Source organism: Prionailurus viverrinus, chromosome C2, assembly GCF_022837055.1.
Source record: "Prionailurus viverrinus isolate Anna chromosome C2, UM_Priviv_1.0, whole genome shotgun sequence".
In the NCBI taxonomy this organism is placed as follows: Eukaryota; Metazoa; Chordata; class Mammalia; order Carnivora; family Felidae; genus Prionailurus; species Prionailurus viverrinus.
In genome coordinates this window covers 91,939,026-92,223,703 of record NC_062569.1, presented here as the reverse complement: position 1 = coordinate 92,223,703, position 284,678 = coordinate 91,939,026, and the positions used below count along the sequence as shown (strand labels likewise).

At 36.5% G+C, this 284,678-nt stretch overlaps 4 protein-coding genes across 20 annotated transcripts; 2 read left to right on the top strand and 2 right to left on the bottom strand.

Moving 5' to 3' along the window:
* Window positions 1–625: 625 nt before the first annotated feature.
* On the bottom strand, window positions 626–91,368 carry GOLGB1 (golgin B1). 8 transcript variants are annotated; one of them, XM_047876098.1, is made up of 22 exons: window positions 91,241–91,368; window positions 68,552–68,646; window positions 67,599–67,751; window positions 67,235–67,387; window positions 64,840–64,968; window positions 62,104–62,220; window positions 59,410–59,532; window positions 58,194–58,307; window positions 55,783–56,185; window positions 53,435–53,526; window positions 46,529–46,643; window positions 44,009–44,082; window positions 35,748–40,933; window positions 33,008–34,922; window positions 18,512–18,690; window positions 11,638–11,803; window positions 11,299–11,436; window positions 5,528–5,671; window positions 4,655–4,752; window positions 4,022–4,156; window positions 2,316–2,421; window positions 626–2,033 (listed from the first exon to the last, which is right to left on the bottom strand). In XM_047876098.1, exons 2-22 carry the CDS (start codon window positions 68,642–68,644, stop codon window positions 1,899–1,901), a joined length of 9,768 nt encoding a protein of 3,255 aa, XP_047732054.1. In that variant the 5' UTR covers window positions 68,645–68,646; window positions 91,241–91,368; the 3' UTR covers window positions 626–1,898. The 8 variants fall into 8 exon arrangements, 7 of the variants coding, with proteins under 7 accessions (XP_047732054.1, XP_047732055.1, XP_047732056.1 ...); XM_047876099.1 differs by having other exon boundaries at window positions 59,410–59,517; XM_047876100.1 differs by having other exon boundaries at window positions 59,410–59,514.
* A 29,754-nt stretch (window positions 91,369–121,122) lies between these two features.
* IQCB1 (IQ motif containing B1) lies at window positions 121,123–186,680 on the bottom strand. 10 transcript variants are annotated; one of them, XM_047874436.1, is made up of 15 exons: window positions 186,607–186,680; window positions 186,038–186,095; window positions 181,499–181,608; window positions 181,104–181,266; window positions 178,979–179,108; window positions 174,298–174,391; window positions 169,169–169,268; window positions 157,935–158,113; window positions 155,042–155,151; window positions 154,321–154,430; window positions 141,932–142,074; window positions 140,275–140,423; window positions 133,089–133,220; window positions 122,762–122,918; window positions 121,123–121,687 (listed from the first exon to the last, which is right to left on the bottom strand). In XM_047874436.1, exons 3-15 carry the CDS (start codon window positions 181,596–181,598, stop codon window positions 121,458–121,460), a joined length of 1,797 nt encoding a protein of 598 aa, XP_047730392.1. In that variant the 5' UTR covers window positions 181,599–181,608; window positions 186,038–186,095; window positions 186,607–186,680; the 3' UTR covers window positions 121,123–121,457. The 10 variants fall into 10 exon arrangements, with proteins under 10 accessions (XP_047730392.1, XP_047730390.1, XP_047730386.1 ...); XM_047874434.1 differs by having other exon boundaries at window positions 186,013–186,095; window positions 186,607–186,660; XM_047874430.1 differs by having other exon boundaries at window positions 186,013–186,095; window positions 186,555–186,655.
* Window positions 186,681–186,782: 102 nt separating this feature from the next.
* On the top strand, window positions 186,783–223,708 carry EAF2 (ELL associated factor 2). Its single transcript, XM_047874441.1, has 6 exons — window positions 186,783–186,988; window positions 195,592–195,686; window positions 203,741–203,877; window positions 206,641–206,786; window positions 217,317–217,577; window positions 222,338–223,708. The coding sequence occupies exons 1-6, from the start codon at window positions 186,880–186,882 to the stop codon at window positions 222,382–222,384; spliced, it is 795 nt and encodes a 264-aa protein (XP_047730397.1). The 5' UTR covers window positions 186,783–186,879; the 3' UTR covers window positions 222,385–223,708.
* A 7,464-nt stretch (window positions 223,709–231,172) lies between these two features.
* On the top strand, window positions 231,173–266,944 carry SLC15A2 (solute carrier family 15 member 2). Its single transcript, XM_047874195.1, has 22 exons — window positions 231,173–231,310; window positions 233,338–233,425; window positions 234,020–234,161; window positions 237,698–237,790; window positions 239,359–239,458; window positions 241,285–241,375; window positions 241,644–241,721; window positions 246,414–246,496; window positions 246,939–247,025; window positions 247,197–247,286; window positions 247,379–247,423; window positions 248,459–248,491; window positions 249,180–249,268; window positions 250,458–250,539; window positions 251,125–251,259; window positions 252,414–252,578; window positions 252,728–252,774; window positions 253,502–253,612; window positions 254,213–254,309; window positions 264,579–264,725; window positions 265,562–265,666; window positions 266,002–266,944. Exons 1-22 carry the CDS (start codon window positions 231,173–231,175, stop codon window positions 266,176–266,178), a joined length of 2,223 nt encoding a protein of 740 aa, XP_047730151.1. The 3' UTR covers window positions 266,179–266,944.
* Window positions 266,945–284,678: the final 17,734 nt, after the last annotated feature.

Sequence of the window (284,678 nt, the reverse complement as noted above, 5' to 3'; positions counted from 1 at the left end):
GGGGTGCCTGGGTGGTTCTGTTGATTAAGCGTCTGACTTCAGTTCAGATCATGATCTCATGGTTTAGGAGTTTGGGCCCCACATAGGGCTTCATGCTGACAGCATACAGCCTGCTTGGGATTCTCTCTCTCCCTCTCTGCTCCTCCCCTACTCTCTTTCAAAATAAATAAACTTAAAAACCTGTAACATAGCAATGCTTATTCTGCTATACCCTCTTAGATTTCTCTTCCCCCAACTCCCATTCATAGGGATCCTTAAGGGCCTAATGTTTTCACTATACACCAGATAAGTATTCTCTCAGGCCCAGGCATGAGCTGCATGAATCTCAGGCCCTAAGGCCCAGTTTGTTTGGTTCAACACTAGAATGAATTTCCTCACTCCGCTTCATCACCCTGGAGTCTAGAGGCTAAGGCCAGAATGACACATGCAGCCATTACTGCAAGGTGAAGGAAGCCTAAACAGGTAGAGCTTACTACCCCTGAATCCACTCCTGGCTGCCCAACCCTCTGTGTCCTATCTACCCTTCCTTGCCCAGCATGCAAGCACATGTACATAAGCACCTGTGTCTACATACATAAGCACCTGTGTCTACATACATTCATACACATGTACACACCACCACCAGTTTTGATTCTGAAAATAATTTTATTATTTTACAATTGTTCAGGAAAGTTCCTGGGTTGCCATGACCAAGATTTGGTCACCAAAGAACAAAGGATCACAGCAGATCAATCAGTCCACCAGTTTTCTCTCTTCTTTGGGTGGTGAGAGCAGGCAGGGAACATATCATGTGCATAATGAGAAACTAACCAGCAGATAAGGGTGGGGGAAGGGGAGGCAAGGAACAGGCACAAATGGAATTCAATCCTGGCTGCCATTCTCAGGCTTAGACTTAGATATCTTGTCTTCTCTATATTCGCCCTCCACTTTCCTCAGCTCTGTTACCACAGAGGGCAGATGACTATGGGCTGAGAAACTGGGCTAACTATCACCAACAGCAGAGTAGCTTCATACAATCAGAGGCTAGGAGTGGTCATCAGACCAGTCAGATCTCCCTGGAGGGAGTCAATGCCTCACCTAGGATTAGCTCCTAGTATATACTGCTTTAGGGTCTACACTCAAGGCATATCCAGACAACATCGGAATGACAAGAATCTGATCTCCACTGTCTATAGCCAATTCTTCCTTTCAATGAAAGGAAAGGCACGGGCCATTTAATACCTCAGTATATATGTGATCAAGGGCACACACATAGGATTCTATCCCTATAGTCCAGGACCTCAAATCTAACTCCAGTTATGTCTGAACAACCAGGGAAGGAGTCAGTGTCCTACCCTGTGATTGGTCAACTGAAACCCTGGGGAGTTCTTCAGTTCCCACCCTATTTTGCAAGAGACCTAACCAGCTATTCTATGAGATACTGTTCCCCAAAACTTTGTTAATGGCAGGTCCACCTTCCCTCTGAAGCAGGAGAAAATATAAGGTAACTGAGGCAAAGAAAGTATCAATCAAAATGATACTAGACTTCAGATTATTAGGTTTATTACAACCATCTTCTAAGCTGAAAGACATTCTTCATCATCCTTCACAGGACCACAAAAAATCAGGGCCCTGAAAAACCTGAACAAATACCGGGTTCAACAACTGACTGTGGGGCCTCCTCAGATTATGCAGAAGTGTTCCGACCCCGGGCAGGAGAAGAAAGCAGACCCGCTGGTCCCTGCAGCTCTGCCCTGGGCTGACATCCACCTCTGTTTGTGCAGGCACTTTCTGTGGAGAGTTGGAGAGAAGACCTGTAAGTGGGAAGACTGTTCCACTAGCAAAATTGATGGTTTGGATGTTAGAGATGAGGGAATTCCAAGTTCTGAGGGGAGTAGTCACAAAGGTGAGAACTCAGTTTATAGATGGCCTGTGAAACACAGAATGAGTAGGACGTGAACCATCAGAAAGTAGATGGCTGCTAGCAGTGGCACTCGGGTCCGGGAATGACAGAGTGAACGCAGGACCCGCTTCCATCCAGCACCACTCCGGGTCTGAAAGAAAAATTGGGAAGTCAGAGAGGTTTGCCCTACAGGGATATGTCCCTTTCCCTTCTCCCAACATTGCAGGAAAGAGGTATCCCGAGAGAAAGCTCCTTCAGGGTCACTTGGCCAACTCCACTAGGTTCCTCTCACCTTCCATACCCTTCTAGTCTTAGATCCATCAGGTACTCATTGCCTGGACTTCCACCTTCCTTTTCCTTGACTCCTTGCCCTCAATGCAGCCAGCCCTGTCTGATAGCTTAGTACCCTCTCCTTAGTTTCTCCCCTTCTTACCCTTCGACAGCTGCTGCTTGTAAGATCTATTAACAGTGCCTGCTCCTGAGTGCCACAGGAGCCAATGATAGGAGACCGTGCAGAGTCCCATTCACTGTGCTCCAACCTGTGTTGAGGGAAAAAAAGAGACATGGCTTGGTTTATAGCACAAGCAGCTGATGAGGTGAAGTCTTCCCAGCCATCCTGCTGTGTAATGTAGCACGACAGACTTGCAGCAAAGGCTGCTACTATAGTTCCTGTCCCTACACAAGCAGTGTGTGTGCAGGCAGATCGGTTTCTTTCAGCAGCAGTAAACGGTGAGGATAACTACCAGGAATTAATTGCCTACTATGTATCAGATGCTGGACTGGGTGCTGTACATATATTTAATCCTCAGGTTAGAGGTTGGTGTTACTATCTTCAAAGTAATGTTGTCTTCTCCATGGTGGCACAGCCAGTAACAGGTCAAGCCAGAATTCAAAACCCAGGTTTGTCTCTAAACCTCATGTCTGTTTTTTGTTTATTTTTTTTTCCAATACACCAGAGAAACTCATTAAATTGTTTTTTCATTTACCAAAGGCTAATTAGGCAAAAGCATCCAAGAAAAATTTTTGTGAGGTTCTTAGAATTAAACTGAACTGCCAGCCTCTACTGCTTCTTCATTTTTTTGCTGATTTAATACTGGCACTGCTCTATGTAATGAAGAAGCTGTCTTTTCCCATTCAATGGTTTCTCAAAAAACATGAACTGCATCAAAGGGGCTGCGGTAACAGCACATTTGAACAAACATTTGCCTATAGGTATGCACTTTTTAATCATGGTGGGAAGGATGGAACTCTCCACTCCTCCATATGAAGGGATGTCCATTAGTCTAACACTCCTGGCCTCTCATTGCAGGTCACCGAATTTTCTCCTGGAAAGAAAGAATATTTTAATCTGATTTGTGAGTCTGGAAGGAGAAACTGAGTGAGTACAGTCTAGCTCCATCATGCCAGTTTTCCTCTGAGAGTCAGGCTGACTGCACAGTACACCTTCTGTGTCTGTTCCTCCAGATGATAAGCTTTTCAGGGACAGCCCTGACCTGGAACAGCAAAGTCTGGCACTATGCAGGTCAGTATGTCAGCTTCTGTAGGCTAGGCCGAGGAAAAATGAAATGTTCGTAAATATTGGTGAACCGAACAGCATTGGCTGCTTTTAAATAACAAGTCCACTGGAGGTGCGTGGGTGGCTCAGTTTGTTAAGCGTCCAACTCTTGATTTCAACTCAGGTCATGATCTCACGGTTTGTGGGTTCGGGGCCCTGCATTGGACTCCATGCTGGCAGTACAGAGCCTGCTTGGGATTCTCTCTCTCCCTCTCTCTGCTCCTCTCCCACTCACTCACTCTTTCTCAAAATAAATTTCTTTAAAAAGAAATAACAAGTGCACTTAGTTCCACATACACTACACAGTACATGTGAAAGAAGCTCTAACATGGCAGAGTGTGGGGCCTAGGCAGGCTGCACTTGATCAGCTGCCTACATCTGCATTCTGCACCAGGGCCGAAGAGGACACTGTGGAAGGGCTAAGCTTAGATTAATGTAGCTTATCTTGACCCCAAACTTCACTGCAGCACCCATCTCAAGATGGGATTAGATCCTAATTATTCCCAAGTCTGGCCACTGAAGTGTACCCAGTGTAATCAGAAAGGATGAGAAGTGAACAGAGGTTATCTCCCTCAGTCCTTTACCGCCGGATCTGCTCCTCAGCCACAGAAAGGGCAGTCTCAGCAGCCACTCTTTGGTCTCGTTCTTCTTCCAGCAGCTTCCGCAATTCGCTCATCTCTCGTTTAGTGTTGCACAGCTGCTGCTGGGCTTCAGAAAAGCTTCAAAATAAAAGGACATCAAACAGCATCAGTAGGTGCAGAACATAGTTGCTGACACAAGGGATTCAAAGCCTTCGTAAGATTATAAAGCAGGAAAATGTATAGACGTTTATACAAACAAAAAATAGGAAGGGGAAAAGATTTTTTTTAAAAAAAGAACATTTTAAAAGTGTAGCTGTTGAAATAAGTTGCAGAGAATGCCTTAGAGATTTTAGAGATTGACTGCATATCTTTCATTTGAATACCACAGGATTAGTGGTGTGTGTGTGTGTGTGTGTGTGTGTGCGCGCGTGCGCACGCAGGTGTGCTCCCATTGCCTGACAAACTTTCAACTTTACAAATTTGTTATTATAGTTGGTACAATTTAATCCTCACACCAATCCGGTGAGGCTGATAAGAAGTCATATTAAGCCCATACTCTGGGCTCCAGTTCCATCTAGATGACTGTCCATTTCTGTACACTAGTGTGTGCACCAGGGTTGAGGGCTGCTCCCCTACCTGAGCTGTGGCTCCCTCAGTTCCTCAGGATCACTCTTCCTGTGAGCTCCATTCTTTTCCTGGGGAGCTCCTGGAGCAACATCTATATTCAGTGGCCCCTAGAAGAAGAATAAGTTTAGTAATTCAGAGATGAAAGCACTTAAGAAACCGCTTGGGCAAAATGAGAACTCACTGAGCACCAGAGAGAATGAGACACCCTGGAGAAGAACACTCCTCTTGTCGTTCTCTTCAAGTACAGAGTCAGAAGTGAGAATCTTCTGCTCTAAGAGATTAATCTCCTACCTGAAACTCTTGATTAGATTTTCTCCCAGATAATCATTTTTTAATGTCTCTTATTAAAATTTTAAAGGCTTACCGCTGAAATCTGCTTTTTTTCTAGTGGAGGCTCATGGATTTTCCAAAAGCTACTCTGATCCTTCCATTGTTCGACTACTCCCAAACCTTCTCCTCCTTCCCTGTCCTATTCATCTCCATGCTAATTCTCACTACCTCCCAGCTTCAACAGTACACACCACTAGGCTGTGTCACCAGCCCCACCTATTTTGTTTCTCAGGGCCAAATCTTCCTACAGCTTTCTTATTTCTTGAAGCCAAATCCACAGTCTTAGTGACAGAGTTAAAGCCTCAGTCATCAGTTTCCCACTCACTTTTTGATTTCTCTCCCACCATCTCACTGATCTTTGTCCTTCTAATCCCTTCACTCTTTAATTTTTCTAGGCCTTATTCCCATCTCAGCGAATGCTCTCCTCTCTTCCATCAACCTAATTAATCTTCAGCCTGAGGCACCAGCCTCTCCCATGCTGCTCTTTATGCTTTCCCATTTGCACTCAATTTTGTAACACTTTTCCCAGCCTCTCGCCGCCTTCCAGCTCACCGCTTGCAGCTCCTGGACCTGCTTCTCCAAGACTGCGCAGTGATTAAAAAGGTCAGTGTAGTGCTGCTGGTTCTCACGAAGACTCTGACTGGTATCGCCGAGCTGTATTGAAAGGGTATTTTTCTCTTCGAGTAGTTGAGAGAACTGCAACGGTGGAGAGGGGAAGGACTATTTCACAAGAAGCAGTGCTTAGGAAGACTCTTGGAGTTTCAAGGATCTAATTTTTTTTAATCCAAGACCTTTATTTCAATAATAGTAACAAGAGCATTGTGTGTTCCTTCAAACTGAGAAAACTCAGAATTTTTCAACTGAAAAAGGAAAATAATTCTGGAGAAGTGGTAGGAAACTATTTGTGGTGCCTAGTACATTGACTGGGAAACCAGAAAGCAGAAACCCACAAGCAATCTGATAGTACAAACTATTCCAGGTATGTAAAGGAGAAAGATAGCAGGTTGGGTCCAAGATGAAATAACTCACAAATGACTATAATCCTTAAAAGTCGATAAGAGATAGAGCTGTCACCTAAAAATTCACACAACCACAGTACTGGGCAGATTCCTCAATGCTGCAGAGAGTTACAAGTTGTCAAGAAGGTAGAAAAAGAAATTATCATGGGTGGTAGGTGGGAGACACAGAAGAAATCCTAAATTTCTATGTACATGTAAGAAACTATACTGGGAGCACAGACTCTCACAGGTGAAAATATTTCAGTCACTCAAAGCAGGACCTTCCTTTACTACCTAAGAGGTAGTTATTCAGTCTTTCCTTGAACATGTCCAGTGTCAGGGGTGCTCACCACCTGACAGAGCAGCCCACGCCAGTTTTTACCAGGTCAAAAACCAGAAAATTATTTTTTCTATTGAATGAAAAATTTACCCACTGTAGCTCCTACGATGACTTGAATTCAATCCCCTGGAACTACAATTCTAATTCCTCACTTGCAGGCTTGTCAGGTTTCAAGTTTTAGTTATGATTAACACCTAGAAATATTAATAATCAGAGATACTTCTCCAAAGTCCCTGCTGTAGGACTGTATGCATTATGTGAAGGGAAACCAGTGTACCTGGACGCATGTTCAATCTTTCCCTGAGTATTCCTTTTGTAATTATTCTGAGTTAGTACTTGTGTGAAAAAGTGGACTCAATGTTCAAAGAGAAGATAAATTTTTCTAGAGATACTCTGGCTGGATGGGAAGGCCATTTGATACTCACAGAAAACTAGAATAAGAAATCCACATGGTATAACAAAAATATTTGCATAGCCAAAATAAAAATCACAACAAATAACCTTACCTCTGAAAAGCAAGTTTACAAAGTAATTTTTATTTTTTTTATTTTCTATTTTATTTTTCATCTATTTAATTTAAATTTAATTTTTTTAATGTCTATTTATTTTTTGAGAGAGCACAAAGGGGGCAGGGGCAGAGAGAGAGACAGACACAGAATCCGAAGTAGGCTCCAGGCTCCAAGCTGTCAGCACTGAGCCCAATGTAGGGCCTAAACCCAGGAACCATGAGATCATGACCTGAGCTGAAGTCGGACACTCAACTGACTGAGTCACCCAGGCGCCCCGACAAAGTACTTTTTAAAGTATCATCTGATTTGAGAGAGGTAGAGGAATGATTTCTGTCCCCGTTCATAAATGACAAACAAGAGACGATCAGTGACATGCCCAACAACATGTAGCTAATAGATGACAGACCAGGACTCAAGTATGGTTCTTGATTCCAAGTCTAAGGTCTCCCTACTACATGATGGCATCCCATCTGCGGGTTCAGCAAGGGAAGTGAACCAGGTTATGGTTTTTTGGGGGGGAGTATGACAAGTGAGCAAAGAAAAGGATATAAACGTTTGAGAAGCAATACTAATTTGAAGACAGGGGTAGACATGACTACTGGGTACAATGATAACTACTGAGTTCTGAGACAGAGTATTATAGTCTCCTAAAAAACAAAAATTAATTTTCCTGGCAACAGTGAACAGTTCAAACTGTACAAAAACAAACAAACAAACACCTCTCAATATTGAAAAATACAACACTTTATTTTTCCTTCACAAATCTGAAGCAGAAAACATCGATTTGTAAAACTCACTGGAAGCAAAACCCCTCTTCACTGAAAAAGTCTAATTGCTTATTAGCCAGCCATCCTTATATAAAGCACTTTTCCTAATGTTTGCATTATTCTTTCTAGGATTAGACACAGATCCCTATAGCTCAGGTATTGACAAACTTTGATCCAGGGTCTACTGCCTTTTTTGTAAATAAGGTTTTATTGGAACATGACCACTCTATTTATGTGCCACCTGCGGCTGCTTTTGTGACACAACTGCAGAGCTGAATAGTGGTAACAGAGACGGCATAGCCTACAGACCTAAAGTATTTACCATCTGGGCCTTGACAGAAGAATTTGCTGACCTCTGTTCTAGCTCATAAGCTATTGTACTTCATCATATCTATACTTATAAAAACAGATACAGGAGGGAATGATCTAGACTACATTATACCAATAATCATTCCTCTTGTGTTTTTAAGTTTGCATTATGTACAAACATCCAACCATGCTGGCAGAATTATATGTATAAAGTCTGAGCATCCATGGAAAGAATTAGGGCAGTGGCTTGGAGAGGAGCCATTCTACGCTGACAGCCCATCTACTGTGCTCCATCCTAGGGCCCAAGAAGCAATTCTCCTTGGTAGCTGGGACCCATCTAGAGTGAGGCTCTAAACTCATCAGATAATATGCTCCATGAGGGACTATTGTGTATCCTAACATACAGCTAGGCCCATAGAAGGCAAATAATAGTTATTTGCTTGATGAATGAATGAATGAATGAATGAATGACACTAGGGACAGAGATACTTTACAGTTGATTTCTAAAGGAAGTACTCTTCTCACCCAGAATGATAGTGACTCAAAGTAGTGCTTCTCATTCTTTAAGTGGTAAATGAAGTATATCTCAATAAAGTTGTTAAAGAAAGCATAACAGTGATTATGACCCAGAACCAGTACATAAATATACATAATTGAAGCTAAAGTTTCCCAAAACAAGATATATCCTTTATTATATATATTACATAATACATACATATTTCCAATCTTTTTTACTGTGTTTTTTTACAAAACACTATTTGCACTGCTTCTAATAGCCCTAAATGGAAAAACCCAAAAGTCCTTTCAACAGCAGAACAGAGAAACTATGGTATAAGCCTACAATCAATACTGTACAGCAAGAGAAGGAAAAATCACACTATATACAACAGGATGAATCTCACAAAATAAATGAAGCAACATAAGAGAGAAGATAATGATTCCATGCACCTGTAGTTCTAAGAAGGGGGTGGTTGTGAACAGAAAAGGACACAAGGGACTTCTAGGGTTCTGGTATGTTCTGATTGTTGATCTGGGTGCTGGCTATACAGGTGTCTTCACCTTGTGAAAATATGCCATGTTGAATTTATGGTTTGTATGCTTTTTTGTATTTTTACTCAATAAAACATTAACATTAGGGGCGCCTAGGTGGCTCAGTTGGTTGAGCGTCAGACTTCAGCTCAGGTCATGATCTTTTGGTTAGGGAGTTCAAGCCCTGCACTGGGCTAGCTGTTGTCAGCATGGAGCCTGCTTTGGATCCTCTGTCCCTCTCTCTGCCCCTCCCCCGTGTGCACTCTCTCTCTCTCTCTCTCTGTCTCTCTCTGTCTCTCTCAAAAATAAACATTAAAAAAAAGTTTATATTAAAAATTTTTTAGTTGCTACCCACTAAAATGACCTCATCATTTACTAATAGCCCTGAATCGCTGTTTAAAATACTGTCCTAGAAAGACAAATGCTCAAAGTGATTTAGAGTGATTTTCAGGACAGCAAATGTAACAAGGTTGAGATGGAATCTAGTTTATGGAAAAAAGGGGAACTGGATAGGAGCTGCTCTGGAGCCCCCTTGAAAACTCCCAGACAGGGGTGCCTGGGTGGCTCAGTCGGTTGAACATCTGACTTTTGACTTCAGCTCAGGTCATGGTTCGTGAGTTTGAGTCCTGCATCGAGCTCTGCACTGACACTGTGGAGCCTGCTTGGGTTTCTGTCTCTCCCTCGCTCCCTCTCTCTCTGCCCCTCCACCACTGCCCCCTGCAAAATAAATAAATTTAATACACTTACTTTATAAGAAAAAATAACCACTCCCAGACAACTACCCCAATAAAAGCCCTATAGTTTTACTCATTCATTTGGATCAACAAACCTATTTTTTAAAATGCAAATTTGTTTGCCAAAGTTAATAGCATTATCAGCGCCTGATACTTCAATGTCAATTAGTTGAATTTAACATTTAATAACTACCTTCTACATAAGCTAGGTACTATGCTTTTCCACATACTATTATCATCTTTATCTCAGAATGACCTCCTCCTGACACTTAAGGTAAATTACTTAATACCTCTGGGCCTTAGTTTCCTCATCTATAATACAGCTTACCAATCTTTACCATTTTTGGATCATAGATCCCTTGGTGAACTGATGAGTTCTCATGATGAGAAACTTACTTACACACACACACACACACACACACACACACACACACACACACACCATTTTGTATATACTTTTTGGACATTCACAGCTTTCCTCAAAGCCAATCTTTGTACTCTACAGTCTAAATGACCTCTTAAATCCCTTCTAGTTCTAACATAAACTACCTAGCTGGGTTCCTCTGAAGAAGTCAGAACTAGGGAGTTGCCACCAGAGAATATTTGAAGTCAGAAAGCAACAGGAATATAATGATTCATAAGAAGATGGGGAAGGAGAGGCAGGTCAAGGAGGAAGAGAAGCCAGAGAATGAATGAGGAGAGAAGACACAGATGTAAAAAGGCTTCCAAGAATAATTTTCCTCCAAGAATAATCTTGCCTTGGCGAGGGGCACCTGGGTGGCTCGGTCGATTGGGCGTCCGACTTCAGCTCAGGTCATGATCTCACAGTTCGTGGGTTCTAGCCCCACGTCAGGCTCTGTGCTGACAGCTTGGAGCCTAGAGCCTGCTTCAGATTCTGTGTCTCCCTCTCTCTCTCTGCCCCTCCCCTGTTCATGCTCTGTCTCATTCTCTTTCAAAACTGAATAAACGTTAAAAAAACTTAAAAAAAAAAAAAATCTTGCCTTGGCGAGATTGTCTCTAGGGACCAGATGGCAAAGTGGCTCTTCCCTACAGAAATACATCCTATCTACTCCAGCATGCTTCCTTAGAGTGTCTAGAAGGGCATGGCTGGGGTTTGGGGAAAATCTGGCTTCTTTAGTTCCAGAATGTTAGACACCAGTGAAGAAGCCTACAAATGGAGTGGAACAAAGAGCAGCCCTCTCACCTCTATCCCTGCTATCTAATCACATCTGAAAAGCTTCCTCCTGGAGACATTTTCCTGATGCACATTGATGGGAAACAGAGAGGAAGGTGTTGGAGGATTTGTGGGGAGTTACCTCAATATTACTAACAAGGGATACAGATGGGGAGAGAATGCTGGGGAGCAACCCTCCTAAAAGAGTTGGATTTTTTTTTTTTTTTTATTCTTATTAAATAGATTTCACCAATCATTCCCAAGGACACTCCAAGGATGAGGAAGTGGATATGGTCCCGTATCTGTGCTTTGGGAGGAGCAACCCAGGCTCCAAGAAAGGTAAATCTTCTGCGCCCTAAGATATGCTATAGCTAAAACCCAGGCTTAATCAGTTCCTACTTACGACCTTGCTTCTGGTCATGGAACTAAGAAATTGAATTTTAGTCTAGTAGGAAACACTTACCTTACTGTTTAGTTGCTGAATTCTCAATTCCTTTTGGTGAATTTCCTTTAAGCTGTCATTGAGCTGAGTCCTAAGAAGTTCTGTCTCATAAACTAGATTTTGTGATCCATCTAGGGATGCCAATGTCTCTGGGGATGCCTGCCAGGATACAAACACTGATGAAATTCCCTCCCAATGCTGTTCATGCTTAATTCCTTCCCTCAGTAAATTCTGTCCACTTCATAGGAGGTCACAAGACAGCTTGTCCAAGAGTGGTAGATGGGCACTTGGCTTGCAGGAAGCTGATTCTTCCTGGGTGGTGGTTATCTCTAAGTAGCAATCAGCACTGAAATTACTCACCTGTCTTTGGTACTGTACTTTGAGGGCCTCAGTAGGGGAGGAAGGAGATCTCAATTCCCTTATAAGATTCTGCAGATGACTGAGCTGCTGATCTTTATCTGAGATAGCCATAAGGTACTGTTCCTTCATTCTCTTCTCCTGGGTTTCCCAGGAGCTCTTCTCCACCCTACAAAACACATGAAATGATCATAGGCAAAAAATACTTGTGAGACAAGGATGAATAATTACATATTGAAAACAGTAGCATGGGCTGTAGAGATGTAGTAAATATGTAACCAAATTGAAATTTATATTATAAATTGAACTGTACAGCAAGATGATGAAGCTGAACTAATAAAAGAATTTCAACTGGCAAGACCAAGGATGATTTTATAGAAAAACATTCCAGGTTCCAGGAACATACTGAACAAAAGGCACAAAAATGAACACACACACACACACACACACACACACACACACACACACACACTGAATTTGGAAGTGGAGTAGCATGTAAAGTGGATAGGGTAGGAATGAGGATGGAGAAGTGAGGTTGGATCATGTGGGGCACTGAGTGCATGCTAAATAAAGCTTACTTTATAAGCAATGGGAAACTACTGTAATTCTTCGGAAAGGTAATGCCAGATGCAGTCTAATGTCATAGCGACAAAAATACAACTGTAGAGTCTTGCAGGAACTGGGTTCAAATGCTGGCTCTATCATAAACTAGGCATCAGACCCTGAGTAAAGTTTCTTAATCTCTCTGAGTTTCACTGGTGAAATGGGAATACATATCTATTCCTGAAGATTATTCTGAGGATTGAATGAGACACTATATGCCATGCACCAGACACAGAGCCTGCCACATCATAATCACCCAACAAATATGAGCTGCTGATATTTTTATTCCCTAAACTTAGCCAAGAGGAAGGCTTCTTTCTGATCCCAGCTAATTTTTTATAGTACTAGCAAAAACTGCGTCTCTGTCATATTCTTTAGTTCTACTTCTCTCTGTACTGTCTAGAAGAACTCATTAGAATTGTAATCAAATTTCTTCAGTGTCTCTTCACTTTAAATAATGCCCATGTCTCTATTTGTCCCAATAATACAAGATTTTGTTTGAATTGAATCTGACTTTTTTTTTGTCTTTCACTTTACAAAAAAGGTACAATGGTCCCTTCTTTTCTAAATGGCAAATACCTGTTATGAAATAATACTGCTTTGCTAAGAAGTGAGTTGGAATACAGTCAAAATTTTTTCAAAAAGGCAGAGCCAAAACTTAGAAACTAAAATGAAATTTTATTACAAGGTCACTATATGTAAAAGACACAGGAACTTTCAACACTTTCTTTGATATTTGTGAAAAAATGAGAGAGAACAATTTAAGAGCATAATGCAGAAGAAAGACCATAATCTTCCATAAAAAACTTCAAGCTGCCATTTTTCTGGAAGGTGGTGATGGCATGGAAAGAGACGCTCAAAGGAGAATAGGGCCTAAGAAACAAAGCCGATTATTCACGTAACTCAGCCATTACAGGGTTATACCTCACTTACCCCTTATGTAAGAGAGCACAGGAACCAGAGCAGAATGAGCAAACCAGTAGCTACAAGGGGAAGAGAAAGGTTATGGTATAAATCCAGGCTCTCCTAATAAGCCAACCCTGAGGCTAACAGGTTTAAACAAGATGTTCCAGCCTTTTCATATTTGAAAAGCTAATTTCCCCCAAGTATATCAAGAGCAAAAGACAGAGAGCCCTGAAGATATTCAGCTAAAAAAACCTGGTCCTAAAGTCAGGGAATCAAACCTGTGTCTTCATTTTCTTCTTCCTTCTAAATGTGAAGTAAAATATCTTCCTTTCCTCCCCCCAATTTACTCACATTCACTTGAGATATAATTTTACTTTTCTTCAAAATTGCTCAACTGTGGAAGGTCAAGAGAGAAAGGCTAAGAGAAAGGTACATGGGGACAGAATGAGGGGGGGAAAAAAATCAACAGACCAGAAATTATTTTTTTCTCTTCTCTAAGATTCAACTCTATAAGGAAAGTATCCTTTTAGAATGCCCTTTCAGGAAATTTAAAAGGGAAGAGGTGTCTACAGAAAATAAGCCTTTAGAGCTTTGCAGCTCTTAAGTTTATACTGGTAACTGGACACTTAATATATTTGTAGTTCCAGGTGACCTGGAGATAATATGGGAGCATCAACTTGATGTTTCCCATATGGTTCCAATCATCTTTGGAGATCCCTAAGTTCAAAGGTCAGTTTTACTATGCATTTGGAAAAAGATACACCGAGATCCTGATCTCTTGATAATGCACTGATTCTAAAAGACTCTAACAGAATAAACTCAGGGTAGCTATTCCCTGGGCAGGGAATGAGTGGGGGGAGATAAAGCTGAAACGGAGCAATTCATTTTTTCCCTTGAGATTCAACTCCAGAAAGAATAAACAGAAGAAATTTGTGTTCCCAGAGAGCAAAAATTCAATTTTTTTACCTTTGCAATCATCATTTGGTTAAAAATGTGTACTTTTATTATTTGGAGAGGCTATCAACTCCATGAAATAGGTTATATATATGCTCACTTACAAGAAAAGTCAATAAGATGTTAAATATGAAAACCTTTTAGATGTAATTTTACTGTGCAAAATTTAAATTACCAAGTTGTACAAAGCTCTGTAAAGCTGGCTTAAGGTTTATTTTGAAATGCCACGTTAGCAAAATGTATGTTATCTAGGATCGGTGAAGGAACAAATCTCTTGTGTCTGCACATTAAGAGCTGCCTTAGCGCCATTCCAACAATACTTTTATTATATTGCTAACTGCCACGATGGTAGCCCCTCTGTAAGTTGGATAGGAATCTAGACTCCACCTGTATTCTCTGTATTCACTTGCCGATAGCAGCAGGTGAGACAAAACAGGTGCTGCATGATTAGCAGTACTTTCCAACACGGAGATTCTTCTTTTAGTACCAAACTTTGAAAGTTTTGGATTTGAAACAGCAATAAAGTTCCAACAGTGAGGTTGCAACAACAGGATTTGTTTTTACATACTGCTAAGCATTTCTTCTTTACCTTTCCTTTTGGATCAAATTTGTTAGAAACACTGAATTTAAAAACCAGCCAGAAGTACAGCTCTTATTATATTTTTTTCTGCTCTAATAGTACCATATAACACTATTATTCATCTTTAAAAGAAAAGGGCTTGGATTTCTGGATACAGACAAGCAGGAGTGGATGCATATCTCCTTATTTCCCCCACTAAGTATAGATAAAAACCCTGGGAATTATGTATAAAAACAAACACAGGAAGACCCAGAAACATGGAGAGAAGAAATTGGACCAACTAGGGACCCCAGGACATGAGAAATGGCACAGCATTGAATTTGCTGGTTTTTCTTTTTGAATTTTATATATCCCAAACTGGGTGAAGAAGGATCCAACAATCCAGAAACACCAGTGAGTACCAAGTAAAGTTTGCTCCCACTTGCCAAAAGACCACTTGCCAAAAGCCTAGTGAGGCAAATATTAAAGACAGTAATCACTCTATTCTAGGTGAACATCATGGAAAAACCACAGCACCTTCCCTCCACCCCAAATCAACAAAATCCTAGTGGAAAGAGCAGAGTTATATCTTTGCCTAGAGATAACTAGGTGTAATTCACCCTCCTTGCTGGGTGGTGTCAGAAAAGGCCAAAGTACCCTGGACTATCACCACTACCCAGTGGAAAAGAGGTGACTCTGACTGCCCCCACCTACACCCCACTATAGTGTCAATGTAGACAACATGGGGGTCTAGACATCTACCTCTACCCATAACAAGGTAACAAAGCAGAGGTAGTATCAGAGACAGGTTCCCTGTCCCTGTGCAGGTAGTATCAGAAGAGGTCAACAGAAAGTTTGGACTTTGGACTTCTGGACCAGGGGTAACAAGAGGAGTAGATGTCTACCTATTCAACCACCTTCCTGCAATGTCAGTAGGGACTGAGTGAGGAACCTATATTTTCCCCCACTGTCCAGTGATAATGAAATGCCTCTCTCCAAAACCTGCTACCCCCAATGGTATCAATGGAGTCCATGTATGGACCTTGGACTTGTATTCTCACCTAACAATACTGATGCACTACTCCCCACCAAGTGCAGTGTCAATGAAGTACAAATGGGGAACCTGGGCAGCTGTCTCTTCCTGGCAATATCAAGGCACCTCTTATCCTGGGGTAACAATGAAGGCTGAGTAGACAGCCCACTGGGCTGCACCCTCCATCTAGCAGTGGAAGCCTACTAAAGCAGAGAATTTAAATAAGATTGAGAGTCACATCATCTCCAAGATGTTCAAGATACAACTGAAAATCACTCATCATACTAAGAACCAGGGAAGTTATGACTTGTCTGAGAAAAGAAAATTAACAGATTACAACACTGAAATGACACAGATGTTGAATTAAATGTATAGAATTATATAAGGATTTTAAAGCAGCCACCACAAAAATGCTTAGACAAGCAATTACTAACACACTGGAAACAAATGAAAATACAGAATGCTTCACATTTCTCCAAAGAAAATATTCAGATGGGCAACAGACACATGAAAAGATGTTCAGCATCATAATCTTCAGAGAAAGGCAAATCAAAACCACAATAAGGGTATCACCTCACAGCAGTCAGAATGGCTATTATCATAAAGACAAGAAATAGTTAAGTATTGGTGAGGATGTGGAGAAAAAGGAAACTTCATGTACTGTTACTGGGAATATAAGCTGGTACAGCCACTATATGAAACAGTACAAAGGTTCCTCAAAAAATTAAAAATACAATACCATACAACCCAGTAACTCCACTTCTGGGTATTTTCCAAAAGAAAACAAAAACACTAATTCAAAAAGATATATGCATCCTTATGTTTACTGCAGCATTATTTACAACTGCAAAGATATAGAAGCAACTCAAGTGTCCATTGCTGGATGAATGGGTAAAGAAGATCTGGTATACACACACACACACACACACACACACACACACACACACACAGGAATATTACTGAACTAAAAAGAGAAGGAAATTTTGTCATTCACAACAACATGGATGGACCTAGAGGGTATTATGCTAAATGAAGTAAGTCAGACAGAAAATGGACAAACACCATATGATTTCACCTATATGTGGAATCTGAAAAACAACAAACAAAGAAATGGACTCATAAATACAGAGAACAAACCAGTGATTGCCAGAGGGGAGGGGGTGGAGGAGGGATGGCAAAATAGGTGAGAGGATTAAGAGGCAGAAACTACCAGTTATAAAACAAATAAGTCACAGGAATGAAAAGTTCAGCATAGGAAATATAATCAATAATGTTGTAATAACTTTGTATGGTGACGGATGGTAACTACACTTATCACAGTGAGCACTGCATAATGTATATAATTGTTGAATCACTACGTTGTACAGCTGAAACTAATGTAACATTGTATGTCAATTATACTTCACTTAACAAAAGAGAAAACCTCAGCAAAGAAATAGAAGATACAAAGAATACTGAAATCTTAGAACTGAAAAATATAATATCCAAAACAAAAGCTAATAACTCAATGGGCTCAACAGCAGAATAGAAGTGATGAAGAAAAAAAGTCAAGAATCAGTGAATATGAAGCTAGAACAACTGAAATTACTGAATTTGCAAATAGAGAAAAATAATCATTAAATTGGATTTCATCAAAATTAAAAAGACATTGAGAAGAATGAGAAGATAAGCTGCAGACTAGGAGAAAATATTTGCAAGCCACGTATCTGATAAGGAACTGGTACCTAAAACATATAAAGAACGCTCAAAACTCAACAGTAAAAAAAAAATTAACAACCCAAATAAAAAATGGACAGAACACATGAACAAACATTTCATTAAAAAGGACATATGCATGTCAAATAAGCAACAAAAAAATTTTCAACATTATTAGCCATTATGCAAATTAAAACCACACTGGGATAGCATGGCGTATCTACTAAAAAACTACGATACAGTCACAATATCAAATGCTGACAAGAATACAGCATTCAATATTGAAACTAGATCATTCATATATTGCTGCTAGGAATATAAAATAGTACAGTCATTCTGGAATATAGTTTTATAATTTCTTAAAAAACTAAACAGACACTTACCATACAACCTAGCATTTGCACTCCTGGACAAACATCTCAGAGAAATGAAAACTTATTTTCCACATAAAAACCTATACACAAATGGTTATAGCAGCTTTATTAATAACACATAAAAATGAGAAGCAACACTCACGTGTGAATGGTTAAAGCAGTATATTCATACCATGGAATACTATTCATCAATAAAAAGAATGAACTATTGATACACAATGTTGATGGACCTCAAAGGCATTTATGATATGTGAATAAAGCTGATTTCAAAAGGTTACATACTGTAGGATTCCACTTAAAATGATGTATGTTTAACTAACTGGAATTTAAATAAAAACTTTTAAAAAATTCTCAAAATGGCAAAATGATAGAGGTGGAGAACAGATTAGTGGTTGCCAGAGTAGGATATTGGCATGGGAGGGTGAGGAAGTGACTATTTTCAGTGATGATTACATTTATTTACACATATGATAAAGTTGCACAGAACCATGCACACATACCACACACATACATATGTAAGTGAACATAAAATTGATGAAATCTGAAAAAGGTCTATGACTCACACCCATGTCATTTCCTAATTTGGGTATACTATAGTAGATATTACCATTAGAGGAAACTGGGTGAAAGGTATACAGGAGCTCTCTGTATTATTTTTGTAACTTCTTATAAAACTATATTTTATAATAAAAAGCTAAAAAAAAAAAAAAGAAAACTAAAAGAAAAACAGTCAAAAAGCAGGGATTATCATACCTGAGCTGATGCAGCTCATGTTGCCAGGAGAGATTTTCCTGCCTTAGCTCTTCTTGCATAATCTGAAAATTTTTTGTCTTATCTTGATATTCCTGAAGTTGAGCCTTCAGTGGACGTAACTCAGTGATTTCTTGGTTAATCTGTAAGTATTGCTGCTGCAGATTCTTCAATTCCTTCAGCTTTAACCAAAGGGAAAGTAACAGGGTGATTCATCACATCTCATTCACCCAGCTGTAAGTCATCAGCAGCTCCCTGCTAAGTCAGTCAGACACCAAGACAGACTATCAGCACCTAACAGGTTCACTGACATATATTTGCAACATGAATCTCTAAAATGGTGAAATATAGGCAGCCAGGCTGGTGGGAATCACCCCATAGAGCTGCCATCAAGGCTATAGGGCCTGACCATTCCTGCAACTTGTACCCCAGCCTCCTGCTCCTGAGGTCCCCAGTTGATTCTAGATCTACAACCTGGACATAGGACAGACCTAGAGGACCTACAATTTCTTTATGGGTGGTACCTCCCAAGAACAAGAAATGTAAAGATGGACTGACTTTCTATTTAGCCCTGTGCCCTGCTTAGGCTTTTAAACTTTCTTACATGGATATCAACCTTAACTCTAGCTTAGCTAATGTTGACTATGAAAAGAAGGCAGTGATGCCCAGGCCCTGGGATTAATAAGAGTACTTAGGCTTTGAGGGTCCAACATCCCACCCACATAGGTTATGTGACCCTATGCACATTCCTCACACCCTCTAAGCCTTAATTTCCCTTACCTATAAAATTTCCCTTACCTTCCTTATAGCACTTCTCATTAGATTATGAGAATTAACTGATGAAATTAATGGTGGTAGTGGTGATGGTTATGGCGGTGATGGTAATAATGATGATGGTCATATAATGATGGTGGACTTGCCTTTAATTAACAAAAATCTCTACCTACATTCCAGATATATCTTCAAATTATTTATCCCCAGTACTCTTTAAAAGCTTGGTAGTAAGAAATAATGTCAGCACACCTGGGCTAAAAGGGTGCCTGCCTTGAACACATGTCTCTTTCACCCACTCTTAGAAACATCATTAAAGTACAATAAAGGCATCATTTTATAAGCATAAAACACAAGAACAGGAAGAACAAGAGAGGAGTCAGCAACAACAAAATTAATTTTGGAAGCTGAAAAGCAGATGCGTAAGTGGTAACTGACTTAACAGATCTGGGAAAGCCAAATCTTAAGCTGGCAGTAAGGAAAGCCAAGAACCAATGGAACTTACTCTGTAGAATCTTCAAAAGGCTCAGGAATTAACAGCACCAGGTACCTCTGGAAAAGATAGTGATGGGGGTAGGTAGAAGGTGGTGGCTGAAATAAGGAGAATTAGATGAAAGCTGCTTAAAAAACAATTACATCCCTAAATACTCCTCTTAGTTCCATACCTTTTGTTAACTCTAACAGACAACTAGAGTGTTATTCTTTGGAGAAGGTAAAAGAAGTATCTCTGGGCCATCAAATACCAGGCACAACTGAAGGGAAAAGTACTGCTCTAAAACAAGGGTGATTGAGTCAATGTATGCCTTTTGAATGCTTGAAGTCTTTCCCCTACTCAGCTTGGACAATGCTGGCACCCAGGCCTTTATCATCCATGCAGGAAATGAGAAGTCTTCTCTAGAAAATCTGACCAGCCCAAGAGGAACTAAAGATACAACATGGGGACTACCCACAAAAAGTTCAGCAAGATCACCCTGCAATCACCAACCTCACAGTTGGTAAGCCCCATCCACAAGCTTTTTAGACCTTACCCTTAAACATGAAGAGTAATTCAAGGATTAACCCCCATCTGAAGAATGGATATCATTAAGTCTGGGATGAAAAGAACTAAAAGAAAAGTAATTCAGAAGAGATTAGCAGGAGGAAGAATATAATACACTTGAAGATTTAACAGAGAATATTGGAAATTAGAAACATTAGAGCAGAAATAAAAAATAAAGAAAAATTCATTATAAGAAAACATCAAAGAACAAAATTACCACCCCTATTCTTGGAGAAATAAGTTAAGAACATCTATCTATGTGACAAGAAAAAGAAAAAAAAAAAAAGAAATACTTAGAAATTAGGAACATGATCATAAAAATGAAAACCTCAATATAAGGTTCTAAGGATAAAAGTGAGAAAGTCTTCCCAAAGTATAGCAAAAAGAATAGAAAGGAAAATTATAGAGCCAATCCAGAAGGTCCTACATCTAAATAACAGGCTTTTCAGAAAAAAAGACAACAGAGAAAAAGGATGGGGAAAATGGTAAAACCGAATTCAAAAGAATCTCCCAAAATTGATGAGTATGACTTCTTGGATTCAAAGGACTAGAGAAAATGATGAATAAAAATAGATCCACATCAAAGTACATTATCATGAAATTTCAGAATACATGACTAAAAACTCTATACATTTCCAAAAAGAAATGAGAGAGACAAAAAGAAAAGGAGATAAAGAAATAGATTATAGATAAAGGATCAGCAATCAGAACAACATTAGACTCCTGAACCACAATGTAATATAAAAGGCAATAGACCAATGTCTTCACAATTTTGAAGGGGAATTATTTTCAGCCTAGAATTCTATAGCCAGCCAAACTATCAATCAAGTATGAGAGATAAAAAGACATTTTCAATAAATTTACCTCCCCTGTATCTTTTCTTTTTTTTTTAAATTTTTTTTTCAACATTTTTAATTTATTTTTGGGACAGAGAGAGACAGAGCATGAACGGGGGAGGGGCAGAGAGAGAGGGAGACACAGAATCGGAAACAGGCTCCAGGCTCTGAGCCATCAGCCCAGAGCCTGACGCGGGGCTCGAACTCACGGACCGTGAGATCGTGACCTGGCTGAAGTCGGACGCTTAACCGACTGCGCCACCCAGGCGCCCCTCCCCTGTATCTTTTCTTAGGGAGCTACCAAATATTTCTTCCAACAAAATGAAGACACAAAACCAAGACAAGGAAGACCTGGAATACAAGAAACAGGAGATCGAATACAAGAAACAGGTGAAGGGAGAGATCCTAGGATGAAAACTAGCAGTGCACAGCAACTGGTTCATGTAAGAGCGAGAAAAAAAAAACTCCAGAATTTTCTTCATAAATGCAAAATTGATAGGAATAAACACCTTAAGAGGATATGTGGATAAATGGCAGTAAACCTAGAGGTAAATTATATTGATAAATACAAAGAAAACTAGTAACAACAACAAAAATACAGCTATTAACTCTAAGGGGGAAAAAAGATGCTGAGGAAAATAAAAGTAACATGTCTCAGCTCTTACTTGTAGTCATAAAAATGTAAACACCGGGGCACCTGGGTGGCTCAGTCGGTTAAGTGGCCGACTTCAGCTCAGATCATGATCTAGCGGTCCGTGAGTTCGAGCCCCGCATCGGGCTCTGTGCTGACAGCTCAGAGCCTGGAGCCTGTTTCAGATTCTGTGTCTCCCTCTCTGTGTCCCTCCCCTGTTCATGCTCTGTCTCTCCCTGTCTCAAAAATGAATAAAACATTAAAAAAAAATTTCAAAAAAATGTAAACACTGAATACTGAATTAACCAGAATGCAAATTACATCAGTAGAATGGAAAATGGGCTGTATACTGAAAATGTGCATATGTACCATGGAAGCAGAGAGAGGAAAGAGACCTAAATAAATCCCCGTTAGCATAAAAGACAGTCAATAGCTAATACAAAGAATTAAAACTCAAGATGCATTACCAGCATGATATTTAGATATCGAGAAAACACCAAAATAATAAGAGAGTTAAAAGCAAAGTGTCTTGGGAGGAGGAGAATCAGAGTTGGAAGTGCTGTTTTTCTAATCAAACACGTAGAACTGAGTGATATGCAGAATTTAGTGACATAGACGTGCATATAACTTTATTTTTTTAAACAAAAAAGAAAAGTATTTTGTTTTGTTTTCAAACAAAAACATTTTTATGCACTAAATGTATTCTTTATTCACTCCTCTAATCCAGATACTCTAAATATTAATCTTGGAATAGACAAGATCATCAGGAAGCTGTATGTCTGGGACTGCATTTTAGTTGTTTGTATAAGTACCTTTAGGAAACTAGACAAAATTCTTTTGCTATGCAGTTACAGCAAGGAATGGCTAAATTAAACCTATAAAATAGGGAGCGTAGGTGGCTCAGTTGGTTGGGTGTCCGACTTCAGATCTGATCTCACCGTTTGTGGGTTTGAGCCCCGTGTTGGGCTCTGTGCTGACAGCTCAGAGCTTAGAGCCCGCTTCGGATTCTGTGTCTCCCTCTCTCTCTGACCCTCCCCCTACTTGCACTCTCTCTCTCTCTCTCAAAAATAAATAAACATTAAAAAAATTTTTTTAACCCCTATGAAATAACTATTATATTTACTGTAGAGAAGTAAAGGATATTTCACAATTTCATACGGTCCTCTCTATAGAAACACAAAAGAAATTTCTTGGAGGTCTCAATAAACTATTCTTATATTGAACAAAGTAGTTTTTCTTTCTTCCTTTTCCCTAAAACACGGATATTGTAATTCATGTATATGGATTTTTAATTCCCTATTTCTGATGGCTGCCAGAAAGCTGAAAAAAAATCTGATGACCCATCTTTCTAAAAAGATATTGTGACATCTCCTTGGGATACTAAATTTACTCCTGGTTTAATCTTTTTCTCTCCTATCCTCATCTTCTCTTCCTTCCCAGTTACTTGCATTATATTATCGTGAAAAACTGCTCATATCTTTATATGCTACTTCAAGTCATTTTCAGAATGAAATGAGTATAGGGGACTTCCAGAAAAGATGGCAGAGTCAGAGGATCCTAAAGTCACCTTGTTCCAAGGATACAACTAGATAACAATCACATCAGTGTAAACAACCCTGAAAATGACTCAAAGACTGGCAGAACAGACTCCACAGGTAAACATACAGAAGAGACCACATCAAAAATTGGCAGGAAAGGTAGAAACACAGTCGGGAGCCAAGCTGACTCAGGAGGCTGTCCATGGGAAGGAAGGACATCACAAGAACAGAGAAGGGAGAGGAGCAGACCCCATACCAGGCACCCCAGTCACAGGGACCTGCACTGGGAAGACAAAGCCTCATAACACTGGCTTTGAGAACCAAAGGGAGCTAATATCTGGAGTTTTTACAATCAGTGGGGCTTACCACCTAGAATTTTACAGATGAACAGCTTGGCTCTGGGAGAGCTGGAGGGCAAGAGAAAATTAAGTCCTTTCCAATAAAGAGCACAACAAATAGCCCTGCTGAGATATAGCATAAAAGCAGCAATTTGAAAAATGCCTGGGGTATACAGGAAAATTTATCTATTAATCTCAGAGTGTATGCTGGAGGGCCAGGGATCTTTGGGAGACTTCTCCAAGAACAAAAGAGCTGGCAGGTGCCATTTCCCTCCCACCCCTACCCTATATATGCAGATGTCTGCAGGAACCAGTGCAGCACAAACACTCTCCACTTGGGATTGCTGTGCCCCACCCCTGGGTTCTTCTGCAGACTCATCCCCTGCAACCTGGCCTCAGTAGGAGTATATCCAAAATGGCACCACAGGTGTGGTATTCTGCAAACAGTCCCAACAGGGGCCAATACCACTCCAAAGTGACTCCTGTCCAAAGGAGAGGGGAAGATAACCACACAGTAGTTGACTGCAGCCTTAGCAATGGGCTGGGAGGAGACACCTGGTCTGACTACAATCCCCACCCACTAACAAAAACCTACCAGGGGATAAAACAGGGAGAGCTCCCTGCAATTCAGTGTAATCACAGCTCTGGCAAACACCTGGTCTGACCCAACTAAAGCCCAAGACAGCCCCAGACTGGCCCATTAACAACACAGGGACCAAACTCTGCCCACAACAGGCAAAAGGAGCCATTGTAGATCACTACACTGAAGGCAAACACAGCTCAGCCACAACATGAGGGTGCACACAACACACACAGGAAACGCCTTGAAATGCCAGGTCCTGGTGAACAAGGAACATTGCACTACAGGGCACCACAGGATCTCTTCTTGATAAGGCCACTACTTGCCACAGCTGACTTGATGTTGCTGACGTTCCTAACACATAGATACAAACATGGAGAGTTAGGCAAACTGAGGAATCAGAGGAATATGCCCCAAATGAAAGAACAGGACAAAGAGAGAGAAATGAAATGGAGATAAGCCATATGCCTGATAGAGGATTTAAAGTAATGGTCAGAAAGATACTCATTGAACTTGAGAAAAGAGTGGAAGATCTCAGTGAGACTCTCAACAAAAAACCAGAAAACACACACAAAAAAGAACCAGTCAGAGAGGAAGAACTCAATAACTGAAATTAAAACTACACTAGAGAGAATAAATAGTAGAATAGAGAAAAGAGAAGTACAGATCAGTAAACTGGAAGACAGAGTAATGGAAAACAATCAAGCTAAACAAGAGAAAGAAAAATGAATAAAGAATGAGAATAGATTAAGGGAACTCAGTGATATCTTCAAGTATAACGTTTGCATTATATGGATCCCAGAAGAAGGAGAGAAAGGGGGCAGGAAATTTATTTGAAGAAATAATAGCTAAAAATTTCCCTAATCAGGGGGAAGACACATAAATCCAGATCCAGAGGCACAGACAGCCCCCAACAAAATCAACCCAGGGAGGTCCACACCAAGATACACAGTAATTAAAATGGCAAAAATTAATGATACAGAGAGAATTTTAAAAGCAGCAAGAGAAAAGAAAACAATACATACAACAGAAAGCCCATAAAACTATCAGCTGATTTTTCGGCAGAAACTTTGCAGGACACAGGGGAGTGGCATGATATATTCAAAGTGCTGAAAGAAAAAAACCTGCAATAAACAATACTCTATCCAGAAAGGCTTTATCTATCATTCAGAATAGAAGGAGAGATAAAGAGTTTCAGGACAAATGAAATTTAAAGGAATATATCACCACCAAACCAGCCTTACAAGAAATGTTAAAGGGGACTCTTCAAATGGAAAGGAAAGACCATAAGCAGAAGTAAGAAAAGTAGGAAGCACAAAAGCAGTAAAATCAAGTACATCTATAAAAAGCAGTCAAGGGTTTCACAAATACAAATATGTAAAGTATGACACTATATACCTAAAACATGGAGGGGAGAGGAGAAAATTTTGGTACTTTTAGAATTAGTTCAAACTTAAGTGACCATCAGCTTAATACAGACTATTAGATGCACAAGATGTTATATATAAACCTAATGGTAACCACAAATCAAGAAACCGGTAATAGATATGTAAAAAAATAAAATGAACCCAAGTATATTACTAAAGAAAGACAGCAAACCATGAGAGAAGAGAACAAGAAAGGAACAGAAAAGATCTACAAAAACAACTGTAAAACAAGCAACAAATTTGCAAGAAGTACACACCTATCAATACCTACCTCATAAGTAAATGAACTAAACTGTCCAATCAAAAAGCATGCAGTGACAGAATGCATAAAAAATCAAGACCCATCTAGATGCTGTCTAGAAGAGACTCATTTCAGACCTAAAGATACCCGCAGATTAAAATTGAGGGGGACAGAGAAACATGTATCATGCAAATAGATTTCAAGGGAAAGCTAGGGTAGCAATACTTACATCAGACAAAATAGACTTTAAAGTAAATACAATAACAAGAGACAAAGAAGGACACTCCATAATCATAAAGGGAACAATCCAACAAGATATAGCAATTGTAAATATTTATGCACCCACCATGGCACACCCTAATAAATACAGAAGCCCACAACATGAAGGAAGTAATCAGTAGTAATACAATAATAGTAGGAGACTTTAACACTCCAGTGAAATCGGACAGACCATCCAAACAGAAAATCAACAAGAAAACAGTGGCTTGAATGACATGCTGGACCAGATGGACCTAACAGACATACTCAGAACATTCCATCCTAAAACAGCAGAATATACATTCTTTTCAAGTGTACATAAAATATTCTTCAGAACAGATCATGTTAGACCACAAACAAGTCTCAACAAATTCAAAATGAGTGAAGAGGGATCATGCATCTTTTCTGACAATGCTACATATAAAACTAGAAATCAACCCCAAGGAAAAAATCTAGAAAGAACACAAATACATAGAGATTATATAACATGCTACTAATGAATGAGTCAACCAAGAAATCAAAGAGGAAACTTACAAATACATGAAGACAAATGAAAAGACAATGATCCAAAATCTTTGGGGTGCAGCAAAAGTGGTTCTAAGAGGTAAGTTTATAGCAAAACAGGCCTACCTCAAGAAGCAAGAAAAATCTCAAATAAACAATCTAACCTTACATTTAAAGGATCTTAAAAAAAGAATAACAAAAAAAATCTAAAACCAGCAGAAGAAAGGATAAAATAAAGAGCAGAAATAAACAAAATAGAAACTAAAAATACAATAGGAGAGATCAATGAAACCAGGAGCTGGTTCCTGGAAAAGATCAACAAAATTGCTAAAATATTGGTGAGATTCATAAAAGAGAGAGAGAGAGGGAGAGAACTCAAATAAACAAATTCAGAAATGAAAAAAGAAATGACTGACACCACAGAAATACAAAGGATTATAAGAGAATATTATGAAAAATTATATGCTAACAAATTGGGCAACCTAGAAAAAATGGATAAATTCCTATAAACATACAATCTACCAAAATTGAAGCAGGAAGAAACAGAAAATTTGAACAAACCAATACCAGCAAAGAAACTGAATCAGTAATCAACAAACTCCCAACAAACAAAAAAGTCCAGGACCAGACAGCTTCACAGGTGAATTCTACCAAACATTTAAAGAAGAGTTAGCCCTGTTCTTAAACTATTCCAAAAAGTAGAAAAGGAAGGAAAGCTTCCGAATTCACTGTATGAGGCTAGCATTACCCTGATTCCAAAACCAGATAAAGACACCACTAAAACAGAGAACTACAGGCCAACTACTCTGATGAGCACAGATGCAAAAATCCTCAACAAAATATTAGCAAACTGAATCCAACAATATATTTAAAAAATCATTCACCATAATCAGAATTTACTCCTGAGATGCCGGAGGGTTCAATATTTGCAAATAAATCAATGTGAGACATCACATCAATAAGAGAAAGGATAAGAACCATAAGATCTTTTCAATATCTGAAGAAAAAGCACTTGACAAGGTACAACATCCATTCATGACAAAAACCATCAGCAAAGCAGGTTTAGAAGGAACATACCTCACCATAATACAGGTCTTATATGAAAAACCCACAGCTAACATCATACTCAATGGGGAAAAACAGAGCTTTTCCCCTGAGGTCAGGAACAACATGAGGATTTCCTTTCTCACCATCACCACTTTTATTCAGCAGAGTACTAGAAATCTTAGCCACAACAATCAGATTAAGAGAAAGAAATAAAAGGCATCCAAATTGGTAAGAAAGAAGTAAAACTTTCACTATTTGCAGATTACATGATACTATATATAGAAAACCCTAAAGATTCCACCAAAAACCTACTAGAACTGATAAATTAATTCAGTAAGTTCACAGAATAAAAATCGATATACAGAAATCTGTTGCATTTCTATTTACTTAATGAAGCAACAGAAAGAGAAATAAATAAAACAATCCTACTCACAATTGCAACCAATAATAATGAAATACCTAGGAATAAAATTCACCAAAGAGGTGAAAGACCTGTACTCTGTAAACTATAAAAACACTGATGAAAGAAATTAAAGATGACACACACACAAAAAAAATGGAAAGATATTCTATGCTCATGGACTGGGAGAGCCAATATTGTCAAAATGTCTATACTATCCAAAGCAATCCTTAATCAAATGCAATCCCTATCAAAATACCAACAGCATTTTTCACAAAACTACAATAAATAATCCTAAAATTTGTGTGGAACCACTAAGACCCTGAATAGCGAAACCAACCTTGAAAAAGAACAAAATTGGAGCTATCACTCTCCCAGATTCCAAACTATACTACAAAGCTGTAATAATCAAAACACTATGGTACTGGCACAAAAACAGACACATTGATCATTAGAAAGAATAGAGCCCAGAAGTAAACCTATGATTTAATCAATTAATCTATGACAAATGAAGAAAAAGACAGTCTCTTCAACAAATGGTGCTGGGGAAACTGGACAACTACATGCAAAAGAATGAAACTGGACCACTTTCTTACACTATACACACAAAAAAATTCAAAATTGATTAAAGACCTAATTGTGAGACCTGAAACTATAGAAATCCTAGAAGAGAGCACAGGCAGTAATTTCTTTGGCCCCAGCAACATTTTTTCTAGTTATGTCTCTTAAGGCAAGGAAAACAAAAGCAAATATAAACTATTGGGACTACATCAAAATAAAAAGCTTCTAGAGAACAAAGGAAAAAATCAACAAAAAAAGACAACCTACTAAATGAGAGAAGGCATTTGTAAATGATACATCCACTAAAGGGTTAGTATACAAAATATATAAAGAACTTATAAAACAACGACAAAAAACCCCCTTTTAATCCAATTTTTAAAAGGGCAGAAGACATGAACAGATATTTTTCCAAAAAAAGACATATGGCCAACAGACACATAACAAGATGCTCAACATCACTAATTATCAGAGAAATGCAAATCAAAACCACAATGAGATGCCTGTCAGAATGGCTAGAATCAAAAACACAAGAAACAACAAGTTTTGGTGAAGATACGGAGAAAAAGGAACCCTCACTCACTACTGGTAGAAATGTAAACTGATGGCATCTACTGTGGAAAACAGTATGGAATTTCCTCAAAAAATTAAGAACAGAATTACAATATGATCCAGTAATTCTACTACTGGATATTTATCCAAAGAATACAAAAATACTAATTCAGAAAGATATATGCATACCTATGTTTACAGCAGCAATAACACAATATCTAAAATATGGAAGGAATCCAAGTGGTCCATCAATAGATGAGTGGATAAAGAAGATGTATTTATATACAATGGAATAACAGTCACAGAAAGGAATGAAATCTCACCATGTGTAACATGAATGGGTCTAGAATGTATAATGCTAAGTGAAATAAGTCAGTCAGAGAAAGACAAAAGCATATGATTTTACTCATATGTGAAATTTAGGAAACAAAACAGTCAAAGGAAAAAAGAGGCAAAAAAGCAGACTGATGTTTACCAGAGGGGAGGTGGCAGGGGGATGGGTGAAATAGATGAAAGGGACGAGGAGTCCACTTATCCTGATGAGCACTGAGCAATGTATAGAATTGCTGAATCACTATATTGTATACCTGAAACTAATGTAACACTGTACATTAATTACACTGGAATCTAAAAACAATTTAAAAAAAAAAGAATGAAATGAGTATAGATAAAGGCAGCTCTGGAGATTTGCTCTCTACCCTTTAGGTAAACATTGTCTAAGTACTTATTTGATTATGGGAAAGTCCTAAGGAAGTTCAGACAGACTGAAAACTATGGAATGTTTTCAGAGTTGTTTGTGACATTGTATTAGAATCCTCAGGGCTAATTCTCTGCCACTAGGACACTCAGACTTTCCCTTGAATAACTAAGTAAAGAAGAGAACCAAAGTAAGCTAAATCCCTTTCGGATCTAAATCATTTCTGGAGTGGTTCTGAGGGAAAAGGAGTGTGTTGTAGAAAGAGGTGATAAACTGCTAGCCTCAGCTGAATGTTGAAACTGATAGTGGTTGACTTAAGATAGCTCCCATAACTATCGTATATGCAGCCAGTGACTGAGAGACTATATGCTTCAATGCCCATGACATAGACTGAGAACAAGATATGAGGGAAAAGAGTTGATGGACAGTTAATGACACATTCAAGAAGTATGCAGAAGCACCTCAGCAGACTGCAGTGGGCCTCATTTGTAGTATCACTCAGTCAGACTGTCAGGCTTTCATGTGATTTATAACCCTGCCTAGGCTTTAGGATTCATTCATGGCAGAAATAAAGACCTCAGTCTCAAATGTTTCCGTAACTCCCCTACATGAGTTTTACAAAATGGAAAAAATAGTGTTTTCAGTAACAACCACAAAAATAGAGAATGATCCCCAACTATGTTGATTATCTACCATATAGTTAATTAATTACCCCATGCTAAAAATCATAGGAAATACATACAAGTATAAGACATGACACTTAACCAAGAGTTTAGAATCTAATCAGGGAAATATTAAGTGTATAGAAATTAAACACACACAGACACATACACATATATACATCAAGACAATATGGAACAAATCAAAGTACTAGAGAAGTACAAACAGAAGGTAATAGACAATTAAGTGATTTGGAAATAACAACCAGAGAATTTGAGCTCCAGGGTGATGTAAATAGTGGGAAATATTTGCCCAAGAAAGGAAAATTGAGAGAACATTTTGGTTCAGAGGATGGTAATGTGGAATTACTAGATATGATTACTGCATAATGAGGAGTTCAGTTTGGCTGCAATGAAGATTATGAGTAATGGAGTAGTAACAAGGAAGGCTGGAAAGAAGGACCTGAACAAGATATAGGGTGTCAAATGCCAGAGGTTTGAATCCTAAGCCTATTCTAGAGTAATACAACTTTTAAAGATTTTTGAGCAGTATAGTAATAAGAAAGAAGAGCTTAAGATTTATTCAGTGATGATAAATAAAATATACTGGAAAGGTGACAAACTCAAAGAAGCAGTATCACAACAGTTAAGTGTATAGTGTTAAGAACTTATCTTAAGATATCGATGATGGAAAAGAAAAAGATATTTGAGGCCCACTGTGAGTAAAGTGACAGACCTTGATGATTAAATGAAATAAAATCATGGATAGCTATGAGCCTTAGGGAACAGAAGAATACTACTATGAGTTATAGAAATGTAGAAATTATAAAATGCTGACTTGGCTTGTAAATATCCAGCAGAAAAAAATATGGAATGGGGATTGAGAGATAGAAAGCATTGTGAGGTAGCAAGTTTAGTCCCCAGTGTTTACAATAAGTAGAGCAATTCATTAAACAAAACCTTGTCAATTAAGAATCTAACATAATAGCTTCCAGGAAAAAGAGTTTGACTTTGAAGATAATCAAGTCCTGGGTGCTATAAACTACAGCTTTGAGGTATATACTGTCCTGATGAAAACCTTTCACATTTGCATTCTGAAAGCAATGAAAAAAGTTTAAGCTCCTAGGACAAAGTCTGCTGAACTGGAAACTATTTTTAAAATATAAACAAATATGTACACATTGTATTGCTGTCAAAACAATAGCTGGAAAGAGGGATTTGTTTGGATTACAAAAATGAAAAAATTATCTATAAATGCTAGATATTAAGTGTAATATGAATGAACACATTATCTACAAAGAAAAAGAAAAATTAGAATAAGTCTTTACAGGTAGGGGAGGGGTGCCTGGGTAGCTCAGTCGGTTGGGCATCTGACTTCAGCTCAGGTCATGATCTCACGGTTCATGGGTTTGAGCCCCACATTGGGCTCTGTGCTGACGGCTCAGAGCCTGAAGCCTGCTTTGGATTCTGTGTCTCCCTCTCTCTCTGCCCCTTCCCCCGCTCATGCTCTGTCTCTGTCTGTCTCTCTCTCTCAAAAATAAACATTAAAAAAAAATTTACAGGTAGGAGAAATGATCTTTTTACTCAGGCTAATCTTAAAAACTAGAATTTTCATATTCTGGACACTGGTCACTTTTTAAAATGGAAAATCCAACCTTTTGAAGCTCAGTTTATTTCCTATTTGGCCTAAGTACATGGCCTTGACAGAGTCAAGAACTGTCATGAAAGTGAAGGCAGTAATGTCACAAAGCAGAACCTGGCTTGGCTCATATAGTTCCAATTTTTGCCTCTAAATCTTGATAACCTGGAAGTTTTTAAGACAACAGACCTCGATTAAACTACTGGATCCTGCTAAAAGCAGCAAAATTTTAGTATTAGAGATCCTCATTAGCTTTCTCTCAGATTGAAAAAAAGTTGGGTATTAAACTTATTTAAATTAACCCTTTTTACATTTAACTTTTTTGTGACAAATTAGGGTTGAGTTATATATAAGTATGAGATGAACTGAATCCTCTCTACCCTTAATTCTACCAGATGACCTATTGCTAAACTGTCACTGTAAGAAGGCACTGAATGATCCCTATACCTTCATTCACTGAACTATGACAAATTCTGGAAATATTTGTGTGTGTTTAAAATATATAAAACAGCCTCCATCTCTTCATTCTTTTGTAACCAACGGAGAGTTTTGTGCACAGAAAATCTGTAATTGTTTTTAAATGGAATGGCAGATTTAAAGTAATTTAAGTAATGTCTGTGTTTCTCTAAGACCACACAGAATCTGTGAGATGGATAATACTGTCTCAGAGTTCCCAGATAATATGTATAAGAATGTGCTTATCTTTTTTTCTATGGAGACGAAAATTATAAAGAAAGGCTCAAAAACTCCCAAACAAAGATCAGAAAGAGAACCAGACACTCACTAGTCGGTCTCTGTCATTTTGGAGTGATGACATAGCTTTTTTTAAACTCTGGACTTCAGCTAGGCTGGTCACAGGCTGGGCCGCAGACCTCTGCTTCCCCTCCTCCAACTTGCGGAATTTCTGCAGTTCATTCAACAGGTGATCTCTCTCATTCTGTAGACTGGCCATAGCCTTGGAAAAGGACTGCACTTGACTGTAAGAATCTTCTAGTTGTGAGGACAAGTGAAGCAGTTGCTCATCTTTGGACAAAAGCTGTTGGTTAAGTTTCTCAAGGTGAGGCAAGCTGCTATCCTCAGTGGAGTTCGCTGAAAGGGCAGCTTTAGAAAGAAGAGCATCTCTCTCCCTGCTTAAGAGGCCCTGTTCTTCTCTCAGCTGTGCCAGCTCCTCAAGACTGGCCTCGTATTTCCTTTTCAGTTCATCAAGCTCCTCATTGGCATGATCTCTGCTATTCTGTAGGGAGTTCATAGACCTTCCAAAAGACTGGATTTGTGCTGTGAGATCTTTATTTTCTTTGGTGACCATGAGTAATTTCTGTTCCATCTCCACTAGATCTCTTGCTAGCTCTGCCACTCTCTCTTCTGCGGTTTCTGTTTCATTTCGCATTATCCCGGCATCATGGTGAAGATGCTTTAATTCTTTCTTCAGTTTATCTTCAATTTCACCCACTTTCTTGGCAGCTTCCTTCTGAACACAAATCAACTCCTTTTCCAGTTCTGTAATTCTCTTCTGAGAGGAGGAAAGGGTAGTACTTAACTTCTGTACTTCTTCTTCTTTTACTTTTAATTGTGCCTGAAATATCCCTAAAGTTCCTTCTTCTTGCAAGGCTGTCAACTGTTTCTTTAGTTGAGATATAGATGCATTCAAGCTCTCAATCTCTCTAGACAAACTTTGTTTCTCCTCCTCTAGAGCAAGTGAGGACCTCCGCAGATCCTCCTTTGCTTCCTCAGACTCCTTCAGCTTTCCTTCCAATTTAGCACATTCACTTTTTAGCTCCTTATTCTGCTGAAGTTGGGCTTCAAGTAGTTGTTTTTGCTGGCAGTCCTTTCTTGATATCACTTGGTTCAGGTCTTCTCTATACTGGATCAGTTCTGCATCTAATTTGGCATTCTCAGAATTGAGATCATCCATATGACTTCTCAAACATCGAATTTCTTCTTTAAGCTTGTTATTCTCAGCAGCAGCTTCTTGGATGAGTTGATCTTTTTCCAAGATGACAGAGAGATGTCGCTCTTCCAGCTGTTGGTAGTCGCCTACTATGCGGTCTCGGTCATCCTGGAGAGAAGACATGGATTTAACGAAGGAATTCAACTGAGCCTTCTGCTGCAAGTTTTCCTTCTTGATGGTTTTCAGTGTTTCCATAAGCTGGTTGGTTTTGTCAACAGCTTTTTTGTTCTCCTCTTCTAAGACAATATTCTCCTCTTCCTCCTGGGACAACAGGTTTTCCAATTCTTTAATTTCTTTATTATGTTGCTGATGTAGTTCAGCAACAGCTACTTGGATTGCCTGTTCCTTGGCAGAAAGCAGGCTTATAATCTTCTGCTCCTTCATGCTTATTTCTTCATGCAGCCTACTAGTTAGTTGTCTGGAGGCCTGAAGATCAGTCTCTAGCTGTTCATAACTGAACTTACAATTCTGGATGTCAGCCTCTTGCTGCTTTATGATCCCTTCCAAATTCTCTTTCTTTTCCTTACATTTTTCTAAAGAATTATTTAAATCAGTCGACTGGTCTCTGAGAATCTTAAGTTCTGATTCCAACTTAGCTAATTCATTCTGAGAACTGTGGTACAGATGCCGAGTCTCTTCTAGCTGGGACAAAAGTTCTTTGTTTTCCCCTTGCAGAGTATCACAGACCTTTTGTTGAAGCTGGACCTCTGTCTGGGCCTTGGACTCCCAAATTTGCTTATCATGTTCAAGCCTGGAAAAAAAGAGAGGAGGTCATTAATTACAGATTTCAAGGAAAAACTACCTGATGCCTAAGGAACACATACAACAAGTACTCAGACCTACAAATGAATCAATATTTATGATTCAAGGTGCTCATCCTTTTAATGAAGAGATATTAGTTCTATTGAGTGCTCTGTATTAAAGGTATATTGTACCTAAGGGTATTTCAGTCATAAACTCCCAAATATGTTGCTGATTTTAGTGGCATGACTTTGCACACTCTAGAAAGCAATATTTTCTATTTTGTTTTACTTTGCTCAAGACAAGCTAATGTCTAGCTTCTTAAAGGAATTATCTTGGTGTGACAGACCATGAGGAAACCTGTCTCAGAGCAGAAAAATCCTATTAAAAGTGGAGGAGTACCAAGTGTTAGTTCCTGAGCTTGAAAAGTGATACAAAATTGGTGTTAGAGGAAAAGAACTCTAACAGGTATATGCAGTATGAATTAATGTGAAATATAGGGAAGAGAAAAGAGGAGATCATTTAGGAAGCTAAAGCAGTCATTTGGGAGTACCACAGTAAAAACCCGGACAAAGATAGTGGAAATGAAAATGAAAAGGGAGAAATCAATGAGATCTCTCAATAGAAAGATGGGAAGAGAAGCAAACATGGATATTTCACCTTAATATTAGTCAAAAATCACTGGAAAAAAAAAAAGAAGTGAGGGAGAATATAGCTTCTAGAGAAGTCTAAGCCAAAATGAGTCCTGTAATATCAAAGGCAATAGAAATAGTTTAAATAGTGACTTTCTTTGCCTTCAGTTACATTTAGAAGAGCATAAAACTTATCCATTTACCTGGAAATGTTGATCTTCAATTCTTCCATGTGGATGGACATCTGCCTAAGCTGATCCTTTAGAACACTGCAATTCTCCTCTTTGAGTCTAATTTCTTCTTCTTTTGTTTGAATAGCATCACTGAATTTCCTCTCCCACTTCTTGGCTTCATCTATCACCCTGTCCCGATCATCCTGGAGGGAAGACATGCTCTTAGTGAAAGCTGCAAGCTGGGCCACAGTACTATCAAGGTTTTCCTGAAGTTGCTTAACTTCCTTGTCTTTCTTGTTCAAAGTAATCTGAACCTCTCCAAATGTCTCTTCCAAGTGGACTTTCTCTCTACGCAAAGCATCCAGTTTCTCTTGCATGTTCTTCTTCTCTTTCAGGTGTTTCTCTTCTACCTGCTCCAGTCTCCGCTCCAGATCTTCATCTTTTTGTTTCATTTGGCTTTTAACTGATTCTTTGTTGGACTGAAGTTCCTTTTTCAACTTGAGATTATCTGCTAGGACCCTTGCTGCTTCACTTTGAGTGTCATCTAGCAGTACTTTGAAGCTAGCCAATTCTGTTTCTGCCTTCTTGCGGTGTTCATTGGCTTGAGCCAGATTTTCTTTGGTTATTTCCAAATCTTTTTGGGACTCTGTTTGAACAAACTCTAGGGCCTTTACAGTTCTCTCCAGAGCACTAATTTTCTCTTGATACCTGATGCAGTCCTTCTGCAGCTGCTTTACTTCTTGTTGTTTTTCTTTTAACAGCTCTTGAAGTTCCTTTGCATGGCTTTTATTGCCAGGTTCCTTCTGAGCACCTTGTATTTTCTCCAAATATTCCTTTCGTATTTCTGATTCCACCTTAGTTTTCTCCTTGACTAACTGCTGCTTTTCTTCTTCCAATTCACTCACACACTTTTTAAGGTTCTGCATTTCGGATTCCAGTAGCTCATTTTTTATTTGGGCATCTGTAACATCCTGATAGTAATTCCCAATGCTTCCATTAAGTTCTGCTAATTGATTCATAAGCCTCTCTTCCAAATCATCTTTCTCTTCTTCTGCTGTCTCCTTTAGCTTGGTAACTCTGGCAAGTTCTTCTTGCATTTGCTGATTTGATAGGTTTATTTTAGTTATTTCTTCCTGAAGTATTTTTAGTTCACCATCCTTTGCTGATATTTGACTCTGTAAGGTACTTCTCTCATTTTCTAAAGTCTGGTTAAATTCTCTTTCTTTCTGCTTCTCTTCCTCTAATTCAGCAATTTTTTCTTTGAGCTGATCAATCTGCTGCAGGCAGTTATTAATTTCATCATGTGAACTGACATTCTCATTTTCATCAGGCTTCTTGGCACTGTTCTCAGATGGAACAGATTCTGAATATTCAGGCCTTGTGTTCATGTTCAGAGAGCTTTGTTCATTAGAATCACCTGGGACAGACTGTGTTGTCCCTTCAAAGATATCCCTTTGGTTATCAGGTTTCTCACTGGCCTCCAGGCTACCTTGTTTGGATACAGTACCTTCAACCTGATGCTTTAAATCTCGAACCTCTTCACATAGAGAGTCCTTCTCAGTCATTAAAGCCTCAAACTCCTTAGAAAGGGTTTTATATTCTGTTTTGACCCTTTCCAGTTCTTCTTTCAAGTTGGAATTGGAAGAAAGAAGTGCTTCCACTTCATCATTCGATGTACCTCCTCCAGAATGTACCTCTGCTCTAAGCCGGTCATTCTCTTCTTCCAATTCTAGGATTTTCTGTTGTTTAGATTTAGCAAACTTTCTCATCTTTTCTTTCATTTCCTCCATTTCCCGTTCAGCTTCCTGTAATTGCTTTTCTGCCTCTTTCTTGTTTGCTTCTGTGCTTCTCAACTTGCCATACAGTTCTTGCTTCTCTTGCCTCACAGTTTCCACGACATGCTGAATCCTTTCTGCCTCATTACTAACATTCTCATATGACTGCAGAAGGATTTCATACTCCTTTTGTAACTCTTTGTGTTTCTCTTGCCACTCAGCGCTTTCTGCAATCTTAGAACATTTCAAAGATTCAATTTCCTTCACTAAGTTTTTCTTGTCTTCAGTAAGATCCTCCAGAGCTAATTTCAGACTTTCACAAGAGCCATTGAGACTTTGATTTTCCATTAAAGATCTGTCCATTTCTGTAATGAGCTTGTCTCTTTCTTCCTGAAGAAGAGCTAACTTTCCTAAGAATGTATCTTTTTCTTTATTTTGAGCAGAAACTTGGCTTTCCACATCTGCCAGAGACTTAGTGAGATGTTCAATGGTTTCTCTGGCCAAAGACAATTCCTCTTGGAGACTTTTGTTTTCTTTTAGTGCTTCTTTTCGGGAAATAAGAGCAGCTTGCAGTTTCCTCTGTATTTGTTGCTTTGCTTTACTTTCTTCCCCAGTCTCCTCTGGTTTTTGCTTCATTTCACAAAGTTCCACCTGCAACTGCTTTATCTTCTCATCATGTTCTTTGGCTTGCATTTCCAGCTGTGTATGGAGAGCCTTGATTAAATCCTCTTGTTCCATTATCTCTGTCTGTACTTTCATAAGTGCCTCTTCTTTCTCACTAAGCTGTCCAGAAAGGTATCTAACTTCTTCTTCCTTTTTGCTTAGGAGTTTCTGCAATTCATCTAGTTCAGGCTGTAATTCTCTTAAATGTTCTAATCCAGCAATTTCTAGCTGACTGCTTTCCAACTTCTGCCTCAGGCTTTCTGCATGGGTTTCAGCCTCATGGGATGCTGTCTTCAGGCTCCGGATTTCCAAATCCTGTTTATTTATCTGCTCTTGTAACTGAAACACCTCTTCTGATTTTTTAGTAAGCTCACTTGTCACAGAACTAATCTTCAATTCCAACTCCTCTTTCTGGGCCTCTATCTCTTTCAGGTGGTTCTTAATCTGGACAACAGAAATACTGCTCTGCAGAGCATCTGCATCTCTAGGAGAAAGCAAGCCAGACTCTGAAACAGATTGAGCAGGTTGCTGCTCTGTGGCTTTGAATAAAGGTTCTTTTAAACTTTGATTTGGAGGTCCTGGATCCTGCTGGTCGATGCTCAGGAGTTTTCTGTCTACAGACTCCTTTACTTGAATCTGGAGTTGTCTTAGTTGGTCTCCGATGTCCTCATTTTCCTTCCTCTGCTCATCAAATTGATCTCGTAAGTGATTATAATCATCCTTCTGTTGCTTTAGTTCCTCTCTAAGATGTCTTTCTTTTTCTTGTGCCTTCTGTAGAATCGCCTTTCGAGAGGTTAACACCTCCTGTAGTTTCTTTTGAAGTTGCTCCTTTTCTTTTTCAAGGTCCAGCATCTTTTCTTCCAGCTCTGGTTTCCAGTGTTCTCCACTGCCCACACCAGGTGGACTGATGGCCACTGTTTCTTTTACAGGTGCTGCTGAGTCTCCATCACCTACATCCTTGTTACCTGTGGTTAACTTTTGGATAACTGCTTGGTTTTCAATGATTTCTGCTTGCAGCAAATCTATTTTGTTTGTCTTCTCTTGCAGGTTCTGATTCATCTGTTGGATCACAGCCTGTAACTCTTCTTCAGCTGCTACCTTCTCTTCTAAATCCTTCCTTACATGCTCTAGCTCCACCTCTTTCTCAGATATTATCTGTTTTAAAGAAATTTCTATTTCTTGGCACTTAGCAGTCACACATTTTTCTGAGTCTTCTTTGCTTTCTTTGTCTTCTTCCATTTCTCTCTTCTCACTCTCATTGAGTGGGATCTCTTTCGTAGATTCATTTTTCACTTTGGCCAATTCCTCTTCTAATCTACTCACTCTCTGTAGAAGTTCCTTTCTGTTAATAAGAGCTGCCTGGAGCTTTCTCTTTCTCTGTTCACTTTCTTTCTTTACAAGGTCTAATTCATGCTGAAGTTCTTCTTTACTTAGGAGACCTGCTGGGCTCAGCTCATCATAATTCTGTTTAAGGCCAGAAACAACTTCTTTATCTTCTTCTATCTGCTCTTTTTTTGCCTCTTCAGCCCTGGATAATAAGTTCAACTGTTCTTTAAGAGTCTTAATTTCAATCCCAAGAGAAAACTTCTCCTCATTAAGCTGAACCATTTTCTCAGTCATACTGAAGCTGATTTCCGTCACTTGCTGATCCTTCTCTATGATGGTTTGTCGGAGGGTTTCCACATCTCTTTTTTTCTCTAATAAGAGTTGATCCATTTTTGCTATTTCAAGTTCCTTCTGTGAAAGAGCCTGAGAAAGTTCTTCCATCTTATTTGATATATTCCTTACACATTCTGCACCTTCAAGAACTTCATTTTCCTTCTTCTCCAGCTGGCTTTGCAGGCTTTTTATCAGTGCACTCTGCTCAGAAAACTGAAGCTGCAAACCATCGAGTTCATTCTGCAAAACTTCAATCTTCACATCTTTAGATTTGGCTTCTATGCTGAGACTGTGGATCTGTTCAGTAAGCAAGTTGTGATGAGTTGTTTGACTTTCATAGTCAAGTCTTCTTTGCCTTTCTGCTTCTGCAAGGCTCACTTCCAGTTGTTGTACCTGAGCCCTCAGTTCCGTTACCACACTAAGTTCCTTCACTTGAGAGAGAAGTTGGTCTCTTTCTTCAGACAAAGCAGTGAATGCACTGTTGGTATTTTCGGCATTTTTCCTAAACTCATCAATCAACTGGGTTAGGTTGCTGATTTCTTTAGCTTTCTCATCTAAATTTTCCTCATAGATTTCCTCTGCTTTATGAGAGCTTATCTCGAGCTCCAAAATTTGCCTTTTTAGCCTTTCCAATTCATCCTGGTGACACTGACAAATTCCTGGTACAGTAGAAAGGGATTTATCAACATCATCCTGTTTGGTTGATTTTAATTCCATTTCAGTGTCATTTAAAGATATTTCTTCAGATGTTCTATTTTGATGTTTAGTACTCATCTGCTTTTCTTTTTCAAGTGTTGGAAGACTGCTCCCTTCATGTGGCATTGGGGGAAAATGTTGCCCTGTATCTTCAGGCAATACTTTCATGCTAACTGTAAGTATTCCTTCACTTCCTGTCTGCTTCATTTCTTTCTGGTCAGGGACCTCAGCGTCCCCCTCGGCCTTTTTCCCCTGGAGCTGCAGCTTAAGAAACGCAATCTCTTCTTGAGCTTCTTTCATTTCCAGCAATAAAACGGACAGTTCTTTATGTTTCTGAGAAAATGTGTTGTCTAAGACATCCTGTCCACTCTCCTCAGCAGAAGAGCTACTCTTGCTGAGTCCGGTAATATCAACCATGTTGACCTATTTTTTAAAAAAGAAAGGAAAAGCCTCAATCAGATGTCTTATAAGAAAGAGCCTAACTAAAAACTCATATTTCAGGCATTTTTCAAAACCTGAAAATCTCTAGTCCAAACCTCCTTCCATAAAGCTGCTAAATACTTTTAAAATCAGTTATTATTTCCCAAACTGGACCTCTGTGTGAGAGTACCCTGTCAATCCTATATTGAGGTCAAGCCATATTCATAAGACCTGTATAGTAGCCTGGAACTCCTTTTCTGGATATCCCGTATTTGGGAAACTTTTTCTTTGGATTAAAATTCCTATTTGTTTCTCTTGAGAATTGCTTAAAAATAAAAAGAAAAGCAGGAAATGCATTAAATTTTGTTTGATCCCACACCAAAAAGGAAGTTATGAGATCCTTTTTCCTAAACTATCCGTTGAAATGGGAAATATTACATAAGATAGCCATTACCACCAGATAAGTGGATTATTAAACAAGTAGGTTGAGATAAACTACCATAATCAAATAACCAAAAAGAAGTTCTACTGAGGGGTGGGTATGAAATTACAGACTTGTCTGACAAAATATTAACCATTATTATTACAAAGATAGCTGTGTTAGACTGCTTAATCCATATACATTGTTTCTATAATTGTCTTCCTCGAAAACAAAATCAGTGAATCTCCTGGTAAATTTCATTAGAACTTTACTAAATTGAGTTTGGAGACAGTGTACACAATGAAATCTCCACCTTTGCCAACAGCACCATTTTTTTCCCCCGAAAAAAATTCCAATTTGATAGGAGGGGAAAAATCCCCATAGGATTGTCAAATAATGTAGTGGCCAAGAGTACAAGCTCTGCAATCCAACTGAGTTCACATCTTAGCTCTGCCATTTACTAGCAAAAGCTGGCACACAGTAAGTATCCAATGAATATTAGCTACTATGTTGGTAACATTCTCAGCCATTGAATAAGAAAAAATATTCATCACTTTAAAATTATTTCAAGAAAGGTTATAATTTTTCATAAGCATTATTTTTAATCATTTAAAATTCTCTGCTGTCTGCATTATTCATAATCAGATTTCTGGAGACGAACACTGGACAGAGTATTTAAGCACATGGAAAAAGCTCCTTTTATAATTTCTTCAGGTCACATGCTTATTTATCCATCCCTATATACACTAAAGACCTGATATAGTCAAGACATCACTTTCTGCCAGAAGACCTCAATATAATTCCTTTTTTGTTCTCTCTCTCGCCCTAAGTATACTTGTTTCCTCTTCTCCATCATGCCACTTCACTCACTCTCTTCCTTCCCTTGGTCACACCCTCTGCTGCTCTCCATGAGATCTACCAAGTTCAATCAATTGATTGATTTTTCACAAATCAATGTTATCCCTAAGATATATACCCAATGTTATACCAGAGAACTTTGTTTTTTTCTAGCCACTCTCATTACTTTTTCTGCTAATACTAGCCTTTCCCTTTCAGCTGAGCTTACACTTTCTATGCACCTTTTCTACTCACTTTCTCTTACCCCAAAGGATTATCTTAGGCACCCTTCCTTTTGCAATTTCTTTGTGTGTGTGTGTGTGTGTGTTTTTTTTCCCTTTCTTTTCCCTTGTTCTCTGTTTTTCTGTTCTCCCTTCTGGTACTGTTTTTCTTTTTCTTTTTTTTTTTTAATGTTTTTATTTATTTTTGAGACAGAGAGAGAGAGAGCATGAGCAGGGAGGGGCAGAGAGAGAGGGAGACACAGAATCCGAAGCAGGCTCCAGGCTCTGAGGTGTCAGCACAGAGCCCAACATGGGGCACGAACTCACGGACCGTGAGATCATGACCCGAGCTGAAGTCAGACGCTTAACTGACTGTGCCACCCAGGAGCCCCTGTTTTTCTTTTTCTTAAGAAATTACCATCTTTCTTACCTGTTCCTCTTTTTTGATCTAAGTTATCTTGTTTTCACTAGATACTACTGCTAAGCATCTTAAAACATTAAGCACCTGCTTGGCCAAACACGACTCATTTTTACTCTGCCAGTATCCATGTAATGCTATAACTTTCAAATTTTAGTTTCTTTTTGCCAAGTTTGTGAACAGCACATCAGCAGTCCCATAAAAAAATACTAAATATAAGTATAATGGTTAATTTTATTGTCAACTTTGCTAAAGCATAGTACCCAGATACGTGGTCAAACATTATTCTAGAATTATTCTACATGTGTCTGTGAAGGTATTTTTTAGGTGAAATAAACATTTAAATCAGTAGGCTTTGATTACCCTCCACAATGTAAGTGGGCCTCATCTAATCAGTTGAGGCCTTAACCAAAAAAAAAAAAAAAAAGACTGACCACCTCCAAACAGAGGGAATTCTGCCACCAGACTGCCTTTAGACTCGAACTGTAACTCTTCCCTCGGTCTCTAGCCTGCTGGCCTACCCTCTAGATATTGGATTTGCTAGCTCCCACAATTGCATGAACTAATTCCCTTAAAATAAATCTCTCTCTCTACATATATACACACTCCCTATTTTGTTTCTCTGAAGAACTCTAATATAATTAAGCAGACACTTCTGTTAAGAAGTTACATTATTCTTCAAGGCCACTTATGACTCTATCACTGACTTCTTAAAACAACAGAATATTTAGGAATCACACATTCTTATAGTAATTTTCAGGTTATAAAAAGCACCATTCTTCAAAAATACTCTTTTTAATATAATCCTAAATGAAACTAGGCCAATTTAGTGGAGGGGAACTAGAGATTTTATCTAATCTCCTCACTGAGAAACTTTTCCAAGATGGGCAAAGAAGGTGAGATAAATAATAACCCAGTATGAGAAATGAATTATCAAATCCCAAACAAATGGCTACTACACTTGTATTCTGGTTCAGGACAAATAAAAAAAAAAATCCAATATTTTGATATAAATGAGACCAAATGGGAAATAATAACCATTATAACTTTCTTAGATACACCTCATTTCTAGATAATGTAATTCTCTGTCAACATTAGAAAGTTGCTGAAATGTTTAGGTTTGAAGCTAACTTCTCTTGATCTAGTTCACATTCTGGTTATTTTAAGAACATATCACTTACCTCACTGACTTCTCTATCTGCCTCTCCACTTCTATTCTGAGCCTCCAGGAGAGTAATCTGAGAAGACAGTTTTTCTGAAAGTCACAAAATAAATATCCTTAGATGATTTATGTAGAGTGTTTGAGAAAACAGAGACATGATTGTGTGTGAGGCAATTTGAGATGCATGATATAATCCAAGAGGAAAGAAATAAACAAAATAGTTTTGGGAAGATAAAAGGCTTATTTTATCAAAAAGAAATGGCAAGAGAAGACGTGATATAAGACAGAATGGTGGGGAAAAAGACAGAATGGTTCTAGGTGATGATAGTTAATCTGAATGAAGTATATAAATAGTGGAGGGCTTTAGAGGAGAAGGATACCAGAGCATGTGAAGAGTAGCAGCTATTTCTGTGGCACAATTTGGGACTTCTAGGGTAATAAATTTGCCTTGATTTATCCATAACCCTACTGTGTTCATAATATACATCTTACATTCATACAGCACTTAAAGGTCTTCAATGTTCTTTCACGTATGTTTATAAAGACATCAAATTTTAGCACTAGAACACAGCTATCTAATCTCCTCAATGACCATATAAAGAAACATTGAAATGACATGACCTACAGCGAGTTCACAGAGAGCTGGGATCATAATCCAATCTTCTAAGTTCTACCCCATGTTCTATTTTGATACATATATCTAAAAAAGGTAGTAGTACCTTGGAGGATAAAAACACTGAGTATTAACATCCCCCCAAGAAGTTTATACTCTTTCTGAGAAGCTAAGACAGATATATTAAAGGTAAAAAAAGCATTTTATACTACATCTAAATGTCTTAACATGACCTACATGGGCTCTCATGAGTTGACCCCCACCTATTCTACAACCTTTTCTTCTGCACTGGCCCTTTTTTGCTCACTCTCCTCCCAAAATACTGGCTTTATTTCTGTCTGCAAACATATCAAGTTTATTCAGATTTCATGGTATTTGCACTGCTTTTTTCTCTGCTTGGAATGCTTCTTGCTTGGCCTTTTTGCATGGCTGTCCCCTTTTCTTCATTCAGGTTTCAAGTTCTCAGAGAGGCCTACCCTAATGACTCTAATGTTGCTTTCCTCTTCCCCCAGGCAAACTTGCAGTTATCTATTTTATTTTATTTTTATCCTAATACTTATCATGTTCTGAAATTTTAAAATTTATATATCTGTTCATGGCCTATCTTCCCCTGTAATATGTTAGGCAAGTTATCACAGCAACTAGATTACTGCTTGGCACATAGAATAGGTACCACAGAAATCTGCTAAATGAATGAATGACAATTCATGAAACAAATGAATTTGAGACAGTATATAATGTGTTCAGACATCTCACAAGATTATTTGAGGAAGAGGTACAGTGGTAGAAATGGAAGTGCAAAAGGGGAGTTGAATAGAATATGACACATAAAGCAAAGGTAACCTAAAACCAAACACAAAAACTAATACAGAAAACCTTAAGGGCAGTGATCCTTGCAGGAAAAAGCAAAGAGAATGGAACTTGTGTAACACCTCTAAACTATAATGAGCTACATGACAGTGATAGGCACTGTTTGCAAAACTGCAAAATAAGCATCATGGATAAAGTCTCAAAAAAGTGCCCTGAGTGGGTTGATTAATGAGCTGAATTTGTGGTGTTCTTTATATATTAGCAATGGTGGGAACAGTCTAATACAGATATATAATCCCCAGCTAAGTAGAACTGAAAAATGGTTAAGGTGGAAATACTGTCTCTAGAGTTTAAGAAAGGTACAAACTTGGGGCACCTGGGTGGCTCAGTTGGTTAAGCATCCGACTTCAGCTCAGGTTATGATTACACAGTTCATGAGTTCAAGCCCCTTGTTGACAGCTCAGAGCCTGGAGCCTGCTTCAGATTCTGTGTCTCCCTCTCTCTCTCTGCCCCTCCCCCACTCGGGCTCTGTCTCTCTCTCTCTCTCTCTCTCTTTCTCAAAAGTAAATAAACATTAAAAAAAATAAAAAGAAATGGTACAAACTTTACTTGGTAAAGAAGTACCCTAGTTGAGGTCTGAAAGATGAGTAAGAATTAGCCTGACTACACGAAAGGGATAGGGTTGTAAGTAGTATATAGCATGAGCAAAACTCAAAATGTTTTCTACTTTTGGACCTTTATTTTACACTGATCTCTGTTACTTCATCCCCAAAATGTATTACCAGGAATACCCTTTCTCTCATCATTTTGCCTCTTTAAAAATTCATCCTCTTATTAAGGTCCTATTCAAGCCATGCTCCTGAAAAGATCCCTTGACCACTCCAAAATACTGATATCCTGCAGCATTTACATCCCATAATGTAAAATGTTATTACATAAACACGGGTATGATGCTCTAATTGGTCATTGTGTATTAATCCTTTCTTTAATAACCACCAGCTGTGCTAAGATCATTGTCATCGAATCAGAAAATCTACATGTTATACATGTATAGTGATAAAAGTAGAAGCATGTGGGTTGAGAAGACAGAGGATTATGGTTTTCATTTATACGTACCATTCTCAGCTTTCAGCTCCTCCAGCTCTATAGAACTAAGGAGCAAAGCTCTCTTTTCATTTTCTAGTTCTACCACTTTCTTCTGCAAAAAGGCAATATTCTCCTCAGTGACTACCTAAAATGTAGAAAGACAACAAATTAATGATTCTCACATAATGCCCAGATAGCCTCTGGCATTTTTGTCTTCTAAAAGTTCTCCAGCCATGAAAATACTTTAAATATGGCATCTACTTATTTGCCTAGCTCATCTTTAAAGTAATGCTTTTTATCAGAAGATAGAAAAATTTTCACACAAACTTCTAGTTCATTGGCTTTCAAATTTAAGAATAGGCACTGGATTACAAAGACAGAAATCTCAAGTCTATTGCACAAGAAAAAACATTTTCAGGTCCATAAGTAACATTACAAAGTTTGCTTAATGCCACTTGATAACCAGATCACTCTCTTGTAGGAGACTAAACATGAAGAGTGACTCCCAAAGAAGAACAGGGACAAAAGTTAATATATAATCTTTAAAAAGAAGAAGAGCCATAACTGTTTTTGTTTTTCCAAGGATAATAAAAATTATCTTGTGCTTCATTTATGCATCCATATTGGTTTTGTTTTCCTAGTGAGGCAAATATCTCATTAGGACACATTTAGTTGTCTGTCGTTTTATACAGGTTTTTCTCCGCCAAGGGGATTTTCTATACAATTCTTCACAAAAGTGTAGAATTTTTGAGCCTTGATAGTCTTTACAGCCTACTCAGCCCCAAATATTCACTTAATGTTTAAAGAAATGGCAAGAGATGAGTTTAAGGATTCTATGACTTATTCTAAGGGAAGTTCCCGGTTTGCATTACAAGGAGCAAGTAAAACACTGACAGAAAAGCCTCAGAATGAGATCTTGAAAAACAAGGAAACAGACTTTGGGGCAAACACACCTGCCAGAGTGTGAGAAGGAAAATCAATGGAAGAAGAAAAAATGAATTATCAAATTCCAAATAAGAAAAAACGGTACAGCTAAATCCAATCGTATCAATAATTACATTAAATGGACACTAAACACTCTAATAAAGTAGAGATTATGAGAAGAAATAAAAGAGCATAACCAAACTTTATGCTGCTTTTAAGACATTCACTTTTTTTTTTGAAATTTATTGTCAAATTGGTTTCCATACAACACCCAGTGCTCATCCCAAAAGGTGCCCTCCTCAATACCCATCACCCACCCTCCCCTCCCTCCCACCCCCCATCAACCCTCAGTTTGTTCTCAGTTTTTAACAGTCTCTTATGCTTTGGCTCTCTTCCACTCTAACCTCTTTTTTTTTTTTTTCCTGCCCCTCCCCCATGGGTTTCTGTTAAGTTTCTCAGGATCCACATAAGAGTGAAACCATATGGTATCTGTCTTTCTCTGTATGGCTTATTTCACTTAGCATAACACTCTCCAGTTCCATCCATGTTGCTACAAAGGGCCATATTTCATTCTTTCTCATTGCCACGTAGTACTCCATTGTGTATATAAACCACAATTTCTTTATCCATGCATCAGTTGACGGACATTTAGGCTCTTTCCATAATTTGGTTATTGTTGAGAGTGCTGCTATAAACATTGGGGTACAAGTGCCCCTATGCATCAGTACTCCTGTATCCCTTGGGTAAATTCCTAGCAGTGCTACTGCTGGGTCATAGGGTAGGTAAGACATTCACTTTAAAGAAAGAGTAACCTGAAAGTAAAAGGATAGAAAAGAACGTACTATACAAACAGTAAACATCAGAAGACTAGAGTTCTTTCATTAATATCAGATAAAAAAAAGAACTTCAAGTAAGGAAATGTTACTAGAGATAGAGTAACATTTTATAAATGAAATAAGGAACATTTCCTCAGAAGACATAAAATCATAAATGTAAAGGTAATTAAAAACAGAAATTCAAATTACGAAGAAGCAAAAAATGACAATTAAAAGGAAAAATAGATAATTCCAGAATCCAATAACTAGAGAATATACATCCTTTACAAGTGCACAAGGTATGATCACCAAGAAAGACCACAGGCTGTATCATAAAACAAGTCTCTAAAAAATGTCAAAGGATTTTAAATCATATACAGCATATTATCTGATCACAATGAAATCCAATTACAAATCAATAATAATAAAATATCTAGAAATAAAACCAAATTTCTAGATATTAAACAACACACTTCTAAATAATCCACAAAGAAGAAATCGCAAGGAAAATGAACAATAAAAAATGAACAATAAAAAATATATCAAACTATGGACTTTGAGAGAATTGTGTAACTTTAAATGAAAAATGCTTATATGAGGGAAAAAAACTTAAACCTTTGATATAAAGTTCTACCTTGAGAGGTTAGCAAAAGAACAACAAAGTAAAACCAATTAAGTAGAAAGAAATACCAGAAAGCAACAATCAATGAAAGTGAAAACAGACCAGTAACAGAGAAAATCAACAAAGCCAAAGCTAGTTCTTTGAAAAGATTAAAAAAAAATAAGAAGTGGAATAATTGCTAGTAACACTGCTCAGGAAAACAAAGCATAAATTGAGGGAATTTTAATCAAAGGATACACACTTGCAGTGAGAAGATGAACAAATTCTGTCCTGGAGAGCTAATTTACAGCACTGTGATACACAGTTAATGATACTGTATCACATACTTGAAAGTTGCTGAGGGACTAGATCTTCAATATTCTCACCACAAAACAGAAGTGATAATTATGTGACATGATGGAGGTGTTAGCTAAGGCTAAGGTAATCATACTGTAAAATATAAATGAATCAAATCAATACTTTGTACACCTCAAACTTATACAATGATGTATCAATTATATCTCAGTTTTTAAAAAACAATAGGGACTGGGGTGAGGGTGAGTGCCACTAAAAAGCTATGGGCATTAAAAGGATAAAGAGGGAATATTATAACCAACAATATGACAAAAACTAGACATCTTCAATGAAATGGGCAAAATCTCAACAACAATAACAAAAAAACCCAAACTGACATAAGATGAAAAAAAATCTTATTAGCATTATACCTGTAAAAGAAATTCAATTTCTTTCTTTCTTTTACAATTTTAGACTCAGACGGTCTCACTGTTGAATTCTTTCAGACATTTAATACCAATCTTAAACTCTCAGAAAATAAAAAGGAACACTTTCAAGCTTGTCTTATGAGGCCAGCACAATTTTAATATCAAAATCTGACAAAGATATTATAAAACAAAGAGAAAATTATAGACTGATATCCTTCATGAATATGGATACCAAATCCTTCACAAAATAGTAGCAAATCAAATTCAGTAATGTATTAAAGGGATAATACTTCATGACCAAGTGGGATTTATCCCAACAACACAAGGTTGGTTTAATATTAAAATACTGTACCACATTAACAGAATATAAAAGAAAATCCATATGTGCATTTAGAAAAATGCAGAAAAAGCATTTGACAAAATTCAATGCCAATTCTCAGAAAACTAGAAATAGAGGGGAATGTCCTCAATCCAGTAAAGGACATTTATTGAAAACCTAAAATTAATGGTAAGCATAGCTAATGGTAAAATATGGAACATTTTCCCATAAGATCAGGAACAATGCAAGAATCTCACCACTTTATGAAATAGTGTAATGAAAATGAAGGTCCTAGCTATTGCATAAAAAAAAGAAAGACATAAAGATTAGAAAAAAGTAAAAGTCATCTTTATTTGGAGATGACATGACGGTTTACTTAGAAAATCCAAGGAGTCTATAAAAAGAGACTAGAACTAATAAAATGAATATTTGTCAAGTTCAGATAATATAAAGTTACTAAGCAAAATTCAATTGTATATTTACATATTAGCAGCAAACAGCTGGAAACTGAAATTAGAATAATTCCATCTACAATAGCATCAACAGGCATGAACTACTTTGGAATAAACTTTTAAATGTGCACAGCCCCTCCAATGAAAACTATAAAACATCACTGAAGGAAATTAAAGAAGATAAAAAGAAGTGGGAAAATATACTACATTTGCTCATGGATTGATAAGTTCAGTAGTGTTAAGATGTCAATTCTCCCTAAATTGATCTATAGATTCAACACAGTGCCAACTCAAAATCCCACCCAGCTTTCTTTCATTTTTTTTTTTTAATACAATTTGAGAACACAGACTATATACTTTCTGTGGATATGTACCTGTAATAAAGCGATCTTGAATAGAAGAACAAAATCAAAAGACTTATACTACTTGACTTCAAGACTAACTACACTCTACAGTAGTAAAGACAGTGTGTTACTGGCATAAGGACTGACAAACAGATCAAGACAACAGAATACTAAGTTCAGAAATGGACCTAGTAATCATTTGATTTTCAACAAATATACCAAAGAAATCCAATGAGGAAAGTAAAGTCTTTTCAAGAAATAGTGCTGAAACAACTGGACATCTATATGGGGGAAAAAAATAAGCCTTGATCCTTACCTTACACTACACACAAAAATTCTGAGGTTCAGAGACTTAACTGGGAAGGCTAAAACTGTAAAGCTTGTGGAAGAAAACAAGACAAAAACTTCATGACTTGGCATTAAGCAAAGGTTTCCTAGTTAGGGCACAGAAAATTATAACAAAAAAAAAAAAGATAAATAACAGGTTTCATCAAAATTATAAAATGTCTACTAATTAAAAGACATGAAGAATATGAGTAGGAGGCAAGCCACTGTGTGGGAGAAAATAGTCACGAAACAGATTTGAAAATAAATTGGCATTCAGGATATATAAAGAATCCCTACTACTTGATAATAAAAAGACAAAGAACTTCAATTTTTAAATGGGGGAATAACTTGAAAAGACACTTGATCAAAATAAGATATATAAAGCCAGGAATCTCAAGAAAAAATGTTCAATATCATTTTTCATCAAGGAAATGCAAATTAAAACCATGAGATACCACCAAGCACCCATTAAAATGGCTAACATTTTTTAAATTGACAATATCAAATCTTGGAGAAGATGTGGAACAACTAGAACTCTCATATATTTTAGGTGGCAATGTAAAATAATACAACCACTTTGGGAAATGATTCGGCAGTTTCTTATAAAGCTAAATACATACGCTATGGCCCAGCAATTCCTCAACTAGTATTTACTGAAGATAAATGAAAACGTATGTCCTCACAAATACCTGTACAAGAATGTTTATAGCAGCTTAATTCATAATGGCCAAAGCCCAGGAAATCATCAACAGGAAATTACAGCACAGTCATGCAAAAGGAAAATGCAATATATTCACAAAATTAAGTACTTCTCAGCAATATAAAAAGTACAGTATGATATATGCAGCAATATGGATGAATCTCAAAACAGGCTGAGTGTAAGAAACTTTACACAAAAGAGCACATATATTTACATGACTCTGGAAAACAGGCAAAATTAATCTGTGGTGAAAAAACAGAACATTGGTCATCTCTAGAAGGTTAGGATGTGATTGGCTTCAAAAAGGTATGAGAATACTTCGTGGGGAGATAGTGATATATCTTGATAGGGATTTGGGGTGACAGTAGTGTATGCATTTGACAAAACTCAATGAATGGTACATTTAATATTTATACATTTCATGTTTCATAAATCTTACTTCAAAAGAAAAAAACTATAAATAAATATTAAAATCTAGTCAATGATATGCATGTTGGAATATTTAGAGAAAAATGTATCTACAACTTCCTGTGAAATACATAAAAAATTAAGATGAGGTAGTGGATGGATAAATGGATAGATGTTTTATAAAGTAAATACAGTAAGATGTTTTGTTTTGTTTTGCTTTGCTTGTTTTTTAGTAAAATGTTGATAGAACCCAGATAGTGGATATAGAGGTATTCACTATCATATTCTTTAAATTTTTTGAAATTATTGAAAAATGTCTTTAAACATTAGAGGGAAAAGTTGTGATTTTGAGAACAGAAGAGATTGGAAAGCTAGATGCTAGAAGCCAGGAAACAAAAATTTTTATCAGGGTACAGTACTGCCCAGGGACCATGGAACTATGATGGTCAATATGTCTGTCAGTTTGGAAGGGTATAGCTTATAACAGAGATGAATGAATCCAGTTATCCCAGCTTGACACTAGCCTATTAAGAGCATCAAACTAACTCTCCTTGTTCTGATAATCATGCTCCGTAACAGCCTTATGATGATTACAATCTAGCTTCTCACAGAGATTTTTACAGAAGGAAAAGAGAATATATGGGCCAATCAACAGCTAATTGGCAATTAAAGTTTCTACTGTTACTTAATGAGAGCATTATGATTTCTATAATAGACTTAAACATCTGGTTAGATGAAATTGTGTACACTAAAGCTGATCAAATCTCAGTCTACCAAAAACAAAATTGACTTCTCAGCTGATAAAAGGGATTATAAAATCAAAAATAATGATTTCTTTCCAAATCAGAATCCTAAGACCTTAGAATCAGAAAGGCTCCTGAGATCATGGTACTTATTATCTATTATTTCCTCATTAATCACTGTTGAGACACTAAATTAATGGCTTTCATGATTCCTTTCAAATGGAATCACCTCCAAAAAAGCATCTTATCAGGGTGTCTGGGTGGCTCAGTTGGTTAAGTGTCTGACTCTTGGTTTCAGCTCAGGTCATGATCTCATAATTTCTTGAGTTTGAGCCCCATATTGGCCTCTGCACTGACAGTGTGGAGCTTGCTTGGGATTCTCCCTTTCTCTCTGCTCTTCCCCTGCTCACACCCTCTCTGTCTCTCTCAAAATACATAAATAATTTTTTTTTAAAAAGCATCCTATCAGGCAGAAGAGACAGAAAGTTTATACTACTTTCTGGAATAAATTCTCATTAGAGCACTCAAGTATAGATATAGCAAAGATAGATCATATTCGTAAGAAGTAAACATTTAATTACCTGTGTATCCTCAGTATAAACATCTGGGACAGAAGTCTGAGATGCTGCTTCATGTTGTTGCAAGGTTGGTCTGCTTAGAAATTTGACTTGCTCTAAGGAAAGGAAAGTAAGTAAATAAAAATGATTTCTGCTGCAAGTCTGAAACTTGGTAAATTGTTATCTTCTAGAGATATACCACATGCTGCTTACTCCAGTTATCTTTTTTTAAATATTTCTTTTAATGTTTATTTACTTCTGAGACAGACGGAGCATGAGTGGGGGAGGGGCAGAGATAGAGGGAGACACAGAATCCAAAGCAGGCTCCAGGCTCAGAGCTGTCAGCACAGAGCCCAACATGGGGCTCAAAGTCACAGACCATGAGATCATGACCTGAGCCGAAGTCAGTCACTCAACTGACTGAGCCACCCAGGCACCCCTTACTCCAGTTATCTTAATTAAAATTATGCCAATGTCATGTTTTAACTGTTCACATGCTCTGAAGGACCAAAAGGCATCTCCGTAAACCACTTCCTTAAAAGGTAAAATAAAACAGGATTAGAATTTTTTACAAAGTCATTTTTCCTTAACCCCTTGAAAATGCCTTTAGTATTTTTAAATTTTATTTTCTTCACTCTACACTGAATCATTATGAGTCCCACCAAGATAATATGGCACAACTCTGCACATAAATATGGTCCAGTTAAGAGGACAGTGTGCTCATGTAATACACTGTTCCCATGTAATGCCTTTCAAGGCTTTCTGGTTAATGTTCAACTCCTCAATACAGATCTTCAACTTAAGTTTTTCTAAAATCTTTCCTTCAAATGTATGCCGATCTCTTCGAATTAAATTAGAAGCATGTATTACTTTAATAATAAAACTTTTTTAAAAAATAAGTTTTCATTAGACCTTCTTAAAGCATAAAGATTTTCCTTAAAAAGAACTTTTTACCTTTAAGAAAAGCATTCAGATCCATCTTTACAAGTAAGGATGATTCCACACCATTCAGTTTCCCTACCTATGTACCTAGATCTAGCCTGAGTTTCCCAAAAATTAATTCAAATCCTACTCAGTTATTGGGTAAAAATAACAACACAAGAAACAACAGGTGTCAATGAGGATGTGGAGAAAGGGGAATCCTCTTACACTGTTGGTGGGAATGCAAACTGGTGCAGCCACTCTGGAAAATAGTACGGAGGTTCCTCAAAGAGTTAAAAATAGAACTACCCTATGATCGAGCAGTTGCACTACTAGGTATTTACCCAAAGGATACAAAAATCGTATTCGAAGGGATTCATGCACCCCAGTGTTTATAGCAGCATTATCAACAACAGCCAAACTATGGAAAGAGCCCAAATGTCCATCGACTGATGAATGGATAAAGATGTGGCATATATATACAATGGAATATTATTCAGCCATCAAAAAGAACAAAATCTTGCCATTTGCAACAATGTGGACGGAACTAGAGTGTAGTATGCTAGTGAAATAAGTCAGAGAAAGACAAATACCATCTGATTTCACACATATGTGGAATTTAAGAAACAAAACAGATGAACATATGAGGGGTGGCATGGAGAGAGGGAAACAAACTAAAAGAGACTCTTTAAAGACAGAACAAACTGAGGGTTATCAGAGGGAGGTGGATGGGAGATGGACTAGATGGGTGATAGGTATAAGGAGGGCACTTGTGATGAGCACTGGGTGTTGTATGTAAGTGATGAATCACTGAATTCTACTCTTGAAACCAATATTGCACTGTATGTTAACTAAAATTTAAAGAAAAATTTGAAGAAAACAAAAAACAAATCCTACTCATTTCAGTTACTGAAACTTTCAGATCACAGTCATGTTTCACATAGCATTCTTTTATTTTTTATTTATTTATTTTTTTAATTTTTTTTTCCAATGTTTATTTATTTTTGGGACAGAGAGAGACAGAGCATGAACGGGGGAGGGGCAGAGAGAGAGGGAGACACAGAATCGGAAACAGGCTCCAGGCTCTGAGCCATCAGCCCAGAGCCTGACGTGGGGCTCAAACTCACGGACCGCGAGATCATGACCTGGCTGAGGTCGGACGCTTAACCGACTGCGCCACCCAGGTGCCCCTCACATAGCATTCTTTTTAATACATGACACATCATTATCAATAGTTTTTATTTCTGTAATGATAATTATAATATTAAGTCAGATTATAACTTCAGCCAGAGATAGGAAAAATGACAGAGTTCAGAAGAGATGTCTTTCGTAATTCTGCTAATGATTCAATTGCTTTGAGCAAATGATGTCATTAACATATCCCTGAAATTCTGAAGTAGGAGACACTCAGGTGCTAACCAAGTAGACTTGAAAAGCAACCAAATACTGACCTTCCAGTTGTTGAATAGCCTGGGCTGAATGAACTGTCTGTTCACTCTTATCTTGGAGAAGCTTTGAATTTTCCTCCTTTAGAGCATTACAGGCAGAATGTAGCTCTTGCTCAGTCTTCTGAAGACTCGAAATGTGAGAGATCTTCTCTTCCATTTCTGCTTTGTGCTTCTGCTCTAAAGCACTGTACCGGGACTGTAGTTCAGCCTGGGCTTGACTTGCTTGCTCAAGCTGCTCCAGAAGATGATGCATTTCTTCCTGCAGGTTATGGAAAGATAATTTTCTCTCCGTCACCTCAAGTTGCATCTTTTCCATTAGAATCTTGGACTCCTGTCTTTCTGTTTCCACAGTGTTCCTTAAAGTATTATGCTCAGCTTCCATCTGCTGTAACTGCTGAGAGAGAATCTAAGAAAAAAAGACAAAGCTTCATGAGCTATAAATTCATTCTTTCATTTCAATAAGCATAGTGAAGTACCTGTTCTAGGTGAAGCATGGGGCTAGAGACCCAGGACCAAACCTAAAATTGCATAAGACCCTGTATTTGCTCCTTGATACTTTCAACAGTTTCTATTCATACATACTTATTTGTGCGTCATCTTTTATTTTCTGTCTCTCCCATTACAAAATAAGTTCAATAAGTGAAGGGACTTTGTTTTATCGTCACTGTTCTCTAGCACCAAGTATAGTGCATGTCACAATGAGTACCTGGTGCTCAATAAATATTGAATGAACGAATGAATGAATGAATGTCGTTCCTGCCCTCATGGAACTCAGAGTTCAGTGGGAGTCACATTTAACCAGATAATTATAATTCAAAAGTGATAGAGGCCATAAGAGAGATACTTAGGTATTAACAGGAGCAGAGAAAAAGGGAAATTTGCCAAAAGTCACATAGTTGTAACTATTTGTATAGTAACTATCTAGTAAGAGGCACAACTGCGATTTGAACCTAACTGCCTGAAGACAGTGAGAGGAGCCTCGGGATCAGGATATAGGTTTTATTAGGATGGGAGATCTGGGAACATGTTTCTATGCAAGACGTCCTTCTCAAGAAGAGTTGAAAAATAAGAAGAAAGAAGATGATTGACTTTCTCCAGCAGCACGCAGCACCCAGATGAATAAGCAGAGAATCTGGACTATAGCACCGATTCTACATTAGGATTTGGCTACCTGAATGTGATAAGACAAGGACATAGGGAACCTAAGGTCTGATAAAAGAGTATTCCAAATGGTCAAACATGGGTCAACAGCAGATGGGGAAAGGAGAGAGGCCAAGAAAGAACTAACATACCAGAGGAACAAAGTGAAAGGACCGAAGGATCTCAATGAGAATAAAGGTCAAGACAGCCTGAGAAAGGGAATGACAGGATGGGTTACAGCCTGGGATGGGATACTTGAGCTTAAGATTTTAGAACATCTTTGTCTGATCACTTTAGATTCAGGGAATACTGCATGGTGGGATTATTTCAAGCCAACAGAAAATTAACAAAAACAAACAAGGGATAGTAAAAATCAGGCACAAGAACCATTCGAGATACCAAAGGAGCAAACTAACAGAAAGGAAACTCACTAGAAGACAGTATGACATTCTACAGAAACTAGGCTTCATGAGCTATAAATTCATTCTTTCATTTCAATAAGCATAGTGAATTCAATAAGCATAGGTGAAGCATGGGGCTAGAGACCCAGGACCAAACCTAAAATTGCATAAGACCTAAAAGCACAAAGGAAAAAGCAAGAATAAAAGATACAAATAAAAGCAAGAATAAAAGATACAAAAGGTAAGCTCATCGTTATATCACCACCATGTAAGCACAGGGTATTTGTTGAAAGAATGAATAAATGGCACCAATTCTCAGAAGGCTTACGATGTTATGGAATGCCTGGGTGGCTCAGTTGGTTAAGCGTCTGACTTTTGATTTTGGCTCAGATCATGCTGTCACGATTCATGAGATAGAGCCCCAAGCTGGGCTCCCCATTGACAGCACAAAGCCTGCTTGGGATTCTCTCTCTCTCCCTTTCTCTCTGCCCCTCCTCCACTCCTCCATGTGTACATGCTCTCTTGCTCTCTCTGTCTCTCAAAAATAAATGAGAGGCGCTCGGGTTGTGGCTTAGCCAGTTGAGTGTCTTACTTTGGCTCAGGTCATGATCTTGCGGTCTATGAGATCAAGTCCCGCGATGGGCTCTGTGCTGACAGTTCTGAGCCTGGAGTCTGCTTTGGATTCTGTGTCTCTATCTCTCTTTGCCCTCCCCCATTTTCTCTCTTTCTCAAAAATAAATAAACATTAAAAAAAATTATAAATAAATAAACTTTAAAAAGAAGGCTTATGATGTTATATGTGCTGCCTGGGAAACTAAAGTGGAAATGAATACTCCACTCCTAAGACAGGCAGTAAAGATCACAAGGCAGTACCTGGTTTTTCTCTTCGGCAGTAGTCAGCTCCTGTTGTAGCAAGTCCACCACCTGAGCACGGCCCAATAAGGCTTCCTCATGCTCTTCAAGCTTCCTCTGCAGCACCCTTAATTTCTGAGAAGGAAATGTTTTAGATACAATGTGCTAAACCAATGAGCACCATTATCTGCTTACCTTTCGAAATATTATGTAGATTTGTGTACTTCTGTTTTTTGGATGTTGAGATGACAGATTAAAGAGTGGGACACCAGCATGCCATGCTCCCCCTCCAGCACAAAAAAGAATCTCCGAAATTGCCTTCTCCAGTACACTGACAACAACCAAACTGAGACAAAAGCAAGCCCCTGAATTAGGGAGGCTTTTTAATAATTAGAGAAAATTAAACATCCACTTCTAAAATTATATAGTCAATGTCCTACTCCTAAGTAACATAAGTACATGTATATCTCACTCACCAAAGAGAACATTCTCTGCAGGCAAGAACCATTTCTCTTCTAGCTTCATGCACAGGACATGCACTCGATACACATTTGTTGGATAAATAAATCAATGATACATGTATATATTAATATACTACTTCAAAGAGTGCTATATTCTGAAACTTTATTTAGTGGTGTATTCTGAAGGATTACTTAGAACGTGGAAGAAGTTTTCACTCAAAAACAATTAAATGCATCAACCATGAAATACCACTGGAGCACTTTTAGTTACCAGACTGCACTACACACTAAATAAAAACAAATACCTTCAAGTTAGTAGATGATAAACTTAAAAACAATGAAGCCAATTTCCAAAATATACCCAATGAATTTTTTTAGAATAATTGATTTAATAAGAGACTTTATGACTTCAAAATCACTCCTTTACATCTTTATAATTTTTTGAAAGTTTAAAACTGGCTTCATTGATTTGAAGCTTTGGATCAGGTCTTTAATGCAGCTACAATTGGCAAACTGAAGAGAAACCAATTTCTGACTACCACATACATTTGCCAATTAAATTTAGCTTTTGAGTACCAACAACCTGGTTAGAGGCATAAAAGGCAAGGTAAGGACAAGAAAAAATAAATAATTAATATGCAACAGAAGACAAGATCACCAAAAAGAAGCCAATTAAGGAGCACACTAAGACCAAGTAGAGAGCAGTATGCAAAGGTAGAAAATTTAATTAAAAGTTAACCAAATGACAGTCATTCTACTAAGTTTTAGCAACACACCTGTTGCATCTCTGTTTCCACATCTGCCTGGGTTACTAACTGAAGAAGCTCATCTTCATGAAGACGAACTTGTGTTTCAAAGCGGGCATCTTTCTCTCGGACCACCTGCTGCATGGAACTCAACTAAAGACACACACCAGAGAAACTATACACGTTACACTCCCCGAATATAGCACAAACAAAACTCACACACTATTCTCCAAAGATAGACACTGAGAACTGATAGACAATAGAGTTTTTAAATTAAATTTTTAATGTCAAGGATGAGAATGCTGAAAGAGAGACAGGCCTGACAATAACTTCCAGTGTAAGAGAAATCCTCTTATCAAATTCAGAAATCAGCCTAAATACAAATTGTGATTAAAAATTATATTTGCATGGCTACTAAAATGTTTAAATATACAAGAAGTATAGTTTTTAAAAGTTCTGCAGAGATTAGAATATTAAACCTACAAAGTGAAATTAGGTTTCTGTTAAGTCCTAGGCACATCAATATCACACTCAGGCTCAAAAACTTTCAGTGAAAAATCTCATGCCCTATTAAGTCAAACTTCAAACTAATGGATCTTTTATTCAAAATTCTCTACAACTGGAATAAATCCCATTTGATCGTGGTGATTGATTTTTTAAATGTATTGGTTGGATTCAGTTTGGTAGTATTTTATTGAGAATTTTTGCATCCATGTTCATCAGGAATATCAACTTGTCTTATCTTCAAAGAACTGCTTTTACCAAAGACCTTGGTATATTTCTAAACTCTTACCACCTCTTCCTGACACCACTATTTTCAGGTGTCATTACTTGCAGGCTTCTAGATCACCCTTATTTGTAAATGGCTCTTAACAGAATAAAATGGAAATAAATAGACTGTGAGCTGTTTAACATCAGTGTTTTTGTTTTGTTCTGTTCTGCAGTTATGTGTGTGTGCACGTCCACATGTGTGTCTGCATATGAATGCCTACTTACTCATTTCTTTAAGATCTGTAGTGTGTGTGTGTGTGTGTGTGTGTGTGTGCACGTGCACATGTGTTGTCTGCATATGAATGCCTACTTATTCATTTCCTTAAGATCTGTAGTTGAGTATGCTGACCACATCTTAGCTTGCCCAGTTTGTACTGGTCCTTCAACCACTGCTAATTTTTTCAATTTATGACATCTTGAATTATCTCAGCTCTCCTTCTGGGTAGGAAAAAAATCTTTGTAATTTTTTTATCTTAATTCTGACATTACTATGAATCTGGAATCCTGTGTTCAAGTATATAGGCATTGGAGTCCTTCATTACCAAATGCATCTACGTATCCTTTCCTATAAATGTACCATATTCCTTTTTAATCTCTGTGACTTTGCTCAGACCATTCCTCACAAATGGAATACTTTCCCCCATCTTGTCGAGATTAATATCTATCCATCACAGTTTTGCCTAATTTTTCCATGTACCTTCCTTGGATATCACACTCATGGTAACCTCTTTCATCTCTCAAAATACTGTCCATTTGTGTTGACGCTTGCTATTCACTCATTCTGAATGGTTTGCATTATGATGGATCTGTTAATAATATATTTATATTCTTGGCTTTCCATGTTTTATGCCACTCAGTAAAATACATATTTTGTATTTCTCTATGCTACATTATATATAGTGCTTCTGCCTAAAACGGACACAATAAAAGCTAATAGTTTTGTAAAAGTGAGGATTTCGGGATATACAATATTAACTGTATACATAGCAGCAGACCATCCATGGACAGAAAACACCGTTAATACTATAATTTATCAAAAAATTAAACACCCAATGGAAAAAATTAACTATTATGCAAAGATACTTCAAGGGAAAAAACAAATTCACGAGTCAAAAGCATTCTCAAGGGAAAAATATAGGGTTGGGTGGTCAAGCTGGAAATTTAGAAAAACAGCCAGAGAGAAGGAGTTGAGGATGCCAGTCCAAACAGTCTGGTCCTGGTAGCAGAAATAAATATGAAGAATGTCAAATACTAGTGCCTTTTAACATTGAATCATGTAACCTATACCACTTCCTCATCATATACTAAGAAACCTTCTGATTATAATTTAACTTCTCATTAAGATTTTACTATAGGGAAAGAAGGGACCTAATCATTTGTATTTCTTTTTGTTTACCTTACCAGTCCCCTCCAAACAACACAAGCCAAATCATAAAAGACTGAATTTCTGTGTGCTATTAAAACCAAATTACAGGACTGTAGAACTTAGAAACAGCCATCAATTAGGTTATGGCAAATTTATCAACACTTTTATTGTAACACTTTTATAGTAACACTTTTATTTTTCTACTACCATACCCTTCTCATTTCTACTGTAACATTCTAGTTACTATACTTTTATATACTAAGGTTTTCAAAAGTGTTTGAATTGGGGCACCTGGGTGGCTCAGTTGGTCGGGTGTCTGACTTTTGATTTTGGCTCAGATCATGATCTCATGGTTCATCAGTTTGAGCCCCATGTTGGGCTCTGTGTTGACAGTGCAGAGCCTGCTTGAGATTCTTTCTCTTTCCCTCTCTCCCTGGACTGCCACACCCCTGCTTGCATTCTTTCTCTCAAAAGAAATAAACTAAAAAAAAAAAAAAAAAAAGTGTCTGAATTGGCTTGTCATGTAATAACCCATTAGACTTTCATGATTCTTTATTCTAACCATTATGAGGTACCTTCCCCCCTACCTGAGCAGCTTGTTCTGCCTGCGTCTGGCTGAGCTGGGCTTTCAGAGTGCTAATGAGTTCTTCCTTCTCTTGGAGCTGTTGCTTCATAATTAAAAATTCTTCCACCTCTGTTGAGCGCTTATCAAATGGAAGAGACAGAAGGAAAAAAATAGTTATTTAAACAAAAGAATTAGCACGCTTAATTCTTTGACCTCGCCGTCTCATTTGCCCCAATACCTACCAATATCCTTCTAATTTCCACTTAACACAAAAGTGAACTACATGTGCGTAGTGGTTTTTAAAAAGTAATTATCAGAATTATTTGTCAGAGGAAAATAGAAGCAATAGCAGCAATTTTTCAACTTCTCTGAATCTTCACATTGAAACAGACAGCACAATTAAATAGTAAAACCAAAAACCCATAGATAATATTCACAATGAAATTAGGAAGGTAGTCCCACAAACTCCAAAATACAAGCAGGCAGAGCAAACCACCAGAAGGCACAAGACCTGCATGGTATTAAGAGCCTACTCAAAGGAAGAAGGCAGCAACAGAGCAACAGTAATGGCCTTGAGAACAGGAAAATCCCCAAATAGCCAACAAGTTCTTACTGGAAAGCACAGTTGGCCAATCTAAGAACAGCAGCTTAAATTGGCAGGGCTTTTCCATTCCCCAATATAAATGTAAGGGATCCACAGGAAAAAGGACTAAAAGGCTAGATCAGCCTAGCCTCTCTGAATTCTCAAAACTGACTCATCAGGGCTGCCTTCCAAGATTCAGGGCTGCCTTCCAAGACACAGACCGGAAATAAGAAGAAACTTCTAGGAGTGAAATAAAAATTACGCAGAATAGAGATAACAGAAACAGAAGAAAAAGGTCTATACACATGTTGTATAATTCATTATCAACTAGCCACATGTGACTACAGAAGGCCTGAAATATGCCTAATGCAAATGAGGAGTTTAATTATAAATATAATTTAATTTTAATTAAAGTACAAATTATTTCCCATTAAATTCAACTATATTTCACTTCTTTGCATCATGTCATATACTCTTGAATTGTTAAACAAGAAGTATGCGTGCTATTCCTAGTATTACAATAAATACATCATCTAGTCAGTGTCAGTGGATTCACTCAGTTTGAATGATTTTTTTCCTACATACTCATGTAACACTGCAATGTGTTTATCTGAATCCTTTATGCAGACAACATGAGTCACAGTTGATACCTATGCAGATCATACGAAAAATGATGTTTCAGCCCTCAGTTCAGTTATTGGAAAGCGTTTAAGTATGTCTGGAACAACTTAAAATGAATCTACTTTTTCAATTGGAAATTTTATGAAATCTACACAGAGATGAAGTATTTCTAATGAGAATTTAGTAACCCAAATTGAGACATAATGTAAAAATACACACCAAATTTCAGACAGTGCAAAAAAAGAAAAAGTAAAATACACAAAAATAACTATATTAATTTCAAATGTATATTTTGAATATATTGGACTAAATGAAAAATATTTTTGAAATTAATTTTACCTTCCTGTTCTTTATCTTTTGTAATATAGCCACTACAAAATTTTGAAAATTATACATGTGGTTTACATTATATTACTATTGAATCCAGCTGCCAGATCTTTGGACAGACACACACACACACACACACACACACAAAAGAGAGAGAGAGAGAGAGAGAGAGAGAGAGAGAGAGAAAAGTCTCTTCAGTAAATAAAGTTCTCCTGAACGAAGCCTCTCTCCAAAAGTTTAGACAAATTAACTGCACACAAAAATAAGGAACATAAAAGGATCAAGGTTAAATTTCATAAAAGTTATTATTAAAAAAAAGACTAAGGAGCAGAATAATATTCTTAAAGGTCATAATAACAGAACTGAGACATGTTAAAAATAAAATAAAATAAAAAACCAAACCCGCCATGTATTTCAAAAGTTGTTAAAAAATAAAGAAAATTATATAAAACACAGAAGAACAACATAAATCAAAATTAGAAATTTCAGAAAAAGAAATCTAAACAAGAAATAACACAAAAGTAAACAAACACAAAACAGAATGCCTTAAGTGAAGTAAGAAAAAAAAAGAAAGTTACAGTGAAGAAAGAAAGAAAAAGGAACTAAGAGTGACAAATACTAAAGATAATCAAAGAAGGAAAATACAGATAATAGAAGTTCTTAAAGAAGAAAACATACCAAATATTACAAGCTATATAATTCAAGAAAACTCTTCTGAAATAAAAAATATGTGAAACCATATATTAAAAAAGCATAATAGGGGGCGTCTGGGTGGCTCAGTTGGTTGAGCATCAGACTTCGGCTCAGGTCATGATCTCGTGGTCTGTGAGTTCGAGCCCTGCATCAGGCTCTGTGCTACAGCTCAGAGCCTGGAGCCTGCTTCGGATTCTGTGTCTCCCTCTCTCTCTGCCCCTCCCCCACTTGTGCTCTGTCTCTCTCACTCTCTCTCTCTCTCTGTCAAGGGTGAATAAACATTAAAAATTTTTTTTTAAAAAAGCATAATAGGAATCCACAAATGTCAACCACGAATGGCAAACACCGATTACTAGACTTAGGCAGGAAGGAAGGGAAGTTGGTGAGGGAAGAAAAGGGAAGAAGAAAGAAAATTGACAGATACATAGGTAAGCATCTGTTGGGTATCTAGAAAAATGTATTTATGGTATAATAATCCATTGGGCCTTAGTGATTCATTAACCTAATGATTATGAGGTGACTAAACACCCCTACCTGTGTAGTTTGCTCTGCCTGTGCCTGGGTAAGTTGGGCTTGCAAACAGCTAATTAGTTCTTCCTTCTCCTGGAGTTTATGTTTTATCTTTTCTACTTCCATCTCTTCCTCTGTAGAACTCTTATCATGCTGAAAATACAGGAGATAAAGTTATTTATTGAAAATAATTACAACTAATACATATGTGATCTTTTGTTCTAACTTGCCCTATATAACTATTTGATTATAGTTTCATAAATGGGAGCAAGAAATAACACCTGACCTATCAACCAGGAAGGAATCTTAGAGTTTTCCCATTTTAGTATGGCCAGGTAGCTCCTTGCTAGACTCATCCTCAATCAGATAACAGCTATCAACTCTGAACAATACAGGAAAACAGCTACTTGGAAATGCTAGAGGGCAACCAAAAGCAGGAAGATACTGGAAGGGAGTCAATACTTGGAAGGAATGATACTGAGTTTCCCATTTTTATGGTTTTTTTGTCTGAGGACAAAACCAGTCAGCACCACACAGGACTAAAACTTAATAGAAAATTCATAGTCTCACTGCCTTGAAAAACCAGAGGACAGAATTTAGGAAAACACAGGTGCTGTTAAGTGAGGGGCAAAACGTCATACAAGACCCAGTAAAGGGAAATCCAAATCTTTCAAGTCTATTTTTTCCCCCCGAAAAGTTCTTCCTCAGATTGAACCAGACTCTCCCTCCCTACTGAATTCGCCACCCTCAAATGAACCAAGTCTGCTTATTAGAACTACGCAAGATAATTTTATACTTTCTTCTACGTAATACTTTGTCAAGCATCTGAGGATTGCTGTCATTTCTTCGACTATACTTTCCAGAGACTGTCTAGCTCTGTAAATGGGTATCCAATAGTATAAAGCTGCTATAACTAATTGCTGAAACTTAGAAATCATTTGAATTCAACCCTCTTATTTAACAGAAGAAGGAAATGAAGTTGTGGTCTCAGGCCTTTAAAAAAAAAAAAAAGCAGAGTATAAAATGGATAACTTAAAAATCTAACAACATAGTAGAGGGAAAGTTAGAAGAAACAAAGCAACGTGGGGAGACAGGCTGGTACCACAACTATGAGAAGAAACAATTATCAGAGGAAAAACCAAGAACTAAGAAAAGAATCTAGATGAACAAGTAATCTGAGAAGAATGAGAAAAGCTCCTAAAATAAGTTTTGAGAAGTTAAATAAAGCTATGGAAAAGTAATGTCTTCTGAGCATTAGATCCAGAGAAAAAAGACTAACCAGGGTACTAGGAAGCTAACCAGTGACCCCAAGGGTTGTGCCTAGAGAATCAATTACAACCTCATTTCCCAAAACTAAAAACATTGAACAAGGTGGAATTAAGAAAATGAAAATAATGGGGTGCCTGGGTGGCTCAGTTGGTTAAGGTTCTGACTTCAGCTCAGGTCATGAACTCACGGTCTGTGTGTTCAAGCCCCGCATCAGGCTCTGTGTTGACAGCTCAGAGCCTGGAGCCTGCTTCAGATTCTGTGTCTCCCTCTCTCTCTGCCCCTTGGCTGCTTGCACTCTGTCTCTCTCTGTCTCTTTCTGTCTCTCTCTGTCTCTCTCTCTCTCAAAAATAAAAAAGCATTTAAAAAAAAGAAAAAGAAAATGAAAATAAAAATAAATAGATCTCTTAGGCAGAGTTAAGGCTAGGCCAACTACAATGTGCACATGTGATATGCCGGCCTCCATTATATTCTAAAGCTCCTTGCTAGACTTCAAAAAACTGAAGTTTCTTGTTCACTAAATGGCTGGTTGAACGTGAATATCTGGGGTTTAACCATATAGAAAAGCAATAGTAATGTGTTGGGACAATACTCTTTCTTAAAAGGCACCACTTTCCTTATTCCTCTAACCCTGATCTTAAATTGTTTTGCTGGTGACAGGTGACAGTCATAAACCAAGAAAGCACCCCTCACACGGAGCCCAAGGCAATCTAGTTGATTCAGTTACAATGCATGAAACATTAATCCACTAATATATGGCCACATGAAGATACAGAATATTCTATGTCAAGTCACTGACTAAAAGAATTCAGAGCTGGTGGAAACCTTACAGACTATGTAGTTTAACATTCTAACCAAAGATGAAATTCCACCAAAAAGTATGTGCCTCTCCCATCTAAATTCCTCACTCCAGTATACTTTTCCTGTTAGCCTTTTTTAATACTCCGAAGGCCTAGGTCACATTTCATTTATATATTTTCTGTTGGCCTTTTATTCTATCTGTGTGTGGCCCAGAGCCCAGCTAGACTGCAAGCTCAATAAGAAAGTACAACATTTAGTGTAGTAACTTCATAAATTTTTGTGATTAGGGAAGATCTGTTATAATGGGAGGCTTTTCCACTCAGAAAATGTGTATTGTATCCAGTCACCATACCTTGGAAAGTTGCTCCTCTGACTGAGGTTCTGTAGGCAGGACAGTCCCTCCTTGTGCCTTCATTTCTTCTATGTGCTTATTCAAAGAAGTTAATTTGGCCTTAGCATGAAGTTTTAGTTTTTTTATTTTATTATCAGCAGCTTTTCTTTCTTCCTGTCAGAGAACAATGATGGTAAGTATATAAATGTTTATTCATCACATACCTAGTACATAACAAAAAGTTATTCTCAATAGGCATCATTTTACAGTATGAGGGAAATAAGAATCACATTCTCTAATCACTTAAGTGAAAAGAAAAATGTAAGTGAATGTTGTGTCTGTCTTTTATCAAATGCTTGGCAGGAAAGGAGAAAAACCATGGTACCTGTAGAACTTCATCCTTTTGTTGCAGTTGAATGTCCTTCTGTCTAACGATTTCTTTTAGCTCCACCACCAACTGCTCAGCATAAGCCAGGCGCTCCAGAACATCCTCTTGTGTTCTATTGTTAAATTCCATGTCAGATTCTTGGGGTAATGCCTAGTATTTAGACAAAAAGTTGCCAATGCACCAGGAAAAAGACATTAGCACCGAGAGAAAAGAGTTCCTTCATTGCAACATCATTTTATCTTTTCCCCAACTCACCTCCGTACTTAAGAAATCTTTCTAACTCTGAGACAATAATTATCATCATAGCCATGAAGATATATTGAGTATTTTAGAAATGTGAAGCATTTCACAAACATTATCTCATTTATGAGATTATCCTAATTTTACCAAAGAGAAAAATAAAGGGAAGCAAAGATAACAAACTAGCAAGTGGAAGACCCCAAAATTTAAATTTAAGAGAGCAGTTGAATAAAATTCTCTCAACCACTAGGCAATACTGCTTGTCTTTCAGAAAACTAAAGGGCTTCTTTTGATTCCTTATGTGACCATCAGAAAATACAATGCAAACTATAAGTGTGGATAAATTTACAATAGCAAACATATCTTCAAACCTGAAAGGTGCCCTAGTACTGCCACTTATTATTCAAACCTTTCCTAGGGAACAGGATATATACCTGAGGAGAAGTTAAAACAATCTAGCTAGCACTAAACAAGGCTCAGGGGACAATGAGAAAGATCTTTCCAATCTCATCCAGGACTTGACTCCCATCACTGTGGCTTATAGGCTACAAACTTATAGGAGAAGGATCATTTATAAAGTATCAATATTTTTCTTAATCCTCTCTTCCACCTAGCACAATGGAGGCTGCTCAAAACCTTCTATCTTCCTTTTCCTCAGAAGAACACAGAATATATGTCTCATCAGTTTAATTTAGGACGGAGCTACTCACAGGGTCTAGGGAAGCCCTCATATTCTGATCAGTGTCATCTCCTGATAATTCATGCAAAACAACATTGGCTAATCCTGACAATCGGCTCAGCATTTCTGCAGGAAAAGAAAACATAAACAGTAAAATGGACATAGGCTTCTCTTGTACTGGCAACTATATCATCTATAAGTGAAAAGCATGATGATGTATTTAAAAAGGCATTTGAGGGGCGCCTGGGTAGAGCATCCGACTTCAGCTCAGGTCATGATCTCATGGTTAGTGAGTTCGAGCCCCATGTCAGGCTCTGGGCTGACAGCTCAAAGGCTGGAGACTGCTTCAGATTCTGTGTCCTCCCTCTCTCTCTGGCCCTCCCCCATTCATGTTCTCTCTCTCTCTCTCTCTCTCTCTCAAAAAAAATAAAATAAACATTAAAAAAAATTGTTTTAAAAAGGCATTTGAGTATGTGCAGTGTAGTCACATAGTGTTCTTTTCAGTGGCAACTGCACTGCACTCAAATAACCACCACTAACATTTTCTAAATAAAATACAGATACATAATTGTTTTGTGGGAAGTAAAAATGTCTTATAAGTTACCTTTAATCCATTTTCTTTCATCATAATTTCATTTACAAACATGAACTTCTAACATTCCTTCCCCTGCCAGAAGATTATTCTCTCCTACTTTGTCAAATAAATCCTGTGATGTAACAAAATTTTTCTTTTTATGTGCCCTCATGAACCCCATTCTTTCAGGAGGGTTTCCTGATAACCTATGTGGTTTTGCTAAAATTTAAATAATCCTTGTTTAAATGTATAGCATTAAATGCATATATTAGAAAAGGAAAAGGGATTTAAATCAGCAACCTGTGCTGCTTCTGTAGGAAATTAGAAAAAGAAGAGCAAAGTAAAACAAATATAAGCAGAAAAAAATTCAGGTTAGAGCAGAGACTAATAAAATTGAAAATAGAAAAATACAGAAAATCACTAAAACCAAAAGATGATTCTTAAAGAGTAAGTTCAAACTAAAATTAGCTGAATGTAACATAGACTGCTATCTGCAGAAGAGGTTATATACAAACCTAATGGTACCCTTATATAAAAAACCACTAAAAAATATGCAAAGTATAAAGAGAAAGAAATCCAAATATATCACTAAAGAAAATCAGCAAACTATGAAAGAGATAAAGACAAGAAAGGATCAGAGAATATCTCCAGGAACAACCATAAAACAAATAATAAAACGGCAGTAAATACATACCTATCAACAATTACTTTGGATGTAAATGTACTAAACACTTCAATTAAAAGACACAGCGTGACAGAACAGATTTAAAAAAATAAGGCCATCTGTAAGCTGCCTACAGGAGAAGACTCATTTCAGATCTAAAGATACATGCAGATTGAAAATAGGGCACGGAGAAATATTTATCATGCAAATGGATGTCAAAAGAGAGCTTGAGTACCAATAGTTATATGGGACAAAGCAGACTTTAAAACAAAGACTGTAACAAGAGATTTTTTTTTTTAAGTTTATTTATTTTGAGAGAGAGAGTGTGAGTGGGGCAGAGGCAGAGAGAAAGGGAGAGAGAGAATCCCAATCTCATGAACCCTGAGATTATGACCTGAAAGGAAACCAAGAGTCGAACGATTAACTTGACTGAGCCACCTGGGTGCCCCAAATACATATTCTTCTCAAGTGCACAGGGAGCATTCTCCAGAACAGATCACAAAATAAGCCTAAACAAATTCAAGAAAACTGAAGTCATACCATACATTGTTATTGAACACAATGCTATGAAAATACAAGTCAATCACAAGAAAAAATCTGGAAAGAACACAAATACATGGAGTTTAAATAACACAAATACATGGAGTTTAAATAACATGCTACTAAACAATGAATGTGTTAATCAGGAAACAAAAGAAGAAATAAAAAAGTATATGGAAACAAATGAAAATGAAAATGGTCCAAAAGCTTTGGGATGCAGCAAAAGCAGTTCTAAGAGGGAAGTTAATTGCAATACAGGCCTACCTACCTCAAGAAGTAATAAATTTTCAACTAAACAACCTAACCTTATACCTAAAGGAGCTAAAAAAAAGAAACACAAACAAAACCTAAAACCAGCAAAAGGAAGGAAATAATAAAGATTAGAGCAAATAAATGATATGGAAACTAAAAAAATAGCATAGATCAATGAAACCAGGAGCCAGACTTATCAAAGGGTGGGGGGGGGGGGGGTGGGGGAGGAAGGAAGGACTCAAATAAAATCACAAATGAGAGGAGAAATAACAACCAACACCACAGAAATGCAAACAATTATAAGATAATATTATGAAACACTATATGTCAACAAACTGGACAACCTGGAAGAAATAGATAAATTCCTAGAAACACATAAACTATCAAAAATGAAACAAGAAATAGAAAATCTGAACAGACTGATAACCAGAAAAGAAACTGAATCAGTAGTCAAAAACTCCCAGCAAAACAAGTCAGAGGTGAATTCTACCAAACTAGAATACCATTTAGCTATTCTTCTCAAAATTTTGCAAAAACATAGCAAAGGGAGGAAAACTTTCAAATTCATTCTATGAGGCCAGTAGTAGACTGATTTCAAAAACAGATAAAGACACCACTTAAGAGAACTACAAGTCAGTATCCCTGATGAACACAGATTTAAAAATCCTCAACAAAATACTAGCAAATCAAATTAGTATTTTAAATAAATCATTCATGATCAAGAAGGATTTATTCCTAGGCTACAAGAATGGTTCAATATTTGCAAATCAATCAGTGTGATAATCACATCAATAAGAGGAAGGTTAAGAACCACAAGATCATTTCAATAGATACAGAAAAGGCAGTTGATGAAGTACAATATCAATTCATGATAAAAATCTTCAGCAAAGTAGCTGTAGAGGGAACATACCTCAAAATAATAAAAGCCATATATGAAAAACCCACAGCCAACATCAAAAACTGAGAGATTTTCCTCTAAGGTTAGGAACAAGAGAAGGATGTCCACTCTCACTGCTTTTATTCAACATAGAAGTCCTGGCCACAGCAATCAGGTAAGAGAAAGAAATAAAAGGCATCCAAATAGGTAAGGAAGAACTGAAACTTTCATTATTTGCAGATGACATGATACTATATATAAAAAACCCAAAGGGGGCGCCTGGGTGGCTCAGTCGGTTGAGCGTCCGACTTCAGCTCAGGTCACGATCTCACGGTTCGTGAGTTTGAGCCCCGCATTGGGCTGTGGGCTGATGGCTCAGAGCCTGGAGCCTGCTTCCGATTCTGTGTCTCCCTCTCTCTCTGCCCCTCCCCCGTTCATGCTCTGTCTCTCTCTGTCCCAAAAAAAATAAATAAACTTTAAAAAAAAAAGAAAAAAAAAACCCAAAGGACTCCATCAAAAACTGCTAGAACTGATAAATGAATTCAGTAAAACTGCAGGATACAAAATCAATGTACAGAAATCTGTTGCATTTCTATACACCAATAATGAAGCAGAAGAGAAATTAAGAAAACAATCCCATTTGTAACTGCACCAAAAATAATTAAATACCTAGGGATAAACCTAACTAAAGAAGAGAAATAATTATACTCTAAAAACTATAAAACACTAAAGAAAGAAACTGTAAATGACACAAAGAAATGGAAAAACATTCTATGCTCATGGATTGGAAGAACAAATATTATTAAAATGTCTATACTACCCAAAGCAATCAACAGACTTAATGCAACCCCCCCCCCCCAAATACCAACACCATTTTTCACAGAACTAGAACAAACAATTCTACAATTTGTATGGAACCACCAAAGACCCCAAATAGCAAAAGCAATCATGAAAAAGAGAAACAAAGCTGTAGGCATCACAATTCTGAAATTCAAGTTATATTACAAAACTGTGGTAATCAAAACAGTATGGTACTGGCACAAAAACAGACCCACAGATCAATGGAACAGAATAGAAAACTGAGAAATAAACCCACAACGATATGGTCAATTAATCTTTGACAAAGCAGGAAAGAATATCCAATGGGAAAAAGACTCTCTTCAATAAGGAAGAGGAAAACATTAGGAAAGCGGGACAGCAACATGCAAAAAGAAAGAAACTGGATCACTTTCCTATACCTTACACAAAAATAGATTCAAAATGGTTTAAAGACCTGAATGTGAGATCTGAAACCATAAAAATCCTAGAAGAGAACACAGGCAGTAACCTCTTTGACATTGGCTGTTGCACTTTTTTCTAGATATATCTCCTAAGACAAGGGGGAAAATGCAAAAATAAATTATTGGGACTATATCAAAATGAAAAGCTTCTGCACAGCAAAGGAAATATCAACAAAATGCAAAGTCAACTTGCAGAATGGGAGAAGATATTTGCAAATGACATATCCTATAAAGGGTTAGTATAAAACTCAACACTAAAAAAAATAATCATCATCTAATTAAATTATGGGCAGAAGACATGAACAGACATTTCTTCAAAGAAGTCATGGAGATGGCTGACACATAAGAAGGTGTTCATCATCACTTACCATAAGGGCAATGCAAATCAAACCACAATGGTTTATCACTTCACGCTTGTCAGAATAGCTAAAATCAACAACACAAGAAACAACAGGTGTTGGCAAGGATGTGGAGAAAAAGGAACACTCTTGCACTGTTGGTGAGAATGCAAATTGGTGTAGCCATTCTGGAAAACAGTATGGAGGTTCCTCAAAAAGTTAAAAATAGAACTACCATATGATCCAGCAATTGCACTACTAGGTATTTGCCCAAAGAATACAAAAAACTAATTCAAAGGGATACACATACCCCTATGTTTATTTACAACAGCCATGATATGGAAGCAGCCCAAGTGTGTCCATAGATTGATGAATAAACAAGATATGGTATGTGTATATATATAAATATATACATATATATGTATATATATACATACATATATACATATATATGTGTATACACATGTGTGTATGTGTATATATATAAATATATACATATATGTATATATACATACATATATATGTGTATGTATGTATATGTATGTGTGTATATATATATATATATATATATACACAAAAAAGAATATTATGCCACCATAAAAAAATAACAGAATCTTGCCATTTGCAATAACATGGATGGAACTAGAGAGTATAATCCTAAGTGAAATAAGTCAGTCCAACAAAGGCAAATACCATATGATACCACTCATATGAAGAATTTAAGAAAAAACAAATAAGCAAAGGGGGAAAAAAGAGACAAATAAAGAAACAGACTCTTAATTATAGAGAACAAACTGATGATTACCAGAGGGGAGGTGGGTGAGGGGATGGGTTAATTAGGTGATGGGGATTAAGGAATGCACTTATTGTAATGAGTACCGGGTAATATATGGAATTTTCTTTTTATGTTTGTTTATTTATTTTGAGGGGGGAGGGGCAGAGAAAGAGGGAGAGAGAGAATCCCAAGCAAGCTCTGTGCTGACAGCACAGACCCCAATGCAAGGCTCTATCTCATGAAACGTGAAATCATCACCTGAGTCGAAATCAAGAGTCAGATGCTTAACTGACTGAGCCACCCAGGTGCCTCTGATGTATGGAATTGCTGAATCACTATATTGTACACCTGAAATAAATATAACACTATACGTTAGCTAACTAGAATTAAAATAAAAACTTAAAAAAAAAAAGTTTGTTCTTTGAAAAGATCAACAAAATTGGTAATGCTCTAGTCAGGCTGACCAAGAAAAAAATAAATAAATAAAGACACAGTTATCAATATCAGTTATGAAAAAGGAGACATCAGTACAGATCTAACATACATTAAAATATTGTAACACAACAGTACAAATAATTCTATGCCCATAAATTCATCAACATAGAAGAAATGGGATAATTCCTTAAAAGATATAAGCTAAAAAAACTCACTAAAGAAGAAAAAGACAAATATAGATAATACACACAAAATAATATACATACACATAATACACACAAATATATAAATACACATACACCCACACATCCTTTATTTATTATTTACTCATTCATTCATTCAGATCAGTGTCAACTGCTAGTCCATAGAAGTGAGAATATTAATGTTTTGATAGGAAAAATCAAAATAGAACTGGACTGTGAATAGCACTAGTATAAGTAATTACACTAAATTTTATGTTTAATGATAAAATGTTATTTGGCCTTCAAAAGCCTCAGCAGGGAGAAATATAAAAGCTCTGGTACAAAATAAGCACTTGAATTAAAAACAATTACCCCTAAAGTTTTCTTCTACTTAGAACAGTAATAATGTTTAGGGCAACCATGGTCCTTAATTAAAAAAGAAGTGGTGAGGTCTTTGTTTCTATAACAGGTTATCTTGGATAACCAAACTAGCATATAACACTTAGAAAAGAGATGTACATGAAACTTTAGGAAAAAGAAAACCACTCCTAGAAGGGCAACATAGGACCACATATAACTATATATATAACTACTAAAAAGGCAACATAGGGCCACACATAAATATATAGGACCATACATAACCACTCATTCAAGCTGTGAGACTTATAACTATAGTCAGTTAAAAAAAAATCACAACTCACCATTACACAGACTAAACTTTGTTTTCAACTCTCAAGACTGAATTTTCTATAGCAATCATTAGTGAAAGAAATGAACACCATTAACTATGTGCCTAATAGGCACATAGATTTGCACTAATCAAAGAAAGTCATAACAGAACCTAATCTATCAAACAGAATCATTTTATCTTCAGATTTTTCAGACCACATCAGGAATAAACACACACACAAAAAATCAACCAACTGATGGGGACTCTGAAAAAATGGGGATTGCAAACAGCACAGATTATGGGAACTTCCTGATTTCCCACATAAAAATTGACAAAGCAACTAGATAACAAAACTAAAAACCCATATACAGGCTTTACCAAAAAAACAATGTGACAAAGTTTCCCACAAACTCTAAAATAAACATGGATATAGATAAACCACCAACAGCCACAAGATCTGCATGTCATTGTTGTCGATGTGGGAGGAAAAGGGAAGTGAAGAGTGACAGAATGTTCCACCCCAAAATCTGTCACTTTGGCTTAAAGATTATTTTGAGCTAAAGGCACTTGAAAAATAGCAGGTACAAGAAGGATGCTCTGACTTCTCCTTTTTCTTCCTGAAAGCAAGATACAAAACCTCATATGGAAGATGTCCTTCTTATATTAGAAGGAAAGTAACATTCTTATCTCCAGGGATGGGGAGTTGAAGCCAAGAGGAATCTGTACAAACAAACCTTGTATGTGAATCCTTATCTTCCTAGTCACTTTTCCATGATTAACTACCCCTTTGCCTTGTACTGTTATCACAATTTACTGCTCCTTGTCCAACTCAATATATAAGTGTTCCATTCTAATTGCTTCTTTTAGTCTTCATTTCCTTATGAGGGCTCCAGTGTCACTTAAAATTTATACTAAATAAATCTGTATGCTTTCCCTGTTAATCTGTCCTATGTATATTTAATTCTCCATCCAAAAACCTTAACAGGAAAGAGGTAAAATAATGCTGCCATACAGAAGCTATAAGACTGTGACAGATAAACCAAGAGAACCACAAAAGAGCCAGTGGGTATTCACTGGAAAATGTGCTGAGCCAATTAAAGAACAGCAGCTGAAAGAGGGAGGTATATCCATACTCCAACACACATAAGAGCAAGGAGCCTGCAAGATTTAAAATGACTAAAGAGTCTGGGTCCCATGAACTCTCAAAACTGAAGAGTCATGGCTCTCTTTCAGAACAGGGCCTCTAGTAAGAGCAGAACCAAAATGCATCAAAACTGAGTCAACAGACAACAAAGGAAGATCCAGATAAAGAGTGAGCTGGGGGTAGTAGAAAAGGAGTCAGGAAATCTCAGAAATCCAATGGCCACATATTTGAACCAATATTGGAAAACAATGTAAGAGGGAACTCTGTGAAGTTAGAAAGGCTATCCAAAATAAATGTCCTTCTAAAAGTTTAGCAACATTAAATTAACACAAAAATGAGCACCTGAAAAGTAACACAATCTCCATACAAAGTCATTTTAAGAAAAATAGCAGAATAATATCCATACAGAAAATGGAAGCATGTCAAAGAGTCATGCTCAAAATAACTCAAAATTACAACCTACTAAATCAACTAAAATGATGTAAGACATGAAAAGCCATACGTCAGAAATTGAAATACCCATAAAGGCAGCAAGAGAAGAAAGGAACAAATGAACCACACAACAGTCAGAAAACTATTAATAAAATGGCAATAGTAAATTCTTTCAAAAATTACTTTAAATATAATTGGATTAAATTATACAATCAAAAGACATGGAGTGGCTGAATGGATTTAAAAAACAAAATCCAACTATATGCTGCATACAAGAGACTCACTTTGGCTCTAAGGTTACACAGAGACTGAAAGTGAAGAGATGGAAAAAGATATTCCATGCAAATGGTAACCAAAAGAAAGCAAAGGTGACTAATAAAAGACAAAATAAACTTTTAATTAAAAATTGTAATGACAGGCAGAGAAAAGGTCAATGGTAAAGGGGTCAATGATAAATGGGTCAATTCATCAAGAGGATATAATACTTGTAAATATATATACACCCAGTATCAGAAAGCTAAATATATTAAGCAAATGTTCGCAGAACTGAAGGCAGAAATAGACAGCAATACAAATGGTGGTAGACTTCAATTCCCTTACAACAGATATGTCATCCAGACAGAAAAGCAATAAAAGCATAAGAAAGCAATAAGAAAACAATGTACTTGAACTACACATTAAATTAAATGGACCTTACAGACATATACATAACATAACAAAAGCAGCAAAATACACATTCATTTCAAGCGCACATAGAACACTATCTAGGATATAGATCATATATTGGGCCACAAAATAAGTCTTTACAAATTTAAGAATATTGAAATCATATTGAGTATTATTTCTGATGACAATGGTATGAAACTAAAAATCAAAGAGAGAGAGAAACAAGAAACAAACTCTTAACTACAGAGAACTGATGGTTACCAGAGGGGATATGGTGGAAGATGGGTTAAATAAGTGATGGGGATTAGGGAGTGCACTTGTGATGAGCACCAGGTGATGTATGTAATTGCTGAATCACCATATTGTACACCTGAAACTAATACAAGACTGTATGATCACCAACTGGAATTAAATTTAAAGAAAAAAAAAACATTAAAAGAAGAAATAAAATTACTTTTAATATGCAAAAAATAGCAAGAAGAAAACTGGAAAATCCACAAATACGTGGAAATTAAACAATATGCTCCTGAATCAATGGGTCAAAGAAGAAATCACAAAGGAAATAAAAAATTATATTGAGACAAATGAAAATGGAAACATGGCATATCCATGGAAACTTAATGAGACACAGCAAAAGCAGTTTTAAGAGGAAAGTTTGTGGAGATAGCCTCCTACATTAAGAAAAAAGAAAGATCACAAACAATGTAACTTGACACTTCAAGGATCTAGAGAAAGAAAAACTAAGGTGAAAGCAGAAGGAAGGAAATAAATAATTATCAAAGCAGGAATAAAGGAAATGGAGACTCAAAAAAACAATAGAAAACACCAATAAAACTAAGTTTTTCAATGTAACTGGTTTTTTGAAAAGATAAACAAAATTGACAAACGTTTAGCTAGACTAAGAAAAGAGACATTCAAATGAATAAAATCATAAGTGAAGGAGGAGACACTACAACTGAGAATACAGTAATATAAGGGATCTTAAGAGACTACCATGAATAACTATATGCAAAAAAATTGGATAACTTGGAAGACACAGATGAATTCCTAGAAACATACAACTTACCAAGAATGAATCATGAGAAACAAAATCTGAACAAACCAATAACATAAAGAGATTGACCCAAAAACCTCTCAACAAAGAAATGCCCAGAACTTGATGGCTTCACTAGTAAACTCTAAAAAAAATGCTGAAAGAAGAATTAATGCTAATCCTTCTCAAACTAGTCTAAAAAAAACTGAAGGAGAGGAAACACTTTCAAATTCATTTTATGAGGACAGTATTACCTGGATACTGAATCCAGACAAGGACACAACAAGGAAATTATAGGCCAGTATCCCTGATGAAATAGATGCAATAATCCTCAACAAAATACCAGCATACTCAATTCAACATCACATTAAAAGGATCATTCACCATGTCAGGTAGGATTTATTCCTAAGATACAAGGATGGTTCAATATCCACAAATCAATAAATGTGATATACTAAATTAACAGAAGGAATGATAAATATCACATAATCATCTCAATAGATGGAGAATAAGCATTAAAAAAATTCAACATCCTTTCATGATAAAAACTCTCAACCGAGTAAGTACAGAAGGAATGTACCTCAGTATAATAAGGCCATATACAAGCCCACAGTTATATCATACTCAATGGTAAAAAGCTACAAGCATTTCCTCTAAAATCAGAAAGAAGATAAAGATGCCCATTCTCACCACATCTATTCAATATAGTACTGGAAGTCCTAGCCAGATCAATGAGGCAAGGAAAAGAAATAATAGGCACCCAAATCAGAAAGCAGCAAAATTTTCTTTTTGCAGATAACATGGCCTTACATATAAGAAACCCTAAAGATTTCACCAAAAAATTATTACAACCAGGGTGCTGGGGTGGCTCAGTCAGTTAAGCGTCTGACTTCAGCTCACGTCATGATCTCACAGTTCATGGGTTCCAGCGAGTCCCGTGTGGGGCTCTGTGCTAAAAGCTCAGAGCCTGGAGCCTGCTTCAGATCCTGGGTCTCCCTCTCTCTCTGCCCCTCCCCCTCTAGTGCTCTGTCTCTCTCAAAAATAAATAAAAAAACATTTAAAAAACTTTTAAAAATTATTACAACTAACAAACTAATTCAATAAAGTTTCAGGATATAAAATCAGTATACAAAAATTATGTTTCTCTGTACCAACAACAAACTATCCCCTCAAAATTAAGAAAATAAAGCCATTTATAATAGCATTTTAAAAAATAAAATACTTAGGAATAAATTTAACATTGTATATATAAACCACATCTTCTTTATCCATTTATCAGTTGATGGACATTTAGGCTCTTTCCATAATTTGGCTATTGTTGAAAGAGGATCTTGAGAAACTTAAGAGGGAGGGAAAGGGGAAAAAAAGTTACAGAGAGGGAGGGAGGCAAACCATAAGAGGCTCTTAAGTACAGAGAACAAATTGAAGGTTGATGTGGGGTGGGGGAGAGGGGAAAGTGGGTGATGGACATTGAGGAGGGCACTTGCTGGGATGAGCACTGGGTGTTGTATGGAAGCCAACTGGACAATAAATTATATTTTTTTTAAAAAGGAATAAATTTAACAAAGGATGTGAAAGACTTGTATACTGAAAATTATAAGACATTGATGAAAGGAACTGAGAAGACACAAATAAATGGAAAGGTATCCCATGTTCACAGACTTGAAAAACATTATTAAAAGCCTATACCACTCAAAGCAATCTACAGATTCAATACTATGCCTATCAAAATTCCAATGCCTTTTTCCACAGAAATTAAAAAAAGAAAAATCTAAATCATATGGAACCACAAAAGATCTAGAATGGCCAAAGCAATCTTGAGCAAGAATAAAGCTGGCGGCATAACACTTTTGCTTTCAAAACAGAACATAAAGCTATAACAATTGAAACATTAAGATACTTGCAGAAAACAGTCATACAGACCTCTAGAACAGTATAAAGAGCCCAGGAATAAATCCATACATTTACATCGAACTGATGTTCAAAAAAGGTGCCAAGAATTCACAATGGGGAAAGGATAGGCCCTATTTTAATAGTGGTGCTGAGAAAACTGGTATCCACATGCAGAAGAATGAAACTGGACCCTATCTCATACTGCACACAAAAATCAACTCAAACTGTATTAAAGACTTAAACACAAGACCTAAAACTGTAGAACTAGCGAAGAAAGCAGAGGGGAAAAGCTTCTTAACATTGGTCTTGACAATAATTTCTTGAATACGACCTCAAAAGTACACACAACAAAAGCAAAAATAGACAAATGAGATTGCATCAAACTAAAATGCTGCACAGCAAAGGAAACAACAGAATAAAGAGACAACCTACAAAACAGGAAAAAATATTTGCAAACCATACATCTGATAAAGGATTAATATCCAAAATATATGTGAGAAATTCAAACAATTCAATAGCAAGAAATAATCTGATTTTAAAATGGGCAACGGAACTGGACAGATATTTCTCCAAAGAAGACATACAAATGGGCAAGTTGTATGAAAAAAAATGCTCAACACCAATAATCATCAGGGAAATACAAATTAAAACCACAATATCAGGTGGGAGGATGACCTTAACGGATTATGGGCATTAAGGAGGGCACTTGTTGGGATAAGCACCAGGTGTTATATGTAGGTGATGAATCACTAAATTCTACTCCTGAAACCAATACTACACTATACGTTAACTAACTTGAATTTAAATTTTAAACACACACACACACACACACACACACACACACACACACACACACACTATCACCTCATACCTGTTAGAATGGCTATTTTCAAAAAAACAATGGATAACAAGTGTTGGCCAGGATGTGGAGAAAAAGGAACCCTTGTACACTGTTGGTAAGAATATTAATTGATACAGCTATTACACAAAAAGGTCTGGAGGTTCCTCAAAAAATTTAAAAATAGAACTACCATATGACCCAGGAATGCCACTTTTAGGTATATATCCAAAGGAAATGAAAGCAGTATCTTAAAGAGATATCTGAAATCCCATGTTCATTGCAGCATTACTCACAAATAGCTAAAATATAGAATCAACCTAAGTGTCTACCGACACATGAACAGATAAAGAAAATGTGGTGTGTGTGTGTGTGTGTGTGTGTGTGTGTGTGTATATATATATATATATATATATAATTCTGCCCTAAAAAAATAATGAAATCCTGTCATTTACAAGAACATGGATGGACCTAGAGGACATTATACTATGTGAAATGAAACCAGGTACAGAAAGACAAATATTGCATGATTTCACTTATGCACAGAATCTAAAAAAGTCAAACTTGTAGAAGCAGACAGTAAAACAGTGGTTGCCAAGGAAAAGTGGGTAAGGGAAATAAAGAGATATTTGTTAAAGGATACAAACTTTCAGTTATGCAGAATGAATAAATTCTGGAGATCTAATGTACAGCATGGTGACTACAGTTAATAACACTGTATTGAGGGGCACTTGAGTGGCTCAGTTGATTAAGCATCCAACTCTTGATATTGGCTCAGGTCATGACCTTGCATTCGTGTGACTGAGCCCCACATTGGGCTCCATGCTGAGCATGGAGCCTGCTTGACACTCATTCTCTCTCTCTCCCTGTCTCTCTCAAAAAAAACAAACATTTTTTTTAAAACTCTGTATTGGGGCACCTGGGTGGTTCAAGTGAACCTCCACATAGAGCTCTCTGCTGTCAGCACAGGGCCTGCTTCAGATCTTCTGTCTTCCTCTTTCTTGGCCCCTCCTCAGCTTGCTCACTCTTTCCCTCTCAAAAATAAATAAATATTTTTTAAAAAACCCACTGTACTGTACACCTGAAATTTGCTAACAGAGTACATCTTAAATGTTCTCACTACACACACAAAATGGTAATTATGTGAGGTGATGGGTACTTTCCATATTTCAATTAGCTTGATTGAGGTCATCATTTAACATGTCTATGTATAGCAGAATATTACATTGTGTACTTTAGACATGTACATTTTTGTCAATTATGCCTCAATAAAGCTCAAAAATAACAATGACAATATCTATTTCCAATATTAACATTTTGTTAACAAAAATTAATAGCTAACTATAATTGATACATTTTTATACACCAACTAAGAGCACACCAGAGCACAAATAGTTAAGTATATGATAGAGATATGTATCATATTTACTTTTATAAAAGAAAGATTAAACTTGATAGGTTGTTCTATGATGCAAACTTGGCTGAACACATGTATAGGTTTTCTTCGATTTGAAATAAATTAAAACAAATGTATTTATCAATTTACCTTCCCCAGTAGAAAAACCCAAAACTGAAGAGGAAACTCAAGAAATAATTGAAAAGTTTTAAAAATCATTTTGGAAATGAGATAAAACTAAAACAAACAAAAAATACCCAGGAAAATGAACATTCATAAGTCATGCCTTAAGGAAAAAACAAAGTTAAGATAAAGGATAATTTTATAAATCAAAAAGAAATTACCTGTAAACTAAACATGCAACTACCTTATGACCCAGCAATTTTACTCTTAGGCATTTGTCTCAGACAAATGAAATCTTAAATTCACGCAATAACCTGTACATGGATGTTCATAGTAGCTTCAGTTGTAAGAGCCCCAAACTGTAATCAGCAAAGAAGTCCTTTGACAAGAAAATGGTTAAACAAACTGTGGTATATACATACCATAGAACACTACACAGCAATCAAAAGGAACAAACCAATAATTTCGATGACTCTCCTGCTGAATGAAAAAAAAGCCAATTTTCCAAAAGTTACATACTATATAATCCTACACCTATATAATATTTTTGAAGTCACAAAATTTTAGAAATGGAAGACAGATCAGTGGTTGCCCATGCTTATGGAGGGTTTGGAAGCAGAAAGGCAGGAGGTGGCTGAAGTTATAAAAAAGCAACAGAAAGTGTTCTTGTGTTGGAACTATTTGCTATCTTAACTGTAGCAGTGGATACGTGAACCTAGATAGGTGATAAAGTTGTATAGAACTTACACACACACACATATAAAGGTGGGAGTGTATTAATGTTAGTATCCTGGTTGTGATATTACACAATAGTTTTATAAAATTTTAAACTTTGAGGGAAAAAGACAAAGTGTACAAGGGATCTTTCTGTATTATTTCATTACAAGTGCATATGACTCTACACTTATCTCAATTTTTAAAAAGAAAGAAAAAGGAATGAACTAAATACAATGTGATGTCCTATAATTTGATCCCGGAACAGAAAAAAGGACATTAATGTTGAAACTAATGAAATTAAAAGAAAGTATGGAGGTTAGTTATGAATCATCACTGGTTTCTTAGTTTTGACAAATTCACTTTGTCAGGAGTATAGTTGACTCTAAACTGTCTACATATTTTCTATAGTAAACCTAAAATTATTCCTAATAATTTTTTTATTTAAGTTTGTTTATTATTTATTTAGTGGGGGGAGGCACATGTGTGAGTAGGGGAGGGGCATACAGAAAGGGAGACAGAGACGTCCAAGCAGGCTCCACACTGTCAGTGCAGAGCCCGACTTGGGGCTCGATCTAATGACCCCAAGATCATGACCTGAGCTGAAACCAAGAGCCAGACGCTTAACCAACTGAGCCACCCAGGCATCCCAATAAAAATTTTTTTATTCTTAAAAAATTTTTTGAAGGTAATCAATACAAAGGGAACCAGAAGAAAGTGATAAAGATTGATGATAAGCACTGTGGACAATCAAATTCCTTGCAGAAGAAAACCAAAGTTTCTGTAACCAAAGTTACAGAAAAGACACAAAAAGCTAAAACTGAAGAGCATTTAACTGAAATTTTAAATTTTGAACTTTGAAGCTACATATTGAAAGAGTCTACCATGTAGCAGGGATTATCAACCCATAATGACCAAGAAGACATTCTAGTAAAACTAATGGACTTAAAAATAATCTTTAAGATTTAGGTCAAAAGATCATGTGACTTGTCTAATTATAATAATAATAATAATAATAATAATAATATCAGACTTTTTATAATGTTTTTGCCAGGAAAAATATCTGAGAGTTCCACATTTGAGATATTCAGGGAAAGAAAATGTGAGCCAAGGATTTTATTTTCAGCAAAAATGACCTTCATTTTTGATATAAAAAACACAGAGGGAATGTTAAAAGCATGCAAGAAAATTCATGAAAAATTTTCCCACAAACATTTCCTAAGGCACCTACTAAAGAGAAAGCTTGAGATGACCAAAATGATTAAAGAAACATCATCATAAAGACTGGTGGTAAGCACTAAATATATAGTTATTTGTAGAACACTGATATGGAGAGAACATAATATTAAATAATTACATGCTCTAACAATATATAGGGCTACCATGAAGAAAACCTGGGAAGAATGTGAATCATATATGCAAAAAAAAAAAAAACCCTTTAGAACTATTTTCAATAACCAACATTAGTGGTGACTGTATTAGTATTATTATTCCTTGACAAGTACCACATGTACCATGTGGAATTAAAGTGTAATAACTGAGCAATTAACAGGCGTAGTAATTCTATCATATTTTCAATGTGAAAAAAGGTAATACAGGTGTAAAACAGAAGAAATTAAGAACCTCAAGATAAAAACTGATCTTGGATTTGAGCTGAAAGCATCAGTATAAACTTACAAGGCATTTTACCTCAGTACATCTATTTTCCTAGCTTTGTCCACTGAAAAGGCTTAAAAATAATGATAAACTGAGAGGCAATGAACATCTCTAGTGCTAGATTGGGGTCTTGCAATACTATTTTCCATTAAGAAATTTTTTAAGTAGGAGAGCTTCTTAGAGAAATGGCTAATTCCTGTTCTGAAATAGGAAATGTACACAATAAGCCTAAAACATCTTGTCATACAAATAGCAAGGAAGCAATCAAAGGCTAACTAGAGTCATGTCAAAAGGACCTGGGGGAAAAAAAAACCAATATGTGATCCAGTTTTATAATCCAGAAACAGGGATTTATTATGGTCTTTTAAAATTTCTGTCAGTATTTTTTTTATAATTTTAATAGTACAGGGTTTACACATACTTTGTTGAATTTATCCCTATGTATTTAAATTTTTTATTCTACTCTAATATTGTTTTACTATTATTTTCCAAATAGTTGCTCTACATACAAATATAATTTATGCTTCCATATTGACCTTGTATCATGTGACCTTGTTAAATGTACCCATTAGTTCTATGTGGTTTTTGATAGATTTTTCTTTGTAAATTTAGTATACACAATGATATCTTCATTAATAAAAGTGAATTTCATTTTTTTCCTAAAAAAACAAAACAAAACAACAACAACAAAAAAAAAAGGACCCAGGATCCAAATTGAGAAGGTTCTCACAGGCCAAAGGAACAAGTGAGTTTCTAAGAAGAATATCAATTGCAATGGATTGAAACCCACCAAAAATACTTCAATCCACAAGTTCATATTAAACTCATCAGGTAAACTAAGTATCTTGAAAACTAACAAAGTCAAGGATTTATCTTGACTTTTCTGTTTGAACTTTACCATTCAGGAACCAAATAGTAGATAAGGGGATCCATATCCATATAAAATATTTCAGCTAACAAATGAAAACAAAATGGTAGAACTGGAATATTTAGTCTACTATTTTGCAACTCCTTATGAATTCATGGATGTAGACATTGAACATCAATAGCTGATAACAACAAAAAGAACAAAACCAGATATAGGAACCTTCTGATGAAAGACTCTATCACCATCTATAGTCTTGACAAAGAGATCAAACCTCAGTCTGGTGAAGCTTCTGGATCCAGCTGCCAATTTGTAGAAAATGCAAAGGATACAGGAATATGCTGAATTGCCCCATGAAAGTGAAATTCTCAGAGTGTGGGAAACTCCACAGGCAAAAAGTCTAAGTTCTTCAACAAAAATTATAAGGAAAGGACTTAAGAGACACTGAGTTAAAAAGGGGGGAATGGAGGGAAAAGATTCCCATTTGGGTGATAAAACCATAGAGAAACCACAAGGAAGTGATTACTGTGAAAGGAAGGAGAGAGCAAATGGAGGAGTTTCTCAGATGACTGACAAAGCTAGATTTCTTGACCTCACAGTTATGATAAGAATGCTTACCTCCTAATAATTCATCAAGCTCTATGTCTTTTGGTGTGTGTGTTTTTTTCTTCTTGAGTTTTATTTTACAATAAAAAGGTCTTTTAAAAAATCAATTAACAGTTAGAGCCATCTATAACAGAGTTATTCAACTTAACCCCTGGCTTGGTCACACACCATGACCTATAAATACCTCAATCACTGGACACTTCCCATCATTTTCACTTCAGATTCTCAAACCAATCCTCAACCCACCTCTATCATAGTCCTTCTGTTCGTACTCACACTTTCTGCTCTAACTAGCTTGGATTCTACTGCTTGCTTCTGCTACTACCTTTAGGGCTAAATAGAAAGTACTGAGATTTCAGACATTGTGGCAACATTCCCATTTTAGAACCATAGGACCTTTAGAGAAATGTAAAACGTGTTATCATCTGTGGCCAAACGTATGCACACATGTATACCGAAGGTGGTATGCCCTAAATCAAATCTTTTGTATATCACCATTAGCCAAGAAGACTGTGAGGGATATGTAATTTCTATTGGGAAAGTTGTTGTTTTTTTTTTTTTTTCCCAAATATACAATTAAAATCCCAAATGTTTTCTCAAACTCTCCCCACCATTGGTATCCACCACTGCCATGCATGAGATTTTGATTCATCCTCCTGAGAAGAGTGTGTCTCCACCAGCAGCCTACTGAAAATTACTGCACATGAAGATACATACAAATGAACAAAGGATCATGATAATATTGTTGGAAATAATTATTGAGCAATATGTACTTTATACAAATTTCTCTATAATTCTCACAAAATCTGCAAGATCAGTATCATTATCATTGCCATTTTAAGATAAAGAAAACTGACACTCAAGAGAAATGAATACATTTCAAAGTATCTCTACTAAAAAAGCATTACTGAATAAGATAAAAAGCTCTTCAAAGGAAAAATAGGTTACTTTCCTCACATAACCATTCAAAAATATGTACATTTTAAGAAAGGAAAGATCAGTATAAAGGATGTACCATTTCAGGTCAAAGTAAAAGGAGTTTCTCATAGATTGATACAATAATCGGACAGGTCCATGAGAAAGGAAGTAGTGGAACAAGCACCAAATTGGGAGCCAGGAACTGAGCCTTCAGTTCTGGCTCCAACACAAAGAGGCTGTACTATGCTGGGTAAGTTACCTTACAGTTTCCTCATCTTCAAGTGAAGAAGACTGACAAATATTCTAATGCCCAGTACTATGACTCCATGATTCAAGAGTGATTTGTATGGCTGTCAACATAAAAGGAAAATGTGGAAATGTAATTGGGAAGGGTATCTCAGGCACAGTTAAGTGCTTTATGTAGTTGAAAGGTTGAGAACTTGAGGGCAAAAGAGACAAAGTAGTCATGCTTAAGCCAAATGAAGAAAAGATGGATCTACCCCTCTGTTTAGGCTCACTGTAGGACAGAAATGGACAAATGGGGGAAAATATTCATATTCACTGTAATAAATTCATGTAAGGAATATGTGTGACTGCTGGGACAAAAAATGCTCTTGCTATTGTTTTATAAAGCACCAGAATTATGAGTAGCAATTTGGGAAAAGAAAAAAAAAAATCAGGCTTCATGCCAAGGCCAGCCTTCAATAAAACAGGCAAATAAAACAATCTTTCAAGTCAATGCTAGCTACACCTTCCACAAACACTGCCACAGGATCTCAAAACTCGTCTGTTGAGGTGGCACTAGAAAGTTAATAAGTATTATTTTTGCAAAGTCTTCACTGCTTGCTATAAATAATTATTTTCAAAGTACCTACTTGGCATGGAGCATAATGCCAGGAGCCACAAAAACATAAAAAGAAATATAAGTAATGTCCCTAACCACAGAAAACTTAATAAAAAATGCATGGGAAAATTAAAAAAAAAAAAAAAAACAATTGAAGATAGTGCATGCCTGGGTACACATCTGCTTTGGAATTTAAATCACATTTTCCCACAGAAAATGGTGAGATCTCCAAGTCACTCCTCAAATTTATTTAAAGTGTACTTGGTTGAGCCTGGGTAGTTTTCCTTAATTCCTTAATTCTCAAAGTGATTTTCAATTGGTTTGAGGAACTGAGAGGAAATGGTGCTATACAGCTGGAAAAAACATATCCAATATTATGATATAACTTTACAATTACAAAATGAAAAGCTAATTTTCATGACACAAAAAAATGTTTTCATTAACAAATTTAGAAATGGTAGATATAATTTATATAAGCAGTACTATGCACTAAGTATTATTTCAATAGCTTTACATATAAAAACTTATATATCCTCATTACTTTACTTTTTTATTATTAAAACAACCCCAACAAGGAGGTACTATCAATATCCCCAGTTTTAAGGTTTGTAAACTACAACATAAGAGAGATTATATATTTTAACTAATCACAGAGCACCATAAAGCTTCTTGGCTGATGGAGATATACAAAAAAGAATCTATTTTGTGAGTAACCTCATCACCCAACATTCATCACTGGGGCTGAAATTAGGGCTGGGGCCATGAGAGCACTCATATACTTATATATTCACTACAGCAGTGTTTGTGATGCCTAATAAATACAATCCAATGTCCATCAATAGGGAACACACTAAGTACATTTTGACATTTCTACAAGGACATGCTGTATAGCCTTTTAAAAGAATGAGGTACTTTAATACTTATGGATAGAAAAAAATATCTTATAGTATCAAGAGGCAAAAGAAAGGTATAGAATAGTATGTGTATCATGACTCCACTTGTGGGAAAGAAATAGGAGGGGATACATATTAGGTAAGTGCTTGAGTCTGATCAGAAAGTTTCTTAAGAAGAAACAAATTATTTACAATGCTTACTTCTGGGAAGTAGGGAATGAGAAAAAGGCCAGTAGATAGGGGAGAAAGAGATTTTTGTTTTTATATTATACCCTTTTGTATTGAATTTCAACTTACCTAAAGTACATATTGCTGATTTTTACATGGCTGAATTAAAAATATAGTATTAGAGAGCCTAACCTCCTTTTATATAGTGGTTCCTAACAACAGACTGGTATGTGACGATCAGTGGTGAGATGTGTTCCAAAGAATTTATTCCTAACAGTATTTAACCAAGAAAAGTTTATGAATGATTATTTTTATAAATGGATAAAATCGACATCCTTTTAATTAATCCATTAATGCAAAAGGGAAAAAGATAGGGGGGCCTTTAAGACGCAAGCAGAGGGAAAAAGGATCGCCTAAAGAGGATTTCTAGGAGGTCCCATTCCAGAAGAATGGAGGACCTCAAAAAAAAAAAAAAAAAAAAAAAAAAGTTTTCTCCATCCAGTCTGTAGATCCTTAGAAATGTAAACAGCCTTCTTGCAAAATAAACAAACTTTATAATGGTCCCCAAATTGGGTTAGGAGTGTCCTGGAGAGTAGGCAAGATTTTTTTTTCATCCTTTTAAACACGTTTTTGTATATGTTTACTGTGCTATGCATATGGTATCCATAACAAATATAACATATTTGGAACATGCTTGTTCAAAAACGTTCTACTGATAGGGTGTGTAAAAATGTTTAGGAACTACTGATGTGGTCAAACGAAGTTAATGCAGTGAAGAGGAAAGCATTTAAGTAAAAGTACATGGTCAAGGGATGAAAAGTAAAAGTTGTGAAACTGTCAGTGTATAATGGTTGCAACTTTTTAGTTCTCTTCAACTTCTTCCTATATCTATTCCATGACCAAATCCTGCCATTTCCAGGTTAATGTTTACTGGGTTTGACCATTCATAGTCATTCTGACCATGCAAATTTTAATTACTTCGTGTTTCTGGAAAGGCCTCCAAGCCTGTCTGTAAGGAGTTCTCCACTGCCATCTTGCAAAAAGAACCGTAAGGTTCTTTAAGAGTTCAGAAAGCTTCCAACTATCGCCAAAAGTGAAAGTACTTATCCAGTGATTTTAAATATCTCTGTCCTACACTTAAACTGTCCTTTCCCCACAGACCAAATGGAACTCTTAAAATAAGTCGGACAAATATACTCCTCATTTGTCAAGGAACTCACTCTCCTCTTCGCACTCCCACACACCACTCCCCTTAAGCAGATAAATATCCTCCACAGCACCAAATCTTCTTTTTCCTCCAGAACTTTCTTCAGGATTCTCTTTCTCTAACAGTATGTCTACCCCTGATTCCTGGGATTTTAGTGCTGAAGGCGTCGCAAAGATTATTCCTCTCTCCAAATCTCACCAGCAACTCATTAGCAGGATCTTTTGCCAGGTCCCTTTTTGCATTTTATCTCCACCGTTTCTGTGATCTCCGCCCTCAAGAGCTTTCATTCCTTTGGGTCCCGCTTCCCTTTCCGGAAACTAAGTTTAGAACCTGAGCGCAGGGGCCAGACAGGTTTTCTCCGACGTCAGCTACTGCGAACCCAGGGCGGCCTGAACAGGCCGCTCAGGGAACAAGGCCGAGAGGACAGGGCTGACCCGAGAGCCCTCTCCGTCGCTCCGGGAGAAGAAACGTCCTGGGGAGGGAGCAGACCGCGCATATGTGCCCCGAGGCCGCACAGTGAGACCCCCAAAGCCCTTCCAAAGGGCCAGCTGGCATGTGGGCAACTAGAACTAGGCCTGGTAGGTGAAGGGAGGCGTGTGTAGGGCTGGATCCAGGACGGAATAGGAAGAGGAGGGGCAGGGAGGGGACCCGAGTGTGGCCGCTTCGGCAGCCCCTGCGGAGGGGTGACCGTTAAAAGACTCAAAGAAGGGAGGAGTTGGGGAGTATCCCTCACTCACCTGGAAGAGGCTGCGGCCGGAGGCGCCAGCTGCCCCCCTCCCAAATTTAAGCCACGTCAGCTCGGGAATCCCGTACGCGACACCTACCACCGCCGCGCCCCGTCAAGGGACTCAACCACTCGCAGTTGGGACGGAAGATGGGATTAGGACAAGAACCAATCAGAGCTGTTGGCAGAGCGTTACCAGGGAGACCAGGCACGCCTTGTTTGTAACTAACCCATCAACAATGACGGAAACCAATCAACATTAGGAAATTCTCCTCTTCCTCAAAGAAAGAGCCAATGGTCTCTAACGAATGGAGGGGGGGGCGGAGTCAGACGTGAGCAAGTGTTCCGGAAGAAGATCTGCGGAAAACCGGAAATGCCCGGAGGGCGGGCGTTCTGGGGAGGGTCAGGTGTTAACGCTGTGAAATGGGTGGGCCACTTGGCCCGAGGTCTTCTGTGGTGTTGATGGTGACTGACCCACGCTATGGCTTGGGTTTTTGCGTAGTCCGGTACTGCGGATACCAGCTGTGACAGGATTGTTGAATGAGCTGTGAGAAGGGAGTGGGGATGTGGGTTTTACTCTTAGAATCATAAAATAGTAAGAGTCGGAAAGTAGGTCGTCTAATATGATCTTTTCATTTTATTGATGAAAAATGAGACCCGGATTAAAGTGAGTCACCCAAAGACAAGTAACAATTTACTGATAGAACTTGGATAGAACCTGGCGGCTTTATGAAAGAGAATCAGAGATATCTCGACGTGAGTGAGAGAAGAGTGAATACTGTTAGGAAAGTGCCTCTTAAGTGGCACTTGAGCTGGCACTTCAGCGAGAGGTGAGATTTGAGGACTCAGGTCTGGAAGTGAGAAGCTCCAACAGTAGTCACCCAAATCATGCGTGCTCTCCTTAAGCTTCTAAGGAAAGGGGGGAAAGCCAGCTCCCTTGATTTCAGGAAGTCTCTTGACAGCAAGACTATTAGTTTGAATTTATTGCTAGCCCACTATATGAATCCTCACCTTAACTCACGTAACTCGTTCAGGTTCAAACATCAGCTCACTAAGGGCTTTGCTGGCTACTCACCTTTCATAGCAGTCTCCTGCATGTACTTTACCCCTTCTCTGCTTATTTTTTCCCTAAACCCTTTGTTGTCTTTGTTTTTTCTCTTCTCTGTAAATGTTTACTTCCAAAAGACAGGAATTTTTGTCTCTTTTGATCTCAGCTGTATCTCCAGGTCCAAGAACAGTATGCAGTAGGGCACTCAGTATCTTTTGAATCAGTGAAGTACATATGATTGTCGCCATTTTTCATTGGACACGTTAAGGCTTAAAAGGATTAAGTAATTTGCATAAATTCACATATTGAGGGGCAGAACCAGGATTTGAAGTAGCTATCAAATGCCAAAGCTGTGTTATTTCATCAGTACATTATATTCTCATTTTCCCTGACTGCCCACCCAGCAAAGCCTGGATCAGTGCAACCACCAGTCTTCACTCCTACCTTTTGGAGCACAGAATGGTGCAGAAGAAAATTTGACCTCAGGGAGGTGGTTACTTCTACACATTCAGTTTCCAATTTCACTCCATCTTCAGCACTCTCCTGAATCTTTAGTGTGTATTCAGCTTCCTTTCTCATTTCCACAACAGTTATTGGAACTTTTAACACCCTCCTCACATTCCTGGCAGATGAACTTGCTTCTGTCTCAGAGAAAATAGAAACCATCTGCTTGGAGTGCTATTGAGTTACTCCCTTGCACATTGTCTTTCTCCATACTTTCTTGCTTCCACATTCAGCCTTAGAAAAGACCTTCTAGTTTTAATGTCATGAAACTTTCTTATAGGAGAAAAAATTAGAAAATTGTATAGTAGGTCTTCTTAGGGCTCTGCCCTTCATTCTTGGGTCAGTACAGACTGGCCATTCAGTGAGAATTACAGTGAACTCTAGGGAAATGAAAGAATAATACTGGGTGGAGGTTAAAGAGCTAAACTGAGGTTTTATTTCAAAGGGCACTGAAAGACTGGATATAATTTAGAATGCAATTTAATGGAAACAGTTCAGGCCCTGAGATCAAGGTAATAAAAGATAATTAGGAGTTGACCCATCGGATAAGAGGGTAGAGAGCAGTGGAGGCAGATGGAGCAGCATGTGCATGGACTGTTTAAGGAACGACATGAGTACTACGAACAGGTAGACAAAGAGTAGGTCATGATGTGGTGTGTGCTATTTTATGATAAGGGATATTGTTCTGAACTCAGGGACTGCAGAAGTCTATAATCACTCAGTTGTCCCTTAAAGAGTGACCATTCCTCAATTAATAGTGTGGTGAGGAAAAGTTGGGAGGCAAGAAATGTCACATCCTGTCTGATTTACAATTGCCCAATTCCCTGTTGGCTTCTTTGTTCCAGTCCTTTCCCCTTATTCTCTCTCACCATCCCTTATGCGAAATGCAAACTTATCCTAAAACTTTCATACAGATTTATTTATTAATGTCTTCTTCATACCTAACATAATCTTCAACAGAGTACATGTTCAATAAATAATTGTTAAGTGAACAAGTGTTTAAATTTACAAGAGTCTGATGTATAACTATGCCAATAAATCTTAAAATCAGAGAAATAAAAATAATTTCTTGATAAATAGAAACTTTGATGTATAAATAAATACACAAAAAATATAAAATCACACAATTACATCAATGCAGAAAAAAATGACAAAATTCAACAGTGATTCATGCAAAAAAAAACAAACAAAAAACCCTGAGAAAACTAGGAATAGAAGGGAATTGCCTGAATCTGATAAAGAATATCTACAAAAAGCCCACAGCTAACATTATTCTAACTGGTGAAAATGAAATGTTTTTCCCCCTAAGATTGGGAATAAGGCAAGGGCATCCTCTCTCACCATTCCTATTCAACATTGTACTGGAATTCCTAACTAATGTAAGACAAGATACACAGATTGGGAAGAAAGAAATAAAATATTTTGTTTGCAGAACATGATTTTATATGTAGAAAATCCCTAATAAACTAAGAAACAAACAAACAAAAAAAGCAACAACAAAAAAAAACCACACCTGGAACTAATAAGCAATTATAGTAAGGTTGCAGTATAAACAGTTAATGTACAAAAATCAATTGTTTTTCTTACAATAACAATGTACAATTGGAATTTAAAATTAAAAACACAATGCTATTTATATTAGCACCAAAAGAAAGAAAGAAAGACCTAGGCATAGACCTAACAAACATGTACAGGAGCTTTATGAGACAAACCATAAAATTCTGATGAAAGAAATAAAACAGCTAGGTAAATAGAAATATTTCATGTTCATGGATAAGAAGTTATTTTGTGACTATCAAAAAAAAATGAATTCTAAAGTTTATATGGAAATGAAAACCTGGATTAACCACAGAATAGAGAATAAAGAAGAAGGAGAGGTTGGATGAGATGTTGGTGGGAAAAGAAGGAGGAAGACAAAGTTGGAGGACTGATATTAGCTGCCTTCAAGGCTTACTGTAAAGCTATAGTCATTAAGATGGTGTGGTAATGGAGAAAGATCAATAGAACAGAATAGAGAGCCCCAAAATAGACCCACACAAGTATAGCCAACTGAGATTTGATGAAGGAGCAAGGGTAATTTTGTGGAGAAATGTCTTTTCAACAGGTGGTGCTGGAACAACTAGACACCCATATGCAAAAAAAAAAAAAAAAAAAAAAAAAAGAATGTAGACACAGACTTCTACCTTTCACAAAAATTAACACAAATGGATAACAGACCTAAATGTAAAATGCAAAGCTATAAAAATTCCAGTATTAAAAGAAAATCTAGATGACTTTGGATTTGGCAATGACTTTTTTTTAAGTTTATTTATTTATTTTGAGAGAGATCACATGCATGCATGGGGGAGGGGCAGAGAGAGAGGGAGAGAGAATCCCAAGCAGTCTCCTCACTGTCAGTGCAAAGCCTGATGCGGGGCTTGATCCAATGAACTGTGAGATCATGACCTGAGCCAAAACCAAGAGTCAGATGTTTACCTGACTGAGCCACCCAGATACCCATGGCAATGACTTTTTAGATACACCACCAAAAGCATGATCCATGGGTGTGTGTGTCTGTGTGTCTGTCTGTGTGTTGGCAGGGGTGGGGGGCTGATATGATAAGTTGGACTTGATTAAAATGAAAAACTTCTGAAGGGCTCTGCTAAGAGAATGAAAAGGGAAACCACAGACTGGGAGAAATACTTGCAGAACACCTATGTGATAAAGGACTGGTATCCAAAATATACAAAGAACTCCTAAAACTCAACAATAAAAAAAATCCAACTAAAAAGTAAGCAAAAGATCTAAACAGACACCTCACAAAGGAAATATACATATGGAAAATAAGCATATAAAAAGATGCTGAACATCATATGTCAGTAGGGAATTGCAAATTAAAATAATACTGAGCACCACACACTTATTAAAAAGGCAAAAACTCAAAGCACTGGCAACATCAAATGCTGGCAAGGATGTGGAGCAGCATAAACTCTCATTCACTGATGGTGGGGATTCAAAATTGTACAGCCACTTTGGAAGACAATTAGGCCGTTTCTTACAAAGCTAAATGTTGACTTACCACACTATCCAGCAAACACACTCCTAGGTATTTACTCATATTGGTGAAAACTTACATCTACACAAAAACTTGCATATAAATGTTTATAGAAGCTTTATTTATCATTTCCAAAACCTAGAAATAACCAAGATGTCCTTCAATAGGTGAGCGGATAAACTGTGGTACATCCATACAATGGAATATCATTCAATGATAAAAAGAAACAAGCTATCAAGCCACAAAAAGACATGGAGGGAATTTAAATGTGTATTGCTAAGTGAAAGAAGCCAATCTAAAAAGGCTGTATACTGTATGATCCAACAATATGACAACCTAAAAAAGCCAAAACTATAGAAATAGTAAAAAGATCAGTTGTTGGCGGGGGTTTTGAGGGGCATGGAGGAATTAACAGGTGGAGTACGGGGGATTTTTTAAGACAGTGAAACTATTCTGTATGACACTGTAATGGTGGATACTTGACATTCACTTGTCAAAACCCATAGAACTATATAACACAAAGAATGAACTTTAAACTGTACACTTCAGTTAATGATGTATCAACATTGGTTCATCAGCTACAACAAAGGTACCACATTAATGCAAAATGTTAATAAAAGGAGAAACTGTTAGGTGATAGGAAGATGGAGGTGTGAGTAGATGAAACTGTATAGCTACTCAATTTTTTCTGTGAATCTAAAATTACTAAAAACATAAAGAAGTGTGTGTGTACGTGTACATATATTATCAAATTTGACTTTTTAAAAAAAGTAGAAAAACCTGACAGGCCATTACCATAGAGAAAAATTGAGAAGTCGTTCATTTTTCTTCAAATAAGTATACTTTTCAGCCCAGATAGTTTTACAGGCAAATGCTTTTAGGACTTTCAATGAAGAGATATTTGCTATGGTAGATAATCTACACAGAGTATAGAAATGGGATGCTTCCCAGCTGATTTTTAGAAGATCTTGCCATTTGTGGCAACATGAATGGACCTAGAGGGTATCATGCTAAGTGAAAAAAGAGAAAGATATATACCATATGATTTCACTTTTATGTGGAATCTAAAAAACAAAATAAATGAACAATGAAACAAAAAGCAGAAAAAGACCCACAAATACAGAAAACAAACTGTATTTGTAAATGATTTCCAGAGGAGAGGGGATGGGAAGAGATGGGAAAAATAGATGAAGGGACTGGGAGGCACAGGCTTCCAGTTATGGAATGAATTAGCCACAGGAATAAAAGACACAGCATAGGGAATATAGTCAATGATACTGTAATAGAGTTGTATGGTGGCTACACTTGTGGTGAGCATAGCATAACATATAGAGAAGTTGAATCACTATGTTGTATACCTGAAACTAATGTAACATTCTGTGTCAACTATACTTCAGTTTAAAAAAATCTTGGGGCACCTGGGTGGCTCAGTCGGTTAAGCGTCTGACTTCGGCTCAGGTCATGATCTCACGTCTGTGAGTTCGAGCCCCGCGTCGGGCTCTGTGCTGACTGCTCAGAGCCTGGAGCCTGTTTCTGATTCTGTGTCTCCCTCTCTCTCTGACCCTCCCCCGTTCATGCTCTGTCTCTCTCTGTCTCAAAAATAAATAAACGTTAAAAAAAAAAATTTGAAAAACCTTGCATAATCCAGTTAACTAAGGCTTTTAAAAAGTCTCTAATTATGATTATCTTTGTTATTACGACTTCTCTTTCTCCATATTTATTCTAGCTGAAGCTACTATTTACAGAAGTAGAAGTACTATATGACAGGCTATTTTCAAGGAAGTTTCATGGGGCCTTTGAAGAGAAAGAGGGTCAAAGCCAGGGCGGGCAATCAAGTGGTGGTCCCATAGCAAGACCACTGGAACTAATAGCCCAGTTAGAGCCATAGAGCCAGGGCAGCCCTTCCAGAGTCCAACATGAGCTGGTGTTTGGAACACATCCCCTGCAGTCTCTCCAAGAGCTTCTTTCTGATTGAGGTCAATCAGTAAGAGAATGTTGCTGAGTACCACTGCAGCTGTTTAGGGCTGAGGCACTCAGCAGCCTGCATCAACAGCTGAAACAGTTCCTTGATAATGTGCAGACCTCTCACATAGCCAGTCTCTGTGAGTTATATTTAAATACATTCATCAAATAAAATTCTCATTAATAAGGATGCCCTAGGGGTGAAGTAAAGTCTAAATTATGAGATTTGAATTTTGTATGAAAATATCTGTTTATACCTGCCCCACAGAGCACTTATTGATTATTTTCTCCCTACAACAGCAAAAATCCCAGAAGGATCCAGAGTGTACCACACACCCATACTCAAAACCTTAAGGAAATACAATTCCTCTGAATTTCCTGGCACTCATAGGTTATGAGTCCTGGGTGTCTCCTCTGGGAAATACACATATACCTGTCCATACTTCAGTGTCCATTTTTTGAGTAGGGTCAGCCTGCCTGCAGACTGAATGTGAAGCAGATGGAACTGGTGTCCCACCTATGGTGAGGACAGAAGGACTGTTCCTCTGTGAATTGTTTAGGCTCTGTTCTGGTATCCCAAGGAGGCAAATATGACATGGGGTAGATTTCAGATCATTTGTCTCCATAACACTGTTGGTGGTCATTCTTTACAAAACCTAATTCCTAGCAACAGATGCCATAGATGGCTCTCTATGGGAATGAGGACTTTTGTTTCCTGACTTTTCTGGGAATGTTAGCACTCCTGATTAGGCACTAGACCCTGTGGAAACTGAGCTGGCTTTAGGAAAACTGAGACCAGATCTGATGGCTTTTGTTTTGTCCTTTTATACTCCTTAAAACTCCTTAAAACTTGGAATGTACAGCAGCCCTTATTTTGTATTTTCTTGCCTAGATCCAGGCTCTGGTTCCCACAGGTCTTTGCATATCATCTATCTTTGATGATTGAAAGGATTGAGATTTGGGGATCTATTCTGTCTGTGGAGCTGCAGGTGCCCCCTTGCTTCTGCTGGATGAGCTCCGGGATGGGGAGCAAGGATGGCAGGTTGGGTCTTGGAAGGACTGTTAGTGTGGAATGAGCTGATGTTATGCTTCCAGTCTTCTCAGAGACATTAGAAATGCCTGAGGGATGCAGAAGCTTGCCAATTTCTTTTCCTACCTTGATGTTAAGGCCCCAATGCCTGTCTTTCAGTTCTACCTAAGTATCTTCAAGCAGCACCAGTTTGCCCAAAGGTGGGCAGGAATAAGCAGCAACCTTTGCTCATGGAAGAGCAGAAAAGCTAAAGAGGCTAGGCATCCTTACCCAGGAGATGGCAAAGTTGTCTCCCAGCCATACTCTGGCTACAAGCTGCTCCTTTGACAACTGAAGTGATCACTGTTAAAACTCCTATTGTGTCTGCAGGGGCTAGAGATACTAGAGCTATTTGACTCAAAGCCCTGAATAGGCCAGACTCCAGGAGAATTGATTGAGTCCTCTTTTAACTTTAAGAGTCTTCCCCACAGAATCAGTAGGCTCTGGATACTTCATGGAACATGTGCCAGGCAGAAAAACCTTGGAATTCATGGTAGGCAAGGGCGGGGAATGGCTCAGACAAGTGGGCTTGTCTCCACAGGGGAGGAAGTCATGGTATTTTGTAGAGGAGAAGCAGCATTCATGCCATAAGAACTCAGATACCATTTCTATATGAATCATTATTGGGTATTTACAAATATATGAGGAAGTCATAGAGGAGGAAATGGTGACTTTCTTATCCTGAGGCACCCAAAGCCAAGGGCATGAGGAATCTCAAATCAAAGTGGAGAAAATTCCTCCTAGGAATTCCTCCTGGGAGGAATTTTCTAGTAATTCCTAGGAGGAATTACTCAACACTGATTCAATGAATATTTACTAAGTACAGACCATGTGCCAGACACTGGTATGGCTTATTTTTTTTAAGTTTATTTATTTATTTTTAGAGGAGATAGGGGCAGGAAGAGAGAGAGAGAGAGAGAGAGAGAGAGAGAGAGAGAGAATCCCAAGCAGATTCCACGCTATCAGTGCAGAGCCTGACATGGGGCTGGAACTCACGAATTGTGAGATCATGATCTAAGCCAAAATCAAGTGTTAGCCCCTTAATGGACTGAGCCACCCAGGTACCCCGGTGTGGCATTTTTTTTTTTTTATCTAGGATATAAGGATAAATTCTAGGCCTCTAAGCAAGCTTTGTGATGTGGACTTCTCCAGGCCTCAATTTGAAGAATTTTCTTATCATGTATTTTAAGGGATATGGCAGGGCCCTCTTTTGGAGAACTCCCAAATACTATAAAATTTCCTCAGGACACAGCTATATTTATGAATTAATATGTTAGCACAAAGAAGCCACTGGAACTCAAGTTGCATATCAAAGTGACATCTCTGAGAAGTTTCCTAGGTGCTTTCAAGAATTCTTCTCACTAAAGCCTACCCTCACCAATATTCCTAACCAAAAGCATCGCTAAGATTAACAAAGTCACCCTAGCATTGCTGATATAACTAATAAATGTGAAGATTCACAAATAGAGCACTTACTGAGAATATTTATGGACTTGCTAATTATCTCTAAATTGTCCTAGTTGTGTCCTTCTCAATAAACTCCCCTTGATTTTATCAGAATATTTCTTAATAACTAGGAGATTTTTTCCATTTACTACTTTACAGAACTAAGCACACCATTTAGGAACGTGTATTCAATCTGGAGCCAAAACCAAGTTACTAAGAAGTTTTGTATAAATAGCAATTAACACGTTCTTCTCTGATCCCTAAAGGAAATGCAGCCCTAGCCTCTGTATCCTGCCTTATTTCTCAGTCCTCAGGATTACCAAACTTCTCACTCACTTTCCTCACATACATTTTAATTAGGCTGACAGGCACAAGAACTAAAGACTGATTAATATGAATGAAGGATTTGGCTGCATAATTTATAGACCCAGTAACAAGACACCTTACAGGACTCCTGTGGGGACACAGGTGTTGAGCCTCTGCTCTCTGGGAGAGTCCTCCATTAAGATATTGAGTTTCTTTTTATGCCTGTGTAGTGCTGAGAGTTGCACATTCTAGAGAGTTTTCCCCAACTCTCTTGTCTTCTCTGTGTTATATGGGGATTCTATGAAACTAACTTATTCATTCCATATTTATTACTTTAATTTTGTTTATTTTTATTAATCTTTCCATTCTGCTTATTATTTAGTCTTGAGAATGTATCACATGAAAATCCAGAGCACTTAAAATTGCTTGGCTCTCCTAAGGGCAGGGAAAGCCCATGTGTGCTAAATAATCTACAATCAAATTGTTACTGAGTGCCTCCTTCATAATAAATTGGTTGAATAGATGGTATTTTTTTCATTCCCTCTACCTAGAACAGTCCCGTTCTATTCCAACTGGTCAGTTCATTCTTTATTTCACTTCAAGGGGCTTCTTCTGGTCATCTCCCAGACTAAGTTAGGGACTCTCATATACACATCACTCCCTACAAAATTATCATCCTCACACCTTAATTCATTTACTTGCTTTAATGAGTGTAGATTATTTATCTCTATGTAAGTTCCATTACCAGGGACTGTATCTGTCTTTTGCATCTAGCACAGTCTCTTTTGGTATTTACTTATAGGTATTCATTGAAGGAATAGCTGCATCTTAGGGTTAAACATCTGACGTAATAGACACTTGGCCAAATACTGATAACTCAGTTATTTAACAATTAACTAATCGAGCACCTCAAATTGCATAATGCAGAGTGGAGAGACAAAAAAAATATATGGGGCACCATCCCAGCTCTTAAGAGGGATTAGATTTTCCATAAAGTAGATGGGCCATTTTCATGCATAGTTTCTTTTGAAAGTTCTGGTTTTTAATGTCTGGCTTCCAACGGGGGAAAAAGAAAAAATGAAGGGAGGGTAAAAAGGGGCACCATCCCTTTAAACCCCTTCATCCAGAAGGGAAGGGCTTACAAAAATGGGGACAGATGTAACAACAATGGCCACTCTGTTCTTTGTCTGCATATCTGTAATTGGAAGCTGCAATCATTGATCAAAGTACAGATCACCAGTATTTGGAGGACAGGGTCCATTTTGCCCACCCTGGCTCTGGCAAATTGTATGCTCCAGAAATGTGCAAAGCTACCTTCCAGGGTGCTGAGGGAGGGAGCAAAGGTGGAGGGAAGGGTAACTGCTATTGTGCTTAGAGCTGAAATTGACTAAAATTAACTGCAATTTACCTGCCAAACCTTTACCTAGAAGTTGCAAGCCTTCCATGTATTTCAGAGTTCCAAAATAGTTACATTACATATATTCTGCCAGGGCAATTGTCTAGGTGAGAGGACAGATTCCTGAGCCTTACTTACTACTCCACTATCTTAGAATCCTCTATATACAAGAGGAATATATATATTCTTAAGGAACAGCTAGTTCATAATATTTCTGAAAAATTTAACATCAGCTTTGGTAAAAAAACAGTAAGGGAAGACTCCAACAAACTATTTCCCTTGATGTTTACCATATTCAAATTAAAACATAAATATTAAAAATACTTATTTAATGATGCAGTAAAAAGCAATAATAATAAATTGCTACATGTTAACATTAAAAAAATATTTTTATAAAAGTAAGTATTTTTTCCCAACAAAAGTTTTGAAGAAAAGGGGGGTACATTATTAAACTTTTGCAAAGCTCTTTAATATCTGGCTTAAGAGAAGACAATCAGATTCTCATATCTGCTTCTATATTCAATCTGTTAGGATGTTGCTTTGCCCAAAGTATTTGAAGAAAATACAGCCTCACACAGACAGGTAATTAAAATACAAAAACATTTTAAGAGCCTTTTCGGAAAATTGTAGATATTCTTCTTTCTACGCCAAAACTCACCAAGTAGTAGTTTCTCAGCCCTGGTTGCAAATTAGAATCACTCAAAGGGCTTTTAAAATATACTGATGGTTGGTACCCACCCTAGGGTAATTAAATTATATGTGGGCCACAACAGCTAATCTATCTATCTATCTATCTATCATCTATCTATTATTTTGGGAGAGAGAGAGTGCACTGGAGGGGGTGAGAGAGAGTGCACTGGAGGGGGCGAGAAAGAGGGAAAGGGAATCCCAAGCAGGTTCCACACTGTGAACATGGAGCCCAATGTAGAGCTTGCACTCATGAAGCATGAGATCATGACCTGAGGAAAATCAAGAGTCGGATGCTTAACCAACTGAGACACCCAAGTACACCAACAGTTGAATTTTTAAAAGCAGCCTAGGTGAGCACTTCTTAAAATTTAATGTAAATACGAGTTACCTAAAGATTTTATTCAAATGCAGATTCTGATTTAGTAGATCTGGAGTAGCATCTGAAATTTTGCCTTCTGACATCTCCAAGGTGATGCCAGTGCTGCTGGCCCATGGACCATAGTTTTACTAGCAAGGCTCTGGTGATTCGTACAGGCAACCGGGGCTAAGAACCCAGGTCAAGAAAGGCTTACTAAGCATTAATTATTGATTGATTAAGGTTTGCTAAACAATGAAGAAAAGAAAACTAGAGACTGAAAAGGGGAGAAAGCTCTGACAACAACCTGGAACTGTTGTTATTGCTGGAGAGTGAGGAGTAGAATCTATTTTATAATTAACAATTAGTACTAAAAGCAGAGTGTTCCTTCCAAAATTTTTATGTAGAAACCTGGAATCTCTCTCTACAACACTGAGGTATATATTTAGCTATGAGGATGTTTAGCTATGACATATGTGAGCCCATATGCTATATGAGGGCAGAACCAGACTTGAGTCCACGGACCAAATTGAATATAAGGTGTTGTTTTTTTTTTTAATGTTTATTTTTGAGAGAGAAAGAGACAGAACATGAGTGGGGGAAGGGCAGAGAGAGAGATGAAGACACAGAATCTGAAGCAGGTCTCAGGCTCTGAGCTCTCAACACAGAGCCCAATGCGGGGCTCGAACTCACAAACTGCAAGATCATGACCTGAGCTGAAGTCAGACACTCAACTGACTGAGCCACCCAGGCGCCCCTGAATATAAGGCTATTTTAAAGGATATAAACAGAATATTGGATTGAGTTAACCAGAATTTAACATTCCAAATCTGAGAATACAGCTTTTTGTCAAATTTGGAACTAGTTAAACAGAAAAGTATCACGAAACTTTTCAACCACTGATTTCTTAACTCTGATTAAATTCTGATCAAAGCCTTGATAGATCCACAGGTTTTTCTCCAATCTAACTTACTGTTTCTCTACCAAACTCCTATTCACATTCTTAGGCCTAGCTCCCAGTTATCCAATCCCTTTACTCATCATGCTTCCTTTCTCCTCTCTCGGAATCTTAAACACTTCTTTTTTTATGAATTTTTTAATGTTTATTTGTTTTTAAGAGAGGGAGAAAGAGAGATAGAAAGGGGGAGAGAGAGAGAGAGAGAGAGAGAGAGAGAGCCAGTGGGGGAGAGGCAGAGAGAGAGAGGGAGACACAGAATGTGAAGCAGGCTCCAGGCTCTGAGCAGTCAGCACAAAGCCCAACTCCGGTCTCAAACTCACTGAACAGTGAGATCATGACCTGAGTTGACTGAGCCACCCAGGCGCCCCCTAAACACTTCTTTTATACTGTTGGCATACTGTGTCATCATTTTCTTATCTCTTTCTCCCTCCAGACAAAGAGCTCTTGAGAGAACTTTGTTTCTTTCTTTGAATCCCTAGCACCTGGCACAGTCACTGGGACATGATTGGCACTCCAAAATATTTGAGGAATTACACTGAAGTTAAGAAATACTGGAGAATCTTTAAGAAAAAAAGTAAAAAAGAAAAAAATATTGGAGAAACTATAGAGAATAGCTGGTAGAAATGAAAATACTATTTATGAGTGAAGAAAAATTAAGGGCTAGAACTGCTAAACCTAAGGAAGAAAAATTAGTGGGGCATTTACCAATTTTCCAATAGACTCTATAATGGAATGTAAGCAAAAAGATTCTGATCCTGAAGGAGTTTTTTGGGTTTTTTTAAACATATGTAAAAATTCACCAAATTGTACATTACTAGTGCACTTTATGAATGCTATCTCTTGATAAGACAGATAAGGAAGGAAGGAAGGAAGGAAAGAAGGAAGGAAGGAAGGACAGTGGGTAGGAAAGGAGAGAAGGAAGGAGAAAGAAAAAGAAAATCCAGTCGACTAAGAGGTGAATCAAAATACTCAGAAATTGATACATACTGATAAAAGATTGGTAGTCTAGTATTGAATCTATGTCAATATAAAATGGAGCTTGAACAATGTGGAGTCTAAGTTAATAATAGAACAGAACATGATGTTACTAGAATTAAAAAATAAGGAAAACTAGCAAAAGCCTAAAGGAAGAAAAGAAGAAACCCTAATGGTGAGCCAATTTCTGTATCTTCTTTTTAAAAACAAATTTTTTTAAATGTTTTTATTTAGTTTTGAGACAGAGAGAGACAGAGCATGAGAAGGGGAGGGGCAGAGAGAGAGGGAGACACAGAAGCAGAAGCAGACTCCAGGCTCTGAGCTGGCAGCACAGAGCCCGATGCGGGCCTTGAACTCACAAACCGCGAGATCATGACCTGAGCCGAAGTCAGATGCTCAACCGACTGAACCACCCAGGCACCCCAATTTCTGTATCTTCTATAGCAGAGTCAATAGATACTGTCAAAATTGAAGCATGTAATTAAACAAAGATTCCAGGGGAAAAAGTTGCTGTCCTGTTGTTTCCTCATTTACCCAAAGAATTAAACCAGAGAATAGATTTTGAATGCTATTGAGTTCAATTAGATATTAACAACTAGTTTCCTGAATCAAAATTAGTTGAGGACTGTCCTTTTGGTAAAATGCAGATTGAAAATAATTTTCACATAAGATGTTTTAAAGACTAGATAAGTGTTTTTCTGAAGTTTAGTAGTGAGCCCAGAGGAGATTTAAGGCCATTATAAGCTTTTGATTGTGTGTCAGAAAGGAGAAGGAGAGTAACAGAAACCTGGGCCCTCTCAGCTCTTCTGCAGACCACCTCCTATCCCATCCTTAGGCTCTAGTATTTACCCCACTATCATCAAACCATCTCTGAGAGCAAATTAAATGGGAAAGAGTAGAACTGGCCTGCCAGGATAACCCCAGTGATTAGATAAGAGAGTATAGGAGAGAGCCGAATAATAAACTGAAACCCATTTCCTGACCCTCAGGGTAAAGATCGAGAGACAGAGAGACAGAGATAGAGACTGAGACAGAGACAGAGACAAAGAAATTGGGACAGAGAGAGAGACTTTGGGAAATGATGGTAGTAGCCTTTATAGATAGTAGTTCTACTGGTTGAGGAAGGTACAGGGATCTGAATATAATTTTCTGAGCTGGTGCCACATGTGTTTCTGGCACCAGAGAGGATACTGAATACGACAAAGTAAGATGAAAAAAATGAGAACATAGTCATCTCACATGGATTCACACAATCCCTTTGTACACTTGCACCCTCATGCACAGATGCCTTAAATATCCCACACATTTGCCTACACATTCAGAGACCACCACTTACATACCTACTACCTGCCATTCATTCCCTTCCTCCCTGTTTCTGGTTCTGTCTGTTCCTCAATCATCTCTGCTCACACAAGAGCAGGACTCCTGTATCCTGCCTCTTGACATCAACAGGCAATGCCTGACTTTGCCATCACCATGGAAACTTTGGGGCACTGGGAAGTAGTAGGAGGAGAGAAAGTGGGATAGGCTTTGATTGGCTAGTGCTTGTCAAAACGTGAGGCAGAAAAACCAGCTGGGAAGAGTTAGATTGCATACAGGGCACGAGGCAGGAAAAGAGATACTTTCCACACATGTTGCTTTGACTGGAGAATGTGTCAGAAAGAGTGGAAATCTGAGTTTGTCATTGTCATTGTTCTGCCCCCACATGATTGAGTCCTAGCCCAAATGTCTGAGCATTTACTCAGTATCTTTCCATTATAACATTAACGTGACTGTAGTGACTGAAATAAAATCCCCTTGTCTCAGGACCTCAGTTTCCTCATAAGTACAAAGGGCATAATCATAGCTAAAAGGAGAATAAATGCAAATGATAGACAAACAAGCTTCTTTTTTTATGTTTATTCATTTTGAGAGAGCGCAAGTAGGGGAGGGGCACAGAGAAGGAGAGACAGAATCCCAAGCAGGCTCTGTGTGTTCAGCGCAGAGCCCTACGTGGGGCTCAGTCTCACGACCATGAGATCATAACCTGAGTCGAGATCAAGAGTTGGATGCTCAACCAACTGAGGCACCCAGGCGCCCCTAGACAAGCAAGATTTTTAAAACATTGTAAAGAGATCCATAGAACCACGGTATTATATGAGAAGTCCCTTCCTCTCTGAACAGATGAACAAAATTTTTCTGTGCTATGCCAGCCAATTCTTCTAGGAATATGAAAAAAATATGAGATGGAGGATATCTACATGTGAGTGTTGGAAATGAGATAGAAGGCAGAAGCTAGAAAGGATGTGCCATGACCTAGACACTGTCTACTGACATTAAGCTGTGGCAATCACTGAGATCACCTCTTTCCCTTGTTGCTTGATGTTCAGTGTCCTCAAACCTGTTGTTTCATATATTGCTTGTTTCTGTTTTTTAGGTGGGGGGGTCAATATGGTACTCTATCTTAGGTAGAGCTTTAAATCATTAAGTTTTTGAGTAGTTTGTGATACAATAATGAATGCTACTGAAATTGATAGCTAGATATGGGATACTGCCATGAAAAAAATATACAACATGTGGCACTAGCTTTGTGGCCAGGCAGCAGGCATAGGCTGGAAAAATTACAGGGAGATCAGAAAACTGGCAACTCATATTATGTAGTAGTGAAACTTGATTTATAAACCTATCACCTGTAAACACATGGCAGAGTAAAAACTTATCTAATGAACATTTGAATTTAGATAAATAAATTTATCTAAATAAAACTTTCAGGAAAAAAAATATCCTACAAGGTGAGTATGATAAGGGACTATAAGAAATTAATTAGCTAATGAAAGAAGGGGCCATTTTATAAGCAAAATTTAAAGAGACCATAATGGGGCCAAGACAGGTTTAGAAAACATTTTTAATCTCCCATCTACCCATTTGGTAAAAGATTCTCAAAGCCAAAACTTAGATGATTTACATTTAATATATTATTGATATAGTTGGGCTTAAATCTATTATTTAGTTGTTTTATGCTAGTTGTTTTATGATTCTATTTTGACTGCACTGTCATCTTAAGTTATACTTCCTCTTTTATTGTGTCTGTGGTTGTTTTAGGGTTTGCAATGCATAAACACAACTCATCATAGTCTACCTAAAAGTAATACTATCTCTCTTCATTTATAATTTCAAAACCTTAACAATTTTATTTTCTTCCTTCAATTTGTTTTTTTGGCTATTATTATCCTACAATTTACTTCTACATATGTTACAACACAAAATACATTCTTACTAATTTGACAGCCAATTAACTTTTACATTGATTAAAAATAAGCAAAATTTTTATATTTACTTTTATTTTTACCATTTCCCTATTAGTTTTGTAGGTCTAATTTCTATCTTATATCTTATTCCTTCTGTCTGAAGAACTTCCTTCAGCATTTCTGATCATACAGGTCTGCTGCCATTGAATATAATCAGCTTTGTTTTTCTGGAAAAAATCTTTATTTTGCCTTCAGTTCTTGAAAGATATTCTTGCTGTACATGGAATTCAGGGTTGATAATTTTTTCTTTCAGCATTCTAAAAATGTCATTCCTTTGTCTTCTGGCTTGTATAGTTTCTGTTAAGAAGTTCATTTGGAACTTAATTTTTCTTTTTTCTACATTTTTTTCTGTTTTAATCATTTTCTTTTTATTTTGGATTTGAAGCAATGTGACTATGATATATTTAGGTGTGTTTAAAAATTTTTATATTATTTTATGTTATTTATCCTGCTTGGGGTTCTCTGGGATTCTTGGATCTGTAGTTTCATCATTTTGAAAAAAATTCTTGGCCATTTTTACTTCAACTATTTCTGCCTCATTTCTCTTTCTTCTACATCTGGTATTCCAGTTATCCACATGTTATACTACTTGATATTATTTCACAGTTATTGAAGGCTATATTCTCCTCCTCCAACCCCATCTGTATTCTTTTTCTTTTCTCTTCATGTTTCTGTTTGGAAAATTTCTGTTGATCCATTGTCAACTTCATCTATTCTTTGCTCAATACTAGTCTGAACTTCTCAAAGGAATTCTTAAACTCTAATATTGTTCTTTTTCTAGCATTTCCACTGATCTATTATTTTTAATGGTTTCTATTTCTGTGAAACTCCACATCTGTTTATGCACGTTGTCAATATTTGCATTCTATCTTTTAACATATTAGCAATATCTATTGAGGTCTTTTGTGAGTCCCAATGTCTGAATCATCTCTGAATCTTAATGTTTAGTTGTTTATCTCTTGAAAAAAAAGCTATTTTCTTCCCTATATTTTTTGTGTGTCCCAATTTTTGACAAAATTTCAGACATGTATAAAATAGAAAAGACTAAGGTAGACACTACTTATGCCCAGATAAGGGTACAACTCTTTGTATATCAGACAGTAAATGTGGGGATGTTTTATAATAAAGGATTTGTGCGCTCTTTGCCCCATGTTGTGGGATGGGGCTTCTAAAGCCTTGAAATTTCCTGAGTGATAGGAGCATTTTGTTCTGTATGTTGGGCCACTGGACCACACATGAGTTTATGCTAAGAAAAGGACTCAAAATGGGGAGGAGGGGTGAATCATGTTAGAAAGACAAACCATGTGATTAAAAGGTTGAAGCTTTGAACCACATATTATCAGCCTGACCTCCCAACCTATGGGGAGGTGAGGGAGTGCTGGAGATTGAGTTCAGTCATATGATCAATGATTCAAACAATCACCCCATGTAATGAAACAACAATAAAAATTCAGAACATTAGACTTCTGGGGAAGATGTGGAGTAGGAGGACCCTAAAGTCACCTTGTCCCACAGGTACAACTAAATAACACTCATATCAGTGTAAATAGCCAAGAAAACAACACCAAAACTGGCAGAACAAACTCCACAACTAAATATAGGGAAGAGGCTATATTGAAGGGGATAGTAAGGATGGAGACATGGGAGGGAGCTAAACCCTGCATTTCTGGCCATTGGAGGAAGGGGACCATGGGTGCAGAGAATGTGAGAAACAGACTATCATACCAGGGAGCCTGCACAGGGAAGACAAACCCCCATAGCATTTGGCTTTGAAAACTAGAAGGGCTGAATTTCATGAGTTCTTACAACCATTGGGTTGAGACTTAATGCCTACAATGTTAAAAATCAGCAGGCTCAGCTGTGGGAGAGCCCAGAGTTCGGTGAAAGAAAGCTGAGTTCCCACCTTTAAAGAGACAGCAAACAGCCTGAAGAGATAAGCATAGAAGTAGCAGTTTGAAAAACAAGCTGAGCATATGGGAGGGAGAGTTATTTACTGATCTCAGAGTTCTCTGAGGGACTTACTCAGGAACAATGGAGCTGGCAGGTGCCATTTCCTCACCCAATGTTTCCACCAGCATAACCACACAGCCACCTGCAGGAACCAGCATTCACCACAGGGGTTGCTTACACAGGGCCCTGTGCCCTCCACCTAGGCATACCTCAGTCCCAGCACTGTGGGTCCCCTCTCCTAGAAGACCTGTGTAAATCTTGCCAACACTGCATCTCCCAACTGTGCACTTTGCAGGGCATTGGTCCTGGCAGCAGCAGCTGGTCACCTCCCGGGGAGGACATATACACCTTGTAAAAACTGCACCCTATGCCTGCGTGCTTTGCAGAGTGGCCCTGGCTGCCCTGTCTCCATAGCAGCTGTGTGTCCCTGTGCAAGAGGACCAGCACCACCTTGTTAAAATTGCATGCCCTGCCCACTACATTTAACAGCAAAACACAGAGCTGACTTTCCGAATGCATAGAGAAACAGACAGGCAAAATGAGGAGATGTCCTAAGAAACAAAATCACATCAAGAGACCTAAGCAAAATGGAGATAAGTAATATGCCTGATAGACTGACTTCAGCCATAACATCTTTCTAGATGTCTCCTGAGGCAAGGGAAACAAAAGCAAAACTAAACTATTGGGACTATATCAAAATAAAAAGCTTCTGTACAGGAAAGGAAACAATCAACAAAACAAAAGCCAACATATGGAATGGGAGAAGATATTTGTAAATGACATATCGGCTAAAAGGTTAGTATCCAAAATATATAAAAAAACCTATAAAACTCAACACCCAAAAATAAATAATCCGATTTAAAAATGGGCAGAATACATGAATAGACATTTCTCCAAAGACTACATACAGATGGCCAACAGACACACGAAAAAATGCTCAACATCACTCATAATCAGGGAAATGCAAATCAAAACTATAATGAGATATCATCTCACACCTGTCACAATGGCTAAAATAAACAACACAAGAAACAGAAAGTGTTGGTGAGGATGTAGAGAAATAGGAACCCTTATACACTGTTGGTGGAAATGCAAACTAGTGCAGCCACTGTGGAAGACAGTATGGAGGTTCCTCAAAACATTAAAAACAGAACTATTTTATAATCCAGTAATTGTACTATTGGGTATTTACCCAAAGAATTCAAAGGAATACATGTATCCCTATGTTTATTGCAGCATTATTTACAATAGCCAAATTATGAAAGCAACCTAAGTGTCCATCAGATGAATGGATAAGAAACACGCACACACACAATGGAATATTATTCAGTCATAAAAATGGAATTTTCCCATTTGCAACAACATGGATAGAGCTAGAGAGTATGATACTAAGTGAAATAATTCAGTCAGAGAAAGACACATACTCACATATGGATTTTACTCAAATATAGAATTTAAGAAACAAAATAAATGAACAAAGTAAAAAAGAGACAAAGCAAAAAGCAGACTCTTAACTAGAGAAAACAAACTGATGGTTACGAGGCGGGGGGTGGGGTGGGAAGATGGGTGAAATAGATAAAGCAGATTGAGAGTACAATTATTTTGGTAAGCATTGAGTAATATATAGAATTGTTGAATCACTGTGCACCTGAAACTAATATTACACTGTATGTTAACTATACTGGAATTTAAAAATATATGTTAACTTATCGATGCTTGCTTAAAGAATTTCTAAGATATGTTTTTCAGATAAAAGAAAACACAATCTTAAATGGAAGCTCCTGAAATGTAAGGAAATGTAAGCCAAAAATATGGTATGTGTGTTTATCTAAATAAACACTTGTTACAAAAACAAACAAAAATCTCTGAAAAATAAGCTTGGTTGACCTTCCTTGTTGGTGAGCATATCAGTGTGTTGGGAGGGCAATGCATCCTGATTCCTTGGGGACAGTGCATGGAAGGTCCATGTTTGGAAGCCTATAAGACCTTTTCATAAGTATTCTTAGATAAAGAAAATGTGATATATCTATATCTATATAGATATTATATAATGGAATATTACTCACCCATGAAAAACAATGAAATCTTGCCATTTGCAATGATGTGGATAGAGCTAAAGTGTATTATGCTAAGTGAAATGAGTCAGTCAGAGAAAGACAAATACCATATAATTTCACTCATATATGGAATTTAAGAAACAAAATAAATGAACATAGAGAAAGAGAAAAAAGAGAGAGAGAGAGAGGAAAGCAAACCATAAGAGACTCTCAACTATAGAGAACAAACAGGGTTGATGGTGGGAGGTGGGTGGGGAATGGGCTAAATTGATGATGGGTATTAAGGAGGGCACTTGTGATGAGCCCTGGGTTATATGTAAGTGATGAATCACTAAATTCTACACCTGAAACCAATTTTACCATATATGTTAACTAATCAGAATTTAAATAAAAACTTGAAATAAAAGAAAATTAAATTTAAAAAAAGCATAAGCATTCTTTATTTGGCTAGACATGATTTGTAATTTTTATAATAAAACTAAACAAAAGTATACTGCTTTTATGAGTTCTGTGAATTGTTCTAGTGAATTATCAAACATGAAAGTGTTGTGGGAACTCCCAAATTTGTAGGCAGTTGGTCAGAAGTGTGGGTGGCCTGTAGACATCTAAATTTATGGCTGCCACCTGAGGTGAAAGCTGTTTTGTTGGGGATTGTGTCCTTTGTGGAGTTTGCATTAACTCCAGTGGATAACATCATAACTGTATTGAACAGTGGCCAACAAGTGCATGACAAGGTGTTCAACATCACTAATCATCAGGGAAATGCAAATCAAAACCACAATAACACCTCACACCTGTTAGGATGGCTTTTCTTAAAAAGACAAGAGATAATAAATGATGGTAAGAATGTGGAAAAAAAGGAACCCTTATATATACTATGTGGGAATGTAAGTTGGTTATAGACATTTTGGAAAACAGTGTAGGGGTTCCTCAAAAAATTAAAAATAGAGCTACCACATGATCTAGTAATCCCACCTCTGGCCATACATCTAAAGTAAATGAAATCAGTATCTCAAAGGGACATTTGCACTCCCATGTTCATTGCAGCAATATTAACAATAGTCAACATATGGAAACAACCTAAACATCAGTCAGTGAAGGAATGGATAAAGATGCACCCAGAGGGGAGGAGTTAAGATGGCAGAGAAGTAGGAGGGCTCTGGGCTTTCCTCCTCCCTCAAACACAGCTATATTCAGGTCATATCACTTGGAACACCCAGGAAATCAATCTGCAGAATGGCAGAAGGATCTCCAAGGTTGGAGGGAGATAGTGTGGCAGGTGAGAGGTGCATGAAAGTGAATTGGGGGAAGGAAAAACTGCAATGCTCTGGGGGTGGGGGGCATTCTGAGGAGAGATAAATGGGAGACAAAGAAAGAGGGACTGAGAGAGTGTGGCATCAAATTCACACAAGAGGAAAACCTTTCTGGACCACAGACTGGGGAGATAGAAGTTTTCAGTGTCACAGGTTTTTTAGCAAACAGCATGTAGAGCTCAAACTCAGAGGTTTTGGAAGTGCACAACTTTCTCCAGAGCAGAGCTGTGGTGCATGCTCCTGGAGAGAAGGAGGGAGCTGGCTCAGGAGTGCATAGCATGGTGTAGAGGTCTCTGGGGCGCATTGGGAGAGAATACCTGCAGATTGAAGCGAGGGGATAGAGAACCACCTATCATGCTAATGGAGGTCAAAAGAAAGCCCAAGTAGCCATACTTATATCAGAAAAACCAGAGTTTTTAAAATTGTATTTATTATTAAGAGAGAGCAAGAGAGGAAATGGAAGAGGGTCAGACGGAGAGAGAGAGAATCCCAAGCTGCCCCCACTCTGTCAGTGTGAAGCCTGATGCAGGGCTCAAACTCACAAACTGTGAGATCATGACCTGAGCCAAATCAAGAGTCAGACACTTAACCAACTGAGCCGGCCAGGCACCCCAGACAAACTAGATTTTAAAGCAAAGGCTATAACAAGAGATGAAGAAGGCCATTATATCATAATTAAGGAGTCTATCCATCAAGAAGATCTAATAATTGTAAATATTTATGCCCCCAACTTGTAAGAACCCATAAATAAATTAATAACAAAGAAACTCATTGATAATAATACCATAATTGTAGGGGACTTTAACACACCACTTATAGCAATGGACAGATCATCTAAGCACAAAATCAACAAGGAGACAATGGTTTTGAATGACACACTGGACCAGATGGACTTAACAGATATATTCAGAACATTTCATCCTAAAGTAGCAGGATACACATTCTTCTTGAATTCTCATGGACCATCTCCAGAATAGATCACATACTGGGACACAAATCAGCCTTCAACAAGTACAAAAAGATTGATATCATACCATGCTTATTTTTCAATCACAATGCTATGAAACTTGAAATCAATCACAAGAAAAAATTTGGAAAGACCACAAATACATGGAGATAAAAGAACATCCTACTAAAGAATGAATGGGTTAACCAAGATATTAAAGAGGAAATTAAAAAGTACATGGGAGCCAATGAAAATGAAAACACGACAGTCCAAAACCTCTGGGACAGAGCAAAGGCAGTCATAAGAGGGAAGTATACAGCAATCCAGGCCTTTCTAAAGGAAGAAATGTCTCAAATACACAACCTAACCTTACACCTAAAGGAGCTAGAAAAGGCACAGCAAATAAAGCCTAAAGGCAGCAGAAGAGGGGAAACAATAAGGAATAGAGCAGAAATAAATAATATAGAAACAAACAAACAAACAAAAACCAGTAGAATAGATCAATGAAACTAAGAGCTGGTTTTTGAAAGAATTAACAAAATTGATAACCACCTAGCCAGACTTATCAAAAAGAAAACAGAAAGGACCCAAACAGATAATATCACGAATGAAAGAGGAGAGGTCACAACTAACACCACAGAAATTCAAACACTCATAAGAGAATACCATAAAAAATTATATGCCTACAAACTGAGCCATCTGGAATAAATGGGCAAATTCCTAGAAACATACAAACCACCAAAACTGAAACAGGAAGAAAATCTGAACAGACCCATAACCAGCAAAAAATTGAATCAGTAATTAAAAATCTCCCAATAAGAGTCCTAGGCCAGATGGATTACCAAGGGAATTCTATCAGACATTTAAAGAAGAGCTAATACCTATTCTTCCCAAACTGTTCCAAAAAATAGAAATAGAAGGAGAGCTTCCAAACTCACTGTATGAAGCCAGCATTACCTTGATTCCAAAACCAAAGATCCCACTAAAAAAGAGAGTTACACAAGATACCAGCAAATCGAAATCAACAATACATTAAAGGAATTATTCATCATGATCAAGTGGGACAGGAGGACTGGTTCAATATTCGTAAACCAATCAACATGATACACCACATTAATAAAAGAAAGGATAAGAACCATATGATCTTGTCAATAGATGCAGAAAAAGCATTTGACACAATACAGCATCTTTTCTTGATAAAAACCCTCAAGAAAGTAGGGATAGATGGAATATATCTCAACATCATAAAGGCCATATATGAAAGACCTACAGCTAATATCATCCTCAATGGGGAAAAACTGAGAGCTTTCTCCCTAAGGCTAGGAACATAACAGGGGTGCCCACTCTCACCAGTGTTGTTCAACACAATACTGGAAGTCCTAACCACAGCAATAAGAAAGAAAGAAAGAAAGAAAGAAAGAAAGAAAGAAAGAAAGAAAGGAAGGAAGGAAGAAAGAAAGAAAGAAAGAAAGAAAGAAGAAAACACATCCAGATTGGTATGGAAGAACTGAAACGTTTACTATTTGCAGATGACATGATACTATATATAGAAAACCCTAAAGACTTCACCAAAAAACTACTAGAACTGATAAACAAATTCAGCAAAATCACAGGATATAAATCAATGTACAGAAATTGGTTACATTTCTATACACCAATAATGGAGCAGCAAAAAGAGAAATCAAGGAATTGATCCCATTTACAACTGCACCAAAAACCATAAGATACCTTAGAATAAACCTAACCAAAGAGGTAAAAGATCTGTATGCTGAAAACTATAGAAAGCTTATGAAAAAAATTGAAGGCACACAAAGAAATTGAAAAACATTCCATGCTTGTGGATTGGAAGAACAAATATCGTTAAGTCTATACTGCCAAAAACAGTATACACAGCCATTGCAATCCCTATCAAAATAACAACAGCATTCTTCACAAAGCTAGAACAAACAATTCTAAAATTTGTATGGAACCAGAAAAGACCTCCAATAGCCAAAATAATGTTGAAAAGGAAAACCAAAGCTGAAGGCATCACTATCCTGGACATCAAGCTGTATTAAAAAGCTGTAATAATCAAGACAGTATGGTACTGGCACAAAAACAGACAAATAGATCAATGGAACAGAATGCAGAACCCAGAAATGGGCCTACAAACGTATAGCCAACAAATCTTCAACAAAGCAGGAAAGAATATCCAATGAAAAAAGACAGTCTGTTCAGGAAAAGGTGTTGGGAAAACTGGACAGTGTGACATGCAGAAGAAAAACTAGACCACTTTGTTATATCATACACAAAAATAAATTCAAAATGGATGGAAGACCTAAATGATAGATAGGAAACCAACAAAATCCTAGAGTAGAAAACAGGCAACCTCTTTGACCTTGGCCACAGCAACTTCTTACTAGACATTTCTCCGGAGGCAGGGAAATAAAAGCAAAAATGAACTATTGGGACCTTATCAAGATAAAAAGCTTCTGCACAGCAAAGGAAACAATCAACAAAACTAAAAGGAAACCGATAGAATGGGAGAAGATATTTGCAAATTACATATCTGATAAATGATTAGTATCCAAAATCTCTAAAGAACCTACAAACTCAACACCAAAAAAACAAATAATCCAGTAAAGATATGGGCAGAAGACATGAATAGACACTTTTCCAAAGAAGACATCCAGATGGCTAACAAACACATGAAATATCACTAACAGACACATGACTAACATCACCCATCATCAGAAAATACAAATCAAAACTACAATGAGATACCACCTCACCCATCAGAATGGCTAAAATTAACAACTCAGGGAACAACAGATGTTGGTGAGGATGTAGAAAAAGGGGAGCACCAGAGCCCTTTTGCACTGTTGGTGAGAATGCAAACTGCTGTAGCCACTCGAACAGTATGGAGGTTCCTCAAAAAATTAAAAACAGAGATACCCTATGACCCAGCAATTGGACTATTAGGTATTTATCCAAAGGATACAAAAAATGTTGTTGGGAAGTATATGTGTATACATATACAATTGGAATATTACGGTTTCAAAGAATTAAATATTGCCATTTGCAACAATGTGTAAGCAAAATAAGTCAGTCAGAGAAAGACACATATCATATGATTTTACTCATATGTGGAATTTAAGAAACAAAATAGATGAACATAGGGGAAAGGAAGGAGGAAAATCAAGATAAAAACTAGAGGCAGTAAAACCATGAGAGACTCTTAAATACAGAGAACAGAGTGTTGCTGGAGTAGAGGTGGGGGGATGGGCTAAATGGGTATTGGGCATTAAGAAGGGCACTTGTTGGGATGAGGACTGGGTGTTATATGTAAGAGATGGACCACTAAATTCTACTCCTGAAACCAGTCTTATACTGTATGTTAACTAACTTGAATTTAAATAAATAAATAAATGAGGGGCGCATGGGTGGCTTGGTTGGTTAAATGTCCATCTCTTGATTTTGGCTCAGGGCACAATCTCATGGTTCATGAGTTCAAGCCCTGCATTGGGCTCTGTGTGGACTGTGTAGAGCCTGCTTGGGATTCTCTCTCTCCCTCTCTTCTTCCTTCTCTCTTTGAAAATAAATAAACATTTTTAATAAACATTTTTTTAAAAAAAGATGTATGCAACAGAATATTATTCAGCCACGAGGAAGAAGGAAATCCTACCATTTACCATAGCATGGATGAAACCGGAGGACATTATTCTATGTGAAATAAGCCAGATAGAGAGAAACAAGTACTATATGATTTCATACAAATGTGGAATCTGAAAAAAAAAAAAAAAAAAAAAGTCAAACTCATAGAAACAGAGAGTAAAATGGTGGACACCAGAGGCTGGGAGGTGAGAGAAATGGAGATGCTGCTCAAATGGCACTAACTTTCAGTTATAAGATGAATAAGTTCCTGGGATCTAATCCACAGCTTGGTGACTATAGTTAATAATACTGTAATTTATACTTGAAATTTGCTGAAAGCAAATCTTAAGTATTGACACCACATAGAAATAAAGGTAAATATGTGGGGTGATGGATGTGTTACTTAACCTGATTGTGATTATCATTTCACATCATTATACATTTTAAATATATACAATTTTGTCAATCATACCTAATAAAGCTGGGGGGGGGGGAATCTTCAAAATGTAATCATTAAAGTTAAGTCTAGCAATTGTGTGTTTGGATTCTCTTTGACATAATTTGAAACTGACCTAAATGGACATGGATATTCCTAAAAAGAAAAACGTAATAGGGAATGGCTTTTCTACAGACTTTGTTAACTACAGAATTTTCCGTTTCTATGCATTCTCTACATGCATAAGGATCTAATATTAACAACTGTGTTTCTCATATTTGTATTAAACCCTCTTCAGTACTTTATATTCTATAGAAGACGAACTCTCACAGGGTAAGCAAGTCATCCAACAAAATTAAATTGTGACATCTAAATTGATGATTGGTAAAATCACTTTCTCACATGTATTACTTTTTTTTTTCACTGAGTAATGCAGAATTGTTTTGTTACATCAATATACTAAACACAACAGCATTATAAATCAGAATAAGAATTTAAAATATAAGAATTAGATTGCAGTGGGGTTGACTCAGTAGTCAGGACTTTAGCTGGGTTTGGTTTTCCTTTTTATCTTCAATGCACCATGGACTTCAAATTATTTTTTTGCTGCTGTTACCTGCTTACAGTGCGGTCTGGGAAGCTTGAAGGTTTTTCAGTGCTCCAGTTCCACCCTCCACTTTCAGCTGTCCCTTTTGCCTTTACCACAGAGGAGGTTTCTCTCCATGCCACTAATAAAGTGCCATTGCTTATTACTTGGTGCTAGGCTAGTTGCTGGGGCATGGGTATTGTGTTGTCCTGATCTGGCCTAAGTCTTAGGCCAGGTCTCTTCTCCTGTGATTGGAGGTAGGGCTTTCTCAGGGTTCCTATCCTTCTATTCCTTGGCAGTCATTAGCTTTGGCAGGCAGTTTTCTAACACCCCCCCCCCCCCCCCCCAGCATTAGGAGACATCTGCCTTGTATTGTGTAGGATTTCTGGGGCTAAGATGATTTCCTCTCTCAAGAGAGGGATTTTGTTTCTGTCCCTCCCTCGGCAATACTGTATCTGTACCAGTATCTGGAGCTAGTGTTTCCTATCCTGCCTCCAGAGACAGTTTTTATTTCTATTTCTTTCTTACATGTAGTAGGATTTTCTCTGAGCCTTGCTACCCCTGCTCTAGCAGCCTAAAGCTTTTAAGAAAAGGGTTTGGGAAAGCAGGCAGGGATTTGGGCATGGCACTCAGCAGCAGCCTATCACATGTTTGCCTGCATCACAAAAGGCATCTCTTCAGGCCTGCTGTCCTGCTCCCAACCTTGCCTGTTTTTAGATGGAAGTTCTAAATTCTCCCGTCTGAAGCTCCTAGATATTCTAAACTGACATGCTACCTGATACTTGGTCTTTAAGAATTTGTAAAAATTTTAGTTGATTTCTTCTTATCCAGCTACCTTTGTCTCCTGTGCTCTGCTAAAGATGAAATAGCTCATTTCACAGATATTGAGTCACATCTCTATTTACTTGGTTGTCTTGAGGCCTCAACTATCAGATAGGCTCAAGAAAAATTATTTTTGTAGATTATCTGGCATTTTTAACAGGGAAGCAACATTTTCACCCAGCTTTCTACATTCTAAGTGAAATCAGAACTTTCAACTGATTATTACAGATGAATTATGTACATTTCTTTCCCAATTATGAATAAAAATTACATTAGGATAGTGACTAGAATTTTACTAAACTTAATGTTGGAGGAATTGACATTATACTATTTGGTCTTCCTATCCAGAAATAATGGTATTTTCACTCATTTATACAAAAAGTATCATACAGGTTCCTCATGATACTGCATCCATGATTTGTTAAATGTTTTTAATTTAAATTCTATATTGTTACAAACACAAACAGAAGTAGCTTCTGGTACTAAAACACAATCAAAGATAAATAGGAAAATTAGAAAGTATTAGGTTGCAACCAAATAACTCTATAGGTACCTAGGATCATAACACAAAGTAAGTATTATATTTAGCTGAGATTTATAGGAGATAAGACAAAGGGAAACAGTAAGTTATAGAATTCTCACTTTAACAGGACAAATGCATTTATCTGAAGGAATTTTTTTTGTGCTGAATCCTAGGATTAAAAAATTTTTTTTAATGTTTACGTCTTTTTGAGACTGACAGAGCGTGAGTGGCAGAGGGGCAGAGAGAGAGGGAGACACAGAATCTGAGGCAGGCTCCAGGCTCTGAGTTGTCAGCACAGAGCCTGACATGGGGCTCAAACTCACAAGCCATGAGATCATGACCTGAGCCGAAGTCAGATGCTCAACCGACTGAGCTACCCAGGCACCCTTCTTAGGATTTTTTTTTTAAATGTAGTTCTTTTAGAAATAACAAGATAGAAAATGAGTTCAAGCACTGTTTGGTAGAAAATAGTGCGGTGCCCTTCAAATGACCATTTCTTTTCCTGATCTTAATAAATTAGGCCAAGAACACTTTTTATATTTGTAGAAACACATGCATTCTAAACAATAAATGTGAAAAGTTGAAGTAATCCTGACAAGTTTTTGAGAATTGTTGAAAATATTTATTTAGAAAACATCTTTAGTAGGAAAACAGCAAAAACAAAAGAACTACCACATTTCATCTAAGCAATAGAATGCCATGCTGAGGTTAGTTCCACAATAAAAGCCATCCTAATTTGTGTGTGGCGTGGGTAATGTGGGAAAAAAAAAGAGAACTGAGATAGAGGTAGAAGGTAACTCCTTGCTTACTGCCTGAAAATCTTATCTGGAGAGGAATTTCGGGAAATGAGTTAGGATAGCTCTAGTCTACTAGTATGCCAGAGGCAGAACCAATACAATCTCCTAAAATAAGTGTCATTTCTTTGGGTAGCTCCCTAAGGGGGTTTGGTTCCACCAATGAATAAAGTTCCTAATTCTACACTGAGCTCATCCTTTGGGACATCAATCTCATCTCCTTCTTCTTCCCCAAGATTCTTCCACCAGGGTGCCTGTAAATGCTTCAGAGCGGTAAGATGGGCCTGCTTGGCCTTGGCTGCCACAGGCCTGGATCTACTTAGGAAGAGCTCAGGTTCCTTCCCTTCTGCTTCCTTCAGACTTGGTGCCTCTGTAGTAAACAGAAAATAAACAAGTGAGTAGAAGAGTTATGTATCAAACAAGTAGGAATTTGGAAAGTATAGAGTTGGAACTCTGCTATAGTAGGCAAGGGATAGGGTTCCAATTCTGAATCTATTATCATTGCTAGCTATAGATGGCATACGACTATTCATAAGTTGAAGCTGTGGCTGGCATTAACTACCCACCCCCCATACTGTGTAAAAGAAAAGAATTTAAAAAGATGTAGGTTTTTTTAGATGGTTTAAAGAACATGAATTTTTAAAATATAGCAGAACCCCATCCTATATATGAGAGGCTCAGTTCCAGCCACCCATCTATTGAAAAATAAAAAATTCACAAGTAATGGCACTAAACAGAAGACCCTGGTCCTTTCTGCTCCGTACACACTAAAAGTGTTTCATAGGTGGACTGAAATGTAGGATGAGATCTCTCCCTAAATGTATCTATGGTTGTAAGAAGCAGATGAATTAACTTTTGTGAAAACACTTCATTAAAAATTGTAAAATGGGGGCTCCTGGGTGTCTCAGTCGGTTAAGTGTCCGACTTTGGTTCAGGTCAGGATCTAGCAGTTCATGAGTTCGAGCCCCGCGTCAGGCTCTGTGATGACAGCTCAGATCCTGGAGCCTGCTTTGGATTCTGTGTCTCCCTCTCTCTCTGCCCCTCCCCTGCTCACACTCTGTCTCTCTCTCAAAAATAAATGTTAAAAAAAATTATAAAATGGCACTGTAACTACTGTCATCTACTTCTAAAATATTATCAAAAGCTTTTGAGACTACATAATGAAATTTGGCTAGTAGGGCTTAGCATCTTTATAATTAATAACTTTTGTCTAAGTTGATATCTATGAATGATAGCAAGGCTTAGAGAAATAGCCAAAAAGGAGGTTATGAGATCTGCATTATTTGAAAAGATCATGTGCTGGCATGTTCTGGATCTAGAAATTTCTGAGGACAAGAAATAGGCTAATAAACATTAAATGGTATTTTCCTTCTGAAGATTTTCAATGTCACAAAATCTTGCATAGGTTGTTCATTTTAGGATACCAAAATAAACAAGCACATACTCATTAATTGTTCAATGTTGGTGTTGATCTGAGCCATCAGAGCCTCCCTGTGCTGCTGGGCTCTCTCTTCTAGGACCCTGCCCATAAGGTAGTGTTGCAGTTGTTCTTGAGCTTGGGAATGGAGCTCTCTGCTAGTCACATCTGACATCTGAGAGCTCTGGGAAAAAAGAAGAGAAAAAATTATCACAGGAGACATATGTTTCACCCAACCACTTAGCAGAGGTTCCAGAATGCTTAGCTATCTCAGCCTATCAAATGAATCTCATGATTGATTTCGACCTTGTACTCTTGTTCAAGCATTAAGTAGGTTTTTAAAAGCAGCTTTGTGAAAATTCAGAGGATAGTTTCTTTCTGGTATATTCCCATACCTCACTTCCTCACATACTGTAGAATTTTGGGAGAAGAGGAAAGATTAAGAGCCCTTAGTGAAAACTACAAATGGTTCGGTAAAGATACGGGCCTGGAAGAGGAATAACAAGCCCAACCCCTGTTCCAGATCCCACCTGACAGGCTTTTTATCTCACTCCCACTCCCAAACTTATCTAAACCATAATGTTATAACTGCTTCTGGTTTCACAAAACAAGGGAAAAAAAATCAGCTAAAGGACCATATTCCTTTGGCTACACAGCTACTTTAAAGAGAACTTAATTAGTTTGGACAAGAATAAGAAAATCTTAGCTTCTGACACCACAGCTTGCTCAAATATTCCAGTTCCTGGATCTGGGATACAGTCCCACTCCAGCTAACACTTTACTTTTCAGCCACAGAATCTTAAACAGGAGCACTAGAGTATGGCTAAAGTAATACTTGTTTTTTAAATGAGAGCATGCATCAACATCATACAAAATGCATTAAAAGAGAGAGAGAGAGAGAGATCAAAGACCTAAATATAAGAGAGAAAATTATAAAACTCTCAGAATAAAAGGGGAAAAATCATGACATTAGGTTTGGCCATTTCTTGAATATGACACTGAAGACACAGACACAACAAAAGACAGACAAGTTGAACCTCCATCAAAATTAAAAATTTCTGCCCTATGACCCAGCAGTAGCACTGCTAGGAATTTATCCAAGGGATACACTGATGCATAGGGCCACTTGTACCCCAATGTTCATAGCAGCACTCTCAACAATAGCCAAATTATGGAAAGAGCCTAAATGTCCATCAACTGATGAATGGATAAAGAAATTGTGGTTTATATACACAATGGAATATTACGTGGCAATGAGAAAAAAATGAAATATGGCCTTTCGTAGCAACGTGGATGGAACTGGAGAGTGTGATGCTAAGTGAAATAAGCCATACAGAGAAAGACAGATACCATATGGTTTCACTCTTATGTGGATCCTGAGAAACTTAACAGGAACCCATGGGGGAGGGGAAGGAAAAAAAAAAAAAGAGGTTAGAATGGGAGAGAGTCAAAGCATAAGAGACTGTTAAAAACTGAGAACTGAGGGTTGATGGGGGGTGGGAGGGAGGAGAGGGTGGGTGATGGGTATTGAGGAGGGCACCTTTTGGGATGAGCACTGGGTGTTGTATGGAAACCAATTTGTCAATAAATTTCATAAAAAAAAAAATTAAAAATTTCTGTGCATCAAAGGATGCTATGAACAGAGCTGAGAGACAGAATACGAAATTTATGTTTAATGGGTATAATTTCAGTTTTGCAAAATGAAAAACATTTTGAAGGTGAATGGTGGTGATAGTTGCACAACAATGTAAATGTATTTAATTCCACTGAGCTGTACACTTAAAAATGATTAAAATCGTAATTTTAGGTTTGGTATTTTTATGTTTTATATGTTTTACAATTAAAAGAAATAAAAAATAGAACCATGAAGACACACCAAACCTACTGATTCAGAATTACTTGCTGTGTATGTGTTGCTTGGGTATGTTATTTTTATAAAGGGATTACTCTCCCTTTTAAAAGAAAAGGTTTGCTTTTCTTTTCTTTTGCATTTAGATTAATTTTTTTTTAAACATACAGCTTTATTGAGGTAAAAGTGACATACAATTAACTACAATTATCAAAAGTGTACAATTTGGTAAGGTTTTTAAAAAATTTTTTAAGTTTATTTATTTATTTTGAGAGACAGAGACAGCACAAGTGGGAGAGGGGAAGAGAGAAGGAGAGACAGAATCCCAAGCAGGCTCTGTGCTACGAGCGCAGAGCCAATGCGGGGCTCAAACCCACAACACCATGAGACTATGACCTGAGCTGAAACCAAGAGTTGGATGCTCAACAGGCTGAGCCACCCAAGTGCCCAAATTTGGTAAGCTTTGATCTATGTATACATCTGTGAAAACCATTACCACAGTCAGGATAATGAACATCCATCACCACCAGAAGTGTCATTGCCTTTTTGTAATCCTTCATTCCCTACTCTCCCATCCCCAAGTAACCACTGACTTAATTTTGTTACTCTAGAGATTACATTTTTAAAGTTTATATAAATGGGGTAATTCAATGTATATTGTCTGGCTTCTTTCACATAGCATAATTATTTTGAGATTCATCTATGTTGCTGTGTGTATCTATAATTCATTCCTTTATACTGTGGACTGGTATTCCATTGTATGGATATAGAGCAACTTGTTTATCTATCTGTTGATGGATGCTTGGGTTATTTCTAGTTTTGGGCTATGAGCATTCATTTACAAATGCTTGTATGGATATATATTTCCTTTCCACTTGGATAAATACTTAAGAGTGGGATCACTGAATCATATGATGGATATACGTTTAACTTTTTAAGAAACTGCCAAACTGTTTCCAAAGGGGTTGCACTATTTTGCATTCCCATCAGCAGTGTATGAGAGAGCTACAGTTCCTCCACATGCTTGCCAACCTTTGACATAGTCAACTTTTAAAGTTCTAGACATTTTAACAGTTGTGTAAAGATCTTATTATGGTTTAAATTTGTATTTCCTTTATTGACTTATGTCAATATTTCATGTATTTGCCACAATTTCTTTGGGTGAAGTGTCTGTTAAAATCTTTTGCCTATTTAAAAAAATTGCTTTGCTTTGCTTTGTTTTCTTATTGTTGAGTTTACACTCTGGATACAAGTCCTTTACCAGATACATACTTGGCAAAGATATTTTCCCAATATTTGCTTTTTTAAAAAAAATTCTATTATGGTGTCTTTGGAAGAACAGAAGTTCAAAATTTTGATGAAAACCAATTTATCAATTTTTCTTTTGTAGATTATGCTACTGTTGTTGTATTTAAGAAATTACTGCCCAACCAAAAGTATGGCTTTTCTCTAATGTTTTCTTCTAGAAGTTTTATATAATTTTAGATTTTGCATTTAAGTCTATGATCCATTTTAAGTTTTATATATGATACAGTATATGGATCCAAGTTCATGTTTTTTACATATGGATATCCAATTGTTCCAGTTTCTCCACACATTAACTGTGCACCTCTGTCAGTAATCAGGCGGCCATATATGTGGGTTTATTTTTGGATTTGATTTTGGTTCCACTGATTTATTTTTTTTAAATCTTTATATCAGTACCACAGTTTTGGCTACTACAGCTCTATAGTTCATGAAATCAGGTAGTGTTAAACCTCCAACTTTTTTCTTTTTTGTAGTTATTTTAGCCTTTCTAGGTCCTTTGCATTTCCACATGAATTTTAGAATCAGCTTGTCAATTTCTACAAAAAAAGCCTGCTGGGATTTTGATTGTACTGAATGACATTCTGTCTTGTTCCTGATTTCAGGAAAGAAGCATCCAGTCTTTCATCATTGTCAGCTGTAGATATTCTTCATCAGATAGAGGAAGTTTCTATTTTGCTGAAATTTTTTTTGCATGTATTTATATGATGACAATTGTTTTTCCTGGTCTGTTAATATGGTGAATTACTTTAATTGATTTTCAAAGGTTAAATTAACCCCGAATCCCTGAGATAATCCCAGGATGTATTAACCTTTCAATAGATTGTTGAATTCAACTTCTTATAATTTTGTTTAGAATTTTTTCATGTATGCATGAAAAATATTGTTCTGAAGTTCTTTGCTTGTAATGTCTCTGGTTATGGTGTCAGAGTAATGCTGGTCTTATAAAATGAGCTGAGAAGTATTGCCTCCCCTTCAGTTTGGTAGAAGACTTTATATAGAATTTGCACTATTTCCTCCTTAAATTCACCAGTAAAACCAATCTTTCCCTCAAGTTTTTCCTGAGGAAAGTTTTTAACTACAATTTGTTACCTATATATATAGATACAGGGGCTATTCATTTTATCTCTTTCTTCTTGAGTAAGCTTCGTAATTCTTATCTTTAAAGGAATTTATTTCATGAGATTAATCAAATTTATTGACATATGAAGTTGTTCATAATATTCCATTATCCTTTAATATCTGTAGTATCTACAATGAGGTCACCTTTCTTATCCCTGACAGTGGTAATCTGTATCTCCTCTTTTTCCTGGTTAGTCTGCCTACAAGTTTATCAATTTTATTGATCCTCTCAAATAACTGGCTTTTTGTTTTATTAATTTTTTTCTATTGTCTTTGTTTTCTATTTTATTGATTTCTCTCAAATGTTTATTATTTCCTTTCTTCTATTTACTTTGGGTTTAACTTGTCCTTTTATTAGTTACTTAATATGTAAGCTGAGGTCTTTGATTTGAACCTTCTTTTAATATAGATGGTCAGCAATATAAATTTCCCTCCAAATACTGGTTTAGAATCCACAAGTTCAATTTTTATTTATTTATTTATTTATTTATTTAGTTAGTTAGTTATTTAGTTAGTTAGTTAGTTAGTTAGTTTCAATTTAAATTCAAGCTAGTTAACATACAGAGTAGTCCTAGTCAGAAGTAGAACCCAGTGATTCATCTCTTACATATAACACCCAGTGCTCATCCCAAAAAGTGCCCTCCTTAATGCTCATCACCCATTTAACTCATCCCTCCACCCACCTGCCCTCCAGCAGCCCTGTTTGTTCTCTGTATTTAAGAGTCTCTTATGGTTTGCTTCCCTGTTTTTTATCTTATTTTTCCTTCCCTTCTCCTATGATCATCTGTTGAGTTTCTCAAATTCCATGTATAAGTGAAATCATATTATCTCTGTCTTTCTCTGACTTATTTCACATAGCATAATGCCCTCTAGTTTTATCCACATTGTTGCAAATGGCAAGATTTCATTCTTTTTCATCGAGTAGTATTCCATTGTGTGTATATCTATCTATCTATCTATCTATCTATCTATCTATCTATATACACACACACATTTTCTTTATCCATTCATCAGCAAGTTCTGAAATATGCTTCCATTCAGTTTGAAATATTTTTTAATTTGCCTTTTTACTTCTTCTTTGATCCTTTGGTTATTCAGACATGTGTTGTTTAGTTTCCAAATATTTGGGGATGATATATCTAGAGATCTTTCTGTTCTTAAATTTCAAACAATTTCATTGTGGTCAGAGAACATACTTTGTATGACTTCAGTCTTTTTCAATTTACTGACTTGTTTTATGCCACTGAACATGGTCTATCTTGGTAAATATTCTGTGTGTACAGGAGAAAAATGTGTATTCTGCTGTCATTCCATGGAGGGTTCTAAAAATGTCAACCAGATCAAGTTGTCTGATAGTGTCATTCAAGTCTACTATATTCTTGCTGCTTTTCTGCCTATTTATCCTGTAAGTTGTTTAGAAATGGGTATTGAAATCTCTATATTGTGGCTTTCTCTACTTTTCATCATAGTTCTATCAGTTTTTGATTCATGCATTTTATTGTGGCTAAATATATATATAATTTATCATGTTAACCACTTTTTAAGTGTATAGTTTAGTGACATTAAATACATTCACATTGTTGTGCAACCATCACCAGGGTCCGTCTCTAGAACTTCTTCATCTTTCCAAACTGAAATTCAGTACCATTTAAACACTACCTCCCCATTCTCCCACCCCCCACTCCTGGACACCACCATTCATTCATTCTATTTCCCATCTCTATTCTAGGTACTTCATTTAAGTAGAATCATACAACATTCGTTCTTTTCTGTTTGGCTTATTTCACTTAGCATAATGCCTCGAAGTTCATCTATGTTGTCTCCATATAGTTTCAAGTTCTGTTATTAGGTGCATAAACATTTAGATTCTTATGTCCTTTTGATTAATTGACCCTTTTATTATTATGAAATTGCCTTCTTTACTTCTGGTAATAATCTAGTAATAGTGCTCTGACATCTACTTTGATATTTATATAGTCATTCTAGATTTCTTTCACTAGTGTTTGCACATTTTGTTCTTTTTATTTTTTCATACTTAAAGTGTGTTTCTTGTAGTTAACATATAATCAAGTCATACTTGTTCATTTAATCTGACAATCTCTGCTTATTAATTGGGGGTATTCATACCATTTAAATTTATTATAATTATTGATACCGTTATGTTTGAGTCTATCATTTTATTATTTTTCATTTTCCCATTACTTTCTTTTATTTTTCCTCTTTTTCTGCTTTCTTTTTGATTAATTGACTAATTGTTTCATCTCCTTTATAGGCTTATTAGCTATAACTCTTTTGTTCTTTAACTTTATTGGTAGCTTTAGGATTCAGAGTATACATCTTTTATTATCAATCCACTCACTTCACATATAGTATAAAAACTTTTCAATAGTATACATCTATTTCTCTCCTGGTTTTTATACTATTGTTGCAAAGCATTATATTTTTACATATGTTACAAACACCATTAAACATTGCTATTACTTTTGTTTCAAATAATCAACTGCCTATTTTTGAAAATGAAGTTCAACTGAAACACAAGTATTTGTTTATATATTATCTAAGACTGCTTTAATCTACAGCTGCAGAGATGCATAATGATGATAAAGGCTATATGGTCTACAAAACTGGAAATATTTAATCTGTAGTATGTATTACAGAACATTTGATGACATTTTGGTTTTAAAAAAAATCAATTATGGGGTGCCTGGGTGGCTCAGTCGGTTGAGCATCCCAATTCTCACAGTTTGTGGGTTCGAACCCCGCATCAGGTTCTGTACTGACAGCTCAGAGCCTGCAGCCTGTTTCAGATTCTGTGTCTCCCTCTCTCTCTGCCCCTCCCTCACTCATGCTCTGTCTCTCAAAAATAAATAAACATTAAAAAAATTTTTTAAATCAATTATATTTTATAAAGATTTAAATGATGAGTTAAAAGTCATATATTTACCCATGTAGTTACCATTTCCAGTGCTTCTTAATTTCTTTATGTAGAGTTGGACTTCTTGTGGTACCATTTTTAAGAGAAATCGTAAATCCTTTACAACTCGAAGGCTGTAACATTTCTGGTAGTGTGAGTATGCTGGTGACAAAGTGCTTTATCACTTGTATGTCTGAAAAAGTTATTTTGTCTTTGTTTTTAAAATAATTTTTCATAGTAAAGAATTCTACATTGACAGCTTTTTTTTTTCAATTACTTTAAAGTTATCTTCTTACTTGCATTGTTCCTGCTGAGAAATATGTCATCTGTTTTTATATGTTTTTGTTTTCTGTTTTTAAGATTTTTACTTTATTACTGATTCAAGGAATCCCATTATAATATGCCTTGGCATAGGTTTTGTTTTTTTTTTTTTTTCCCCATGTGCCTGTGCCTTCATTGGACTTGGGGGTAAATTTATAATTTGGAAAGTTTTTGGCCATTATGTTTTCTATCTTTCTTTCCTATCTTCTTCAGAAACTCCCAATTATTCATTTAATAGGCCACATGAAGACTCACAGCTCACTAATGTTCTTTTCAATTAAATTTTTTTTTCTTTTTTGACTCATTTTGCATAGTATATACTACTATGCCTTCAACTATATTAATCTTATTCATCCATGTCTCATCTGCTATTAATGATCTAGTGCATTTTTCATATCACACATTGAAATTTTTACCTCTAGAAGTTTGATTTGGGTGTATTTTATATCTTCCACATCTCCACTTAAAATCTGAACATATGGAATATAGTTATAATAATAACTCTTAATGTCCTTCTCTGCTAATTCTAACATCTGTGTAATCTCTAGAGTGGTTTAAGTGTCCTCCTCATTATAGGTCATGTTTTCCTGCCTCTATATATGCTTATTAATCTTTGAATGCAAGACATTGTAACTTTTACCTTGTTGAGTGCTAGTTATTTTGGTATTTCTAAAAATCTTGAGGCTTTTTCTGAGATGTGGTTAAATTACATAAAATTTTTTTGGTATTTTTGGCTCTTGCTTTTATGATTTGTTTGGCAGAATGCATCAGTATATACTATTTACTTTCTACTACTAAGACAAGACCTTCCTGAGTATTCTTACCGATGCCCTGTGGATTAAGTTTTTCTAGTCTGTTTGATGGGAACATGCACTATGGACCTGTGTTGAGTACCAGGCACTGTTCTCTTTTATCTTTTAAGATGACTGTTTCCTTGGCCTTGGGTAGTTTCCTTATATACATGTACTAATCAGAATTCTGAAATATACTCAAGGGAACATTCTCCAGATATCTGGGGTTCTCTTTGTATCTCCTTTTACTCCGGTACTCTGTCCTATGAAATCTAGCTACCTTGTTCTCCTCAGACTCTCAGTTTCATCTCCTCAGCATGGGATTCCAAAGAGCTCCTCCTTTGTTCCTCCTCCTTATGCTGTGACCTAGAAACTCTCTCAGGGTAATAAGCTAGGGTCATCATATGGCTCACTCTGGTCCCTCTCAGGAATTACTAATTTTTATTGTTTGATGTCCATGGTCTTGGAAACTATTGTTTCATGTATTTCATCATGTATTTCATCTCTACCGGCCCCCCCCCCCCCAGTTGTTTCAGGCAGGAAGTAAATCCAGTCCCTTTTACCCCATCTTCCCTCTCAGGAATTACTAACCTTCACTGTCTGATGCCCACTGACTTGAAAACCATTGTTTCACGTATTTTATCTCCGCCCTCCCTCCCCCAGTTGTTTCAGGCAGTAAGTAAACTCTGTCCCTGTTCCTAAATCTTGGATAGAAGCAGAAGTCAGAACTTTTTTCTATTGTCTACCTCTATGTGGTAACCACAGAGGGCCAGAAATACAAGGGCAGGCTTGTCATCTTTTTTTTCACATTAGTTTGTGAATTCTTAAATTCAGATTAGTACGCAGGAAAAGTAGGAGTCCTTACTTATGCCTCCTCAACTGAGCCTTGCTATCGAATTCTGCTTTTACCAATGTTCTGTTCCAGTGGTAATCTATCAGATACATGCTCAGCTATAACATGTTAGTCTTCTAATTCCTATTTATAATGGTCTTTCTGTTTTTTTAGATTTTGTTTCTTTTTGTTTTCTTTTGCATAAGGCTCTTTAGTTTTGGGAGCTCTGGAAGAATGAAAGGGTGAATGATAGGACTACCTAACATTATTCTTAACCTCTAACATTAGTCACCCAGAACCTTCAGATTTTAGAAAGAGGGAGAACGTGTGTGTATGTGGGGAGGAGGGGGTAGAGAGGAGGGAGAAACAGAACCCAGAGACAAACGATGGAAGCACAAGAAAACGGATGTGAAAAGTATGTAAGTGGTACCTTCATGAGTGGTTATTAGTTTGAGTGAGGGCAATAAGCATTCTGATTAGCTGAAATGTATAATCTCCCAACTTTCCTCATAAAATTAGTGAAGTGTGGAAGTATGGGAGAAACATCAAGAAAAGAGAAAGTGAGTGTGATTGGCAGAAGTATAGGTCATTAAAATTAATGACAGGGTGGTGAATCACTCTAAAAGCAGAAAGGAAAATGATCTTCAAAAACATATAGGAGTATAAGGTCAAGAACTCAGAAGGGAGAAGCAAATAACACCTGATATGTAGTACTGTGGTTACAGAAAGTAAAAGATATGGACATTTCTATTGGGAGAAAGGTGTTAGCAGTATTACAGTAATAAAATCATAAGAGGCAAACAGCCAACTGTTTTATAATATTGGCTCCTGGAGTTTCATTAATAGCAGATGTCAGTTTCCACATGTATGTGTTATGTGTTTGGGTATATATGTTAACAACGAATATTTACTGACTGGAAGCTATATACACTCTTTGTGGAAGCTTCAACATAGTTTTATGCACTATTGCAAAAAAAAAAAAGCAATGACCATGTTTTGCTGATACACTATGCAAGATGACTGAATTGAAGCAGTCTCCTTCGTTATTGACTATACGATGGCACATGTAATTATAAGACTCCTTAATTCTATGGTAAAGCCACTGTATTACCTTTTACCAATAAAAAATGCACAAACACATATAATACACTACTTTGTTGGTGAATATCATGCACTGGCAAAAAGTAACACTGATTATCAACGCACAGAAGCCTGCATACCGGATGTCTTTGGAGATAGTCATCCACTTGTTGCTTCAGTTTAACTCTGCGTGCATCAGTGAGGTCTTGAAGTCCTTGCCAAGGAGCAAACAGTTTCTTTTTCTTACGACACATTGCTAGGAATTTAAGAGTCTGGGGCAAAAAAAGAGTTGTAATTTTTCATTCCTAACTAATAGAACTATTTTCTTTTACAACATACAGCAGCAAACATATTACAAGTTATTAACTCTGAGTGTGTATGAGGAGAGGGATGGGATTGTGATGGGAGTGAGGGAGGACAATGATTTTTTAATGATATTTTCTTGGAGTGTTTTAATCTTTTACAAGGATATATTCATGTATTATTTGTATACAAAGCAACAAAGAGGAAAAAATAGGAAATGAGTTCTCATCTCAATTCTAGTCCCTTATAAACTGTATGATTTGAGACATAGTATAGTAAGCAATCAGGAGGAAAAAACTGGAAGTAAGCTCTTGTCTCAATACTTGTCCCTTATAAACTGTGTATGATTTTGGGAAAGTCACTTGATCTCTACAGAAAGGGATCTAGGTCTATAGAAAAGACACCCCAATTCTACTTAGACTACAAGAATGTGAGGACCAAAGGGATAGTATGTACGAAAAAGCTTGGTAAATGAGGAAATACTATAAAATTATAAAGTATGGGGCTACTGACAAAAGTACTTTCTTAATTTTCTTTCTCATGTCCTTCAGAAAGAATTCCTGGTAAAACAAGAAGTCTTAAAACAGGCAAGATTTGGAAACAAATTTGAAATTATTCTGGCCAATTTTTTTCACTCTTCTCCCCTCCTTGTATTTTTTATTTCATCAAAGTTACATATTCACATTGCCTTAAGGAAAAGGTTGGCAAATTATGGCCCACAGACCAAAGCCAGCCTGCTGTGTCTTTTTGTATGGCTTAAAAGTTAAAAATGGTTTGTACTTTTATATGTTTAAAAAGAATATATTGACTTGTGAAAATTATATGAAATTCAAAATTCATTGTCTACAAATAACATATTATTGATGTTTCATGCTTGCTTATGTATTGTTTTCAGCTTCCTCTGTACTATAACTATAGAGCTGAACAGTTGCAAGACTGGCTCACAAAGTATAAAATATTTTACTATTCAGTGCTTTCCAGAAAAAAAAAAATCATTGATATAATTCTACTGTTTAATGTGGCAGTTTTATAAGAATTATTATTAAAAAAAACAACTACAGCTCTCTGCCCCCGCCCTCAAAGACAACTTTAACTCTTCCAGCTTCTTCTTTTGAAGAAGCTTCTTCTTTTGTTTATCTTCATCTACTTTTCTGCAATTTTTCAAGTATGGGTATTATCTATCCACCTTCTTCTTTTTTTTTTTTTTTTTTAATGAAATTTATTGACAAATTGGTTTCCATACAACACCCAGTGCTCATCCCAAAAGGTGCCCTCCTCAATACCCATCACCCACCCTCTCCTCCCTCCCACCCCCCATCAACCCTCAGTTTGTTCTCAGTTTTTAACAGTCTCTTATGCTTTGGCTCTCTCCCATTCTAACCTTTTTTTTTTTTCCTTTCCCTCCCCCATGGGTTCCTGTTCAGTTTCTCAGGATCCACATAAGAGTGAAACCATATGGTATCTGTCTTTCTCTGTATGGCTTATTTCACTTAGCATCACACTCTCCAGTTCCATCCACGTTGCTACAAAAGGCCATATTTCATTTTTTCTCATTGCCACGTAATATTCCATTGTGTATATAAACCACAATTTCTTTATCCATTCATCAGTTGATGGACATTTAGGCTCTTTCCATAATTTGGCTATTGTTGAGAGTGCTGCTATGAACATTGGGGTACAAGTGGCCCTATGCATCAGTGCTCCTGTGTCCCTTGGATAAATTCCTAGCAGTGCTATTGCTGGGTCATAGGGTAGGTCTATTTTTAATTTTCTGAGGAACCTCCACACTGCTTTCCAGAGCGGCTGCACCAATTTGCATGCCCACCAACAGTGCAAGAGGGTTCCCGTTTCTCCACATCCTCTCCAGCATCTATAGTCTCCTGATTTGTTCATTTTGGCCACTCTGATTGGCGTGAGGTGATACCTGAGTGTGGTTTTGATTTGTATTTCCCTGATAAGGAGTGACGCTGAACATCTTTTCATGTGCCTGTTGGCCATCCGGATGTCTTCTTTAGAGAAGTGTCTATTCATGTTTTCTGCCCATTTCTTCACTGGGTTATTTGTTTTTTGGGTGTGGAGTTTGGTGAGCTCTTTATAGATTTTGGAGACTAGCCCTTTGTCCGATATGTCATTTGCGAATATCTTTTCCCATTCCGTTGGTTGCCTTTTAGTTTTGTTGGTTGTTTCCTTGGCTGTGCAGAAGCTTTTTATCTTCATAAGGTCCCAGTAATTCACTTTTGCTTTTAATTCCCTTGCCTTTGGGGATGTGTCGAGTAAGAGATTGCTACGGCTGAGGTCAGAGAGGTCTTTTCCTGCTTTCTCCTCTAAGGTTTTGATGGTTTCCTGTCTCACATTTAGGTCCTTTATCCATTTTGAGTTTATTTTTGTGAATGGTGTGAGAAAGTGGTCTAGTTTCAACCTTCTGCATGTTGCTGTCCAGTTCTCCCAGCACCATTTGTTAAAGAGGCTGTCTTTTTTCCATTGGATGTTCTTTCCTGCTTTGTCAAAGATGAGTTGGCCATACGTTTGTGTGTCTAGTTCTGGGGTTTCTATTCTATTCCATTGGTCTATGTGTCTGTTTTGGTGCCAATACCATGCTGTCTTGATGATGACAGCTTTGTAGTAGAGGCTAAAGTCTGGGATTGTGATGCCTCCTGCTTTGGTCTTCTTCTTCAAAATTCCTTTGGCTATTCGGGGCCTTTTGTGGTTCCATATGAATTTTAGGATGGCTTGTTCTAGTTTCGAGAAGAATGCTGGTGCAATTATATCCACCTTCTTCTATAGCAGATAAGGATTTAGCTTAGCTCTCTTTCATTGCTTGCCCTCCCACATATTTTCCACATCCCCAAACATCCAATATTATTGTAAATTTAGTTAAATCAATGTGCAGTGCTTACATAATTATAACTACAAAAAGGTCATTCAATTTTGAACCATATAGTATATGATTACTTTTCCTTTCTTGCACATTTTTTATTTTCTGTAGAATAAATAAGTGTGTTGTTTTCCAATGATTACTTTTCTATGTACTTACCCCTGATCATGCATCTAAACTCTGTCCTAATGCTTACTTAATACATTAAAACATATCAGGCATTCTATCAAATTTGTTTTCTGGGATATACATTTTCTGGAGCTTTCTGACCTGCTCAAAACTGGATTGACTGTTCTCTATGCCTGATGCATGTCATCCTGAGATCTCCATTCACCATCATCTTAGCGACTCCTTTTCATCTTTCCTTTGCACATTACTATATTCCACATTGTCTTTTTTCTTGTTTTAGAGACTTTGTGATACGTGAAAATTCTTTAGTTTACCCTTATCTTTAACTGATGGTGCAGATGATATAGAATTCTAGTAGGAAATCCTTTTCCCTCCAAAATGTAACAGCCTTACTCCAATATATTTTAGCTTCCAATGTTGCTACTGAGAAGTATGTGTGTCCCCAGTGTAGTTCACAGTAATGTAAAATAAATGTGGGTGTATTTCTGTCCTCGTTTTAGACATTTAGTTAGCCCTTTTAATCTAAAACTAATGACACTGAGTTCTGGGAAATATTGAATTATTTGATTACCTCTCCTCAGGTTTTTTTCTGTTCTTTGTTTCAAATGTTTGAATATTTGACTTCCTGGACTGGTTTTCTTTTCTTTTTGCCCTGCTCTCTGGATTTCCTAATTTTTTCCCCCCTAGTCCTTTTATTATGTCTTTCATTTTTTCTTCTGCCAATTTTTCTTCTATTTGTTCCCCTTTATATAGCATCCTGGTTTTGTTTCATGCATTATCTTCTCTTAGCTCTGAGGAATTACCAGATTTTTAAAAAGTCTTCTTATCCCTGCAATATCTCTATTTCCACCAAGTAGTTTTATTGTTTGTTTTGGCTTCAGCTTTCCTCAGATATTCAGTGACACTTTGAGCTGATATTTAAGAGTGAAAACTAAGAAGTTGTTAGAAATTCTGGGCTGGTGGGTAGGCCTTATCTACTGTGTATTTTAATATAAAACTACTGACCTGGGCTGTTTCTTTGTGGAGTACCCCATCGTGAGCATACTTGTAACTCTTCTCAGATTTCCCAAAGAAAATATTCTCAATCTACTGTTTGCAAGAGATAAGCCTGGCTGATGGCACACAGGGACCTGAGGGCGTGGTGAACAGAGCTGGAAGTATTCTCACTCACTATATAAAATGTCCCTAATATCCCTGTTTTTAGTATGTTACTGGAGCCTTCAACTGTGCTTGCATCCTCCTGTTAAGAGACCCTCTCCCTTGTATTGTTCCCTTTACTTGATTCTTCTTCCTTGCTTCTCCTTCTCTCTCTCTTCTACCTCCTGCTATTAGCTGGGAACATCAGAGTAAAGGTACCAGAACAGCGAAATTTCTGTCCCTAGATCAAAAAAGCCCGCCTTAACCTTTTATTTCTTCATTCTTTGCCACTTGAGGACTCTCTGAAATTGTTATTTATCTTCCAGTTTTTATTTATTTTCTCAACTGCTAAGGGTTTCTCTAAGTGTTTTTGTGGTCAGTCTGTGATGGATTTGTATAATAGTGCAAAGTACTTTTCTGCTATAATTAAGTAGCAAGCACTACTATCATTCTGGCTCTAGAGACCAGACACCATCAACCATCACCTTCCTTCTAACTTTCTTAAGAGATGAGAAAGCAAGAGAAGAAAATCATGGAGCTGTTAAAAGGGAAAATGCAGCTAACTCTTCAAACTTAATTTCAACACTATACCACTACAAAGAACTCCCACTTATTATCTGGGTTAAAAATGTGTAATTTGAAATTAGCAAGTTTACATAGGGTTTTTTCAATTTCTAATTACATGAGAAACAATGCCTCTCCTTTTTCAAAAAAATAAGGAAGGGAGAAAGGCAAAACATAGTTCTGGCCTTTTCCTGCCAAAAACACTAAAAAGCAGCTCCTCCCAAAGGACAAGTTCAAGGAAATGATATTCCTACTACTTTCAGTGAAACTAATTAATTATTCCTTTTTTTTCTTACTAAGATCAATAGTAGTGCTAATAAAAATATAATGGAAGTCACATATGTAATTTTAAACTTTCTAGTAGCCATATAAAAAAAGTAAAAGGAACAGTCAAAATTAATATTTTGCAAATACTGAGCTATATAAACATACTATATATAACTCAATATATGTAAAAGATATTGGCACTTCAACATATATTCAATATAAAAACTATTAATGAAGTATTTTACACTCTCATACTAAGTCTTCAAAATGTGGTATTTTACACTTATGGCACATTCCAATTTTGACTAGCTGCATGTCAAGTACTCAGTACTCACATGTAGTTAGTGGGTACTGTATTGGACATAGTCTATACACAGCTCTTTAGTATGTCTTAAAAAAGGATGCTTTGAAATGTAGTAAAATGTATTGTTTACTGACCACTGATTGCCTTATCCTAATTTTCTCTACTACTTTCATTTCCCTCTCTGTACTTCATAATGATTTGTTTCTCTTTTCCCTCTTTGAAAGGAATTCTCTTCCTACCTTTTCTATTTTTGGCTAGCTTTGCTTTGACTTCACCATTATTTCTAGTAGTGAGCTGCAAAGAACAAAACATGACCTTGACCTATCCCTTTTTGTCTTACAATGGAGACCTGTATTCCTTCTTTTGGGTGGGGGAGACATGAGGCAGATATGACTAATCTTTTTCCTTTTATGCCAAAAAAAAATTGTGAAAGCCAAAATGACTTTGCCTTCATAGCTGTCAGATATCCTCCTCTATAATGACCTCTGTGCTTCTTTCTTTAAGGAACGGTGGACAAACTGGGGTATCTCATTTTAGAGTACAGGATCCTTTTATAAAATATTGGGCTTATCTAAATTGTCAAAGTAGTAATTCAATTTCATAAGGTCCTAGTTGATTCTCTGACAGAAAAGAATTTAAAAAGGAGGAAGCCATGAGATAAAAAGTACTAGAAAGCACCCAAGGGTTCCTCCCCTAAAAGAAGTATCTCCAACATGGATATCCATAGGTTCTTAGATGGCCTTATGTAGCAGAGGGTAAAAAGCAGGTGTGAGTGTTGTTTGGTGATGGTATAGGATTGTTTGTTGCAGACAGAGCCTGACATCACCCAAAAAGTCTGAGGAAGAAGGGGGCAACAGAAATCTACCTACTTCTCTTTCCTTACTTACTTACTTTTTCCTATTTTTTTTAGTACTTACTCTTTCCTATTTTTTAAAGAGTGGTTTTTAATTATCTTTGTAAGAAGTTAATCATGGAGAATTAACAAAGAGACTATTCAAAATTTATCACTGTAAAAAACTGAAATTAACCTAAAATTCAACAATAAAGTATCATAAAGATAACTGCTATAGACCCGAAATCCTATAGACCTGAAAGTTAACAGGTATAAGCAAATAACAGATGTTAGGAAAATTGGTCACTGAATGAAATAAATAGCCTGTTTGCTATACTTTTCCAAGGCAATAAAATATTACTATGCTCCAGATAAATCTCAGGAAAATTATCATTTAAGAACACCATTCTATAATTCAAGAATTACAGCGATCCAATTATATCTAATATATTATCTGTACATTAGAAAAATAAAATATGATGTGCTGAACTGGTACAGGCTTTGCACTTTATAAAATACTTTCCCAAAAATCAGGTCATCTGACTCACATAACAATTAAGCGAAAAAGGTACGGTAAACATCCATTCATATACCAAGCACATGCTGAAGGCTGACAACAATAAATAAGAGTTCCTTACCCTTCAGGAAGTCACAGGCCAAGAAAGAAAAAAAAAAAACAAACGAACAAATAACACTGCAGTATGATAAATGATGTTCAAGGTTCAATGGAAGTACTAAGGACTGGGTGTCTAAATCAGTTTGTCCAGTGGTAAAGAGGTTCTTATTTTATAGAGCTAGAAACTAAGACTCAGAAAAGCTCCGTGACTAGACTTTACAGCAGGTATATCCAAGGTCAGGTTTGAATCCATGTTTTTGCTTCCTAATCCAGTAATCTTTTTACTACATTAGACTCACTGCTCTCTGAAGTGTGACAGCTGCTTTATACTCCGTGAGAGATGGCCTCTGTTGGCGAAAAATTTTCCTTTCCCTGTACCCTCTCCAGTGTTTCTGGATAATCAATGCTGATTTCTCTTCTATTTCCCGATTATGTTTTTCCACCTGACCTAGAAAGATGACACACACTATTACAACATACTCAACTACTATGCTTTTTCAAGTTCTGGAATCAGGACAATGATAATAACAACAATCTTACGGTCTTTTTATTTGTTTCTTTAAATATTGTTCATTAATTTCCCCAATTTTATTATTTTACAGTAGTTCTAACATAGTAGGAAAAAAAAAAAACTCCAAAAGCTTTCTCAGATTATGTCGCTTCTTTTAGAGAAAAGATTCATATAATTTTTTTGTGGCAAAGTAATGAGAAAAGGGTTAATATTAATAATCCAATAGTAAGAATATTTAGAAAAAAGAATCCCAAGTACATAGTAGGAATTCAATCCATACCACAAGAGGGAAAAGGCAAAATGTGTGTATGTATTAACTACTCTGTGTACTTCTAAATTTCTCTTATCTACAGATGACTTTTTTTTTTCTTTCTCAGACTCGTTGTACGTGAGAAAGAGAAAGAACTCTAGGGCGTCTCACAGATGGGAAATTGAGTGGATTGTTGGTGCCATTATCTGAGAAGGGGAATACAGGGAGAGGAAATTGGTGGGGGAAGTGGGGAGATAATGACTAGTTTTAGGATGCCTGTGGATATCTAAGTAAAGCTATCCAATAGAGAACTGGCTACAGAGCTGTGCAGTCCAATATAGTTGACACTAACCACAAATAGCTACTTTAAATAAAGTGAAATTAAAGATTCATGTGCTTGCATGCACTAACCATATTTCAAGTACTCAATGGTCATGTCTAGCCAGTGGGAACCATATTAAACAGTGCAAATAAAGAACATTTCATTTTGTAAAAAGGTTTATTAGGAAGTGCTGGTTTAGAGCTTGGGAGGGTGAAGATGCAAACAAGATTTGAATGTTCACTCAGTTGGTAGTTGAAGCTATAGTTACGGATAAGATACTGCAGAAAGAGCAACATGAGAGTGAGGAGTAAAAATGGAACACTATGAAACATTTATATTTAAGGGAAAAAATGAGAAATAAGAGGGTAGTGGAGAACACTGGGAGTGAGTGGTAGGAGGGGAAGGGGAAGAACAAAAACAATCTTAAAACCATTCCAATTCCCAGACTGTAATATTAATCTCAGTTTAGTGTATCAAAGGTGGTAAGATGTCACAAGGTTTATACTGGTGTATGAGTAAAGTTCAGATGCCAGAATGTAGCAATATTCAAACTCCTTACTTAGGGTCAAGGGGATTCTTTCTCTATGTCTCTGAAAGCTATCTTTAAAGCTATCACATATTTTTATGTTTCACTAATTTATCCAAAAGATACAAAAACTAGTTGAGAGACTGTTCATCATCAATAATAGGCCTTAATCAGAAAAAATAGTAACTTTTTTTTTTGACTCGAGATTTAACAAGGTTTACCTGGAAAAGGGAGAAACAGGGAAACACTCCAAATTAAAAGAAAAAAAAATCAGGTAGCGGGAAATCTGGCTCATTAAAAGATGCTTTAAATATTTTTACACTTAGAAAATTGACATTGCCACGCACCTGGATGAACTATTTCAAGCATACTCAGCCGTAATTCTCGGGACAGTCTCATGGCTCTCTGTCTTTGAATGTGCAACTGTAATCTGCGATCCTCTTCTTCCTTCTGCCTTTCTAGCTTTAGTAAGATCTTGCTTCGTTTAGATCTGTGACAGAAACAATAAGTGCCTTATACGTAATTTTTTCATAAATGATGCACCCATTTAAGAAGTATATGAAAAAATGTTTAACCTCACTAGTAATTATATATATGCAGCCTTGTTACAACTGTAACAAGTTGAAAACAATAGGGAACTGGATAAATTACTGGCTCATTCACTGAACAGGATTCTATGAATAAAAAAATAAAAAATTCAAAATTTTCCAAATTCAGCAACTTGGGAAAAGACCCAAATCTAATGTCAAGTAAAAATAAAATCAGGATATAAAAAACATTCCAAATTGTGTTAAAAATACATATTACATATATTAAAAAAAATTTCAATAGCAATTTAACTGCATGAAATTATGAATGATTTTTATTTTCTTCATGTTTACCTATTTCTCAATTAATTGACTAATAACATTTATTATTAGAACCAATTATGAAATTTTCATGTGGCCACAAATACTTAATTAGTATTTGTATATTATCTGCTTTTATTCACCAAAATTTGTCCTTAGCCATTTCTGTCCAGTTTGCTTCCTATATCACTATGCAAGGAGATCACAAGTATTAATCTATAATAAATTACTCAAAATGCTTCCAGATACCCACAGAAAGAGAAATCAAAAAAGGATTAAGAAGAGAAGAATACATTATTTATTTTACTTCTATAGACTTAATTTGCTTGTGCCTCACTCAAAAGCATTTGTTCTTAGATTCTTTTTCCAGAAATGAGGTACCTTGGCTATAGCTTTGTAGACAGGCAGACTTCAAAATGGTATAGTTATTGAGAGTTATAATGGTTTTTAATTCAGTTGCTTTTGGAAAAGGAAAAACAAGCATAAAGCAATTTAAAAATCTCTTAAAACAGAAGAGGAAAACTCACAAAATTATTCTGATAAAATTTTTTGTGTGTGATTTTTGCTTATTTTCTTTGTATTCCCTAACTGCTACCAATTACAACTTAAGGGTTTTTTCTAGTTGTACACTTTGTCAAGAGTCAAAGGTCTGTTTCAAAATGTCTTTCTTATTACCCTATTAAGAAAGGTAGAGAAGACCTCAAGTTCATGTGTGCCAAAAGGAGAAGGGGTTCTAGAGAGGATGTAGGGTTAGCTAAATAGTTTCTAAGTGTCTTTTCCTCTTTCCAAAATTTGGAAATGAAGTAAGGGGTCTTTACATTCTCAAACAATGCTGATGTAAACTTGCCTCTCCTATAGAACTCTCCCTGCAAAATTGTGGGTTGTATACAGCATATAAGTAAGGACATTTTGCCCTTTACCTACTTATGGAGGATAAAAGAGAACAACTGTCCCTAAACAAAATCTCCTTTTAAACTGTCTAATTGTTTATAGATTATCATGTTTAACATTGCATTATCATTATTTTAAATTTACTATTAGTATAAGAAACCTAGTAATCATTAAAACTGAATTGCTAGGACATTTAATCTGTCAGAAAACTGTGTCTGGGTAAAAGCTTAAGCATACAGGCTATAAAATATGGCAAAAATGAAAAGATTCTGGTGTGTGCAGTAGAAGTAAAACACAGAAATATAGTAGAAAAGTGAGGTTCAGTGATTGAAATGACAAATGATAAATATGTGTTTCTGGATTCACATGCTTTATTCATGTTTGAAAACATTTATTAGGAATTAATGTGATTTTGAATTTGAATGTTTTCCTCCCACTTAGGAACATTCTAGTTAGTTACTAGTAGCTACTTACTCTGTAGTTCTAGTTAGGAGTTCCTTTAATCACTAAAAAATTTGAGTACTCATTTAACTGGTTTCTTTGTAAGAAAGAATAGGCATTTGACCATCTGACAACTGTACTGCACTTCTATAAATGAAATGACTGATCAGATATATTTGCAAGATAATTTATATAAGTACATTCCATGATCTACATTTAATCAACATGAATCTTTACCATCAAAGAGTGACCAAACGATCTACTGCCAAAATATCAGGAATTCTCTAGGAATTCCTCTTTTGCAGAATAGTAAGTATGAACTAGGGGAACACCATATGAGTTCATGGCCAAAATAGTTGATGGGCTCTGTTCATTAACTCAACAAATATTTATAAAGAGTGATTGCTGTCTGCTTGATACTGCAACTCAGGCGAACAGAGAATAGATAATATTTCTGCCCTTCAGAAGCTAAATTTCAAGAAGTTGAAAGGTAGCAGAATATGCTACTTTGGCATAAAGATTAATTTTCTCTCATTAAAATGAGAGAGAGGCAAATGAGAATCTGCCAGTGCAGAAAGAGTCTTTCCAGAGCATACTTTATCAAACTAAAAGCAGAAGCCTCTCAGAAATGAAGACTGCTATAAATCCCCCCTCCCAAAGAGGTTTTATGGCTATGAAGAAGATGGAAAGTTGGTGCCAAGATGGATCTAGACAAATAACCCACATATGCTATTAGTTTTCCAAATATATTTACCTTCCCATAATTTCCTGATGTTGGAAGCCTAAAACCCCTTTTGTTTTTACCTGTCACCTCTCTATGAATTTATTATTCTTTGTTAAGATGCTACCCAAGCCCAAACCACTCATTGGAGTTACTCATTATGTGAGGTTTCTTCTGCAGGATGTGTACTGCACACATTAATAAACTGTTTTTCTCTTGTTAATCTGTTTTGTTTCCCTTTTTTGTCAGTCTAATTTTCAGAGCCCCAGGGAATGAACGTAAGATAGGTAGAGGAAACATTTTTTTCTTCCCCTACAAAGTGAAACAAGTATAATTAAGACACCAAAATATTGGGGCCTGGGTGGCTCAGTTGGTTAAGCATCCAACTTCAGCTCACGTCATGATCTCCCTGTCCGTGAGTTCGAGCCCCGCTTCAGGCTCTGTTCTGACAGCTCAGAGCATGGAGCCTGCTTCAGATTCTGTGTCTCCCTCTCTCTCTGCCCTTCCCCCACTCACACTCTGTCTCTCTCACTGTCAAAAATGAATAAATGTTAAAAAAAAATTAAAAAAGAAAACAAAGACACCAAAATGTCAGCACTATGATAAAGGTAGGTAGGTTGTGTGGTTTCCCAAAGATAACTGGTGCAGCTATTAGCTGCTTCAGAAAACCTTGCTGAGGAAAAGAGCACTTAACATTAAATAAAGTTTCTGACCATAAAAAATGATTCAGTAAAAAAGAAACCCCCAAGTGGTGAGAGGATGGGCAAAATGGGTGAAGGGGAGTGGGAAGTACAGGCTTCTAGTTATGGAATAAGTAACTAATAGGGATGAAAGGTACAGACAGCATAAGGAATACAGTTAATGGTATTGTAATAGCCTGTGTGGTAACAGATGGTAGCTACACTTGTGGTGAGCACAGCCTAAGTATAGAGTGATTTTATCACTACACTGTATACCTGAAACTAATAATCACACTTCAGTTTAAAAAAAAAAAAAAGACAGTTCAAAAGGCATCTAACACAACATAAAAAAGAAAAAAAGAAAAGAAACCCCTAAGAAGGCACATCAATAAGGGTATGACTACACAAGAGTGCCTCTTGCTGGAATTTAAAAAGCTCTGATGAATCTGGGTCCATAATTATGAGTGGTGGGCAGTTCCTTCCTCCCCAAAAAAACATGGGAGGGAAAAATTACCCTGAGATAATGACCTGGCCACAAAGAGACAGAAATAACCTTTGCAGAAAGCTCAGTCATAAAGGAAGCAAGAAAAATTTGCATAAATTATTTCAACTAGTAAAAGAGGAAAGGTACTAAAGCCTGAACAAACTTGAAATTAAAAAATTAAATAAAACCCAAAGGTTAAAACTATACTTCAATCTGTTCTAAGACTTCAAACTCAAAATACTGGAAAAAAACAAACTGTTTATAACATGAGATTTAAATAATTTTGGCTTCACAGCTAATTTCTTTTAACGGAAATAGTTATAACTGGACTGGTTTTGTTATATAAAGCAATGCAGTATCTATTTTAAAATAGTGTAACATTAATTAGAATCCAGGGGTGCCTGGGTGGCTCAGTCGGTAAAGCGTCCAGCTTCAGCTCAGGTCATGATCTTGCAGTTCGTGGGTTCTAGCCCTGCATCCGGCTCTGTGCTGACAGCTCAGAGCCTGGAACCTGCTTCAGATTCTGTGTCTCCCCCTTTCTCTGCCCCTCCCCTCCTCATGCTCTGTTGCGCTCTCTCTCTCTCTCTCTCTCTCTCAAGAGTAAATAAACATTAAAAAAAAAAAGAATCTATAACTATACTTTTAAGTGAACAGAATCAGCAATCCTGGGGTACTTTTAAATATAGATTTTTATATTACAAGAAAAAGTAGATGGGCGAATTTGACAACTATTGTGAGACTAAACATTAAAGGTCTGAATCCATGTTATGGGGGTACCTTTAAATGTAAGAGGGCAGAGAGCTGAGAATGATAGCAAGTAGAATTCATAAGTAATAAATACTCTGAGTTCACCACAGAAGGCAAGGCTATGCCAAGAACATCTCAGATTCTTGAAGAGAATAATATACATTGTGACTCTCAAAATATTCATCATTACCCATATTTATTTGACCAAAGAAATATTTTTAAAAATGTTTTTAAAGAAATTCATTGTAGGATACATAGTAAACCATGAGCAATGCTGGAATGGATTATAATTGCCTCTCACAAGTACTATTCATTTAATATATCTGTTTGTCTAACTAGATTTGTAAATCTTCAATGGCAAAAAATGTGCCATATGTAGTTCCCCGCTATCATTTTTTTAAGTTCCAGGTAATATGCTAAAAAAAAACCAAACACCCTTTATATTATTTTAATCTTGGGAGGTACACAATTATCGCCATTATATAGATGGAGAATTTGAGGATGAAAGAGGTTGGGCAACTTGTCCAGGGTCTTTTAGCCCATAAATTGCTGAGGTGAAATACAAAATCAAGTCTGTTTAACTCTTCCAATACCTAGCATGGCCTCTGGCATATATTAGGCAATTGAAACAGGTTTAAAAAATTCATGTTAAAAAAAAACTCATGCCCAATATTAATAATCTATCTTTAACTCTTTTCTAAAGGAAATTTTCATCAATGATTTAAATCTAAATTTTAGCTCACTATTTAAAAAAAAATTTGTAACTGAGAAATGCAGCTGTAGTTATTAAAAGACTAGTTTTAGTTCTCTTAAAAAACTGACTTCTGGAATATGCAAGTTTCACTTTAGTAAATGAAAATTTAGCTTTAAGTCTAAGGCTACATGAAAATCACCTTTGAGATAGCTCTATTTCATCACAAATGACTAGGAGCTAAGTCATTTACGTGTGTGTGTGTGTGTGTGTGTGTGTGTGTGTGTGTGTTATTCTTTCCATTGGCTCTAAGAATCTGGATGGGTCAGTCATAAATAATATGCTGTCAGTATTTTCACTTTTGGTCCACTTGAAACAAGGATGAATGACAAACTGTGTCATATCTAAATGACAATACCTATCTGTGCTATATTTACTGATAAAACTCAAGTGAACATACTAAAACCATTATGAACTCATACATGTTTTTACCATAATTACATATGAACAATTAAGGCACTTTTTTACTTCAAGGGTTAAATAAAATAATTGACTATCACTGCCTCTCTCTGTAGGCTTGGCCCACAAAAAATGTCTTATCAAGTGAGTAAGACTATATATTTAGTCCATCAGATTTTTGTCTTTCATTATGTCCTTTGCTTTGAAAGTACATCTAGTTACTGGAGTGCTGGTACTCAGAAATGTGTTTTCAGAACAAGAATGAAAACAATAGTAAAAGAAACAGCTGGAGGAGCAAGTTGGTGGAGCAGGAGTATCCTGAGTTCATCTCCTTCCCCAGAAAATAAGGCTATAACTAAATACAGAGCAACTCTCTCTGAGAACAACCTAAAGATTAGCTATTCCACAGCTAAAGATATAAAGACAAAGCACATGGAGAAAAGTAGGAGAGACAGAGATGAGATCTGGTGCAGTGACCCACAGGGCGAGAGATGCCACAGGTATAGAGGTCTTCCCTATGCGGCAACGGTTTCAAACCCGACATCAGGCTACCTTGTCCTGGAGATGTTCATCCAGAGAAGTGCCCATAAATTTCTGGCTTTGAAAATCAGTGGAGCATAATTCTGGGACAGCAGAGAGGCTATAGGAAACAAAGACTGTATTCTTAAAGGTCTCACGCACAAACTTACTTGCTCTGAGACCCAGCACAGAGGCAGCAGTTTGAAAAGTGCCTCAGCTATATGTAAAGGAAAGCTGAGTGATTTCCTGACTGATTTTAGGGTATGTGCTGGAGGACCAGGGATCTGTAAGAACTTTCTCTGGGAATGGAAGTACTGGTGGGTTCCATTTCTGATACTCTCCCATCTACTCTGTTAGCATCACATACCACTCCCCAGCGTTGCCCTGTGGACTCACCAGACCAACTGGCAGGTGGCATTGGCTGCGACTAGCACCTCATAAAAGCATGTTCTGCCTCACTGCATCCAGTGGAAAGCAATGGCCTGGACTGGAGCCCACCCAAACTGGCTGGTAGGGGGAGCTGTAGACAGCCCGACCCACCAGTGTGCCCACAACAGTTGCAGCCCAATCAAAAGGAAAGTGCATGAAGTCAACACAGGGGACACCCCTGTTGCACTTAGTTTTGGTGACCTGGAGAGGACTGTGCTTCTGGCCCCTCCAGAACACCTTCTACATAAGGCTACTCTTTGAAGACCAACAATTGATCTACCTAATACATAGAAACAAACACAGAAAGTCAGGCAAAATGAGGAGACAGAGGAATATGGTACAAATGAAAAAACAAGACAAAACTTCAGAAGAAGAACTACACAAAAAGTGTGATCTACCATATAAAGAGTTCAAAGTAATTATCATAAAGATGTTCATCAAACTTGGGAGAAGAATGGATGAACACAGTGAGAATTTCAACAAAGAGACAGAAAATATAAAAAAGAACCAATCAGAGCTAAAGAATGAAATAAATGAAACGAAAAATAAGTTAGAAGGAAATCAACAGCAGATTAGATAATGCAGAAAAACCAAAGAGCAATCTGGAAGACCATGTAGTAGAAACCAGCAAAAAGACTGAAGAACTTGAAAAAATTAGAATAGTTTAAAAGACTTCTGGGACAACATCAAATGTACTAACATTTGCATATTAGGGGTCTTGGAAGAAGAGTAAGAGAAAGGGGTACAAACCTTATTTGAAGAAATAGTAGCTGAAAACTCCCTAACCTGGGGAAGGAAACATACATCCATGTTCAAGAAGCACAGAAACTCCCAACAAGATTAACCCAAAAAAGTTAATACCAAGAAACACAATAATTAACATGTCAAAAATTTAGGAGAGAATCTTAAAATCATCAAGAGATAAGAAACTAGTTATGTAATAAGGGAATGTGCACAAGGCTGATATTTAGCAGCAACTTTGCAGGCCAGAGGGGAGTTGAATGATATATTCAAAGTTCTGAAAGGAAAAACCTACAACCAAGAATACCCAGCAATATTATCATTCAAAATAGAAGGAGATATAGAGTTCCCCAGACAAACACAAGTTAAAGGAGCTGATCACCACAAAAACCAGCCTTACGAGAAATATTAAAAGGGACTTCTTTAAGCAGTTAAAGGCCATAACTAGAAGAAATTTATGAAAAGAAAAAAATCTCACTAGTAAAAGCAAACATATAGTAAAGACAGTATATGAACCACTTATAAAGCTAGTATGAAAGCTAAAAGACAAAAGTAATAGTCAAGTGTATCTACAATAATTAGTTAAGAGACACTAAAATAAAGAGTAAAATATGATGTCAAAAACATGGTGGTAGGAGAGTGTTTTAGAATGTGTTCAAACTTAAGTGACCATTAACTTAATATAGACTGCCATAATTGAGCATTATATATGAACCTCATGGTAACCACAAACCCAAAATCTGTAACAGCTACACAAAAAATAAAAAGACAGCCAAGCATACCACTAAAAGTCATCAAATCACAGAATAGAAAACAAAAGAAAAAAACAACCACAAAAACAATGAACAAAATGGCAATAAGTACACACCTGTTATAATTACTTTAAATGTAAATGGACTAATGTCCAATCAAAAGACACAGCATGATTAAAGGGTAAAAAAGAAGACCCATCTACATGCTGCTACGAGACTCATTTCAGACCTAAAAACACATACAGGCTGAAAATAAAGGGATGGAAAGAAGATATTTCATGCAAATGAAGTGAAAAGAAAGCTGAAGTAGCAATACATATATCAGACAAAATAGACTTTATAACAAAGACCATGAGACAAATAAGGGCATTACATAATGATGAAGAAATCAATACAGGAGGATTTAACAGTTGTAAACGTATATATTTTTTCACCTAATATATTACATATATAAATATATGCACCTAATATAGACACACCTAAATATTTAAAGCAAATTATTAACAAATGTAAAAGGAGAAACTGACAGTAATACATAATAGCAGGGACTTTAATAACCCATTTATGTCACTGAATAGATCATCGAGACAGAAAATCAATAAGGAAAAAGTGGTCTTAAACGACACTTTAGACCAGATGGATTTATATACACAGAACATTCCATCCAAAATCAGCAAACTACACATTCTTTTTAAGTGCACATGGAACATTCTTGAGGATAAATCACAGGTTAAACAACAAAACAAGTCTCAACAAATTTAAGACTGAAATCATATTAAGTATCTCTTCCAACCACAATGGTATAAAACTAGAAATCAATTACAAGAAAAAAAAAACTGGAACAAATACAAACACGTGGAGGCTAAACAACATGCTATTAAATAAACAATGGGTCAACAAAGAAATAAAAGAGGAAATAAAACATTACATTGAGACAAATAAAAATGGAAACACAACATTCCGAAATCTATAGGATTCAGCAAAAGTAGTTCCAAGAGGAAAGTTTATAGCAATACAGGCCTACCTAAAAAAAAAAAAAAAAAAAAAAAATCTAAAACCTAATCTTAAACCTAAAACAACTAGAAAAAGAAAAAGCCCACAGCTAATAGAAGAAAAAAATAATGAAGACCAGAGCAGAAATAAATTAAATTAAAAAAAAAGATCAATGAAACTAAGAACTGATTCTTCAAAAATATAAGCAAAATAAACCTTTAGCCAAATTCATCAAGAAAAAAAGAGAGGGCCCAAATAAATAAAATCAGATGAAAGAGAGGTTACAACTAACACCATAGAAGTACAAAGGATTATAAGAGACTACTTGGAAAATTACATGCCAACAAATTAGACAACATAGAACCCACAAAAAATGAAATATACAATCTTACAAGAGTGAATCAGGAAGAAGCAAAATCTTAACAGACCAATTACTAGTAATGATATCAAATCAATTATCAACAAAGCTTCCAACAAACACAAGTCCAGGATCAGTGGCTTCCCAGGTGAATTCTACCAAACATTTAGAGTTAGTATCTACTCTTCTCAAACTACTCCAAAAAATTTAAGAGAAAGGAACACTTCAAAATTCATTCTACAAGGCCAGCATTACCTTGATACGAAAACTAGACAAAGACACTAAAACGAAAAGGAAAAAAAGAAAATTATAGGCCAATAACCCTGATAAACATAGACAGATGCAAAATTCCTCAATAAAATATTAGCAAATGGCATTCAATGATGCATTAAAAGGATCATACATCATGATCAAGTGGGATTTATTCCAGGGATGCAAGGATGGTTCAATATCCACAAATCAATCCATATGATATACCATATTAACAAAGGAAAAAAATCATATGATAATCTCAACAGATGTAGATAAAGCATCTGACAAATCCAATAAGCCATTTATGGTAAAAACTCCCAATGAAGTATAATACAGGACATATAATACAGGACAAAATATGACAGGACATATATACAAACATATACAAAATAATACAGGACATATATGACAAACCCATAGCTAACATCATATTCAATGGTGAAAAACAGAGCTTCTCCTCTAAGATCAGGAACAAGACATGGATTCCACCCTTGCCACTTTTATTGATCATAGTTCTGGAAGTCCTAGTCATAGCAATCAGACAAGAAAAAGAGATACAAGGCATCCAAACTGGGAAGTAAGAAGAAAACCATCACTGTTTCCAAATGATGTAACACTATATATAGAAAATCCTAATGATTCCACCAAAAAACTATTAGAATAAATTAATTCATTAAATTTGTAGGTTAAAAAATTAATTGACAGACATCTGTTATATTTCCATATGCTAATAATGAAGTAGCAGAAAGAGAAATTAAGAAAACAATCCCACTTACAATTCTATCAAAATAATAAAATATCTAGTAATAAATTTAACCAAGGAGGTGAAAGACGTGTATTCTGAAAACTGTAAGACACTGATGAAAGAAACTGATGATGGCACAAGTGGAAAGATATACTGTGCTCATGGATTAGAAGAATTAATATTAAAATGTCCATACTACTCAAAGTAATCTACAGATTCAATGCAGTCTCTATCTACATTGGCATTTTTCACAGAACTAGTACAAATGAATCCTAAAAGTTGTATGGAACAACAAAAGACCCTGGATAGCCAAAGTAATCTTGAAAAAGAACAATAAAGCTGGAGGTATCACGTTCCCAGATTTCAAATTATAGTACAAAGCCCTAGTATTTAAAACAGTATGGTGCTGGCACAAAACCTTGTAGACCAGTGAAAAAGAATAGAGAGTTCAGAAATAAACCCAAACTCCTATAGTCAATTATCTGTTACAAAGGAGGCAAGAATATATAATGATAGTCTCTTCAACAAATGGTGGCTGGGAAAATTGGACAACTACATGCAAATGAATGAAACTAAACCACTTTCTTATATAAAAATACTCTAAATGTATTAAAGACCTAAATGTGAGACATGAAACCATAAAATTCCTAAAACAAAACACTGGCAATAAACTCTTGGACATCAGTGTTAGCAATTTTTTTTTTTTTTTTGGATCTGTCTCCTCAGAAAACAAAAGGAAAAATAAACTATTGTGACTATGTCAAACTAAAAAGCTTTTATACAGTGATATAATACCAACAAAACAAAAAGCAACCTATGAATGGGGAAGATTATCTGCAAATGATATATCTGATAAGGGGTTAATATCCAAAATATATAAAGAACTCACGCAACTCAAAACCAAAAATCGCCCCTAAAAAATTCAGTTAAAAAATGGGTAGAGACCCTGAATACACATTTTTCTAAGGAACACATACAGATGGCCAAAAGACACATGGAAAAATACTCAACATCACTAATCATCAGGGAAATGCAAATCAAAACCACAATGAGGTTTTACCTTACACTTGTCAGAGTGGCTAGTGTAAAAAGACAAGAAATAACAAGTATTGGCAAGGATATGAAAGAAAAGGGAAACCTAGTGCATGGGGGTCAAAATGTATATTGGTGTAGCCACTATAGAAAACAGTATGGAAGTTCCTAAAAAAATTAAAAATAGAAATACCTTATAATCCAGCAAATATATTTATGTGTATTTATCCAAAGAAAATGAAAATATGAATTCAAAAAGATATATGCACCCCATCTTCACTCCAGCATTATTTACAATAGCCAAGATATGGAAGCAACATAAGTGTCCATGAATTAGACGGATAAAGAAGATGTGGTATATAAAATAAATACAATGGAATATTACTCAGCCATAAAAACAAATGGAATCTTACCATTTGTGATAACATCGATGGTTCTAGAGGGAATTATGCTAAGTGAAATTAAGTCAGAGAAAATAAAATTCCATATGATTCTACAGTTATATGTAGCATCTAAAAAACAAAGTAAATAAAACAAACAGATCTATAAAAACAGATATAAATTGGTTGTTGCCAGAGAGGGGAGACAGGCAGGGGGATGGACAAAATAAATGAAAAGAGGCATAAGCTTCCAGTTATTAAATAAATAAGTCAAAAGGATGTAAAGTATAGCATAGGGAATATAGTCAATAATATTGTAATACATTTGTGTGATGACAGTTGATAACTAGACTTATCATGATGATCATTTTACAATGTATATAAATGTCGAATCACTTTGTATAATTGACACTTATGTAATATTGTAAGTGAACTATCCTTTAATTAAAAAAAAGAGTAAAAGAAACGTATTAGAAAAATTGAGGGAAAAAACACCTTAAGTTTTCACTCAGCTATAGTGTAAAAAGATATATCTATCCTCTGAGATCATCATGCCTCACCAGAACTTTTTACCTGAAACTCCTCTGCAAAGTAATCACAGCAGATGGAAGCTTCTTTAACCTCTTTCTAGTTTGGAAACCCTTCCAATAAGCTTGAATCAAGCAGGCTGCTTGATGTAGTTTCTGAAATTAAAGGCCAGAATTAATATAGAGACATTTCTAGGAAAATCTTGTTTAGAAGTTTACCTCTCAAAATATCAGGCCTGGGCAAGTATTAATCTCTACCTCTAATAAACTGGGGAGGAGGCAATTTCATAGGACAAGGACAGGTAAGGTCTAAGAATATTAAACCTGACCTGCCAAAAGAGGTACATACACTAGGTTCTCAGGCAGTATCTAGAATGTGTTCAAGATACAGTCTGATTATCTCTGGATTCTCCTTAATTAATCTCACTTCTACTCTTTTTATAAAGATTTCATAGTTCTGATTTTTAATGCTTTCCCCTCTGCTTGACTTCTTATGCCTGACCTCATTTATTCAAGCATTCAAGGGTATGAATAACTCTTTGAACAGGCTAAAAAAGAAAAAAGGCTCTAAGGTTAAAAATCGGGTCCACAGAAACCCCTTACCCTATCAGACTACAGCTGCTCTGAATATTTGAGGAGATAAGTAAAGAATGGGGGAGAGACAGCAAATAAAAAATTCAAGAAGCTACCACTCTCCAGTATTTTGAAACTAAAATGTTTACTGACATGTTAGCAAATATGCAAGTTATTTTTTTAGAATTTATTACCTGTTCTTCTACTTCCTGATAGACCTTTGGGGTTAAAAGGGCAATGAGCTGTCCAAGTTCTTGACTAAACTCTGTCCCAGGCTCCTGCTTATTTCGTAGACTTCTGAGTCCTGAAATGGAATAACAAAGGTACATATAAAATAAAATATGATTTGCTATCTAATCAGGATTAATTTGAGGTTAAAAAGTCTGTTTTAGAAAGAAATGAATGTAACAGTAAGATTAATTACATGATTTTCTTTTCCTTTTCTCAAAGACTTCTAGATTGAAGTCTTTAGGATATTTCTCTGTCCTAAGAGATTTTATGTGATCACTTGTAATATCTGATGCAAAGGCTGTCTCCTCAGTATCTTAAGTGGAATCATTGTGGTAAATCAAAGAGGAGAGATATAGAATTTTTTACCTGTTTCAACATAAATACCTTAAGCTGAAACACTTTTAAAAATAAATAGCATACTGAGTAAATGACTATACTGTGGAAGCATTTAAACAGGTTACTAGTCATTCTTAAAGAAAGCTATTTATTAAATAAAAATATACAGTATTGTATGTAATTTGGGGCAAATCAATAGGTTACTGAGCAATTATTATAGAAGTGCTATAAATACTGCATTTTCATTCCAAAATAAAACACAGAAGTAGTATAAGCTATAAAGTAAGTACTATTTGTAAGCATGTTGAAATGATGTATTGTAGTATTCACTGTAAATAAAGTAAAATGCCCTTGGTGTATATAATTGGGGAGGCCACTATACAGATCTGACCATGTCTTTATACTCTCTTCAAAACTCAAGTTCTCAGCGGTATTAATAATTGTAAAATAGCTTTTTTTCTAATTTTTTTTTAATTTTATTTATTCTCAAATTAGTTAACATACAGTGTAGTCTTGGCTTCAGGAGTAGAATCCAGTGATTGATCACTTAACATGCTCACTCAATGCTCATCCCAACTATTGCCCTCCTTAATGCCCTTCACCCATTTTCTCCACTCCCATCTACCCTCAGTTTGTTTTCTGTATTTAAGAGTCTCTTATGGTTTGCCTCCCTCTCTGTTTAATAATTGTAAAATATCTTGAGGAAACTGAGTAAGTTCTACTATTGAGAAAATAAAGGGAGATGAATTGTTAAGGTGAAATTCCTTTATAATGAACTCTATTAGACATTCACATTTCTATAGAATAAATCAAATTACAAAATTAAAAAATGACTATTTGGCACAATATCAATTGGAGAATACTATTACTGGCACTTTCTTTCCATCTTTATTCCTATAACAAAATAATTACAATGTTCACAGTAATGACTGATGGAAGGTAAGCTACTAAATAGTGCTTTCCAAATCATCAAGCATGATTAGAAGGCCACTGTAACAGTCTGGATATTAAAAGCATAATTTAATGTTGTAATCTTTAAAAATTTCCATATAATATGGCCCTGTATTAGTGAGTACATTCAGAACTAGAAACCTATTTCCTGACCATGCTGAATAAGAAAATATAGTGTAATGAATTCATGGCCCCGGGTTGCGAAGAAATAAAACAAACCTAACAGAACTTTGCTTGGCAATTAAAAACAAAACCAAAAACACCATCATATGTGGGATTCTGGATAAATTACCTAATTTTTTCATGGCTCTGCTTCCATTGCTATAAAATGAGGATATCTCTTGGGGTGCTTGGGTGGCTCAGTCGGTTGAGTGTCTGACTTCGGCTCAGGTCATGATCTCACAGTTCGTGAGTTCGAGCTCCACGTCGGGCTTCGTGCTGACAGCTCGGAGCCTGGAGCCTGCTTCAGATTCTGTGTCTCCCTCTCTCTCTGCCCCTCCCTTGCTCATGGTCTGTCTCTCTCTCTCTCTCAAAAATAAATAAACATTTTAAAAAAATTTTTTAAATGAGGATATCTCACAGGGTTTTTAAATATTTTAATGTAGAATAAGGTATGCAGAACTATGACTGACATAGTAAATTTTCAATTAAATGAAAGCTATTATATGGGAGTGGCATTGTGCTGAGCCTTTCCTCCTCCAAATTTCTGACTTTTTATTCATATATAATTTTGGATGTGAGGAAGACTTTTTGTTTGCTTTGAGAAAAAGCAGTGAAAGACCTGAAGAGTATTATTAATTGATGTAAAGATCAAAAGGGCTGTCAATCTCTCAAGCATAGCTCTATTTTCTCCAGTAAAGTTAATCTTATTAAGGTCACCAGTCTTTTTGGTCATTATTTTACTATACTATATAGTATATTCAATACACAACTTTTTTTGTCAGAGAAGTATCCATTGTAACCTCATCAACAAAGTACCATAAGCCATCTGTTGAGACACGAAGATAGCTTGATTACATAAAGACTTTTTCCTGAATTGGTACCTGTTGTAATAGGGTTTTATCTACACATACCAGTTATTGAGTTTTTTAAAGTACAAGAATTTTAGTGATTCAACACTTCCATACAACACTCAGTGCTCATCACAAGCATACTTCTTTTTTTTTTTTTTTAATTTTCTTTTTTAATGTTTATTTATTTTTTTGAGACAGAGAGAGACAGAGCATGAACGGGGGAGGGGCAGAGAGAGAGGGAGACACAGAATCCAAAATAGGCTCCAGGCTCTGAGCTTTCGGCACAGAGCCCGACATGGGGCTCGAACTCACTGACGGTGAGATCATGACCTGAGCCGAAGTCGGACGCTCAACCAACTGAGCCACGTATGCGCCCCACAAGCATACTTCTTAATCCCCAACACTATTTAACCACTAAATTGTACACATGAAATTAATATTACACTGCATAACAACTGGAATTTAAATAAAACCTTAAAAAATACAGAAATTTTGTAAACCATCAATAAAAATTTCTTTTTGAGAATCTCAAGAAAATAAAGAATATATGCACTACCTTTGTAGCAGGCACTTAGTCTCAGTAAAATCAAAATTTCCTGATGGGTTTCAGTCATCAGCAGTAGAAGCTTTGCAGCAGTACTTCTTATCACAGAGCTAGGAGTTGATAAAAGCTTGAAAACAACTTCATCTAAAATTGAATGTAGTGTTTTTCCTTCTATCCGGAGTAAATCACCCCTAATAGAACAAAATAAAAAGATAAAGAATGTACCATTACTAATAGATGTATAGGTATCATAAAAATTAAACATAAAAGTTTTAGCAACTTTATGCCTAACTGTGGCCAAATGCAAGAAAATAACCCGGTTTTTAAACATAGAGCTTAGTTCCACAAATGTATCACATTAAATCAATTATTATTTATTGAATTCCTACTGTGTGCAAGGTACCATGCTCGGTAAAACAGGGAATACAAAGCAGCCGAATGCCCTCTCTGAAAAACCTACAATCAAATTGCAGAGGAAAGATAAACGCGCAAAATATTACATAGATGATTTAAAAACTTAAAAGCAACAATAAGAGGAAAATCACAAGACAGTACATGGTTCATTGCTTAACGATGTGAGAAAAATCCTATAGGAATTCAATTATCATGGACTTAATATAGGAGGAATTTATCTTTCCTTAGGTATTTCCTTCATTACATAAACAATTATCTTCTTGTACTACTTACGTGATGAAAACTTATCTGAAACTTGGAAACAGCCAAAAGAAATTACTGGGTATCTTTCACTCACCTGCCCCTAAGGAGTATGTGATTTTCTAGGGGTGTGTACCTTTGCTTGACTATGTGTTTACTATTGATTAGGATATTTTGCAATTCTGCAAGCTAACCTTGATAAGCTAACCTTACAAAAAACGAGTAATAGTGATTCTTATCTGAGAGCAATGCAAACAGATAATCAACGATAGAAATGGATTTGTCCAGTAGAAAAAATAACTGTAATGGTTACTATCTACTGTTTCATAAGACATCAATTAGGTTTTTTAGCTATTAGCAAATTCATTTCTACATTCCTTTGACAAACCCTTCTTTAAATCTCCCTTCCTCAAGATTCCTCAAAAAATTAAAAATAGAACTACCCTACGACCAAGCAATTGAATTACTAGGTATTTATCCAAGGGGTACAGGTATGCTGTTTTGAAGGGACACGTGCACCCCAATGTTTATAGCAGCACTATCAACAATAGCCAAACTATGGAAAGAGCCCAAATGTCCATCGACGGATGGATGGATAAAGAAGATGTGGTGTATGCACACACACACACACACACAATGGAGTATTACTTGGCAATCAAAAAGAATGAAATCTTGTCATTTGCAGCTATGTGGATGGAACTAGAGGGTATTATGCTAAGCGAAATTAGAGAAAGACAAATATTATGACTTCACTCATATGAGGACTTTAAGACACAGAACAGATGAACATAAGGGAAGGGAAGCAAAAATAATATAAAAACAGGGAGGGGGACAAAACAGAAGAGACTCTTATTAAATATGGAGAACAAACAGAGGGTTGCTGGAGGGGTTGTAGGAGGGGGGATGGGCTAAATGGGTAAGGGGCATTAAGGAATCTACTCCTGAAATCATTGTTGCACTATACACTAACTTGGATATAAATTAAAAAAATAAAATAAAATAAAATAAATCTCCCTTCCTCAAATTCTCCTTTGAACCTATAAACATCTTACTGGTTCCTTCATTAATAAATAAGTTGAATAAAATTTTTTTGACACATTTTGCCACCAATATAACGATAGGGAACATACCCATTGTGCCACAAAGTTTCCTTGTGTTTCACTGTCATACCCCAACTCCTTCATCTCCCTGTTAGCCTATCCCTTGACAACCACTAATCTACTATCTGTCACTAAAATTAGTTTATGTTTTCTAGAATTTTATACAAATGGAATCATACAGTATGTCTTTTTTTGGCCCGGCTTCTTTCACTCAGCACAATTATTTTAATATTCATCTGTATTATCTCATGTATGAATAGTTCATTCTCTTTTTTTACTGAGTAGTAGTCTATTGTATGGATATACCTATAGTTAATTCACCTGTAATTGACATTTGCATTGTTTCTAGTCATTAGCTATTACAGATAAAACTGCTATTAATATTTGTGTACAGGGGCGCCTGGGTGGCGCAGTCGGTTAAGCGTCTGACTTCAGCCAGGTCACGATCTCGCGGTCCGTGAGTTCGAGCCCCGCGTCGGGCTCTGGGCTGATGGCTCAGAGCCTGGAGCCTGCTTCCGATTCTGTGTCTCCCTCTCTCTCTGCCCCTCCCCCGTTCATGCTCTGTCTCTCTCTGTCCCAAAAATAAATAAACGTTGGAAAAAAAATTAAAAAAAAATATTTGTGTACAAGTCTTTGTATGGACATATGCTTTCATTTTTCTCAGGCAAATACCTAGTAGTGGAATGGATGGAAAATATGGTAGGTACATGCTTATTAAGAAAATGACAAACTATTTTCTAAAGTAAATATACTATTATATTACTACCGCTAGCAGGGTTGATTCCTCCGTATTTTTGTCAACATTTGAATCAGTAAGTGTTTTAAATTTTAGTCATTTAACAAGTGTACAGTCGTATCTCTCTAATGACTAGTGTTGCTGAACATCTTTTCATGTGCTTATTTAATGCCACCCATGTTATCTGTTTGTTCTATATATTGAAGAGTGTCTTATGTTTTTGTCCCCCTCCCTGTTTTTATATTATTTTTGCTTCCCTTCCCTTATGTTCATCTGTTCTGTGTCTTAAAGTCCTCATATGAGTGAAGTCATAATATTTGTCTTTCTCTAATTTCGCTTAGCATAATACCCTCTAGTTCCATCCACATAGCTGCAAATGACAAGATTTCATTCTTTTTGATTGCCAAGTAATACTCCATTGTGTGTGTGTGTGTGTGTGTGTGTGTGTGTGTGTGTGTGTGTGTATACACCACATCTTCTTTATCCATCCATCCATCGATGGACATTTGGGCTCTTTCCATAGTTTGGCTATTGTTGATAGTGCTGCTATAAACATTGGGGTGCACGTGTCCCTTCAAAACAGCATACCTGTACCCCTTGGATAAATACCTAGTAATGCAATTGCTGGGTCATAGGGTAATTCTATTTTTAAATTTTTGAGGAATCTCCATACTGTTTTCCAGAGTGCCTGCACCATTTTGCTCATTTTTCAAACTGGGCCTTTTTTAAATTTTGAGAGTTTGTATATATTCCAGATACAAATACTTAAGATACATGCTTTTCAAATATTTTCTGCTAGTCTGTTTTGTCTTTTTCATTTTTTTAAATAGTGTCTTTTGAAGAGCAGATTTTTAAAATTTTTGATGAAGTCTAAACTAATCAATTTCTTCTTTCATGGATTTTACTTTCATTGTCATATCTAACAATTTAAGAAATTTTATGCAAACCAAGGTCATAATGGCTTTCTACTATTTTCTTCAAGAACTTTGGTAGTTTATATTTTGCATTTATGTCTATTATCCATTTTGAATTAATTTTTGTATTGGTTAAGAGGTATAGATCAAAATTCTTCTCTTTAAATATCAATAGCTAATTGTTCCATCACACTTTAAAAAACTATCCTTTCACCTTAAATGGCCTTTACACCTGTTTTGAAAATCAATTGTTCATATATGTGTTAAGTCTATTTCTGGATTCTATTCTGTTACATAGATATATTTGTATATATTTGCATTAGCACCTCATTGTTTTAATTATGTTAGCTTTATAAAGCCTTAAAATTGGGTAGTGTTAGCTCTCCAACTTTGTTCATTTTCAAAGTTGGTTAGGCTATTTTATATTTTAGGTTCTTTGGTTTTCATATGAATTGTAGAAATCAGTTTGTCAATTTCTACAAAAATTAGATTTTGAGTGGGATTGCATTTAAAGTCTTTTAAGTTAAATTCAATTAAATTTGGAGAGAATTTGAATCTTAATATTGTACCACTCATCTATTTACACAGCGTATCTTTCCATTTATTTACATATTCTTTAATTCCTCTCAGCAGTCTTAAGTTTTAAGTCTTTCCCATTTCTTTTGAGATTTAACCCATTTCATATTTTTATGCTATTTTAAGTTGGAATATCTTAAAATTTTAATTTCTGAGTATTAATTGAAGGATATAAAACTTCAATTTATATTTTTATACTGATTTTACATCCTACTACCCTTGCTACAATCACTAATTTTAGTGGCTTCTTTGTACAGTCTACTGATTTTTCTACATAGATGACAATGTCATTTCCAAATACAGAGAGCTTTGTTTCTTCCTGTCTGTACAAATAACTTTTCCTTTCCTTGCTTGACTGTAAAAGAAAGAAACTCCAATACAATGTTGAAGAGAAGTGATTGGAGAGGAGATCCTTATCTTGTCCGTGATCATTTAGGGAAAGCATTTAGCATTTTACCATTAAGTATTTCCTAGATAACTTTCATCAGGCTCACAAAGTTCTATCTTCTACTAGTACCGTGTTGTTTTTCTTTTTGAAAAATCAGGAACAGATAATGGATTTTTCAAATGTTTTTTTCTGTATCTACTGATACGATGATGTATTTTTCCTTTTTTGTTTTGTTAATATGATGAATTATATTGCTTGACTTTAGAATATTACTCTAGCCCTGAATTCCTGGGATAAATCCAACTTATTCAAAATTTATTAACTTTTTAATATATTATTGGGTTTCAATATATTATAATGTCTTTTGTTTGGTATCAAGAAATTCTGATCCCATATTATGAGTTGGAAACTATTTCTCCTCTTCAATATTCTGGAAGAGTTTGTTCAGGATTATTTCATTAAATGTTTATGAGAATTTATCAGTGAAAAAGCTGTTCAATCCTGAAGTTTTCTTTGTGGGAAGTGTTTTAGCCACAAAATCAATTTCTTCATACTTACAGGCTATTCAGATTATCTATCACTTCTTTTTTTGTTGTTGTTGTTGCTTCTGGAGCAAGTTTTAGTAGTATGTGTCTTTCAAAGAACTTGTCCATTTTACCTTAATAAGCATAAAGTTGTTCACATTATTTCCTTATAGTACTTTTAATGTCTATTGACTTTATTGTGTTGTCTCCTAATTCCTGATATTGGTAGGTCGTATTCTTTTTTTTCCCCTGATCAGTCTTGTTTCAGACTTATCAATTTCATTGATCATCTCAAAGAACCAGCTTATGGTTTCAATGATCTTCTATACTGTTGTTACTATTTTACTGATTTCTGCTTTGATCTTTATCATTTTTTTTAAGATTATATTTTTTTTAAGTAATCTCTACATCCAACATGGGGCTTAAATTCACAACCCTGAGATCAAAGTTGCATACTCCACCAAGCCAGCCATGTGTCCCTATCATTTTCTTTCTTCTGCTGGAACTTAATTCCCTCCTCTTAGTTTCCTAAAGTGGAAGGTGAAGTCAATAATCTGACACTTTTCTTCTTTTCTAATACAGGTATCCCCAGCATTTCAAAAGTTTGCATTATACCCCTTGACTGCTATGAAATACCTACATTAGTACTTGTTTTTTGCTAAGTAAAAGAAACTTGAAGGTTGCTGCTTTTACCAAAAAAAAAAAAAAAAAAAAAAAAAAAGGGTGGGGGTGGGGGTGGGGGAAGCATTTGTTTTGCAGCAAGCTGTTATAGAGGCAGTGCACATCCCAAAAAGCCAGAGTGGCACCAAGAAGCTCCTTCCCTGGAAACTGCACTCAGTATTTCAGCATCAAGCTGCCATCACTTTGAACTGTCTGTGAGCATCTGTGCCGTACCTCAATTTATTCTGTGCAATCTTTAGCAAGATATGTCCTAAGTTATCAGAAAAACCTGGGAGGTTATTTTTGGGGTCTTAAATGCACAACATTTTTTCCCACATAAATTAACGGTAATTGTTTCTTTGCTTTATACCTTTGCTTAGGAAAGGTTTTATATGACTGCTTTACTTTTAGATAGTAGGGGAAACCTATGTTGGTATTAAGTGGTATAAATTTTCCCATTAAGTACTGCTTTAATTTAGATTCATCCCAGATATTGGGATATGGTGTTTTAATTTCCATTTATTTAAAAACACCTTCTAAGTTAATTTTTTTTCTTGGTCCTTTGGGTTAGACATGCACTATTTTCCCCACATTTGGGGATTTTCCAGAGGTCTTCTTGGTATTAATTTCTAGTTTAATTCCATTGAAGTTAGAGAACATACTTTATATGACTTATGTCCTTTTACATTTATTGAAACCTATTTTATGGCCCCCAAATGGCCTCTCTAGGTAAATGTTCACTTGCATTTGAAAATAATGTGCATTCTGGTCTTTGGTAGAGTGTTCTAAAAATTTCAATCAAGTTGGTTGATATTGTTCAAATCTTCTGTAGTTATAATTTTTACCTACTTATTCTACCAATTATCAAGAAAGGGGTTTAGACATCTTCCACTTTACCTGTAGTTTTGTCAACTTCACCTTTCAAATCTATCAATTTTTTCTTTGTATCTTGAATCTCTGCTGTTAGGTCAATAAACATGTTTTCCTGATGAACGGATTCTTTATTATGAAATAACCATCACTGGGAATATTCTTTTTTCTGAAACTTACTTTTTCTGATATTAATATAGGTATTCCAGCTTTCTTTTTACTAGGGATAGCATAGTGTATCTTTTTTCATCCTTTCACTTTTAATCTATTTGTGTGTTTTTATATAATTTTTATTTATTTCTTTGAGAGAGAGAGCGCATGCACACAAGTTGGGGACAGGGAAAGAGAGAATCTTAAGCAGGCTCCACAACCAGCATGGAGTCAGACCTGGGGCTCAATCCCACGATGCTGGGATCATGACCTTATCTGAAACCAGAGTTGAATGTTCAACCAACTGAGCCACCCAGGAACCCGTTTTTGTATTTAAGGTACATTTCTGGAAGACTGCATGTATTGGTTCCTACTTTTTCATCCAACCTGTCAAGCTGTTCCTTGTAACTGAGGGTTTCTAGCCGTTTGTACCTAATACAGTATAGGTTTACATCTGTTATTTGGTGACTACTTGTTCCATTGTCCTTTACTTGCCTTTTTCTTTTTAATGCCTTACTTTGGAGTAAGTATTGCTTTATGATTTTTTACTGCCTATCTTGGCTTATTAGCTATAACTCCTTGTCTTGTTATTTTATTGATTGCATTAGGGTTCATAGCATATATCTTCAACAGAGTCTAACTTCAAGTGATATACTACCAACCTTAATTGATATACTACTTCATGTACAGGTTTCTCCCACTATCAGAAACTAGAGTGTTCTTATGAAACTTTTTATAAGCTAAAATGGCATAAAGAGAAGAAGCAATTACCATTTTGTAGAAGTGAAAACTGTCTTTGAATTTCTTTTGGTTAGCAAAAACAGGTACTAATGTACGTCTTTCGTAAAAGCAAAGAGGCATAAAGCAAACTTTCAGATAGCTTGAAACCTATTTATAGTGTAAGATTTATAACAGACTTCCATTCCTTTCCTCCCAGCCTTTATGTTATTGTTGTAATACGTTTTACTAATACATATGTTACAAACCCTCAAATGCATTTTATTTTTGTATAAACAAATGTTATTACATTACATATATCATTATAATGCGAAAAATAATCTTTTATAGTTACTTCTATGATTACTATTTCTGATATTCTTCAATACTTGGTGTAGATCTTCTTTCCTCTGGTTGAAGGACTTCCTTAAACATTTCTTGTACTGTGTGTGGGTCTGCTGGTGATTTCTGAAAAAGCATTTTGTCTTTGTTTTTGAAACATATTTCCACTGGGTATAAAATTCTAGGTTTGACAGTTGTTTTCTTTCAGTGTTTTAAGGATGTTGTCTTCGTATTGTTTCTGATGAGAAAGTTACTGTCATTCTTATCTTCATTCCTGTGTGTAACATCTTTTTTCCTCTGGTTGCCTTTAAGATTTTCTCTTTATCACTCGCTTTAATAAAAAAAAAAAATGTTTCTTTTTGACAGAGAGAGAGAGAAAGAGAGAGAGAGAGAAAGAGAGAGAGAGAGAGAGAGGGAACAAGAACATGAACAGGGGAGGGACAGAGAGAGAGGGAGACACAGAATCCAAAGCAGGCTCCAGGCTCTGAGCTGTCAGCACACAGCCCAATGTGGGGCATGAACCCACAACCCGTAAGATCATGACCTGAGCCAAAGTCAGAAACTTAACTGACTGAGCCACCCAGGCATCCCTCTAATGCTTTAATCTCAATGTACCTTGGTGTCATATTTTACTGTCCTTGGAGTTTGATGAGAATTTTGAATTTGTAAGATTATTATAATATTCAATGAATTTGGAAAATTTTTAGACATGGTTTCTTCAAATATTTTCTTCTAACTCTACTACTTCCTTTATATACTCTAATTATGCCTATATCAGCTCTACAGTTCACTGAGGTGTTTTTCTTTCTTTATTCCTTTTGTTTCATTTTGGATGGTTTCCACTGCTATGTCTTCAAGTTCATTAATCTGCAATGTTAATCTGCTATGAATCCTATCTAGTGTATTTTTCATATTGAGTTTGTAGTTTTCATATCTAGAAGTTCACTCTGGGATTTGTATCATATAGGTCTCTATTAAACTTTTTTAAAACATGGAATACAGTTAACTATCCTAACTATCCCATAACTCTCCTGATGTCCTTGTCTATTAATTCTAACATATATGTCAGTCTTCATCAATTGATTCTTCTCATTATTGGTCCTGTTTTCCTCCATGTTTGCATGCCAGGTACTTGTATGAATTTTATCTTGTTGGGTGCCAGGTATTTGTGCGTTCCTAAAAATATTTTTGAGTTTTCTTCTGTTTAGATATTATCAGGTTCCATATGCAAATAATATGCAACCAATGATTTAGTGAAATTAGTATCATATTGGTAATACTTCTGACCAAAACTAAAAGAGCAGTAACATTTTATAAAACCAAGTCACCTGTAATCTGCAGTATATTCTATAGCACAGTTATGATTGTAGATCCTACCTGAACATCTTTAGTAGAAACTGTAAGATATTATCACTTTGTATTATTATTAAAGGAAGACGAAAAAAAGAAATCAAAGATGCTATGATAGCACAGGTGGGATTTTCTCATCCCTTTAAAATCAAATCAAAACATGACCATTTCTGCCATACTTCCTACTTTGTATAACTTACCATAAAGATTTTTAAGATAAAGATATGTTCAAAAACCAGAGCAGTTACTTGTAAATAATTTGATCCTTTTGGGTTGTGCTTTTGTTTGGAAGGTCCAGAATGTGTTCTAGTGCTAATTATCCCCCCACTACTGAGATGAAACCTTACTGAGTACTCAATGTTCTGTTACTCATGAGGTTTTCCACCTGGCTGTTGGCAGTCAGGCAATATTCTTGGCTCTGTGTGAACTTCTGATACTGTTCCTTTTCATTGTTTTGGATTATTGTTTTCGCAGACATTGAGTAGTTTCTTCAATGTATATGCCAATCAGTACTCTACCAAATACTTGAAGGAGACTCTGATTTCTGGGGCTCTCTCTGCATGTAGCTCTTTTCTTTGGTGTTCTGTCTTATGAACTCCAGCTATTTTGTTCTCCCCAGACTCTCACCTCTACCTTTTCAACTCAGCCTGGCTAGGATACCCCTCCCTGTGCCACAGTCTGGAAACCCTCTCAATGCTAGGAGTTAAAGTAATTATTAGGTTCACCCTATTAATTCCTTTCTCTTAGGGCTCACTTTTCTTTCACTGACTTAAGTCCAGTTTCCTGAAAACTGTTGTTTTATGTTTTTCCTGGTGTTTGTTTTCTTCAAGTGGTAGGGTAAATCCATTTCAATTATTCCATTTCAATCACAAGTGGAAATAAAGTCTTGATGGTTTTCATTAGTTTTTAAAATACTTTTTTTTTTTTTAATTTTTTTGTTTCAACGTTTATTTATTTTTGGGACAGAGAGAGACAGAGCATGAACGGGGGAGGGGCAGAGAGAGAGGGAGACACAGAATCGGAAACAGGCTCCAGGCTCTGAGCCATCAGCCCAGAGCCCGACGCGGGGCTCGAACTCCCGGACCGCGAGATCGTGACCTGGCTGAAGTCGGACGCTTAACCGACTGTGCCACCCAGGCGCCCCTAAAATACTTTTTTTAAATCTATTTGGTACCAGTGCCCAACGCCAAAATTTTATTACTTCACTTGGATTACTGTAGTTGCTTCCTCTAATTGCCTTCTTTGTCTAGAGTTTTGTCCCCCTTAAATTCTTCCTCCACATAGTGACCTGAGTAAGTGAAAGATACTTATTTTAATCCACTTTAAAAATCTGTTAATAGTCCCATTTCCTATAGGATAAGATTAAATTTCCTTAACACAACATATAAGCTCTTCATGACTTAAGTCTGCAGAACTTGTTAGTCACCTCCACATGCCAAACTGTAGATGCCAGCAATGATGAATTGTACCTACTTTTCATCCATATCATGTTATTTCTTTGTGCATTTGCTTACGTTATTACCTCTGCCTTTCTCTTCTTCCTCTCCAGCTAATTTTTCATTCTTAAAGTTTCTCCTCAGGTGTTACCATATTGAGGAAGTATCACCCCTTGGTTTTGGTTAGGAGCCTAACACTTGTGCACACCTTTATAACTGTAACTTAATATGCTATAATATAATCATGTCTGTGGGTTGGTCTCCTGCTATCCTGTAAGCTATCTGAAAGCAAATTTTTTATCTTAATCAACTTTGGGAACCCAATGACAGACACATAGTTGACACTTTAGACATTTAATAAATCCATACTGAACTGGAAGAATCAATTATTATAAGTGTGTATAGTTCTTTTTCCATTTTAATCTGGAAAAACTGTCTATCAGTTCTTTTATGCCATTCTAAGAAAAGCACCTGGCATAATGGTAAGCTTGCAGTTCGCTAAATAAATATATGATTAAGCATTTTTTTATTGTGGTCTCAATATTTTTGTTCAGATAGCACCATAAATATTTCTTCTCTAAGCCTGAGATTTGTCTACAAACTTCTTAAGCTCTGAGATACCAATTCAATAATTAATTTCCAGTCTTTTATGGTATTTTATATTCTTTTTTTCTGAAAGACAATGGTAGTAACAGAGTTCTTGAAGTATCATGTACAAGTCATAAGTAATTGACGATTTCAGCAAAATTGGAATAAAACTGGTAATGCTTCTGTACCAAAAGTTAAAAATTATAAATACTTTAATAAATACTTTGTAAAACCAAATCACCTGTTGATTTGTAGTATGTTCTGTAGCATAGTCATGACTGTAGATCCTATTTGAAGGTTGTCAGTTTGCAGTAAGTGTAAGAAATGATCACTTTGTAGTACTAAAAGAAGAGAAAAAAATTAAAACAAAGATTCTATGATACAATCGAGATTCATTTATTTTCAAAACCAAATCCAAGCATGACCATTTCTACTAAAATACCTGCCTTTGTATACTTTACAATAAAGAAGATTTTAAGATGGGCAGTTTCAGTAACCATAAAAAAGTGATTCCATTTTATGAAAGTTATAAACAGAAAGCATCCACAAATACTACCCTAAGACTCTACTGTTATCTCCCATTAAATGAGAAATAAAACAAAACATATCCTAAATTCTAATCTTTCTAGCAATAAATTTCAGTGAATAAAATCAAATTTCCTGTGAAGAAAAGAGAATATGAAGGAATGGAAATGGTACATATGACTGTAAACAGTGGCTTACATCCTTAAAACAATTGCTATATAATATACATGTTTGCTAACATTTTGTCTTAAATAATAATGAAATTATCATTTACAAAACAACGTTTGTTTTTACTGCTTTATAATTTTTAGGTTCTGAGAAGCCAGTTTTGAAGACCTGACACTGGATGCTTCTATAAGTTGCTTAACCTCTCAGAACTCCCATTTCTTCAACTGTAAAACAAGAATAGCTCTCTCATAGACTACTGCTGAATGTCCTACAACCTACCCTACTGAATAGGTTCCCAGTAAATGTCAGTTTCTACTCCCTTCTCCATTAACTGATCAGAATTACAATTAAAGTGGGATCAGGTGTGCAGGCAAGGCAATTCTGTGAATACTATCCTAGCTTCCACAAAACAACTTTACTCTTTGCCTCTTCTTTCTCCTGAAAGAATATACTGATTTCTTTCACATACTAATTACTGTTTTTCCATTTACAAAGTCCAATATTTCAAAATTCTACTAAACATCATTTTTTTTAACATTTAGCAACTTCAAAAAAAATTCCACTATTAAATATTTCTATAGCTTCTTATTTTCTATTACTTCAACAGTAAAAGACTTCTTTTTTATAACTGGAATAAGTATATTATTTCCTTTTTGTCTACTTAAAGATGTTTTATTAGTAACTCTTTTTAATTAATTAATTTCAGAGAGAGAGAGAGAGAGAGAGGGTGTGAGTGAGGGGGAGACAGAGAGAGAGAAGCAGGACTCAGCTGAAGTGGGGCTTGTGCTCACCCAAAGCAGGGCTCCAGCTCACTCAAAGTAGGGCTAGAACTGTGAGATCATGACCTGAGCCAAAGTCAGATGCTTAACTGACTATGCCTTGCCCTTAGTAACTCTTTGTAATTCTGAATTCACTGAACTCGTGATATGCAGTGTGTGTGTGTGTGTGTGTGTGTGTGTGTGTGTGTGTGTGTGTGAGCTTATCTTTTTTCTATACCGGAAAAAGTTATGCTAAAATAATTTTAGTCATTCCATCTTATTTTTACACTGTTTTATATTATTAAAGAATTTATTTTTGGAGCCTCTGTTCTGTTTTTCAAGTGTAGTTGTTTTTATTGAGTGTGAGATAACTATTTGGTCCCCCAAACAAAAATACTTGTGCCCATTTAATTAACCTTCTTATAATGAATGCTTCAAACCTTCACAAGAGTAGAGAGAATAAATCATGATTCTACATGCATTCAACTTTAACAATGATCAACTTATGACCAATCATCTTTCACCAAGCCTATCCACTTCCAGCCTCCCATTTTATTTTGAAGCTAATCCAATACATCAATTATTTTATCCACAAATACTTCAAGATATACTCCCAAAAGATATGATTAAAAAATAAAACATAACCATATCTAAACTGAATAATGTTTTTTTTTTCTTTTTAATGTTTATTCATTTTTGAGACAGAGACAGAGCATGAGCAGGGGAGGGGCAGAGAGGGAGACACAGAATCTGAAACAGGCTCCAGGCTCTGAGCGGGGCTCATGAGATCATGACCTGACCATGAAATCATGATCAAGACCTGAGCCAAAGTCGGACGCCCAACCGATGGAGCCACCCAGAAGTCCTGAATAATGATTTAATTTTATCAGATATCCAGTCAGTGCTCCAATTTCCAATTATTTTGTGCATTTTTAAAGTTTGTTTGAATCAAGATGTAAATAAATTCCACAATTACAAATGTTATACATAGTAACGGGTTATCTTTCAAATTTCTTTTAAACTATGGATTCTTTTTTTTCTTACAATTTATTTGTTGACAAAACTATATCAATTGTCTTAGGAGGTTCCCATAGTCTAGATTTGTTAACTGCATTCCTGGGGTGTAATTTAGTGTTTCTCTGACCTTCTATAAATGGGTCATTGGAGCTAGAGGATCAAAATGATTCAGGTTTGAATTTTTGACATCTACATTTCATATGTGAGGTTATGCTGAGCCATTAGGAGGTACTTCTCAAATTTTGACAGTGATGGATGATTAATTCCTAAATCTGTTCACTTACTAACAGTTGTACAATGGCAGTATCTATCTTACCTTTTTCACCTATTGGAATAGTTTTATAAAGAGAAATTTGTCCTCATGAAGACATAAGAAAAAGCAAGAGAAACTCTGGATTCTTCATTTACCAGTTTCCAAAATGAATTGGTTCCCTAGTAGACTTTAATGGTAATTTTTTAAATAGTTGATATATTTTTATCCTCAGTAGTTATTATCCTTATTACTGTTCTAATTTCCCATTTTTGGCTAATAGAAGCCTCCTTATTTTGGCTCCTGAATCCTTTTCACAGAATCCCAATAAATTGTGTGTGTGTGTGTGTGTGTGTGTGTGTGTGTGTGTGTGTTTATTAACTTGTTTTATTTTTTATAATCCCAATAAATTTTGCTTGCTTCCTTTCTATCTGGTATACAAAATACTTCAGGCTTACCTTGCATATTTTCTGTCTCAGACCTTTAGCCTGCCATTTCTATAAGAGCTGATTCTTTTTAGAGAGAAAGGTTATAGGAGACCCCAATTTTGTACCCATTTATTTTTTTGTATATGAATCTCACAACCATGTAATTTAGTTTTAATACAAACTTTATTGATATTTTAAATCTACAGAATAACCTGAGGAACAGTCACATTTGTTGTCATTACTATTTCTGGAAGAAAAAAACAGCATATTTTAAAAGTTATTCAAGTATTCTCTCTCTTGCTATCTCTCATTTTACTAGGCCTTTTACCACCCATTATAGTATAGTAAAACTAAGTACTTTATATTTTTGGTAAAACAGTTGTTTAAATTGAGAACTTTATATTTGTTTCATAATGGGAAATTAATAGATAATGCTTTAAAAGAAAAGGAAGTAACTAAGTATTTAAAAAAAAAAGAGAGAGAGTGGGAGAGAGACTATTCATCAGGGTTTAAGGGGACCTGGTTTCTGGGTCTACTTAGTTTCAAAAGGATATAACCACCCAAAGTATTAGTTGCAATAATTGTTGCAATAATTAGTTGCTGCCTTTGGAAAATGGGAAATGAAGTAAGGCACAAGGGCCAGGGTTTGTTTTTAACAATCCTTATAGAACTATTTGATTCTTTATGTGCATGCATAATATTCTGAAAAAATTAAATTAAAAATAAAAATTCAATTCTATTTTCACCTTCTAAAAAAAGTGTTCTTATATTTTTCTTATAGTTACATTTATCTTAGATTAAATCTTTCAAAAGGATAGAATGTTACCACAATTATCATTAAAGATTACTTCCCCAGTCTTAAGAAAACATAAAACACATGTTTATATTTCTCAAGTGTAGAAATATCCTATAAAATAACTATCAAGTTCAGTAAAATGTCAATATATAAAAGCTTACTCCTACATGAATAGTTAGGCTATGAATTAAATCATTTATGCTCTGTACATAGGGATTTCTCTCACACTAAATCTAAAATATAGATGCAATCTTTGGAGCTTAGAAAAAACTTTTTCCCTAAGTTGTTAAAATTATCATCCAAAGAAGACTTCCAGATGGCCAACCGACACATGAAAAAATGCTCAACATCACTCATCATGAGGGAAATACAAATCAAAACCACAATGAGATACCACCTCACACCTGTCAGAATGGCTAACATTAACAACTCAGGCAACAACGGATGTTGGCGAGGATGCAGAAAAAGAGGATCTCTTTTGCACTGCTGGTGGGAATGCAAATTGGTGCAGCCACTCTGGAAAACAGTATGGAGGTTCCTCAAAAAATTAAAAATAGAACTACCCTATGACCCAGCAATTGCACTAGTAGGTATTTATCCAAGGGATACAGGTGTGCTGTTTTGAAGGGGCACGTGCACCCCAATGTTTACAGCAGTTCTATCAACAATAGCCAAAGTAGGGAAAGGGCCCAGATGTCCATCGATGGATGAATGGATAAAGAAGATGTGGTATATATATATACAAGTATACTTGCTGAGTATTACTCGGCAATCAAAAAGAATGAAATCTTGTCATTTGCAGTTTTGTGGATGGAACTAGAGGGTATTATGCTAAGCAAAATTAGTCAGAGAAAGATAAATAGCATACGACTTCACTAATTTGAGGACTTGAAGATACAAAACAGAGGAACATAAGGGAAGAGAAGCAAAAATAATATAGAAACAGAGAAGCAGACAAAATGTAAGAGACTCTTAAATATGGAGAACAAACAGAGGGTTATTGGAGGGGTTGTGGGGGGGGATGGGCTAAATGGGTAAGGGGCATTAAGGAATCTATTCCTGAAATCATTGTTGCACTATATGCTAACTAACTTGGATGTAAATTAAAAAATAAAACTTTAAAAAAAATTTAAAAATTATCATTAATCCTTATCTTTGATTTGCTAAATATAAGAGCTAAGAAAAAATTATATTTAAATAATATTTAAGCAATTTTCTCCTTAATATTCACATCGTCAATGTTGACTATTTAAAACTGGAATGTACAGATGGGCTTCTATTTTTTTGTTGTGTGTGGTTATTTCAACGTAGTTTCATTTAACTGTGGTTATCTGTATAGTTAATGAGATATTTATTTTTAGAAAAAAAAAAGCTGTTAGCAGGTACTTTACAATGATTATCAGTTACCTTAAAAATCTTTTCTCTTACCATTTTGGATGAGTTGAACATGGCCTCCCAAAAGCCAGAAGAGAGAATCAGTCACAATTTGGAAAAAGCGTAGTAATTCATCTTTTTCTTCACCCTTAATACACATAACACACACACAAACCCAATTTACTTTTCTGTAATTGCTTTATTTAAAAAAAAAAAAAGAAGAGAAACTTCTCTCGGGGGGAATCAAGAGAACCTGGTTGCTGGATCTTACTTAGTTATTTATTATCTTGTAGCCTTTAGTTTCTTAATTTATAAAACTTGTGTTACAGGCTGGTGATACCTACCTACTCTACTTACTAGAGAAATGGTTGTTACCCAGAGGTCAAATGAGACAATATATAAACTGTATAAGAACTACAAGTTGATATATTAGGATTTCTCAACACTGGCTATGCATCAGAATCACTGTGGAGCTTTTTTTAAAATTAAATATAGTATATCCATGTACAGGCTTTAACCCAAACAATTTGAATCTCCAAAGTCAAAGTCTGAACATCTGTGTTTTTACAAAGTTAGGTGGCTGATTTGATTATGCAGTTAGGTTTGAAAATCACTGTTATATGCAAATGTAGATGTCAGCATGTAAAGCATTATTATTAGCACATTTCAGTTGCAGCTTCTAATCTATAACTCCATGAGAGCAGAGACCAAGTTACTTGGCTCTCCATTAGACACTCAGTGTCTAAAACAGTTCCAAACATAGTAAGTGTTCAATCAGTATTTATTCTACAAATAAACGACAATTTTTTCTGATTCTTCCTTTCTGGAAAATAGGGTGATTAGTAGATTAGAATATATGTCATAATAGCAAATAAGAAACAGATTTTGTTCACAATTCTGTCATTTACTGGCCATGTAACTTCAGTGGAAAGTTGTATAAAGGCCACTAATTTTACCCAGGTCTTAAACATTTGTACTCTAGCACAAAAGTAATGATCACAACAGCAAAGGCATTATGATTGCAATGATTATTATAATAATAAAAGCATGTTCTTCCTATTACTTTAGCACAGGGTTGGGTAGGTGCTTAAATAGACATGTGCTAACTTAAATACAACAATCAAAAAACCCAAAATCTAAAAAAGAAAGAAATGTCGCATTAGGTCAAGAAATACTTTAGTCCAGTAAAGTGCCTTTGCCAGTTTCACCAAAAGACACAGCAGAAAGAGCGTGGTAATCTTCATTGTTGTCAATCTCAAAGAATAGTGCAGAGCCCTTAGACTTCCTTTTTTCCTTAAAAAACCCATTAGATAATGCCACCCATAAATTCATGGCTTCTGAGACCGGTTAACAAAATTCACCCTAAGTCACTTCAAAATTTTGGGGTAGGTATTTTTCTTATGGCAATATGTAAATGTATGTGTACGTGTGTATATTTTAACCAGTCTGCAGTTTAGGCCAGATCATTCTGTGTACGTCCCACCATGTGATCTACTACCTATATGTCAGCTAATTGAAAAAAAATTTTTTTTAATGTGTTTGGTTCTTTAGACAATGAGTTTGGCTTTTTTTTTTTTTTAATGTTTATTTATTTTTTAGAAAGAGCACACATGTGAGCACATGAGCAGGGGAGGGGCAGAGAGAGGGAGACAGAGGATCCAAGCAGGCTTCACATTGTTAGTGCAGAGCCCAAGGCACATCTCAAACTCACCAGTGAACCGTGACATGAACCAAAGTTGGATGCTTAACTGACTGAGCCACCCAGGTGCCCCCAATATTTTTTTGATTGGGAAACACTTAGGTAGATAAAACTTATAAATTCAGTTTTCTTGTAATCTTTTTTTTTATTATTTGAGAGAGAGAGAGAGAGAGAATCTTAAGCAGGCTCCACACTCAGCACAGAGTCTGACATGGGGCTCGATCCCACCATCCTGGGAACATGACCTGAGCCAAAATTAAGAGTTGGATGCTTAACCGACTAAGCCACCCAGACACCCCTGTAATCTCCTTTTTATCTATTTTCATTTTGTTCTGTGGTAAAGTGGCCCTCTTTTGCTGTAGTTTACCCCCTTTAATGTATTACTGAAGGAGTTTTCGTTTCTATACAAATACCATAATAAAGAATAGGAAAGTATTATGAAAAGTTTTAAAGGACTATATAAATGAAAAGACCGTAATTACTATTGCCCCTAATATTAAATAAAAATACTCTCAAGAAAACATAAAGCTGTCTTAATGGTCTGAGCTATTCATGAGATAGAAATTATTTTACAGGGACGCCTAGGTGGCTCAGTCGGTTAAGAGTCTGACTTTAGCTCAGGTCATGATCTCACAGTTTGTGAGTTTGAGCCTCCCCATCGGGCTCTGTGCTGACAGCTCAGAGCCTGGAGCCTATTTCAGGTTCTGTGTCTCCCTCTCTTTCTGCTCCTCCCCCACTCACACTCTGTCTCTCCTTCAAAAATAAACAAACCTTAAAAAAATTTAAAAGAAGGGGCGCCTGGGTGGCTCAGTCGGTTAAGCAGCCGACTTCGGCTCAGGTCATGATCTCGCGGTCCATGAGTTCAAGCCCCGCGTCTGGCTCTGTGCTGACAGCTCAGAGCCTGGAGCCTGTTTCAGATTCTGTGTCTTCCTCTCTCTGACCCTCCCCTGTTCATGCTCTGTGTCTCCCTATCTCAAAAATAAATAAAACGTTAAAAAAAATTTTTTTAAATTTAAAAGAAAAAAGAAATCATTTTACAAAGGAGAAAACAGGTAACAGTGAAATCAAGTCATCTGCCCAAGAACCCATAGTTAATTTGTAGCACAGCCAGGAAAAGAAATCAAGTCTAACACAAATTCCCATAGTTTGTGCTGCTTTAACTGACTTGAATTAAGTCTAGAAATATATAAAATTTATTTATTGCTACCAACCTCAAAATGCCAATGGGGATGCTGGAAGAATTTGTGACCTATTACATAGAAAGCCTATATACTCTACTACTAAGTTAAATTCTCTGTCAACAATACTTTAAAACAAAATTTTTTTAATGTTTACTTATTTTTGAGAGACACACACACACAGTATAGGCAGGAGAGGGGCAGAGAGAGAGGGAGACACAGAATCCAAAGCCGGATCCAGGTTCTGAGCTGAGAGCACAGAGCCCAACATGGGGCTCGAACTCACAAACTGTGAGATTATGACCTGAGCCAAAGTTGGGTGCTTAACCAACTGAACCACCAAGGTGCCCCTGTCAACAATACTTCTTATACTCAAACTACTATCTCATCCATATTGTATGTCTCATTCAATTTCATTCATAATTTTTTAATTTGTTGTTTTTTAAATTAAAAATAGAGCTGTCTTATGTTTCCTAAAGAAATATCTAAATATCTTGCCGACTTTATTAGCCTAGGTGTTAAGTATAAGACTATGTCTATTCTTTATACTTAAAGCACCTCAAATGAAATTTAATATCCCATGATGACCTAGTTATTTTTCTTCATAACTCCCAAAAGTTGTTAATCTGTTCAAAATTTAATATAGCAGTAGGCCAAATGTACGTATAGCCAAGAAATATTACAAGATAAAGAAGTTTCAGCTGTGTACACTTACAACTTCTTTAAGTATTATAACTAAATTGATCTGATATTCACAGAACATTCCACACAACAAACAGAGTTCACATTCAATATACAGGCAGTCCTTACTTTTTGCATGGTACCATGTTAAATGAAACTTGTGCCATATCAAAATCTTTACATGTTTCTGATATGCATGAGTTTCAATCAAGATAGCACTGTGCAAAGCAAGGACTGCTTGTAATGAAACATTCACCAAGATAAAAGGGCCATAAAACAAGTCCGAAAAAATTTCAAAGGATTGAAATGATACAGAGTATGTTATCTGACCACAATAGAATTAAAGTAGAAATTAGTAACAATAAAATATCAAGAAAATTCACTCATATGTGGAATTTAAAAATAAAACAATCATGGAGGGAAAGAGAGGGGCAAACCAAGAAAGACTCAACTATAGAGAACAAACTGATGGTTACCAGAGGGGAGGTGGGTGGGAGGATGGGTTAAATAGGTGATGGGGATTAAGGAGTGCACTTGTGATGAGCACCAGGTGTTATATGGAAAGTTGACTCACTAAACTGTACACTTGAAACTAATATTACACTGCATGTTAACTAACTGGAATTTGAATAAAAACTTTAAAAACAGAAAATTCTCAAATATTTGGATATTAAGCAACATATTTCTAAGTAATCTGTGGGTTAAAAAAAAATAGTACATACAGCATTTAGCATAATCCACCCAAGAAATACTTGCTGGACTTAGTAAGCCCTATGTTTGAGTTGAAATATTTTGACTACAGAAGATCTGAAAGTTCAAACAGAAAGTTCACCTTTATTGTTCTGTGCCACAGAAGCTATTAGAAAAGTGCTGGGCCACAGAACAATACTTTCCTCTACTGTTAAGTAGGTGTATTTTAGAAAGATGCTATGGAAATAAATGTCTATGCGTGCTGCTCAAAGTTGAGAAGCAAAGCAGATTCTTCAAAAAGTCATATGGTATACTTCAGCCAGCACTTTAAAATTTCACACATAGAGGCTTTTTTGGTTATAATTTCAAAAATGTTTGGATCCACTATTCTAATTGTACTTTCAGCCAAATACTGCACATGTGAAAAATAATGTGGAACATCTTCTCAAGAATTTTGGCCATTAAAATCCTGAATAAACACATATACCTTAGCTGCATTGATGAAACATGTTTGCAATCGCCTCCCCACAACCAGAAAATTTTCTGCAGCTGATGGAAGCAATTCATTGTAAAATTCCTCTGCATCTTCTCCTGGCTCCAAGCCCACACAGCAATGACTAAAATAAGAGCACAAGTCTGTGACTGTTTGTGTTAATTATAAATTTCAGTTGAATGCTAGAGCTTCTATACACAACACTGTGCCTTAATGAGAATTTTTAGTTATCTCTTTTGTTGTCAAGCCAATAAAGAACTTTTGCTGGAAAATTAGCATTACAACTTTCTGGAGAAGTAAGTCCAGTGGTGTGAACTTTGTCTGTACTGAGAGCTAGGACTCATATGTCCTAAAAACCTACTTGTCAGCTTTTCAGGAAACAAAATACACCTGATTCACAATAAAGAGAAACAAGGCAAGTTTTCAGTGAATGAGCTATAAACACTCTAAAAGCAATACAATACCTTGGGAGTCTAATTCATGAAAAACATTTGTGTTGATACCTTTGAGACATCTGATAGCTGAAAAATACCCAGGGTAGGATTAGTCTACAAGGGACAGATGAAGAAATCAAATACTCTAATACCAATTCTACTCTCCAATAGATCTATTTTCTTAAACTGCAAAATATCTGACTACACATTCCTTGTATCAGAAGAGTAAACCACAAAAACCTTGCTTTATTAGGGACACTTTACAATTTATGTTAAAGTAGATAAAGTCATTTAGAGAAATGAGTCCTCTTGAAACTTCACATAAAAGTCACTCCCTAGTTATGAAATGGGTATATTCAAAGCTCTTGATAATAAAAAGTATTGGTGTAGACTAATACTAACAAGAGTACCCAACCCAAGACTGATCTCTAATGAGTAAACACTGCTGTTAGAGGCTTTTCAACATGTGAAGATGACACTGATAAGCAATAGTGACTACATATGAGTATGCTAAAATTTAGCTGGTTAACACTCAATGTACTTTTGTTTTTGCACATCAATCCTAAAATTTATGGACAAACAGTCACATTTATCAGTTTCTCTTTTTACTTTCGTTCCTAAAAATTATTTAAGAGTACCTACTTTGATTGTGGACATTAATTTAAAAAATTATGTTTTTTGTATATGCACAAACATGGGGATTTTTTTTTTTAATGTTTTTATTTATTTTTGAAGGAGAGAGACAGAGCATGAGCGGGGGAGGAGCAGACAGAGAGGGAGACACAGAATTCGAAGCAGGCTCCAGGCTCTAAGCTGTCAGCACAGAGCCCGATGTGGGGCTCAAACCCACAAACTGAGATCATGACCTGAGCTGAAGCTGGACGCTCAACCGATTGAGCCACCCAGGCACCCCATACGTGGGGATTTCTTAAGACTTGGATTCCACCAAGATATGTGTATCTGTTAATAGTTTTTTCTAACTATACACATTGAATCCAGTCTTTATGTAGTAACAAATTAGGAATGAGCAGTTTTGAAAGGTAAGATTCCAATTAGTAATACAGGTGTTTAGTTACTTAATTAGAAAGTGGCTTAGGCACTGAGAACAACTGGTTTATTTTATTATCTCCTTTAAAAATAAAAGATTTTGATCTTCTAAATTTTATGGACAGGATTTTGGTTACCTAATGAAATATACAATTGAGATAGCTAAATCAATACAACATAAAATGACTAGCTTTTGTATCTGTTCTCCTATAGTACTTTGCTTACATCTTTCATCTTAGCACCTATTTCATTTAGCCTTGTATGATAAAGTCACATGACTGTCATCCCATGTCTACTGTAAGTTTTTCCAGTATAGAGCCAGTGCCTTAAAAATCTTCATTTCTTCATATATTCCTTAGTGAATAAAGAGTCTGTTAAGTACTTGGGACTCAGTGGTGAGCAAAAGACATGATCACCATCTTCACAGGACTTATGTAGCAAAATTTTAGATAGTGAAATATTCACAAATACAATTACAAAGAGTAATATATGGTATAAAGGAGGAAAAGTACAACCATAACCTACCACAGAAGGTTGCCAATTCTTGTTAAGCAGATGAATAAAGAGAAGCAAATGTTGAAAATAAGAATCTACTACTATATCCCTCAAGAACAGGAGGACTCATTGCTTCATTTTACCTTAATATCTGTGTAAGCTGGGAAATTGTAGTCCAACCACCCTGGATTCGAGAACAATCTTGACTGAGGACCAAAAGGCAATACTGAATGAGGTCATAACAATATATATCTTGTTTTATTTTCTTCAACTCTGAGCTTCCTAAAGGTGTGTTGTTTATTATTTCTAAGGCAAAAGAAAAGAAAATATACTTATTTCTGCTCAATACATCCAAGACTTTTGTATTTTTATAGTTTGAATAATAACTAAAATTACTTTAAAAAGGAAACATAGCACTTTCTTATCACAATGTTAAGATTTTTCTGAACAAATCAGAAACAAATGCTAAAACTATACCCATGATGGAATTGTTTTGTTCCTTAAATAGTGTTAGCCAATCACAAAAAGATTTTCTTACCTTTTAACTTCAACAGTATAATAGGGACGTTCTGCTCAGGACTGTTTGCAACTTCGGCAGCTAGAGATAAGATCCTTGGGTCTGTACCTGTTGGTTTCATTTCTTATCGCCTATATTTTAACAGAATCAGAAAGATAAAGGTCAAACAGCCCTAAAACATTTGCTCCCTAAATAATGTTTGAAAAATAGTTTCAATATAAAATTTGTTTTGTTTGCTTTGAGAAGTGAAGGATAGATTTTTCAATTTCTTCCTTACAGGAGATTCTAATGTTTCTAATTGGAAAACCTATAAAGAGCTAGAGACTCCTATAACTTACTATGACAGCTACAGCAGGTATTATTTATCGCGCACTGGGAGTCAGGAACAGTGCTAGATACTCCACATTCACTCTCTCTAATCTGCACAATAATCCTGGGATAGAAATTAATTTCTTTGATCATAAAAGAGACACTGAATGTGCAGGAAAGAGCTAACATAGCTTGAGACAAAGTTGGCCCTTGGCTGGTGCCAAGACTGGCCCTTGGCTGGTGAACTTGGATTTCAGAAGGGTTTCCACCATTCCCTAACAAGAGTGGCTCACTGTACCTAAAGTGTTTGTGAAAACAATGTGATTTATGCAGAATGCCTGCTCTCACTCCAAAAGCTTGGAATTCTGGTACTTGGTAGTAGACGATGCCTATATGACCACCTCCAATAAAGGCCCTTATCACTGAGTATCTAGTGAGCTTCCCTGGTAGACAACACTTCAAAATGTGACAGTTCATTATAGGAAGAATTAAGTGTGTCTTATACGAACCTACTGGGAGAAGACTTTTGGAAATTTGCACCTGTTTTCGTCTCGATTTGGCCCCATTTGCCTTTTCTCTTTGCTGATTTTGCTTTGTATCCCTTCACTGTAAATCACAGCCACAAACACGACTATATCCTAAGAGGTGTCAGCCCTCCCAGTGAATCACTGAACCTTGGGTTGGTCTTGGGGATCCTCAACACACAACTCAGAAATGGGACGTAATTATAAGATAACAAAAGCTTATTAATAAATAGCATAGTCAATCAAATTATCTTTGTTATTATTATTATTATCCTCATATTAGTGTAGTCTTGGCTTCAGAAGTAGAATCCTGTGATTCATAACTTACATACAACACTCAGTGCTCATCCCAACAAGTGCCCTCCTTAATGTCCATCACCCATTTTGCCCACCCACCCATCAACCCTCAGTTTGTTCTCTTAGGGTTTGCCTCCCTGTCTCTTCTCTTCTTGTTCCTTCCCTTCCCCTAAGGTCTTGTTAAGTTTCTCAAATTCCACACATGAGTAAAATCATGTGTTATCTTTCTCTGGCTTATTTTGCTTAGCATAATACCCTCCAGTGCCAACCAAGTTGTTACAAATGGCAAGATTTCATTCTTTTTCATCACCATAAAATCAATTACCTTAAAATTAAATATAAGACACATCCCAATTCAATTTGCTGTTTACCACACTCAAAGCTCAACGGTATCATTTAACAAAAAGTACAATCTTCACTTACAATAAAAGCCAACATATATTAAGTATTTTACTATAAACTAAGCACTGTACTAACTGCTTTTGCACACATTATCTTACTTCTCACAAGACTATGAGGTAGAGGCTGTAATCATCTCATTTTACAGATATGAAAAATAAACTTTGAGGGAACCTATCATGGTTCCACCAGCATCTGGTGGAGTCCGTATTCAAATCCAGATCAGTCTGACTCCAAAGTCTGTGGTTTTAGATACAATGTTCATTATATTCCCTTCCATGTAAAATAATAAAAAACACAGATGACATACTTTTAACTCACTTATTTTTAGGTATTATTCTTCAAAATTGGCACCAAAACTGCCCTTTATATTGAGGAGTTGGCCATAAGCATCGAAATGTCATCCTTTTTAGGTAAAATATAAATCATTAAAATATAAATTTTCTGAAAATATTTCAAAGAAAGTCCAGCACAACTCCTGGTGTCACTCCTGTCACACAGTAAGCATACTACTTCCCAAGAGAGTGGATACAGTTATCTCACTCTTTCCAATGGTTGCATTATGCTATCTTCCTTTGTAAGAGTGCATCAAAATATATTTAAACCATTCCCTCTATTGGAGGTCATTCAGAGTATGCAATTACCAGCAATGCTGCAATGACTATGAATGTACACATCTTTACGCACTCATGCTAGTATCTTGCAGGATGAATTTCCCTTGAAGTCAGATGGCTGGGTGACAGGATATAAATTTTTTAAATTTTGATTAGATGGTACCAAATTTTTCTTTGAAATATGTGTTTCAAATTATACTTCCTCTAACAACATATGACGGTGTTCTTTTTACTATGCCCTCACTGATACATACTGCTATCTTATACATTTCTACCAATCTACTAGATGGAAAATGATATCATCTTTAATTTGTATTGCTTTGATTATTAGACAAGTTAGGCACGTTTCATGTTCACTGGTTATTTCTTCTTTCATATATTTTCTATTCATATCCTTCAACAATTTTCCTACTGGATTATTCTTTTGTAGAAGCTTTCAGCTTTTCATATATGGATATGAACCTTTATCTTTTATACTAGGTGTAAACAATTTATGTCATTTATTTTTTTTAAGTTTCATTATGGTGTCTTCACCAGTTTCACAATTTTCACGTAGTTGAATATAACAATCTTTTCCTCTATCACTTCTACTTTGGTATCATTCTTAGAAGAGTCCTCCTTAACCCTAAGAGTTGAAATACAGTCTCTTAGACTCTTAAATATGGAGAATAGAGGGTTACTGGAGGGGTTGTGGGAGGGGGGACGGGCTAAATGGGTAAGGGGCATTAAGGAATCTACTCCTGAAATCATTGTTGCACTATATGCTAACTTGGATGTAAATTAAAAAAATAAATTAAATAAAAATTTAAAAATAAATAAATAAATAAAATATAGTCTCAACTTTTTTCTGGTGCGTTTATGGGTTTGTTTTAGTTAGATCTTCATTTACTTATATCTTTATATATTCAATACACATTTAAGTTATTTGTGAATGGTGTAAGACAGAAATATAACAATATTTTTTAAGTTAGATGAGGATATAGATTTGTGGAAAAGAACAAATGCATACAGCTGTTATAAATTCCTAAGGTAATATGTCATCAGTAGACCTAAACAAAGCAATGTGAAAGGTCACTTGGGGTATTTCCCAACTCTATTTAGTTCATTAACCTGTTTGGTTAGTTTTTTTTGGTTTTTTCTTTATTCCTGGACTCGTACAACCTGGTTCATTTTAATACGTTTGGTGAAAATTCACACTAGAAGGTAAGTTTCATGACAGCAAAGCTCATACCATCCTTGGTGGCTGCCTTCTTATCTCTCTGGTTCACTGCCATATTCCCAGAGACTAGAACAGTGCCTTTGCCCATACCTGGTAAGTACTTAATAAACATATGTTGAAAGAATGAATGAATGCACAAACTTTGGGCACTCCAAAAGTCAATTTCTTGACTCTGCTTTTCTCTTTATTAGGATTATGGAAACCTCAGATTTCTAATTGGAATCTTTTTCATGTAAAATAGGCTTAAAGCACTGTTGCTGCACTCTGGCTAACATAATAAAAGATCACTGAAACATTATCATCATCACCAAATGTGTGTAGAGCACTATGTTAGATGCATAGATCACAAAGATTTTATACAGGACAGAGTCCCTGTTCATGTGTCGGTTGGGAAAGAAAAATACACACACACATATACGTATATGTAAAATAATCATATAAAATATTTTAAGTGCCAAATAGATGACACAGATAAGAAAACAGACCACAGAGTCAGAGGACTGGGCTTCTCTGAACCAGTTTTCTTACCAGTAAACAAAATTCCTACTTTCTAGAATAATTCAAGATTTAGAAAAGAAAGCAGAAACCAAGGATGGTTCTAAAATGTTGCCAGATAATAGAGTTATACTTCAATAACGATAACCATTTGGAGACCTTTATGTGCTGTGAATTGTTTTAAATCCATTCATGTATTAATTCATTTAACCCTCTTAACAACTCTAAGGAATAAGCACTATCATTCCCCCCACCCCTAATTTTAACGATGAGTATACTTTAGTTTGCATGAAGTCACACTGTAAAGTATGAAGCTAGGGTTCAAACCCAAAAATTCTGGCTCCAGAATCTGAAGCACTTAATTACCACACCAAACAGTCTGAATACACTTTATAAAAGAATTTACACAAGCAGACAGGTTTAGAGAAACACATTCACCTACTTGCCTAGAACAATAAATTGACAAATTTGGCTACAGTATAGGTTAAGCAACGGGGTAGAGTTTGATTACACACTTACCCTGAAAAACAACCACCCGTTATGGCAACCATCTGTAAACTTTCTCTTGGGTGCTTCTCTTCTAATATAACACTTCCCTCATCTTTACCATTAAACTCATGAACTTTTGACAGGACAAAAAAAAAACAACAAGTATTTTTCAATTATTAATGCTATTACCCTGTTGCACAGCACGAACTCTGACCTTGATCTTTTGGGAATTTCGTCTTCCTGGTCGTGCCGTTTACTGCCTCCAAAGATCACTGTGAAGGAAGTAAATAAAAGAAGGCTACCGAATGCAATCTCGTTGCAACTGATCCTAAACACCGTGATTTCTAACTTGTAATCTTTTCCCCCCCATCCTCTTCATCCCGTCTCGATCCTAATACTCCCGAGAACTTCCTCTGGAACAGAAATCAGGAGTTGATTGGCGAGGTAACGGCGTCGCCTCCGGACAAGTTCAAGGTCTGAGGTCGCAGGCTCCTTCACTCCGGATTCTAGACCCAGCTTCCGCGCTACCAGGCCTTGGGGCAAAATACCAGGCCTTGTGCCCCGCTTCCGCCCCTCCCCGGGCCTCAGTTTCCACTAGACATCTCCACAGAAAAGGCACAGATACTCCCGTTAGGAACTCCTAAGCACCGGGATACTTGGCCCAGAACCCCACCAGGCCTCCCAGCACCCGGGACTCTCACTCTCCCCAGTCGCCACCTCAGGCGGGTTACCTCACCCAGTCTTCGCGTTCTTCCTCCGAAGGGCCCACCTCCCACCACGCACCTCAGCTGCGCAGCCTTTCCGAGGCGGCTTGCGTCGCAACGCGGGAAGGGGTCTGAAGGCGGGACCAGGATCCTCGGAGCTAGGGGGCGGGGCGCCCTTCTCCACGCAGCCAATCAGCACGCGAGAGGCTTCTCGGGGGCCGCGCGCGTCGGGCGCGGGGCGGAGTCTGGTGGCTGCCCTGGCCTCAGCAAGTGCAGCTGCTTCAGGATGAGGTGGCAGATGACAGTGAGCGCAGGTGGCGGAGGTAGGAGATAAAGTCAGAGCCAGGGGATAATGATGAATGGAGCTGCGGGACCCTCGCGCATCGATCATCGCGAGCGGGTTCTCAAGTTAGGCGAGAGTTTCGAGAAGCAGCCGCGCTGCGCCTTCCACACTGTACGCTGTGAGTGAGGACGATCCCCGGGAGAAAGGGGGACCTCTGGGGATGGGGACGTGGAGACATTAAACTTCTCGGAATTGTGATCCCACAAACCTCCTTACTCTGCTGGAGAATGGGGTGACCGGTGCTAACCGCAGTCCTGCCTGGAGTCCTAGGGGTTTCGTGGAAGAAGCCAGAGTTGAGCAGGTGTCGGTTGTAAACCCTGGGCAGAGAGATTCAAGTGAGACCAACAAGCAGAAAGGGAAACTTTGTGGAGGAGATCCGCAGGGGTGACTGTGGAGAAGACGTGACTGGTGTATAATGCAGAGGTGATAGGAAGGTAGTTAGGTGACAGATGGAAGGATGCAAAGGACCGAACAATTATGCAGGGTGAAGGTAGTACCTTGAGGCTGGTAGGGAAATATTCCCTCCCTTCTTCACTTTTTCTGTCGCTGACTGATGAGAGTTCTTGTTTAGTGTGTTCCTGGGTAGGTATTCTAAACCATTCCAGTAATCTGTAGCTCTTTTGGACCCCTGATTTCGTTCAGCTATCAAATACTGATTATCAAAGTCTTGGAGGGTGTGTTATGCATTTCTTTTTTAGAAAGGTATTTATTTCCCTATGATCTCTCCTTTTGATTTCCTTTTGGTTGTCCTCTCAAAGTAATTCTGGTAAATTACACTCTGTAATGTTCAGGTAGAAAAAGGATCTCTTTTGCTTTAATAGTTGGATGGTATAGATTCCAGGAAGGAAAATATAGCATATTATGATTTGGTATGTAAAACATTTCATTCTTTGCATAATAACCCTCAGAATTATAGAGCGGAAAGGAAACTTTGAGATCTTTGAATCATAACCTCTTATTTTTCTGTGGCAAAATTGTAAAGTAGCTATTTTTTCACTTCCTTTCCCCTGTCCTGTTCTTCTTTAGTGTCTCATCATTCCACCTTTCTCACTCATCGTGTTCTTAGACTGTCCAGAGATCTTCATGGTTTTTGCTCTGAGATTTTCCATGTTTCAATCAAAACACCCCATTAAAACTCAACTTTCTTGAGACACCTTGGTGGCTCAGTTGGTTGAGCATTGGACTTCGGCTCAGGTCATCATCTCTGGGTTCATGATTTCAACCCCATCTCTCAGGGTTGCTGCTGTCAGCACAGAGCCAGCTTTGGATCTTCTGTCCCTCTTTCTCTCCATCCTTCCCCTGCTTGCACTCTCTCTCTCAAAAATAAACATTAAAAAAAAAAAACCCTCAACATTCTCCAGAAGTTTGGTTAAGTTGTAGATGATCTAATTAAAGTAACCCAGGGTAAAGGTATAAAGATCAATGGGTTTAACTCTCCAAGAATATATTTACATTTTATGAAAGGGTTTTGTTAAGCAAAATTAACATCCAGTTGGTAGAATAAACAGGGGAAATATTTGTCAACGGATCTTCAACAGTGTCCTTTGTTTTTTTCTGCTTTGCGGTTCTCTGTCGTCCAAGGTTACCCACAGTGAGACAGCTAGTGCTAGCTGTGCAGTTTCTCTCCTTCACTTCCATTTTCCAAAAGTGTGATAAAGCTGATAACCTGGTTTCTCCATGCCTTTCTTGCAAATAGTACCTCCTCTCTCCTCTTCTTTCTCAGGTTTAAAGTAGCCTTTTAGTGATTTTTCAAATCATAAGGCTTAAGATTATAAAGATTTGCTTAAGAACACATTTTTGCATAATTTGGATATACTCTTTTAAGGGCATGAATCCCAAACAAAGAGGATAAAATACAGCTTTTGAAAGGCTCTCTGCAGGTGCTTCAAAGTTTTTCATTTATAAAAGTTATCACTATGCTGGAATTGTGCCTTTAGAGTCAGAGAATCAGTTGATCTGGCTATAAGAATGGAAAAAAAAAAGACAAAACAACCATAGGAATAACCATCACAATATACCCAGATATTTGAATACACGCTTAGTGCTGTGGAAGACATTAGAAAAGTTTTTGGCCTTAGTTTTTTTTCTTGTTGAAGCAGGCAGAATCTTTCTAGATTTATTGGAATAAAACCAATCATTAGCCTTGAGGACAGTTTCATCTACCTTATGATCCTCACTCTTAATGACTCAGAGTAAGGGATGGAAACTATAGAACAAGAAATCTTACTTTTATACAGAGCTTTATACAGAGCAAGTGGACCTAATTTATAACAAACACTCAAGTCAGTGTAATCTGGGAGAAAGTAATATTCTACATTTATGTACAGGGGTAATTATGCCTGTCTAATATATTTTTTTAATATATGAAGTTTATTGTCAAATTGGTTTCCATACAACACCCAGTGCTCATCCCAAAGGTGCCCTCCTCAATACCCATCACCCACCCTCCCCTCCCTCCCACCCCCCATCAACCCTCAGTTTGTTCTCAGTTTTTAACAGTCTCTTATGCTTTGACTCTCTCCCACTCTAACCTCTTTTTTTTTTTCTTCCCCTCCCCCATGGGTTTCTGTTAAGTTTCTCAGGATCCACATAAGAGTGAAACCATATGGTATCTGTCTTTCTCTGTATGCCTGCCTAATATTTTTAACAAAACAGGTTGTGAATTCTGGCCTCCACTACCAAATAAGTAATGTACCTTTTGGAACATTCTCTAAACTTTCAGCCTTCATTTTCTAATATATAAATGGTAAGGATTAAATAAGATTGCATAAACAACCTGGCACAGTCTTTGGTGCATAGAGAATAAATAATAGTTACCATTATCCTTGAAGGGGTATATTCATGTGTGTATGAGGAGTGCCAATGAATGTCATTTACTTAGAGTTTCAAAAAGCATTTATCAAGGCTTGGCAATAAAACCTAACACAAAGATAGTCTGGCATGTGGTAGGGAAGACATGGGATGTTCTGTAAGTGATAAGCTCAATGTTTAGCAGCAGATACTTCACTGGGTGGAAGAGTTTGAGTAACAGGACCCACTAGAATAAATTTTGAATTTGGGCTAGTGCTAATTTTACAATTTCTATCTAGATAAGGTAATAAACATTGAAATTCCTAAGTTTGTAAATGATACCACTTTTTGCTTGACAGTAATTGATAAACTCATGGTCAGTGAGGAAGATTGAGCCTTCATGTAGAGCCACTCCCACAAAAGTGGTTGTTAAGCTTTGGTGTGAGCAAACATTAGAAAGTACATTAATGAGAAATTGGATTAAAATTATATTTACAATTAATTTTCTCTGATAAATGTGGTATATTGGAAAGGATATGGGTTTTCAAGTTAGTTGAATTAGTTCAAATACGAGGAAGTAAATTTATGATAGTAATTGTGATTCTTTTTTGAAGATATTGACATTATGTGACACTACAGCCAAAATAATCAGAAAAGTGATCAACATTGATTGAAAAAGTATTAATACAGAGTAGGAAATGTTTCTCTCCTCTATATGTAATATAAGTAATTGTACTGTAAACCTGAAAAAAATAACACAGAAGAAGGATATCCACAGTGAATAAATAAATGGTAAAATTGGTGGTGAGGTTTCCAAACCAAGGAGAACTGAAAGAAATAAACTATATAGTCTGGAATCATAGCAACCTAGAAAATACATTTGATATTTGGAAACATATAGAAAACATGAGGTTACTTAACAAATTCTGTAATTCTAGAATTATACTTAATCCATTGAAACACAAAAGTTGTATTCTTAAAAAAAACTTGTTTGAAAGTAAATAAAAGGCAATACTAATTAATATAACAAGTAATAAAAAGTATAACTTATTAATTCTAACAGTAAAATAATTAGAAATGTAAATAGGTTCAGAATAGTTTTGATAGATTTATTGATTATGAGTTCATGCTTATCATTGAATAAAGCTATAGATATTTTGGGTACATTACTATCTCTTATAGTTGTCTCATATTGTAGACATCTATAGAAAGGCTTCAGAGACTTGTGAATCTCTTGAAGTTATACAGTATTTGATATGTATGTTCATATATGCATTTTTTCTGTAGAGAGGATTTATGGCTGGTCTATAATTTTCATCAGATTCCCATAGTGACTTATGACTATTCCTCCTCTCCTAACAACCCCCGCTCCCCTGCCAACACACACAAAAGTTAAGAACTCTGGACACATATGGGGTGCCTAGGTGGTTCAGTCAGTTGAGCATCCAGCTTCGTCTCGGGTCATGATCCCGCGGTCTGTGGGTTCGAGCCCCGCGTCGGGCTTTGTGCTGACAGCACGGAGCTTGGAGCCTGCTTCGGATTCTGTGTCTCCTTCTCTCTCTGACCCTTCCCATTCATGCTCTGTCTCTGTCTCAAAAATAAATAAACGTTAAAAAAATTAAAAAAAAAAAAGAACTGTGGATATATAATAAGGCAAAGAGGCTATATGAGTGGATAGAGTTTGTGGCTTGAGTTCCTGATTTGATTTTTAACTGGCTTCATTACTTTAGCAGAGTTTCCCATTAGTAAAATGTGGGTAAGAATAATCAATTCAAAGAATTGTTGTGAAGATCTAAAGTGATGATATGTTACAAAGAAAAATAATCAGTTTTAAACACTAAAACAGAGGTTATAGATTAACAGCCTGTTGGCTGAGTTTGACTTTAGAGATGCTTTGTTTGACCCACACAGTTATTGTTTTAGCATAAACTAGTTGTAAATATGTAAAAATCAAGATCTTTTATACAGAAATCTGGATTACCAGCTTCTCTTTAAAAAATCAGAAGATAACCTGGCCTCACCAAACCCATATTCCTCTTGACAGGAGTTGGCTGGATCCAAGTTGTGGTTGTCTTCTTGAGATTGGGCTTATTCATTCTCTAGGTCACTGTGGTTCCCCACTGATCTGCTTCACTGCCTTGAATTACCTTTCTGGCTTCTCCTCTAAAGCATTATTTAACTGTAGTTAAGCAACAGGTCTCCCAATATTGTCCTCTGTCACTGTCAGAAAAATATGGGAGATCAAAAGACCCTGGCTTTACTCTAGGATGTCATTTCTGTTACCTATTTATTGTAGAGATTCCTTTATTGTCAAATATTTTTTTTTAATTTTTTTTCAACATTTATTTATTTTTTGGGACAGAGACAGACAGAGCATGAACGGGGGAGGGGCAGAGAGAGAGGGAGACTCAAATATTAAGTAATGAGTGCCCTCTATGAGAACAGAAATGTGCTAGTGAAAAGTACAAAACAAATATGGCAGTATCTACCTTAAAGAAATGAGAGTCTTGAAATACAGATTTATCTGATCCTCAGGAGACAATTAGAAAACAAGTCTTTTGCACATAATTTAACTGAAATAAGTTTATACTTAAAAATAAGTTTGGAGTTGGTTCAGAGAGGGATAAACATATGAACCAGGGTCAATTACAAAGATCTCATATGTGCCCATTATATTAAAGGCACTATGCTAGGAGCCATAACTCAGGAGGAATTAAAGTATGAAGCATTATGTTTTACAAAATTACAGTTCTGGGGTGCCTGGGCAGCTCAGTCGGTTAAGCGTCTGACTTTGGCTCAGGTCATGATCTCACAGTCCAGTCTGTGAGTTCGAGCCCCGCGTCAGGCTCTGTGCTGACAGCTCAGAGCCTGGAGCCTGCTTTGGATTCTGTGTCTCCCTCTCTCTCTGCACCTCCCCCACTCGCACTTTGTCTCTCTCTCTCTCAAAAATAAATAAACATTAAAAAAAATTTTTTTAATTACAGTCCAGTAGGGCATATACAGAAACAGGTAAATAATACCAGGAAGTTTATGTTAGGTTTTGATGAGTGGTAGGTAAATGCTATAGAAGAAGACCAAAAAACTTGAGATTTTGGAGAGTAGAGAAAGGGCCCCACATAGTGACTACTTTAGGGAAGAGGGGACTTTGAAATAGGATTCACATTCTAAGAGCAAAAACAGAGAAAAGCAGATGGTCAAGCTGTAGCTTTCTGTTGATTGAAAACTAGTTTGACTTCAGCAAGAATAGGAGATGGAATAGGAGATGGCTCTGAAAGATATTATGGAAGAAGACATAGTGATTAGATGTGAGTGATGAAGATTGAGGAATGTTTATATGAGTATTTACACTGATGAGCAAAACCTTAAAGGATAGTTAAAATTAGGAAGTTGAGGACATTTTAAAACCAACAAAGTCTGTTACTGTGGGTATCCCATAGGCCATGATGATAAATTACTTATATTAAAATACTTTAAGTGGAAGTTACTTCATTTATTATGTATACATCCTTATAAAATGAAGTTCTCACTTTAGGATAACAAATGGTATTTACTAGCTCAAATTGAACTTGTTTTCTTTCTCCATTAATGTTGATATCAATAAGACTGATATTCATTGTTGGTCAACCTCTTATCTTTTTCATCTAGTTAAATTTGATAGTTCCTTATTCTGGCTTTAGCAAATATTAACTGCATGATCTTGGGTAAGGGACTTGATTTCTTCTACCCTCATTTGCTGTATCTGTAACATAGGAGTATTCACAACTTTAGAGAATGTTTGTAAGGCTATGAGATAAAAGTAATTAAGAAAAAATTTAAAATAAAGTAATTAACACATAAGTTATTGTTGTTATTGTTTTTGTTTTGTATCTTTGTTTATTCTCTTGGCTATTTCTGTCTTCTGCTTTCTACTTTCTTTATTTCCATGATACTCAAGCTCAGTTCTGATTTTTTTTCTTTAGTATTGTTGTCTTTTCATTAATTGATATTAACTAACACTTATTTCCCTAGAACTTCTTTCAAGCATCTAAAACTTAACACCTTAATTATTTTTTATCTTTGTCATTACCTTACTGCTACTAACAAACTTCCCAATTTATTTTCAGTCTAATCTTTATCCTCAATGGTACTACTATTGTAAATCAAATTCTTTCATGTTTTTCATATTGTCTATGTATTTTTAATCTGTTTCTTAAAATCTGGAAATAAGCATCAAGATTTGAGAGATACTTATTGCATGTTTTCAGTTCTGAATTAAAGCAGCATGAAGAATAAACCATGCTATAAAGAATACTTAGTGTGAATTGTTTATACTCATATGTGCTTAAGGAACATAAGAGTGGATTTCATTTCTTTTCATAGAGTTGTTAAAGAATTAAATATGAAGTGCTAACAAGGTGCCTGGCAGGAAGTGTTCCTTATAAATGTTAGCCATTATAATTGTCATTGAGAAGCAGCGGCCAGCTTTTGTTTATAGACAGCAGATCATTTGATGAGCACTAGAAGATTCTTCTTTCACAAGACCTACTTATTATAGTTCTCTAAATTCTAATAAATGTTCAGTACTTTGGATTTAGACATTTGGGGGTACTTCCCTGTTAATATAAAGATCAGTCTCTTGGAGTAGGGGTAATTGGGAGAGGCCTCTCAGAGGCTAATGTTCTATTTCTTGATCTGGTTGCTGATTACATTTGTGCCACTTTGTGAAAATTCATCAAGCTTATGATTCACATTCTAGTTTGCATGTCTGCTATATTTTAATAAAGAGTTAACCTGGGAAAAATGTATATAACTGGAGGAATTCTGTATCAGAATTATCAGTCCTTAATATGTATTGATATGAATTGTTTTTAAATGGCTTTCATATCTTAGAGGTTTTAAACTTGTTCAGCATGTGAAATATCTGAGCACCCTAAATTTCTTCTGGGTAATATATTTTAATAACATCATTTGAATTATGATTTAACTCAAAATGAAATGCTATTTTAAGTATTCTGAAGTTGCAGATTTGATTACATTTATGTATCCTTTAGTGGCAAATATATCCATGAAAAACTCAAACTTTTAAATTCAGTGATTGCTTTTTCTTAAGTTTTCCCATGAATGTGTATTTGCCACGTATTCATTAATTTTGTATTCTGCTAGAACAGCAGGCAAGTGATAGTAGGCACCCAAGGTGGTTTAAGAAAAATTATGGGAGAAAAAGACTGAAAATTGAAAGCATTCTACTAATATAAGTTTTTAGCAAATTGTGAAAACATTGACATTATGTAGTTTTTAGCAGTGGAACATCTTAGTCTAGGTTGCAGTCTAAACAGGATCCAGAGGGAACATGGTTTGAGGAATACTGTTGTAGAGTTAAGCTATTTCTTTTTTTCTCAGAGTTATATATACCTATCTATATCTATATCTCTATATATCTATATATCTAGATATCTAGATAGGTATATCTATACCTATAGATATATAGACCTATAGACCTATACCTATAGATATCTATAGGTATAGATATACCTATCTAGATATCTAGATATATAGATATAGATATAGGTATCTCCAAACTGGTTTGGATTTTATTTGTAGTATGAAGACTCTCCTAAACCATTTTAATTACTGGCTATTAAAAAATGATTTATCACTCTGAAACATGCTCACACTTTTTTAAATGTTTATTTATTTATTTATTTTTGAGAGAGAGAGAGGGAGGGAAGCATGAGTAGGGGAGGGGCAGAGAGAGAGGGGGGGACAGAATCCGAAGCAGTCTCTGCATTGTCAGCACAGAGCCAGATGTAGGGCTCAAACTCAAACCATGAGATCATGACCCGGGCCGAAGTCGGATGCTTAATTGACTAAGCCACACAGGCACCCCTTTGATATCCAGGTACCCAGGTATTGCTCCATCTTATAAAAATCCATATGTGTTTCTATTTTTAGATGACTTCAAACCTGCTTCCATTGACACTTCTTGTGAAGGAGAGCTTGAAGTCGGCAAAGGTGAACAGGTGACAATAACTCTGCCAAATATAGAAGTGAGTACTTCCATGTGTTTGGACTTAAAGGATCCTTTTGCAGTATTTATACTAAATTTAAATGAAAATAACTGCACAATTCATGTAGTGATAGTTAAAGTAATTAACAAATATACCAAAGCAAAAAAAAAAAACAAAAACAAAAACAAAAAAAAACCCAAACACTTATTTTAAGCTATTTCAGGAAAAATAGTCTTAAAATACTTTATTCATTTTTTTTTTTTTAGAGAGTGAGCACGAGTAGGGATGGGGTAGAGGGGGAGGAAGAGAGAGAATCTTAAGTAGGCTCTACACGCAGCACAGAGCCCAACACAGAGCCTGACACTGGGCTCCATCTCATGACAGTGAGATCATGACCTGAGCCAAAATCAAGAGTCAGACGCTTAACTGACAGAGCCACCCAGGCACCCCTTAAAATACTTAAAAAAAAAACACCTTTGATCCATTTAATAAGTTTTAAGAACTATCACATCAGATGATTTGAAACAATTGGAGGTCTAAACATATACCTATTAAATTATTATAAGCCATATTTTGTACTCTGAACTAGGAATAAGAACATATCCCCTGCCTTTTAGTCTTAATCTGCTATAGCAGAAAGACATACAAATATCTAATGCTATACATTAGAGCATGTACAAAATTCTGTGCAAGCACATATGTAGAATCAAATATTCTGCCTGGTAGAATCTTGAAAGGCTTCACAAAGCACATGCTATTTGAGCTGAATCTTAAAAGGCAGGTAGAATTTCATCAGGCAGAAAGGGAGTAGACTATCCTAGGTAGAAGGGATGTTATGTGAATGGCTCTGATAGAGAAAGAACAAGAAGTTTGCGGAATAAATGAATTAATGTAAGTTCTAATGTAGAATTTAGATTTTATCCCATAGGTATTACAGAGCCTTTAGAGGCTTTTAAGCAGAGTAGTAACATGATTGAATTTGTGCTTTTAGAGTGATTTTATCAATAATTTGGGGGAATGAGTTGGAGAAGAAAGACTCTAGGTCTTTAACCAAAGTTTTGTCTATTTAAAAAATTTCCAGAGGGGCGCCTGGGTGGCGCAGTCGGTTAAGCGTCCGACTTCAGCCAGGTCACGATCTCGCGGTCCGTGAGTTCGAGCCCCGCGTCGGGCTCTGGGCTGACGGCTCAGAGCCTGGAGCCTGTTTCCGATTCTGTGTCTCCCTCTCTCTCTGCCCCTCCCCCGTTCATGCTCTGTCTCTCTCTGTCCCAAAAATAAATAAACATTGAAAAAAAAAATTTAAAAAAAAAAAAAAAAAAAAAAAAAAAAAAAAAAATTTCCAGATGTTTCCAAGTAGCACTGTGAAATACTGTTTACACAGATATACAAATTATTTGTTGTATGGTCTAGTTTTCTCAGTCTTTGAGTTAGAAATTTCTTAGCATTCAGCTTAAGTTTCTTTTTTTCTTTTATACCAACTTGACCTATTCTCAGAGATCACAAAGACTGTAACATTTTATTTTAACATACAGAGAAAGCACAGACTGAGATTTTTGTCTTTGTGTAATTTTTTAATGGAAATGGTTTTGTGCTAGTTCATCTACATTCTCTTATATGCATTTATGACATTATTTGTCATGATTAGAGGTAGAGCAAGCAAGTTCTCTATCCCCTAGTCTTCTATCTTTTTCTTATTTCTATCAGTCAAAATTATTTTTTATAATTTTTTAATGTTTATTCCTGAGAGAGAGAGAGAGAGCACAGGAGAGGGGCAGAGAGAGAAAAACATACACAGAATCTGAAGCAGGCTCCAGGCTCCAAGCTGTCAGCACAGAGACAGCTGGGGCTCAGACCCACAAACTGTGAGATCATGACCTGAGCCGAGCCACCCAGGCACCACCCCCAACCCCCGCACTGCTTTTCTACTGCAAGCAGATAGGGATTTTTACATTTATTAATAAACTTTTCTCAATCACCCATATCCTTCTTCAATTAAGAGTTACCATCCACCACGTGTTATGATCTCAATTGTTGGGGTGCCTGGTTGGCTTAGTCAGTTGAGCATCTAATTCTTGAATTTGGCTCAGGTCATGATTCCCCCATCATGGAATCAAGCCCTGTGTCAGGGTCTGTGCTGAGTGTGAAGCCTGCTTAGGATTCTCTCTCTCCCGCTGCCCTTTTCCCCCACTGACATGGTCTCTCTCTCTCTCTCTCTCTCTCTCTCTCTCTCTCTCTCTCTCAAATAAAAAATAAATAATAATAAATTAAAAATAATTTAAAAATTGAAATGTCTCTCAAAAGAATGACAATTATAGAAAGAAGCTTTCAACGCTTCAAATTGTAAATTTCTTTAACAGCAAAGAAATAATTTAGGAAGATGTAACTCCTTGCCCCCAGGACACCAGAGATATGTCCAAAAAGAATATATCTCAATATTTGTGTGTGTGTATGTGTGCATGAGAAAGAGAGACAGATGGACAGTGGGCCATATATGTATATATATTTACCTTCTATGTGGTAACTTCTGTGCTAGGTAGCTATTAAGAATACAGCAGAAGACTAGACATAGTCAGTGTGTAAAAAATATTACCATTTAGTTAGGAAGACAGGAAATTACTGATTACAAAATATAGAAATGTAAGGGCTGTCATAAAAGTATTCATAGAATATTACAGAAGTACAAAAGAGCAATAATTCAGTCAGCAGAGAGAGAGGAGATGCCAGGGTATGCCGTCTTGAAGGAGAGTTGAAGTTACCCAGGTAAAGGAAAGAGGGAAGAATGTTTTAGGCAGAGAAAAGAAAAATACATGGGCTAAAACAAGGCAACAAAAGAGTCTGTTACATTTGAAGAACTACATAAAGCCACTATGGCTAGGTCAGAAGGAGTCTACTAGGGACACAATGGGAGATGGACAGGTATTAGAAATCAGATAATAAAGGGCTTAATGTGTAAAGCAAAAGAATTTAAACTTTATCCTATAACTCTTTTTAGACAGCTGAAATGAAAGAGAATAGTTAAAATTATCACCTGTCAAGAGCAAATATATTTTTCTGCTGGCCATATAGTCCTTGGACAATTGTGAATTGTAATAGAAATTACATTCTCAAATTCACTTTGTGGGTTTTCCTCCCTTAATTAAAGAACTTCTTTAAACAAGCAGGAGTTTTACATTTCTTCAGAGTTCTTAATTTTGCAGGAATGTAATGATTTTAGTTTGAGGCATTTAGATTCTCTATTTTCTTTATGAACTTGGCTTTCATCATACAGGTAAAAATGAATAAAAGCTAGGAGTCATCCTATAAAATAGAACTTTTATTATACTATACTTTTAAGAGTACCTTCAGTTTCTGGAAGTTCTTCAAAAGAGTAGATTTTTTTTATATGGTAGTAGTTAATATTTATTAAGTATTGTATGTAAAGGGTACTATTCTATGTTCTTTATAAGAATTAGCTCGGGGCGCCTGGGTGGCGCAGTCGGTTAAGCGTCCGACTTCAGCCGGGTCACGATCTCGCGGTCCGTGAGTTCGAGCCCCGCGTCAGGCTCTGGGCTGATGGCTCAGAGCCTGGAGCCTGTTTCCGATTCTGTGTCTCCCTCTCTCTCTGCCCCTCCCCCATTCATGCTCTGTCTCTCTCTGTCCCAAAAATAAATAAACGTTGAAAAAAAAAAAAAAAAATTTAAAAAAAAAAATAAAAAAAAAAAAAAAAAGAATTAGCTCACTGGGGCACCTGGGTAGCTCAGTTGGTTAAGCATCTGACTTCAGCTCAGGTCATGATCTCATGGTTCGAGAGTTCGAGCCCCATGTCGGGCTCTGTGTTGACAGTGTGGAGCCTGCTTGGGATTCTTGCTTGCTCACTCACTGGCTCACTCTCCTTCTGCCCCTCCCTCTTTCATGCTTTCTCTTTCTCTCAAAATAAAAAAATAAACTTAAAAAAAAAAAGATTTAGCTCACTTAAGCCCCACAACTACCTATGGTTTAGGAACTCTTCCTGATGCCATTTTGCTAATGAGGAAACTGAGTGTGGAGGTTTGGTAATTGTCCCAAAGTTAGGTAGCTTATAAACCACATAGTTGGATTTCAAATCCAAGTCTTCTTGACATTGATAAATTCTTGACCTTTGTAAAGTAGTTTTTGCAAAATTCTTATTTTTTGTTAATTTAAATTCATGTTAGTTGACATATAGCATAGTGTTGGTTTGGGGAGTAGAATTTAGTGATTCATCACTTACATATAACACCCAGTACTCATCCCAACAAATGCCCTCTTTAATGCCCATCAGATAGGATAGATTCTCTAATTTTCATTCCTCTAGGTTTTCTTTGGTAGTACCACGTAGAAGAAACTAATAAAAATGGGATGCTTGGGTGCTCAACCAGTTAAGTGTCCTAGTATGGATATTGGCTCAAGTCATGATCTCACAGTTGTGAGCTGGAGTGCAGCATCAGGCTCTGTGCTGAGCGTGGAGTCTGCTTGGGATTCTTTCTCTCTCTCTCAGCCCCTCCCCCATTGGCACACGCTGGGTGCATGTGTTCTCTTTCTTTCTCTCTCTCTCTCTTTCTCCCTCTCACAAAATAAATAAGTAAACATTAAAATAGGAAACTAACAAAAAATGGAGGCTGTTAAGCTGGTTAATAGTGGGAATTTACAAATCTCTCTTCCTTATGAGTAATTATAATTGACTACTGTAAAATTTCAAAATGTTGAATTTTGAAGGGAAAAGACTTACTTGCTATGATTTATCATTGGTGCTGTCCAAGTTTGGCATTCTTTAGTGGTGACTCCACCTTATGGAGTACTTTTGTAGGCCTCAATGGTATAGTCCACTGGAAACTTTCAACCACACTTGCTATTATGTAGGAAATGCATCTCTAGAGGTTACCTATGACTTCAGCCCCCAAACACTGGACTTGTGAAAGTTCCATATGTCAGATGGGCTGCTATGCCACTCTAAACCACCCTCTTGGGCAACATTCATCCAGGATGAACCTGGAAGGTTTGATTCCATCCACTGAGTTTATTTAGCTCAAATGAGAAAATAGCCACCACGTTCTTGGGACCTCAACCTATTTTAGGACTCATTTTATTTTAACATCCTATTGCAGTTATATTTTTAAATGAATTATATCTTTTATCATTATATAATAATATTTTTAATCCTGTTTTTGTGATTTTTAAGCTTAAATACTACCTTGCCTAATATTAATATTGCCACTTTGCTTTCTTTTTGTTTGCATGTTCGTAGAATCTTTCTTTTATTTAGCTGACGTTTTAAAATATTTTAAAATATATTAAATATAACTATTTTAAAAATATTAAATATAACCATTTTAAAATATATCTTTTGATAACAGAATAATTTTTTTTAATATATGAAATTTATTGTCAAATTGGTTTCCATACAACACCCAGTTCTCATCCCAAAAGATGCCCTCTTCAATACCCATCACCTACCCTCCACTCCCTCCCACCCCCCATCAACCCTCAGTTTGTTCTCAGTTTTTAAGAGTCTCTTATGCTTTGGCTCTCTCCCACTCTAACCTCTTTTTTCTTCCTTCCCCTCCCCCATGGGTTTCTGATAACAGAATAATTTTTAAGCCCAGTTCAACACTTTCCATTTTTATTAGATTTCTATCCACACTTAGTTCAAAGTTGATATAGTTGATTTTTATATTTATCATAGTTGATTTTTATATTTATCATCTTATAGTATGTTTATTAGTTATTTTACTTTATTTTCTATCTTTTGTTTTTTATTAGTTTCATTAAGAATCTCTTCTTTTCTTTTTTCCCCTTGTATTTCTTTGGGAGTACTATTGTACTTTTTCATCCCATTACTGACTAATTTCCTTTCCTGGTATTCCTAATCAGGCATGGTCAAATTTTCCTGTCAACAGATGGGGGACAAAACTGGAAGGTGAGTAGGGAGGTGAATAATGGTAACTTAGGTGAGATGATGATTGGATCCTGAGGTTGGGTAATAGCAGTAAACATGGAGATGATTGGATGTATTCAGTAGTTAATCTTTTTTTTGAGGATTGAATGAGTTTAATATTGTACATATAAAACACTTCAAACAGTGTCTAGCACCCTATAGATGTTCACACATGTTCATACAAGGCAATCTTTTTAAAATCTAGTTCCATTCTTCTGCTTAGAGGATTCCAAATGCTTTTCTTTTTTTTTTTTTAATATGAAACTTGTTGACAAATTGGTTACCTTACAACACCCAGTGCTTATCCCAACAGGTGCTTTTTATGGCTCTCAGAATAAATCTCAAACTCACCCCACCCCCCATGGCCAGCAAGGCCCTGTGGGGATCTATAGTTATCCATCTGCCAAGCTCATCTCCCTCTCTCACACCCCCTCCCTCTCACTTCATCTTTTTGGCCTCAGATCCTTTGCACTTGCTGCTCCCCTTTCCTGGAGCTCTCTTCCCCCAGTTCTCACGGTGACTGAGTCCTCATATTTCAGGCTGCCTGTGACTTCAGTTTTATTTGCTCACAAAAGTTATTGAGAGGCAAAGACAGTTCATATTCTTAGGAGTTTCCTGATGTTTTAATACATTAATACTCTTTTCTAGGGGTATGGAATAAGGGACTGGGCAGGAATTAAAGTTTAAAATAGGAATAGTGGGGCGCCTGGGTGGCTCAGTTGGTTAAGCATCCAACTCTTGATTTGGACTCAGGTCATGATCTCATGGTTCATGAGTTCAAGCCCTGCATGGGGGTCTATGCTGACAGTGCAGAGCCTGCTTGGGATTCTCTCTCTCCTTCTCTCTCTGCCTCTCCCCCACTTGCCATCTCACTGTCTTTCTCTCACTCACTCACTCAAAATAAATAAACTTAAAAAAATAAATAAAATAGGAATGGTGCTCAATTTAATAAGAAAAAAAGACTTTACTTTTTATATTTTTTTAATTTTCTTAAAGGTTATTTATTTATTTTGAGAGAGACACAGAGTGCATGAGCAGGGGAGGGGGCAGAGAGAGAGAGCAAGAAAGAGAATCTCAACACAGGGCACAAACCCACCAACCAAGAGATCATGGCCTGAGCTGAAGTCAAGAGCTGGACACATAACCAACTGAACCACCCAGACACCCCAGGAAAAAAGCTTTACTTTTTAAAAACTGTTTCAAAATGTGGACAGCAGGTATAGAGATTATGAAGGCTTTATTTAACTTTGGATCAAAGTGTTCATATTGTTCATATTCAACATCCATTTAGTATCTCTGAAGCATTTGTTACTTTAGGTACTAGGAGAAATAAATAAAACAACCAAAACTATGATCTAGTCTTTATTCTTCAGGAATTCAAAGTACAACAATGTATTATAATTTTAAGATACATTCTATTCTAAGTAGAAATGCAAATATCTTTAAGAAGAATATGGTGCAAATCTCTTATCAACTGTAATTTGGAGTCCTTGGGTTACTATCTGGGAGTATCTTATTCATTTATTCATCTATTTCTTATATTTCCTGTAAACTGATAGATATATCTAAAGGCCGAATGTGAGTTAGACTGTGTGTGTGTGTGTGTGTGTGTGTGTGTGTGTGTGTGTGTGTGTGTGTTTTAGGCAAGATACTTTATAGGTGATGCTGTTTACTTTCTTTCATATCACATCGTGCAGGATATTATGTCTGGTTGTCCCACTTTTAATGATGCTAAAATTAATTGGTGAGTTTAGTGTAATAGTAATCTGCATAGGGAAGCACCACTTTAATAAAATAACAAGATTTTAAAAACTAAACTAATGAAGGAAGAAGAAGGTGGGTAGGAGGTGTGATTCAGGGCTTCTGTTCCCTTATCTGTAAAATATATTATGCATTAGAATTGAACCCCAATTGTCTGTTGTTGACAATCTTTAATGACACAGGGCAAGTACTTCCTCTGTTCCCTTTTCTCAGTAATAGCAGGTTTGAGACCTCAGCCTTGCTTCATCTCTTTTTTCCTACGAATCCTTGTTAGAGTAGTAAACTTAGGTAGTTAGGTGACTTGAGGTATAACATAGGTTGAGAAACACAGAAGATCTTGAAGGCCTTCCCAAATGATTTTCTATGACAGATTTCAAGTAATAATATTTAACTTTTTAAACAGGGCTCAACTCCACCAGTAACTGTTTTCAAAGGTTCAAAGAAACCTTACTTAAAGGAATGCATTTTAATTATTAACCATGATACTGGAGAATGTCGACTAGAAAAACTCAGCAGCAACATCACTGTGAAAAAAACAAGGTATGTAGGGGGTCCCTGGGTGGCTCAGTCAGTTAAGCGTCTGACTTCAACTGAGGTCGTGATCCCACAGCTCGTGGGTTTGAGTCCTGTATTGGGCTCTGAGCTACCAGCTTAGAGGCTGGAACCTGCTTCAGATTCTGTCTCTCTTCTCTCTCTGCCCCTTCCCCATTCACACTCTGTCTCTCTCTCTCTCAAATATAAATAAACATTAAAAAAAAGTAAAAAAGAAAAAGATATGTGGTTTATGAAATAAACTACTTTATCAACAAAGAAGTTGCTAAGGAAATATTAGTGAAAAAAAGTATTGGGTTAAGTCACATTATTATATAAAGTTTCTTTCTTTGTGGTACAAAATGTTTTAATCTTTTTCCAAGTTTAAATTTGGCGGAGATCCTTAGCCAAAAGCTTTTATCACTTCTTCCTATGATATATAAAAGCTTTCTTTGTTTCTGAATGTTTTCTATATGCGTAGGTATACATTTTATTCTATTGTAGATACTTTCATAAAGCTGAACTGAAAGAAGCCATTATACACTCTCCAAAATAATTTCATCATCATTAGTAAAAACTTATTGAGCACCTAGAATATGTAAAGAACTAGAAAAGGAAAATTTCCTATACAAATACTAGCTTCAACATGTCTGCATTTTAATTGAATTAACAGATCATTCCATTTAAAAAGTCAGTAAGAATATAGCTATCTCAAATTCTTGTTTGCAAATAGGTGGTGCATTGTCATGTAATGTAAGAGACCTACACTAATAGCCATACAAAGAATATAGGCAAAAATTGTTCTCGGACTTAAAGGAATGGAGAAGTTCTCATTGATTGGAACATTTGGGAGTCTTTATTGATGTCTTGAGAGGTTAAGAATTTGAAGGGATACATGCACCCCAATGTTGATAGCAGTATTATCAATAATAGCCAAATTATGCAAAGAGCCCAAATGCCCATCAACTGATGAATGGATAAAGAAGATGTGGTATGTATGTATGTATGTGGTATGTGTGTGTGTGTATACACACACACACACATATATATACACAACATATATATATATATATATATATATATGTGTGTGTGTGTGTGTGTGTGTATATACACACACACAATGGAATGTATATAACATATATAATATTATATATATATACATACACACACAATGGAATGTATATATATATAACGTATATAATATTATATATATATATATATTCATACACACACACAATGGAATATTACTCAGCCATCAAAAAATGAAATCTTGCCATTTGTAACAATGTGGATGGAGCTAGAGAGTATCAGGCTAAGCAAAATCAGTCAGAGAAAGACAAATACCATATGATTTCACTCATATGTGGAATTTAAAAACAAACAGTCATTGCCAAAAAAAGAGAGAGGCAACCAAGAAACAGACTCTTAACCATAGAGAACAAACAGTTACTGGATGAGAGGGAGGTGGAGGATGAGTTTAAATAGCTGATGGGATTAAGGAGAGCACTTATGAGTACAAGCTGTTGTATTGAAGTGTTGGATTACTAGATTGTACACTTGAAACTAATGTTACACTGTATGTTAACTAACTGGAATTTAAATTACAAAAAGAAAGAAAAAAAAGATTTAGGGCTTTTCCTCCCAAACATACTTGATAAGACTTACTATGGGTACTTGTTAAATGTGAGTTTCCAAATTCAACTTCAGATCAGGGAAGGACCCTTGGAAGCTCTTTTTTTATTATCCCCTTCCTGCTTAGGTAATTTTTATTGGTAGGAAAGTTTAGAAAATATTTAATTGATCAGAGAGAACATGAAGTTGTAGGCAAGGTTTGAAAGCAGGGATATATCTGACTTATTTGGAGCCAATGAGTAGGATCTGTTTAATAGAGCAATAATTTGTTTCTGTGCCTGTGTATAAGTAGATTGACATGCTTACATTTGTTTAAAACATTAATCCACCAAACAAGCTGACTAAAATGAAACAATGTGGGAAACAGAAAAATGAATAAATCACAATTTTTGAAAGTAGGAATGAAGAGAACAGTGAGGTTCTAAATATTCTGAAGGAAGAACTGACGGGATTTGGGTGATTGGCAATTGAAGAGACAGAAGTGAAGCATAATTGTATTATATACTCTGTTCGCAAAAGCATTGAAAAGAAAGTATACAAATCTCCTTTAGTAATGTGTCTTAAAGTTAGGAATAAAAAATATGAAAGAGGGGCACCTGGGTGTTTCAGTGGTTAAGCGTTCAGCTTCATCTCGGGTCATGATCTCACGGTTTGTGGGTTCCAGCCCCATGTCGGGCTTCTGTGTCTCCTCTCTCTGCTCCTCTCCCATTCGTGCTCTGTCTTTCTCTCTCAAAAATAAATAAACATTAAAAAAAATTTTTTTATATGGAAGTGATTTTAACAAATGATAATTTTAGAATTTAGGGGGCATGTTGTACTTGTTATACACTTATGTATAATTTCAGTTTATTTTAGTCATTTGTGTATGTCTCATCTCTTCAATTTTGAGCAGTTTTGTTTTTATTCACATCTGTATTCCCTCAGTGGATCTGTGTATATGCCATACGTATAGCAGAGTTCAATAAGTGTTTGTTAAATAACTATTTGTTAAAAAATGAACTAAATTCATGCTTTAATTTTTGAATATCATTTTAAAGATTTCTAGAGAAAAGAATAAGTGGTCAATTTTAGTAACTTTGTTAGTTGTAATTGTTAAATTTCTATCGTCCCTGTTTTGACCTTTGATATTCTGAATTGCAGAGTTGAAGGAAGTAGTAAAATTCAGTATCGTATAGAGCAACAGCAACAACAAATGCGGAATTCAGCTAGAACTCCCAATCTTGTAAAACATTCTCCATCTGAAGACAAAATGTCCCCAGCATCTCCGATGGATGATATTGAAAGAGGTAAAATCTAAGTTTATATATAATTCCCCTTATAATAAATTATTAAGAATTACTGGGTGAAAATTTTTATTTTAATTAACAAGGGAGCTGATTTAAAATTTGTTTTAATGTTTATTTTTGAGAGAGAGAGAGAGAGTGTGTGTGTGTGTGTGTGTGTGTGTGTGAGCAGAAGAGGGACAGAGAGAGAGGAAAACACAGAATCTGAAGCAGGCTCCAGGCTCTGAACTGTCAGTACAGAGCCCAATGCAGGGCTCGAACCCATGAACTGCAAAATCATGATCTGAGCCCAAATCAGTTGCTTAACCGACTGAGCCACCCAGGTGCCCTAATGAGAGAACTGATTTTAAACTGTCATTGAGAGCATAACATTTTTTGTAATTATGGGTTTTTCTGGGGGAAGAATGTAGTTTATGATTTAGGGTATTATGTCAGTAAGACTATATCTGTAGAACATAATTTATATCTTTTGTTATTATCCAGGGTGAAAAAAGTGACTGTTTAGATATCTGTAACTGGAGTTTCTTTTTTACAGTTGTGATGATTTAGATTGAATTCCTCACAGCATTTTTCTGTCAAAGTTATTTTATTTATAGCCAGACTGTAAATATCTAAGATGTAACTAGACCAATAGGGAAGTGAGGAGATGTAATAACATGTAGTAAGTTCTTCTGAATTGCAGCTCACTTCTCAGCAGGAAGGTGTTTCTAGGGAGGCATAGTCCTTTTGAAAGTAAGGAAACTGAAATCTCCATTATTTTTTTCTAGCTTCAGGCTGGGTGTCTGTGGTATACTAATTGTGGTAGGAGTAAAACTCTGGTCACCTGGTTACAAAGTATATTTGCTTCTACACTTTTCTTTCATAATTTGTATACAGTTCTCCAATTCCACTTGCTCCATTCTAGGCCCACTATAGCATTAGTTCCCCAACATATTAGTGTTCTTTTTACAAACAGCAAAGAATATACACACTTAAAACCCTTGTTTCTACAAGGAATCTTGAATTTTCTTTTATTATTATATCATATCTGATTTCAAAATGGATTTGAATTATGATGTCATTCTATTCATGTATATAATAAAATACTGGAATAGAAAATCAAGATATTGAAGGGGAAGAGGATTTGCTAATTATTTAAAATTATTTAAAAACAGACAAATACCATATGATTTCACTCATACGTGGAATTTAAGAAACAAAAAACATAGGGGAAGGGAAGGAAAAATGAAATAAAAACAGAGAGGGAAGCAAACCCTAAGCAATAGAGAACTAACTGAGGGCTGCTGGAGGGGCAGTGGTGGGGGGATGGGCATTAAGGAGGGCACTTGTGATGAGAACTGGGTGTTACATGTTAAGTGATGAATCACTAAATCCTACTCCTGAAACCAATACTACACTATATGTTAACTAACTTGAATTTAAATAAAATCTTGGAAGAACAAATAATAATACAGTGCAAGAAGAAATCCCTCTTTGTTTTTTAGCAGAGACCTTAATAAAAGCATTGTATTGAAGCATTGGATTCTAGAGGATAAGTTATCATCATCTTATAAGGTTTAATGATTTCAAGGTCTAATTTTATTTAAGAAATTACCTTGAGATGTTTGTATAGCATGTTATCTAGACTGTCTTCTTTTAAATATTTTCCTGACCCTTCTATGCCAATGTCTATTGCTATGGTTGAATCATCTTTTCAAATTTATGACTAGATGTCTGGCAGTTGTACTAGTGTTTCTGTGGTTTAATTTACATTCACATCTTTGAGCTGTCTGGGATTTTTGTTTAAAAAATAAGATGAGGGACACTTGGGTGGCTCAGTCAGTTGAGCATCTGACTTTGGCTCATGTCATGATCTTGCAGTCCATGAGTTCAGGCCTCATGTCAGTCTCTGTGCAGATAGCTCAGAGCCTGGAGCCTGCTTCGGATTCTGTCTCCCTCTCTCTCTGCCCCTCCCCCACCCACATGCATGCTCTGTCTAAATAAATAAATAAACAAACAAACATTTAAAAAAAAAGATGAGAATCCAAATTTTTCCCCCTCCCCAAGAGTATGGATGAATAGGTATTAACATAGAATTAATAAATATGGTATTGTTAGAGAGTGTATATTGATACCCATTTATTGATATCAATTGATATAATTGATATATATATCAAATGATATAAAGACATGATTTCTTCTGATATGAAAACCATTTTTTTCAATTTTTTATTCAAATTCCAGTTAATCAACATATAGTGTAATATTAGTTTCAAGTGTAGAATTCAGTGATTCAGGTGCCCTCCTTAATACCCTTCACCCATTTTACCCATCCCTCTGCCCACCTCCTCTCCAGCAACCCTCAATTTGTTCTCTAAAGTTAAGAGTATGTTTCTTGGTTTGCCTCTTTTTCTTTCCCCCATACTGATCTATTTTGTTTCTTAAATTCCACATATGAGTGAAATCATGTGGTATTTGTCTTTCTCTGACTTTTTTGCTTAGCATAATATTCTCTAGCTCCATCCATGTCATTGCAAATGGCAAGATTTTATTCTTTTTTTATGAATGGGTAATATTCCATTGTGTATATATGCCACATCTTCTCTAGCCATTCATCAGTCATTGGACATTTGGGCTCTTTCCATAATTTGGCTATTGTTGACAATGCTGCTATAAATATCAGGGTGCATGTGTCCCTTAGAATCAGTATTTTTGTATCCTTTGGGTATATACCTTGTAGTACAATAGGTGGATCATAGAGTAGTTCTCTTTTTAACTTTTTGAGGAACCTCCATGCTGTTTTCCAGAGTGGCTGCACCAGTTTGTATTCCTACCAACAATGTAAGAGGATTCCCCTTTCTCTGCATCCTCCCCAACATCCGTTGTTTTCTGTGTTGTTAATTTTAGCCATTCTGACAGGTGTGAGGTGATATCTCATTGTAGTTTTGATTTGTATTTCCCTGATGGTGATATTGAGTGATATTGAGCATCTTTTCATGTGTCTGCTAGCCATTTGTATGTCTTCTTTGAAAAAGTCTTTTTTATTACGTGCAGAATTTCAATATGGATTTAAGTCTATTTTACAACCTAAGATATGCAAGGGCCAATGAATATGTGAAAAATTGATCAGACTCACTAGTGCTTTCAAAATTTAAATTTTAAAATTAAGGAATATTTTTTTCACTTATGAGCTTGGCAGTAACTAAAACATTTGTTAACATCCACTGCCAGGTGAGGAGAGAAAGAGAAATAAGTTAACATCCACTGCCAGGTGAGGAGAGAAAGAGAAAGACTCCAAAGACATCTTTGGAGTCAGACTGCTGAAGTTCAAATCCTGGCTCAGTCACTTAGCAGCTGTATAGCCTGGGGAAATTTATTTAACCTCTTATTTCTCTTTGTGTATGTTTCCTCATTTGTAAAATAGAGGTAATTATTAGGGTTGTTGAGAGGATTAAATAAAGAAATACCTATAATGTGCCTAAAGCAGGCACTGGGAAATGTTAAAATATTAGCTATTATTTTAACTCCTTTTTTTCTTGTTCCTTTGTTTATTCATTCATTAATGTCTGCTCTTCAAAAAAATTCTTCCTTTCTTTGACTCATTTTGAGTTTGCTCTGTTATTCATATAATTGGATGGTAAGCTCATCTATGTTGAATTTACTTTTGTATTCATTTAAGACTATAAATATATCTCTGAGTATCACTTTAACTGCATCAGTAGATAAGTAGCTCTTCCACTATAGTTGAATTCTAAAAATCTGTGTAACTTCAACTCTTTGACCATTATTTATAATTATGTTTTATGGTTTCCAAATATGAGGAATTTAAGAAAAATCTGAAGGTGGGGGCTTAAAACAATAACAACATATTTTCTGATCATAAATCATCAATTTGTGTAGAGCTCAGTGGAAATAGTTCATTGTTGTTTCACATGGTGTCAGCAGGAATGACAAGTCTAACATCTGGAATTTTTTGAGGGCTCAGTTGTTCACAGTGTCTGCCAGTTTGATGCTGGCTTTGGCCTAGACCTTTCCAGGGGTTGTCAGCTGGAAAACCTACACATGGTTTGTGCTCCAGGTGGCTAGGACTTCCTTACGACATAGTGGCTGGGTTCCAAGAGTAAATGTCAAGATAGGAAAAAAGAGGAAAAAGAGGATACAGGAGAGAGAGGTGAAAACTTTATCTTTTTAATTGCATGGTTTCAGAAGCCTAATTTTTTGATGCTATTATAAATGCTTTCATTTTGGGGTGCCTGGGTAGCTCAGTCAAACGTCCAACTCTTGATTTTGGCTCAGGTGATGATCTCATGGTTTGTGAGTTCAAACCCTGCATTGGGCTCTCTGCACTGACAGTGCAGAACCTGCTTGGGATTCTTTCTCTCTGTACCTCCCCCATTCACTCAAAATAAATAAAAAAACTTCCTGTTTCTCTCAAAATAAATAAATAACTTTAAAAAATGCTCTTATTTTATCATTTTAATTTCTAATTGCTCATTGCTAGTCAATAGGAATGCAACTGATTTTTGTATATTTTTCCTGTATCTTTTAACTTCGGTAAACTCACTATTTTAATAGGTTTTTTTTGTGGATACCATCAGATTTTGTACATACACAATTATGTCATTTGTGAATAATGACAGTTTTACCTCTTCCTTTCCCATCTGGATGGCTTTTATTTTATTTTTTGACTTACTATACCAATTAGAACCTTGAATACAATATTGAATAGAGGTGGTATGAGTGAAAAACCTCCTTCTTCTGACACTAGCAGGAAAACAGTCTCTTAGTATTTTGTACGATTTAAGCTGTAAATTCTTCCTAGCTGTCTTTCATCAGTTTAACTCCCTTTTACTTCTCTTTTGCTGAGAGTTTTTATCAAGAATGACTTGAAATTTGTTAAATGTTCTTTTTGCTGTTTTGAGATGGCTTTTACTTTTTATTTTTTAATATAGTGAATTATATTGATTGATTTTTTGAAGGTTTGTATCCCTGAGAAAGCCCCACTTGTTCATGATGTATTGTACTTTTAATATAGTAGTGTTTCTCATCCTCAGCAATAATGGCATTTGGGGTTGGAAAATACATTGTCAGAGGCTGTCCTGTGCATTGTAGGATGTTTAGCATCATCCCTGGCTTCTACCACCAGTTGTAACCACCAAAAATGTCTCCAGATATTGTCAGATGTCCCCCTACTGAACAAAATCATTCCTGATTAAAAGCCATGTTAGATATTGTTAAATGCGGTTTGCTAATTTTTTTTTAATTTGTGCATCTGTGTTCATAAGGGACATTGGTGTGTGTGTGTGTGTTCTCTTGTAATGTCTTTGTTGGGTTTTGATATCAGTAAACTCTGATATCAACTTAAGTAACAAGTTGGAAAGTATTCCTTTCTTTTTAATAATCCGGAAGAGTTTATATCACACTGGTATTATTTATAACTTAAATGATTGGTAGAATTCATTAGTGAAGCCACCTGTGCCTGGAAATTTGTGTGTGGAGTTGGGGTGGGGGTTGGGTTTTAACTACAAGTCAATTTCTTTAGAAGGCTTAAGAATATTCAGATTATCTGTTTCTTCTTGAGAAATTTTAGTAGTTTGTGCCTTTTAAGGAGTTGGTGTATTTCTTCTTATTTATCAAATTTATGGGCACAGAATGGTTCACAGTATTCCTTCCTATCCATTTAATGTCTTTAGGATCTGTAGTGCTGTCACCTGTTTCATTCCTGACGTTAGTAATTTATGTCTAGTGTCTTGTTTTTCTTGATAAATATGGTTGAGTTTTGTCAATACTATTTATATTCTTAAACAATCAGCCTTCAGTTTATTTTCACTATTTTTTTTTCTGTTCTCTTTCCTTAGTTCTTGCTTTTACTATTTTTTCCCTTCTACTTACTTTGGTTTTAATTTGCTCTTCTTATTTTCTAGCTTCTTAAGGTACAAGTTCTTAATTGAGACTGTCTTTTTTCCCCCAAAATATAATCATTTCATGTTTTAAATTTCACCCTAAGCTGTACTTTAGCTGCATTCCAGAGATTTTCATTTTGATCTTCATTTAATTTGAAGTATTTTCTAATAGCTTTTTGCTTCTTTGTCCATGGATTTTTTTAATAATTGTGTTTACTTCACAAATATTTGAAGATTATGTTCTATTTATAAAATTAAAATTTTATTTTGTTTTGACAGAACAGATACTCTGTATAAATTCAATTTTTTTAAATGTATTGTGGGACAAGACAGCATAGATTTATCACTCCCTGCTTCTCCCTACAAAGTAAAACTATAAACTCTGGAAATAATGCAAAAGACAACCAAAGGCCAACTCTGAAAGGTAGAAATTGGAGGGTCATCTGGTTAGGGAACTCAGGAAGGACTAGAGGAATAGTAGAGTCAGGGCATGATAAAATATTCCCCTCCCAGATGATGATGGTTCAGGGCCAGTATGTCTTGACCCCCAGTTTAGCTATAGAAGGTATTCCAGATAGGCTCATTCTTCCCCTGGATTAAAAGTCCAACAACACCAGGGTAGCCCGGATAAGGAAAACAAGAGAGATGGATCAGAAGTCCCACTGACAACTTGTGACCAGGGAAAGTACTCTCCTTTTTCTTCAGGTCTGAGATTCCACTCCACCACCCAGAGATGCTCCGCAGCAGGGTATACTGGCAAGAGGTAGGGCAGGGTCCCATATTTGTTTCAGATGTAGAGTTTAGTGATTCAACACTTACATACAACACCCGGTGCTTAATCCTCATCACATGTTTAATCCATCCCCACACCCACCTCCTCTCCAGCAACCCTCACTTTGTTTTCTATAGTTAAGAGTATATTTCTTGTGCCTCTCTTTTTTTCCTTATGATTGTTTGTTTTGTTTCTTAAATTACACATGAATGAAATCGTATGGTATTTGTCTTTCTCTGACTTATTTCACTTATCATAATACTCTCTAGCTCCATCCATATTGTTGCAAAGGGCAAGATTTCATTCTTTTTTATGGCTCAGTAATATTTCATTATACACACACACACACACACACACACACACACATACACACACATATGCACACCACATTTTCTTTATCCATTCATCAGTTGATGGATATTTGGGCTGTTTCCATACTTTCCCTATTGTTGATAATGCTGCTATAAACATTGGGGTGCATGTATCCCTTTCAGTTAATATTTTTGTATTCTTTTGGTAAATACCTGGTAGTGCAATTGCTGTATCATAGAGTACTTCTATTTTTAACTTTTTGATGAATCTCCATACTGTTTTCCAGAGTGACTGCACCAGTTTGCATTCCTACCAACAGTGTACAAGGGTCTCCCTTTCTCCACATCCTCACTAACACTTTTGTTTCTTGTGTTGACTTTAGCCATTCTAATAGGTGTGAGGTGATATTTCACTGTAGTTTTGATTTATGTTTCCCTGATGATGAGTAATGTTGAGCATCTTTTCATGTGTCCATTGGCTATCTGTGTGTCTTCTTTAGGAAAAGGTCTATTCATGTATTCTTCCCATTTTTAATTGGTTTATTTGGGGGTTTTTTGATGTTGAGTTTTATAAGTTCTTTATATATTTTGGACACTAACTCTTTATCAGGTATGTCATTTGCAAATATCTTCTCCCATTCTGTAGGTTGCCTTTTAGTTTGGTTGATTATTTCCTTTGCTGTGCAGAAGCTTTTTATTTTGATGTAGTCCCAATAGTTTATTTTTTATTTTGTTTCCCTTGCTTCAGGAGACATCTAGTAGGAAGTTGCTATGGCCAATGTCAAAGAAGTTAGATACTGTCTAGGTTCTCCTCTAGGATTTTAATGGTTTCATGTCTCACATTTAGGTCTTTAATCTATTTTGATGTTATTTTTGTGTATGGTGTAAGAAAGTGGTCCAGTTAAATCTTTTGCATGTTGCTGTCCAGTTTTCCTGACACCATTTGTTGAAGAGACTTCTTTCCCATTTGGATATTCTTTCCTGCTTTTTCAGAGATTAATTGACCATATAGCTGTGGGTTCATTCTGGGTTTTCTATTCTGTTCTATTGACCTGTGTGTCTATTTTTGTGCCAGTGGCATGGTGTCTAAATTTGCTAAGAGAGCAGATCTTAGGCTTTCCATCACACACACACACACACACACACACACACACACACACACACACAGAAACTATGAGGTGTTGGATATGTTAATTAACTTAATTATGATAATCATTTCACAATGTATATGTTTACCAAAGCATTAAGTTGTACATTTTGTGTTTTTTCCTCCTACCAAAAAAGTGCTTTAATAGTTAGAGATTGTCTAAAGTTCTCTCACAGAAGTCAATTGATTTGCATATTTCTCTTCAGTCAAAGCTAGGACACCCAGAGTGAGAACCCCCAGGAGCAGCCAGTCTCATGCAGGGGCCCAGGTAGGGGCTATCAGGAGAGCAGGTTGCAGGAGCTAGGCCAGGAGGCCATTCAGGAGATGACCTTTAGGCTCAGCTTGTGCCCCTCCAGGACCTGCAGGCAGTCCTGTCTCCTACATCCAGTAGGTGTCGTACAGGACCAGCTGTTCCAAGGCACAGCTGAGCTTCTGGAGGCTCTAATCAGCTGCTAGATGCCTGGGTCACACATGTAGTTGTCGCCTGAGGTCCCACTTGCACGGGCTGTGGTTGGCCAGTGGGTGGGAGGCCAGACTGCAGTAGCCACTCTCAGTCAAGTCGCATTCCCCAGCTAAGGCACCCACAGCATGGTGCCAGGCTGGCCCATGACCTGGCATAGTTCCTGAATGCCAGAGTACCCAGCTTGTTGTTGCTCATCTACAGCTCTACAAGATTCTGTTTTGAGTTAGCATCATGTTGAACTGGTGGGAGCAGATAGCTGTAAGCTGTAGGACTTTACCCATGAAGAATGCAGCTGGCAGCTAGGCTCTTACAGGCTCTCACACAGCAGCCAGGCACCCTGTCCTCCAGTGCATTGCCCAGAAGGTTCAGCTCTTCAGGTTTACCTTGGCCCTAAGGACATGGCACCGGTCTCTGCAGCTCTTGGTGGTGATGTCACAGTCCCAGAGCCATAGGGCCCTGAGCCAAGAGCTGGGGTGTAGCAGCCTGGGGCACAGCTGGACAATGCCCAGGTCGCCCAGCTTGTCACCCAGTTCCAGCTCCTTCATTGAAGCCTTGGAGGCCATGGTGCCACACAGATCCTTACCTTTGGCCTATGTGAGACCACAGTTCTCCATCATCAGCGCCTCCAGCTAGCAGGTGGAGTCCATGAGGCCCTGGCACAGTGCCCTGGGGCTGTCCGGGTAGATGTCGTCATTGCTCACCGTGAGCTCCTTGGAGTGCTGCTTGGCCTTCAGCACCAAGGCTAGGGGCTCACAGCTGGCCACTGGCAGTTTGCAGAAGCTCTTTGCAGAGCAGCTAACAGGACTGCATATGCCAGTGGGTTGTCACTGAGGTGCAGTTCACACAGGATGGGCACTGAGTGCAGCATGTAGGGCAGAACCCACAGCCGGCCTCCATTAGGCAGCAGTTCTGGAGGCTGAGCTTCTGTATCTTGGAGGTGGGGCTCTGCAGGCCCTGGAGCACCAGGTGCAGACCAGCATCACCCAGCTCTTTGGTGTAAAGGCTAAGCTTGGTCAGGGAGGGGTTGGCCTAAAGGGCAGAGGTAATATCCTTGCAACACACCTGTGTCTGTGAGGACCCTGTTGTCCAGCCTGACCACCTCAAATTGCTGAATCAGAGAGGCAGGAGCTCTGTCCACCCAGCATCACTCAGCTGTTCACGCTGAATGTCCAGATTCCTGGTTCAAGGCAAAGTGGTTTTTTTGGCTGAGCCACTTTATGCCAGGGCCAGAAGCCTGTTGTACATTTAAATGTATACAATTTTGTCAATTATATGTCAAAAAAGCTGAAAAAAAAAAAGAAATTCATCTGTAGGTATTGCATTGCATTATATATATATTTTAGGATAAGAGGAGTTGGAGGATTGTCTCTGCAAAAATAGATTTTCATTTTTATAGTTTTAAGTTTTCACATTCTTTATTTTATTTGAATTACATACATATTTAAGTATAATGGTATAAAAATGTAGTATTTCGATTTAGGCACTGCCTATGTCTTTTCATTTTTCCCAACATTGAAGTATGGCTTGTTTTGGTGGTAGAGGAGCTTTTTAAATAAAATGCTTTAGGGGTGCCTGGGTGGCTCAGTCAGTTAGGTATCTGACTTCAGCTCAGGTCATGATCTCAAAACTCATGGGTTTAAACCCCACTTTGGGCTGTGTGCTGATGGCTTAGAGCCTGGAGCCTGCTTCAGATTCTGTGTCTCCCTCTCTCTCTACCCCTCCCCCACTCACATTGTCTCTCTCAAAAAAAACATTTTAAAAAATTTAAGTAAAATGCTTTAAATGCTCTAAATGTATATATATATATATATATATATATATATATATATATATATATATATATCTCATTTATTCCTCATCAACAGTCTCTTAGAAGCTAACACATTCAAAATTTACTTTATTTAATATCTATGTTTAATATTATTTATTTAACCTATTAATTTCTGCTTTATTTTCAGAACTGAAGGCAGAAGCTAGTCTAATGGACCAGATGAGTAGTTGTGATAGTTCATCGGATTCCAAAAGTTCATCATCTTCAAGTAGTGAGGATAGTTCCAGTGACTCAGATGATGAAGAGTGCAGATCCTCTCCTTCTGATCCAGGGACTTATATCTCAGGACATCCTGTCATGTCTGCCATGCCACAGTGCAGGATTCCTGATATGGATGCTGGCCGGAATAGATCTCATGACAACAGTGGCCTTCTGATGAGTACTTTAAGTGAGTATATGTAAATATGAGTAATTGGAAAAGTAAGAATTCACTGTGGAGCCATAGTGATTATGATCTAAAATTTGGATTAAAAGAATAAAACTCTTACTTTATTCATTTGGTACTATGGTTAATCATTACCTGTTTGTTGAATCATTCCCTTCCTTTTGACACTGTGACATTGTGTCTTATTGGTTTTTCTCCTGTCTCTCTCGATACTTTTCTCTGTCTCCTTTGCCAGTTTAGAATCTTCTACTCTCATTAGAGCTGGAGTTCCCCAAGCAAGGCTTAATTCTAGGCCCTCTTTCCTTTTTCCACATTCTTTCCCTAGGTAATCTCCTCCATATTTTTGTTGTAATCAATACTTACATATAGATAACTTGTAAATTTGCATCTCTGACCTGGTCCTCTGAGCTCTAGAAACAGATAGGTCCAACACCATCTTTCAGGAAAGGCATTCCAAATTCACTTTGTCCAAAAACCAACTTATAATCATTGGCTCACTGTGTTTCCTCTTAGTGAAAGGCAGGATTCATAATAATACAATCCAGAAGCCTAATTGTATATAAGGATTTACTTCCTCTCCCTTTTTGTAGCATAGTCAATCCATCATCAAGTCCTATTTATTTTACCTCCTTAATATTTCTCAAATTCATCTACTTCTCTGCATCTCCACTGCTATTACTCTAGTTCAACTTACCGTATTTCTTGCATTTCACTCTGCAGTGATGTTCCAACTGGTTCACCCCCTTATCTACTCAAACCCAGTTTTGATCCATTATGTATATTGTAGCCATATTGCTCTTTTCATAATTCAAATATAATCTGTCACCCCTCCTGCTTTAAACTTTTCAATGACTAGTACAGTTGAACCTTAAGCAACACAGGCTTGGACACTGCAGGTCCACTTTACGTGGTTTTTTTTTTTTAATAGATTTTTTTTTCAGTACTGTAAATGTATTTTCTTTTCCTTATAATTTTCTTAACATTTTCTTTACCTTGATTTATTATAAGAATATAGTATATAACACATATAGTAGTATATAGCATACAAAACTGTGTTAATTAACTACTTATATTATTGGTAAGGCCTCTGGTCAACAGTAGTTACGTTGTTGCGGAATGAAAAGTTATATACAGGCTTTTCACAACAGAGGGTCATCTCCCCTAACCACTCCCGCATCAAGTGTCATTTGTAATTTCTTCTATGATAGAGACAAAACATCTTAACATAATGGTCTTACTTTTTTTGTTCTAGTAACATTTACCTAATTTTTGCCGCTATACTCAAACCTTTCACCCATATCAGGGCCGTTAAACACTGCTGTTCATTCGGCCAGAAACACTTCCTTCTTTTCATGTAGTTAACTTTTTCTCCTTTAGATTACAGTTCAAGACACACTTTGTCAAGGATACCTTCCTGACAAGGTCAGATCCTCCTTTTTGCAGAACTTCAGAGCAATATCTTGCTTATGTCAATTGTCATAATTATAAATTTATATCTTTTGTGTGATTTGCTTTCTTCTGAAGTTTAAGCTGCAGGAGGAGACCAGTCTTGTTTATTTTTTCACTTATCATTGAGTACTAGCACCTAGCACACAACCTGATACATAGTAGATGCTCAATAAATACATTTATTTATTTATTTTTATTTTTTTAATGTTTTATTTATTTTTGAGACAGAGGGAGACAGAGCATGAGCAGGAGAGGGGCAGAGAGAGAGGGAGTCACAGAATCCGAAGCAGGCTTCAGGCTCTGAGCTGTCAGCACAGAGCCCGACTCAGGGCTCAAACTCACAAACCGCGAGATCATGACCTGAGCCGAAGTCAGTCAGATGCTTAATCGACTGAGCCACCCATGCGCCCCACTCAATAAATACTTTTTAATAAAAGCATACAGGTTGATACTCTCAGGAGGAAAATGGGACTCTATGTGTATTTAAAGCTAATCTCAACTGTGTTAATTAATAATGATAAAGAAAACGACTGACTCTAGCTAGCTGTATAACAGAACAGATCCAGTTTCATTCTTTTGCATATATTTGTCCAGTTTTCCCAGCACCATTTATTGAAGAGGCTATTTTTCCCCATTGTATATTCTTGCCTTCTTTGTCATGATTAATTGACCATATAAATGTGGAGTTATTTCTGGGCTGTCTATTCTGTTCCATTGATTTATGTGTCTATTCTTCTGCCAGTACCATACTGTTTTGATTATTATAGTTTTATAGTATATTTTGAAATCTTTAATGAATAAATTTAGAATTGAGAGGAGCAAGACACCATTCAACACACCATGTCAACAATTTTTATCTTTATTTAACTTGTTGAAATAAGGATTAGAAAGCATTCATATCACTAATATGTTTTCCAAAACAAATACAAAAATCTTTGTGAAGTAAAGATTTAAAATAAAGATATAACACTATTTCAAAAAGATATGTGCACCCTATGTTTTTGCAGCATTACTTACAACATTTAAAGTAACATTTAAAAAAATGTAAAGTCTTCTTTCAGTTTACATAATAGTTCATTAAATTTCAGTAAATTTTAAGTCTGTGCAAAAGAATAGTTTATAAAACTGAAATTAGGTTCCAGCCTTAAAATTACGAACAGGTCTTCCAGGTACATGAATATACTAGTGGACTTTGAAAAGCTTTGCACAATGTGGTAGAGTTCTTTATTGTGTAAGACTTGTTCCTACATTGTAATACATTTAGCATTCCTAAATTCCCCTCTCACTAAATGCCACTAACAATCTGCAAATCATCCAAACAACACTTCAAATAAATTTCTGTGCCATCTCTAAGGGATCAGTATTGCTGTCATTGAGAACCACTGGCTTAGGAATCTGAATGCATTTGCTATGGGTACACTCTTTTTTCCAAGTCACAGTTACCATTTTGATTGAAAATATATTTCCTTTGCTAGTATGCCATGTTCAAAGGCTAATCTGGATACCTGCAAGTCAACTGAATATTTTAACAGCACGGTGATACTATGCATATAACCCATACAGCATGAAGTCTATTACAAAAGTAGAACTCGGGACATTGGGTTTGACTTAAGAAACTCATACTATGGGGATCGTGTCAAGTTGAACATTCTTATGCCATACACTAGTTGTGTAATAAATGGAAACTTAATCCTTAAAAATTATAAAATGGTCATGCACAAAAGAAGCTTTAGCAGATTTCTTTATCAAATAATGTAATAGTTCTGGAGTTCATGCAGTGAACTGAGCTGTCTTGCAACAACTTATATATGGCCTAGAAACCACTTCTCTTAAACTGGGTATTAACTTCAAAATATGCCAGCTTTTTGTTGATTTTGGACTAGTTTAAAAATACAAGAATATTTTTAACCATTGTAATTTACTACCCAAATGATATTATCCAATTCCATACCTTCAAATAAACCCCTGCAGTGACTCCCAAATCTTTATTTCCAGCTCCAACCTCTACCATGTCAGACTTATATAGCCAATTGCCCATAGCATATATACTTGAAAATTTACTAGGTATCTCAAATGTGTCAATGTGTCAAATGTGTTGAAAATTGAACTTGTAATTTTTTCACATAATCTTGTTCCTCTGGTATTTCTCATCTCAGTAAATGATACCACCATCCAGTTGTTTAGATCAGAAATGCCAGGAGTCATTCTTCAATTTTCTCTTTCTCTCATGCCCTAAATCCAATACTTTTGATAGTCCTGTAAGTTCTATCTTTATATTTTAATCCTGACTGCTTAGCACCAACTCCACCTGAGCCACCTGAATCAAAGCCAGTATTATTTCTTATGTGAGAAACTCTGATACGATTATAGTGTATTATAGTGTATTCACTGATCTAAAACAGTTCAAGTCAATTGTCTGCTTAAAATTTTCTGATGACTCCCATTACATTTCAACCAAAACCCAAAGTTTTTATCATAACCTAGAAACCATGGTTTTCTGGACATCTTCCTGACCTCATTTCCTATCATTCTCTTCCTCATTCATTCCACTTCAGCCAGCAAACACAAGCATGCTTCTGCCTTAGGATATTTGTATTTCCTGTTCAGGCTTGACAGTACCTGCCCTCTTTCCACAGTTTTATGACTTTCTACATTTGGATCTCTGTTCAAATGTCATCCTTCAAGGAGACCTGCCAACAACTATCATATCTAAAATAGCACCTTCCACCACTCTTCCATCACTAATCTTCATTTTTTCATAGTATTTATCCCTACTTGACATCATATTATATATTTGTTTGTTTACTGTCTGTTTCCCCACTGGAATATAAATTCCATTACTGTAAGCGCATTGATGAATTACAAAAGGAACCAATGATGAATTACTCTTAAAATATACTACTTAATGTTTTGACTGAATTTGATGTAAAAAAAATTATGTAACTTTTTCACTCTTCAAAATGATGTAGGCTGATCTAAACCACATTTTTTTCTCATTTCCTGATGTAATTAAATCAGTGGGGTAAAAAGAAAAGTGGTGTTGGTATGTGCAAGAAGACTAAAAGAGATGCCAGGTGATACTAAAACTATGCTGAAGATTGATGTTTTCTTTACAAGCAATATTAATTTTTCAAATTACTAATGAAGTGACTAAATTATAGAATAAGCAATCTGATTATTAATGACAAAATGCTAACTAAATGGGATCACTCGGTGTTACATTTTGTATAATATTTATGTTCATCCAAAAATAAATATATTAAATATGAAAATATTAAATAATTACTACAGTTTTGCTATTTTTTTTATTTTAGGAAATGATTTGCAGCTGAGTGAATCAGGAAGTGACAGTGATGACTGAAGAAACTTTCAGCTATATATATAAAATTTGTAAGACGTGGGATAATTTATATTAAGAGTAAAAATTCCTAAGACTGAAGAAAATGTATCTTAACTTTTGATTATAAAAGAAATTAAATTTGATTCAGAATTTTCAGTTGATATGATATTTTTTACCTTTTCTGAGTACTAGCATTTTCATGTGCATTCCATTTCCAAGGTTTTACACATGAGAAAACAGAATTTAGGTAATTTGCCCACATATTGTTAGTTGACAAGTGGCAGATCAGGTGTTCTAGAGTTCAAGTTCAATGTTCTGTTTTATCACACTGCTGTCTCCAATTGTGAAATGTCAAAACAATTTATTTATAATGGTTTTAATGGTATCTCTGAGCCTTTTATATATGATAATCCTTAGATTTTGGTTGAAAATATTTAAATTCTTAACAAAATTAAGCTATAATTTAGAATAAAAGTAAAGCTAGATAATTGTTTTAATGAAACTGTTTTTGTATCTCATAATATTTTTTTAATTTTGCTTTTGAGAGAAAAATAAGCAGTTAAGTGTTAAGTAGATAAATATTACTTACATCTGTAGTATTTTTGAATTTGGGGGAAATGATAAATATTATAGTTGAAAGCCAATGACCATAGCAAGTTCTTTTTTTTCTTTTTTTAAGTTCTTTTTTTTTTAATTAAACTTCACTTTTTAGAGAAGTTTTAGGTTCATAGCAAAATTGAGCAGAAAGTACAGAGAATTCTCATATACTCCCTGTTCCCCAACCTCCCCCACTATAAACATCCTGCACCAGAATGGTATGTTTTTACAATTGATGAATCTTACATTGACACATCACCCCAAGTCTATAGTTTGCATTAGAGTTCACTCTGCATTGTACATCCTATGGGTTTTACAGATGTATAGTGATATGTATCCACATTGTAGTAGTATACAAAATCATTTCACTGCCCTAAAAATCCTGCACTCTGCCTGTTCATTTATTTCTCCCCCACCCCCAACCCCTGGCAGCCACTGATCTTTTTACTGTCCCCTTAGTTTTGCCTTTTCCAGCATGTCATAAAGTTAGAATCATACAGTATGCTGCCTTTTCAGATTGACTTCTTTCACTTAAATATCCATTTAAGTTTCCTCCATATCTTTTTCATGGCTTGATAGTTCATTTCCTTTTAGTACTGAGTAAACATTATATTGTCTGGATGTATCAAAGTTTACTTATTCACCAACCTACTGGAAGAATTTTCCTTGCTTCCAAGTTTTGGCAATTCAAGTTGAATAAAATTTTTTCATAATTACCTCTTACCATAGGAATTTTGTAGTTTATTTTTTTTTAAATCCTTACATTTTGGTTTTAATCTCTCCTACTTTCTTCTCTCTCTCTCCCTTCTTCTCTCTTCAGCTAATCTATTTGTATATTCATTTTTATATCTTTTTTATTCATCAATACTTATCTAGAAATACAGCTGTATCATTTATTACTTAACTAAAGCAAGCTCAAAGAATATTACTCAGCCATCGGAAAGACTGAAATCTTGCCATTTGCAACGATGTGGATGGAGCTCGAGTGTATTATGCTAAATGAAGTAAGTCAGTCAGAGAAAGACAAATACCATATGATTTCACTCATATGTGGAATTTAAGAAACAAAACAGATGAACATACAGGAAAAGAAAAGAGAGAGAGAGAAACTATAAAAGACTCTTAACTATAAAGAACAAACTGAGGGTTGATGGAGGGAGGGAGGTGCAGGCTGGGCTAAATGGGGGATGAGCATTAGAGAGAGATTTGTGATGAGCACTGGGTATTGTATGTAAGTGATGAATCACTAATTCTACACCTGAAACCAAGTTTACCATGTATATTAACTAACTAGAATTTAAATAAAAACTTGAAAAAAAATAAAACAAGCTTGAATATTTAAAGTAGCTAGTAAAACAAGAATATCATTCTAACATAGGAATACAAATTATAATGGTTTTTGCTGAAAGTCGTTATGCTGAGATTTCTTTGACTAGTGTTTACTCTATCAGAAATGAATACGTGGTGGTATGAGCTGATAATGCTGGCTACATTAACAGTATGTTCTCAAACTATACCTCTTGCAATCAAAACAGCTCATCCTCTCTTCCCCCTATTATTTCCCCTGTAAATGAAACACGTTCTTAAAGACTTTTTTTTTATAGTGTGAATACCTAGAGTATCATTCTCTATACCCTTTAAGGATAAATATAAGTACAATAAAACCTTGGTTTGCAAGCATAATTAATTCTGGAAATATGCTTATAATCCAAAGCATTTGCATATCAAAGTGAATTTCCCCATAAGAATAATGGAAACTCAGATGATTCGTTACACAACCCAAACTATTCATATAAAAATTATTACAATACTGTAATACAAAATAATAAAGAAAATATAAAATATACAGAAAAATAAACAAATTAACCTGCACTTACTTTCGAAAACCTTCATGGCTGGTGTGAGGGAGACAAAAGAGAAGAGGGTTATTGTATAGAATGAATTTGACTATCACTAACAGAATCACTGCTATCTATTGGCTCAATGGAATCTTTTTCTTTTCATACAGCTTTAACAGGGAACCTATCCAATGACAAGTACTTGCTTTTGCCTCCTTTTGAGGATTTCACAGAAATGTGATATTGCATTGATGATCACCCACAATCCCGCAGCAAGAGAAAGAGAAGAACCATTGGCTTAGTTGTGATCATGTGACATTTTACATCATGTACTACTCATATTGGAAGACATCTCTTGTTTACCAAGTTAAAATTTATTAGAAATGTTTGCTCATCTTGCAGAACACTTGCAGAACAAGTTACTCACATCCAAGGTTTTACCGTAGTTTAAAGAGGAATGAAATAATATCTCCCATGCCTCCGTACCTCCTCATTGGATGTGTTTTCAGACATTGAAATGCAGGGAGCTATGGATGAGACAGATTCTCAGATATGAGGTTCTCTGTCAGAATCATCTGATGATCCTGACATGATGCCAAGTAAATATCTTTTCCCCATCTTCATTGAGATATAATTGACATATAACATTGATAAGTTTAAGGTGTACAATGTGATGATTTGATACACATATATATTATGAAATTAATACTACAATAAGGTTAGTTGACATAAGGACATGTCATGTTACTTTACCTGTTCTGAATGGTTTGATGAAAATGATGATGATATAAGCATGCAAGTAGGAAAAGTAAGTTGGCTACAAAGGAACAAAAATCAATGGGTTTGAACCATTCCATAATACTATGCTAAAACACTAAAGTTGGGAAAGCTGCACCTGCACAAGGATATGAGTGTGACCTATAAATAGTTTATGCATTAAATGTCATCCATAATTTGGTAAGAAAGTGTTCTTAGACATGCCAGAATTTGCGAATTATATCATTCACATATAATCCCTATACTTTCCAATTTGTTAAGAGATGGGTCAAAATTAAGAACTCAAGAATGGAAAAAACAATTCATTGAATCATTATTTATAATAGCCAAGCTATGAAAACAACCTAAGTGTTCATTGATGGATGAATGGTTAAAGAAGATGTGCACATACATAATGGACTACTACTGAGCCACAAATAAAGAATGAAATCTTGCCATTTGTAGCAACATGGATGGGCCTTGAGTGTATTAAGTGAAATAAATCAGAGAAAGACAAAAAAAAAAAAGAATGGAAAAAAAACATCATAACAATATTCTAAGAAGGTTGATAGCTCTCCTACCCACCCTGCCCTCATGAAGGGGACTCACTCAGTTTGTGGGAGTAGGGGACATTCATGCCCTGCAACATTTTATGAGGAAGTGACCTCACAGATGCTGGCCAGTGGAGAAGAGCCAAGAGCTTAGCCCTACTAGCCTGAGGTTGTAATCCTAATTAGGGCAATGACATTTGAGAATAGGCTATGTGCATGCACCAAGCTATTCACACACTCCTGACTAACCCTAGGGCTATGTACATGTGCATAAGACACTGAAAAGGGCCTGATGAAAAGCAAAATCTGGAAAGACTTGAAAACAGCCTGAACTTTGGACACACTCCCCCATACATACAGATCCATCAGCAAAGGACAAAGCCTTAGTGATTCAAAATGTTTGACTTATGAACTCTGCCCAGTCTTGGACTTTTCTGAGTAAAACATACTGCTTCACTTCCACTTTCCAAATCTCACTCAGGTCTTTCTGGCCTAGAGCCATCTAAAGAATATGATTCTTGGAAACACGTTCCTAGTTTAAACAAACTTGACAATAAACAACCTAAAAACTGGGAGCAACTCAAATGTCCATCAACACAAGAAGAAGGAAATGAACTGTGGCATATTTGTACAGTGAATTCTACTGAACAATAGGAAAAAAAAAAACTTGTCACAGACAACGAAATAGACGAGTCTCACAGTCAAACACAAAGAATACAAATAGTATTACTCCATCTATGTGAAATTCAAAACTGACAAAACAAATCTATGGTGATAAGTCAGAATAGTGATTACTTTGGGGAAGGAGGGTTTGGCTGGGAGACAGAAGGGAAGCAGCAAGTATTATTCTAGCACTGAGGTGCTAGAAATACATATACATATTTTATATTAAGTGGGTGATGGTTGTGTAGTGTAAAAAAAATTACATTTGTGTAATGTAAAAAAATGGAGTTTTACACTTAAGATTTGTGCATTTTAGGTTATACTTAATTTTAAAAGTCCAAAAAACAATATCAATAGAAAAAATATTTGCAATGCATAATAATATTATAATATGAATGGCAGACCATTAATATCAATAAATATAGATTTTATAAACTTACAAGAAGGGGTAAAACAACTCGCTAAGAAAATGAGCAAAGGAAATGGATAGGCAGTTCTAAAAATTATAAAAACATACATTTTTAGCAATCTCACTTCTAGATATTTATCCTTTAGATATATTTGACTTACATTAAAGGTTATTATGACACTATTATTAAAAATAGGAAACTCAAAACAACCTGGATATGCATCTTTTAGTTAGTGATTTTTGGAGTTATTTATATAGCCTGGACACAAATCCTTTGACAGATATATGTAATATGAATATTTTCTTGCACTCTATGAGTTGAATTTTCACTCTTAATGCATATTTTGGTGAACAAAACTTCTTAATTTTAATACTGTCCAACATATCAATTTTTTTTCTTTTATGGTAATGTATTTTTATGTCTTATTTAAGAAATCTTGGCATATGCCACAGAGAACATCCCACAGAGAACACAGAGATGTTCTCCTATGTTTTCCTCTAAAAGCTTTATTTTTAAAAAGCAGATCCACAATCTATATAGAATTGTTTTTTACCTATGGTGTAAGATAAGGGTTACAATTAATTTTTTCCATATGGATATCCAGATTGTGTTTATTTATTGAAAACCATTTCCTCCACTGCACTGCAGTGTCATCTTTGTCATTAATGATATCTCATCACACGTGTATGTCTTCTGAACTCTGTTTTGTTCCATTGTTGTCTTACCTAGCTTGGTGTTGATTCCACGGTGTTATAATTATTATAGTTTTATAACAGGTCTTATATTGGGTAGTGCAAGTCCTCCACTGCCATTCATCAAAACTGCCTTTGCTCTTCTTGGCTTTTTGCATCCCTCTATAAATTTTTTAAATGAACTTGTCATATTCACTCACAAAACCTATTGGGATTTTGTATTGAAACAATAGGTTGATTTGGAATATTGACATCTTTATAACATGAACTTTCTAAGTCATGAGCATTGTATGTGTCTTCATACATAAATCTAAATACATCTAAATACATATTTAGATCTTCTTTAATTTCTTTCAATAGCGTTCTATAGTGTTTAACGTTGAGGTCTTGGACATTTTCATTAGATTTATTCCTAGGTATTTTTATGCAATTATAGCTAATATCACTTTTTAAATTCCCTTTTCCATTTGTTTTTGCTGATATTTAAGTACGATTTATTTCTGTGTACTGACTCTATATTCATACACCTTGTTTAATACGTTCTCTTGTAATTTCATATTTGTCTCCTCTCTCTGACTATATCAGTATTTATTATTTTACAGCTTCAGTCTCCTTTCTAAATATGAGTGTAAAATATCACTGCTGTCATAATCACTGAGACCCAAAATATTTTTCACTCTTATAACTGATATTTCAGATTCTTCCACTGCCATTATATCTTTTGTGTCTGAAGAGTTTGTGCTGATTTCTATTCAGGAATTGCTTTCTCTTTGATTTTTTCTTTTTATTCTTCTGTCTGATTTCAACTTAGCAAAAATGAGACATCTTGATATATGATAGAAAGGGCTCTAGAATAGGCCACAGGAAGCTAGAGTTCTAGTCCTTGTTCTGTCCCTTCTGAGTTCTTTCATAATATTCTGTAAGCTAGGCTGGGAGAGGGATTTCAAACCAGTGTTCCCTAAATTCCTGTCATAAGAATTATTAGAGGTGCTTATTAAAAACAGAGGTTCTTCAATCCCTACTCAAATCTATTGAAAAAGAATTTTCAAGAAAAAGGCCTGCAAATCTGTGTGTGTGTGTGTGTGTGTGTGTGTGTACACATGCATACATATATACATATGAATTGTTCTGACATATATAGAAACATTATATATATGAATGAAAAAATATACATATGAATGAATTACCCAACATCACTCTCACCATCAGGGAAGTTTAGTTTACATAGGACAAGATTAAGATTCCTTCCATCTGTGATATTATTTGATTTTATGAATCTTAGCATTGTATTGCCATAATCAAAAGAAGAATTTCATCTAAAGAAGAAGAAGGAGGAGGAGGAGGAGGAGAAGGGGAAGAAGAGGAAGAGGGGGAAGAGGGGGAAGAAGAAGAAGAAGAAGAAGAAGAAGAAGAAGAAGAAGAAGAAGAAGAAGAAGGAGGAGGAGGAGGAGGAGGAGGAGAAGAATCAGGGGTGCCTGGGTGGCTCAGTAGGTTAAGTGTCCGACTCTTGATTTCAGTTCAGGTCAATATCTCACAGTTCATGAGTTTGAGCCTACATTGAGTTTGAGCTGACAGCGCAGAGCCTGCTTGGGATTCTTTCTTTCCCTCTCACTCTGCCCCTCCCCTGCTGGCTCTCTCTGAAAATAAATAAATAAACATTAAAAAGAAAGAAGTATCAGAAAACCGATGCCAATACTCTGAAGTTTGGTATTTGGAGTACCTAAGAGCACAAATAAATCAGAGCATTGCATCTACAGGTGCATTACATCTCTAGGTGCTCTGCCAGATCAAATGCTATTCTTAGAGGTATATGGCTGGAGCAGGGGGAGCCATTGATATAATCAGATCTTCAAGGCATCTTAAGGTTAACTTGACTACTAACTTATGACTGTTTTGCATCCAGAGTTATAACCAACCCAAGTCAGGAAAAGCAATACTTTTTGAAAGAACAACTACAGCTTAATCATTAATGCCACAGTCCGAAATGAAGCTGAACTCTGGGTAAAGGTTGGTGGGAAAGAAGCGCGATGCAGAGTATAATAGAAGCTGAGAAGACATGGTCAAAGTCTGAGGTAGAGTTTAGAGAGGGAAGGGTAGAGTTTATTCTGGCTTTATTTGTCAACAAATTACTCATAGAGGTAATGTAAGAATTCCGCAAGACATAGAGTTCTAGGTTCTCTCTTATATTCTCAAATAAAATAATTAATTCTCCTGTTTTCTGACCTTCTTGTTAGTTTTATCCTCATTTTTCTTATAGCTCTCTCAGTTTTCTTTTTTCTTTTCACTAACAACTGGAAGGGCATCATACATCTTTGTTCCCCATTGACTTACTGTATAAAATACATCTATCATCATCACTAAGTATTGATGAAAATCGTGATTGCAATCATATCTAGAAAGTGACCAGTTCATAATTTTTGCTCAGATTGAATTTCCTTTATTCATAAAATGATGGGTTCATCCTGAAGTGATGAAAACACAAGGACTGAATTTAGCGAAGAAGAGTGATTTCCAAATGTACATCACCAACCCTTTTCTCTGATTTTCGTTAGCTCCACCTCTTTAACTGTTTATAGGATAGTTCTAGTTGAACTTTATTATGTTGAAAACCAAAATCAACATCTTTTCTATATTTCCAAATTCAATTTCGTGATTACTTTCTCTCTTCAGTGCATTTCAATTCCCCTATATTCCTACATTTCCATTTCCATATACCCTCCATTCCTGAATAATGTCCATAGGCATTACTGATATGAATCTCCCATCTCTCATGGCAGTTAAAATTCCAGACCTGCCATTTACTGACCACACGACTTTGGACAAATTACTCAACCTCTTGGGACATTAGTTCCTATAAAATGGGGATTGTACTAAGAATTAAAATATAGATAGATAGATAGATAGATAGATAGATAGATAGATATTATATATATAATACATATGTAATACATATATATTATTGTTGGCCATAATAGATGTTCAATAAATGGCAGCTATTGTGATCCTGAAATCAATCTATACTTGAGGCATGGTATTCTTAGCTATTTTGCACTCTTTTGCAATTCTACAGCATTGTCTTGCCCCATCTTGTGATGTGTTCTTCTTACTTCCTCAAGCTCTTTTATTTAATCATTATTTTGAACTAGCCTCTGAGACCCAACCCTTTCTTTTCCCATAGCTGTGTGCTTTGCTTTTGGTCAGGCAGCTGCTGAAGCTGACACCCACAGGGTTAAACCTAGTCCACTCCCAGTGCCCGTTTTCACAGTAGGCTGGCAGCTGTCCCAACTTCCTACCAAAGCCAAATGCTTGAGGAGAGAGAGACTAAGGAGCCAGCTATGAATCCCTTCCAGAAAAATGAGTCCAAGGAAACTCTGTTTTCACCTGTCTCCACTGAAGAGGTACCACCTCAACCCCTCAGCCTCCCAAAGAAGCCACCTCCGGTGAGTCCCCAGATTTAATTCAGCTTCTGACAGGAACAGACTTGCTCTTTTGGTTCTTCTTGGCCTCTGGAGTGTCAGGCTGAGCTGTATTAGGGTATCAAAAACTATTCTCACTTGGAATTAGAATTAACCTGAAAACCAAATCTAACCAGAAGTTTTCTTTACTTAGGAGAAGAAGCAGTAGGAAGAGGTAGTGAGATTTCTTCAGCTGGGATACAAGACTTTGCTGTATCTCATTGTATATTCTGAGTTTCTCTGGGGTGAAAAAAGAAGCAATTTGAATATCCAGGGAAACTTGGCAAGCATTCTTGCCTGGAGAACTGTGTGTAATTGTTCTTTCTTTACCAGTATAAAAACTCAGCCCTTCGTTCCCCCTGGATTCAGAGTCTTATGCTGGACACCAAGGAAAGTTTTAGAATAGATGCAGTGTCTGTTATTATGTGTGCCAGTTTACAGTGGGAAACAGGACAGAGAAACAAAGAAGTAATAATGTTTGCATTATATACTTGTGAAACACTTCCAAATTCGTTATCTCATTCAACCTTCATATCAAAATCCTGTAAGTGGAGAGGATATAGTAATAATAGCCAATATTTACTGAGTTCTCACTATGTGCCAAGAGGTGGTAGTATTCCTATTTCTTTGGAATAATGAAAGTAAACATAAAAACAGGTATAGTAGTATGTCCAGAGTTACTATGTTAACACAGCCAGTGACGGTATTACATAGCTAGTAAAGTGTATTAACTAAACTCTAGGCTGTATAATTCTCAAGCTGTGATATGGGAAAGTAAGAAGCTTTTTAGCAAGTTAATATATTAATATATATTAATATTTAGGAGGGTTGTTTATATCCATCTATATAGGTAAAAAAATGAAAACATTAATTTGTTGCTTCATCTATTTATTTAGTTATATCTCTTCTGGTCCCAGAAAATTTAAGGCTGCTTACAAAGATGCATGTTATTTCTTATGAAATAAGAGGCAATATAAATTTCATGATGAGATTTGACTGTCCAAAGTACAGATATCTCCCTCCCCACCTCATGTAAGTTGGGCAATCATAATGGGTAGGGATTTGAAATTAAACATGACATTCCTTATATACTGACTGATACAGCATATAGTCCTTTTAATGTCCAATAGGATTAACAAGAAATGTTATAGAATGACTTTCATAGGAAGAGTGGACATTTAATGTTATAAGATTTAAGAACTCTCTAAGTTCAAGGTGATCAATCAGCTTACCTTTAGGAATCTAGCTGGACTCTGAGCCTGGTTCCACCAGGCTCTGAATGGTAAGCCATCATATTGCCAGGATCCTCCTGGTATCATGGACAGGGAAGGTGGGAACAAGAGAGGTTAGTTCAAACAGTAGAACTAAGGAGGTTATTGACCTCTAAAAGTAACTGCTTCAGGGGCGCCTGGATGGCTCAGTTGGTTAAGCATTCAATTCTTGGTTTCAGCTCAGGTCATGATCTCAGTTTCATGAGTTCAAGCCCCATGTTGGGAGAAATACCACTGGCAGCACGGAGTCTGCTTAGGATTCTCTCTCTCTCCTCTCTGCTCCTCCCCGACTTGTGCTCTCTCTCTCAAAATAAATAAATAAACTTTAAGAAAAGTACCCATTTAAATGTAACTGCTTGGATGTCAAATGCTCTATAGGCTAATTCTTTGTTCTGCTCTTAGAAATAAGTATGATTATTCTCCTACTCAGAGCCCCAGGCTTTTCAGTTGCTTGTAGGTAGATGGGAGGTCCTGGTATGTAGGGTCAAGGAATGTCTGAGCAGTTCCATGTTAAATGAATGAGGAACAAAGTAATATTCAAAATAGCTTCTATTACTCCTAAGTCAGCAATACAAGTACTTTTTAGTGTGATAATAGCTGTTTCATGAAGAGTAGGGGCCTTTGCTTCACGTTACCTATCATGGTGATTTCAAGTAAATGAATTTGTCTGTCATAGAGCAATCTAGTGATTAAATAGAGGGGAAAAGCTCATGCTTGAACCACTGCCTTTTTATTTCATAGAAAATTTGTGGCTCCAACTATCCACTGAGCATTGCCTTCATTGTGGTGAATGAATTCTGTGAACGCTTTTCCTATTATGGCATGAAAGGTAATTTTGTGTCCCAAATTCTTTCTCTTCTCCACTCACCCTCACCCCATGTTGGGAAACACGTGATCTTCTTTATGTACTTATTTCCCTTATCCACACTTTCTACCTTTATCCATATTGATCTTTTCCTCTGGCAAACATTGCCAATGAATACTGCATGGGATTTCACCTAGTGACAAGCCAAGAACAGAAAGGCCTTACAGATACCAGAAAACAGTCTGTAAGAATATAAGTGTGAAAACTTCCTTCTATTTTCATACATGTTTCTCAGGTCTATGAACAGACCTGTTTCTCAGGTCTATTGTTGAGAAGGAGAAGGCCGTGACATTGGAAGCATCTTTGGGATTGGCTTAAATGCTATGTATGTACATGGACTTAAGGGAGAAATACCACATTTGTACACTAAGCATAGCCTCATTCACTCCCACAACGTCCATGGTCCCTGCTTCTACTGCCTGACGGTCACTCCTCAGTCACTTCACTGATAGTAGTGTTGAAGGTCAAGATCACCTTCAAAGACCAGAGCTGAAATATACTTCTCTATAAATCATTTTAATGTATCTGTCTTGTTTTCTTTATCCCTTTTCACCTCAGCTGTGCTGACCCTGTATTTCCTGTATTTCCTGCACTGGAATGAAGACACCTCCACATCTATATACCATGCCTTCAGCAGCCTCTGTTATTTCACTCCCATCCTGGGAGCAGCCATTGCTGACTCATGGCTGGGAAAATTCAAGTAAGCAAGATGGGCGGTCACATCCCCACATTGCAGATTAATTGTGCAGAGATTTTTCCACTTCTTGCTGCTTGCTTCCAAGCAAAAATATACTTGTGTCATCCATGACAAATATGTATCTCTTTAAGATTGACAACACAGAAAGACTATCTCTCTTCATTATCAGTTTTCTTCCATTTTTTTTGCATCCTTTTCAATCAGGAATTGTTTTATTTTTATTTTCCTTAAATCTAATTTTAATCTCCCATTCTATAGTTTAAGACCAATTCTTGTTATAATCTCAGGGATGATAAAGATTGCTACCCACCAGAAAATTTATAATTTTAGAGACCTCAGTGTAGTTACTTCATATACTCTCCATCTCTTCTCCAGAGCGAATCATCCCAACTCCTTTAGTATATTCTTATGAGTCCTCCTTTTTAGCTGTTTTACTGTTTCTTTTCTCTAAACTCTTTCTGTGGTTTGTTTCTTAAGAATATAATATTTTCATGAATTACACTGATGGTATATTCAGTTCTGCGACTTTTAAGTCTCTGAAAAGAGCACCAAGAGACATTTATGGGATGTTATAGTTTCCCCTACAACATTATCCTCATAGGCTAGAAGTGAATGGATCTTGGCTATCCATTGCCAACTTATTTTCTATGGCTTTGTCATCTATGGATTTGTCTTAATTAGTATTTCTCGAAGAGCATTTTGTTGAAATTGGTTGATAGGATACAATGAGTGTAATATAGGAAGATAAAGCTCTCATGGTCAAATAAGTTTGGAAAATGCTAGGCTGAACAAAGTTAAAAAGATTTCTTTACTGCATGACTTCTTATAGCCTTTAACATGCTAATACACACTGTACAATTTCCAAGAAATTGTTATGTTATGTTATGTAGTGATTATGTTATGCTGTGTTATGGTATGTAGTAATTCCCAAACTTATTTCACCATGGAATATTTTTTCAGGATATTTTGTGGACCTAGTATTCCAAGGAATCCTCTCTAGTACACATTGGTTTATATCTCACTTGGCTTGTATATATTCATTGTTCTAAAGTGTTTACTTAGCATTTAATATATAACTACAACCATAACACAGTAGTGAATACAGTTTCTTGACTTGAGAGAAAGATGGTGGATTATGTTTGCTACTTATGTAATATTGGTTACCAAGTCCAACCAGATAGGAGATTGGTACTATATGCAGAATAAAAAGTATAAGTCATGACCTTTATTCAGTTATAGAATAAAAGACTCCCATAAATGCCCTAGTACTTTTATTTATTTTTAAAATGACTTCCTTTAAAATTGAAGCATGGATATGGCTTTTCATGATTTCTATAAACATCTACTGAGAGGGCTAACTACATGCTAGAATGCTTTTTTTTTTATGTCAAGTTGCTTTTAAGAGAGCCAAACATTTTTAATCATAGTCTCTAGTGTGGTTTTTATGCTCTGTGTCCCCATGCCTATTGGTTTGGACTTACAGCCACTCTCTTAATGAATGTGTTTACTACCATCTCCTTTCTCTTTCTCTGAATAGGTATATAGCATGTTTTTTCCCTCTCCTATATTTTTTGTCTCATCAGAGCTGCCCCTCTTCATGCTAGGTTTCCTTCTCTGCCATCACTGCACATACTCCTTCTCAGTTCCTAAACTCTCATTAAAAATGGCTCTGGTCGTGAAATAAAACTTAAAACCTCTCCCTCTTTCCTTTCCTTTTCCACATTAACTTGTCTATATTAAAACTGAAGGAACACTGGGCTGTAAGTTAGAAAGTACAAGTTCTATGCCTAACCCTAATACTAATTAATTAGAATGTCACTCTAGGAAGGTTCTTTGACCTCTCAGGATTTCACCTTCCTCATTTGCAAATGAAAGATTGGTCAAGTCTATCCAGAAAACTTTTGTTTCCTGTGGTTAGTATTTCAATGACCCCCTTTCAAATGCAGAATGTCCAAGTCTATCTTGACTTCTTTCTCTTTCTGTTAAAGTTTCCTACCATTAGCTTCCTCTTATATTCTTCATCTCCTAGACTAATTTCCTGAGCCTTTCACCTAAAATATTTTCTTTCTAAACCACTTATACTTCCTTTATCCATTTAGTCCAACAATCTGATATTGTTCTGATCTCCCTACTCAGACTCTATTATTCCAGCTTACACTTCTTTTGTTTTTTTCTCTCTGATGATCTAGCAGAGATCATCTCTTTTGGGTTCATGATAACTGCCTTTTTTTCAGTCCTTTTTCATTCCCCTTCTATTTATTCTTTTTATTCCGAGATCATCTCTTTTGGGTTCATGATAACTGCCTTTTTTTCAGTCCTTTTTCATTCCCCTTCTATTTATTCTTTTTATTCCAACAAAGAAAACTTTTCTCTAGAAGATGCTACATGCCTTTTGGGAAAGCCTGTCCCCTTCCTTTGATATTAATTGCCATATGCAATTAATGCCCTGGATTAGTCACCCAACTTCTTATACCCTACTTGCCATTTTAAACCCTCTAAGTTCCCTTCCCTGGAGAGCCAACCGAAAGAGAGTAGGCATTTAGAATAAGAAATCCACAACCTGAGATTGATGGCATATCCAGCCTCTGTCTGATACTTTCATTTCATTCTTTATATTCCACATTAGCATATAACACTTTAAAATCACAGGTGTAAACTATATAATCTCCAAGGTTCTTTCTAGTACTAACATTCTACTTGTATTTAAAGAGAATGCTGGCATGGTAATGCACATAAGGAATATATCATAAAGGTAGTAATGTGCTATATTTTAGTGTGTAAATCTCTACATATGTTCTTCCTGGAATTCTTCGCTGTCCCACTTCCTATTTGCCGTTCAGATTTCTTGGAGAAACAACACAAGAAGTCCCTACCAACTGCATGACCTTTATCACTGGGCAGTCTCTTCATAGTCCCTGACTCCTTTATCACCCTTGATAACTTGAACATGAGGTAACTGTGGTAGGGATTACAATTAACCCAAGTGTTCGAGTAATCAGGCTGAACCTGAGAGCCTTTCTATCCATCCCATTGGTTGGGTTTAGAGAAAGTTCTTTATGTTACTCATTCTTTTTTCCTATTTACCTGCAGTTTTTTTCTTGATTCCTATTGATTTCTAGTGCCAAAGATATTCCTTGATAACAACATCTCTGGTCAAAGTAACCTATTGTCCTGGTTCTCATAGTTTAAAACATCATTTGCTGCAAATCCAACCAGTGGATGCAAATCCAACCAGTGGATCCAACCAGTGTAGAGTGAGTGGGGAAAAGGACAGGTCATATATGAGAAAAAAGCTTGAAGGGAATGTCCATTACCTCTAACACTACCGGGTAAAGAGTTGCTCTCTCTTTTTTCTGGTCTGTTTACTTCATTTACCACTCCTATATCTATGTACATTTCTCAGGTAATGCTTTCCTCCTCCTCCCCTTCCTCCTTCCATTCCATTTATTCTGGCACTGAGAACAGTATGAATTCTGACTCTGTATTATTCAACTCTCTCGATTCTGTTTGTAGACTGACTGATTTAACTCTCTCAACAGGACAATCATCTATCTCTCCTTGGTGTATGTGCTTGGCCATGTGGTCAAGTCCTTGGGTGCCTTACCAATACTGGGGGGACAAATGGTACACACGTGAGTAAAATCATGGAATAAACTGAACAACTTTTCTTTCGTTAGACAGGTCAATGTCTCACACATTCATTACAGGTTATTTTCTATTTTCTTACCAGAGATGTCCCTTTATTTTCCAACCTATTGTTTTATTACCAAAGTGGTTGAGAAAAAAAAATATTTTGTGATCAGTTGAACTCTTGCCTACTTTAGCTGTCCTCATTTGTTTTTATTAAACATTTGGAGACTTGTAGAATGCCTAGCTAGTTTCCTTTTCATAACAACTCATCATATTCTTTAAGACAGTTATTTTTTTTTTAATTTTTTTTAATGTTTTTGTTTATTTTTGAGACAGAGAGAGACAGAGCATGAGCAGGGGAGGGGCAGAGAGAGGGAGACACAGAATCTGAATACGGCTCCAGGCTCTGAGCTGTCAGCACAGAGCCTGTCGCGGGCTCAAATTCATGGACTGTGAGATCACGACCTGAGCTGAAGTTGGACGCTTAACTGACTGAGCCACCCAGGCACCCCTCTTAGAGACAATTATTAAAACTTGATGCCCCTCATATTTCCCCACCTATTCACCCACCCATACATCTGTACTTTGCTAGGACTAAAAATGTGCATAATATTTCTTTATAGTGTGCATTGCAGAAATCCTATCCAAAGCTTGGATTATTTTCATTTAAGTTCCATATATTCCGCGGGCGCCTGGGTGGCGCAGTCGGTTAAGCGTCCGACTTCAGCCAGGTCACGATCTCGCGGTCCATGAGTTCGAGCCCCGCGTCAGGCTCTGGGCTGATGGCTCAGAGCCTGGAGCCTGTTTCTGATTCTGTGTCTCCCTCTCTTTCTGCCCCTCCCCCGTTCATGCTCTGTCTCTCTCTGTCCCAAAAATAAATAAACGTTGAAAAAAAAATTTAAAAAAAAAAGTTCCATATATTCCAATTGCTCTATCCCTCTTTATTTAAGCCATTGATGTTTATTAGGCCAGAGGCATTTGATACATACTGATGTCAGTTGATTCAGTCAGTAAAGAGGAGGGTTACAGTTGTTCAAGAAGTAGATCACATGTATTCATGTTTATAATCTGCTTATACATGTATTTATCTAATGAATTAAGAATTTTAAAATTTAATAAATATTAGATACCTCCTTCTCAGTGTCCCAACAAAAAGTGACACTTCTCCTATTAATCATAAAGAATTTTAACATTTTGTTTTGTGGTTAGGAAGCATATATGGGATAAGTGTTTATAAGGCCCTTCTGTTGGTATATTCCTTAAATTAAGACAAGATTGAAAACAGTGCTTTAACTGTGGAATTCCTTCAGTATCTGCTTCTATCTATTGCACACAAAGGGTAAATGGAGCTCTCGGGGACAAAATGCCCCCCTGCAATGCATACTTTCTGGCAGAGGCTCAAAGGTCATAAATACTTTAAGTGTCTCTGGGTCTCTCCGAGGAATGAAGGCAGATGGAAAGTGCCTGCAGAAATGTGAAGAAATGTGAAAGGAATCTTTGCTCTTGTACATCCAATTTCTGCAGTTGTGCTTCATATCAATATGGTTATATCCTTACCTCTCCATTTCAGAGTCTTATCGTTGTTTGGCCTGAGTCTAATAGCTTTGGGGACAGGAGGTATCAAGCCCTGCGTGGCAGCTTTTGGTGGAGACCAGTTTGAAGAAAAACATGTAAGAGACCTGTTATTTCTGTGTTTTCAAGAACGTAGAGCAGGCACTAAAAAGGTACCTAGCAGGTAGCTATTTGCCAAGACTGAAGTAATCCACAGGTCAGGAGTTCTATTAGGTGCTGGGTACTGGTCATTAATAGAAACACTGAAACATGTTCAAAGGAAAGTAACCAGGGTGGTGAATGGACTAAGATACATCTTATGAAGAAAGGTTGAAAGAATTGGAGATATTCAACCTACATAAGGTAAGAATTAAAGAGAATATTATAACTATCTATAAATATTGATAGTAATTAAACCAGAACTAGTGGGTGAAAGCTATAGGAAGTTTTTTGCTTGATGGAAGGAAAAATTCCAAGAGTTTGAAGCAGTGAGTTTACTCTCACTTGAAGTATTTGAGAAGAACCTTGGTAGGTACTTCGAGAATGGAAGCTAATAAGCAGTGTAGAGATGATTTAAGCACATCTGGCTGAAATCCTATGAAAGGGGGAAATGATCGTTCAGGATAAAATAGAATGAGATTCTATAGATGAACTTGTCTGAATGATCATTTCCTCTTTTCCTACTTTCCACTATTAATGGGGGGGGGGGGGCGGGGGGAGGGCGGGGAACAGGTATGAATAAGCTGCAAATGGGCCTAAACGAGGAAGCTTGATAATTAGGCAGGGAAAGTAGTCTATTTTTAAATAGGCAACATTTTTGGCTTTCTCTCTTTTGCTCTCACTTTTCTTTTTTGTCTGTCTTCATGTATTATTCCCTCATCTATAGCAATTTCTCATGTTTCTGGTTTTTGTCTCTCTGTTCTTTCTCTGTGTCCTGCTTCTTGTGTATCTCCTCCCCTTCGGACCACTTGAGTTATTATTTTATATTCCCTATCTGTCCGGGGGTACCATAGATCATAATTGCTTGCTGACTTTGGAGAAATACCGACCTTTGGCAACCTTTGGGATTCTAGGCACAATGAACTGTACAAATAGGTGAGTGGAATAGATTTAAAAGGGGGGCAGAAGAGGAAGCAAACACTGTAAACAGAAAATAGGGAAGGACAGATTGTGCTACCGTGTCAGGAAAAGATCTGTGGTACCAGAATGAAGCATAATGAATAAAAACAACAACAACAACAAAAACAAACAAACAAACAAAAACCCTATATTTTAAAGTTGTTTCATTCAGTAACTGCTCTACAAAGATATTTCAATAATAAGACAAACCTACTTCCAAGTTTCCACCAACCACTTCTAAGCCCACGGACTTCCTTTTATACTCTCTGGCAGAATTCCCATAAGTACTAGGTGAACTACCCTGCTTGATCAACAATTTAACCCACTGTCCTATGTTCTAGTACTATTCCTATACCACACATTCCATAAAATCTATTTAACTCAATCACTCACTTAATTAATTCAGTCTATAAAAATGTGTTGAGTCTGTAATATGTGTCAGGGACTATGCTAGGTAGTAGGGAACACAAAAATGAGCAAGATATGATTTCTGTGCTAAAGGAACTCTCAGCCTACTGAATGAAACAGACATTTAATGGAAAGAAATTAATATTAGGACATATATAGGACACAAGTGGCACAGTATTATAGGATGATCATTTTTTTCCCAGGAGGGGTATAAGAGTGTTAAAGATGTTTGTACTAGGTTTGAAAGATGGGTAAATGTTTGTATGGGTTATGTGTTAAAATATCTAGTATGTTTTTCAGATATCATGGAGGCAATATCTGAATCTGTTTCTGTGCACGTACCTCCAGCTTAGTCTGAACGTAGGGTAGATGAGCTAGGAGGCACATCACACTTATTTTTTGTTTTTTTGTTTTTCAGGCAGAGGAACGGACTAGGTATTTCTCAGTCTTCTACCTCTCCATCAATGCAGGGAGCTTGATTTCTACATTTATCACACCCATGCTTAGAGGTTAGGATCTTTTCTAAGGGGCCCTGTGTAAGGTTTTCTCTGACCAGTCAAAAATCTTTTCAAGGCTTCCTGCTCTTCATCCTCTACTTTTACAAGGGCTTAAAAATCTGAGAATTTCTTTTAATCTTGATTTGTCTGGCCCAAAAGAAAGATTATGGATGAGGTGATGGGAAGAAAGAGGATGGCTATGTCTATGACCTCACAAACTTGAGCTTGCAGAATAGAACACCAAAGATTCAAGATTCAAGGTTACTTTCTTCTGGCCTAGGAGATGTGCAGTGTTTTGGGGAAGACTGCTATGCATTGGCTTTTGGAGTTCCAGGATTACTAATGGTGATAGCTCTTGGTAAGTACACTGGGACAGAGGAAATTAATAATCACTGATGCCTGCTACATGAAAAGCATCATCTAAGCACTATTTTATTCAGTCCTCACACTAACCCTATTAGGTAAGTGTTATTGTAGGGATTTTCTCTAGACATTGGAGATAAATTAACAGAATGAAGTCAGAAACCAAGGAAGAAAGAAAGAAAGAAAGAAAGAAAGAAAGAGAAAGAAAGAAAGAAAGACAAGAAAAATAAAGAAAGAAAGAAAGAAAGAAAGAAAGAAAGAAAGAAAGAAGACACAAAGGAAAGAAGGAAGGAAAGGGAGAAACATGCCCAAGGTTATATAACTAATAAGTTTTCTGGGGAGATTTTAAAAAGACTAATCTCTGTGCCTTATATTGGAGCAATTAAGTCAATATCTCTGCAGGATGGAGGCTAGGTATCTATAGTTTTTTTTAATATCTAGGTGATTCTAAAGAGTAGTCAAGGCTGAGATCCACCGTTCTATACTACAATATGTAAGGAAACGAGGAAGATAATTAATCCTTTCTCTCAATCGAGCTTATTTCATCTGATAGTTATTTATCTGGTTATTGGAAGATATTTTTAATTCTTTTAAAGTAGCTTCTAGGTTTTGCTATTTCTGTCCTGCTCTTCAATGCTCCCAAGGAGTTTTCTCTTGATCAAAGGGAATGAGGGGAGTTGGATGAGTAGGTGGAAACTGATGCAAGTTAGATCAAGTGGCATTCTCCTTACCACTGACAACCCAATAATGGAAGAGGAAAGAGGATGTGTGTGTCGTTTAGTTTATGCAGTCTAAGGGGAAACTTGGACATGATTGTTCCTAATCACTGACCTGGAAACCTGTTCTCACTCTGAGCCTTTGGGTGACACCCCCCTGGAAGATATCCAGCACAACACATAAAGAACTCAATAGAGGAAGAAAGAACCCAAAGAGTCAATGTTCAGTCCTGATTATTTTCTACCAGGGGGTGGTTAATAGTAATACTCAGATTCTAATTCCAATTTCAAGGAAACTTCTGTGTTATTCCAGGAGAGCTGTGATAATACATTCCCAGCTTCCTTCTGCCTTTGAAACCAAACATTTTCCCAAATATCATCCTGGTTTTCCACTTAGTGCTATGTCTCCTTCTCTGGATCATGGCACAATAATAATATTAACACATCAGAATAATTATAAAGATAAAAAGAGATACTATAAGTTAAATGTTTTATAAACTATGAAATGTTAAACAAGTGTTAGTTGTCATTATTAGCTGCTTCAGTTTTCTGGGTACGAATAAATAATTCTCTGGCTTTTCACTATAAATTTATTCATCTATTCTTTTCATTCATTGATTCAACAAACATTTATTTAATGAACCTTTTATGTGTCAAATCCTGTGTAGCAATTGGGGTTACATTGTTGAATTAGAGAGCCACAGAGTTTATGCTTTCAAAAAAACTTATATAGTCCAGCAGGAAAAGGGAAACATATATAGTAAACAGGAATTTATAATACAGTATGATCAGTGTCACAGTGGGGGAGGTACAGAGAAAGTTGTAGGAACACGAAGGAGGGATGTCTGACTAAAACCCTGAAGCTCAGAAAATGTTTGCCTAAACAAATGGTATCTAAGATGAGGCCTAAAAGATTAGCAGGAGTTAATCAAAGAAGACATGATATCTGTAAGACAAGGAAATGTGAGATAATTGTGACATATCTGAAGGCCTTAGAGGAATTCCAGATTGCCCCAGGTATAAATGAGAAAGATAAAGAGAAAAAAGTGACAAAAACCAGATAAAGAATGGCCTTTTAAGTCTTAAGGAATTAGAACTTTATCAAAACATTAGGGAGCTGCAAAAAGATTCTGAACAGAGGGATGATTGTTAGATTTTTATTTCTCAGTGGTGTCTCTGACCATAATGTGGAGAAAGAATGGGTTAAGGGTGAAGTAAGGATATTATTTATCTTGATTACTGAATTCTTGGCATTATTTAAAATTTTGTGCTCAAGGTGAGTGTCTCACTCAGCTCAGACTAGTCTCAGCCCTGGTAAAATTGACAAAACTTGATATGATTAGAAATGTGAAGTGATGGAGAAGATAAATCAATGAATATTAGGGTTCTGACTTGAGCAATTAGGTAGATAGTGGGATCATTACACTAATGAATTTAGTTTGGCATACATTACATTTTAGATGTCTTTGAAAATATAATTGGGGTTATCAAAGAGCTATCTGGAAATACAGGTTTAAAGCTCAGAAGAAGTGTTTGGGCTGTAGATAAAGATCTGGAACTAGTAGTGTATGAAGAGCAATTAAGCTATAAAAATAGATTAAATAACTAAGAGATAGTAAAACTAAAGTAAAAGAGGGCTACGTTAGAGCCCTGAGGAATGCCAGTATTACAAGATAGGCAAAAAGAAAAAGCTCACAAATGAGACTAAGAAGGAATGGCTAAAATGGTAGGGGTTCTATCTTGGATTCTAAGAGGATTTCAAGAAGGGAATTGTTCAGAGTAACAAATGTTACTAAGTGGGAAAGTGAGATAAGGGAGAAAAATCCCCATTGAATATAGCAACAAGAAGGTCACTAATTTGGTGATATCAGTTATGATAGATTGGTGGATTCAAGACAGATTAGAGTAGAATGAGAAGTGAATAAGAGGTAAGAAAGGGAAAATGGTATGTATAGCTGAATGGGACATGGAGTCAAGAGAGTATGTTGGGCATGCTTGAATATCATTAGGAAGACTCCAGTAGAGAAAGAAGTTGAAGATGTGAGAAAAAGACAGCGTAATCAGTATGAAAGCACACATGGCAGAATTACCTTTGTACAGAGGAGGAACATCACCTTCAACTAACTGGAGGGAGAAGAGGATAGCTGTAGATATAGGAATTAATAGATTTTGTGTCAGGAAGTTGAGACAATTCCTATTTGAAGGCTTGTGTTTTCTTTATGAAGTAGGAGGCAACATCATCTACTGCAAGAAAGAATTAGTAGAGAAACTTAAGGTTCCTACTCCTCTTCTTCAGTTAAGTGGCTTTGAAATTTAAGTGTGATCTTACCCAGATAATTACCTGGCCTTCCTTTTATCAGTCCACTGTCCACTCTACTATTGATATTTCTAGCCTCTTTCTAGGATCATTCTTAGTTTTAGGAGTGGTCTATTTCCCCTCCAAAATCTTCCTCTTGTCTAGATACCTCTTTTGCTGCCCACTTGTCTCCCAGGATTAGCATCCTTTCTCTTAGCCATTTTTTCTGTCAACAATAAGAAGCCTGTGGTAAGTAAAGCGTGCTATTTGGACAAGCTTTGGGGAAACAGAGGATGAATGAAGAAAAAGTGATAAAGGCAATCTGACTGAGAGTAAGAGAATTTAGAAAGTTAAGGTAAGGAAAAGTAAGGGGACTCAGTCATTCTCGTGCATAAAGATACTATAAAGTGCTACTGGTCACTGACAAAGACACCTTTGGTAGAAGAACTTCTAGAGGGACATCTTGCTGGAGCTGGGAAATCCATTAAGGAGGGAAATACATCTGGGACAGTACCAAGATAGAGTCTTCCTGCTGAATTTAGTTAATAAGCTTGAAAAAAATAATATTTAGTATTTCATAATTATAAAAATAATATCATCTAATTGCTGGTTAGTTGGAATGTAGAAAAAAATAAGAAAATAAAATTCACTTACAATTGCTGTGAAGATGTGGTTAAAGAATATGGGGTAAGGAAAAGAGAATCAGCTCAACTACAGTAATAGCACAGAATTATTTTTGTAAGAATGATGAATAGTGGTTAGAGTGTAAAGTACCTAATGGGAAATAATGAAACATAAAGTAGGAAATAGTAGATTGAGGTGAGCTCCACAGGGGCCACGTCTTTTTTTATCTAGCAAAGTGTCTAGTGTAAGAATGAGTGAATGAAATGCTTTATGGTCGTTAATAGCATATATTATTTTTGAGTCAGACAAATCTCAGGTCAAAAATACAGTTTCTGGCATTTTATAACTATGTAATCTGTACAAATTGCTTAATTTCTTTTATCTTCAATTTCTGCAATAAAATGGAGAGAGTAGTACATGTTTTTCAGGTTAAATCTGTTAATGTATATAAAATGCTTAACACTTTACATATAATAGTAAACCTTCGATAGATGGATAGTGATAATAATAGCCATTAGGATAATAATGAATTTGGGAAGAGCTTTCATGCCAGGAGTTTGGGCTTTTTAGGTAGGTCCTAGAAAGAAGGTTTTAATTTGGCATCAGATAAGAGATGGAAGAGACCAGGGATTGAAAAACTAGTTGGTAGCCATATTAATAATCCAGGGTAGAGGTTCTAAGGTACTAAACAAGAGTCCTAGCAGTAGTAATACAAAAGAGGGGCAGATAGGAAATATGTTGAAGAGAGTCTCAGTTAAAGTTGGTAACATATCAGATGTAGAGATGGAGGAAAAAGAGAGAATTCAAAAATGACTTTGATTTCTGTGGCACAAGAAAGTCTCAACAGATTACTTCTCTTAACAATTGACCATTTTATTCTTCTCTGGGATTCCATAATTTGTGTAATTCCAAAGTCAAGAAGTTTAACTCAGTCCCCTCCCTTTATAAGCTTTGCCAGTCACTCCTAACACTTCAGCAGCCTGTCCTTAGTACTGACATACTGAATGTGCTGAATGAGAAGCTAAGAACCTTGTTCGTGTATCAACTGCAGTTGTGTTTGCAATGGGAAGCAAAATATACAGAAAACCACCTCCTGAAGGAAACATAGTGAGTCAAGTTGTCAAGTGTATCTGGGTGAGTGAATTGTTTACCTGCCTTTTTCAATCAATGGGAGAGAGATGCTATGCTGAGCATATAGGCCTTCAAACATGAGTATACATTTTTCCCAATGACTCTGTTCTACTTCTGTACCTTTTGGCAAACTGAGATTAATCAGTCTTCCTCCGTGTCTCTACTTAACCATTAAGTAAAAAAAATAATGTAACCATTTTTGTAAATTGACAAAAATCTTCTGAAATGTGTATATGTAATATATGTTGCCAATAGGATGCAGGAATAGTTTAAAATTATATCTGAAATATTCTGTATTCAATGTCTGATGAAATCAAAGGGTTGGAGTAAGTCAATTAAAGTATGTGTATCTGAGGGAAGGGATAATGAATTAGAAAAGGCATGGTATGCTTTCTTTTTGTCACACTTCTGATATCTATGCTCTGGTATCTATGCTCTGCCTTAGTTTGCTATTTCCAACCGTTTCAACAACCGCTCTGGGGACATTCCTAAGCGACAGCACTGGCTGGACTGGGCAGCTGAGAAATACCCAGTAAGTTGGAAGTGCAGAAATATCTTATGCCTCCATGGAGATTTTTAATGTCCAAACTGATTCCCTCTTACTGCGTTTGACTTCTTCTCTTACTGTTCTGGGACATTTCTACTCTAAACAAGAAAACCAAGTCTAGAAATTCAGCCTGTTCCTTCTTTCCCTTTCTTGCAGAAGCAGCTCATTATGGATGTGAAGGCACTGACCAGGGTACTATTCCTATATATCCCACTTCCCATGTTCTGGGCTCTTTTGGATCAGCAGGTAAGAATGGTTCTTTTGAAAACAACTCCTTATTCCAGCCCCTTTCCTCTCACAGGAAAGGAATTTCTCATAATAGCATCTGTCACCCCTAGGGCTCACGATGGACCTTGCAAGCCACAAGGATGAATGGGAATCTGGTGAGAAAAGATTTTCCAGAGAAATCTATTATTTTCTTTACAATCCATATTAGGGAAAAATTAATTTCTTTGTGTTTTTGCCTGAAAACTGACTTAAGATCATAAGAGAGGTGCCTTTAACATGAAGGTACTGAGTAGGCAAAATTTAAAAAGCTAGTCTAGAAATAAAAACACAGAATCTTCTCTTTAGAAATCAGGAATATAAAGATGGAAAGGTTTAAATGTATACAAGGAAGTACTGAGAAGAGAGTAAATGAAATGATAGAGACTTGGGATAGAGAATGTTTTCTCCCATCTAAGCCTTCCTGGGGCATAGTAGCATCAGATTTGATTGGTGCCACTACACATTTAGCCCATCCCAGGTTCGTGTAGAGGACCTAGAAATGTGGTACTTTGTACATGGACAAGGAATGGGAAAGTTGTAAACACTTTGTTTTTCCAATCTCCATTCTTTAGCAAACTCAGAGTCTCATCTAGGCTCTCAGTTGTTCTACTTAGATTATTATATTGTTTTTCTACCATCTCAGTTGTGAAGAGGGCAGGGTGGAATGATACCAAGATTTTATTAACCAGTCTATTTGGAGCCTGCAAACTATAATTTTACCTTTTCCCTTTCTCTGGTTGTCCAGAATTTACTATGGTTGTTCTCTCGTTGACCCTTGGAGAACAACTTTGGAAACACTGTGTGTTAGTGGAAGTCATTATCCTAACCATAACATTGTGTTCTGCACATTATCACCTACAACTGCAGTTACTGAAATTAACAAAAACACACTGACTCTACTCTCTCTCAAGAAAACCATAGTACACCGAAAAAGAAAATTCTCCTTTAGGCCTACCTGCCTTCAGCAAGCATTGCCTGAAGCCATTCCCAGTCTGTTTCCCCAAATACCCTTAGAAGTGCAACCATGGCCCTGAACTAAAGACCTGGTGAATTTTATCTTATGTATCTCTCCTACTAATTAGCAATATTTTTGATCCAAGCTATTCTTGTCTTTAGCCACCATCAAAGTGTAATTTATTATAATTTTTCAGGGTATTTTTGTGCTTCAGCCTGACCAGATGCAGGTAGGAGTTTTTTCTATATTCATGGGGATTTATGGCTTTCCTTATCTATACTTCTACCTGTAATATCAGGATTACCAAATATAACTGGATGTTTGTTTCCTTGTATGCTGAGGAGGATTAAGGATAGGGGTGAAAATATTCTCTTTTTGCCCCACACTTCTCTTTCACATCCTGCCCACTTCCAAGTAGAGTGAATTTTGATCTCACAAGAGAAGTATAAGCCCGGGGTTTTTTTTTTCCATGTCAAGACAGTATTTTGGAAATATTGTCCAAGAAAGTGTAAGGCTTTGTTGTGTGAGTAAAACACAATTGGGTGACTCCCAGTTCTTTTTTAAGCCCTTGTTTAATAATCCCCAATTCTTCCTTCTCTCCTTCTCTCCTTCACATTTTCCCTTGGGCTGTGGAACAGGAAAAGATAAGTGAAATTGGGAGGGGAAAATTCCCAACTGGTTGGACAGAAAAACAGGTTCAGAGTGAAATTTGTTCTGTGGGATATTGAGAAGCTGAGGTGCTATGCAGGGCAAATAGAGTCCTGGGTATAAAGGACTGAAAGAGGTGGAATCATTCCATACTTAGTACAATGAAAGTATGTTTGAACGTTAGAGTACACACAAGCAAATGAGAGTACGTACTTACACTTGAGGTAGAAGAATATGTGCAATTAATCCTTTTTACCATGATGTTACAGGTACTAAATCCCCTTCTGGTTCTTATCTTCATTCCATTGTTTGACCTTGTCATTTATCGGCTGGTTTCCAAATGTGGAATTAACTTCTCGTAAGTGCTCACTATGCCTTTGTTATTTAAACTGACTTAATATTTGCTCAGCTTGATAAAAGTTCAATGTCAGTACTTTTCTACTTAGTCACGATTTGTTTTGGTTTATAGTTTTTCTGCTTCTATGTATCTAAGTTAAACTAAATGCCTATTGATACTGGAGGATGGGAATTAGAGCTAACTAATTCTTATTATAGACAGTCCAAGACGTTATTGCCGACTGAACTGTGTGATGTTGAAGAGGTAGATCTAAGCTTCATGGAAAATCAAAAGTATGTGAGAATAGAATCCTAAATCAACTTGTTGCTTTATTCTTGAATGTTGCCTCTTCAAAGTCTAAAGCCTATCATGACAACTAATCCCTTTAAATCTTCTATTGTCTATATGAAACAAAGTGGGTACCTAGTAAGAGTGGGAATAGAGTTGTCCCTAATTACTGCTTTCCCCCCATTCTAAATAGGAGCACCAGGTGTTGTATGGAAATGTTGAATATTGTAGACATGAAACTAATATTACACTGTGTGTTAACTAACTGGAATATAAGTAAAAACTTAAAAAGAAAAGAAGTGTTATTCTTTATAAATTTGACCAGAGGGTTTTCAAGCCTCCTCTAATTCCTGATTTAATAGCAATTTCTTTTTGATGACCACATTATCATATTCAAATGTATTCAAATGGTCTTTTTTCATTTACTCATTGATTGAGCAGATATTATTGAGTTCAGCACCAATGCCATGCAAATATAACAGCACAGATCCAGCCCTGAAGGAGTTCACTGTTTAATAAGGGAGGTAGAACACATGCAAGGATAATTATTACACAATGTGATATATATTAAGTGCAGTAAGAAGGGAAACAAAGTGCCAGGGAAATATAGAGAAAGGAGAGTCCTTCCTGCTGACAGTCAAGAAAGACTTATAAAGACGAAGAAAATGAGGTAAAAATGTATAGTGCCTGGCATATAGCAAATGTTCAATATATCTGGCTGCACTACTATTATTTTTGGTTATGATGACATAATGTATAGAAAGACCATCATAAACAAAAGTTGTGGGAAAATGTGGTGCATTAACAGAGAACTCTTCAGTGTGAGGAGTAGCTGGGACCAAATCAAGAAAGGTCTTTAATGGTAGGCTTAGAGGGTTTAGATTTAAAGTTTAGATATATTGTCTCTCCCTTTCCTCTGCAGATCACTTAGGAAAATGGCTGTTGGTATGATCCTAGCAAGCCTGGCGTTTGCAGTTGCAGCAGCTGTAGAGTTAAAAATTAATGTGAGTTCAATAAATCTAAAGCTCCATGAGGGCAAGACCACATCTATGGTATTCACTCTTCTGATTTGTTCAATCCTGGTTGCCTGGGACCTAGCACAGTCAGTACCTGATCTAGACAGTACCTGATCTAAAGAGGGTGCATCATAACTATCAGTGGTAAACGAGTAGATACAAGGGTAGAACAGCAATGTAAAATGAGGCCCACCTCCCACCTGAGTGATTCAGAGTATATTGTCAAGGAATTCCCAAACACTAATATCCAAGGTATCTAGTCATCCCTTTGGGAACACAGGCTTTTGAATATTTGGCAGATGGAATAGCCATTATTGGGGAATGATGTATGAGGCCACAACTGAGTGAAAAAGCATGGAGTTTGTTACGTAGCATCAGTGCTTGCTACACTGAGCTGGTGCTTCCCCCTCCAAACTGCCTTCAAAGTTTTGTAAGCCAAATACTCTTCAGAGGGAGAAAACTGTCCTCTTGACTAGATGGACTAGGCTGTCAGAGATAGGACAGAGCTATGTGTTCCCATTGTATTTGAAGGGTTATTTGTTGGTAATTCTGACATGTATTCTATGCCCTAAGAGAATGACCCCACCGCAGCCCGGTCCTCAAGAGATTTTCCTGCAAGTCTTGAATCTGGCAGATGATGAGGTGAAGGTGACAGTACTGGGAGATGAAAACAATACTCTGCTGGAAGAGTCCCTCAGATCCTTTCAGGTGAGATATGGACTTGACTTAATTAGAAACACATTCAGGGACACCTCGGTGGCTCAGTTGGTTAAGTATACTGAACTTCGGTTCAGGTTATGATCTTCTTCTGGTTGGTGAGTTCGATCCCCATGTCGGACTCTGTGCTGACAGCCTGGAGCCTGCTTTGGATTCTGTGTCTCCCTGTCTCTCTGCTCCTCCCTAGCTCACCTCTGTCTGTCTCTCTCTCAAAAATAAATAAACACTAAACATTTTTTTTAAAAAAGAAACACATTCAGATTATGCATCAAGGTGACAGCATAATATAGTGGTTAGAAGCACACACTTGTGAAGTCAAACTGGCCCCAGTCCAATTCCTGGTTCTGCCATTCCATAGCTATAAGACCCTGAACAAGATACTTTATCTCTAAATATCAGTTTCATCATCTGTAAAATGGCAATAATTTTTATGCCATAAGCTTTTGTAAGGATAAATATTATATGTAAAGCACTTAGTGTCAGGGACATTGTAAGCTCTCAGTGGGTTGTCATTTGTATTGTTATTTCAAACTGCTTCCTAATATCACATCCTCTGGAAGGATTTGGCTTGTATATTTTCACTAATATTACTGTAAATATTCTGAAATATTTATTTTAAGATATTATTTTTAATAATAAAAATAATATACAACTATTGTTGAAAACTGAAGAGTATGTAGAAAGACATAAAAATCACCTGTAATTCCACTACCCAGAGATGATCAGTTAAGCATTTTTGTATAAATGAATAAATACGTTTTTAAAAAGTACTCAAACTCTACATGCTGTGTTGAACTTTTTTTTCTTAACATTAATCATATCATAATCATCCTTCTTTGTCGAGAGCATGATTTTAATGGACACATGATATTCCATTTTATGGATATATCATAGTTTACTGAGGTATATCCTTATAGGTATTTAAGATTTTTTTATTATACATAATCCTATAATGAACATCCTTACTCATAAATCTTTATGCATGCCTCCAATTACTCTAATATAGCATATTCCTAAAAACAGAATTGCTAGGTTAAAGGGCAAAGTTGAAAGTATCTGATGAGCTCAACTGCCCTGGGATGCTATGACACTGTGATGTCTACAATGCATCAGAAGTTGAGCATGACAATGTCTTCATTCCACAGAAGATGCCACACTATGCCCAACTCCACCTAAAGACAAAAAGCCAGGATTTCCACTTCTACCTAAAATATCATAATCTGTCCGTCTACACTAAACATTCTGTGGAGGAGAAGAACTGGTACAGTCTGATCCTTCGAGAAGATGGAAAAAATATTTCCAGCATGATGGTAAGCTGAGGAATGATCTAGGTTCCAAACTGTTATCTTTTTTTGACTGGATCATTTATATCTTACCAAAGATATGCCTGATGATCAGATTTCTAACTATCAGTTCCTTGTTGTCACCAGTAACTGATTTTTACTTTCCTCTATTACAGGTGAAGGATGAAGGAAACAAAACAGCCAATGGGATGACAACTGTGAGGTTTGGATGTCAAGGAGACCCCAGGCCACTCTGTTTTGAATCTTGGTCTCTCTTCTGATCTGTGGGGCTTCAGATAAAGTAGCCTCACATTCTATTTGTCTTGTACAGGGATTCTCTCTCCTATAATATCAAGGGCATGGGTATCAGAGGCATTTTCCAGGACAATGAGAGACAGGTTTGCTTTCCCATGTGGTATTAAAAGATGACCCTGTATCTGTATATGCCCCCAGTGCTCTAATGTGTACATCCCTTTTTGTTGAATTTTATCCACTTATCTTGCTCTCAGGAAAATAACTGAGTACTTCCCTCTCTGTGATCACCAGAGAAAAATTTAGAAGTGAGCAAATAATCCTTTCTTCATGGTTGGTGGTTGAATATCCCTTATTGTTAACTGTGTTTTTAAAGCATAGTTTTTTGTAAACCTGTAGAAGCCCTATGGTGTAGTAAAGGTAACACCTTTGGTTTTGAATCCAGATAAGGCAAAAATCATGTCAGGTATCCAGGGAAAGTTACAGAGATAGAGAACCCAAGAGGTCACTGGTCTCTGTAGCAGGAATCAGGCATGAAATAGAGAGATGCACATGCTTATGGCCGTCAAGATTAGGTGGTTGCTATTGTGTGCCAAAAACTGTTCTAGGCACTGTTCTAGGCACTGGGAATATAGCGGTAAACAAGTGTCCCTGTTTGGGAGGGTTTGTCTGATGTGTGACAATGTCTCTACCCTTAGGTTTATTAATACATTACACAAAGAAGTCAACATCTCCCTGACTACAGATATCTTCCTCAGCGTTGGTGAAGACTATGGTGTGTCTGCTTACATAACTGTACAAAGTGGAGAGTAAGAGCATTACCCTTGTGGACCTTTTACTTTTATCAACAATTGTTCTTTATTTTTATTTTTATTTTTCGTTTTTGCAATTTCATTTTATTCCACTGGCCCAATGTCATTGTACAAATAAAATTCAGTTGTGTTCCAAATAGCACAACAGAGTCTTCTGGAATGGCACCCTACATATAACAATTATTTTTTAAATGTTTTCTTTGCATATAGGTGTGGGGATTGATTTTGAGTATACTCAGGTTTCCTGTTTTATACTGTTTCACTAATTCTTAAGACTTGGATGAGAAAAACACATAAGGCTTGGATGAGAAGACTGAGGGCCTGAAGCCCACAAAAGAAGATGATTTGTGCCTTCTTTATTCAGGCATAATGTTAAAAAAAAAACTACCTGACAGACAATGAAGAGCTCAGATCTGGGTCAGAAAAACCTGGCATTAAAATCAATCACTCCTAGAGACTTCTTTTCAAAGAGAAATGGTAGCTTTGCTGCTTGACTCACCATGAATAGAGAGATGAGGTCACTCTTTCCCTGGAGATGGGAATGCATTTTCTAGAATAAATGTGGTGTTTATTCTAACTAAAATTGTCCTGTTCCAGATATGCTGCAGTACATTGTAGAACAGAAGATAAGGACTTTTTACTGAATATGGGTCTACTAGACTTTGGTGCAACTTATCTGTTTGTTATTACTAATGTAAGTAACTCATGACCACCCTACTCTCTCCTTCCATATATCTGTATCTATATTTATATCTGTATATTTATTATCTGTATCTGTATTTATCCTGGGATCCAAAGAAAACTGTATGTTGGTGCAGGGTCACATACTTATTTCTAGTGTAAAGTGATAGGTTCTTTCGGGACTTTAGAAAGTCTATTAAGGTCTCTATAAGGGACATTAAAAGAGATAACATAGGGAATAGGCATATAATAGAAATATAGAATGATATAATAGGTGGACTTTTGTGTCTGAATTCTTTCATTTGGCATATTTTCCAAGGTTCATTCATGTTGTAGGATGTATCAGTGCTTCATTTCTTGTTACTATTAATTAATATTCCATTATATAGATGTAACACATTTTATTTGTCAGTTCATCAGTTAATGGACAGTTGGGTTGTTTCTACCTTTTCACTATTATAAATAATGTTGTTATGAACATTCATGTACAAGTTTTTGCATGGACATTTGCTTTTTTTTTTTAATGTTTATTTATTTTTGAGACAGAGAGAGACAGAGCATGGACAGGGGAGAGGCAGAGAGAGAGGGAGACACAGAATCTGAAACAGGCTCCAGGCTCTGAGCGGTCAGCACAGAGCCCGATGCGGGGCTCGAACTCACGGACGTGAGATCATGACCTGAGCCGAAGTCGGACGCTTAACCGACCGAGCCACCCAGGCGCCCCATGCATGGACATTTTCATTTCTCTTGAGTATATATGTATGAGTGGAATTTCTGGGTCACATGGTAACTCTAAGTTTTAACCATCTGAGGCACCACTAGGAACTTTTCCAAAATGAATTCCATTTTACATTCCCACCAATAGTGTGTGAAGGTTGAAATTCCTCCTCATCTTCACCAACACTTTTTTTCTGTCTTTTCTATACCCATCCTAGTAGATGTGAATAATATCTCATTGTGCTTGTGAGGGGGGGGGCGGGGGACACAGAATCCGAAGGAGGCTTCAGGCTAGCAGCTGTCAGCACAGAGCCCGACGTAGGGCTCAAACTCACAAACTGTGAGATCATGACCTGAGCTGAATGCTCAACTGACTGAGCCCCCCAGGCGCCCCTTTCTCCTCTAGCTTCTAGTGGTTTTCTGGCAACATTTGGTATTCCTTGATATGTAGAAGAATCACCCCAATCTCTGCCTTTAAGAGAAGGCTTGTCTGTGTCCAACATTCTTTTTTACGAGAATACCAGCCACAGTGGATTAGAACCCACCCTAATGACCTCATTTTCACATGACTAATTATATCTGCAAAAAACCTATATCCAAGTAAGGTCACATCCTCAGGACTCAGTTGGGGTTAGGCCTTCAACATATGAATTTTAAGGAGATGCAATTCAACCCATAACACTTGTATTCCTGTTATTATTCTACTTTTTGTTTGTTCGGTTTTTTGTATGCTACTCAGGATAGAAGTCATACATATTGTTTCTGAATGCCAGGATCTAATAAGCATTTAAAGTAAACATCATAAATTGGAGCTTGGGGGCCATTTTTTCCATAGTCCTATTTTCTTTGGCCTGCACAGGACTGACAAAAGTAATAATAATCATTATTAGTTGACAATACTTAAAATTCAGTGGATTTCATGTAAGAAGCTGGATTCTTAACATTTCTCTCTCTTTTTAAAAAATTTTAGTTAGTTAACATATAATGCAATATTGGTTTCAGGAGTAGAATCCAGTGACCCATCATTTACGTAAAAAATTCAGTGTTCATCACAATAAGTGCCCTCCTTAGTACCCATCACCCATCCAGCCCATCTCCCACCCACCTCCCTCCATCAACCCATAGTTTATTCTCTGTCATTAAGAGTATCTTGTGGTTTGTTTCCCTTTCTTCTCTTTTCCCCTTCCTTTCATATGTTCATTTGTCTTGTTTCTTAAATTCCACATGAGTTAAATCATATGGTATTTGTCTTTCTCTGATTAACTTATTTCGCTTAGCATAATACATTCTGGCTCCATCCATATCATTGCAAATGGCAAAATTTCATTCTTTTTGATGGCTAATATTCCACTATATATATATAGTATACACATACACACACACACACACACACACACACACCCCAAATCTTCTTTATCTGTTCATCAGTTTATGGACAGTTGGGCTCTCTCCATAGTTTGGCTATTGTTGATAATGCTGCTATTAACATTGGGGTGCATATACCCCTTTGAATCTGTATTTTGTATCCTTTGGGTAAATACCTAATAGTGCAATTGCTAGACTGTAGGGTAGTTCTATTTTTACTTTCATAAGGAACCTCCATACTATTCTCAGGAGTGTCTGCACCAGTTTGCATTCCCACCAACAGTGCATGAGGGTTCCCCTTTCTCTGCATCCTCACCAATACCTGTTATATCTTGCATTGTTAATTTTAGCCATTTTGACAGGTGCGAGGTGGTATTTCATTGTGTTTATTTTTTTTGTTTGTTTGTTTTCCTGATGATGAGTGATGTTAAGCATCTTTTCATGTGTCTGTTAGCCATCTGGATGTCTTTTTTGGAAAAGTGTCTATGCATGTATTCTGCCCATTTCTTAACTGAGTTATTTGGTTTTTGGGTGTTGAGTTTGATACGTTATTTATAGATTTTTGGTACTAACATTTATTAGTTATGCCATTTTCAAATATCTTCTCCCATTCTGTAGGATGCCTTTTAGTTGTGTTGATCGTTTCCATCACTGTGCAGAAGATTTTTATCATGAAGTCCCAATAGTTCCTGTTGGCTTTTGTTTCCCTTGCCTTCAGCGACATGTCTAGTAAGAAGTTTCTTCAGCTGAAGTCAAAGAAGTTTGCTACCTGTTTTATCCTGTAGGATTTTGATGGTTTCCTGTCACACATTTGGGTCTTTCATCCATTTTGAATTTGCTTTTGTGTATGGTGTAAGAAAGTGGCCTAGTTTCATTCTTCTACATGTTGCCATCCAGTTTTCCTAACACCATTTGTTGAAAATACTTTTTGCCATTGGATATTCTTTCCTGCTTTGTCAAAGGTTAGTTGGCAGTATAGTTGTGGATCCATTTCTGGGTTCTCTGTTCTGTTCCATTAATCTATGTGTCTGTTTTTGTGCCAGTACCATATTGTCTTGATGCCTACAGCTTTGTAATACAGCTTGAAATCCAGAATCATGATGCCTCCAGTTTTGTTTTTCTTTTACAGGATTGCTTTGGCTATCTGGAGTTTTTTGTGGTTCCATACAAATTTTAAGATTTGATCTAGCTCTGTGAAAAATGCTTGTGGTATTTTGATAGGGATTGCATTAAATGTGTAGATTGCTATATGGAAACCAGTTTGACAATAAATTATATTTAATATAAAAATGTGTAGATTGCTTTGGGTAGTATGGACATTTTAATAATGTTTGTTCTTCCAATCCATGAGTATGGAATGCTTTTCCATTTCTTTGTGTTCTCTTCAATTTCTTTCATAAGTGTTCTATAATTTTCAGAGTATACATCTTTTACCTCTTTAGTTAGGTTTATTCCTAGGTATCTCATTGTGTTAATGCAATTGCAAATGAGATCAATTCCTTGATTTCTTTTTCTGCTGCTTTATTATTGGTATATAGAAATGCAACAGGTTTCTGCACATTGATTTTATATCCTGCAACTTTGCTGAATTCATGAATTAATTCTAGCAATTTTTTAGTGGAGTCTTTCAGGTTTTCTACAAAGAATATCATGTCATCTGCAAATAGTGAAAGTTGCACTTTTTCCTTGCCAATTTTGATGCCTTTTATTTCTTTTTGTTGTCTGATTGCTGAGGCTAAGACTTCTACAACTATATTAAATAGTAATGGTGAGAGTGGACACCCTTGTCTCATACCCGACTGTAGGAGAAAAGCTCTGTTTTTCCCTATTGAGAATGTTACTAGCTGTTGGTCTTTCATATATGGCCTTTATGATGTTGAGGTATGTTCCATATATCCCACCTTCTTGAGGGTTTTTATCAAGAAAGGGTGCTGTGTTTTGTTAAATGCTTCTTCTGCATCTATTGACAGGATCATATGGTTCTTAGACTTTCTTTTATTAATGTAGGGTATCACATTGGTTGATTTGTGGATATTGAACCAGTCCTGCAGCCCAGGAACATATCCCACTTATCATGGTGAATAATTCTTTTAATGTACTGTTGAATTCAATTTGCTAGTATCTTGTTGAGAATTTTTGCATCCAGGTTCATCAGGTATATTGGCCTGTAATTCTCCTTTTTAGTGGAGTCTTTGTCTGGTTTTGGAATCATGGTAATGCTAGCTTTGCAGAATGAGTTTAGAAGTTTTTCTTCCATTTCTATATTTTGGAACAGTCTGAGAAGAATGGGTATTAACTCTTCTTTAAATATCTGGTAGAATTCCCCTGGGAAGCCAGAAATTGTTGATTACTGATTTAATTTCTTTGCTGGTTATGCATCTGGTAGTGTGTGAGTTTCTAGGAATTTATCCATTTCCTCCAGATTGTCCTGTTTGTCGGCATATAATTTTTCATGGTTTTCTTTTATAATTGTTTGTATTTCTGAGGTGTTGGTTATGATCTGTCCTCTTTCATTCGTGATTTTATCTATTGGGGTCCTTTCTCTTTTTGCTAAGTCTGGCTAAGGGGCTATCAATTTTGTTAATTATTTCAAAGAACCAGCTCTTAGTTTCATCGATCTTTTTACTGGATTTTGTTCTATATCATTTATTTCTGCTCTAATCTTTATTGTTTCCCTTCTTCTGCTGGCTTTAGGCTTTATTTGCTGTTCCTTTTCTAGCTTCTTTAACTGTAAAGTTAGATTGTCCATTTGGGACCTTTCTTGCTTCTTGAGATAGACCTGAATTGCAATATACTTCCCTCTTAAGACTGCCTTTGCTGCATCCCAAAGGCTTTGGACTGTGATGTTTTCATTTTCATTTTCTTTTTTCTTGTGGTTGACTTCAAGTTTCATAGCATTGTGATCTGAAAATGTGCATGGTATGATCTCGATCTTTTTGTACTTGTTGAGGGATGATTTGTGATTCAGTATGTGATCTATTCTGAAGAATGTTCCTTGTGCACTCGAAAAGAATGTGTATTCTGCTGCTTTAAGATGAAATGTTCTGAATATATTTAAGTCCATCTGGTCCAGTGTGTCATTCAAAGCCATTGTCTCCTTGTTCATTTTCAGCTTAGGTGATCTCTCCATTGTTGTAAGTGGGGTGTTAAAGTCCCCTACTATTATTGTATTATTATCAATGAGTTTATTTATGTTTGTTATTAATTGATTTATGTATCAATTATGATATAATGCCCTCCTTTATTTCTTATTTCAGTCTTTGTTTTAAAATCTAGTTTGTCTGGGGCACCTGAGTGGCTCAGTCGGTTAACTGTCGACTTTGGCTCAGGTCATGATCTCACAGTTCGTGAGTTCGAGCCCCGTGTCAGGCTCTGGGCTGACAGCTCAGAACCTGGAGACTGCTTCAGATTCCGTGTCTCCCTCTATCTGCCCTTCCGTTGCTTGCACTCTGTCTCTCGCATTGTCTCAAAAGTAAATAAACATTAAAAAAACTTAAAATCTAGTTTGTCTAGATATAAGAATGGCTACTCTGGCTTTCTTTTGATGTCCATTCACATGATAGATGGTTCTCCATAGCCTCACTTTTAAACTGTAGATATCTTTAGGTCTAAAATAAGTCTCTTGTAGGCAGAAAATTGATAGATCTTTTTTTTTTTTTTATCCATTCTGCTACTCTATGTCTTTTGATTGGAGCACTTAATCCATTTACATTCAGAGTGATTATTGAAATTCATGAATTTAGTGCCATTGTGTTACCTGTAGAGTTGGTATATCTGGTGATGCTCTCAGGTCCTTTCTAGTCTTTCTTGCTTTTGGTCTTTTTTTTCCTCCACTCAGAGTCCCACTTCAAATTTCTTATCGGGCTGGTTTAGTGGTCCCAAACTCCTTTAGTTTTTGTTTGGGAAATTCTTTATCTCTCTAACAGCCTTGCTGGATAGAGTGTTCTTGGCTGCTTATTTTTTACATTCAGTATGTTGAATATATTTTGCCGCACCTTTCTGACCTGCCAAGTTTCTGTGGACAGATATTCTGCAAACCTGGTCTGTCTTCCCTGGTAGGTTAAGGACTCCCCCCCCCCCCCCCCCCCCCGCACCGGGCTGCTTTCAGGATTCTTTCCTTTCCTTGTCTGTGTATACTGTGAATTTGACTATGATATGTCTTGGCCATAGCCAGATTTTGTTGGATTTAATGGGAGTTTTCTGTGCTTCTTGGATTTTGATGTTTGTGTCTTTCCCCAGACACAGGGAAGTTTTCAGCTATAATTTGCTCACATAATCCTTCTGCCCCCTTTTCTCTCTCTTCATCTTCTGGGACTCCTGTGATATAAATGTTATTATGTTTTAACAAATTGCTGAGTTCCCTAAGTCTGCCTTTGTGATCTCTAACCTTTGTTTCCCTCTTCTTTTCAGCTTCATTATTTTCCATAATTTTATCTTCTATGTCACTAATTTGTTCTTCTGCCTCATCCATCCTTGTTTTTGTGGCCTCCATTTGGGTTTACATCTTCGTTATAGCATTTTTAATTTCAGCCTGACTAGATTTTAGTTCTTTTATCTCTGCATAAATGATTCTGTGGTGTCGTCTATGCTTTTTTTCAAGCCCTACTAGTATCCTTATAATCATTGTTTTATTTATTTTAAAAGATTTTTTAAATGCCTATTTATTTTTGAGAGGGGGGAGGGGCAGAGAGGAAGATAGAATCTGAAGTAGGCTCCCCACTGTCAGCACAAAGCCCAATGTGGGGCTCAAACCCACCAACCATGAGATCATGACCTGAGCTGAAGTCCAAGGCTCAACTGACTGAGCCACCCAGGCATCCCATAATCATTGTTACAAATTCTAGTTCAGAGATCTTACTTACATCTGCATTGACCAAATACCTGGTCATCATTTCTTCCTGTTCTTTCTTTTGAGGTGAATTCCTCTATCTTGTCATTTTGGAGGAAGAAAAAACAACAATAATAGAATGAAATAAAAATGAAAAATAAAGGGAGCCAGATCCTAGGTGTGTTTTTGTCTGTTTGTTAAGAGAGGCTTGATAGAAAAAAAAAGAAAAGAGAAGAGAGGAGAGAAAAAAATTTAATTTAAAATTTAAAAAATAAAAAGAATAATAAAATAAAATAAAATAATTGTGCTTTTTCTGTATACAAGAAACAAAAGAAAAGAAAAACAACAACATCAACAACAAAACAAAAACAGAAGGAACAACAAATGAACAAACAAACAAAAATGAAGCTAGATCCAGTTTCCCCTATAACTGAAACTTTGCAGCAGTCTGTGATCAGTAGACTAAGCTCAGGGAAGGGATCTGTGCTGGTCTTCTGCAGGAGGGGCCTCCAGGGCACAGTGGAGGTGGGGGGGGGGGTTGACGGTAGGAGGGAGGCTTGGTGTAACAGCTCCATTCTCCACTTGGTGGCATTGTGTAGCTCACTGGAGTTGATTAGTGTTTGTGGGCTAATGGTGGAAATGCCTTCACCCCACTCCCTAGTCTCCAGAGTGTGAAGTTTGTACCTTCACAGATGTGCAGTTGCCCCTTTTGTCTCCCAGGCATTGGTCAGCTCCCTGCCTTCCCCCTGTCTCCCAGGTGTCAGCCTACTAGGGAGTGCCTCCCTCCAGATTTTTATCTCAGGAATGGCTGTGTTTCAAAATCCCACACTTCAGAGACCTCCACAGTTCCAAAGAAAAGGGTCTTGCTGCACTGTGGCCCACTTGTCCCAGGAAATGGTTGTACCATTATGCAGCAGTAGCAGCTCAGAGTTTGTGGTAAATTGCAACACATATCTGGCTCCAGGGTTTGCTACCCTCAGGCAGTGTCTGTTTTTATATGGGTGAATGTGGCAGTTTGATGGTGCCCATTGGGTCTCTTGCCCATGGGGAGACTGTATCACCTCTACTAAAAGCACTCCAAGCTGGGGAACCCATTCTCCCTGTGCAACCCAGGGAATCCTCAGACCATGCTGCCCATTCCCAGGGTTCTGGCCTGCTTTCTCACCAGAGAACCACCAGGGAGGGGCTAACCTCTGAAACTTCAGACTCTGTGCTCCACTGTTTATAAAAACCTGGTGGTAGTGAAACCTTCTCCTTTTCTTTTCCCCGTGCTAAGTTTTTTTGTGCAGTCCCCTGTGTATGTTTTTACTCTTTGTCTCTGCTTTCAGAGGGAGGAGTGCTTTTTTGCACAAACCCAATGTGCTGCTCTCTCTCCCTCTCTTTCTCCTCTCTGTGAAAATGCTTTCCTCCCCCTCTGCACCACCACGGCTCATCTCTCCCCCATTTCACCTCACTGCACCATATACCTGCCACATTCTCTCCCTCAAATTATGTAGATTGTTCTGTTAATTCTCAGCTTGATTTCCTAGTTGTTCAAAATGGTTTGATATTGATCTAGCTGTGTTCAAGGGACAAGACCAGGGTTCCCTTATTACTCTGCCATCTTAACTCCTCCTCTCCTCTCTTAAGTTTGTTAAAAACAATAACAGAAATTTAATTACAATATTACCATGTCAATTAGCTGGTGCTGTAATGGCTAAGCCCTTTAGATGAGGCCTGTGCTATCCACTTTACCACAGTCCCCATCATTCCCATTTAGCCTGCTTTGTTTTCTTAATTGTTTGCCTGTGGGTATTTGAGTATGAGACCTTGATTTAGAAGCTTAAGTCACAATCTTCTATTAGCCTAAGAAAACCCGAACATATGTCTATGTATTGTTCATAATATCAATTGAAGCAAAATTTACCTATTTTGAACCTAATGACCCTTTGACTCAGAAAATGAAGGACATTTGGATGTCAGACACTTTTGATTTCAAGGACTTTTGATCTTGATGTTTTAATTGCTATTTTAATCGCATTATACTTTAGATATTATACCTACTACCTAATAATGGTTTCACTTCAAGAAATACATGTAATTTTAGAGTTTTTATTCTGTTTATAACAAATATTAGTAGATATAGCCTATATAAAATAAAACCAACCATAACTAAAAACCTACAGACAAAGAAATGAAGATAATAGAATCACATATATTTGGTAACATTAATAACAACAACAATAAAAGACCCTAAAAAAATATTTTTGACCAAAATTCTACAGAAAAATTATCTCTTTTTCACATAATTTGAATGTGTGAGATTTGAGTTAAAAAGTAATGGCCAGTAAATATAATTAAAAATAGCAGGCACTAGGGGCGCCTGGGTGGCGCAGTCGGTTAAGCGTCCGACTTCAGCCAGGTCACGATCTCACGGTCCATGAGTTCGAGCCCCGCGTCAGGCTCTGGGCTGATGGCTCAGAGCCTGGAGCCTGTTTCTGATTCTGTGTCTCCCTCTCTCTCTGCCCCTCCCCCGTTCGTGCTCTGTCTCTCTCTGTCCCAAAAATAAATAAACGTTGAAAAAAAATTAAAAATAAATAAATAAATAAATAAAAATAAAAATAGCAGGCACTATTTGATATAGATTTTTCAACATTTTGATCCAACATTTTGATCAACAAAATGTTTAATGTAAGGTATACCAAGAAAATAATTAATTTTGATAAAAGTAATTTTAGTAAAATAAAAATTTTAATGGAAAATGTCCAAAACCAGTTTAATTATGCTTACATAGAAAACTGGACAAGGAAGTAAACTTTCTCAAGAACATGCTGAAAATTCATTGTGTTTGTATAATTTAAATGCCATTTTATATTTAAAATATTGGTCAGGGAGCACCTGGGTGGCTCAGTTGGTTAAGCATCTGATTTTGGCTCAGGTCATGATCTTGCTGTTCATGAGTTGGAGCCCTGTGTAGGGCTCTGTGCTGACAGATCAGAGCCTGGAGTCTGTTTCAGGTTCTGTGTCTCCCTCTCTCTGCCCCTGCCTTCCACCCCTCTCAAAAATAAACATTTAAAAAATTTTTTAAAAATAAAATAAAATGTTAGCCAAGATCAAAATACCTATAGTTCAAAATGATGGAAATCCAAACTACAGTATCAAAATATTCTGCCATTTTAAGGACTTTGTCAATAATGGTATCTGATTGACTGAAGCCTGGTGAGTGCAGTGTTACCAAAAGGAATTTCAAAAACTGAAATTGTATAGAATTTGTTCAGTTTCTTGAAGGATGAAAATACAAAAAGGGGATGGATATAAGATCACATAATGCTGTAGGTTAGAAATATTCACTTGTGACTGCTGATAAGCCTATTTCTTCTTTCTCTCACTAAGAACACCAGTCAGGATCCTCAGGCCTGGAAGATGAAAGACACTCCAGCCAACAAACTGTCCATTGCATGGCAGCTACCACAATATGCCCTGGTTACAGCTGGGGAGGTCATGTTCTCTGTCACAGGACTTGAGTTTTCTTATTCTCAGGTAAGTTTCTCCAAGTGAAAAGTGGAGGTATATATATATTTCTCAGAGAAGGATGAGGTTTAATCCTAGCACTGCCTTAAATAGGTATGTGATCCTGGTCAAGACCTCTCTATTTTTCAGCCTTAGATTCCTTACATATGACCCTGAACAGAGAGTCATCTTGACTCCCAGGATCATGGCAGGGCAGCATAGTAGGTGATGCTGTTTGGGATCTAGGAAAGGGTACTTTAGGAATGAGGACTGTGGGATCGCCTGCTGGCTCAGTAGGTTGAGTGTCCAACTTCTGCTCAGGTCATGATCTTGCAGTTCATGAGTTGGAGCCCTGTGTTAGGCTCTGTGCTGACAGCTCAGAGCCTGGAGCCTGTTTCAGATTCTGTGCCTCCCTCTCTCTCTCTGCACCTCCCCACTCGGGATCTGTCTCTCTTTCAAAAATAAAAATAGATCACAAAAAAATTTTTTTTTAAAGAATAAGGACTGTGAAGTCAAACTGGCCATGTTCAAATTCTGACTGTACAACCTATTGCAAAAACTTGAGCAAATTAATGATCTCTGATGCTATTTTTCTTTGTGTATAAAATAAGAATACTGGTAGAATTTATCTCTTAGGGTATAATGAAGATTATATGGTATAATGAATTAAAATATTCAATTAAGAGCTCCATCTTATTTTTACTGTTAACATTATTTCCATGCCCTGAATCAAACACCACAGCTGAACTTGGGGGGTGGGACAAGAGTTCAAATTTGGAAACTTTTGTGGGAGAAGTTTTCTGGCTGCATGGGTCGTATGTATGCTGTAGGGCGTTTGTTTACTCACAAACCTGTGTCCTCTTTAGGCTCCCTCTAGCATGAAATCTGTACTCCAGGCAGCCTGGTTGTTGACAGTTGCAGTTGGGAATATCATCGTGCTTGTTGTGGCACAGTTCAGTGGCCTGGTACAGGTATGGATCTGATGGAAGTAGGAACTTATCTACCCATGATTTCCCCTCCAAGTTCCTTTTCTCCCTGTTCCCCTATCCCTTTGCCCCTCACATTTCCTACTCATACTGTGGCATGAGATGGGCCAGATATAAACAGACATGGCCAGGAAAATAGACATATAAGAGTGGCAGTAATGGCCATCATAGGCCCATCTGAGGAGACGCCAGTGAACCCATTCTTCTTTTAGCAAACCTCTGCCTACACTGGTGATCCTGAATCAATCTGCTCATCCTACAAAGATCCATTTAATTTCAAGTTTCTCCACATTCGTCTCTATATTTATTTCTTCCTGCAGTGGGCAGAATTCATTTTGTTTTCTTGTCTCCTGCTGGTGGTCTGCCTGATCTTCTCCATCATGGGCTACTACTACGTTCCTATAAAGCCAGAGAATTTACAGAAGCCAGCAGATAAGCAGATTCTCCATACCCAAGGAAACGTGATCAACCTGGAGACCAAGAAGACAAAGCTTTAATGGCTCCTTGGCCTCTGCCCAGACCCCAATCTCTGGCTTTGGTCTTGGCCAACATCCATCTTAAAGCATTTTTTTCTCCTACTTGGTCAGGGAATAGAAGTAGCATCAAATCTGAGATGATCTCCTTCATTTTTGATAGAAGCAGTTCTAGGACTGGATTTTCCAGTACATTAAAGTACAAGTCCCCTGAGACTCTATGTCTCCCCATCAATTACTAAACTCTGTAAACATTGTGTAGTATTGCTGAAGCAGGCTAGGTGTTTCTAAATGTCCATTAAAAACACAAATGTATATTGAAATTAATTTCTGGGGTTATGCAAAATTATGTAGGAATCCCTTTACTTGCCATTTAGAACTAATGACTCCATTCTTTGAGTTGCTGATTCTGGGGAAAAATTGCAGAATAGCAGAAATGGTATTTCAAGTTTCTTCGTAAGCAACATACTTATACTATTACTAGGACCTCATGAATTAGTGTGTCTGGTGCAATCTGGTTCAGGGGCTGGCCTGTCAGCTACCCAGGTTTGATAAGACCTTTTTAGTAAATTTTTCAGTACAGGTGGTAGGAGACAAGTGACATTTTATTAATACACAGAAGAAATATATCTTTCTGATAATTATAGTATTTTATCTACTAACCAAAATACCTTTTCTTCATACTGGTAGATCTTTGGAGACCAAATTAAATATGCTAAGCATGGTTCTGGAAATCAAGAACAAGCATAACTTGTAAAAATCTTGGGGTGCCTGGGTGGCTCAGTTGGTTGAGTCCGACTCTTGATTAGGGTTCAGGTCAGGATCTCATGGTTCATGAGATGGAGTCCTGCATCAGGCTCTGCCCTGAAGGCATGGAGCCTGTTTGGGATTCTGTCTCTCCCTCTCTCTCTCAAACATAAATGAATAAACTTCTTAGAAAAATAAATCCTGTTGAGCCATTCTTCTACAATGCACATTCTTCTTGGGACTACAATATTTCAGCTGGATTATGCCTTCCTGTGGACAGTTGTATAGACACTTATAATTTTCCAACCATACCTTTTCAATGTCATTGGGCCAGCTTTTTATTATAATTACATCATTTCTAGTTTATTGCAACAGATATTTAATAACAATAATATTTTTATGAATTCAACTTCCTTTTTTATTATCACCCTCTTCAGCCTCAAAGTAGTGGTCTGTTTTGATAGTTTTTCCTATTTGTCTTTTCCTATAATTTTAATTTCTTTTTCCAATTTTTTATTTAAATTCTAGTTATTTAACATACAGTGTAATATTAGTTTCAGATGTAGAATTTAGTGATTCATCACTACATACACCACCGGGTGCTCATCACAAGTGCACTCCTTAATACCCATTGTCTATTTAATCCATTCTCCCACTCACCTCCCCTCTGCTAACCATCAGTTTGTTCTCTATAGTTAAGAGTCTGGATTGCCTCTCTTTCCCCACCCCCATGTTCATTTGTTTTGTTTCTTAAATTCCATATATAAGTGAAATCATATGGTATTTGTCTTTCTCTGACTTATTTTGCTTAGCATAATAATCTCTAGCTCCATCCAAATCATTGCAAATGGCAAGATTTCATTCTTTTTTAGGACTGAGTAACATTCCATTGTATATATGTACCACATCTTCTTGATCCATTCATTAGTTACATAATTTTTAAATGCTGTCTCTCCATTTAGGCCTTGGAATTTCTTGTTTATTAAAAAAGTTACAATAACACTCTAGGTTTAAGCTTATAAAATGGTGATGCTCAGTGGAGGGGCTTGGTCCTATATAAAGATCCCATCGAAATCTGTAAGGGGATGACAAAAGTGGTAGAACACAAGGGTGTTTTTTTTTTCTGTGTTAAAATGTCAAAAACATTACCTTGTACACAATGAATGAACCAGTGGACAGGCATGGGGATGTCATTATACTACTGTGCATTTCTAGGGAAAAAAGTTCAGAACCACAGTACTACAGAGCCTCACTTCTGCTGGTTTTGCTCCATTATTCTCATCTAGAACTGTGTTCAGTCTCACACAGTAAATGTAACAAATAAGAAAAGTTACTCCAGTTTCCCAAGTGTTACATACTTTAGTTTTACTGGCCATGATTTCAAAGATACTGAAGTGATAGTAACGCCATTCAGTTTCCCCAGATATCTTGCTGTGAACCTGACCCTACTTCTTCAGAAGATATTGTTTGTTTTTGAGCAGCCTTAACTCAATCTCTTCTATGAAATATTGCTTGAGGAGAAGTTAACAGTGCTCTGTGAATAAAAGTTTCTATGGACAAATACATTTTGGGAATGAGGCATATTATATCCTCTTCCATAGTAAAGATTCTGAGAAATCCTGCAGTAAAGACAAAGTAAAAACACTTTGTTTAGCCAAAATGGTATAGTAATCTGCAAAACAATGGTTTGGGGGAAAACTGTGGTAGGCAGTTCTTCCTTATGCTGAACTAAAACCTTCCTCTCTCAAACCTCCTACCATTGCCTCTTTCATATGGCAGAACTTTTGCCAATTGGGGAGAACTTTTATGTCTCCTCTTCGATCATCAAGTGAGTGTACATCAAGTTAAAGATTCTCAGCTCCTTTAATTCCTTTAATGGGTTTTCACAGGGCACAGTCCAGCCCTTTCAACATTCTTTTTTACCTCTTCTGAGAAATGTATTTTGCCTGAAATGTAGCAGTGGCTCAGAAGCCTTCTTAACATGATACCTGGAGCCAAATACACTACCAGAAGTGGTCTGACTAGAGGAAATAAGACCTGCCTTTCTGTAAACAATATACTTCAGTTAATACAACCTTTGGTAATATTAGATGTTTTTGGCAACTCTACCATGATATATGCTCATATTCCAACCAGATGGTTGGCTAAAATATCCAATTTTTTAAAAGAGCTATTATTTATCCAAAAACATCTTTGAGTTTCACCATGTGCCATTCACCAAGTTAGGTATTGGAAAAAAAAAAAGTGAATAATCTACTATACCTATATGAAAGGTTACCTCACTCATCTTGACTGACTGTCAAGATCCTAGAAAGAACAGAAGCCTTGAGGAAGTTATGGTATATTGAGGAAGAACAAGAAGGACAATATTACAGGGCTCCAATAAGGTAGAAAGTGGATGCAGTCAGAAGAAGCTAATGACCAGATGATGTGGGGCCTTGTGACTACAGTAAGACCTTTTGATGTTAATGGTTTTTTTTTTAATTTATCTATTTAAATTCAAGTTAGTTAACATACAGTATAGTATTGGTTTCAGGAGCAGAACCCAGTGATTCATCACTCACATATAATGCCCAGTGCTCATCCAGCAAGTGTCCTCCTTAATGCCCATCACCCATTTAGCCCATCCCCCCCGCCCACCTCCCCTCCAGCAACCCTCAGTTTGTTCTCTGTATTTAAGAGTCTTTTAGGGTTTGCCTCCATCTAAGTTTATATCTTATTTTTCCTTCCCTTTCCCTATGTTCATCTGTTTTGTTTCTTAAATTCCACATATGAAATCATATGATATTTGTGTTTTTCTGACTGAATGATTTCACTTAGTATAATACACTCTAGTTCCATCCTCATCAACATAAAAAGCTTCTACACAGCAAAGGAAACAATCAACAATGGAATGGGAGAAAAAATTTGCAAATGACACATCTGATAAAGGATTAGTGTACAAAATCTACAAAGAACTTACCAAACTCAACACCCAAAAAAACAAATAATCCAATGAAGAAATGGGCAGAAGACATGAATAGGCATTTTGATGTTATTCTAAGTGAGATGTGAAACTGTTGGAGGTTTAGAACACGGGAATGACATAATCTGACTTTATATTTAGGATAACTCTGGCTGCTAAGAGGACAATTGTCCATAGGCAGGAAGGAATAGAAGCAGGGATTCCAATGAGAAAACTTTCATAATAGTCCAGGCAAAAAAAAAAAAAAAAATGTTACTTGGACAGGGTGGTAGCAGTGAAGGTGGGAAGAAATGGTTTGACTTGGGATTTAACCTTAGGTAGGACTGAAGTGATTTGAGTATGGCTTGCATATATGGTTTGAAAGAAAGAAATCAATGCTGACTTTTAGATTTGGAGTCTTGAGTAATGAGGATGAATGATGGTGCAATTTGGGGGGAGTAGGAAGATTAGGGTTAAGAACAGGTGTGAGGTATAAAGTAAGTAAGACTTTTTGTTTTGTCAATGTTGATCCTCAGCACCAATTTGGTGTCCAGTTGGAGATGTTGAGCTGGCAGTTTCATGAATCTGAAGTTTAGTTAAGAGGCTGGAGCTGGAGATATAAACTTCAGAGTCTTTAGCATATAAATGGTATTTAAAGCAATGATATTGGATGAGATAACATATGAAGTGAATGTATGTAGGGAAGAGGTTCAAGGGCTAGCCCTGGGATTTTCCAATATTAGAGGTCAAGAAGAGTAGGAATCTTGACTTTATATTAAAAGCTGTAGTTATCAGGAGTGCCTGGGGCGCTCAGTCGGTTAAGTGTCTGACTTCAGTTCAGGTCATGATCTCGTGGTTCGTGGGTTCAAGCCTCACGTTGGGCTCTGTGCTGACATCTCAGAGCCTGGTGCCTGCTTCAGATTCTGTCTTCCTCTCTGCTCTCCACCCTTCCCCACCCCCACTCACACTCTGTCTCTCAAAAATAAATAAACATCAAAAAAAGCTGTAGTAATCAAAACAGTATAGTACTGGCACAAAAATGGATACATATATCAGCAGAACAGAATAGAAAATCCAGAAATAATAATTATATGGTCAAGTAACCTTCGACAAAGCAGGAAACAAAATCCAATGGGAAAAGACAGTCTCTTCAACAAATAGTGCTGGGAAAACTGGACAGCAACATGCAAAAGAATGAAACTTGACCACTTTCTTACACCATACACAAAATAAACTCAAAATGGATTAAAGACCTAATGTGACACCTAAAACTATAAAGATCCTAGAAAAGAGCACAGGCCAGTAATTTCTCTGACATTAGCCATAGCAACTTTTTCCTAGATAGGTCCCCTGAGGCAAGGGGAAAAAAAGCAAAAATAATCAATTGGGACTATATCAAAATAAAAAAGCTTCTGCACAGTAAAGGAAGCCATCAACAAAACTAAAAAACGACCCATGGAATAGGGAGAAGATATTTGCAAATGACATATCTGGTAAAGAGTTAGTTTCCAAAATCTATAAGGAACTTGTAAAACTCAACACCAAAAGCCCACAAATAATCCAATTAAAAAATGGGCAGACTACATGAAGACATTTCTCCAAAGAAGACATATAGATGGCCAACAGACAAATGAAAAGATGCTCATCATTAGAGGAAAAACTACAATGAGATATCATCTCATACCAGTCAGAATGGCTAAAATCAAGAAACACAAGAAACAACAGGTGTTGGTGAGGTTGTGGAGAAAAAGGAACCCTTGTGGGGTTTTGGTGGGAATGCAAACTGGTGCAAGCACTGTGCAAAACAGTATGAAGTTTCCTCAAAAAGTTAAATATTGAACGACCCTATAATCCAGCAATTGTGCTACTATGTACTTACCCAAAGGATACAAAAACACTAATTCAAAAGGATGTATGCACCCTGATGTTTATAGCAGCATTATTAACAATAGCCAGGATATGGAAGCAGCCCAGCCAAAGTGTTCATTGATTGCTGAATGGATAAAGAATAAGTGGTATATAGATACAATGGAATATTATTCAGCCATAAAAAAGAATGAAATCTTGCCACTTGCAAGGACATGTATGGGGCTAGAGAGTAAAATGCTAAGTGAAATAAGTCAGTCAGAAAAAGACAAATACCATATGACTTCATTCATATGTAGAATTTAAGAAAAAACAAACGTGGAGAGAGGGGAGAGAAAAACCAAGAAACAGACTCTTAACTTTAGAGAACAAATTGACAGTTACCAGAAGGGAGGTAGGTGGGGGGATGTGTTAAATAGGTGATGGGGATTAAGGAAGGCACTTGTGATGAGTACCAGGTGTTGTATGCAAGTACTGAATCACTAAATTCTACACCTGAAAATAAATTTATACTGTATGTTAATTGGAAATTAAATTAAAACTTGAAAAGAAAAAAACAACATACATTTAGAGACACATAAAAGAATAAAATAAAAAACACTTCATTGCTCTCTGTTTACTCTAAAGATAAACTTCTAATTCCTCAACAAGGCCATCTGACTTGGCCCTTATTATAGAGTTTATTATAGTAGCGAGTGCCTCCTGCTATGACTGTTGATTTGTCTACTTCTATTATACCTATCTGGGCTCATCCCTGCCATCAGCCCTTGTCAAGTTGCACACCCTGCCCCTTCCAATTTTACTACATTTTGCTACAATGCAAAATTTTACTTCATTTCCAATTTTACTTCCAATTTTACTACATTTATAGATCAGTTTGGAGACAGCTGGCATATTTACCATAGTGAGTCTTCCAGACATTGAATCTCTCTCTCTCTCTCCTTTAATGTCCTTCCTTCTACTTTGGGTTTAATTTGCTTTTCCATTTCTAATTTCTTTTTTTTTTTAATTATTTAAAGTCAAGTTAGTTAACATACAGTAAAGTCTTGGCTTCAGGAGTAGAACCCGTGCTCCTCCTAAAAAGTGCCGTCCTTAATGCCCATCACCCATTTAACCCATCCCCCTTTCCAGCAACCCTTAGTTAGTTCTCTGTATTTGAGAATCTCCTATGGTTTGCCTCCCTCTCTTTTTTTTATCTTCCCCTTTTTTTCTTCCCCTTCCCCTATGTTCATCTGTTGAGTCTCTCAAATTCCACCTATGAGTGAAATCTTATGATACCTTTCTCTGACTTATTTCACTTAGCATAATGCACTCTAGTTCCATCCACATTGTTGCAAATGGCAAGATTTCATTCTTTTTCATCACTGAGTAGTATTCCATTGTATATACGTACCACATCTTCTATATCCATTCATCAGTCGATGGATGTTTGGGCTGTTTCCATAGTTTGGCTATTGTTGATAGTGCTGCTACAAACATGTGCTCCTTCAAATCAGCATGTTTGTATCCTTTGGATAAATACCTAGTAGTGCAATTGCTGGGTCATAGGGTAGTTCTATTTTTAATTTTTTGAGGAATCCCCATACTGTTTTCCAGAGTGGCTGCACCAGTTTGCATTCCCATGAACAGTGCAAAAGAGTTCCCCTTTCTCTGCATCCTCGCCAATATCTGTTTTTTCCTGAGTTGTTAATGTTAGCCATTCTGACAGGTGTGAGGTGGTATCTCGTGGTGGTTTTGATTTGTATTTCTCTAATGATGAGACAATTCTCATTCTCTCTTCTTTTTATAATTTGTGTATTTAGGATAGTAACGTTTTTAACATCATTAACTTCCTTTAATTATAACTTGAGGTGCAACCTGTTAGTTTTGCTTTTTGTTTTGTCTCTATCCTATAACTCTCCATATTCATCATATTTGTCCTTTGAAATCCCATTCAAATGTTACTACTTTTATGAGGCCTTCTCTGATACATCACTGAGATACACATGATTGTTGCAACCTCTCAGGTTCAGTAGTGATCTATTTGTTAATTGATGGAAGACATTCTCATCATTTGCTGCCTTGTAGTATAAGTGTATGGTATTGTTTTATTTCCTCTGCTCAACTGTAGGATCCTATCAGTTTTTATATGTTGTATTTTCATTACAGTCAAGTTTAATACACTTTCTCATTTCCTTTGTGATTTATTCATTGACCTACAGGTTGTTTATGAGTATATTGCTTAATTTTAAAACATCTGAAGATAGTCTATATTATGCTTTTGTTATTAATGTCTACTTTAATTTCATTGTCATAAGAGAATATATTTGTAAATGAAATGAAATCCTGTGAAATTTGTTGAGGCTTGTTTTACAAACCAGCATTCAGTCCAGGTCAATTTTAGTAAATAGTGCATGCACACTATTAAAAAAATACATTCTGTCAATATCAGAGGCAATGTTCCTTATTTGTCACAGCAAATGGCTCCTGCTATGATTGTAGATTGTCTATTTCTGTCTAATTTTGCTTTATATATTTTGAAACTATGTTGTGGGTGCGTATAGAATTATGGTGAATTGATTTTTTTATTATTATGCCATGTCCCTCTTTATCTCTACTAAAGCTTATTGCCTTAAAATATACTGTATCTAATATTAATATAGCTAAAGCTATTTTCTTTTAGTTAATATTTACATGGGATGATTTTTTCCATGCTTTTACTTTCCATCTTTCTTTGGCTTTACCCATAAGGTGTGTCCCTTGTAGGCACCATATGTTAAAAAAAAAAAGTCTGGTGTAAGTCTTCCAATTGGAATTTTTAGTCTATTTATATTTAATACAACTATTGGTATATTTAAGTTTTATCTACAATCTTTTTAAATTTTTTTATTTTCTATTCAACTAGTCTGTACTGTATCTTTTTTGTTTTCCTTTTCTGCTTTCTTTTTCATCAAATATTTTTTGTTCCATTTTCCCCACTATTAGCTTTTACTGGCTGTACATTCTTTTCTTTTTTTATTTAGTGATTATCTTTGGGATCATTACATACACCCTGGGCTTTTTACAGTAAATATACATGATTAGTGTAACCACTACCATGGCAATGGTTAGATTTTAGAGCACTGTAATTCCATTTACTCTCTTCTACATTTTGTGTTATTGTTTTTATGCACTTTAATTCTGTATATATGTTGGATCTAACAAGACAATATTATTATTGTTTCATACACTCAATAATCATTTAGATTTATTCACATATTTACTCTTTCTGTTTTCATTCCTTCCTGCATTTCCTGCTTTAATCTGTGATCATTTTCCTTCTTCCTGAAGAAATTTTTAGTGCAACACTTCTGTGGATGTATTCTTAGTTTCTGTTTGTCTGAAAAAAAAATACTTCTCTACTTTTGAAGGATATTTTTGCTGTGTGTTTTGGGGGTTCACATTTCTAGATTAGTGGTTATTTTCTTTCACATTTTATATTCTGGCTTCCATCATTCTGTTTAAAAAGTCAGCACCAAATCAAATAAGAATTGCAGGAAATAAGGGTGCCTGGGTGGCTTAGTTGGTTAAGCATCTGACTTCAGCTCAGGTCCTGGTCTCACGGTTCATGAGTTCTAGCCTCGCACTGGGCTCTGTGCTGACAGCTTGGAGATTGGACCCTGCTTTGGATTCTGTGTCTTCCTCTCTCTCTGCCCTTCCCCCACTCACTTTCTGTCTCTCAAAAATAAACAAATGTTAAAAAAAAAGAATTGAAGGAAATATTCCCTCCCCAGCTATAAATTTTTTTTAAATATTGGTTTTTATTAGTGTTAATGTGCCAAGATGTGATTTTTTAATGTTCATCCTGCTTGGGGTTTGCACGACTTCATGAATCAGTGACTTGATGTCTCACATCAATTTTTTAAAAATTTTAGCCATTATCTCTTCAAATATTGCCTCTGTCCTATTGTCTATTTCTCTGTCTCTCTGTATCTGTTTCTGTGTTTACTTCTGTCTCTCCCTCTCTCTCCTTCTCCCACTCCCTCTTCTTCTCTTTCCTTTTTTTTTTCTTCTTCCTGTCTCTTTATCTCTCCTTCTGGGACTCAAATTTATTGAAACTAGAATATCTCATGCTATTCTTTATGTTTCTTCTGTTATTTTCTATATTTTAAAATTATTTTTCCTTTCTGTGATAAAAGCTGCTGCTGAAGAAAACTGACCTGACTTGGAACATCTCAGAAAAGCTCTATGCCTTGGTATTGTTGAAAAGAATATCTAACCAGAAGCAATATGGTCAAAGTCAGCATCACAGTTGCCTAGGGGTACACTACAGGTTGAAGCAGCAAGAGACCAGCCAAATATTTTAAAAGAAAACCTGGGGAACAAGAGAGCCATAAGGAACTTTGGAAAGCCCATTCCATTTTTCTTTCTTCTTTCCTGAATTCCCAAACCTCCTTCTGTTATCACTTCCTTTCTGTTTAGAGAACTTCCTTTAGCCATTCTTACTGGTAGGTTTGCTGGTGACAAATATTCTTAGTTTTTCTTTTTCTTTTTCTTTTTTCATTTGAGATTACCTTTATTTTCCCTTCATTCCTGAAGTATATTTTTCCTGGATATAGAAATAGGGTTAACAGTTCTTCTCTTTCAGCAAGCACATGGAAAATGTTGCATTAGTTCCTTCTGGCCTCCATAGTTTCAGATAAAAATTTGCTGTCCAGGACATGGGGGTTGTCATTGCCATGGGATCTAAACCATACATCCTGGGCATAATCACTCTGTATAATCAATAAATTGTTTAATACATCAAAAAAACTGCTGCCACTTGAACCATTATTCTATTACAGACAATGCATAATTTCTTTGTAACTGCTTTCATTATTTTTTTCTTTGTTTCTGGTTTGTTTGTTTGATGTTTGATTATGATGTGTTGTGGCCTGGATTCCTTCCTTTTGGTTTCTGCTTCTTGTGGTTCACTAACCTTCTTAAATCTGTAGGTTTATCCCTTTTATCAAATTTGGAAATTTTACAGCCTTTGAATAGTTCTTTGAATATTTTGTCAGTCTCATTCTCTTTCTCTTGTGTTTCTGGGATTCTGATGACATGAATGTTAGATAGTTTGGTATTGTGCCACAGACCCCTGATGCTCTGGCTCATTTGTTGTTGTTCAGATTGGATAACTTTTATAATCTATTCTTTTATTAATCTTCTTTCCTCTGTCATCTCTAATCTACTATTGAGCACATCTAGTGAGTTTTATTTCATTTATTGTAATTTTCAGTTTTACAATTTCTCTTTGGTTCTTTTTTCATAGCTTTATTTCTTTGCTGAAACTTTCTATTTTTTTTTATTTGTTTCATGAGTGTAATTGTTAGCTGAAGCATTTTTATAATTGCTGCTTTACAATCCTTGTCAGATAATTCCAACATCTGAGTCATCCCATTGGCATCTGCTGTCTTTTCTCAATCGAATTTTAATTGTCCTGTTCTTAGGATGATGAGTGAATTTCAACCATATCTTGTACATGTGTGTATTATGCTAGATTATGGTTATCATTTAATCTTTTTCTTCTTTGGTAAGAAGTCACACTTTTTAGATGACTCAGGAAAGTGGAGGTGGATGTTCAGCTCCCCACTAGGTCCTCTGACACCTTGCTGGCAAAAGTGGAGTACCAACTGGCACCAACTCATTGCTTCTGGGTTTCAGTGGAAGTCTACTCCCTGCTGGGTCCCACTGATGCCAGAAGGGAGATCAGTGTGTCAACTAGCACCACTTCACACTTCCCTCTTCCACCTCATTGCTACTGGATGAAGGTGGGTGTGGAAGTTCAACTCTCTGCTGAATGCCAATTAAACTGAGGATAGGGAGGTCGGGAGGACAGAGAAGGTGGAGGGTCAGTGTGCATCACTTCATTCCACCTCATTACTGCCTGGTAGAAATAGAAGTTCAGCTCCTCCCACTAGGCCCTGTTGACAGGGGGCAGGAAGAAAGAAGGGTGCTGACTAGCACCCTTCTTTGAATCATCTCTTTTTGCCTCTTAGTTGTGGGTGAGAGTTGGAAGCTCAGCTCTTTGCTTGGTCATGCTGATACTACCCAATGGTGGAACTGGAGTACTGCTTGCTATCACTGTTTGATCCCATGGACACCAGCATGGTGAGGGATTCAGAATGCTATCATTGGTTGAGGAATGAAAGTTCAGCTTCCTGCTCAGTCCCACAGACAACTGTAGTAGACTTTTGCCATTGGTATTTGGCTGGAATAAGGTGGATATTGTCAAAATGTTTCATGTTCTGCTACACTGCTCTTTTTCCAGTTCTTTGGCTAGGGGGAATAGCCATTATGGAGTACATCTTTGGCTGTACCTGTTGGCAGTTTCAGCTATAGGCTTCTCCAGCCTCCTGTACCAGAAATACAGGAAACAAGAAAGAAACCCAGGGAATTCACCACCATTCCCAAGATCCCTAGGCACTTCACCTTTCTCTTTCTACCTTTCAGAGTCTCCCTATGTTTGCAGTGTTATGTCAAAAATTTTTTAGTTGTAAGAGGGAGGACTAGAAAGGGATGTGGCTACTCCTTCTTGTCCAGAACCACAAATCCTAAATTGTTCTTAAAGGTGCATTATAAATAAATAAATAAATAAATAAATAAGAACCAAGGATTTTTTGGTTATTCTCCTACTGCAGTATATTTTCCCTCCAGTTTTATTGAGAAATAATTGACATACAGCACTATATAAGACATACAGCATGATGGTTTGATTTACATATATTATTAAATGATTACCACAATATGTTCAGCTAACATCCATCTCCTCATATAGATACAATAAAAATAAAATAAACAAAAGAAAGGAAAAGAAAAGAAAAATTGTCTTGGGATGAGACCACATAGGATTTGCCCTCTTAACTACTTTTTTATGTATCATACAGCAGTGTTAGCTACAGTCATCATGTTGCACATGACACCCCTAGTACTTATTTCGTATAACTGGAAGTTTATACCTTTTGATCACCTTCTTCCACCTTCATTCCTTTTTTTTAAAATAAAGTGATTCCTGTGAACTTACTTTCTAAAAACATAAATACAATGATTTCGGTTTTGTTTTATTGACCTTTTTTTTCTATGTGTAGCTTGAGTAGTGGCATGTTGTCTACTTCCATGGCTGGGCCATGACAAAGCCAACCCAATCTACTTTTAAGACACCGGATTTCTGCTTTGCTCTGGAGTCTTCTGAAACACGAATTCCTCTAGAAGAGGCAGATTTAGTAGTCGCTAATGATGAGTTCCTTATTGCTCTAGTTAGGGAGGCAGCTTTGTATCATTATTAGAAGGAACATGGACTCTGGAGTAGCAAACTCTAGTTTGAATCTCTATTCTATTTACTACTATAGGACCTTTGGCAAGATTTCTGAAGAGTCATAATACCTTAATAGAGTTTCTGAGAGAATAAAATAACATGTGCAAAGCATTGAGAAGGACATAGTAGGCACTCCATAAATACTACCATCTACTCTGTTAAGTTTAATGAGTAGGGAAGAAAGTTCAGATCTTCAGTAATTTAGAATTTGTTGTTGTAGACTTACCTTGGGCTAAGTCCATCTATGACCTCTTCAATATTCAATTATAGAAACTCAAAAGGAGCTGGAATTCTAATAATGAAGCAGAGAAGGCTCTGAGCCCATGGTATTAAATTCCCTGAAGACAAGGACCATATCAATATTTCTTTTACATTCTCCACAGGATCCTCCCTACCTAAACCTCTCAGAGAAATTTTCTAGCCACAACCCAGATGAGGGCAAGCCCTAGGTACTAATTGACTCTGCCATCTTTAGAGATTGGACCAAGAATGGACATTAGCCCAAGTAGGATTCATGAGTTGAGAATTTAGAATTGAGACAAAGGTATAGAGAATCAGTCACATGCTATAGGACACTCAACCTGAAGGGTCTATAGGTTGTTGGGGGATTGGGTGGACACCATGGAACCTTTTGTGTAAGCCAAAGTTAGGGTGAAATTAGAATCCTGTAAAAGAAGGTGGTCAGCAAAGCAGACAGATAAGCAAGTATCAAAAGAAATGCTGAAGTGGGAGGACACACAGCTTGAAACAGAGACAAAAACAAACAAGGAGACAGATATTCAGAGAAAAGTAAAGAAGATAAGGGGATAGGATATCAAATGAGAAAGAATGGAACGCAGGAATGGAATGGTCACCCTAAAAGGATTCAGATGACTACAATATCTGTTAACTGGAAACACCACTGAGGCCCTGTTGCCAGCAAAAGCAGTCCCTTTACCCCTGATTGATGATGGTGATCCTGCCTTGCTTGAAGACCCTGTGATGACCCTACTTAAGGTGATTACCTGGCAAGGGAATGCCATTCTCCTCATGCCCTACTAAACTCTCCTCCATTGCCTCCACATTTACAACTAGAGGCAGATAATAAAACACCTGTGGGGTCAATCACCAAGTCATATCAAGAACAAGTGTCCTGCATGGCAAAAAAAAAAAAAAATTACAAGATTTCACTAATATTTATCAGTACGATCCTGGGGGAATAGACATGGAACTGAATTATGAGGGTACTACAACAGGGGTGGAGGAAAACAAATTTCAATTAGGCTGAAATTATTTTTTAAGTTTATTCTTATTATCTATTTTGAGAGACAGAGAGCATGAGTAGGGGAAGAAGTCCAAAGGCTTAGCTAGTTCTTGTCTTGATATAGCTGAATTTAAAATGAACTCTGTCCTCTGTGAAATTACTCCCCAAAAAGCACAGGGTTTTACTCTACAGTATTGCAAGAGACCAGAAAAGGTTTTGATTTCTAAGATGCCTGTGAGAATTCTTTGAATCCTTTCTGCAGAACTTGAAAAATAACATTGAATAAAAATGATATCTTACAGGTCTTTAAAAAGAAATGTAACTAAGAATTTTACTTTGACCACAAAATTAAATGGAGAGGTGAGTGGAGATTAGAGGGAAAGTGAGAGTGTCTAGCACCCTCCCCAGGAAGTTTATTTGAAACCTGGGATTTTAAAGCACAATGACTCTGAATGCTCAACATTTTCCTTTGTCTTTTTTCATAATCCAAGAGAGGTCTTTTCAAAAATAAAATCTCTTCAAGTGAAATATTTGAAGTTTAACAATTCTTTCAATTTTGCTTCAATTTCCCTTTTCCTGTTAGAAAAGAAAAAGCTATTTATTTATTTATTTATTTAACATTTATTTATTTTTGAGAGACGGAGAGAGATAGAGCATGAGCGGGGGAGGGGCAGAGAGCGAGGGAGACAAAGAATCTGAAACAGGCTCCAGGCTCTGAGCTGTCAGCACGGAGTCCCACATGGGGCTCAAACTCACTGACCACCGCACCTGACCTGAGCCAGAGTCAGACGCTTAACCCACTGAGCCACCCAGGGGCCCCACAAAAAACTTTTTAAATTAAAACTAGTATTCATATGAACATATTTTAAAAGGATTTCTATCATTCATTATATATCAGAGAACGCATTTTGGAATGACATTCAACCTACTAAAGATTTTTGTTAAGGTGTAGTACATTTCATAGAATTCACCAATTATAAGCATACAGATTCCTGATTTTTAATAAGTTTACAAAGCTGTTCAACTATCACCACAATGCAATTTTAGAACATTTCCATCACCACAAAAAGAAACCTCTTGTCCATTTGCAGTCAATTCCTGTTCCAATCCCATTCCTAGGCAATCACTTATTTACTTACTGTCTCTATAGATTTGTCTTTCCTGCACGTCTCCTTTGTATGGAATTATATGCTATGTGGTCTTTTGTATCTGGCTTCTTTCACTTAGCATATTGTTTTTGAAGTTCATCCATGTTGTAGTATGTATCAGTAATTTGTTTTTCTTTATACTGAATAGAATCCCATTGTATGGGTGGCTATACCGCATTTTGTTCATCTGTTCACCAGTTGACGGAAATTTGGATTTTTTCTACTTTTTTAGTTATTATAAATAAGGCTTCTATTCTTATACAAGTTTTTATGTCCACGTATTATGTCTCTTGGGCAATACCAGGGAGTGGAATTTCTGGGTTGTATGATACATTTATGTCCAATATATATTTTTTAATTGTCAAAAGGCTTTCAAAGCAGCTACAGTCATTTCATATTTCCATTAGCAGCCATGAAGATCCCCATTTCTCTACATCAATGCTACCACTTTTTGTTGTCTCTTTTATTATATTCATTCTAGCAGGTGTGAAGTGGTATCTCATTGTAATTTTAATTTGTATTTTCCTAAAGATAATGATATGATAGAGACATCTTTTCATGTGCTCATTAGCCATCTTTATGTTTTCCATTGTGAAATCTCTATTCGAATGTTGCCTATTTTTAAAAATTTGGTTGTTTGTCTTATTGAGTTGTAAGATTTCTTTAGAGATGAATGTTAGAAGTATTTTTATCAAAGATTTGTGAATGAATTCTCTAAGTTTGTGGTTTGTATTTCTATTTCCTTAAGGGTGCCTTTTGAAGTGCAAAAGTGTTAAATTTTGATGAAATCCAATTTACAATTTTTTTTCTTTTAAAGATTATGCTATTGGTGTTATATCTAAGAACTCTTTACCTAGTCCAAGGACACAAAGGTTTTCTTCTATCTTTTTCTCTAAATGTTTTACAGCTTTAACTCTTACATTTAGAACTATTATCCATTGAATGGATAAAGAAGATGTGGTATATATATACAATGGAGTATTACTCAGCAATCAAAAAGAATGAAATCTTGCCATTTGTAACTACGTGGATGGAACTGGAGGGTATTATGCTGAGTGAAATTAGTCAGAGAAAGAAAAAATCATATGACTTCATTCATATGAGGACTTTAAGGGACAAAACAGATGAACATAAGGGAAGGGAAACAAAAATAATATAATAACAGGGAGGGAGACAAAACAGAAGAGACTCATAAATACGGAGAACAAACTGAGCGTTACTGGAGGGGTTGTGGGAGGGGGGATGGGCTAAATGGGTAAGGGGCACTAAGGAATCTACTCCTGAAATCCTTGTTGCACTATATGCTAACTAATTTGGATGTAAATTCAAAAAAATAAAAAATAAAGTTAAAAAAAAGAGAACTATTATCCATTTTCAATTATTTGTGTACATATGAAGTAAGGGTCTAAATATATTTTTTTACATGTGGCCATCCAAATGACCTAGCCCCATTTGCAAAAAAGACATTCCCTCCCTCACCAAATTGCCTGAACAGTTTTGTAAAAAATCAGTCTACCATAAATATAAGGATTTATTTCTGGACTCTCAATTCTGTTCCACTGACCAATAGGCCTATTCTTATGTTTGTACCACACTCTCTTAATTACTGTAGCTGTATAGTACTATTTATTTATTTATTTATTTATTTTAAAGTGTATTTATTTATTTTGAGAGAGAGAATGAGCAGGGGAGGGACAGAAAGAGAATCCCAGGTGGGCTCCACAATGCAGAGCTTGAATTCATGAACCCTGAGATCATGACCTAAGCCAAAATCAAGAGTTGGAAGCTTAACCAATTGAGCCACCCAGGTGCTCCAATAGTACATTTTAAAATTGGAAGGTATAAGTTCTCCAATTTTGTTTTTCAAGATTATTTTTACTATGCTGCTAACCAGTTTGCATATATGGGCCAAATCCCATTTATTCATGGTGTATAATTATTTTTAAGTATTAAAATATTTGGTAATAGTCTGTTAATGATTTTTGCATATAAGTTCAGAAGAGATATTTTTTTGTGGTTTTCTTTTTTTGTAATGACTTTTGCAGTGGCTTTGCACTGGTCTCCTTAAATGAGTTGGGAGTATTTCCTCCTTTCTATTTTCTGGAAGACACTGTACAAACTTAGTGTTAATTATACTTTTAAAGGTTTGCTATTTTTCTCCAGTGAGACTATCTGGCCTGCATTGAGATTTCATTTCAGAGAGCTTTTAATTAAAAATCCAATTTCCTGAGGTAGCAGTTGTGGTGACTGAGCACAGCCCAGTGACAAGATGTTGGTGTTAGTATTAAGAGACATCACACACTGGTACAACATACTGCCAGCTAAATTAAAAAAACTGCTGGTGCCAGGAAAGGTTCAGCACGTTCTGTGTACTGGAAACCTTTGCACCAAAGAGAGTTATGACTATCTTCAAGACTGCTGATTATGCTCATGTGAGAGGAGACTTTGATGGGGATCTGAATTATCCAGAACAGAAAGTTGTAACTGTTGGGCAGTCCAAAATCGGTTTGATCCAGGGGCATCAAGTTATTCCATGGGGAGATATGGCCAGTTTAGCCCTGTTGCAGAGGCAGTTCCGTGTGGACATTATCTCAGGACACACACACACACACAAACTTCGGTTACTGAAATGACACCTTTCCTCATAAAAAAAATTTTTTTTAAATGTTTATTTTTGAGAGAGTCAGAAAGCGAGTGAGCAGGGGAGGACAGAGAGAGAAGGAGACACAGAATCCAAAGCAGGCTCCAGGTTCCAAGCTGTCAGCACAGAGCCTGACACAGGGCTTGAACTCACGAACCGTGATATCATGACCTGAGCCAAAGTTGGATGCTCAGAAGAAGGGGGTTCAGCAGATCTGACAGCATGGAGCCTGACATGGGGCTCAAACCTGCTACGTGGGAGACCATGACCTGAGCTGAAGTCAGATGCTCAACCAACTGGGCCACCCAGGCACCCCTGAATTTTATGTCTTAACTGTTAATTTCTTTTTCTGTTTTGCTATTTTAGATCCAGTTACATTACAGACATCAAAAATCCCAAAGAAACCTTTGTCCAACACAGGCATTTAACCTATTTTCTCTAGATGTAATTAATGAGATTGGGGGAAAAATGGATGTGTCAACACAACAGGATCTAAATTGAGCTTAAGGTCATACACATAAAGATACTGTTGAGGAACACAGACACACCCCTCCTTTCAGACCACCTCCTTCCCTGCTCAAGGAGGGTGTCTACATCAAGCACAAATGGGTTCATGAAACCAC

What these genes read in the sequence shown, in the direction of transcription:
- GOLGB1 (XM_047876098.1), bottom strand. Translation starts at nt 68,644, where the DNA reads ATGCTGAGCCGATTGTCAGGATTAGCCAATGTTGTTTTGCATGAATTA. An exon ending in AGGCAGAGCAAACTACACAG is followed by an intron (nt 62,221 to 64,839) that starts GTAGGGGTGTTT and finishes CCATTTGATAAG; the next exon opens with CGCTCAACAGAGGTGGAAGA. An exon ending in CAAGCAGCAGCTGTCGAAGG is followed by an intron (nt 2,034 to 2,315) that starts GTAAGAAGGGGA and finishes TTTTTCTTTCAG; the next exon opens with ACCCGGAGTGGTGCTGGATG.
- EAF2 (XM_047874441.1), top strand. Translation starts at nt 186,880, where the DNA reads ATGATGAATGGAGCTGCGGGACCCTCGCGCATCGATCATCGCGAGCGG. An exon ending in CGCCTTCCACACTGTACGCT is followed by an intron (nt 186,989 to 195,591) that starts GTGAGTGAGGAC and finishes TTCTATTTTTAG; the next exon opens with ATGACTTCAAACCTGCTTCC. An exon ending in TAACTCTGCCAAATATAGAA is followed by an intron (nt 195,687 to 203,740) that starts GTGAGTACTTCC and finishes CTTTTTAAACAG; the next exon opens with GGCTCAACTCCACCAGTAAC.
- IQCB1 (XM_047874436.1), bottom strand. Translation starts at nt 181,598, where the DNA reads ATGAAACCAACAGGTACAGACCCAAGGATCTTATCTCTAGCTGCCGAA. An exon ending in TGTTCAACTCATCCAAAATG is followed by an intron (nt 169,269 to 174,297) that starts GTAAGAGAAAAG and finishes CTCTTCTTTTAG; the next exon opens with TACTACAAAGTGATCATTTC. An exon ending in CAACATTGAACAATTAATGA is followed by an intron (nt 121,688 to 122,761) that starts GTATGTGCTTGT and finishes TGTTTACTACAG; the next exon opens with AGGCACCAAGTCTGAAGGAA.
- SLC15A2 (XM_047874195.1), top strand. Translation starts at nt 231,173, where the DNA reads ATGCTTGAGGAGAGAGAGACTAAGGAGCCAGCTATGAATCCCTTCCAG. An exon ending in ACCAGTTTGAAGAAAAACAT is followed by an intron (nt 239,459 to 241,284) that starts GTAAGAGACCTG and finishes TTTGTTTTTCAG; the next exon opens with GCAGAGGAACGGACTAGGTA. An exon ending in TTCAGCCTGACCAGATGCAG is followed by an intron (nt 248,492 to 249,179) that starts GTAGGAGTTTTT and finishes ATGATGTTACAG; the next exon opens with GTACTAAATCCCCTTCTGGT.